Source organism: Epinephelus lanceolatus, chromosome 5, assembly GCF_041903045.1.
Source record: "Epinephelus lanceolatus isolate andai-2023 chromosome 5, ASM4190304v1, whole genome shotgun sequence".
Lineage (NCBI taxonomy): Eukaryota > Metazoa > Chordata > Actinopteri > Perciformes > Serranidae > Epinephelus > Epinephelus lanceolatus.
In genome coordinates, this window is record NC_135738.1 from 18,795,303 (window position 1) to 19,023,932 (window position 228,630).

The 228,630-nt window shown below is 41.1% G+C and overlaps 11 protein-coding genes, 5 long non-coding RNA genes and 1 pseudogene across 24 annotated transcripts; 10 read left to right on the top strand and 7 right to left on the bottom strand.

Annotated features, from left to right (window-relative positions):
* The first annotated feature begins 661 nt into the window (after nucleotides 1–661).
* On the top strand, nucleotides 662–5,240 carry LOC144463460 (uncharacterized). Its single transcript, XR_013491605.1, has 3 exons — nucleotides 662–804; nucleotides 1,753–2,267; nucleotides 4,189–5,240. It is a non-coding gene; the product is annotated as an uncharacterized LOC144463460 (long non-coding RNA).
* A 17,881-nt stretch (nucleotides 5,241–23,121) lies between these two features.
* On the top strand, nucleotides 23,122–27,700 carry LOC144463461 (uncharacterized). The gene is made up of 3 exons (XR_013491606.1): nucleotides 23,122–23,264; nucleotides 24,213–24,727; nucleotides 26,649–27,700. It is a non-coding gene; the product is annotated as an uncharacterized LOC144463461 (long non-coding RNA).
* A 17,871-nt stretch (nucleotides 27,701–45,571) lies between these two features.
* Nucleotides 45,572–50,150, top strand: LOC144463462 (uncharacterized). Its single transcript, XR_013491607.1, has 3 exons — nucleotides 45,572–45,714; nucleotides 46,663–47,177; nucleotides 49,099–50,150. It is a non-coding gene; the product is annotated as an uncharacterized LOC144463462 (long non-coding RNA).
* Nucleotides 50,151–53,293: 3,143 nt separating this feature from the next.
* On the top strand, nucleotides 53,294–57,871 carry LOC117262145 (uncharacterized). Its single transcript, XR_013491610.1, has 3 exons — nucleotides 53,294–53,436; nucleotides 54,385–54,899; nucleotides 56,822–57,871. It is a non-coding gene; the product is annotated as an uncharacterized LOC117262145 (long non-coding RNA).
* Nucleotides 57,872–59,678: 1,807 nt separating this feature from the next.
* LOC117262815 (UDP-glucuronosyltransferase 2C1 pseudogene) lies at nucleotides 59,679–63,103 on the bottom strand (annotated as a pseudogene). 2 transcript variants are annotated; one of them, XR_013491608.1, is made up of 3 exons: nucleotides 62,944–63,103; nucleotides 61,465–61,496; nucleotides 59,679–61,338 (listed from the first exon to the last, which is right to left on the bottom strand). The product of XR_013491608.1 is annotated as a UDP-glucuronosyltransferase 2C1 pseudogene, transcript variant X1 (transcript). The 2 variants fall into 2 exon arrangements; XR_013491609.1 differs by lacking the exon at nucleotides 61,465–61,496 and having other exon boundaries at nucleotides 62,944–63,102.
* Nucleotides 63,104–69,625: 6,522 nt separating this feature from the next.
* On the top strand, nucleotides 69,626–81,849 carry LOC117262353 (ubiquitin-conjugating enzyme E2 Q2-like). 2 transcript variants are annotated; one of them, XM_033635267.2, is made up of 13 exons: nucleotides 69,626–69,886; nucleotides 72,335–72,439; nucleotides 73,751–73,873; nucleotides 73,968–74,024; nucleotides 74,133–74,282; nucleotides 75,221–75,305; nucleotides 75,398–75,458; nucleotides 75,551–75,641; nucleotides 75,737–75,795; nucleotides 76,829–76,877; nucleotides 76,963–77,058; nucleotides 78,271–78,337; nucleotides 78,427–81,849. In XM_033635267.2, exons 1-13 carry the CDS (start codon nucleotides 69,728–69,730, stop codon nucleotides 78,456–78,458), a joined length of 1,134 nt encoding a protein of 377 aa, XP_033491158.1. In that variant the 5' UTR covers nucleotides 69,626–69,727; the 3' UTR covers nucleotides 78,459–81,849. The 2 variants fall into 2 exon arrangements, with proteins under 2 accessions (XP_033491158.1, XP_033491157.1); XM_033635266.2 differs by having other exon boundaries at nucleotides 69,628–69,886; nucleotides 74,130–74,282.
* Nucleotides 81,850–85,704: 3,855 nt separating this feature from the next.
* On the bottom strand, nucleotides 85,705–96,407 carry scamp5a (secretory carrier membrane protein 5a). The gene is made up of 7 exons (XM_033635817.2): nucleotides 96,248–96,407; nucleotides 95,307–95,387; nucleotides 95,037–95,156; nucleotides 91,671–91,827; nucleotides 91,479–91,580; nucleotides 89,212–89,329; nucleotides 85,705–87,979 (listed from the first exon to the last, which is right to left on the bottom strand). The coding sequence occupies exons 2-7, from the start codon at nucleotides 95,311–95,313 to the stop codon at nucleotides 87,791–87,793; spliced, it is 693 nt and encodes a 230-aa protein (XP_033491708.1). The 5' UTR covers nucleotides 95,314–95,387; nucleotides 96,248–96,407; the 3' UTR covers nucleotides 85,705–87,790.
* A 3,344-nt stretch (nucleotides 96,408–99,751) lies between these two features.
* Nucleotides 99,752–108,317, top strand: parp16 (poly (ADP-ribose) polymerase family, member 16). The gene is made up of 7 exons (XM_033635882.2): nucleotides 99,752–99,815; nucleotides 102,059–102,255; nucleotides 103,100–103,237; nucleotides 103,327–103,533; nucleotides 103,682–103,853; nucleotides 104,215–104,359; nucleotides 105,603–108,317. The coding sequence occupies exons 2-7, from the start codon at nucleotides 102,067–102,069 to the stop codon at nucleotides 105,736–105,738; spliced, it is 987 nt and encodes a 328-aa protein (XP_033491773.1). The 5' UTR covers nucleotides 99,752–99,815; nucleotides 102,059–102,066; the 3' UTR covers nucleotides 105,739–108,317.
* A 2,730-nt stretch (nucleotides 108,318–111,047) lies between these two features.
* LOC117262760 (uncharacterized) lies at nucleotides 111,048–115,049 on the bottom strand. Its single transcript, XM_078167809.1, has 4 exons — nucleotides 112,940–115,049; nucleotides 111,670–111,757; nucleotides 111,391–111,586; nucleotides 111,048–111,288 (listed from the first exon to the last, which is right to left on the bottom strand). Exons 1-4 carry the CDS (start codon nucleotides 113,265–113,267, stop codon nucleotides 111,229–111,231), a joined length of 672 nt encoding a protein of 223 aa, XP_078023935.1. The 5' UTR covers nucleotides 113,268–115,049; the 3' UTR covers nucleotides 111,048–111,228.
* Nucleotides 115,050–115,953: 904 nt separating this feature from the next.
* ctdspl2a (CTD (carboxy-terminal domain, RNA polymerase II, polypeptide A) small phosphatase like 2a) lies at nucleotides 115,954–129,796 on the bottom strand. Its single transcript, XM_033635581.2, has 13 exons — nucleotides 129,492–129,796; nucleotides 127,063–127,274; nucleotides 125,495–125,630; nucleotides 125,186–125,332; nucleotides 124,843–125,070; nucleotides 122,938–123,031; nucleotides 122,352–122,463; nucleotides 122,178–122,264; nucleotides 122,022–122,084; nucleotides 121,842–121,921; nucleotides 119,895–120,021; nucleotides 119,688–119,783; nucleotides 115,954–116,685 (listed from the first exon to the last, which is right to left on the bottom strand). The coding sequence occupies exons 2-13, from the start codon at nucleotides 127,246–127,248 to the stop codon at nucleotides 116,620–116,622; spliced, it is 1,422 nt and encodes a 473-aa protein (XP_033491472.1). The 5' UTR covers nucleotides 127,249–127,274; nucleotides 129,492–129,796; the 3' UTR covers nucleotides 115,954–116,619.
* Nucleotides 129,797–130,916: 1,120 nt separating this feature from the next.
* On the bottom strand, nucleotides 130,917–139,029 carry sqor (sulfide quinone oxidoreductase). Its single transcript, XM_033635994.2, has 10 exons — nucleotides 138,890–139,029; nucleotides 138,041–138,239; nucleotides 137,719–137,889; nucleotides 137,571–137,624; nucleotides 137,284–137,478; nucleotides 136,973–137,182; nucleotides 136,564–136,747; nucleotides 133,769–133,836; nucleotides 133,496–133,674; nucleotides 130,917–132,101 (listed from the first exon to the last, which is right to left on the bottom strand). Exons 2-10 carry the CDS (start codon nucleotides 138,236–138,238, stop codon nucleotides 132,044–132,046), a joined length of 1,317 nt encoding a protein of 438 aa, XP_033491885.1. The 5' UTR covers nucleotide 138,239; nucleotides 138,890–139,029; the 3' UTR covers nucleotides 130,917–132,043.
* Nucleotides 139,030–142,915: 3,886 nt separating this feature from the next.
* On the top strand, nucleotides 142,916–166,788 carry atp8b4 (ATPase phospholipid transporting 8B4). Its single transcript, XM_033634510.2, has 28 exons — nucleotides 142,916–143,204; nucleotides 145,025–145,083; nucleotides 148,058–148,116; nucleotides 148,206–148,319; nucleotides 148,430–148,528; nucleotides 148,620–148,681; nucleotides 150,999–151,071; nucleotides 151,263–151,333; nucleotides 151,509–151,588; nucleotides 151,735–151,893; nucleotides 152,000–152,088; nucleotides 152,172–152,368; nucleotides 152,466–152,674; nucleotides 155,425–155,468; nucleotides 155,558–155,723; nucleotides 155,820–156,008; nucleotides 156,282–156,397; nucleotides 156,737–156,901; nucleotides 156,986–157,097; nucleotides 157,182–157,287; nucleotides 158,840–158,981; nucleotides 159,378–159,561; nucleotides 159,691–159,914; nucleotides 161,224–161,307; nucleotides 161,818–162,063; nucleotides 162,140–162,278; nucleotides 162,367–162,497; nucleotides 163,770–166,788. The coding sequence occupies exons 2-28, from the start codon at nucleotides 145,053–145,055 to the stop codon at nucleotides 164,085–164,087; spliced, it is 3,609 nt and encodes a 1,202-aa protein (XP_033490401.1). The 5' UTR covers nucleotides 142,916–143,204; nucleotides 145,025–145,052; the 3' UTR covers nucleotides 164,088–166,788.
* Nucleotides 166,767–171,600, bottom strand: galk2 (galactokinase 2). The gene is made up of 10 exons (XM_033634410.2): nucleotides 171,317–171,600; nucleotides 171,131–171,219; nucleotides 169,791–169,914; nucleotides 169,596–169,689; nucleotides 169,359–169,505; nucleotides 169,165–169,263; nucleotides 168,799–168,951; nucleotides 168,389–168,599; nucleotides 168,058–168,259; nucleotides 166,767–167,280 (listed from the first exon to the last, which is right to left on the bottom strand). The coding sequence occupies exons 1-10, from the start codon at nucleotides 171,364–171,366 to the stop codon at nucleotides 167,073–167,075; spliced, it is 1,377 nt and encodes a 458-aa protein (XP_033490301.2). The 5' UTR covers nucleotides 171,367–171,600; the 3' UTR covers nucleotides 166,767–167,072.
* Nucleotides 171,601–172,589: 989 nt separating this feature from the next.
* cep152 (centrosomal protein 152) lies at nucleotides 172,590–189,950 on the top strand. Of its 6 annotated transcripts, none has more exons than XM_078167813.1 (28): nucleotides 172,591–173,173; nucleotides 173,353–173,473; nucleotides 175,151–175,257; nucleotides 175,385–175,445; nucleotides 175,538–175,867; nucleotides 176,137–176,296; nucleotides 177,044–177,184; nucleotides 177,703–177,842; nucleotides 178,137–178,337; nucleotides 178,424–178,571; nucleotides 178,752–178,843; nucleotides 178,961–179,124; nucleotides 179,291–179,492; nucleotides 179,830–179,934; nucleotides 180,020–180,150; nucleotides 180,253–180,381; nucleotides 180,465–180,600; nucleotides 180,782–180,967; nucleotides 181,057–181,317; nucleotides 183,797–183,928; nucleotides 184,016–184,669; nucleotides 185,105–185,180; nucleotides 185,338–185,505; nucleotides 185,586–185,670; nucleotides 187,009–187,091; nucleotides 187,535–187,691; nucleotides 187,779–187,882; nucleotides 188,005–189,950. In XM_078167813.1, the coding sequence occupies exons 2-28, from the start codon at nucleotides 173,387–173,389 to the stop codon at nucleotides 188,790–188,792; spliced, it is 5,028 nt and encodes a 1,675-aa protein (XP_078023939.1). In that variant the 5' UTR covers nucleotides 172,591–173,173; nucleotides 173,353–173,386; the 3' UTR covers nucleotides 188,793–189,950. The 6 variants fall into 6 exon arrangements, with proteins under 6 accessions (XP_078023936.1, XP_078023937.1, XP_078023939.1 ...); XM_033635949.2 differs by having other exon boundaries at nucleotides 175,538–175,858; XM_078167810.1 differs by having other exon boundaries at nucleotides 172,590–173,173; nucleotides 187,535–187,882.
* On the bottom strand, nucleotides 178,395–186,304 carry LOC144463464 (uncharacterized). The gene is made up of 3 exons (XR_013491611.1): nucleotides 185,561–186,304; nucleotides 184,340–184,614; nucleotides 178,395–178,528 (listed from the first exon to the last, which is right to left on the bottom strand). It is a non-coding gene; the product is annotated as an uncharacterized LOC144463464 (long non-coding RNA).
* A 2,279-nt stretch (nucleotides 189,951–192,229) lies between the features above and the next one.
* Nucleotides 192,230–208,650, top strand: LOC117261635 (long-chain fatty acid transport protein 2-like). Its single transcript, XM_033634027.2, has 10 exons — nucleotides 192,230–192,770; nucleotides 195,033–195,242; nucleotides 195,333–195,488; nucleotides 195,670–195,794; nucleotides 195,882–196,076; nucleotides 196,164–196,254; nucleotides 197,993–198,191; nucleotides 198,278–198,375; nucleotides 206,296–206,426; nucleotides 206,518–208,650. The coding sequence occupies exons 1-10, from the start codon at nucleotides 192,314–192,316 to the stop codon at nucleotides 206,692–206,694; spliced, it is 1,839 nt and encodes a 612-aa protein (XP_033489918.1). The 5' UTR covers nucleotides 192,230–192,313; the 3' UTR covers nucleotides 206,695–208,650.
* A 3,123-nt stretch (nucleotides 208,651–211,773) lies between these two features.
* Nucleotides 211,774–225,903, top strand: slc27a2 (solute carrier family 27 member 2). The gene is made up of 10 exons (XM_033635407.2): nucleotides 211,774–212,382; nucleotides 217,003–217,212; nucleotides 221,568–221,726; nucleotides 221,842–221,966; nucleotides 222,057–222,251; nucleotides 223,295–223,385; nucleotides 224,136–224,334; nucleotides 224,416–224,513; nucleotides 224,607–224,737; nucleotides 225,466–225,903. Exons 1-10 carry the CDS (start codon nucleotides 211,905–211,907, stop codon nucleotides 225,640–225,642), a joined length of 1,863 nt encoding a protein of 620 aa, XP_033491298.1. The 5' UTR covers nucleotides 211,774–211,904; the 3' UTR covers nucleotides 225,643–225,903.
* The last annotated feature ends 2,727 nt before the right edge of the window (nucleotides 225,904–228,630 follow it).

The window sequence follows — 228,630 nt, forward strand, 5'->3', positions numbered from 1 at the left end:
TCTAACATGTAAGATATCCCTCACATTTCTTTAACAGCCCGTATTTGCACACAGAAACGTTTCACTCATGTATTTTTTTTTGTATGTTGACAGATTTTGATGCAGCGATAGTGCTGACCCAGACGCCTACTGTTTTTACAAGCTCAGAAGTTGTTCTGGACTGCAACACTGATTATGGATACTATGTCAGGTGGTATAAAATGGTTTCTCAGTTCACCCAGCCGTGGATCGGGATTCTCTTCAGATCGATTCAAGCCTCATCAAACGCAGATTATCTGTTCACCATAAAGAGGCAGGAGACTCTGCTGCCTGTTACTGTGGGACACGAGGCAGCTCTGCTTCTGCAGCTATATCACTGTGATTGCAAACAGGTGGTGGCTTAATTTCACAGCTACAATCTTATGACGACAGGTGAGATTCAGCCTTTTCAAATAAGACACTGCACACTATAAGAACACTACAATGTGCATTAAACTTTAACCAGATCACGCAGTGATTACACACCAAAAACCTTAATGTGAGAGACTCACTACAGATTTTATGAATTCTGACCAAAATCAGTTTAAATCAGTACATTTGAAACAAAAGACATTAATAAATTGATTTTACAGAGTGTTTGATAAAAGTCCTGCAGTGTTCTGGAATACAATCAGACTGATAAAGTGAATGAGATGTTGAAAGTGAAAGCTGGTCTCAACAGGATGTTTCAGCACCACTCCCCTTGACAGGATGTTTTCGTACCAGAATGAGAGAAAAAATTCGTCACTGTGGCATTCGTACAAGGACTCAAGCTGATCTTGATAAGTAAGTACTTCATAACTGATTACCAAAAAAGAAAGAAAAATACATTTTATGTTTTTGATAAGTACTGAAAGAAATAGTCAACTTATAGGCCTATGTTGCATATATCATTTAAAATATTTAACATGTTGTTTGGTGAACAACAGACTTTTCCCATCTGCTTTGATACCAGGCTGTGTGTTTGAGGGCAAAGCAATCATCTGCAAATAATCACCTTATTTTGAATATGTTCTACAAACAGTCTAAGATGGTCTTTGATGGGTGATTAAATTTTATCAGTTGGGCAACATGGATGGTCAGTCCAACAGGTAGTCAGTTTCTAATTAACTCAGACATTGTTTATTTCCGACACTGTCAAATTTCCTCCATGGGGTGGGGATCATATCAGCCAATCACCCAGCTACAGGCTTTCTCCTGTACCAAACGATCCTTTTTATGTCAGCATTTGAAAATCTACTCAGTCAACGTCTAATATTTACACAAACTATCCTGAATGGCATTTTAACCAGGTGTGTTTCGAAACAGCAGTCAGTGACTCAGGGGGGACTGTAGCTCTAACTGAGGCAGACACAGCACCAGAATATCTCAAGACAAGTCAGTGAACAGTTGGTTCAAGTCCACCGCTCTTCAACTTGCAAGAGGGTGGGACAGCTGTATGCTATATGGCATGACCAAGTGTTAGCCCACATGTAAACGAAGCTCGCTGTGTCCTGGTTAGTCAGTTTGCAGACTGCAGGAAGTGCACGTGAGAGTCATAATAGTAATGCTACAAACTGTTGGATCAACATGTTAGATTTCACAGATCAGAGAAACAAATGACAACATGTGATGCTGAACTTGGATCATATTATAGTATAATTTTATAGGGCACATTCAACTTTACTGTTGTGCTCAGGAATTCACATGATCTCTGATTTTTCATTTCTTCTTTCTTTTCTTCTCTTTCTGCAGAATTAACAATGGCACAGCTGCAAGATATGGCCTCTACAGCAAGTAGAGAAGGAAGACCAGCCTTGATCTCTCACGTGAGAAGTGAATTTAAAAAGAGCGCTCTTGTGTCAAGCGCTTTTTTTGGCACCATCCTTCTTTGCTTGGAGAAGTTCATTGAAAAAGAGTTTGCATGCCCTTGCAAATATGGTTTGAATGCTGTGTTTGCAATTGTGTATTTAATTGTTCCTGCAGTTGTGGTCTTTTTGCTGATGATGAACATTAAAGACTTTAAGTGTGGGATGTCTCAAAAGGAGATCTGGAAAACTGTGGCTTCCAGCTTTGTCACTGCCATGTTTTGGATCATCATTGTGTTGTGGGATGGCCATTGTGTTGCCTGTATGAAGACAACCTGGTCAGGCAGTTATGTGGAAATTGACAAAGCAGCTCCTCAGAAATGGTGCAAACCAGCCAACCTCACCTCATCACAAGAGTTGGACTACAAGAACGAGACTCAGCATTGGTTTTTCGTGTCTCAGGTAAGGAACAATCTGATGTCCCATACGCTGCAGCAGTCTTTGTTTAGGAAGGTTCCTTAATGAGTGAAATGATCTGGAAGTATCTAAGTGGCAGCCATGATAAGAGCTGGTCAAATTCTCTGAATGCTAAGGAACAATGCTTTAGTTCTTCCTTTTTGACAGTCATACTAGTTGCTCTGTGAAGCTCAGGCACAGTGGTGCTTTGAGCTAAATGTTAGCATGCTAATATGCTAAGAGTCATAGACATAGACGTCGCGTTGACTGCAGCTGCCGATTGGAGCGATGCACCTACACGGCGGCCATTTTGGTACAGTGCCACTCGCTCCTACAGCGCATTATCTATAGAGGAATGACGCGGGTTGTTTGTTACAAACTTCAGACATGGAGGACAGACAGACAGATACAGACATAAATAGAACAAAAGAAACCCAGAAAATGTTCAGGTGTGCTCAGGTCTTTATTTAGACAATTGCTTGTAGGGTATATATTGTATTTGATTATTATTATTATTATTGCTATTATCATTATTGTATTATTATTATTATCATTATTATGATTTTCATTATCACTCTCATTATGATTATTATTATTGTAGGTATAAAATCAGCTGTCTCTACCCTTTGTGAACAGCAGACCGTCAGTCTGCAGGATCTTACAGGCTCCATCACATGCTGTTATTTGTTTGAATGTACATATTAAATACATCCAATATCTATCATTAATCCTCTAACTGGTCAATCACTGCAGTCTAAGGTCTGTTTTTTTATCAGACCAGAGGCAGTTTATAGATGAAATAAAATTACATTCTAACCGAAATTATGTCTCAAATTAGTTATTTCACTAGTAAGCAGCTGTGTAATACGTGGGATTGTCTGCTGAAAACATTAAGTAGAATTTGTATTTGAGTAGTAAAACTGGCATTTTTAAAATATCCAAGCATCCTGTGTTGTAGCTACACATGTGACGTTTTTAACAAATCAAACCGTTTGGAAATCGGTCGAAAATTCAGTGAATAATTCTACTTTGAGATTGTGGAGTATCTCTGCTAGCCCTGTACCAAGATGAAACTCCGGTAACACTCCAGGGGGTAGCACGTAAAAGACTCCGTCCCAAACTCTGATTCTTCTAGCGTAACACACACACTTCATACACACATACTCACTTACAGTACCCAGCGGGGCAGCCCTCCCCCTCTCTGCTCCAACACTGACTGACAGCTGACTCCACTCATAGCACTCATAGCACTGGCGATCTGAACCGGTCAGTGGCGAAAAAAAGCACTTTTAATGCGCAAACTTATACAGGACGCATTTGCCCCCGTTACCATTGCGCGTTTTCACTTACTATTAACATTAGTGCTGTTAGCACTGTCACCTTATTCTAAAACTCATCAGTCATCACTGACTTTTAAAAATCCGGGGTTGCGTTTGACTGTCATGATTGTAACGTTACACTCGCTCTCCCCTTCCGTGTATCTAACGTTACCTTGCCAACGCCTACATCTATCATAGACGTAATGAGGACGTAATGGAGGAGGGGGAGTAGGCCTTCGGAGGGAGGTGGAGTTGTGGATGTTCAAATTTTTTCTAAGTGCTGTGTGAAATGCAAATAAGGTGAAAGTAGCTTTAAGAGCATAAATGTATGCGGCTATACTCAACAGTTGTTGAAACATTTGCCCAAAACCCTCAACTGTTAACCTCATGGTGGTGCTAACAGAAAATTTCAAGGATCACCAAAGTCAGTGGAATTCATTGTCAAGGAACCACGAATAACTTTCTAACATTTCTTGGTAATGCACGCAGCAGTTGTTGAGCTACATCAGTGGAAAACTGAACAACTTTCTACAAGATTTGTTGCAGTGTTGATAATCATCTTAATTTCATGTGTCTTTTTCTTTGTTTTTCTTTGGTCTGTGTTTTAGTGCGTAGGAATGGGGCTGATCATATTGATCATCGTAGTGTATTTGATCTTGAAGTGCTGCTGCCAACAGGAAGCTGCGGAAGTTATCAGTCACCAAGTTAACGACAGCAGGGATGCTGCCGATCACGATCGACTTTAAGAAATTAAAGGATAAAAAGATAAAATGGACATAATTTCAAAAATGAAGGAGACCGAAGGCTTTGGTTATGATTAAAGAAGTGCCTACTGTAGAAATCATTATTAAAAGATATCATGGATAAAGCTGAGAAACAACGTCATTAATCACATTGTTGTATTGAAAGTAACAAGTCTGGCAATTAAGTGGGCCATTTTGGTGAAATAAAATAAAGTTCAATCTGCATCAAAAGAAATTTATCTAAAATCAGTTTGCATGTCTAATTCCAACTTCTTCATCTGGAGGCCACGTCATGTCAGTAACTTAGACAGTGGAGACAGGTGTGTACTTGTGTGTGTGTTGTGTAAATAAACAAGTTCTGCAGAAACAGATTACATCAAGAGGCTTTTAAGAACTATTTACAAGAAATATTTTACTTAAATAATGATATCTTTTTTAACATTGTCTACTTCAACTTTAAAAGCCGTCTGTGTACAATCATATGAAATAATTAATACATGACTATTTCTTGATCATCATTATTTGTGATGATGTGAATCTTTTTGATTTTGATTTTCTGTGATAAGAATGAAGCAAGAAATTTCCTTTACTCTCTACAAAATCTTAACTGAAACAAGAGCTGTAAACATAAAAGTTGTAAAGCTAATACTTATTATATCTGTTTCATTTTGTATATTCCATCTTTTCATCAAAGTAAAAACTGTGAAATTAAAGTTTGCTTTAACTCGTCTATGTAATTACTTTGTGGTGCTTTTACTGTTGACTTTACACTTTGGTCTGTCTGAAAACTTGTAACGTCTATAATTAAACAGAAATCAAACACGAAATAACAATATATTACATGTATTTCCTTTTTCATGTAAGCTATGCATTTGCTGTATCACAATGAAATAAATAAAAAACATTTTAAATGACAATTATTTATCTTTTTATTTTTAATAACTGAAGAAATTGTTTCTTATTAATACACCAATTTATTTTTAAGTTTTTAGGGAATCCACATTTATTTCCTTCGTAGAAAAACAGATGACAGAATTTCACAAAATATTTTAAGTATCATATTCAGTTCATGTGGATTGAATTAATATTTAATAATATTTAACAGTGTGGTATATTTTAATTCATTAACCAAAACTTTCTTCCAAAAACTGTCCATATGACCTTTGGGTCACTAATGGAAGGTAAGTGTCTAGTTTCATTCACAACTGGGCCTAGAGGGACTCCATGGAGAAGGAATCACAAAGTATTGAGGTCCATTTTTGAAAGTTTAAGCCAGTTTTATTTAATTATTGACTCTTTTAGGGGAATGCCCTGATAGCTGAGTCTCCTTTAAACATTCAGTCAAGTGCCAGTGATGTAAACAAGTCTGAGAAACTGTGAATTCATTTGTACACTGTATAAGAACGTTGATGTTTTAGACAAGAACATTTACAAAGTATTCTGATCTTTGAATCAGACAAACAAGCAGAATCCCAAACGGTACTGAGATATCATCGAGTACTGTTTTAACCACTCTTTCTGTGTTTATAACGCTCAACATTCTTTAGATAACATAAGACGGAAACATGTTACACTGAACACAGAGAGTCACACCAGAGATCTGATTCCCTGTCTGACTGGGCCCAACCCAACCAGCTGAGTCCGGGCTGGCCTGGAATTTTCTTATTATTTATCCAGGCTTGAAACAGGACGGGTTCTGGCCAGGGTACCTGTTTTTTGTTTGCTACTTGTTGGCTGCAACAAGGGGAAGAAAAGTGACGCAACAACGGAGCAATATAGTGGAGAACAGGCAAGGCAACTTGGTTGGCAGTGTTTGCTTCTGCCTCCCCAGCAGTGGGAGAGGCGCACATAACATGCAGCAAAGAGCAGTGATCATTATCTGCATGCCACATCGCCGTGGGCCTTGCACATTAGATGCACCAGAGCACAGCCCACTCTGCCAAACCTGTCATGCACAAGATGACAGACACTTAAAATAACAGAAGGAAGAGAAGGAAGTGGTGCAACGAAACACGTCATCCCTCAGCTTGTAATACATTTTTTTACATTTAAAAATATATAATATATAAAATACAGTATATTTTTTACAGCAGAAATTCAGGTTTTTAATGGAGCTTGAGGTGACGGAAATCGGGGCCTGGAATTGGGCCTGATGGCTCCCGACCCTGTCCTCCTTGCTTCTTTTAAAATGTCTTCTGTTGTCAATTCAGTATCTTAGGTTCAGCTGGCAGGTACTTAGAAAAACACTGGAGATAGGCAGAATCTGGTGCAATCGAGTTTATTGTGTTCACAGGCAACAACACAGACAAACTCACGAGTCAGCCTCCGGAGGATGACTGAAAAACTGCTCTCAGCGCTCTGGCTTATATGCTGGTGGAGGTCGAAGAGATCTCCACCCATTTCTATAGTCCTTCCCCTTTCGATCCGTTTTTACTGGTGGCAGACTTTTGCCGTTATTCCGGTTCAAGCTGGAATCTGCCACCAGTATTTCCGGAACAATTCTTGCTCTGTTTTTTAAAAATCATGTGATCTGTGGGGACTCACATGCTATAGTCCCTCGTGTTCTTAATTTTAGAAAAACATGTGATCCCGGATGACTCTCATGCTGCAGTTCCTCGTGACACAATCATTTGAGTGTGTGTGTGACCTTTATGTAAACTCTTAAGTGCATTAAGCAGTACAATCATGTGAGTGTGCTATCTTCTTCACCCAACACGTGGTAACTTGTATAAGTGTCATTGTAAGTTCACAACATCATGTGAGTGTAGGTTAGTGCATTATATCATTACACAGCGCGTAATGATTATGTGTGTCAATAAGAGTTCATAACTAAAATGTCACTAAGAGTTCACACCGTTACATTGCATATTACACACGAATGCAGGGTTAGTCTTTGCAAAAGTTTACACACTAACATGGTTATATAACTATTTTGTATCTTATCCAGTTTATATGGTTTAATATCTGATGAGGGTTTTAACTTTTACACTACATTCCCCCCTTTGGGGCTCCATAGTCCCACACAACACCTTTTAAGTCACAGAAGAAAAATCACAGAAGAAAGGGTGAAAATATATATATCCCCCCTTTGGGACTACATAGTCCCATAACATTAGCTTAAGATCAGTCAGCACCACACATAATTTCGGTTTCCAGTGATTATATCAGCAGATCAGTAGTAAATATCACTCAAATATCACACATAAGTCACAGAGAATAAGCGCTAGCCTAATAATGTCATCTTGTGGCATGAGGGTGTAGAATGACATTCGTATACAGTGATTGTGACTACAGTCAGTACTAACATGTGCTACAAAGGATACCTGATAATTTTCACATATAGTGGTTACAGTTTGGCATGATCTATATCTACCATGGTTGTTAACATTGTCCCTTTACAGTCCCTCAAACCCGTAGGCTGGCATCCGCAAGCGTCGGTAGTTCGCCAGCTGACTCTTCAATGTGTCGACCTCTTCTTGTGTGGCCTCATATGCATTAAGTTGCTGCTGTAGGGTATCCCTGGCCCGAGTCAGGTCGCAGACTTGGCCACGCAGCTCCAGCACCTGCTGCTCGAGACGACGCAATTGTGCCCTGTGCAGCCTCTTATTGTCTCCCTTCCTGACTGCGTAGGTACCGCGATGGACTCTGCGAAGCCTCTTTCGCAGGTTGAGGGGAAGACTGCGCACCAACCGGCGAAAAACCAACGCAGGAACAAGATGAAGCTGGTCACGCAGCTCGGCTGTCAGTCTCAGATGTTGGGCTGTTGCTGGTACTCCATCAGGCAGACATCGGAGACTGATTTCTACTGCGTCTGGATCCACATTGTACTCCTTCTCTAGGAGAGTGCGGGTTTCCGGCGTTAGCCCGTGCACGCTCAGGTGACCCGTGTTTCAAGGTGGGGGGCTAGCCCGACGTGGCTCAACAGGTGGTGGGGTGGTTGGTGAATAGCTGTATGAATAAGCAGCACTGTCCTCCGTTGTGGTGGATGAGGCAGGGGAACCTGTTAGCAATATGTCTCTTCGATCATTGGGTTGAGGGGGTCTATCTTGGGATGGTGCTTGTGAGGTGGAGGGTGCCTGGGGCTGTACTGGGTCCGGTGACGGATACGGGGGAGGGTAACGTGGGCCTGAAGTGGCAAAGGTCCAATCTGGAGTGGGAACAGGCCAATCTGCTCCTTGCCCAGGGCCCATCTGGGTTTGACCTCCCTGGCTGGAGGCATTAGCGGTTGGGTTGAGTGACTCTGGGCAGGTTCCCGCGTAGCTGGGGCCTGCAACTGGTTCCGGGTTTGGGCGGGACAGTAGATAGCGGATCAGGCTGGCATCACACGTGGTCCCTGCTGCTGGTACCAGAACACAGGCTGGTCTCCCTGGTTCTGCTGGTCTGGATGTGGTGTTCTCCAGGACCCAGCCATGTTCTGCTTTTATCTTAAAGGTGTAAAGGACATTTTAGTACACTTTCCCTATAATAATTTTTCCTTCCCCCTATTTACTCTTAGATTTTTACGTCACTCATAAGTCATGCAAAAAGGATTAGTATGTTAGTCATAATGAAGCTTAAGTACTGGTGAGCAGTAGTATTGGTCTGGTGACAGCAAAGTTGTCAGGGTCTTCTTATGCAATTTTGTCATACACTTCTTCTGCTGACTTAGATCTCTGACCATATTGAGCCGTTCCCAATGCCCTGTTTTGTAACATTACCTCATACCGATTTCTACATTTTCCACCTGAGCCCTGCTCTTGTTTTTTAGTGAGCTGTCTCTGGGAACCAGTCATGTCTTCATAAGATTCGGCGCCGGTGGGTCGCGGCCCTTGGTCTATTACAACAAATTGTCCTGTAACACTTGTCATTGTCCGCTTGATTACTAGCCGCACCAGGGGAAGAACACAGCAGGCTATCGTGAGAAGGGCCAACACAACAATTCCCAATAACATTCCCATCATTTTTAATATTTTCTCAGGGGATAATGTTGATAACCAGTCCCACATTGAGGGGATCCTGGTGTTCCAGTTTGAGTGTTGTACATGCTGATCTCGTAAGGTGCGCGTGCCTTCCAAAGCTTTGGTCAAATTGCCACCCTCCCCCGTGTGCATTGGAATGACAGTACAACAGTGTTCCCCTATTATGTCACAGACGCCTTGATCATGGGCTAGCAGGGTCTCAATGACAAGTCTGTTCTATACCGTCATTAGGGATGTGGCATGTAATTGCTCGTTCACTCCTTCAAGGGCCCTTATGGTCCAATTCACAAATCTTTGTTGGTTATACCACAAATAGTTTACCCAATGGCTATTGCGGGCTATATAATGAGCGTTCACTACAGTTCCCCAAATTGGCCATGAGCCCAATACCCTGCCTGTCTCTATCCATTCATCTGCTATAGCCTGTTGGTCCCTAGGGACTCCTTGTGGTATCTGGTCCCATGTAATGTATACACTAGCATCCTCCTCCCAGGAACGTCCCTGAGGTTCAGATGACCTACGGTGTCTCACTGGGGTGCTGTTAGTTAAACTGAGTATCGTAATTGGTCCTGTTAACATTGCTGGGGCGCAGAGTCCCGTCCAATTGGCTGGCAGCACTGCTTTTACCTGAAGGTCATTTTCACATATCCAAAATATGTCTGCCAACGGAGTGGTACCATTGGTCAAATTTAGTACCCAAATCCAGGTGGTATCATTATAATTTTGGCCTAGAACTATAGAATCATCACCCCCATTGACCACCTGGTGGCATTGGATTTTGGCTTCTCGGGTTGTATTACATACCTTCTGTGCCTCTGAGAGCTGCAGTGTACCTGCTGACGAGGACACATTTCCTATGATCTTTTCATACCTGCATTGAATCAGCCTCTCTGACTCCTGGGAAGTGTTAGTGTGGGTGGCATTGCTCAGCCAATGTTCTATCTTGTTCCCTCGTGCTACGCAAAATGGGAATATGAGGTCTGGTGTCAAATGTACTACTGGAGGTACCTGGAATTCTTGTTGGAACTGATCAGAGGCATTTTTAAAATTTTCTGGACAGATTGCCGTTGTGTTGGTCCATCTCTCTCTGCCCGCTGCCATCCACATGATACATGCAGCAAAACATTTATCCTGCTTCCAGCAATTATCTATGTCTGGGAGAGGCCTCACTCTAGGTAGGCCCCTCCTTTTGTGGCATGCTACACACGTAATATTGGTTACCTGTTTAGCAGAGTATTCCAGCCATTGATAAAAGGCATTGGACTTCCAAGTGGAGGTTCTTACTAATTCCACCTGTTGCACTGGCACATCTCTTGGCTTCCTTGGGGATCTGGGGCCTAATTGAAGCCATTGTCATGCCACTTTTAGGGATATAGTGAACCCTACTTCCATATTAGTACAACCTCTCATACTACACCAAACTCTTGCTGTCACCATTCCCTCCATGCTACAGCGCGATCCTATGGATCGTCCATGCAGTCTAATGTCTCCTGGGCCCTCCACCAATACATCATCGTAAGCATGTGATTTACAGTAGGTTAGTCGTATTGTTTCCCTGTAAGGTAGCTTTCCCTGTTTTGCAGCCAAAGCTCCTAGCGCCAGCAAGCACTCGCCTTTCTCTTTCTGGTCTCCTTTACCCTGTGCTGCTCCCTCACTCTGGTGTACTCTCGTTGCGATGAGCAATAGGGTTAGTATTATTACAGCTACTGTGCCTACTTTAGCTCCTCGTTGCATGCTAACTGAACCCTTAAGTCTGCCGAGGGGCTGGTCCCTCTCCAGGGTCTGAGTCTCTTGTGTCTGTGTCTCTTGAGTTTGAGTCTGAGTCTGAGCTTGAGCTTGAGTTTGAGTCTGAGTCTGAGCTTGAGCTTGAGTTTGACCTCTCTGGGTCTCTAGCTTCGCCTGTTTCTGAGCTAGGGCTTTCCTCTCTTTCTTCTCCTTCTGTCTCTGCTCCCACTCCCTCCGATCCTTCTGCCTCTGCTGCCACCTCTCTCTCTGCACTTGTCCCCTCATGATCTGTCCTATCACTAGCAGGTGACGACTCATGAGACTGAGGTTGGCTGTCAGTCCCGGGGGATGAGGAGCCTCCCTCTGAAGAGCTCTCTGCTCCTGTCGATACCCTCTCTGGTAAGGACTCACTCTGGGCTGAACCGCTGCTGTCACTCTGGGCTCTCTGTGCCCTGCGTCTCTGCGCCACACGTGCAGACCTTCTTGTCCCCTGTTCCTGTGGGGAGGCGTCGCCATCCCCTTGTGGTTGATCCCTTATTGCCCTTGGGGCGGCTTCGCCGTCCCCTTGTGGCTCTGGAGTTACTGCCCTCTGTCTGGCTCTAGGTCGGGGAACAGGTGGTCTCTCTGAGGTGTTAGCTCTGCAGCAGTGGTTAAGATGGAACCAAATGTCCTTACCTTCGACTTTCAAGGCAGTTGGTGTAGCTAATATGACCTTGTAAGGGCCTTCCCTTCGCGGTTGGTCCCACTTTCTTTTGAACACCTTGACGTACACCTGTTCTCCAGGCCGTATTCTCTGGAGGTCCTCAGGGATGTCGACCCCTCTGTCCTCTGTGGCTCCTTTCACCTGCTGGAACACAGCCCTGTGGATACGAGTTAGACTTCGTAAGTATTCAAACATTTCACCTTGCAACTGTTCCAGGGACGGTCCCTCATGGGGACCTCTTAAGTATGGTAGCGGCATGGGCCGGCCCGTAAGCATTTCATGCGGTGTTAGATGCGTGACTCGGCTGGCTTGTGAGCGCATAGACATTAGTGCAAGTGGTAAAGCATCCACCCAGTTAAGCTTATTTCTGCTGTCTGCCACTATCTTGGCTATTTTTGTTTTCAAGATACCATTTGCTCTTTCTACCGCTCCCTGCGATTGGGGATGGTACACACAGCCAAATTTTTGTTTGATTCCTAATTGCTTTAATGTCTCTTGTATGACATTGGACACAAAGTGGCTGCCGTTGTCTGATGATATGGTATCTGGCATTCCAAATCTCGGGAAGATTTCCTGACACAAAAATTTTGCGACTGTTCTGTGGTCTGATTTTGCAGTGGCTTTTGCCTCCACCCACCTACTATATCTACATATGACCACTAAGACATATCTCAGTCCCCTTACTCTTGACTGCGGTCCCATGTCTATGTAGTCCATCATGAGGTGTCTGAATGGTCCGTCTGGGGGTGGTATGTGTGCCAATGGGGCTGAAAAAACTTTCCTGATATTATATTCTGCGCAAACGTCGCATTCATTTAGTACTCTGTCTACCGTGGCTGCCATGAATGGCGACCACCATACTGCTTGCAGTTTCCTTAGGATCTCCCCCCTTGCGCAATGGTCACTACCATGCGCCCAAATTATTGCATGTCTTAGTAGTAAAGTTGGTAGTACAAAGTGGCCATGGGCATCTAGCCAAACTCCGTACAATGGACCCCGTGTTGGGCCCGTTTGCGTATTCTTAATAGCTCCACGTTTTACCCATAGGCGTTTCTCAGCCTCATCTACTCTATCTTGAGCGGCTATAAGGGAGGGCAAGGATGTGAGAGGTTCACAATCTTGTATGGTTAACATGGGTGCCATTACTGCCCCTATTGCTGCTTGTTTGGCTGCTTCATCTGCAAGGTTATTGCCTGTAGCTATCAATGTGTTGGTCTTTTGGTGGGCTGGACATTTAATGACAGCTAGGGCTGTGGGAAGCATCATGGCTTCTAACAGCTCGAGGATGGCAGCTCCATGTGTTACAGGGGTGCCATCAGCTCTGCGGAATCCTCTCTGTTTCCAAATGTTAGCATGAACATGGCACACACCATAAGCATATGCTGAGTCCGTGTAGACGTTTAGTGATTTCCCTGCAGCTAATTTACATGCTTCTGTCAAAGCTTTTATCTCTGTGAGTTGGGCTGAGCAGGGCTGAGTAAGCTTCCGTGCCTGTAATGTGTCGAAGGTTTGGTCGTCATTTTTTAGCTGAATGATCCCGTAGCCTGCATGGCTACCAGTGGCGTCACGAAAACATGAACCATCCACGAACAATGTGAGGTCAACAGGAATTGGCTGATTATGCAGGTCCTCTCTAGCCCGCATAAACTTCTCTGTGTCATGAATGCAGTCGTGTGGAGTACCTTCTGTAGGTAATATCAGTTTAGTGGCGGGGTTAATGATGGTGCAGCGCTGAATGTTGAGTTCAGGGGCTGACAGGATTACCTCATAGCCCGTGCGTCTGGCTTGCGTTAAGACGAATCGTGGACTAGTCAGTAGTGCATGAATTTGGTGAGAAGTATACAGCGTCACAGGATGTCCCATGGTCAGCGATGAGGCTTTCTGAAAGGCAAAAACAGCGGCTGCCAGTCCCTGATAGCAGGGTGGCAGGCCAGCCTCAATGTTATCCAGTTTAGTACTATAATATGCCAATGGCTGTTTACCTGTGGGCGTGTCTTGCATCAGGACGGCACAGGCAAAACCTGATTTTTCTGCAACATAAAGATGAAAAGGTTTAGCATAATTTGGCGTCCTTAAAGCTGGAGCGGACTGCATGTCCAGTTTCAGGGCTTGGAACGCACCTTCTGCTTCCTCTGTCCATGTTAACTGTGCTGTGTTATTTGTCTGTCCTGCTGCTCTTATCAGAGCCCTGAGGGGAGCAGTTTTTATAGCATAGTCGCAGATCCAAGGCCTGCTGTAGCCTGTCATGCCCAGAAAAGATAGCATTTGGCCCACCGTTTGTGGTTGAGGGGCCTTAATCACTGCCTCTAGCTGGGAGGGTGCAATACACCTTTTGTCCCCACAGAGCCTTCTTCCCAAGTACTCTACTGACTGTTGGCAGAACTGTAGTTTAGTTTTACTAACTTTGTGTCCGCCTTCTGCTAAGGCCATGAGCACTGCAACAGAGTCGTTTTCACATTGTTCTTTTGTAGGACTACAAATGAGCAGATCATCTACATATTGCAATACTGTGCTTTGCACGTTCAAACTGGCGAGGTCTTGTGTCAACACACGATTAAAGATGGATGGGGAATCCAAATATCCTTGAGCCAACCTGGTATAGGTATATTGTTGATTCTCATACGTAAAGGCGAACAAATATTGAGAATCTGGATGTAGTGGTACGCTAAAAAAGGCTGAACACAAATCAATGACTGTGTACCACTGGGTGTCTGGTGGGATGTTGGAAAGCAACGTGTGTGGGTCTGGCACAAGTGGTACTTCTCCGTCTACTACCGCGTTAACAGCTCGCAAATCATGGACTAAACGGTAGTCTGGTGAATTTGGTTTCTTGATGGGAAAAATGGGTGTGTTACAGGGGCTTCTAGTTTTTACCAAAACTCCTGCTTCAATCAAGCCTTGGATTGTTGGTCTGATACCGTCAATGGCATGCTGTTTGAGAGGGTACTGTTGCTGATATGGTAAGTTAACGTGTGGTTTTAGCTTAATATGAACTGGTTGCGCTGATTTTATCAAACCTACATCAGTCTTATGTGCTGTCCATAACTGGGATGGAACTTTGCTTAGCATCTCCTCATGTTCTGCGGTGACTGCCATTTGTGTGGGTGTCCCTCCATCTACTACCACTTTGTCTGCTAAAACCTCATCGCCTACCTTGACTGAGATCCTGATGAACTGTTTGTCTTTAGATATGTGAATGTACCTGTTGTTTGTGGGCACCCACTCTTGCACCTGCAGGGCACGCCTGACCATAGGACCGAGATGATGAGACTCATAATCTTTGGCTACTAAAAGCGTGATGTGCGGCGTAGACTTTGGTACTTGAAACCATCCAGATAATTCTTCCGGTAGGCGGACAGCCGCTGCCACGCCCTCCGGCCCCAAAAATATGTCTTCACTGGTGATGAGATATGGTTTTTTATTGATCCCTGCATCCCAACACTCCTGGTAATCTACATGAGTCTGATCTCTGTCATACATGAGCGTGCAATGCAGCGGCAGAGTGGGGGTATGTGCGGTGTCATAGTGCATGCGAATCCACCTCTCCCACTCAGTCCATTTCTGTTTAAGGTGTGAGTCTTCTGGTGTCAGCTGAAGCCAGTAGGCCAGGGCTTGTTGTTTGTCTGTGGTACCTTGGGGTAGTTGTGACATCATGCTTTGTGGGGGTTCATCTGGGAAGTCCAGGTACAGTCCATCTTGGGTACACATGATTTTTGCTTTTAATGGGCATAGAATGTCTCTTCCTAGCAAGTTTACTGGGGTATGGGCTGAGTATAGCAAAGGTGCACATATGACTTTGCCTGCAATGAGCATTGGAACGGGCTCCGTTAGCGGTATGATCTGTGATTTCCCAGAGAAGCCTATGGTCTTTATGGATGACTTAGAGAGGGGGAACCCGGAGCCTTCTTTTCCAATGCATGAGTATGTGGCTCCTGTGTCAACCATAAAAGGATATTCACGGTCATGGATGACAACAGGCACGATGGGTTCCTCATGTGACTGTAGCGATATAGCTGGTAACATTAGTTCCCCCTCAGGCTCCTCTGGGCACCCCTACCAGGGTTGTGGCTGTTCCATGCTGGGCCAGTTCTGTGCTGGACCTTCCCATGGGTTACTAGGACATTGGGCCCCTATATGGCCTGGTTGACCACACCCCCAGCATTGATTGTCAGGAGGAGCTGGGTTAGCTGCTGGATAGCCTGCTCCTACGTTTGGTGGGCCTGGTGACTGGTTGGGTGCATCCTGGAAGACATGGTGGTTCCCTGGTATGTAGTTTCTGCCTCCTTTCCATCCTCCCCTGAAGTTTGTAGACTGAGCATTTCCTCCCGGTCCCCCGCGGCCCCGCCCTCTGGGGGTCCGCTGATTGCCACCACCTCTTGGCATTTGCTGGTAATAATAATGGTGATGTGTGGCGTTGGCAGAGGTTTCTTTTCCCGTTGCATTGGGGTCAGTGGGGGGTGGCTGCAAAGGCGCTTGGGGCTGGATGGCTGGAGGAGCTGCTTGAGTCGCTGCCACCACGGGAGCTTGAACTTTAGATTTCTCTTTCTCCTTTTTTACCAGCTTGCTCAGTTCTCCCAGCTGCAGCTGGGTCAGTTTGTTGACTAGTTGTTTGTCTTCTTCATCCTTTTTCTTTTTGTCTTTCCTATAGAGCTCAACATGGTGGACGATGTGCTCTGAGAACAGTGGCCAGTCCATTTTCATCAGTCCCACCACATCTTCCAAACGTCGCTGTACTCTCTGGCATGGCCTTCTTAACCATCATTTTGAATAGGCTTTGGGTGGTTTTATTGGCATTCCATGCTTCCCCTGTTTCTTCTTTCCACTTCTTTTGGAAGGTGTGTAGAAACTTAGAGGGACATTCGTTTTCTCCCAACGTTTCCCCCTCCAACTTGGATGGGTCTCTCTTTGCTGGGTAGTGTTTTCTCAATTGGCGCCACACCTTGGAGCGGTAATGCCCAAAGTCCACGTCGTCGCTGTAGTTGTTTCCAATAGCCGTCCCCACATTGGCTTCTGTGAATATTTCCTGGGTGATTTGCTTTCCAGCCACATAGGTGAGCAGAGCTTTGACATCTCCCAAGGCTAGCTGTATTCCAGCTGTTGTCTCTTCTAGAGCCATTATCCATTTATCTGCACCGTCGGTGAGTGCTGGTAGGCGCTCAGCCAGGCCTATCATGTCCATGAAAGGCCAGGGCTCGTACTGCCTTTGTCCATTAGGTTGTGTTATAAGGGGACACATGGTGGTTCTGTTACCTTCCTCATCATACAGATATATGAGATCCTCAGTCTCTCCGAGGACTTTTCCTCCTCTCAATCTCATGCCTCCTTGACTTTGAGCTCTGTTGTCTACTGGTGGTCGTCTGTTGGTGTCCTGTACCTCTTTGGGCTGTGTTTTGTTCGATTTCATTGTACCTTGGAGAGTCAAGGTGATGTGCTCTGTGGTGGGGCTAGCTTGAGGCTCCTCTGGCTCCTGCTGGAGACCCTCTTCTTTTAACTGTTGTTCTTGTATTGTCTCCAATAGTTGACTCATTTGCTGCAATCTGCCTTCTGTTCTCCGGCTGATCCCTTCCAGCTCTTGAGCAGCTCCTGTCCTCGGGTGTCGATCAGTGACGCACCTCTGGGAGTGTGTTCTTGGATACTGTGATCACTTTCATTGTGTGGCTCTCTTTCCATCGGTGGGTCTGGATATGGTGGCGGGCTAATGGTAGCTGGCCTCTGGCGATCTTCTTCCTCGCGCATCTGGTGGTTCTTTACCTCCCATTCCAACATCTGTTGCCAGTGCTCGTACCCAAAGGTACTCATAGGCCTGGATCTCAGTTCCTCAATCTTTCCTTTCCTCTTTCGCAATTCTATTGTAGGGGAGCCAGATCTCTCTGTGGGGAGGCTCGAACAACTTTTATGGTGAGCTTTGCTCCCGTTTTTCACCTGCTTCTGCCTCCCTCTGCCTTTGCGCCCCGCAGTTGGTACTTGCCTTTCAGTGGAGCGAGAGCCTTCATCACTGGCGCTATCTGTCGTCTCTCTAGCAGTGGTTCCGGTGCAGTCACTGCTACTTCTACTACGATGTTTGTATATCATTTGAGGCTGTCCAGCTTCACTCTCAGTGAACTCTCCATCCCCCTCATCACTTGTTGACCCATCGGTGCTCTCCGTCTCTGAGGATGGTTCTGTTTCCAGTTTTAACTTCTTCCTCGGCCCCTGTAGCCCTCTCCTATTGGGCCTCTGCTCATTATTTTTTGTCAGGGTCACTGTGAATCTCCCTTCTAATTGGCCCTCCATTTCTGTAACTTTTGAGCCTCTTAGTGCATACTGTCCCATTGCTGGCTGTGTTGGCTCCTGTGGGTATTGGGGTGGTGGCGGTGTGGGTGGGGGTGGTGCTGTGGGCGTTACTTCTTCTTGTGTCTGGTGTTCTTTATCTCTTTCCTCCAGCTGCACCATTATTCTTGTTCCAGTTTGTCTGAACCATCCTAGCACTTCTCTTTCTTTGGCTCTCTTGTTTTTTAGTTTGTAGCTTGCCTTGGTATCTCGAGCTTCAATGTGTCTTAATTCTGACTCTACTTCATCACAGCATGCCAAATTGAAGGTACCATCCATAGGCCAGCGATTCTTCCCGGAGGTTCTTTTGTGCCATTTGGCCACACAGCGTTGAATGCGCTTGGCTCGACTTGGGTGTTGTTTTATTACCATTTCTATCGGGGTCAGAACCCCTTCTTTCATTTTTCCCTGGTTGGCTCCCATGAAGCCTTGTTTTACTGCACTAGCTCTTGGGATTTCTGGCTGTTCGTCTGTTTCTGCTGTGCGTATTAACACCACTATCTTCCCTACTGTTATGGCAGTTTTGTATTTCTTTTCTCTATAAGGGTTGTACTCTAAGTCACAGGACCCGTCTCCTTGGGGTTTCCGTTTACTTAGACACCCAAATTTACCTGTTTCCCACTCAACTTTTCTGGGCACAATGACAATTTGCAGCCGCGGGTTGTATATTTCCCCTCCTGCTGGGCTTTGTATGCGTACTTGGTGCAGAGGAAGTGTAGCTACTGGTGCGTTCTGATAATTGTCACACAGACTCTGTAGTAGCGGATTTAGTGTATAAGGAACCCACAGCCTTCGCAAAATCGCTTCCCATGGGGCCCCTGGATACTCTTCCTTTACTCTCTTTAAATTAACAAATTTAGTGATTTGCCAGAGTTTTTGTTGGATTTCTTGTTCGCCTTGCCAATGCTCAGCCCCTTCACTATCTATGTAGCTTCGTTCTAACCAAAAGTGTGTGCGCACCCCGCTATATTCTACAGGGCCCTCTGTAAGACAATGTTCTTCTCCCCAAATTTCGTCTTCAATGATTTCCCCGTCTTCCATCTATTTTTAGGTGCAGCTGTGAATTATGTTTGCCCTCACCTTTTAGCTGTTAGTAATGACTTTATGTGTTTGCCCAATTGATTTCCCTCTTTAACACAATGTTGCGACCGTGCAGCCTGTTTAGTTGGTTTATTTGACAACTTTAATTAGATCTCTATTACCAACACCTTTCTACATCCACAACTCTACAATTTCCTCTATAGCTTACTGTATTTACAACACCATATAGATAACATGCACGACAATTTCAAGGATTATGTTTGTACTATTTTACAGATTACTTTAGATATATTACAGTTTTTACACTTCGATCAGTTAACCCCCTCTTTTTTTCTTTTTTCCTTTTCGTTAGCTACCTGCCCGTTCAGACCTGTTTGCTGAGGTAGTTCCCCTGCTCTCTTGGCTAAGAGGTCTCCCCCAAACAGCGGTATCCACAGGAGCTTTTTAACTTTACTTTTTAGCTTTCTGCCCGTTCAGTCCCGTTTCGTCTACGGTGACTCCCCCTCCTTCTTGGCTGGGGGGTCACTTTCCTCAAAACAGCGGTATCCACAGAAGCTTTTAGGCCTTTATTCTTCTTTATAGCAAACCGCCCATGCAGACCTGATGTCTCCCCTAGGCACACCCTCCTTTTATAGGCTTAAGGGTGTACTAGGCAAGCCAACAGCGGTATCCGCGGATTTGCTCAGCATTCCGCCCGCACAAACCTACCGGCTGGCTTCAACACCCCCGCCCCTACAGGCTAAAGGGAGCGTTGGCAAGTTTCAGTAGTGGTAACCACGTATATGCTTTTGAGTATCTCTGACTCTTTTTCTTCTCTTATTGTGCACTTTTGTCTCTTTAAATACTTTAAATACTCTTACTACCTTATTGCCTGTACCCCATTAGTTATTATTCACACACACACACATTCACTCTTTCCGCTCCACGATCACACCTTATTGCAGCAGAGTTACCCGTCTCCAGTGATGTTAGTTGCTTTTTCAATGATGCATCTTTAATCAGTACATTATATAACTAGGTTCTTTAGGAGAGGAATTTGTCAAATACCTTTGACCTGGGCGGCTCCCAGCACTGCACCCCAGACACACCCGGTTTTTAAACAGAAAAAGGCTCTGCTGACCTTATTTGGTGGCGCCACCTGTGTGTCTGACGTACAGCCCAGTGCTCCCGATCTCTGGCTTCGACCTTCCTTGCCTCCTGGCTGGCTCGCCACTTGAGGTGACGGAAATCGGGGCCTGGAATTGGGCCTGATGGCTCCCGACCCTGTCCTCCTTGCTTCTTTTAAAATGTCTTCTGTTGTCAATTCAGTATCTTAGGTTCAGCTGGCAGGTACTTAGAAAAACACTGGAGATAGGCAGAATCTGGTGCAATCGAGTTTATTGTGTTCACAGGCAACAACACAGACAAACTCACGAGTCAGCCTCCGGAGGATGACTGAAAAACTGCTCTCAGCGCTCTGGCTTATATGCTGGTGGAGGTCGAAGAGATCTCCACCCATTTCTATAGTCCTTCCCCTTTCGATCCGTTTTTACTGGTGGCAGACTTTTGCCGTTATTCCGGTTCAAGCTGGAATCTGCCACCAGTATTTCCGGAACAATTCTTGCTCTGTTTTTTAAAAATCATGTGATCTGTGGGGACTCACATGCTATAGTCCCTCGTGTTCTTAATTTTAGAAAAACATGTGATCCCGGATGACTCTCATGCTGCAGTTCCTCGTGACACAATCATTTGAGTGTGTGTGTGACCTTTATGTAAACTCTTAAGTGCATTAAGCAGTACAATCATGTGAGTGTGCTATCTTCTTCACCCAGCACGTGGTAACTTGTATAAGTGTCATTGTAAGTTCACAACATCATGTGAGTGTAGGTTAGTGCATTATATCATTACACAGCGCGTGATGATTATGTGTGTCAATAAGAGTTCATAACTAAAATGTCACTAAGAGTTCACACCGTTACATTGCATATTACACACGAATGCAGGGTTAGTCTTTGCAAAAGTCTACACACTAACATGGTTATATAACTATTTTGTATCTTATCCAGTTTATATGGTTTAATATCTGATGAGGGTTTTAACTTTTACACTACAAGCTCAGGCCCAAAATGGCTGCCTTGGTTCAGGCACAAGTCAAACGGTGCAGATTCATGTAGGATCAGGCCTGATCTTTGGGGTCAGATCAGAGCACAAAATTACACAATCAAAATTTGACGACGATAACAGTTTTTTCTATGCAAAAAACCCCACACTTTCATCAACATGTCATGTGGAGCTATTTCTGTAATTGGAAGTTTGCTTTAACATGCCGATTTTCCGTTTTCAATGCAGGAAACTCACACACACACAAGCTGTGCCCGTGTTGAGTGAATTTGTAGTAAATTGACTGATTCATTAGGAAGAAATCAGAATCAAATTATAAACTGGAGAAAGGGGAGGAGCAGAATTTTCATGCCATTAACACAACATGCCCACAAGCCACAAGCTTGAGCTAGACATGCTGAATGTGGCCTCCAACCAACCTGGAAAGGAAGAACTTTAGACAAAGTCTATTTCACGTCTGGGTTCTGATCTGACAAAGACTGAAGAACTCTGAATCCTTCAATGCTAGATCTCTCTCGTACTGCTCTGGCTCCTCTGCCTGCAGCTCCTGCCTTGATCATTAGTCAACATGTTTTGGGAGACAAATACATATTGAAGTGCAATCAATCATACTAGCTGACACAGTTTCCATTGGACTGATTGTGATACATTTGGACAGTGTGTGACACGCAGCTGCCTTCCAGCTGTGTTTGTGGCAATCAAAGCCAGGTGTTTTTTGGCAACATCTGCAATTTTGGCTCACCATAACGAAGTAGTTTTGCTCCCCAAACCCAAACTGTCAACTCTGTCTTACTGCTGCATTTGTGCCACTCAAAGCAGGATGGCTCTTAAGCACCATTCGCAGTCTTTATTTAACCATCACCAAGTAGTATTGTTGCCTAAACCTAACCACCGACCCCTTCTGCATCAAGATACAATGCAAAAGGCTGCCCTTGGCGTCATTTTAGTCGTTTGCCCAAGTGGCAAAATATGACGAGTAGGGATGAGATCAGGTGGGAATTTCAGTAACTGTCTTGAGTGGCCACAACCAGCTTGGGCAGCCACCTGGTGGAGATCTGTATTCTACTGAGTGCAGTTAAGATGTGGAAAGTAAAGATTTTAAACTGAAAGGTATTTCAGTCAGATTTACTGACTGACAAGTTTAGCTGACATTTATTTCACTATAACGTCCAATCAATAAATTGGTTGAACTCTACTCCAAACCCTTCAGTCTGTCAGCAGTAACCTCACTTTACAAGTTACGAGGCCACTCTCAGCACACACCAACAACATGCTGGGGACCTTCGCTCTTCCATCACTGCTCTAACATGTAAGATATCCCTCACATTTCTTTAACAGCCCGTATTTGCACACAGAAACGTTTCACTCATGTATTTTTTTTTGTATGTTGACAGATTTTGATGCAGCGATAGTGCTGACCCAGACGCCTACTGTTTTTACAAGCTCAGAAGTTGTTCTGGACTGCAACACTGATTATGGATACTATGTCAGGTGGTATAAAATGGTTTCTCAGTTCACCCAGCCGTGGATCGGGATTCTCTTCAGATCGATTCAAGCCTCATCAAACGCAGATTATCTGTTCACCATAAAGAGGCAGGAGACTCTGCTGCCTGTTACTGTGGGACACGAGGCAGCTCTGCTTCTGCAGCTATATCACTGTGATTGCAAACAGGTGGTGGCTTAATTTCACAGCTACAATCTTATGACGACAGGTGAGATTCAGCCTTTTCAAATAAGACACTGCACACTATAAGAACACTACAATGTGCATTAAACTTTAACCAGATCACGCAGTGATTACACACCAAAAACCTTAATGTGAGAGACTCACTACAGATTTTATGAATTCTGACCAAAATCAGTTTAAATCAGTACATTTGAAACAAAAGACATTAATAAATTGATTTTACAGAGTGTTTGATAAAAGTCCTGCAGTGTTCTGGAATACAATCAGACTGATAAAGTGAATGAGATGTTGAAAGTGAAAGCTGGTCTCAACAGGATGTTTCAGCACCACTCCCCTTGACAGGATGTTTTCGTACCAGAATGAGAGAAAAAATTCGTCACTGTGGCATTCGTACAAGGACTCAAGCTGATCTTGATAAGTAAGTACTTCATAACTGATTACCAAAAAAGAAAGAAAAATACATTTTATGTTTTTGATAAGTACTGAAAGAAATAGTCAACTTATAGGCCTATGTTGCATATATCATTTAAAATATTTAACATGTTGTTTGGTGAACAACAGACTTTTCCCATCTGCTTTGATACCAGGCTGTGTGTTTGAGGGCAAAGCAATCATCTGCAAATAATCACCTTATTTTGAATATGTTCTACAAACAGTCTAAGATGGTCTTTGATGGGTGATTAAATTTTATCAGTTGGGCAACATGGATGGTCAGTCCAACAGGTAGTCAGTTTCTAATTAACTCAGACATTGTTTATTTCCGACACTGTCAAATTTCCTCCATGGGGTGGGGATCATATCAGCCAATCACCCAGCTACAGGCTTTCTCCTGTACCAAACGATCCTTTTTATGTCAGCATTTGAAAATCTACTCAGTCAACGTCTAATATTTACACAAACTATCCTGAATGGCATTTTAACCAGGTGTGTTTCGAAACAGCAGTCAGTGACTCAGGGGGGACTGTAGCTCTAACTGAGGCAGACACAGCACCAGAATATCTCAAGACAAGTCAGTGAACAGTTGGTTCAAGTCCACCGCTCTTCAACTTGCAAGAGGGTGGGACAGCTGTATGCTATATGGCATGACCAAGTGTTAGCCCACATGTAAACGAAGCTCGCTGTGTCCTGGTTAGTCAGTTTGCAGACTGCAGGAAGTGCACGTGAGAGTCATAATAGTAATGCTACAAACTGTTGGATCAACATGTTAGATTTCACAGATCAGAGAAACAAATGACAACATGTGATGCTGAACTTGGATCATATTATAGTATAATTTTATAGGGCACATTCAACTTTACTGTTGTGCTCAGGAATTCACATGATCTCTGATTTTTCATTTCTTCTTTCTTTTCTTCTCTTTCTGCAGAATTAACAATGGCACAGCTGCAAGATATGGCCTCTACAGCAAGTAGAGAAGGAAGACCAGCCTTGATCTCTCACGTGAGAAGTGAATTTAAAAAGAGCGCTCTTGTGTCAAGCGCTTTTTTTGGCACCATCCTTCTTTGCTTGGAGAAGTTCATTGAAAAAGAGTTTGCATGCCCTTGCAAATATGGTTTGAATGCTGTGTTTGCAATTGTGTATTTAATTGTTCCTGCAGTTGTGGTCTTTTTGCTGATGATGAACATTAAAGACTTTAAGTGTGGGATGTCTCAAAAGGAGATCTGGAAAACTGTGGCTTCCAGCTTTGTCACTGCCATGTTTTGGATCATCATTGTGTTGTGGGATGGCCATTGTGTTGCCTGTATGAAGACAACCTGGTCAGGCAGTTACGTGGAAATTGACAAAGCAGCTCCTCAGAAATGGTGCAAACCAGCCAACCTCACCTCATCACAAGAGTTGGACTACAAGAACGAGACTCAGCATTGGTTTTTCGTGTCTCAGGTAAGGAACAATCTGATGTCCCATACGCTGCAGCAGTCTTTGTTTAGGAAGGTTCCTTAATGAGTGAAATGATCTGGAAGTATCTAAGTGGCAGCCATGATAAGAGCTGGTCAAATTCTCTGAATGCTAAGGAACAATGCTTTAGTTCTTCCTTTTTGACAGTCATACTAGTTGCTCTGTGAAGCTCAGGCACAGTGGTGCTTTGAGCTAAATGTTAGCATGCTAATATGCTAAGAGTCATAGACATAGACGTCGCGTTGACTGCTGCTGCCGATTGGAGCGATGCACCTACACGGCGGCCATTTTGGTACAGTGCCACTCGCTCCTACAGCGCATTATCTATAGAGGAATGACGCGGGTTGTTTGTTACAAACTTCAGACATGGAGGACAGACAGACAGATACAGACATAAATAGAACAAAAGAAACCCAGAAAATGTTCAGGTGTGCTCAGGTCTTTATTTAGACAATTGCTTGTAGGGTATATATTGTATTTGATTATTATTATTATTATTGCTATTATCATTATTGTATTATTATTATTATCATTATTATGATTTTCATTATCACTCTCATTATGATTATTATTATTGTAGGTATAAAATCAGCTGTCTCTACCCTTTGTGAACAGCAGACCGTCAGTCTGCAGGATCTTACAGGCTCCATCACATGCTGTTATTTGTTTGAATGTACATATTAAATACATCCAATATCTATCATTAATCCTCTAACTGGTCAATCACTGCAGTCTAAGGTCTGTTTTTTTATCAGACCAGAGGCAGTTTATAGATGAAATAAAATTACATTCTAACCGAAATTATGTCTCAAATTAGTTATTTCACTAGTAAGCAGCTGTGTAATACGTGGGATTGTCTGCTGAAAACATTAAGTAGAATTTGTATTTGAGTAGTAAAACTGGCATTTTTAAAATATCCAAGCATCCTGTGTTGTAGCTACACATGTGACGTTTTTAACAAATCAAACCGTTTGGAAATCGGTCGAAAATTCAGTGAATAATTCTACTTTGAGATTGTGGAGTATCTCTGCTAGCCCTGTACCAAGATGAAACTCCGGTAACACTCCAGGGGGTAGCACGTAAAAGACTCCGTCCCAAACTCTGATTCTTCTAGCGTAACACACACACTTCATACACACATACTCACTTACAGTACCCAGCGGGGCAGCCCTCCCCCTCTCTGCTCCAACACTGACTGACAGCTGACTCCACTCATAGCACTCATAGCACTGGCGATCTGAACCGGTCAGTGGCGAAAAAAAGCACTTTTAATGCGCAAACTTATACAGGACGCATTTGCCCCCGTTACCATTGCGCGTTTTCACTTACTATTAACATTAGTGCTGTTAGCACTGTCACCTTATTCTAAAACTCATCAGTCATCACTGACTTTTAAAAATCCGGGGTTGCGTTTGACTGTCATGATTGTAACGTTACACTCGCTCTCCCCTTCCGTGTATCTAACGTTACCTTGCCAACGCCTACATCTATCATAGACGTAATGAGGACGTAATGGAGGAGGGGGAGTAGGCCTTCGGAGGGAGGTGGAGTTGTGGATGTTCAAATTTTTTCTAAGTGCTGTGTGAAATGCAAATAAGGTGAAAGTAGCTTTAAGAGCATAAATGTATGCGGCTATACTCAACAGTTGTTGAAACATTTGCCCAAAACCCTCAACTGTTAACCTCATGGTGGTGCTAACAGAAAATTTCAAGGATCACCAAAGTCAGTGGAATTCATTGTCAAGGAACCACGAATAACTTTCTAACATTTCTTGGTAATGCACGCAGCAGTTGTTGAGCTACATCAGTGGAAAACTGAACAACTTTCTACAAGATTTGTTGCAGTGTTGATAATCATCTTAATTTCATGTGTCTTTTTCTTTGTTTTTCTTTGGTCTGTGTTTTAGTGCGTAGGAATGGGGCTGATCATATTGATCATCGTAGTGTATTTGATCTTGAAGTGCTGCTGCCAACAGGAAGCTGCGGAAGTTATCAGTCACCAAGTTAACGACAGCAGGGATGCTGCCGATCACGATCGACTTTAAGAAATTAAAGGATAAAAAGATAAAATGGACATAATTTCAAAAATGAAGGAGACCGAAGGCTTTGGTTATGATTAAAGAAGTGCCTACTGTAGAAATCATTATTAAAAGATATCATGGATAAAGCTGAGAAACAACGTCATTAATCACATTGTTGTATTGAAAGTAACAAGTCTGGCAATTAAGTGGGCCATTTTGGTGAAATAAAATAAAGTTCAATCTGCATCAAAAGAAATTTATCTAAAATCAGTTTGCATGTCTAATTCCAACTTCTTCATCTGGAGGCCACGTCATGTCAGTAACTTAGACAGTGGAGACAGGTGTGTACTTGTGTGTGTGTTGTGTAAATAAACAAGTTCTGCAGAAACAGATTACATCAAGAGGCTTTTAAGAACTATTTACAAGAAATATTTTACTTAAATAATGATATCTTTTTTAACATTGTCTACTTCAACTTTAAAAGCCGTCTGTGTACAATCATATGAAATAATTAATACATGACTATTTCTTGATCATCATTATTTGTGATGATGTGAATCTTTTTGATTTTGATTTTCTGTGATAAGAATGAAGCAAGAAATTTCCTTTACTCTCTACAAAATCTTAACTGAAACAAGAGCTGTAAACATAAAAGTTGTAAAGCTAATACTTATTATATCTGTTTCATTTTGTATATTCCATCTTTTCATCAAAGTAAAAACTGTGAAATTAAAGTTTGCTTTAACTCGTCTATGTAATTACTTTGTGGTGCTTTTACTGTTGACTTTACACTTTGGTCTGTCTGAAAACTTGTAACGTCTATAATTAAACAGAAATCAAACACGAAATAACAATATATTACATGTATTTCCTTTTTCATGTAAGCTATGCATTTGCTGTATCACAATGAAATAAATAAAAAACATTTTAAATGACAATTATTTATCTTTTTATTTTTAATAACTGAAGAAATTGTTTCTTATTAATACACCAATTTATTTTTAAGTTTTTAGGGAATCCACATTTATTTCCTTCGTAGAAAAACAGATGACAGAATTTCACAAAATATTTTAAGTATCATATTCAGTTCATGTGGATTGAATTAATATTTAATAATATTTAACAGTGTGGTATATTTTAATTCATTAACCAAAACTTTCTTCCAAAAACTGTCCATATGACCTTTGGGTCACTAATGGAAGGTAAGTGTCTAGTTTCATTCACAACTGGGCCTAGAGGGACTCCATGGAGAAGGAATCACAAAGTATTGAGGTCCATTTTTGAAAGTTTAAGCCAGTTTTATTTAATTATTGACTCTTTTAGGGGAATGCCCTGATAGCTGAGTCTCCTTTAAACATTCAGTCAAGTGCCAGTGATGTAAACAAGTCTGAGAAACTGTGAATTCATTTGTACACTGTATAAGAACGTTGATGTTTTAGACAAGAACATTTACAAAGTATTCTGATCTTTGAATCAGACAAACAAGCAGAATCCCAAACGGTACTGAGATATCATCGAGTACTGTTTTAACCACTCTTTCTGTGTTTATAACGCTCAACATTCTTTAGATAACATAAGACGGAAACATGTTACACTGAACACAGAGAGTCACACCAGAGATCTGATTCCCTGTCTGACTGGGCCCAACCCAACCAGCTGAGTCCGGGCTGGCCTGGAATTTTCTTATTATTTATCCAGGCTTGAAACAGGACGGGTTCTGGCCAGGGTACCTGTTTTTTGTTTGCTACTTGTTGGCTGCAACAAGGGGAAGAAAAGTGACGCAACAACGGAGCAATATAGTGGAGAACAGGCAAGGCAACTTGGTTGGCAGTGTTTGCTTCTGCCTCCCCAGCAGTGGGAGAGGCGCACATAACATGCAGCAAAGAGCAGTGATCATTATCTGCATGCCACATCGCCGTGGGCCTTGCACATTAGATGCACCAGAGCACAGCCCACTCTGCCAAACCTGTCATGCACAAGATGACAGACACTTAAAATAACAGAAGGAAGAGAAGGAAGTGGTGCAACGAAACACGTCATCCCTCAGCTTGTAATACATTTTTTTACATTTAAAAATATATAATATATAAAATACAGTATATTTTTTACAGCAGAAATTCAGGTTTTTAATGGAGCTTGAGGTGACGGAAATCGGGGCCTGGAATTGGGCCTGATGGCTCCCGACCCTGTCCTCCTTGCTTCTTTTAAAATGTCTTCTGTTGTCAATTCAGTATCTTAGGTTCAGCTGGCAGGTACTTAGAAAAACACTGGAGATAGGCAGAATCTGGTGCAATCGAGTTTATTGTGTTCACAGGCAACAACACAGACAAACTCACGAGTCAGCCTCCGGAGGATGACTGAAAAACTGCTCTCAGCGCTCTGGCTTATATGCTGGTGGAGGTCGAAGAGATCTCCACCCATTTCTATAGTCCTTCCCCTTTCGATCCGTTTTTACTGGTGGCAGACTTTTGCCGTTATTCCGGTTCAAGCTGGAATCTGCCACCAGTATTTCCGGAACAATTCTTGCTCTGTTTTTTAAAAATCATGTGATCTGTGGGGACTCACATGCTATAGTCCCTCGTGTTCTTAATTTTAGAAAAACATGTGATCCCGGATGACTCTCATGCTGCAGTTCCTCGTGACACAATCATTTGAGTGTGTGTGTGACCTTTATGTAAACTCTTAAGTGCATTAAGCAGTACAATCATGTGAGTGTGCTATCTTCTTCACCCAACACGTGGTAACTTGTATAAGTGTCATTGTAAGTTCACAACATCATGTGAGTGTAGGTTAGTGCATTATATCATTACACAGCGCGTAATGATTATGTGTGTCAATAAGAGTTCATAACTAAAATGTCACTAAGAGTTCACACCGTTACATTGCATATTACACACGAATGCAGGGTTAGTCTTTGCAAAAGTTTACACACTAACATGGTTATATAACTATTTTGTATCTTATCCAGTTTATATGGTTTAATATCTGATGAGGGTTTTAACTTTTACACTACATTCCCCCCTTTGGGGCTCCATAGTCCCACACAACACCTTTTAAGTCACAGAAGAAAAATCACAGAAGAAAGGGTGAAAATATATATATCCCCCCTTTGGGACTACATAGTCCCATAACATTAGCTTAAGATCAGTCAGCACCACACATAATTTCGGTTTCCAGTGATTATATCAGCAGATCAGTAGTAAATATCACTCAAATATCACACATAAGTCACAGAGAATAAGCGCTAGCCTAATAATGTCATCTTGTGGCATGAGGGTGTAGAATGACATTCGTATACAGTGATTGTGACTACAGTCAGTACTAACATGTGCTACAAAGGATACCTGATAATTTTCACATATAGTGGTTACAGTTTGGCATGATCTATATCTACCATGGTTGTTAACATTGTCCCTTTACAGTCCCTCAGACCCGTAGGCTGGCATCCGCAAGCGTCGGTAGTTCGCCAGCTGACTCTTCAATGTGTCGACCTCTTCTTGTGTGGCCTCATATGCATTAAGTTGCTGCTGTAGGGTATCCCTGGCCCGAGTCAGGTCGCAGACTTGGCCACGCAGCTCCAGCACCTGCTGCTCGAGACGACGCAATTGTGCCCTGTGCAGCCTCTTATTGTCTCCCTTCCTGACTGCGTAGGTACCGCGATGGACTCTGCGAAGCCTCTTTCGCAGGTTGAGGGGAAGACTGCGCACCAACCGGCGAAAAACCAACGCAGGAACAAGATGAAGCTGGTCACGCAGCTCGGCTGTCAGTCTCAGATGTTGGGCTGTTGCTGGTACTCCATCAGGCAGACATCGGAGACTGATTTCTACTGCGTCTGGATCCACATTGTACTCCTTCTCTAGGAGAGTGCGGGTTTCCGGCGTTAGCCCGTGCACGCTCAGGTGACCCGTGTTTCGAGGTGGGGGGCTAGCCCGACGTGGCTCAACAGGTGGTGGGGTGGTTGGTGAATAGCTGTATGAATAAGCAGCACTGTCCTCCGTTGTGGTGGATGAGGCAGGGGAACCTGTTAGCAATATGTCTCTTCGATCATTGGGTTGAGGGGGTCTATCTTGGGATGGTGCTTGTGAGGTGGAGGGTGCCTGGGGCTGTACTGGGTCCGGTGACGGATACGGGGGAGGGTAACGTGGGCCTGAAGTGGCAAAGGTCCAATCTGGAGTGGGAACAGGCCAATCTGCTCCTTGCCCAGGGCCCATCTGGGTTTGACCTCCCTGGCTGGAGGCATTAGCGGTTGGGTTGAGTGACTCTGGGCAGGTTCCCGCGTAGCTGGGGCCTGCAACTGGTTCCGGGTTTGGGCGGGACAGTAGATAGCGGATCAGGCTGGCATCACACGTGGTCCCTGCTGCTGGTACCAGAACACAGGCTGGTCTCCCTGGTTCTGCTGGTCTGGATGTGGTACCCAGCCATGTTCTGCTTTTATCTTAAAGGTGTAAAGGACATTTTAGTACACTTTCCCTATAATAATTTTTCCTTCCCCCTATTTACTCTTAGATTTTTACGTCACTCATAAGTCATGCAAAAAGGATTAGTATGTTAGTCATAATGAAGCTTAAGTACTGGTGAGCAGTAGTATTGGTCTGGTGACAGCAAAGTTGTCAGGGTCTTCTTATGCAATTTTGTCATACACTTCTTCTGCTGACTTAGATCTCTGACCATATTGAGCCGTTCCCAATGCCCTGTTTTGTAACATTACCTCATACCGATTTCTACATTTTCCACCTGAGCCCTGCTCTTGTTTTTTAGTGAGCTGTCTCTGGGAACCAGTCATGTCTTCATAAGATTCGGCGCCGGTGGGTCGCGGCCCTTGGTCTATTACAACAAATTGTCCTGTAACACTTGTCATTGTCCGCTTGATTACTAGCCGCACCAGGGGAAGAACACAGCAGGCTATCGTGAGAAGGGCCAACACAACAATTCCCAATAACATTCCCATCATTTTTAATATTTTCTCAGGGGATAATGTTGATAACCAGTCCCACATTGAGGGGATCCTGGTGTTCCAGTTTGAGTGTTGTACATGCTGATCTCGTAAGGTGCGCGTGCCTTCCAAAGCTTTGGTCAAATTGCCACCCTCCCCCGTGTGCATTGGAATGACAGTACAACAGTGTTCCCCTATTATGTCACAGACGCCTTGATCATGGGCTAGCAGGGTCTCAATGACAAGTCTGTTCTATACCGTCATTAGGGATGTGGCATGTAATTGCTCGTTCACTCCTTCAAGGGCCCTTATGGTCCAATTCACAAATCTTTGTTGGTTATACCACAAATAGTTTACCCAATGGCTATTGCGGGCTATATAATGAGCGTTCACTACAGTTCCCCAAATTGGCCATGAGCCCAATACCCTGCCTGTCTCTATCCATTCATCTGCTATAGCCTGTTGGTCCCTAGGGACTCCTTGTGGTATCTGGTCCCATGTAATGTATACACTAGCATCCTCCTCCCAGGAACGTCCCTGAGGTTCAGATGACCTACGGTGTCTCACTGGGGTGCTGTTAGTTAAACTGAGTATCGTAATTGGTCCTGTTAACATTGCTGGGGCGCAGAGTCCCGTCCAATTGGCTGGCAGCACTGCTTTTACCTGAAGGTCATTTTCACATATCCAAAATATGTCTGCCAACGGAGTGGTACCATTGGTCAAATTTAGTACCCAAATCCAGGTGGTATCATTATAATTTTGGCCTAGAACTATAGAATCATCACCCCCATTGACCACCTGGTGGCATTGGATTTTGGCTTCTCGGGTTGTATTACATACCTTCTGTGCCTCTGAGAGCTGCAGTGTACCTGCTGACGAGGACACATTTCCTATGATCTTTTCATACCTGCATTGAATCAGCCTCTCTGACTCCTGGGAAGTGTTAGTGTGGGTGGCATTGCTCAGCCAATGTTCTATCTTGTTCCCTCGTGCTACGCAAAATGGGAATATGAGGTCTGGTGTCAAATGTACTACTGGAGGTACCTGGAATTCTTGTTGGAACTGATCAGAGGCATTTTTAAAATTTTCTGGACAGATTGCCGTTGTGTTGGTCCATCTCTCTCTGCCCGCTGCCATCCACATGACACATGCAGCAAAACATTTATCCTGCTTCCAGCAATTATCTATGTCTGGGAGAGGCCTCACTCTAGGTAGGCCCCTCCTTTTGTGGCATGCTACACACGTAATATTGGTTACCTGTTTAGCAGAGTATTCCAGCCATTGATAAAAGGCATTGGACTTCCAAGTGGAGGTTCTTACTAATTCCACCTGTTGCACTGGCACATCTCTTGGCTTCCTTGGGGATCTGGGGCCTAATTGAAGCCATTGTCATGCCACTTTTAGGGATATAGTGAACCCTACTTCCATATTAGTACAACCTCTCATACTACACCAAACTCTTGCTGTCACCATTCCCTCCATGCTACAGCGCGATCCTATGGATCGTCCATGCAGTCTAATGTCTCCTGGGCCCTCCACCAATACATCATCGTAAGCATGTGATTTACAGTAGGTTAGTCGTATTGTTTCCCTGTAAGGTAGCTTTCCCTGTTTTGCAGCCAAAGCTCCTAGCGCCAGCAAGCACTCGCCTTTCTCTTTCTGGTCTCCTTTACCCTGTGCTGCTCCCTCACTCTGGTGTACTCTCGTTGCGATGAGCAATAGGGTTAGTATTATTACAGCTACTGTGCCTACTTTAGCTCCTCGTTGCATGCTAACTGAACCCTTAAGTCTGCCGAGGGGCTGGTCCCTCTCCAGGGTCTGAGTCTCTTGTGTCTGTGTCTCTTGAGTTTGAGTCTGAGTCTGAGCTTGAGCTTGAGTTTGAGTCTGAGTCTGAGCTTGAGCTTGAGTTTGACCTCTCTGGGTCTCTAGCTTCGCCTGTTTCTGAGCTAGGGCTTTCCTCTCTTTCTTCTCCTTCTGTCTCTGCTCCCACTCCCTCCGATCCTTCTGCCTCTGCTGCCACCTCTCTCTCTGCACTTGTCCCCTCATGATCTGTCCTATCACTAGCAGGTGACGACTCATGAGACTGAGGTTGGCTGTCAGTCCCGGGGGATGAGGAGCCTCCCTCTGAAGAGCTCTCTGCTCCTGTCGATACCCTCTCTGGTAAGGACTCACTCTGGGCTGAACCGCTGCTGTCACTCTGGGCTCTCTGTGCCCTGCGTCTCTGCGCCACACGTGCAGACCTTCTTGTCCCCTGTTCCTGTGGGGAGGCGTCGCCATCCCCTTGTGGTTGATCCCTTATTGCCCTTGGGGCGGCTTCGCCGTCCCCTTGTGGCTCTGGAGTTACTGCCCTCTGTCTGGCTCTAGGTCGGGGAACAGGTGGTCTCTCTGAGGTGTTAGCTCTGCAGCAGTGGTTAAGATGGAACCAAATGTCCTTACCTTCGACTTTCAAGGCAGTTGGTGTAGCTAATATGACCTTGTAAGGGCCTTCCCTTCGCGGTTGGTCCCACTTTCTTTTGAACACCTTGACGTACACCTGTTCTCCAGGCCGTATTCTCTGGAGGTCCTCAGGGATGTCGACCCCTCTGTCCTCTGTGGCTCCTTTCACCTGCTGGAACACAGCCCTGTGGATACGAGTTAGACTTCGTAAGTATTCAAACATTTCACCTTGCAACTGTTCCAGGGACGGTCCCTCATGGGGACCTCTTAAGTATGGTAGCGGCATGGGCCGGCCCGTAAGCATTTCATGCGGTGTTAGATGCGTGACTCGGCTGGCTTGTGAGCGCATAGACATTAGTGCAAGTGGTAAAGCATCCACCCAGTTAAGCTTATTTCTGCTGTCTGCCACTATCTTGGCTATTTTTGTTTTCAAGATACCATTTGCTCTTTCTACCGCTCCCTGCGATTGGGGATGGTACACACAGCCAAATTTTTGTTTGATTCCTAATTGCTTTAATGTCTCTTGTATGACATTGGACACAAAGTGGCTGCCGTTGTCTGATGATATGGTATCTGGCATTCCAAATCTCGGGAAGATTTCCTGACACAAAAATTTTGCGACTGTTCTGTGGTCTGATTTTGCAGTGGCTTTTGCCTCCACCCACCTACTATATCTACATATGACCACTAAGACATATCTCAGTCCCCTTACTCTTGACTGCGGTCCCATGTCTATGTAGTCCATCATGAGGTGTCTGAATGGTCCGTCTGGGGGTGGTATGTGTGCCAATGGGGCTGAAAAAACTTTCCTGATATTATATTCTGCGCAAACGTCGCATTCATTTAGTACTCTGTCTACCGTGGCTGCCATGAATGGCGACCACCATACTGCTTGCAGTTTCCTTAGGATCTCCCCCCTTGCGCAATGGTCACTACCATGCGCCCAAATTATTGCATGTCTTAGTAGTAAAGTTGGTAGTACAAAGCGGCCATGGGCATCTAGCCAAACTCCGTACAATGGACCCCGTGTTGGGCCCGTTTGCGTATTCTTAATAGCTCCACGTTTTACCCATAGGCGTTTCTCAGCCTCATCTACTCTATCTTGAGCGGCTATAAGGGAGGGCAAGGATGTGAGAGGTTCACAATCTTGTATGGTTAACATGGGTGCCATTACTGCCCCTATTGCTGCTTGTTTGGCTGCTTCATCTGCAAGGTTATTGCCTGTAGCTATCAATGTGTTGGTCTTTTGGTGGGCTGGACATTTAATGACAGCTAGGGCTGTGGGAAGCATCATGGCTTCTAACAGCTCGAGGATGGCAGCTCCATGTGTTACAGGGGTGCCATCAGCTCTGCGGAATCCTCTCTGTTTCCAAATGTTAGCATGAACATGGCACACACCATAAGCATATGCTGAGTCCGTGTAGACGTTTAGTGATTTCCCTGCAGCTAATTTACATGCTTCTGTCAAAGCTTTTATCTCTGTGAGTTGGGCTGAGCAGGGCTGAGTAAGCTTCCGTGCCTGTAATGTGTCGAAGGTTTGGTCGTCATTTTTTAGCTGAATGATCCCGTAGCCTGCATGGCTACCAGTGGCGTCACGAAAACATGAACCATCCACGAACAATGTGAGGTCAACAGGAATTGGCTGATTATGCAGGTCCTCTCTAGCCCGCATAAACTTCTCTGTGTCATGAATGCAGTCGTGTGGAGTACCTTCTGTAGGTAATATCAGTTTAGTGGCGGGGTTAATGATGGTGCAGCGCTGAATGTTGAGTTCAGGGGCTGACAGGATTACCTCATAGCCCGTGCGTCTGGCTTGCGTTAAGACGAATCGTGGACTAGTCAGTAGTGCATGAATTTGGTGAGAAGTATACAGCGTCACAGGATGTCCCATGGTCAGCGATGAGGCTTTCTGAAAGGCAAAAACAGCGGCTGCCAGTCCCTGATAGCAGGGTGGCAGGCCAGCCTCAATGTTATCCAGTTTAGTACTATAATATGCCAATGGCTGTTTACCTGTGGGCGTGTCTTGCATCAGGACGGCACAGGCAAAACCTGATTTTTCTGCAACATAAAGATGAAAAGGTTTAGCATAATTTGGCGTCCTTAAAGCTGGAGCGGACTGCATGTCCAGTTTCAGGGCTTGGAACGCACCTTCTGCTTCCTCTGTCCATGTTAACTGTGCTGTGTTATTTGTCTGTCCTGCTGCTCTTATCAGAGCCCTGAGGGGAGCAGTTTTTATAGCATAGTCGCAGATCCAAGGCCTGCTGTAGCCTGTCATGCCCAGAAAAGATAGCATTTGGCCCACCGTTTGTGGTTGAGGGGCCTTAATCACTGCCTCTAGCTGGGAGGGTGCAATACACCTTTTGTCCCCACAGAGCCTTCTTCCCAAGTACTCTACTGACTGTTGGCAGAACTGTAGTTTAGTTTTACTAACTTTGTGTCCGCCTTCTGCTAAGGCCATGAGCACTGCAACAGAGTCGTTTTCACATTGTTCTTTTGTAGGACTACAAATGAGCAGATCATCTACATATTGCAATACTGTGCTTTGCACGTTCAAACTGGCGAGGTCTTGTGTCAACACACGATTAAAGATGGATGGGGAATCCAAATATCCTTGAGCCAACCTGGTATAGGTATATTGTTGATTCTCATACGTAAAGGCGAACAAATATTGAGAATCTGGATGTAGTGGTACGCTAAAAAAGGCTGAACACAAATCAATGACTGTGTACCACTGGGTGTCTGGTGGGATGTTGGAAAGCAACGTGTGTGGGTCTGGCACAAGTGGTACTTCTCCGTCTACTACCGCGTTAACAGCTCGCAAATCATGGACTAAACGGTAGTCTGGTGAATTTGGTTTCTTGATGGGAAAAATGGGTGTGTTACAGGGGCTTCTAGTTTTTACCAAAACTCCTGCTTCAATCAAGCCTTGGATTGTTGGTCTGATACCGTCAATGGCATGCTGTTTGAGAGGGTACTGTTGCTGATATGGTAAGTTAACGTGTGGTTTTAGCTTAATATGAACTGGTTGCGCTGATTTTATCAAACCTACATCAGTCTTATGTGCTGTCCATAACTGGGATGGAACTTTGCTTAGCATCTCCTCATGTTCTGCGGTGACTGCCATTTGTGTGGGTGTCCCTCCATCTACTACCACTTTGTCTGCTAAAACCTCATCGCCTACCTTGACTGAGATCCTGATGAACTGTTTGTCTTTAGATATGTGAATGTACCTGTTGTTTGTGGGCACCCACTCTTGCACCTGCAGGGCACGCCTGACCATAGGACCGAGATGATGAGACTCATAATCTTTGGCTACTAAAAGCGTGATGTGCGGCGTAGACTTTGGTACTTGAAACCATCCAGATAATTCTTCCGGTAGGCGGACAGCCGCTGCCACGCCCTCCGGCCCCAAAAATATGTCTTCACTGGTGATGAGATATGGTTTTTTATTGATCCCTGCATCCCAACACTCCTGGTAATCTACATGAGTCTGATCTCTGTCATACATGAGCGTGCAATGCAGCGGCAGAGTGGGGGTATGTGCGGTGTCATAGTGCATGCGAATCCACCTCTCCCACTCAGTCCATTTCTGTTTAAGGTGTGAGTCTTCTGGTGTCAGCTGAAGCCAGTAGGCCAGGGCTTGTTGTTTGTCTGTGGTACCTTGGGGTAGTTGTGACATCATGCTTTGTGGGGGTTCATCTGGGAAGTCCAGGTACAGTCCATCTTGGGTACACATGATTTTTGCTTTTAATGGGCATAGAATGTCTCTTCCTAGCAAGTTTACTGGGGTATGGGCTGAGTATAGCAAAGGTGCACATATGACTTTGCCTGCAATGAGCATTGGAACGGGCTCCGTTAGCGGTATGATCTGTGATTTCCCAGAGAAGCCTATGGTCTTTATGGATGACTTAGAGAGGGGGAACCCGGAGCCTTCTTTTCCAATGCATGAGTATGTGGCTCCTGTGTCAACCATAAAAGGATATTCACGGTCATGGATGACAACAGGCACGATGGGTTCCTCATGTGACTGTAGCGATATAGCTGGTAACATTAGTTCCCCCTCAGGCTCCTCTGGGCACCCCTACCAGGGTTGTGGCTGTTCCATGCTGGGCCAGTTCTGTGCTGGACCTTCCCATGGGTTACTAGGACATTGGGCCCCTATATGGCCTGGTTGACCACACCCCCAGCATTGATTGTCAGGAGGAGCTGGGTTAGCTGCTGGATAGCCTGCTCCTACGTTTGGTGGGCCTGGTGACTGGTTGGGTGCATCCTGGAAGACATGGTGGTTCCCTGGTATGTAGTTTCTGCCTCCTTTCCATCCTCCCCTGAAGTTTGTAGACTGAGCATTTCCTCCCGGTCCCCCGCGGCCCCGCCCTCTGGGGGTCCGCTGATTGCCACCACCTCTTGGCATTTGCTGGTAATAATAATGGTGATGTGTGGCGTTGGCAGAGGTTTCTTTTCCCGTTGCATTGGGGTCAGTGGGGGGTGGCTGCAAAGGCGCTTGGGGCTGGATGGCTGGAGGAGCTGCTTGAGTCGCTGCCACCACGGGAGCTTGAACTTTAGATTTCTCTTTCTCCTTTTTTACCAGCTTGCTCAGTTCTCCCAGCTGCAGCTGGGTCAGTTTGTTGACTAGTTGTTTGTCTTCTTCATCCTTTTTCTTTTTGTCTTTCCTATAGAGCTCAACATGGTGGACGATGTGCTCTGAGAACAGTGGCCAGTCCATTTTCATCAGTCCCACCACATCTTCCAAACGTCGCTGTACTCTCTGGCATGGCCTTCTTAACCATCATTTTGAATAGGCTTTGGGTGGTTTTATTGGCATTCCATGCTTCCCCTGTTTCTTCTTTCCACTTCTTTTGGAAGGTGTGTAGAAACTTAGAGGGACATTCGTTTTCTCCCAACGTTTCCCCCTCCAACTTGGATGGGTCTCTCTTTGCTGGGTAGTGTTTTCTCAATTGGCGCCACACCTTGGAGCGGTAATGCCCAAAGTCCACGTCGTCGCTGTAGTTGTTTCCAATAGCCGTCCCCACATTGGCTTCTGTGAATATTTCCTGGGTGATTTGCTTTCCAGCCACATAGGTGAGCAGAGCTTTGACATCTCCCAAGGCTAGCTGTATTCCAGCTGTTGTCTCTTCTAGAGCCATTATCCATTTATCTGCACCGTCGGTGAGTGCTGGTAGGCGCTCAGCCAGGCCTATCATGTCCATGAAAGGCCAGGGCTCGTACTGCCTTTGTCCATTAGGTTGTGTTATAAGGGGACACATGGTGGTTCTGTTACCTTCCTCATCATACAGATATATGAGATCCTCAGTCTCTCCGAGGACTTTTCCTCCTCTCAATCTCATGCCTCCTTGACTTTGAGCTCTGTTGTCTACTGGTGGTCGTCTGTTGGTGTCCTGTACCTCTTTGGGCTGTGTTTTGTTCGATTTCATTGTACCTTGGAGAGTCAAGGTGATGTGCTCTGTGGTGGGGCTAGCTTGAGGCTCCTCTGGCTCCTGCTGGAGACCCTCTTCTTTTAACTGTTGTTCTTGTATTGTCTCCAATAGTTGACTCATTTGCTGCAATCTGCCTTCTGTTCTCCGGCTGATCCCTTCCAGCTCTTGAGCAGCTCCTGTCCTCGGGTGTCGATCAGTGACGCACCTCTGGGAGTGTGTTCTTGGATACTGTGATCACTTTCATTGTGTGGCTCTCTTTCCATCGGTGGGTCTGGATATGGTGGCGGGCTAATGGTAGCTGGCCTCTGGCGATCTTCTTCCTCGCGCATCTGGTGGTTCTTTACCTCCCATTCCAACATCTGTTGCCAGTGCTCGTACCCAAAGGTACTCATAGGCCTGGATCTCAGTTCCTCAATCTTTCCTTTCCTCTTTCGCAATTCTATTGTAGGGGAGCCAGATCTCTCTGTGGGGAGGCTCGAACAACTTTTATGGTGAGCTTTGCTCCCGTTTTTCACCTGCTTCTGCCTCCCTCTGCCTTTGCGCCCCGCAGTTGGTACTTGCCTTTCAGTGGAGCGAGAGCCTTCATCACTGGCGCTATCTGTCGTCTCTCTAGCAGTGGTTCCGGTGCAGTCACTGCTACTTCTACTACGATGTTTGTATATCATTTGAGGCTGTCCAGCTTCACTCTCAGTGAACTCTCCATCCCCCTCATCACTTGTTGACCCATCGGTGCTCTCCGTCTCTGAGGATGGTTCTGTTTCCAGTTTTAACTTCTTCCTCGGCCCCTGTAGCCCTCTCCTATTGGGCCTCTGCTCATTATTTTTTGTCAGGGTCACTGTGAATCTCCCTTCTAATTGGCCCTCCATTTCTGTAACTTTTGAGCCTCTTAGTGCATACTGTCCCATTGCTGGCTGTGTTGGCTCCTGTGGGTATTGGGGTGGTGGCGGTGTGGGTGGGGGTGGTGCTGTGGGCGTTACTTCTTCTTGTGTCTGGTGTTCTTTATCTCTTTCCTCCAGCTGCACCATTATTCTTGTTCCAGTTTGTCTGAACCATCCTAGCACTTCTCTTTCTTTGGCTCTCTTGTTTTTTAGTTTGTAGCTTGCCTTGGTATCTCGAGCTTCAATGTGTCTTAATTCTGACTCTACTTCATCACAGCATGCCAAATTGAAGGTACCATCCATAGGCCAGCGATTCTTCCCGGAGGTTCTTTTGTGCCATTTGGCCACACAGCGTTGAATGCGCTTGGCTCGACTTGGGTGTTGTTTTATTACCATTTCTATCGGGGTCAGAACCCCTTCTTTCATTTTTCCCTGGTTGGCTCCCATGAAGCCTTGTTTTACTGCACTAGCTCTTGGGATTTCTGGCTGTTCGTCTGTTTCTGCTGTGCGTATTAACACCACTATCTTCCCTACTGTTATGGCAGTTTTGTATTTCTTTTCTCTATAAGGGTTGTACTCTAAGTCACAGGACCCGTCTCCTTGGGGTTTCCGTTTACTTAGACACCCAAATTTACCTGTTTCCCACTCAACTTTTCTGGGCACAATGACAATTTGCAGCCGCGGGTTGTATATTTCCCCTCCTGCTGGGCTTTGTATGCGTACTTGGTGCAGAGGAAGTGTAGCTACTGGTGCGTTCTGATAATTGTCACACAGACTCTGTAGTAGCGGATTTAGTGTATAAGGAACCCACAGCCTTCGCAAAATCGCTTCCCATGGGGCCCCTGGATACTCTTCCTTTACTCTCTTTAAATTAACAAATTTAGTGATTTGCCAGAGTTTTTGTTGGATTTCTTGTTCGCCTTGCCAATGCTCAGCCCCTTCACTATCTATGTAGCTTCGTTCTAACCAAAAGTGTGTGCGCACCCCGCTATATTCTACAGGGCCCTCTGTAAGACAATGTTCTTCTCCCCAAATTTCGTCTTCAATGATTTCCCCGTCTTCCATCTATTTTTAGGTGCAGCTGTGAATTATGTTTGCCCTCACCTTTTAGCTGTTAGTAATGACTTTATGTGTTTGCCCAATTGATTTCCCTCTTTAACACAATGTTGCGACCGTGCAGCCTGTTTAGTTGGTTTATTTGACAACTTTAATTAGATCTCTATTACCAACACCTTTCTACATCCACAACTCTACAATTTCCTCTATAGCTTACTGTATTTACAACACCATATAGATAACATGCACGACAATTTCAAGGATTATGTTTGTACTATTTTACAGATTACTTTAGATATATTACAGTTTTTACACTTCGATCAGTTAACCCCCTCTTTTTTTCTTTTTTCCTTTTCGTTAGCTACCTGCCCGTTCAGACCTGTTTGCTGAGGTAGTTCCCCTGCTCTCTTGGCTAAGAGGTCTCCCCCAAACAGCGGTATCCACAGGAGCTTTTTAACTTTACTTTTTAGCTTTCTGCCCGTTCAGTCCCGTTTCGTCTACGGTGACTCCCCCTCCTTCTTGGCTGGGGGGTCACTTTCCTCAAAACAGCGGTATCCACAGAAGCTTTTAGGCCTTTATTCTTCTTTATAGCAAACCGCCCATGCAGACCTGATGTCTCCCCTAGGCACACCCTCCTTTTATAGGCTTAAGGGTGTACTAGGCAAGCCAACAGCGGTATCCGCGGATTTGCTCAGCATTCCGCCCGCACAAACCTACCGGCTGGCTTCAACACCCCCGCCCCTACAGGCTAAAGGGAGCGTTGGCAAGTTTCAGTAGTGGTAACCACGTATATGCTTTTGAGTATCTCTGACTCTTTTTCTTCTCTTATTGTGCACTTTTGTCTCTTTAAATACTTTAAATACTCTTACTACCTTATTGCCTGTACCCCATTAGTTATTATTCACACACACACACATTCACTCTTTCCGCTCCACGATCACACCTTATTGCAGCAGAGTTACCCGTCTCCAGTGATGTTAGTTGCTTTTTCAATGATGCATCTTTAATCAGTACATTATATAACTAGGTTCTTTAGGAGAGGAATTTGTCAAATACCTTTGACCTGGGCGGCTCCCAGCACTGCACCCCAGACACACCCGGTTTTTAAACAGAAAAAGGCTCTGCTGACCTTATTTGGTGGCGCCACCTGTGTGTCTGACGTACAGCCCAGTGCTCCCGATCTCTGGCTTCGACCTTCCTTGCCTCCTGGCTGGCTCGCCACTTGAGGTGACGGAAATCGGGGCCTGGAATTGGGCCTGATGGCTCCTGACCCTGTCCTCCTTGCTTCTTTTAAAATGTCTTCTGTTGTCAATTCAGTATCTTAGGTTCAGCTGGCAGGTACTTAGAAAAACACTGGAGATAGGCAGAATCTGGTGCAATCGAGTTTATTGTGTTCACAGGCAACAACACAGACAAACTCACGAGTCAGCCTCCGGAGGATGACTGAAAAACTGCTCTCAGCACTCTGGCTTATATGCTGGTGGAGGTCGAAGAGATCTCCACCCATTTCTATAGTCCTTCCCCTTTCGATCCGTTTTTACTGGTGGCAGACTTTTGCCGTTATTCCGGTTCAAGCTGGAATCTGCCACCAGTATTTCCGGAACAATTCTTGCTCTGTTTTTTAAAAATCATGTGATCTGTGGGGACTCACATGCTATAGTCCCTCGTGTTCTTAATTTTAGAAAAACATGTGATCCCGGATGACTCTCATGCTGCAGTTCCTCGTGACACAATCATTTGAGTGTGTGTGTGACCTTTATGTAAACTCTTAAGTGCATTAAGCAGTACAATCATGTGAGTGTGCTATCTTCTTCACCCAGCACGTGGTAACTTGTATAAGTGTCATTGTAAGTTCACAACATCATGTGAGTGTAGGTTAGTGCATTATATCATTACACAGCGCGTGATGATTATGTGTGTCAATAAGAGTTCATAACTAAAATGTCACTAAGAGTTCACACCGTTACATTGCATATTACACACGAATGCAGGGTTAGTCTTTGCAAAAGTCTACACACTAACATGGTTATATAACTATTTTGTATCTTATCCAGTTTATATGGTTTAATATCTGATGAGGGTTTTAACTTTTACACTACAAGCTCAGGCCCAAAATGGCTGCCTTGGTTCAGGCACAAGTCAAACGGTGCAGATTCATGTAGGATCAGGCCTGATCTTTGGGGTCAGATCAGAGCACAAAATTACACAATCAAAATTTGACGACGATAACAGTTTTTTCTATGCAAAAAACCCCACACTTTCATCAACATGTCATGTGGAGCTATTTCTGTAATTGGAAGTTTGCTTTAACATGCCGATTTTCCGTTTTCAATGCAGGAAACTCACACACACACAAGCTGTGCCCGTGTTGAGTGAATTTGTAGTAAATTGACTGATTCATTAGGAAGAAATCAGAATCAAATTATAAACTGGAGAAAGGGGAGGAGCAGAATTTTCATGCCATTAACACAACATGCCCACAAGCCACAAGCTTGAGCTAGACATGCTGAATGTGGCCTCCAACCAACCTGGAAAGGAAGAACTTTAGACAAAGTCTATTTCACGTCTGGGTTCTGATCTGACAAAGACTGAAGAACTCTGAATCCTTCAATGCTAGATCTCTCTCGTACTGCTCTGGCTCCTCTGCCTGCAGCTCCTGCCTTGATCATTAGTCAACATGTTTTGGGAGACAAATACATATTGAAGTGCAATCAATCATACTAGCTGACACAGTTTCCATTGGACTGATTGTGATACATTTGGACAGTGTGTGACACGCAGCTGCCTTCCAGCTGTGTTTGTGGCAATCAAAGCCAGGTGTTTTTTGGCAACATCTGCAATTTTGGCTCACCATAACGAAGTAGTTTTGCTCCCCAAACCCAAACTGTCAACTCTGTCTTACTGCTGCATTTGTGCCACTCAAAGCAGGATGGCTCTTAAGCACCATTCGCAGTCTTTATTTAACCATCACCAAGTAGTATTGTTGCCTAAACCTAACCACCGACCCCTTCTGCATCAAGATACAATGCAAAAGGCTGCCCTTGGCGTCATTTTAGTCGTTTGCCCAAGTGGCAAAATATGACGAGTAGGGATGAGATCAGGTGGGAATTTCAGTAACTGTCTTGAGTGGCCACAACCAGCTTGGGCAGCCACCTGGTGGAGATCTGTATTCTACTGAGTGCAGTTAAGATGTGGAAAGTAAAGATTTTAAACTGAAAGGTATTTCAGTCAGATTTACTGACTGACAAGTTTAGCTGACATTTATTTCACTATAACGTCCAATCAATAAATTGGTTGAACTCTACTCCAAACCCTTCAGTCTGTCAGCAGTAACCTCACTTTACAAGTTACGAGGCCACTCTCAGCACACACCAACAACATGCTGGGGACCTTCGCTCTTCCATCACTGCTCTAACATGTAAGATATCCCTCACATTTCTTTAACAGCCCGTATTTGCACACAGAAACGTTTCACTCATGTATTTTTTTTTGTATGTTGACAGATTTTGATGCAGCGATAGTGCTGACCCAGACGCCTACTGTTTTTACAAGCTCAGAAGTTGTTCTGGACTGCAACACTGATTATGGATACTATGTCAGGTGGTATAAAATGGTTTCTCAGTTCACCCAGCCGTGGATCGGGATTCTCTTCAGATCGATTCAAGCCTCATCAAACGCAGATTATCTGTTCACCATAAAGAGGCAGGAGACTCTGCTGCCTGTTACTGTGGGACACGAGGCAGCTCTGCTTCTGCAGCTATATCACTGTGATTGCAAACAGGTGGTGGCTTAATTTCACAGCTACAATCTTATGACGACAGGTGAGATTCAGCCTTTTCAAATAAGACACTGCACACTATAAGAACACTACAATGTGCATTAAACTTTAACCAGATCACGCAGTGATTACACACCAAAAACCTTAATGTGAGAGACTCACTACAGATTTTATGAATTCTGACCAAAATCAGTTTAAATCAGTACATTTGAAACAAAAGACATTAATAAATTGATTTTACAGAGTGTTTGATAAAAGTCCTGCAGTGTTCTGGAATACAATCAGACTGATAAAGTGAATGAGATGTTGAAAGTGAAAGCTGGTCTCAACAGGATGTTTCAGCACCACTCCCCTTGACAGGATGTTTTCGTACCAGAATGAGAGAAAAAATTCGTCACTGTGGCATTCGTACAAGGACTCAAGCTGATCTTGATAAGTAAGTACTTCATAACTGATTACCAAAAAAGAAAGAAAAATACATTTTATGTTTTTGATAAGTACTGAAAGAAATAGTCAACTTATAGGCCTATGTTGCATATATCATTTAAAATATTTAACATGTTGTTTGGTGAACAACAGACTTTTCCCATCTGCTTTGATACCAGGCTGTGTGTTTGAGGGCAAAGCAATCATCTGCAAATAATCACCTTATTTTGAATATGTTCTACAAACAGTCTAAGATGGTCTTTGATGGGTGATTAAATTTTATCAGTTGGGCAACATGGATGGTCAGTCCAACAGGTAGTCAGTTTCTAATTAACTCAGACATTGTTTATTTCCGACACTGTCAAATTTCCTCCATGGGGTGGGGATCATATCAGCCAATCACCCAGCTACAGGCTTTCTCCTGTACCAAACGATCCTTTTTATGTCAGCATTTGAAAATCTACTCAGTCAACGTCTAATATTTACACAAACTATCCTGAATGGCATTTTAACCAGGTGTGTTTCGAAACAGCAGTCAGTGACTCAGGGGGGACTGTAGCTCTAACTGAGGCAGACACAGCACCAGAATATCTCAAGACAAGTCAGTGAACAGTTGGTTCAAGTCCACCGCTCTTCAACTTGCAAGAGGGTGGGACAGCTGTATGCTATATGGCATGACCAAGTGTTAGCCCACATGTAAACGAAGCTCGCTGTGTCCTGGTTAGTCAGTTTGCAGACTGCAGGAAGTGCACGTGAGAGTCATAATAGTAATGCTACAAACTGTTGGATCAACATGTTAGATTTCACAGATCAGAGAAACAAATGACAACATGTGATGCTGAACTTGGATCATATTATAGTATAATTTTATAGGGCACATTCAACTTTACTGTTGTGCTCAGGAATTCACATGATCTCTGATTTTTCATTTCTTCTTTCTTTTCTTCTCTTTCTGCAGAATTAACAATGGCACAGCTGCAAGATATGGCCTCTACAGCAAGTAGAGAAGGAAGACCAGCCTTGATCTCTCACGTGAGAAGTGAATTTAAAAAGAGCGCTCTTGTGTCAAGCGCTTTTTTTGGCACCATCCTTCTTTGCTTGGAGAAGTTCATTGAAAAAGAGTTTGCATGCCCTTGCAAATATGGTTTGAATGCTGTGTTTGCAATTGTGTATTTAATTGTTCCTGCAGTTGTGGTCTTTTTGCTGATGATGAACATTAAAGACTTTAAGTGTGGGATGTCTCAAAAGGAGATCTGGAAAACTGTGGCTTCCAGCTTTGTCACTGCCATGTTTTGGATCATCATTGTGTTGTGGGATGGCCATTGTGTTGCCTGTATGAAGACAACCTGGTCAGGCAGTTACGTGGAAATTGACAAAGCAGCTCCTCAGAAATGGTGCAAACCAGCCAACCTCACCTCATCACAAGAGTTGGACTACAAGAACGAGACTCAGCATTGGTTTTTCGTGTCTCAGGTAAGGAACAATCTGATGTCCCATACGCTGCAGCAGTCTTTGTTTAGGAAGGTTCCTTAATGAGTGAAATGATCTGGAAGTATCTAAGTGGCAGCCATGATAAGAGCTGGTCAAATTCTCTGAATGCTAAGGAACAATGCTTTAGTTCTTCCTTTTTGACAGTCATACTAGTTGCTCTGTGAAGCTCAGGCACAGTGGTGCTTTGAGCTAAATGTTAGCATGCTAATATGCTAAGAGTCATAGACATAGACGTCGCGTTGACTGCTGCTGCCGATTGGAGCGATGCACCTACACGGCGGCCATTTTGGTACAGTGCCACTCGCTCCTACAGCGCATTATCTATAGAGGAATGACGCGGGTTGTTTGTTACAAACTTCAGACATGGAGGACAGACAGACAGATACAGACATAAATAGAACAAAAGAAACCCAGAAAATGTTCAGGTGTGCTCAGGTCTTTATTTAGACAATTGCTTGTAGGGTATATATTGTATTTGATTATTATTATTATTATTGCTATTATCATTATTGTATTATTATTATTATCATTATTATGATTTTCATTATCACTCTCATTATGATTATTATTATTGTAGGTATAAAATCAGCTGTCTCTACCCTTTGTGAACAGCAGACCGTCAGTCTGCAGGATCTTACAGGCTCCATCACATGCTGTTATTTGTTTGAATGTACATATTAAATACATCCAATATCTATCATTAATCCTCTAACTGGTCAATCACTGCAGTCTAAGGTCTGTTTTTTTATCAGACCAGAGGCAGTTTATAGATGAAATAAAATTACATTCTAACCGAAATTATGTCTCAAATTAGTTATTTCACTAGTAAGCAGCTGTGTAATACGTGGGATTGTCTGCTGAAAACATTAAGTAGAATTTGTATTTGAGTAGTAAAACTGGCATTTTTAAAATATCCAAGCATCCTGTGTTGTAGCTACACATGTGACGTTTTTAACAAATCAAACCGTTTGGAAATCGGTCGAAAATTCAGTGAATAATTCTACTTTGAGATTGTGGAGTATCTCTGCTAGCCCTGTACCAAGATGAAACTCCGGTAACACTCCAGGGGGTAGCACGTAAAAGACTCCGTCCCAAACTCTGATTCTTCTAGCGTAACACACACACTTCATACACACATACTCACTTACAGTACCCAGCGGGGCAGCCCTCCCCCTCTCTGCTCCAACACTGACTGACAGCTGACTCCACTCATAGCACTCATAGCACTGGCGATCTGAACCGGTCAGTGGCGAAAAAAAGCACTTTTAATGCGCAAACTTATACAGGACGCATTTGCCCCCGTTACCATTGCGCGTTTTCACTTACTATTAACATTAGTGCTGTTAGCACTGTCACCTTATTCTAAAACTCATCAGTCATCACTGACTTTTAAAAATCCGGGGTTGCGTTTGACTGTCATGATTGTAACGTTACACTCGCTCTCCCCTTCCGTGTATCTAACGTTACCTTGCCAACGCCTACATCTATCATAGACGTAATGAGGACGTAATGGAGGAGGGGGAGTAGGCCTTCGGAGGGAGGTGGAGTTGTGGATGTTCAAATTTTTTCTAAGTGCTGTGTGAAATGCAAATAAGGTGAAAGTAGCTTTAAGAGCATAAATGTATGCGGCTATACTCAACAGTTGTTGAAACATTTGCCCAAAACCCTCAACTGTTAACCTCATGGTGGTGCTAACAGAAAATTTCAAGGATCACCAAAGTCAGTGGAATTCATTGTCAAGGAACCACGAATAACTTTCTAACATTTCTTGGTAATGCACGCAGCAGTTGTTGAGCTACATCAGTGGAAAACTGAACAACTTTCTACAAGATTTGTTGCAGTGTTGATAATCATCTTAATTTCATGTGTCTTTTTCTTTGTTTTTCTTTGGTCTGTGTTTTAGTGCGTAGGAATGGGGCTGATCATATTGATCATCGTAGTGTATTTGATCTTGAAGTGCTGCTGCCAACAGGAAGCTGCGGAAGTTATCAGTCACCAAGTTAACGACAGCAGGGATGCTGCCGATCACGATCGACTTTAAGAAATTAAAGGATAAAAAGATAAAATGGACATAATTTCAAAAATGAAGGAGACCGAAGGCTTTGGTTATGATTAAAGAAGTGCCTACTGTAGAAATCATTATTAAAAGATATCATGGATAAAGCTGAGAAACAACGTCATTAATCACATTGTTGTATTGAAAGTAACAAGTCTGGCAATTAAGTGGGCCATTTTGGTGAAATAAAATAAAGTTCAATCTGCATCAAAAGAAATTTATCTAAAATCAGTTTGCATGTCTAATTCCAACTTCTTCATCTGGAGGCCACGTCATGTCAGTAACTTAGACAGTGGAGACAGGTGTGTACTTGTGTGTGTGTTGTGTAAATAAACAAGTTCTGCAGAAACAGATTACATCAAGAGGCTTTTAAGAACTATTTACAAGAAATATTTTACTTAAATAATGATATCTTTTTTAACATTGTCTACTTCAACTTTAAAAGCCGTCTGTGTACAATCATATGAAATAATTAATACATGACTATTTCTTGATCATCATTATTTGTGATGATGTGAATCTTTTTGATTTTGATTTTCTGTGATAAGAATGAAGCAAGAAATTTCCTTTACTCTCTACAAAATCTTAACTGAAACAAGAGCTGTAAACATAAAAGTTGTAAAGCTAATACTTATTATATCTGTTTCATTTTGTATATTCCATCTTTTCATCAAAGTAAAAACTGTGAAATTAAAGTTTGCTTTAACTCGTCTATGTAATTACTTTGTGGTGCTTTTACTGTTGACTTTACACTTTGGTCTGTCTGAAAACTTGTAACGTCTATAATTAAACAGAAATCAAACACGAAATAACAATATATTACATGTATTTCCTTTTTCATGTAAGCTATGCATTTGCTGTATCACAATGAAATAAATAAAAAACATTTTAAATGACAATTATTTATCTTTTTATTTTTAATAACTGAAGAAATTGTTTCTTATTAATACACCAATTTATTTTTAAGTTTTTAGGGAATCCACATTTATTTCCTTCGTAGAAAAACAGATGACAGAATTTCACAAAATATTTTAAGTATCATATTCAGTTCATGTGGATTGAATTAATATTTAATAATATTTAACAGTGTGGTATATTTTAATTCATTAACCAAAACTTTCTTCCAAAAACTGTCCATATGACCTTTGGGTCACTAATGGAAGGTAAGTGTCTAGTTTCATTCACAACTGGGCCTAGAGGGACTCCATGGAGAAGGAATCACAAAGTATTGAGGTCCATTTTTGAAAGTTTAAGCCAGTTTTATTTAATTATTGACTCTTTTAGGGGAATGCCCTGATAGCTGAGTCTCCTTTAAACATTCAGTCAAGTGCCAGACACGTACAAGTCTGAGAAACTGTGAATTCATTTGTACACTGTATAAGAACGTTGATGTTTTAGACAAGAACATTTACAAAGTATTCTGATCTTTGAATCAGACAAACAAGCAGAATCCCAAACGGTACTGAGATATCATCGAGTACTGTTTTAACCACTCTTTCTGTGTTTATAACGCTCAACATTCTTTAGATAACATAAGACGGAAACATGTTACACTGAACACAGAGAGTCACACCAGAGATCTGATTCCCTGTCTGACTGGGCCCAACCCAACCAGCCGAGTCCGGGCTGGCCTGGAATTTTCTTATTATTTATCCAGGCTTGAAACAGGACGGGTTCTGGCCAGGGTACCTGTTTTTTGTTTGCTACTTGTTGGCTGCAACAAGGGGAAGAAAAGTGACGCAACAACGGAGCAATATAGTGGAGAACAGGCAAGGCAACTTGGTTGGCAGTGTTTGCTTCTGCCTCTCCAGCAGTGGGAGAGGCGCACATAACATGCAGCAAAGAGCAGTGATCATTATCTGCATGCCACATCGCCGTGGGCCTTGCACATTAGATGCACCAGAGCACAGCCCACTCTGCCAAACCTGTCATGCACAAGATGACAGACACTTAAAATAACAGAAGGAAGAGAAGGAAGTGGTGCAACGAAACACGTCATCCATTTACATTTAAAAATATATAATATATAAAATACAGTATATTTTTTACAGCAGAAATTCAGGTTTTTAATGGAGCTCAGGCCCAAAATGGCTGCCTTGGTTCAGGCACAGGTCAAACGGTGCAGATTCATGTAGGATCAGGCCTGATCTTTGGGGTCAGATCAGAGCACAAAATTACACAATCAAAATTTGACGACGATAACAGTTTTTTCTATGCAAAAAACCCCACACTTTCATCAACATGTCATGTGGAGCTATTTCTGTAATTGGAAGTTTGCTTTAACATGCCGATTTTCCGTTTTCAATGCAGGAAACTCACACACACAAGCTGTGCCCGTGTTGAGTGAATTTGTAGTAAATTGACTGATTCATTAGGAAGAAATCAGAATCAAATTATAAACTGGAGAAAGGGGAGGAGCAGAATTTTCGTGCCATTAACACAACATGCCCACAAGCCACAAGCTTGAGCTAGACATGCTGAATGTGGCCTCCAACCAACCTGGAAAGGAAGAACTTTAGACAAAGTCTATTTCACGTCTGGGTTCTGATCTGACAAAGACTGAAGAACTCTGAATCCTTCAATGCTAGATCTCTCTCGTACTGCTCTGGCTCCTCTGCCTGCAGCTCCTGCCTTGATCATTAGTCAACATGTTTTGGGAGACAAATACATATTGAAGTGCAATCAATCATACTAGCTGACACAGTTTCCATTGGACTGATTGTGATACATTTGGACAGTGTGTGACACGCAGCTGCCTTCCAGCTGTGTTTGTGGCAATCAAAGCCAGGTGTTTTTTGGCAACATCTGCAATTTTGGCTCACCATAACGAAGTAGTTTTGCTCCCCAAACCCAAACTGTCAACTCTGTCTTACTGCTGCATTTGTGCCACTCAAAGCAGGATGGCTCTTAAGCACCATTCGCAGTCTTTATTTAACCATCACCAAGTAGTATTGTTGCCTAAACCTAACCACCGACCCCTTCTGCATCAAGATACAATGCAAAAGGCTGCCCTTGGCGTCATTTTAGTCGTTTGCCCAAGTGGCAAAATATGACGAGTAGGGATGAGATCAGGTGGGAATTTCAGGAACTGTCTTGAGTGGCCACAACCAGCTTGGGCAGCCACCTGGTGGAGATCTGTATTCTACTGAGTGCAGTTAAGATGTGGAAAGTAAAGATTTTAAACTGAAAGGTATTTCAGTCAGATTTACTGACTGACAAGTTTAGCTGACATTTATTTCACTATAACGTCCAATCAATAAATTGGTTGAACTCTACTCCAAACCCTTCAGTCTGTCAGCAGTAACCTCACTTTACAAGTTACGAGGCCACTCTCAGCACACACCAACAACATGCTGGGGACCTTCGCTCTTCCATCACTGCTCTAACATGTAAGATATCCCTCACATTTCTTTAACAGCCCGTATTTGCACACAGAAACGTTTCACTCATGTATTTTTTTTTGTATGTTGACAGATTTTGATGCAGCGATAGTGCTGACCCAGACGCCTACTGTTTTTACAAGCTCAGAAGTTGTTCTGGACTGCAACACTGATTATGGATACTATGTCAGGTGGTATAAAATGGTTTCTCAGTTCACCCAGCCGTGGATCGGGATTCTCTTCAGATCGATTCAAGCCTCATCAAACGCAGATTATCTGTTCACCATAAAGAGGCAGGAGACTCTGCTGCCTGTTACTGTGGGACACGAGGCAGCTCTGCTTCTGCAGCTATATCACTGTGATTGCAAACAGGTGGTGGCTTAATTTCACAGCTACAATCTTATGACGACAGGTGAGATTCAGCCTTTTCAAATAAGACACTGCACACTATAAGAACACTACAATGTGCATTAAACTTTAACCAGATCACGCAGTGATTACACACCAAAAACCTTAATGTGAGAGACTCACTACAGATTTTATGAATTCTGACCAAAATCAGTTTAAATCAGTACATTTGAAACAAAAGACATTAATAAATTGATTTTACAGAGTGTTTGATAAAAGTCCTGCAGTGTTCTGGAATACAATCAGACTGATAAAGTGAATGAGATGTTGAAAGTGAAAGCTGGTCTCAACAGGATGTTTCAGCACCACTCCCCTTGACAGGATGTTTTCGTACCAGAATGAGAGAAAAAATTCGTCACTGTGGCATTCGTACAAGGACTCAAGCTGATCTTGATAAGTAAGTACTTCATAACTGATTACCAAAAAAGAAAGAAAAATACATTTTATGTTTTTGATAAGTACTGAAAGAAATAGTCACCTTATAGGCCTATGTTGCATATATCATTTAAAATATTTAACATGTTGTTTGGTGAACAACAGACTTTTCCCATCTGCTTTGATACCAGGCTGTGTGTTTGAGGGCAAAGCAATCATCTGCAAATAATCACCTTATTTTGAATATGTTCTACAAACAGTCTAAGATGGTCTTTGATGGGTGATTAAATTTTATCAGTTGGGCAACATGGATGGTCAGTCCAACAGGTAGTCAGTTTCTAATTAACTCAGACATTGTTTATTTCCGACACTGTCAAATTTCCTCCATGGGGTGGGGATCATATCAGCCAATCACCCAGCTACAGGCTTTCTCCTGTACCAAACGATCCTTTTTATGTCAGCATTTGAAAATCTACTCAGTCAACGTCTAATATTTACACAAACTATCCTGAATGGCATTTTAACCAGGTGTGTTTCGAAACAGCAGTCAGTGACTCAGGGGGGACTGTAGCTCTAACTGAGGCAGACACAGCACCAGAATATCTCAAGACAAGTCAGTGAACAGTTGGTTCAAGTCCACCGCTCTTCAACTTGCAAGAGGGTGGGACAGCTGTATGCTATATGGCATGACCAAGTGTTAGCCCACATGTAAACGAAGCTCGCTGTGTCCTGGTTAGTCAGTTTGCAGACTGCAGGAAGTGCACGTGAGAGTCATAATAGTAATGCTACAAACTGTTGGATCAACATGTTAGATTTCACAGATCAGAGAAACAAATGACAACATGTGATGCTGAACTTGGATCATATTATAGTATAATTTTATAGGGCACATTCAACTTTACTGTTGTGCTCAGGAATTCACATGATCTCTGATTTTTCATTTCTTCTTTCTTTTCTTCTCTTTCTGCAGAATTAACAATGGCACAGCTGCAAGATATGGCCTCTACAGCAAGTAGAGAAGGAAGACCAGCCTTGATCTCTCACGTGAGAAGTGAATTTAAAAAGAGCGCTCTTGTGTCAAGCGCTTTTTTTGGCACCATCCTTCTTTGCTTGGAGAAGTTCATTGAAAAAGAGTTTGCATGCCCTTGCAAATATGGTTTGAATGCTGTGTTTGCAATTGTGTATTTAATTGTTCCTGCAGTTGTGGTCTTTTTGCTGATGATGAACATTAAAGACTTTAAGTGTGGGATGTCTCAAAAGGAGATCTGGAAAACTGTGGCTTCCAGCTTTGTCACTGCCATGTTTTGGATCATCATTGTGTTGTGGGATGGCCATTGTGTTGCCTGTATGAAGACAACCTGGTCAGGCAGTTACGTGGAAATTGACAAAGCAGCTCCTCAGAAATGGTGCAAACCAGCCAACCTCACCTCATCACAAGAGTTGGACTACAAGAACGAGACTCAGCATTGGTTTTTCGTGTCTCAGGTAAGGAACAATCTGATGTCCCATACGCTGCAGCAGTCTTTGTTTAGGAAGGTTCCTTAATGAGTGAAATGATCTGGAAGTATCTAAGTGGCAGCCATGATAAGAGCTGGTCAAATTCTCTGAATGCTAAGGAACAATGCTTTAGTTCTTCCTTTTTGACAGTCATACTAGTTGCTCTGTGAAGCTCAGGCACAGTGGTGCTTTGAGCTAAATGTTAGCATGCTAATATGCTAAGAGTCATAGACATAGACGTCGCGTTGACTGCTGCTGCCGATTGGAGCGATGCACCTACACGGCGGCCATTTTGGTACAGTGCCACTCGCTCCTACAGCGCATTATCTATAGAGGAATGACGCGGGTTGTTTGTTACAAACTTCAGACATGGAGGACAGACAGACAGATACAGACATAAATAGAACAAAAGAAACCCAGAAAATGTTCAGGTGTGCTCAGGTCTTTATTTAGACAATTGCTTGTAGGGTATATATTGTATTTGATTATTATTATTATTATTGCTATTATCATTATTGTATTATTATTATTATCATTATTATGATTTTCATTATCACTCTCATTATGATTATTATTATTGTAGGTATAAAATCAGCTGTCTCTACCCTTTGTGAACAGCAGACCGTCAGTCTGCAGGATCTTACAGGCTCCATCACATGCTGTTATTTGTTTGAATGTACATATTAAATACATCCAATATCTATCATTAATCCTCTAACTGGTCAATCACTGCAGTCTAAGGTCTGTTTTTTTATCAGACCAGAGGCAGTTTATAGATGAAATAAAATTACATTCTAACCGAAATTATGTCTCAAATTAGTTATTTCACTAGTAAGCAGCTGTGTAATACGTGGGATTGTCTGCTGAAAACATTAAGTAGAATTTGTATTTGAGTAGTAAAACTGGCATTTTTTAAAATATCCAAGCATCCTGTGTTGTAGCTACACATGTGACGTTTTTAACAAATCAAACCGTTTGGAAATCGGTCGAAAATTCAGTGAATAATTCTACTTTGAGATTGTGGAGTATCTCTGCTAGCCCTGTACCAAGATGAAACTCTGGTAACACTCCAGGGGGTAGCACATAAAAGACTCCGTCCCAAACTCTGATTCTTCTAGCGTAACACACACACTTCATACACACATACTCACTTACAGTACCCAGCGGGGCAGCCCTCCCCCTCTCTGCTCCAACACTGACTGACAGCTGACTCCACTCATAGCACTCATAGCACTGGCGATCTGAACCGGTCAGTGGCGAAAAAAAGCACTTTTAATGCGCAAACTTATACAGGACGCATTTGCCCCCGTTACCATTGCGCGTTTTCACTTACTATTAACATTAGTGCTGTTAGCACTGTCACCTTATTCTAAAACTCATCAGTCATCACTGACTTTTAAAAATTCGGGGTTGCGTTTGACTGTCATGATTGTAACGTTACACTCGCTCTCCCCTTCCGTGTATCTAACGTTACCTTGCCAACGCCTACATCTATCATAGACGTAATGAGGACGTAATGGAGGAGGGGGAGTAGGCCTTCGGAGGGAGGTGGAGTTATGGATGTTCAAATTTTTTCTAAGTGCTGTGTGAAATGCAAATAAGGTGAAAGTAGCTTTAAGAGCATAAATGTATGCGGCTATACTCAACAGTTGTTGAAACATTTGCCCAAAACCCTCAACTGTTAACCTCATGGTGGTGCTAACAGAAAATTTCGAGGATCACCAAAGTCAGTGGAATTCATTGTCAAGGAACCACGAATAACTTTCTAACATTTCTTGGTAATGCACGCAGCAGTTGTTGAGCTACATCAGTGGAAAACTGACCAACTTTCTACAAGATTTGTTGCAGTGTTGATAATCATCTTAATTTCATGTGTCTTTTTCTTTGTTTTTCTTTGGTCTGTGTTTTAGTGCGTAGGAATGGGGCTGATCATATTGATCATCGTAGTGTATTTGATCTTGAAGTGCTGCTGCCAACAGGAAGCTGCGGAAGTTATCAGTCACCAAGTTAACGACAGCAGGGATGCTGCCGATCACGATCGACTTTAAGAAATTAAAGGATAAAAAGATAAAATGGACATAATTTCAAAAATGAAGGAGACCGAAGGCTTTGGTTATGATTAAAGAAGTGCCTACTGTAGAAATCATTATTAAAAGATATCATGGATAAAGCTGAGAAACAACGTCATTAATCACATTGTTGTATTGAAAGTAACAAGTCTGGCAATTAAGTGGGCCATTTTGGTGAAATATAATAAAGTTCAATCTGCATCAAAAGAAATTTATCTAAAATCAGTTTGCATGTCTAATTCCAACTTCTTCATCTGGAGGCCACGTCATGTCAGTAACTTAGACAGTGGAGACAGGTGTGTACTTGTGTGTGTGTTGTGTAAATAAACAAGTTCTGCAGAAACATTACATCAAGAGGCTTTTAAGAACTATCTACAAGAAATATTTTACTTAAATAATGATATCTTTTTTAACATTGTCTACTTCAACTTTAAAAGCCGTCTGTGTACAATCATATGAAATAATTAATACATGACTATTTCTTGATCATCATTATTTGTGATGATGTGAATCTTTTTGATTTTGATTTTCTGTGATAAGAATGAAGCAAGAAATTTCCTTTACTCTCTACAAAATCTTAACTGAAACAAGAGCTGTAAACATAAAAGTTGTAAAGCTAATACTTATTATATCTGTTTCATTTTGTATATTCCATCTTTTCATCCAAGTAAAAACTGTGAAATTAAAGTTTGCTTTAACTCGTCTATGTAATTACTTTGTGGTGCTTTTACTGTTGACTTTACACTTTGGTCTGTCTGAAAACTTGTAACGTCTATAATTAAACAGAAATCAAACACGAAATAACAATATATTACATGTATTTCCTTTTTCATGTAAGCTATGCATTTGCTGTATCACAATGAAATAAATAAAAAACATTTTAAATGACAATTATTTATCTTTTTATTTTTAATAACTGAAGAAATTGTTTCTTATTAATACACCAATTTATTTTTAAGTTTTTAGGGAATCCACATTTATTTCCTTCGTAGAAAAACAGACGACAGAATTTCACAAAATCTTTTAAGTATCATATTCAGTTCATGTGGATTGAATTAATATTTAATAATATTTAACAGTGTGGTATATTTTAATTCATTAACCAAAACTTTCTTCCAAAAACTGTCCATATGACCTTTGGGTCACTAATGGAAGGTAAGTGTCTAGTTTCATTCACAACTGGGCCTAGAGGGACTCCATGGAGAAGGAATCACAAAGTATTGAGGTCCATTTTTGAAAGTTTAAGCCAGTTTTATTTAATTATTGACTCTTAGGGGAATGCCCTGATAGCTGAGTCTCCTTTAAACATTCAGTCAAGTGCCAGAAACCTACAAGTCTGAGAAACTGTGAATTCATTTGTACACTGTATAAGAACTTTGATGTTTTAGACAAGAACATTTACAAAGTATTCTGATCTTTGAATCAGACAATCAAGCAGAATCCCAAACGGTACTGAGATATCATCGAGTACTGTTTTGACCACCCTTTCTGTGTTTATAACGCTCAACATTCTTTAGATAACATAAGACGGAAACATGTTACACTGAACACAGAGAGTCACACCAGAGATCTGATTCCCTGTCTGACTGGGCCCAACCCAACCAGCCGAGTCCGGGCTGGCCTGGAATTTTCTTATTATTTATCCAGGCTTGAAACAGGACGGGTTCTGGCCAGGGTACCTGTTTTTTGTTTGCTACTTGTTGGCTGCAACAAGGGGAAGAAAAGTGACGCAACAACGGAGCAATATAGTGGAGAACAGGCAAGGCAACTTGGTTGGCAGTGTTTGCTTCTGCCTCCCCAGCAGTGGGAGCCCACTCTGCCAAACCTGTCATGCACAAGATGACAGACACTTAAAATAACAGAAGGAAGAGAAGGAAGTGGTGCAACAAAACACATTAGCCCTCAGCTTGTAATAAATGTTTTAATATTTGAAAATAGTTAACATGTAAAATACAATGTATTGTTACAGCAGAAATTCAGGTCTTTAATCGAGCTCAGGCCCGAAATGGCTGCCTTGGTTCAGGCTTAGGTCAAATTGTGCAGGTTCATGTTGGGTCAGGCCTGATCTTTGGGGTCAGATCAGTGCTCCAAATCACACACTCAAAATTTGAAAGAGGATAACAGTAAATGAAATTTAAAAAATACTTTAAGATGTCATGTGGAGCTTTTCCGATTTTGATGCACGAGCAAACTTCTCTTCTTGAAGCTCACATACACAAGCTGTGCCCGTGTTGAGCAAAATTTATACATCTGTGCTGCATCAATGCAGTACCTCTGTGTAGCTGTATACACTATACACTACACTGTAGACTGCGCTGTAGCCGGATGTGCGTCGCCCCATAACACCCTCATAATGCATGATATGGTCTTCATAGAAAGTGTTACCAAATTGATAAATTCATTGAGAAGAAATCAGAATCAAACTATAAACTGGATGCATACCTACCGGCCACAAGCTTGAGCTAGACATGCTGAATGTGGCCTCCAACCAACCTGGAAAGGAAGAACTTCAGACAAAGTCTATTTCACGTCTGGGTTCTGATCTGACAAAGACTGAAGAACTCTGAATCCTTCAATGCTAGATCTCTCTCCTACTGCTTTGGCTCCTCTGCCTGCAGCTCCTGCCTTGATCCTTTGTCAACATGTTTTGGGAGACAAATACATATTGAAGTGCAATCAGTCATACTAGCTGACACAGTTTCAATTGGACTGACTGAACATTTTATTTTTCATGTCACTCATGTTTAACTTTTTTCCCAACAAAACAAATTCTCCACAGCAACCTTACAATTAAAATGCAGGTGAATGTAACAAGCACAACTAAAGCCAACAAAGCAGCGATGACATCAACAGAGTTGTAAACAAACCAGGACATTTTGTTGGACTGGGCCTGCAGATGACGCGCTCCTTTATGTCTGATGACATATTCAATCCAAAAGACCGCCTGGTCCAGCGGCTTCATGGGCTGATCTCTGTGCAGCCGTGAGAGTTTCTGCATGTTTTCCCTGTAGGAGGAATTGTGAATAGCTGTCATCAGGGCATCAGCAAAGATGTGTCTGTCCAGCTCTGCAATGTCCACAATCACAGCTCCTCCCTTTGCTTTGATTCTGGAGAGGTTATCAGGCCGATCGAAGAATAAGGGAAGTCCAACTACAGGAACTCCGTGGTAAATTGCCTCCTGAACTGAGTTAGTGCCTCCGTGCGTCACAAACACTCTAGTTTTGGGATGTCCTAAAAGGTTGTTCTGCGGCAGCCAGTCAACTATTAATGTGTTGTTGCCCAGGTTGGCTGGCCTTTGTCCCATATACCTCCATATAACCTTCTGAGGCAGCTGGGCAAAGGCTGCAGCTATTTCTTCAACAACATCCGGAGGAAGCTTCCCGATTAATGTTCCTAAGGTCATCATAATGATCCCGTGATCTCCAGAGCTCTGGACAAACTCCTCCAGGTCTGCAGAGAGTGGCTTTGGGGGCTTGCACTGAAATCCTCCCATGTATACTATATTTGGCATTGTTGGACGTGGAAACTCAAAGACAAAATCATTCCTCATAAGCCATATATCTGCATCGCGGAAAAATGTTGAGTAATCCACACTGGGACCAAAGTACTTCTCAACTAAAGGTTTGTAATGAGGTTCTGTGATGCACGACATTGTGTACATCCCAAAAATGTAACTCAAAACATTCTTTACTCTTTGAGGGAAGGTCATCTTATCAGTCAACTCTGTTGCAGTGAAAGGAATGTATGACAAATGTGAGGGGGCCAGAACGAAATGAGCTTCACCTTGAATGGTCCATCTGACGTTATAAACAAGAGGAACTTGGAGCCAACGTGCCAGTATTGTCCCTCCGCCGATGCCAGGGTCAGTCAAAACCACATCATATTTGGCTTCATGGAAAGACTGCATCAGCTTTTCATCTTCAAACATCTGAATGATCATTTCACTCATCCCCTTGTGGAGCTGAGAGAACTGGTCCACAACCAGCCGCTCCATCTGAATACGAGTCCAGATTTGAGACCAAACAGATGAATGTCTACCTTTAAACAAGATCTCCAGCTGTCGAGACAATAAGTCTTCAAAAAGGTTTTCGTCAAATCCACCAGGGCTGGGAACAGTGACAGAGGTGTAGAGAGGAGACTTTTCACTGATGTACCAGCTATCGGACGCCCGAACCACAGTGACCACGTGGCCTTTGGCATGCAGTTCCTCTATGAGCACTTTCATGTTTATCCAATGGCTCCCGTCCAATGGGAACACCAGGATTTTGCCTCCAGTGACACTGGATAGTTGAATCAACAGTAGGGCAAATGTGATGAGAGAAGAGTGAGGCATCTTCTTACTGACGTCCATCAGAGACCTTAACAAATGCACAAAAACAAAACAGTGAGAGAGTACTGCCTGTGTAGTCTTGCCACCAGACAACACACCGGCGAAAATGGCCGGCAACAAAGCAACACCTCTTGCATTTTTGAAAAGGACATACCTTCTCGGAAACGTGCGCTCCCCTTTACTCGTCTGCAAAGAAACAAACACACAGAGAGCTTGAAAATGGATGCCGAGAGATTAAACTCAAGGGATCAAACGTGTGCTCATCCGTGAAGAAAATATTTTTTCCAGCGGATGTCTTAGTTACAACATGATTGAGCTAACTGGAGTAGTTTCATGCCGTATCCGACAACGGGAGGCTTTTAACAGATGACGTCCTGATGTTAGCTTTGCTGCTGCTGTTAGCTGTCCCTGTCAGCTGCAGCCACTGATGCTTTCTAGACATCGTGATTTCCCAAAACTGAATAAATACCACGCATAGCAACACAAAACTGCTTTGCTAGCTCAATCATGTTGTAACTAAGATATCCACTCGAAATAATATTTTTTTCACGGACCGTTTATTGAGTTATTACCTATTACAGACACCGCTAACGGCTAACAGGGCTAACAGCTAACGGTTAGCCCAGCTAAACGTGCACTCCGAAATAGTAATGTTTGTTCAATCATTGTGTTTATAGACTTTACAAACATCGGATTAGTCTAAACGGTGATAGAGTGATGTGAAAAATGTAATATGTATGTATATATATATATATATGTATATATATATACATATATATATAGCTAAAAGCTCTGCTGGTTTTCTACGTACAAAGTATTTGTAAACAACAAGGCGATTCCCTCTATGGTCTGGCTGGACGGATGAGTCATGGCCTTGTAAAAGATTATGTTTATTTCTTTTAGTTGGCGAGAATGTGTCACTGCAAACGCAACAAACATCCACTAACTCAGACGGCGTTTTCTGTGAGCGCGGCTGAGCCATTTTGTACCGCTACACGTGTTTCTAGTCGGACTATGTTTACAAGCACAAGAGTTCAGCGAGCCACCGAAGGACTGCTCTTGCAGATTTACTATTGGTTCTGTAATGTAGGGAGTTTTTTAAGAGTCCGCCCATCTAAACACAAAATCAGGGAGAAAGTCATCAGTCTTTAGTTAAGCAAAGCGTTTAAAGACTGACTTGTGAGTCTACTGCCTGTGTGGTTCGCATGTTTGTGTCTACAGTCATTCTATAACATGAAATGCAGTGGTTGAAAATAACTTAATATTTTTACTCAAGTACTGGACTTAAGTACAATTGCGAGGTACTTGTATTTTGTAATTCAGTGCTACTTCATCTACTTCTTCTCCACAACGTTTTAGAGGGCAATATTGTACTTTTCACTCCCTAAAGTATTTGAACCCAATAGTAACAAGGTCTAGTTTTACTTAAAAAGACATGCCCCCCTCTTTTCCCTCTAAACCTCTCACATTGTATCTTTTAGATAACAGTTTGAGGCCAAAAGCCATGACTATTAACAAGCATTACTTTCTGTTAAGCTTCACACATACATAATTAGCAAGACTTGCACAGACCAACAAAACACACTTGGGATGTCTTTACATGTGCATAACAAAGTTTTATAGTTTCACTTACCCAAATCCACAGGTACAGGAAAGTTAATCCAACTTCAGCTGGCAGGTTTTGAGCACAGTTGGAAAGAAAAGGCGGTGAATGCACCTCCTTGTCTCTTCTTCAAAGTCATTATGAGTTGGAATGTAGTTACATAATGCACATGAGCAGCTCTGTTGTAAAGGGGCAGATAAGGGACCTGTTGCATAATAGACATAGTGTAACTGCAACAACAAGTTTAGTTGTAAGCATGTTGTGCCATCTAGTGTCAGGTCAGTGTATTTGATGTTATCTTGCACATGACTGTTTACCTGATCAGAGCACTGATATAAACCAGCCCATTTTTCCACTGCTGCTGCACCCATGTTCCAAAATAATAATTTTCCAAAAAGAACAGAGCTATAAAACTATAGATCTCTGGCAAAATCTTTGGTTTTAAATATATAATTACACTGCAAATAACATGTCCTTTTTAGAAATGCATGCATTTGTGACCAGAGGGTGAGGACTGGAACCATCTCAGACAGTCATTTTTACCAATTTGACATAAAGGGACAGCAGAGATAAGACTTCCAAGTAGTAACAATCAAACCTAATTAGGCTCTCTTAAGGTGGACTGATCTTAAAGGTGGCCCAGCCAACCTTGCTACACATAAATAACTTGCAAAATACTCATTAAACAATTTATTTACTCCTCTTCATGCCCTATGGGACATAAGGCTTCAATGAGCTCTTTCCATTGCATTCAATCTTTGGCAGCATGTTGCGCCTCTCCCCATGACAGGTTCATCTTTTCCAACTCCAACTTCGGCCATCTGGATTTTCTTTTGCTTTATGGTGTCCATCTTAAAGTGACTCTCGTGATCCGGCCCTGTTCCATTTTTAGCACATGGCCTCGTCATCTCAAACGTCTGCGTGTGACGTCTTCTGTGATGCTCCAGCTACCTGTTTTCTTGTACAGTTGAAGGTTGGAGATTTTGTTTGGCCAGAAGATCTGCCATATTTGTCTGGGGATTCCATTGTGAAAGGCCTCCACTCTCATCATGTCTGTTTTGACCACTCATCAACTCTTTGAGCAGTACAGCAGAACAGGTTTGACAGTACTGTTATACAAGACCATCTGTGATTTAAGTGCTGTTACCTTTTTGGGGTGGAGAGGCTTGCATGCCTCTAAGACCCCGTCCGTGGCCCCTGGTAGGTTCGACCTTACCACATTGGTCCCAGCCAAGGAGCCAGACAAAAGTCAGCACACTGGCCCTCCAGGCTTACACTGTTACATAAACTACAATGAACAAAACTCATCAAACAAAGACAGAAGAAAAACACACAGCACTAAAAAAATATTGATTAATCTGTATCCATCACCTTTTAACACAGCAAATGTAATACATTTTGTATAAACCTCTTTTACACAATACTCTAATCTGGTGTTTCCCAACCTTTTTGACTTCTCACTCCTTAAAACGAAGTTACTTTCTACACCTCATCACAGGTGAGGCTGCATATGTCCTCAGTTTACGGTCAGGTCAGAGAGAAATGGGATGTTTTATCTGAATAGTTTTTACGGACTTGAAGATGAACAATTACACACACACACTGTAATTAAAATACAAAAAGCAAAAATTAGAAAACATTAACATAATTTAGTAGTTATACGTGTATTATTTTGTCCTTTAATGTCCTGTTAATCCATTCTCAACCCCTCAGATTTATTTTGGTACTTTATCAGAGGTCCTGACCCTGAGGTTGAGAATCACTGCTTCAATCTACTGCACATAAATTATGTTAACAAACTTCACAGTACTGTGTCAGTAAACTTTGGGTTGGGAATTCACCACTATGATTCTAATGTGTTTAATTTATATGTATTTATTAGTGTTTTGCCCCTTGAGGACGCTACGTTAATCTTTGCTCAGTTGTAATGATCTGAGTTTAGTGCCAGCTCACCTGTGTTTCATAAAGAGGCCTGCAGGGGGGAGTAAAGGGGGATTTCAGGTGAACTGTTAAAATTAGGATAATTGTGTTCGTCAGTGTCTGCAAAAAAAAACAAACAACCAAAAAAAAAAAAAAAAGGTAATGGTAAACTGAGATTTATTATATAAAGACAGCTGTTAATATAACAAACACTTTTATTTGTAGTTTAGCTTTTTAAGGGTTGCAGAAAAAGAGTAAATTTAATCACACACAAATACAACAGAGACCAAATATGACACAGTTAAGCCCAAGATTTATTTTCATTGTAGTCCTTGATGTGGAGGTTAAAAAAAAGCATTACTAACAAGCCAACACATCAAACATCTATATCAGCATCTGCATTAACTAAATAGTTTTTAGAGTTAAATTACAATTTGTCATTGTTTATGAAGACTAAGCATATAATTTTGTTATAGATTGATACTATTTTACAAAAACAGGACACTCTGATGGAGATGTGTTTGCCTTTTTGAGGGCATATCTAGAAAATTGCACTATTTTTGATAACATGAGTTCTTCTTTGAACATGGGCGTATTTCCAGGTGGCAATCAAGCCCCTCCATCCCATGGGCCCAGTGCAACCACACAGCCTGCACCATCTACATTTACGCCCCTTGTCCCAACCAACCCTGCTCTCCCCTATTTCTCAACTGGCATGTAGGCAACTACCCCCCAGGTTTTTTTGCATGTCGATTAGTTTATCTTAATTTGATTATATACACATTTATTTAGCCATAAAAACCCCATGAGCAGGGCACCCATTAGCTCACCTGGTGGAGCGGGTGCCCCATGTGCAGGGGCCCTGTCCTTGCCGCGGCAGCTGCTGGCTCGATTCCAGTATGTCGCCCTTTGCTGCATGTCATCCCCCCTCTCCTTCCCAATTTCACACTAACAACTGTCCTGTCAATTAAAGACAAAAAAGTCCTAAAAATATCTTTTAAAAAACATGAGCACCATATACTCTGAAAGTTTAAAAGGTTTTAAAACCGGAGTTTGACATGGGACCACTTGGTTACATAATAATGCAGTTGATATTGTGCTGTTGAAATAAGCACATTAATCAAAAACCAACCAACACACAGTGAACCTAAGACTTTTGGGGCCCCTTGAGGTCTAGGGGCCCACTTGGTAACCCAGACTTGCTTTCTTAAAAACTTCTTCAAAATGTTGTTTGCTTGTATACCATATAGAGCATATTTACAGTGTTGAAAAGGTTCTGTTTGAAATGTAATAACTTACAGATTACTAGTGTCCCTGTTAAGAATGTATTGTAACTATTTTAATTACTTTATCAAACTAATAAACTAACTAATACTTTTTGATTACTTTTCTAACTATAATAATAATAATGATAACCTTTATTTATATGGTACCTTTCAAAACACAGTTACAAAGTGCGGCACAATAAAACTAAACACATTTAAAACACAAGGAGAATAAAACAAATAAACTTGTCATAAAATGTCACCTAAATGAAAGATATAATTTGGCTTCTGTCTGAATTATTCCGCAGAGACTGCTAACTGCTTCCTTAAAGAACAGCACAAATCATCAGTTGATAAAGGTGATGTAGCTGGGGCAGTCTTTCTGGACCTAAAAAAGCTTTTGATACTTTACATCATAATATCCTTGTTCATAAACTCTCCAAATTTAATTTCTCCAATAAAATGTTATAGAGGTTTCAATCTTATCTGTCTGACAGAGAACAGTGTGTTATCATTAATAATGAGAAATCTTCTTTTTTACAGACTAGAACAGGAGTACCTCAGGGTTCTGTTCTTGGTCCGCTTCTTTTTCTCTCATACGTTAAGGGCTTCCCACAGTCATGGGTTGGAGTAGGATTTTAGATATATGCAGACGATACAATCATACATGTATCTGCAAAAACTGCTCTGGCAGCTTCCAAACAACTGTCATGTCACTTACAGTCCATAGCAGCATGGTTTTAAGAGTCAGATCTCTCACTTAATGTTAACAAAATGGTGTCCGTTTGCTTCTCTGCCAGGGCTCATTCATGAACAGAAGCTGATATGTTAAATTTAAACATTAATGGGCAGCATATCGAACAGGTCTCAAAGATAAGATACCTCATATTAGATTCACAGCTAAAATTCAAGCAGCATGTTAAGATGGCGAGCAGGGTTGCAAAAGCAAACTTACATACATTTGCAAACAGTTTCATGCATGCTATGATTTTTTTTCTGATGTAACCTCTTGGTCACAAGTATAATATCTACAAAAATTAAGCCTCTTATGATGATATATAGGCTAATCGAGCAATTAAGATTTTGGACAGGAAACCAATAAGAAGACATCATTGCCATGTTCTTCAGAAACTAAATATACTAAGATTTTGATAATTTCATTAATTTTAATATTTTCAAACACATCCATAAATGCCTCCATAATCAGGCTCCCCAGGTGCTCAGTGACCTGGTGGTTCCACTTAGAGCTTCTGGCTCAGTGACACATGGAGCAGCCAACAGGAATTGGTTCCCCTGTGTAAATCCTTATTTGGACAAACACCTTTTTCTGTCTGTGGAATTAACAAGTGGAATTCTTTACCCACAGAACTTAAATTGGATCCTGATTTCAATCACTTTAAAGTCAAACTGTAACAGTTTTTGAAGTGGACTCTGTTATGCAGTCATGAATGATTTGGTGCTTCCTGTTCTATAGTGCTAATTATGTATTGCAGTTTGTGTCCTGTATTGTTCCGTCTGTACTTTGCACTGCCACTTGTGTTTTTGTTGCTTAGTCTTTTGTATTTTAAGGCCCAGCTAGGGACGGGCATTGCAAATTAGCTTAGGCTATAAATGCTGTGGTGTGTGGCATTTATGTATGCTACATACTTGTTCCTATACAAATAGGGTTCTTTATAAGACATGACAAGGGAGTTTTTAAATGATAAATGTATATTGTATTGTTCACTTGCAATGCCATATATGTCCTATTGTGCTGAAATTTGGGGAAATGCTTACAAAACAAATATAAAGCCTATAATCAAACTTCAGAAAACAGCCCTCAGAATAATATATAAAGCAAGTCATTGGGAATCTATTTATCAATTGTTTATAGCATCTTACATCTTAAAATTTCCAGACATTATGTATTTAAAAACATTGGAAATACTTTTTTGTGTTGTCAACAGAAACCTTCCTGTCTGTATTCAAAATGTCTTTAGATTAAGAGAAGGTAATTATAATTCAAGAGGGATGAAACATGAAAAGTGAGAACCAATGTAAAATATTCTTAAAAAGCCTTAAAATGTAAAATTATTATGTATTATGGGGCGTCGGTGGCTTAGTGGTAGAGCAGGCGCCCCATGTACAAGGCTGCTGCCACAGTGGCCCGGGCTTGAATCCAGCTCATGGCCCTTTGCTGCATATCATCCCCTCTCTCTCCCCCTTTCATACTTACCTGTCCTGTGTATTAAAGGCAAAAATGTCCCCCCCCCCCCAAAAAAAAAAAATTATTATGTAAAATGGGGAAATTAAAAAAAAAAAAGTTGAGGATTATAATTTAGACTATAATGTATTGAATTACTTTCCTTTCTTTGGTAATGTTGATACTCTGGTGTAACCTTTGGTTAATATAGGAGAGGCAAAAATAATCCCGGGGCTTCAGTGTTCCGTTTTCGGTTATTAACTGTGAGAAAAATTGTGTGAAATAATCTTTGTTTTTCCAGATGTATGTAACCGAAATAAAAATTATTAATTCATTCATTCATTCATTAAGCATTAAATAAATACATTCATATTAATAATATATCCATTACTAAATAACATAGTAACTTAAGCAATAAAAATAACCCAAAAATATGATGTGTGCAGTAAGTATGGTTACATAATCACCAACATTCAAATATGTAGCTGTGATTTAAATACATATTTTTGTCAGTAACTGATTACAATTACATTCATTTTGTAACTTGTACATGCAACTAGTTACATGTAATTAGTTACTTGCAGACATTGCACTGCATATTTACTACACAAATATATCCTCCCGAGACCCTCTGTCCTCATATGAGGACGTCACATTTTGGGTTTACTTGACCTTATACTTAATTGTATTTAAGTCAGACTTGTTGTCCTCGTTTGTAGACACTTTTTTGTGTTATCTAGTGGTAACAAGAGCAAAATACACAAATCCACGTAAAAACAAGATGGCAGCCAAGTCAGTCTGCAGCCATCCTGACAAAAAAGTGGACAAGGCACAAAACCTGATCAGATTTTATGGTTTAAACTTGTTTATTTATGAATAATAGTGTTTCTAGTTTCATATGGCCACAATTTCAAAATGGATCAATTTTAGCAACAGTAACAAGCTAAGACACTGTTAATTAGGAATTACTCATTTGAGGACATTGGGACTTTATTGTTGCCTTGTTTGAGGACATTGGGACTTAATTATCATTGAAAATGTTAAGTTTTAGTAAACTTATCAGGTCCTACTGATCCCAAATTGCTAGGAGAAATTAAAAATGCATAACCAACAAAAGTCAGGAGGATATGTTATTAAGGATATTTAATCTTGTTTTAAGAGGCTCTGTAGGTTGTGAGCACCACAATAAATAAGTGGCATATAAATTCTCGCAATGTAGTAATAAAAAAAGAACAAAAAATTTAATTAAATGGGTTTAAATTAAAGTTGTGCAGTGTCATAACTGCCAAATAGCAGTGACAGTGTTGAGTGTGGACCTAACCCTCCAGCCCTTTGTTGTTGTTCTCACGCTAATATGCGAGATCCGTAGACCCGACTCAACTGCGCGGTCACATTCCGCCCCGACTTCCCCTCTGCCAGCGGCCTGGTGGTTTGAGATGAGTAGAAGATGTCGGTGTCGGGGCTGAAGGCCGAATTGAAGTTTCTGGTGTCAATTTTTGACCCAAACCACGAACGATTCAGAATAATAGACTGGAAACCCGATGAACTCAGCTGTCAATTCAACGTAACAGGAGAGAAGCTGCTGATCATTCACTGCAACATCACGGTGAGTCCAGGCAGGCCAGCTCTGCGCACAAGCTAACCCCAGCCACTGACTATCGACTGAAACCAAATCATTCCGCGGAAGGTTCCGTGTTTACAAATTAACTGCGATTAAAGTGCTCGCTTTTATTTTCACGGTGTGTGTAAAGCCTTCATTATGTAAGTTACCCCGCTGATTGAAGAAAACAAGGCGGCAGCGGCGTTAAAATCACTTTGAAAAGTGTACAAGAAAACGTCGTTTAGTTACGACGCTGCGGTAGCTTCTTGCTAGCCTGTTAACTGAAAGTAACGTTGACGCTAGCTTGTCTTGTTAGCCAAAATAACTGCGTTACAGTTCGCACTTCAACGGCTGCTAACTTTGTAACTACTGAACCGTGTCTAGTTTAATTTTAACGTTATTTAGCGTATTCACAGGGGGACGTTTAAAACACTACAGCTGCCTTTTTAAAATTATATTTAAAAAGAAGACATTTATCTGAACAGGCTTACCGCTGAATGTCCAGTTCATGGCTTTAACGTTAAATAGAGGCGGTTTAATGGAATGTTGTTCCACTGTGTTTTTCTGCCTTTTCAGTAAATAGACCGATCCCTGTGGCGAACTTGTGTTAAAGCTGTGACGTTAACCGCTCCTCTGTCAGGACACCAAAATATGTACAAAGCGATATAATGTAGATATGAAGGAGTCTGCACTGTATTATATTATTGCGTAACCAACTGATAATGTGAGCTTAGCTGTAAATATATTTTTAAACGTAGATATCGTCAAATGGGCCTGGAATTTTTTATACATTTTCACACCAACTCCTTTAAGAGGTGTATATACATTATTAGAAATGTGAATAATCTTCAAACTTGTGCAAAACACATGAAGTCAACCATCAGAAAGTGTAGGTGATGTCACAACTGAGGCTCACTGTTGTATGGTGCAGGTGGTGCAGATCACTAACACACCATCCAGACCACATCCTCCTCTCTAAGCACCCACACACACACACACACACACACACACAATCGTAGTGCAGGATTTTGGTGGACAGGGACATGGCTTTCTGAAATGTTGTGATTGCCCTGTCATGTTCAGACTCAAGTTGTGTCAGTCGCCTGCATCATCTGCAGTCTGCTCAATCTCAAAGACGACATTCAGCATCACAATCTGGATCTAGAGAATGAGAAGAGAGTAAGTCAGTCCTGTGCTGTGGGTAGTCCACGTCCTGCACATTTCCCACGTCTGATCAGCTGGATCATGTTTGGTCACCAGCTCATGAGTGCCTGAACACACCTGATATAGCAAATCAGTGATAAGAAGAGCAGGTCCAGATGGAAAATGTGCAGTGTTTTTCATACTCAGGATGAGGAATGGGAGCCACTGCCTTAGTTATCTGTGTTAATGACATAATCCAGTGTGAGTCTTCTTTGAATTTGGCTTTAAGATGGCTAGTGCAAGATCCAAAAAAAGGTATGAATATAGCTGGAATGTTAAATAGCATTCACATAAACATACAAATCATATGCTTACAATTTTTCTGAAAACTCTTGATATATCTGACCTGGTGCTTGATAACACAGAAGTGTCTGAAAACCAAACAGACACTGATGCCTCATGTCAGCCACATTCGTCATTCAAAGTAATGAAATTAAATTTAATGGTTATATAGCTATATTGTCAATACACAGAGCTTTAAACCCTTGCACGACCAACACCAAAATTATAAAACCGCCTTGAGTTATCCGATGATGTTTGTTTGCAAGTTGTGAACATGGGAGTCTTTCCCATCTCTAGCATCCATCTCATATATAATATGATGCTGCACTATACAATCCTAGAGTCATACACTAACCCATCTATAGTTGTATACCTAAATATCACCATTGCTGTATAAATATCTGGGTATTTTTACTTTCTGGAAATTGGACATGGGATCCTTACCACTGAAAATTATTACCTATACATTACATACTGTACTTACCACACAGCTTGAGCTTACTTACTAGACTACACAACAGTCCAACTATATTTATTTTTCCCCCCACTATACCATAATCTCCTGGAATGAAGGATTAGCCCTCTATAATTCATTCTCTTGCATCTTCAGTCATGTAAACTGAAGGTCACACATGATTTAATAGCTGTATTAAGGTCTAATTAAAGGTTCAGGGCAGTACACAGCCACTTGTCATCTGGTGCTGGAAATCCTCTTGCTCTACAGCTGCTGGCAGTAGACAAATCATTTTGTTCAGTGGGTGTCTGTGTGGGCAAAGACATTCAGTCTGAAATCATTTATAGCTTTGGAATAAACTTTTATGTAGATTAGATATCCTTGGGCAACATTTTGGTTACATAAAAGCAGTGGTGTTCCCTGTTAAGTGCTAATAGACAATCTGTGGGCAATAAAGGCATTTACATACACATGACTGGCTAAACGTCAATGTCCCACTGTTGACTCTGTTGCAGGAATCCTATCCCTCAACACCCCCAATATGGTTTGTTGACTCTGATGATCCGAGTCTGGCTGAAGTGTTGGAGCGCTTAGAGGATGTGAGAAAAGGCAGCACGTTGGTAAGTTGGCTGATGTGGATGCCATTATTCCACCTTACTGCTCTGTACAAAAGGTACGACTACATCATGGCGGACAGAGTTGTCTCACCTTTAAGCCAGCAGCAGAGGGGATAGTAATGGCACCAAATTGATGCCTGTTGAAAAGGGACAGCTGGCAGAAGAGGACCATGGAAGAAATGGGTGTGATGGTTTGATGACGGGACGTGACCCCAGTAGATTTAAAAAGCAGCTAGAAGCAGTTAGCAGCTAACTCATAGAAGAAGAACAAAATGCCCGCAAATTGGAGAGACAGTGAAGTTTAGGAGGTCCTTATCCTCCCCAGCAGAAGGAGAGATCAACTGACATATAACAAGGACAGTAAATTATTGCTAATGCCATGTAATGTAATTTCTGTCGTTTAGCAAGTGCTGCCGATGCACATGTTGTATGTCACTAGAGGCTGACACTGTTGACACTAGAGGCAGCAAAGGGTGGAGCTGAACCCAGGCCGCTGCGGCAACAGCCTTGTACATGGGGCGCCTGCTCTACCACTAAGCCACTGATGCCCCTTTGTGGAGAATTTTATACAAATATGCCTCATAAGAGTGTGATAAGTGGCTCTTCACTGAAAAGAGAGATATTAATCACATCATTCATTTATGATGAATAAAAATGTGAAAATTACAGAAGCATTTCACTGCTGAAAAGATGGCCTTTTTTAATAAAACTAGGACGTCTATGCAGAAGAAAGATGCAAATATTTTGGAAATTTGTGCCACATGACCAAAGAAAACTGACTGAACAAGACCTACAGACACTCCCGCTGGTGGTTGACATAATGCCATCTCATCTGTTTGAAACAATGGCGGCCGACTGGCAACAAACGATTTTGTAATGATTTTGTTTAACAGTAAGCTAAATAATTTTTCTTAAACATTTTAGGTGGGAAAAAAGCAACTCAGTAACAGAATCATCGTTTTATTTTTTTGTTTGTTTGTTTGTTGGTTTTTTTCCAGACTCATTTTTGCTGTCCAGAAAACAGTGGGGGGGGGGGGGGGGGGGGTCGCGCTATCTAGGCACTGGTTAGATAAAGGGAAGTTTACCACAGTTCATTTACACATACTACCCATATTTTGATATAAAGTTGGTTGAAATTTGGTGAAGTATCCCTTTAATTAGTTGCTTTGAGATTGAAAATGAAAATGAAATAATGTGTTTGAAAAACTACTTGAAAGCCCTTGAATTTCATTTTGTAATGTCTGCATGAACCCGGTGTTTAATGGCAGTTTTGTTTTCGTTATTGATGTCTTATCTTGCTGATTTCACCTGCAGCTCCTTCAGCAGTTAAAGCGCCTCATTTGTGATCTCTGTCGGCTTTACAACCTGCCACAACATCCAGATGTAGAAATGCTCGACCAGCCTCTACCCGCTGGCCCAATTACCCAAGAGCGAAAGGTACTCACCTAAAGCAAGAGAAGAATTCAATATCTTTTTATTGCATTTTTAAAAGGTACTTTTTGTCAACTCACAATGTTTCACCACACTGCAGAATGGGCCATCAGATGAGGTGACATCTGAAGAGGAAGAGGAGGAGGAAATGGGAGAGGTATTTAATTGTATTCCTGGTGGTTCAGCAAATTTAGATTCTTCATAACCTAATGGTCCAATTTGTTTTGCATCCTGTCCCTAAACATATTTGATTCACTGACAGCAGGACATTGACCTGGACCAAGACCTGGACCATTACGACATGAAAGAAGAGGAGCCAGTTGATGGAAAAAAGTCAGAAGATGACGGGATAGAAAAAGAAAATCTGGCCATCTTGGAGAAGATTCGGAAAAATCAGAGACAGGATCACTTGAATGTAAGTGCCTGATCCATTCAGTGGGGTTGTAATGAAGCTGAATCCAGTATCCTTGTTCCTTTGGATGTAGATCATTACTTAGCAAAACGAAATGACAAAACTCACCCCCCCCCCCAAGAAAGTCGTGGATAGCCCATATATTTGTCCAGACATCCAACCCTTAATTAGGGGGTATATTAAGTAATACCTAACTGAAACTCACAAAGTCAGTTTAGATTTGTGATCACCTTTTGGTTGCTGAGAAGACTTTAACGCTGTACTTGCAAGTGGCATCCCAAATAATGTTAACAACCTTTCACTTTCTGTTATCCTGGTAATTAGATGAGCAGCATTAGATATTAAAGTTGATCGAGTTGATCAAATTCCTGCTCCATGAAACAGATGTTTTCTGCATTGCTCTTTATGAATAAAAAAGAATAAGGAGAGATAAAAGAATCGATTTGGCAAAATGGAACCCAAATCTTCTCCTGGATAGTTTCCCAGTACTATAGTATTATACTACATCCACTGGACATAAATTCATCTTTCTGTTCCTTGTGTCAGTTTCACCATGTTCACATCAACAGCAGCACAGTGTCCAAAACGCAGACTCATTGTTCCTTTCAGTGCTGACACAGTGTGGCTGCTGCCGCAGAGGGCTCCAGCTGAATAAAATGATATAGGCTGTCCAGCAAAAAGTTTAGTTGGCTCTAAACTTTCAGAACAGCGCAGCCCAGCATCATTAGACAAGGCAGTGGATGAAAGATGGCTGCTGGAATCAGGAGCAAAACACCAGACTGTTGTCGAAATGTCAGTGGACTGAAACATACAGGACTCTCATGTCATGATCTCTAATTGCCCTGATGTAGCCCAACATCATTTTACAGTGCCCTGCATCTTCTTATTTATCCCACTGTCCTACCATCTGTGTGATCCACTTCTGTGATTTTACATTGCAGGGCGCAGTGTCTGGCTCTGTGCAAGCCTCAGACCGCCTAATGAAGGAACTCAGGGAGATCTACAGATCACAGAGTTACAAGACAGGTGACTGCAGTGACACATTTCCCCACAGAGGTGGCTTTTATTGTTTTAATGTCCTGTCAGCAGATTGAAGTGAAGCTGTGTTTGTGTCACAGGTATTTATTCATGCGAACTAGTCAGTGACAGCCTTTATGAATGGCACGTCAAGTTAAGGATGTAAGTGCTCACATTCAGTTGCCTTTAACATTTTCTAGTATTGTGTTACGTAGTGTTTTCTGTTGGATTTGACTTGTTGTTCTTTATTACAGGGTAGACCCAGATAGTCCATTACATAGTGACTTGCAGGTCTTAAAAGAAAAGGAAGGAGTGGACTACATTCTGCTCAATTTCTCATATAAAGTGAGTCCCGTAATAATATTTGACAGTTGTTTTGTTCGGGGAGAGATTTTTCTCGAGACTCAAGATATGTTTTTTTCTTCTTCTTCACATGACAGGATAATTTTCCTTTTGACCCACCTTTTGTACGGGTTGTCTCACCTGTGCTCTCCGGAGGGTGAGTGTGTCCCCATGTATAGTTTGTATATGAAGAAAGTATTCACTCATTGGGACTTGATCCACACTTGTTATGCACACAATTTTGAGATGGTTTTTAGACCAGTGGTTCCCAACTGGTTCAGCCACAGGTTCCAAGTTTCTCCCTAGTCTTTAGTTTGAGGTCCAGACAGTTAAATATATTCAGTGTCATACTTGTGTTGGGCAGTGTCGTCGAGCTAGTTCGTTGTCTCTGTCAAGTAGCTGTCCGTTAGTCACTCATCACTCAGTCTACAGGAGCAAACGGCACTTTAAAATAAAAGGTCTGTGCCTGAAATTCACTGTACTTCAAATTGAAGTGTTTTTTACAAACTTGACACATTCACGAGTCACTTGTGATCCATTCAGAATGGACCTGCAACCCACCAGTTTGGAGCCACTGTTTTAAACTTTGTTGGGAGAAATTTACTCACAATATTTCTTCCATCATGGATGAAATAACTTAATTTAGAAATACTAACGCCAAAGGTTTCACATCAGATGTTGTGCTGGCAGCTGTTGCGAATGTGTTGACACTACGCTTTGCTTGCTTACAACCTGATGTCAGAGCCTGTCAGATGCAAATGATCATCTCTGATTCTTAAAGTAAATAAAAGCATCGTGATACATTAGTGCAGGTGGCTATCAAATGAGAACAAGACGTTTTGGGAATTCATTCAATGCCTTGACTCTGTGATCAAATCCATAGTGTGTCTCATATTACACAGATCCTTTAAGGGTTCTGATTATTAATGAAAGGCATAAACAAATCAGCCTGGAAGATACTTTTTGTGTATCATAGTACATCCAAAAATTGTATGCACAACAGTTTCTAGATTCAGATTTCCTTTCTTTGAAAATCTCTCCTGCAAGGCAAATCAACATATTTTGAAATCAGTTTGATGCACAATAAATTTGTGAACACTTTTTTCATCAAATGTACAAGCTTGCTCTAATACATATATTATTTAACACTAAAACATACTTATGCTGATTTTTTTTATTTTTGTTTTCAGTTATGTTCTAGGAGGAGGGGCCTTGTGCATGGAGCTTCTCACAAAACAGGTTTGTAAATGAGTTTGATACATTGTTAGACACAGTGTTTGTCAACTTGAACAGCAGCAGCATTAATGGTTTTGTGTGTTTCCAGGGCTGGAGCAGTGCCTATTCCATAGAATCTGTCATTATGCAGATAAATGCAACTCTGGTTAAAGGAAAAGCCAGGGTGCAGTTTGGAGCCAATAAGGTAAGCGTTGTCATGAGTCTTGTCTCAGTGTGCTTAAAATGAACAAGGTGGTATTACATGTTGTTCGACCACTGGGGAATCCACGGTGAGGAAATTTCCCACCGGTTAACAACACCGGCATCATCGATTGCACTTACATTTTATAAGAAGTTTTTTTTGTTATTTTCGGTTGTGACTTGTGGCTCCTTCCGCCTCTTCATCTCTCTCTTTTTCCACGGGGTAAGCTCCCCGCCCGGGGAAGACCTCTTCTTTTATCATCCTTATGGTCTCCTCAACATACAGGTCAAAGTCACCCCGGTTGGTAGCATGGGTCCGTGAATATTCCCTTGTATATAGGGTCCCGGCTTGCTTGTGTTAGACCTTGCTGCAGTCACGCTATCATTTTTTTCCCCCCGGTGAAGGTTTTTTTTTTTTTTTTTTAGTTTTTCCTTGTCCGCTGCGAGGATCCTAAGGACAGAGGGATGTTGTATGCTGTAAAGCCCTCTGAGGCAAAAAGTGATATTGGGCTTTATAAATAAAATTGATTGATTGGTGATTGATCATCTACACTGACAGCAGTCAGCTCTGTGTGGCAGCTCTGCTGCTGCTGTACAGAGCAGACACTTTCAGTTTAAAATTCTAGCATGCATCATCCAAGTGATAACAGCAAATTAGAGTTTTTTAATTTGATGAATGTTGGCGCTGAAATGCAAAAATAAACTGAACTGGGTTTTATTTCTGAAGGCAAAAGTGTTTATAGCTGTTCCAAATAGCCACAAGGTAAAAGAGCCTGCTGTCAGAGAGAGGCGATGAATCCTATAAATGAAGAAACCCGGACGTGCTTTAGGACAGTTTCTCATCAAAGGCTTTCACGATGTTGCACGCTGTCGTACACATGCTAAGTAGCTGTCTGGGAAAAAAAGTATGCTGGAGTAGGACGAGGTTTCAGGCACTGTTTCAAGATAAAACAAGCAGCACACTTGAAGCATACTGAGGCTTTAATTGTGCAGCAGTTTGATACAGAAATTGAGTGATGGGAAAAGTGTCTCAAGTTAAATCATAGGTCCCATTTGCACCCATAATTTCAAGTGTCACTTGTGTTATATTTCGGAGGGCTAAAGGTTACATATGCGTCTTGCTGTTTTTAGTAGAAAGATGACGAGTAAGAGTTACGGGTAAGAGAGATGTGGATTGACATTCTGTGCATCTTACAGAACATTATTTGTTTTTCAGAACCAGTACAATCTTGCCAGAGCACAACAGTCGTACAAATCCCTCGTGCAGATCCATGAAAAGAACGGTGAGTAAATATTTCCAAATGTTTGGGCTCAGCAGACACAAAGTGGTATGGATCCATTGGCAAAGGGGTTTCTCTTTGTGTTTCTACAGGCTGGTACACACCACCTAAAGAGGATGGATAAGGAGCTACTACCACTATGCACTGGGAACATGTCTTTGGGTCAAAGTATCTTGTTTTCTTTGGAATATTTTCCCCCCTCTGACTTAACTGGGGATATATCATCTTTCTTGCGGAAACCATCTCGTTGGCTCATCTGACAAGTATTCCTTCGCCCCGCTCCGGGAAGAGACTTTATTCTGGTATCACTTTGCTTCTTTCCTCAGTGTTTTAGTGAGGAGGAGGATGTGAGGGGTATCACTAGTCCTGTTTTCTAAATATGCTCATTTGTCTTTAAAAAAAAACCTTTTCTCCCTTTAAATGTGGGGAAATGCTTTTTCTTTAGCTGCTTCGACAAAGTGGGCTTCACAAACAGTCAGTTAACCCTCTTTAAATGGGAATTTTAACAGAAGATTGATACTGAAGCTCTTGATGTGGCACCTCATAGCACCTGTTTTTATTGGCCACTTTCCCCCCTCCCATCACATCTCAATAAACAATCAGTTGAGATGACCTACAAACTCAGTATCTTTTAGCTCTTACTTTTTAAAATGCGCGAAGAATATCGGGCCAAGCAGAATCAAAATGCTGCAGTGTTGTTGAACTAAGATTAACTGTTGTCTGTGAACAAATCCACCCGTGGTTGATAATAACACAGGGCCAGTGGACATGAAATATCTTCAAATCTGTTTGTTGCATATCTTTGGAAGAAGACACCTACATTTATTTTCACCAGAGGATGATAAGACGACTGTTGCAGCATTATTTTTGGAAGTTTTAACAGGTCTAATGTCAAAGCTAAAGAGCGCTTTTTGCCTCAATTCTGTTAACACAGAGGCCCAGCAAGCACTCAGTTTGGCTATTGGTGTTTCTACTGATTATAGCTGTAGAGATTGATGGCTAGTTTGATGCTGAAAATGAAGCCATGTGTGTGCAAAGTTAACAGCATACTGCACCGGAGCCTTGTCTCGGCCACTGTTACAAACAGGGTTCCCACTGCCATGAAATTTGTGGAAACAGTATGAAACTTTTTCCAGAATGTTTTGGAAAAGTTTTGAACATACATTGTTTTGGCTTTTGTTTAAAATATGTTCATAAAAATCCCAAAACACGTCTAGCATTATGTGAAGTACGTTCACCATATTAATAACTTAAAATCTAGTGCTAAGCTGCTCGCCAACGACTTGTCCCCTTTTGGGAGAAAGAAGTACATATGAGAAGACAAACAGGAAAATACCAAAAAGCTGTTATGTAGCCAGTTAAACAAGGCTTTACGCTGAGATTTGAGGCTCAATAGAAATGTGAATATTCGCTGTCAGTGCAGTAAATGTCTAAATGATGCTAGTGACAGTTATTACTGATGGATAGCTAACATTAGCCGGAGTGCCACGCTGCTACAGTACAGTCAGTCAGGACAGCAGCATCAAGCTGTCATCACCAGTTAAATCTCAGCCTATAGATCGAACAGTGTGCCATTAACAGTTTGATTATTGACAAACACTCAGCCTAATGATACCTGCCGATCCAATCCAATATTTATATTTGATTGAAACACCAGGTATCCTGATCAGGACGTGTATACATGTCTAGACATCCTGATAAGCAGGGGTCATTCCTCCACTGTGATGTGGGAAGAAGGAAAAGACATGACGGCAGTCAACCTCAATGTAGTAGGGTATCGTGAACGCTCAGGTTCAGGCAACATCACAAGACAATTATTAAACATGTCCGTAAAACAAACATTAGTTTAACTAGAAATACTTCCATACAAACATGTAAAAATTATGATCCAAAATGCGTCACATTACATCTGCATCTACAGCATCTTTGGTTTTCTGTCCCCCAAATGGTCGAGACCTTGACGTTCCTTCAAGTACCCATATGTGCCAGTCTGGTCTGTTAGCATAAGAGGGTAGTTAGTGGCGGGAATATCTGACTGAGACATGAGCAAGTGCTAGCAGGTGGCTTATCCGCAAATGTGTGGGAAGTGCGTATTTAATTATCTATGGCTTTATCGCAGTGTAGGCTTACCCAATAGAGACATGGAATATTATGGAAAAGTTTTGAAAATTCATTAGTAAAAATATGTGGGAACCCTGTACAGAAGGTAGTTGGACTTTTTTCCAGTCACTCTGTGAAGCTCTGGGCTTTACAGAGGCGATAAATAAAGGGTGTTTGGATGTGATGTTTTCATCATTTTGCCCAGTTTAGCAGATGCCTGTATGTCACCTCCTCCTGACATACATCGAGTGTAGTGGTTTGCCCAGTTTGGAGTTGAAACTGCTTCCCTGTTACGTGACGTCACACATGTAACTGGATTCATCCCCTCCCGTCTTTTTTTTTTTTTTTTCTTTTATCAGTCAGCAGTTAAACATCCACCATCTTCAGGGCTTCCTTTGCCACAGCAATGTAACACAAACATTTTGGGTGCCACTTATGGTGTGTAACAAGGATCCTTCAGAGCTGACGTGGAACTCAATGAAACCGTAACCATGCAATATACATCACAGTACATCTTCACTACTGCTGTTCCCCCATACTACAGCGACACACACTGTGTCTATCAATCTGTCGGCTCTTTTGCAGTTTATTTGTTAACACTGTCTGCGAAAGTATGTTTGAATGGCAACTCAGGTAACAAACAATACTTATGAGGGGAATCTGTACATGTACATGTTGAGTTTGGGGTTCTTTTCTTGGGTTAATTAACGCTCTGTACCGCTGACGTTAAGGCTGACTCACCCACTGATCTGATGTCAGACACAGAAAATGTAAAGAGCTTTATAAAAATATGGGCCACGTGTTTCCTTTAATTCGAGTGATGTAAGAGGAAGATGCCATTTTAATAGGATTGCAGTAGCATGATGATCACCTCATGTAACTGCTCATCAACACCCATTGTAGTATTGTATGCTTTCTTTTCCTTCCAAGTACTGAAGTAGAGTTGATTTCTTCTTTAAATATTCCTGATAAAATAATATTTGCACAACAATGTCCCGGGAAAGGTCAATTACAACAAACACACTCTGAGCGAAATAATTTAAAGTCACGATTTTTTCCTCTCAGCACACACATCCTGTTGTTACATGTCCAATAGAGCCGAGGGGGGGAGGAATCATCAGGTCTCGTTATCAGGAAGTGTCCTCACCTGATATTCAGAGATGATTGGAGTTTGACAGTCATGCCGTGGTGAATATAGACTTGCACGCTTCTCTAACTGGACTGTGTGTTGAAAGGATTCATTTATCTCGTCTCTCGATTTAATTTTCTGGCACCGACGAGACACGATCAAGTCTGGCACCGTTGGCTCGCTTTGGTTTTTCTTTTCTTTTTCATTTTCCATTTGAAGAAATTTTGACCATGTACAGTAATTTGTAAACTTGCATCAAGTTTATGAATAAAGAATTTTAAGATTATCGCTGTTTTACTGGTTTCTGTGTGTATTATTTTTCCCTGTTGCTTCATGAACTGCAGATGTATGGAGCTGATAATGATATTTTATTAAATGCGTAAATGACACGGTGGTGCAGTGGTCATTGCTGCCTCACAGGAAGAGGGTTCCTGGTTCGAACCCAGGATGGGGGAGCCCTTCTATACGGAGTTTGCATGTTCTTCCTTTGTCAGCGTGGGTACTCCAGGTGCTCCAGCTTCTTCCCACAGTCCAAAGACATGCAGGTTAATTGGTGACTAAATTGGCCATAGGTGTGAATGTGAGTGTGAATGGTTGTCTGTCTCTATGTGTCAGCCCTGTGATAGTCTAGTGACCTGTCCAGGGTGTACCCCGCCTCTCACCCAATGTCAGCTGGGATAGGCTCCAGTTCCTCCCCCTAACAGTGGTTAGGAACGATGGATGAAATTATGTACTGCTGATACAACTTTCATACTGTCAAAATGAGTCGAGCTCTTCAGTATGGAAGTCCACATTTCTGTAGTTATAAATATTTAAACCCACCAGTGAACCTAAAACTGTATTTTTACTTTATACTTGGATTTACCTGTTGGCAAAATGTAGAGTAGTCTAACTCACGCTAATTACCATATTTTTACATTAAACCCACTTATGCATGGGACCACACATACCAGAAAACTCTTACTAGCCTAGTGTGGCTACACATTTTGACAAATAAAGGCCTGTCTTAGTGAGATGCCTGGTCTGGTTGCCAAGCAGTTCATTTTTTCTATACGTTTTTTTATGTGTTTTAATATTAAACAGGTTGTTGCCTACTTACTTGACCTAACATAAGTTAGCTGCTTCAGTGGCCCACACAGATATAAATGTTAAACCTCTGTCAATATGGAGATGCTACATATTGTTAGCTCACTTAGATTCTCCACAATTCTATCATTAAGTTTTATTGAAACTAATGTATGAGCACCAGAGAAGACAGTAATTCATTGAGATTTACCTGCCTGATAAATGAGGAAAAAAAAGTGGTGACTCCCTACGTCACCTCTGAAGTGGTCATTTAGTCAGACTATGTATCCATACATTGATTTTCCTGTAACATATTCATGTTCCTTCATATTCCATCAAAATAATCAAGAGGGTTTTTCATAGAAATTAATCCAAGTTATGAGTATTGTTTTAACAGGATAAGGTGGTGTTGTGTCAGTATGCCGAAAGTTATGAGTGTCGTAACTCTGAAGTGCTGTCTCTCGGAGCTAGATTAAATGAGTGATTCATAATTGATATGTTAATCGAAACCTAATTTTTATACAAATAATATTCATACTGGTTTAAATAAACATTTTTATTATTTTCTCTCAATTTTGTTGAGAAAAAGTTTGTGTGAAAGGAATTAAAGGCCTGTCCCATATAGACACCCGTTGAGTTCAGTGATTTAAGCAAATAATAGCCAGGATAATAACTGAAGTTTACAGTATACTACTTGTCTTGATAACTTACCTGCAATGCCTTCACAAGAAAAAGATTATATGTCCAAAAATCAGGCTTAAACTTGGTTAAAAATTATCTTTAAAAGGTCTAAAAAAAAAGCCATAGCCATAGCAGGTCTTAGCTTTTCATTGTTGCTGACGTTGTTCAACACTTTACGAACAAATCAGTATTCATCACAGGAACAACTCTGTTCAGAGCAACTCACAATAACTTTGATTTAAAGCGAGTTTTAAGGACACAATAAATAATTCACATTTTGTTGGAGGGCATTTATGGATAGGAGGGTGTAGACCTAAAGTTTGTGGCAGCTGTTTTTTAGTGTGTTTTTTTCTTTCCAGTCTTTCAAACTTAAAAAAAGATCCATGTTTCTTCTACATCTTCAGCAGTGTGGGACCAGTGTGCAAACTCATCAAATAACAAAACAAGATGCAACAAGAACTGTTTAATATCTATTAGGGTAAGACCAAATAATACAAAAGTAATACACAAAAATGTATTCCTCATTTACTCCACTCATGGAGACACAGCCTCCTCAAACGTTTCATTCACCTAATTAGAGCATGTTTCTATTGAATGTGTTTATCCATGGCAAATATTTACCTCACCTCAAGTAATTATATATTTATATCTAGTTATGATATAGTACATGATAATACATATCAAACAACATACAGTACATGTGGGAACGTGGGGGAGTTGATGGGAGATGGCTTTCCGAAGCTTTGATACATTAAGATGAAATGCAGAGTCTTAGTACCCAATGCACTGCAGTTCCTGCTGCACGATTACTATACAGCTGTAGTTTCCAGAGTCACATTAACTGTGTTGTATGTACATATGGCAAAAAAGAAAAAAAAACAGATCCAAAATTCACCTACGCACAGAGAAAAGTAGCTTGTTTGTTCACCTCTGCAGACTTCACACTTAATTTATAGAACAGATCTGCTAAACTTTGTGCAACAGATGAGCGTGTGGATGGTTACGGTTTACAGGGTTATACTTCATAACTACTGTATGTGCATCTGCTGGTGAGAATGTTATGCAGTTGTACAATTATACTAGTGGTGTCCAACTTGAAAACAGGCTCCTTGTTCATTTCGTAACAGTTTACGTTACGGTCGTTACGTCTATATTTCAGGCCTGCACAACAGGACCCTGCTTAATCTACCATACTAATGTTAGTATTGCTCCACTGTGATCCACTGTGACTTAAGTTTGCACTGACGTCGACAGGTAACCCAGTGTAAAACATTATCTAAAGTTTTTTTTTTTAAATTATAATTAAAAAAAAAATCTCAAATTTCCCACAGCCATGGAAAGACACAAGGAACATGTGCTTCAGACTCATCCACACATCATCCAAAATACACACACGAGAAAACAAAAGGTCAGTACAAAAAACAACAACTGAAAATTAAAACAACAAACAGCCTACTGAATACCACGTCATCACAATCAGACAAGACGACTCACAGGTTTTGAAATAACGAGCATTCAGACACAAATCTTCACATCTGTTTCAAGTCTAATACTGTATTACTGTAATAACCACCTAAATCTGAATCTTGAAGACGTTTTTCAAAGAAGACTTGAGAGACACTGAATTCAACATGATGCTGTCTCTGACCGAGTGGCCACACGCAATTATCCTCTCTCTCAGTTTCACCTCATACAGAAATAATTGGCTTGAATTTTATATTTTCTTTTATATAAATATCATATTACACCTACTCATAGATTAAACACCAACAGCCACGAAATGACACACTAAGGCCTGAAATCCAGAGCTTCAGAAACAAGTAGTCATTTAAGCATTTACATGGAGGGGTAAAGTGGGAGAATTTGCCAAAGGGGTGAAAACATCCATCACTTCATACAATGCTATGACCACCTACGACAATGATTATTAATATTTACTGTGTGTCCAACCTGCAAGTGTTTTGGTTTTCTTTTAACCTGTACAACGTTTATTTGGAATGTTATATCCAATGAACTGCAATCCTAATCCTGCATGTGCTTCACTTTAATATGTCATAATAATTAATTTCACCGAAATCAACCTGCTGAACAGAAAACCAGTGTGCGATGATGAAACCAAACACCCCGGATGGTTGAATGATGGAAATTAAAAGGAGACAAAAGCCAGACATGTTAACACTTTAAGGGCTTTTACAGGAAGAATTTAAAACCAGCTGTCACACCTTTCCTGAGAATGTAAAAAATAATAATAATAAAAATAAAAAAATTAAAAAATTAAACTGAGAGGTTCACTGATGTAGAGCAACTTCTCATCGGTTAAAATAAACAATCAGGTCACCAAAACATAAATTTTAGAATATTTTCTCTGGGATTTAAAAGTTTTTGGGTTGGGAAAATTACTTTCTTGATAAATTTTGTGCCATCTGATTTCAGTCGTGTGACCAATTACATTTTTATTCATCTTCCCTTAAAATTTCATTTTATTTAGGATTCTGTTATGGAGTTTGGGGTCAGGTTAAACGTTTTCTTTCTCAACAAAAAGTACTAAAGTAAGAAAATTATTTGCCAGTATTAAAAGGATACTAGGCTGCTAAAAATATAACTTATGCTGCATTCACAAGGAATTAGCAGACAGTAGATGACAGACGGAAAACAGCATCTGGACAACACGAAACATCTACGACAATATGTTGCAATGGTGATGCCACCTTTTAACACCTTTTAACCAAATTCAAGACAGATTTTTTAGGTATATTATTTCAGTATTATATTTTGTTAAAGATTTGTAATATTAAAAATGTGAACTTTTACATAGAAATGCTCCGCTCATATTCACAAGAAGAAATAAAAAATGGATAAATGAAAAAAAAAAAAGGTATGTAGTAGTTAAGACCTCACAAAATAAAAATTTAATACTGTTTAATGACTTTTAAGGCCTTGTTTTATTGTTGTAATATTGAATTTAAGACTTTTAAGGACCAGTAGACACCCTGCTAATTTTAACGTCCTGCTGTCATCCACTAAAATAACCGGTTTGCTGTCTACTATCACCCTGATTTCACGTGAACACAGCATTACAGTTTAGTTATACCCTAAACTTGTAAAAAAAAAAAAAAAAAGAAAAAGAAAAAAAAGATTGATACGCTATCATGTCTGTACAGCTAATATGAAGCTATGGCTAGCTGCTTGTTAGCTTAGCTTAGCACAAAAAAACTGAAAGCAGGGGGAAACTGCGAGCCTAGGACTGTGTATTATGTGTTTCCAGTTTTTTTTTTTTTCTAAGCTAAGCGAAGCAGCTGCTAGCCATACAGTTAATATGAAGCTACCGTTAGGCACTGGTTAGCTTAGCTTAGCACAGAAAACTGAACGCAGGGGGGGAACTGTCCGACAAGATACTGTGTGTTTATCAGTGAGTTTAGAGGTGCTGTAGGTGGGTTTTGTTGGCTAACTGTTTTCCCCTGTTAACATTTTTTTGCTAAGTAAAGCTAACCAGCTGGTAGCTATACAGTTAATAGGAAGTTAGCTTAGCACATAAAACTGAAAAGCAGGGGGAAACTGCTAGTCTAGCTCTGTCCATTAAGTTATTTTGTGTTTATTAGTGAGTTTAGAGGTGCTGTAGGTGGGTTTTGTTAGCTTTGTTATGGAGCCAGGCCGTCTTCCCCTGTTTCCAGTCTTTTTGCTAAGCTAAGCTAAGCTAAGCATCTGCTAGCAGTACATTTAATATGAAGCTATCGTAAGCCGGTGGTTAGCTTAGCTTAGCACAGAAAACTGAAAGCAGGTGGAAACTAGCTTTGTTACAGAGCCAGGCTAACTGTTTTCCCTTGTTTTCAGTATTTTTGCCAAGCTAAGCTAACCAGCTGCTAGCAGTAGCTTCATATTTACTGTACAGACATTAAAGTAATGGCTCTTCTCATCCAGCTCTCAGCAGAAAGCGAATAAGCATATTTCCCAAACTGAAACAAGCAGCTACAGTGCATCAATGGAGGGGCAATTGTGTTTGGTGACCTTCAAGGCTAATGAAAGTAAACACTCTTAACAATATAGTTACTGCAATACATCAAAAACACATTAAAAGTAATTAAAGATGTTATCAAAGTGTGACCGAGGCAGAGGCAGAGAAGTCGCTGACCACAGATGAACCTACCTGAATAAACTGATGAAGCTCAGGGGACTGGTTTGACCTGTTATGTGTCTCCATTAGAAAGCAACACACACATTGATCGGCTAAAATTGAGCAGCATAAGAGATTAAAAACCTTAAATAACTGGCTGTTGATTTAAATGTGACTTAAATTAATAACTCCCACATGAGTCAGAATTCAACAAGAGTACACTTCCACCAAAAACAGGACTTTTCTCTACGTTGTTCTGGTTGGATTCAGCTTGTACAGTGTTACAGTGAAGGGCACCTAATTCTGAATTGTGTTCTTAATTGATCCCTTTTTATCTCCCCCACTCAGCAGCCTGGCCCCCTCCTCTGCCCTACATTGGGTCGTCGTAGTTGTAGGTGGGAGCGGCTGAGTATTCATTCTGTTGCATGGCTCCCTGCGCAGCTCCCATGGCCGCCTGCTGGGCTGCCTGCTGAACGTGGGGGTTCTTCCAGGCGCCAGTGGCCCACTCCTCTTGGGCCTTACCCAAGCTCCCACCACTGCCACGGTAGAAGTTATGAACCTGCAGAAAAAAGGCACTATTATCATCACTTCACTTTTCCTGTGCCTTTCCTCCACCTTTCACAAGTTTTTAAACATTTGAAGCCTGAGAAAATTGGTGTGATTTCTTCTAAAAACGTGGGAAAAATGAGGCACTTGATAAGAAATGTCCCACAAACTGCATAAAATGAATAGATTCAGAATTTTTTTTTTTAACTAGGAAAATAAAGGAAAAAAACTAGGGGAAAATAGGTTTATAATTATTATTATTATTATTATTATTATTATTACATTTTAAAATTATGTTACAGTATTTTTAAATATTTTTAAGCACTACTTCCAGGTCATTGCCTGGTTTGTTAGTTTTTAATTTTTTCCCCCTTTTTAAAAACTAATTTTCATGTTAATTTCTTAAATATTTCTGGGGTTATTTCTTCTTTCATTGCCGATTGCCTTCTTCTCATGTTTTTAAAAGAAATCAAGAAGGGTTAAGGAAAAAAAGACAACAGTATTAAAGTCAAACTAAAATTATTATTATTATTTTTTTCTTCATCTTTCTGCAGTGACAGAACTACATAAGTGCTCCTCAGGTGGCATGAATTTTTCGTATCACTACACCCACACACAGTATCTTTGTGGGCAGGGTGACAGACGTTATCAGCCTTTGCTTGGTACTATCTGTGATTTGAGCACTCTATACTTTACTCAGTGACTGCGTTCATCATGGTCAGGTCATATGGGATGGATGGTAAAGATTCCCATGTTAACAACTTGTAAACGTTCATATCATCAAGACAGTTATGTTGTAGTATTTTGACTGTAGAGTTAATCATGTAAGGATTAAAATATTGTGCACTGACAATATAACATCATATCCACAAAATCTGGGTTTAATTACACTGATCAATGGTCTCTGGCTGATGTCAAGCCTCCATGTTGGTTCAGGTTACAGTTGCTTCCACATTATTAAATGCCAAGTCAGATAAATAAGAGCTTTCTGAGAAATCTGAGTTTGCCAGTCAACTTGAATAGGCGCTGCACCTAAGCTACATGAACATAAAAACAAATGTAATGTGTAATAGTATCATTGTAGTTTACATTTGTCGACTTCACCAAAAGAGAGGTGAAGTTAAGTTTTAGACTTATAAGAGCCTCTTAACCAAACATATGCCCACAATATATTTCTGTAGAAACAGCTAAAACAGTTCAGTGTGTTTATTTTCTGAAAGAAGAATGTGGAAACGTCTGGGTCACCTTTGTGAGGGCGATGAAGGAGAGTACAGCCACCGCAGTAAACATGATGGTGGGAATCAGCATGACCACAGCTGAGCCGATGTTGGTGCTGAAGAAAGTGATGGTAGCCAGCCAACCACTAATGGAAACAAGAAAAGAGTAACATTTCAAAGCTATGGCACTCATGATCTGTGACAATGCAAATTTGTGTCGTCACTGGTTTAAAGCCAAGGGTTTCAAACTGTGCTGCACATCTCCCCAGGGGGGTGCGAGAGAGAGGGAGGGAAGTGAGGTAAAAGAGGCAGGTGCATGTCGGTGTAATTAAGTTACTTTAAATCCTTAACATCGCAATGCCGCAATTTGCATCCAAACTCGCACTCATCCTCAGAGTCAGAGCACAGTCAATCTTAACACTCAGATATGACAGACTTCCCAAGGATAGCGTTATCTCTCCACTGAAAAATGAACATGCAAAAACCTGTTCAACCTGCAGAGACCCGTAAGCTGGCATCCATAAAACACAATGCCAAGAAAACCCTAATATAGCGAGGTGAAATGCCAAACGAGAGTGAATCTGAAGTTGGGTTTTACTTTCACTTTCGCTGGTGAGCGTGTTTACACACAGTAACCCACAATCCTGCATAGTATACCTTTAAGTTAATATGGGACACAATTTGAGGGCTTTTTCTAAAGGTAAGCAGCTGATAACTGTTCTTGAAATTTATATAGCTGTATATATGGGTTTTGTCTCCATCCTATGTGAACCACATTGTTCTGACCTAAACAGTAGTATATTAAGGGGGAAAACATCTCTTCCAATATTCAAATATGCTGAAAATGTCCCTCCCCAATATATTATTAAAAAATGGCTATGACAGGCAACCACGCACCAAGGTCTGAAATAATCATTACCAAATGTAATCAGAATCATAAATAAACTTAATAAACTTGCCATTATTATTACTACTGGTTCTAATGTTACAGTGTACTAGAGTTGTGCTTGTGGTTTATCCAAATGGTGTTTCCATACCCTAGCAGACACCGTTGCTTGACTGCTGTGGGTAGGTACAATCAATAGCCCCTTTAACACTGCCTGTTCAGTGCGGGAATATCACGTTGTTATGCCGCCTCGTTGTTCTGTATATAAGGTACAATCGCGGAAAGAGGGCACAAAGTGGTCCCGCCAAAACTGTGTCTGTATAAACAGGATATATGACAACATGTTATGTGTGCAACCCACAGTGGGAGATTTAAAAAGCAGCTGTTAGCAGTTAGTGGCTAACTCAAAGAAGAACACCGTCCGTAAATGTCTGCAAATAGGGAAAACAATGAGTTCCATGCCCTCTGAGCAGAGGACAAGGTCAGCCGCCATATAACAGGGATGGTAAATGATTGTTATCGACCTTTTAATGCCATTGTTATTGTTTAGAAAGCGCCGCCGATGCTTATGTTTTATGTCACACTGGAGGCTGATGCTGTTGTGTTACATGTCACGCCCATCAGGCCTCTTTTGATTCCAGAAGGCCACGATGCTGTTTACAACCACACACGGGAGCAGAATGATGCTGCCATCGTTTGGTTCTGTGTAAAAATGCAAAGGTTGCATAAAGAAGGGACTTTGTAGCGGCCTTACCACGATCTCTGTGTGAAAGGGGCTAATGTCAAACACTGTTCTCTCTATTTCTTCCCCTTCAAATGTATTTAAACGTGGTAAGCTAGAATGTAATATGAGTGTAACACAGGCTTCCTTCACTGTATCCTAACAGTGTGCCAATCCACCATCCGACTGCAGCACACTGTGAGGACGGAAACAGAGTGCTCAACAGGGATGGAGAACCTGGGAGGGGGGCAGTTGATTATGACCCTGGTTCTGGCAAACAGAAAGCCTGCGGACTAACCTATTCACACCTTTAAGTGAACTGCGCTGTGTAAAAAATACCTTCTGTTTAGTGCCAGTTATGGTAGAGCACACAGAGGTGATGGAAAATGTTAAGTATTTTTGCTTTAAACTCTTCATCTTGGGTACAGACTGGGTGACAAATTTAAGGAGAAATAAAAGAAGTGGAGAAACTAAAGACAAATACTTGGATGCAGAGATCACTAAATTGTTTGAACGGTATGAAAATGAGGTGGACAACCACCACGTGAGTATATTTTAGAAGAGCAACAACTTGTGCAAACAACTTCATGTTATTTTTCTTCTTTACTTTGTCACCCATCTGTATTTACACTTCACATCAAACATATCAGATATCTGTGTTTGATTATCATCCGTTCAGGGCTCTTACCATACTCCCCAGCCTGGAATGCCAACAGTCTGGATAATACTGATCACCACCTGGGCCATGAAGACGAAGAAGAAAGCCATAAAGTTGAAAGAGCTGTCGGTCCTGCACGGGGAGAGTAATAAACGTCAGGAACGATGTGATTCAGCAGAACAGCAGCAGGTACAAAATGTTGAGTAAGCTCAGAGTGCTCACTTGAAGGCCTTATAGATGGGCCTGAACCAGCACACGTAGGAGCAGGGGGTGAAGAGGATGAGCCACAGGATTGCCATGCCGAAGTTGGTCGCTCCGCCACCTCCACACATCCACGCCAGACAGCCAATCAGATTAACGGCCAGTGTTGCACTATTCACTGTTAACAGCACAGAGCAGGAGCGAGGATGACCAAAACATGACAGACTGAAGACAAAAGCCTCCGTGGTGAAAATCCCACAGGCCGCATTACTCATAATTCAGCAGGATTGAATCACTATGAATCTCTGCAACGACCAAACACCAGATTCTCTGTTCTATATTAGAGCTATAAGACTGGAGCTACAATTTATTTAGCACACACAGCACACAGTTTCTACTCTACAGGTACCAAAAATCTTGTGTAAACTAATCTACTTCTTCACCAGACTTACATTCTTGTTTTCAAATGGAAAAACCTATAAAGTAATGAAAAGACACCATGATGCACATGTGAATATTACAGTTTGATTGTACTGTTATCACTGGAGCTGCGACTGTAACACCTAAATCTGTGACCCATCAGATTCTGTCACCCAGTACCAGACTCACTTACTGGTTTGGTTCACAGATTCCGATGGGTCGCAGGATTTGGTGTAACACAGCTAATGACTTTGCCTTGTATCAGAATTGTAAACTCAATCCATCTTCAGTCTGACATTACGTCCACTCTAACTGATTTCCCGAAGGGGAGGGGGATACAGTTTTCCCAAACCAAACACTACAGACCAATATAACCACCTGAATCCAATACCATTTTATATCCACACTGATGTGTAGCCATGCCAACATACATGTATTGCCAGAGCTTTTACGAGTGTAGTGGAGGAAAGCAAAACAATCCATGATGTCGGCCAATATTGAGAAGACATGGCAATTTAGAGCAGCCTCGATAGCAGCATGTAACATATCTATAGCACTCGCCATTGTTGTTATTAATCCTCATTAGTTCTGCCGCACCCCTTGACAACGTTTGACATCAGCTTGACAACAGTGTTAGTCCCGTCCGTGGCCCTGATTGGCTTGTCATAGTCTCTTAGTGGCACTCATTAGTTATGTTGTATTTTAACCAAAAAAAACCTGCTGTTTCATGTCACCATGCCAAATGAATTGGTCAACTCTGTGTAGTGAGTGGATTCCAAATTCTGGACCCAGCTAACCAATTAATCCTTTTGCAACGAATGAACGAACAGATAAGTCATTGGTCTATTTAAAAACAAAAAAATGTGATAAAAAAGTTTCCAAGAGCCCGAGATGTCTAGAGATATCTTGTTTTGTCCGACCAACAAACCTAAACTCAAAGATATTCAATCTTTAATGATTTCCAACAAAGAAAAAAAAAAAAGCAAATCCTCACATTTACGAAGCTGGAGACGGAGATTTCACCATTTTGCTTGAAAATACTTAAAAACAATTATTTTTACGGCAGCCTCAACCCTTTCTGTGTAAAAGTGATACACATTAGGTCACAGACCCCCATTTGATAAGATTTTGCTTCAGGGAGCTCCATCTGAAAAGATTAGGGTGTTAGATATGATTAACAATTCTATAGACGAATCACAATGTTCCAGGTAGAAAACCTCCCAATCACGCACATAAAACAAAATGGCGCTGAGCAAACACTTCAACTGATTAGTTTTCAGCCTGCTTAAAAAAAGGCTGACCAAAAAAAAATCATTATGACTTTAAGTGTACGCTATACTTAGAATATTTCCACTGCTTTACCTTGCTGTCAGACAGCGATTTCCCCAATTATCTCAAAACTCCATTGACAAAAACAGCCATATCAGAACTCAGGATGTGCTGGTCTACCGCTGCCTCTATGAGTTCATTTGTGAGGTAAAGCAATGAAAATATTCCAAATAAAGCACTTACTAAACCTAATATGGATTTTTGTAGGTGAGTCTTTTTAGGTGACTAAATTATGTTTAACTGTAGCCCCCGTCCACAGCAGCTGGCCTCCATCGCTTAGCTTCCATGCCGGTAGGTTTGGTTTATGAAAGACAGTAGCAAAGCAACACAGAAGGCACAGCAGAACCATCAGATGGGTCAAACCACCTTGTTTAACTATATATCTAAAAACGTTATAGTTACAGCTCAAATTACGACAGAAATAAACAAGTCTGCCAATTTCACATATGTCCGCAATTCAAAACAAATGCCGGCTGTCCACAAGGAAGTGTTAGCGTAACATCACGGTGATTCAGTCTAGAGTGGTCATCTACAGTGGAGGAAGTGAAACCTATGATCAGAAAAGTCACTCCATACATCCATTTTCAACTGCTTATACGAAGCAAGGTCGCGGGGGCAGCAGGCTGAGCAAAGCACCCCAGATGTCCCTCTCCCCTGCAACGCTTTCCAGCTCCTCCTGGGGGACCCCGAGGTGTAGGATACCCAAGCCAGATAAGATATGTAATCCCTCCAGCATATTCTGGGTCTACCTCAGGGCCTCCTACCAGTGGGACGTGCCAGGACCATCTCTTACAGGAGGCGCCCAGGTGGCATCCTGATCAGATGCCCAAACCAGCTCAACTGACCCCTTTCGACACGAAGAAGCAGCGGCTCTACTTCGAGCTCCCTCCGCATGTCCGAGCTCCTTACCCTATCTCTAAGGCTGAGCCCAGACACCCTTCACCAGTCACTCATGACCCCAACACACATTAGGCTCACGTCTATTGTATATTAAAGAGTGAAAATAAACTATTCCTCATTTTTCTCAGGACCTCCTGGGACTCCCCGAGGGTCTCTGGACTCCTGGTTGAGAACCACTGCTCTAGTTGACCTGCTAGAGCCTACACCCACTATAAGCTGAGTCCTTAGCAGCAGCCAGGATTTGAATTCAATGTCATCCCCTCCCTCTACCCACTTTCCTGTCACTCTCCAGCTATCTGTACCAATACAGGCATTAAAAGCCCCCAAAAGTAATCCTTAAAAAGTATTTTCTGCCGATCAACTTGATCAAAACTAACCTCAGGTCCATTTTAGATTTGTGAAGAACAAAAAGCAAATGTGTCAAGCAAACATAGACACAATATTTCAATCTTGGCATGAAGATGCACAAGAAAATGGGAACCTGACAGTGAGACCGGTCAATCTGGTTTCACAGCTATACTGGAGTGCCTCTGATGTCTGGCTCTCTCATGATGTTTTGGGTAAAACAAAGTGACACGGCATGGAAACACAGGAGCTATGGACATGTTAACAGCTTATACCATGATGCAGGAAGCAATCCACACTGAAACTTGAGTTGTACTTAAAGATGTTGCACATGTACATGCGATACTGCAACTCAACAGTCAATGCACAAACTTTTACAGCAGGTACACTCACAGATCCAGAGGTAGTAGAGCCTCTTGCACATGGTGCGACGCTGGTCTGGGATCTCATTGAAGTCTTGGTAAAAACATGGCTTGAGGGGGATGAACCGAGGCAGGGGAGGGAAGTTGTTTTCTAGGACACAGAGACACAGTTCAACGCAGCTGCCCACACACCAAATACATAAAGAAATCAAGACAGCTGCATGAAGGATTACAATTTAGCCTTTATAAAGGGGCTGTGCATGGACTCCAAAATCACACGCACACTGTGTAGTTGGCTTACCTGCCATGATGACCACTCAGTATTTTCCTCCACTTGCAAACAGGCACACAAAGTCCAATCTCAGCTGCCTTTTACACCAAACTGCAGGGGAAGGAGCAGAGCTGTTTTATGAAATGCAACATCACTCACTCACACTGCTCTCCTTGTGGTGGTCTACAGGGCCACAGTCCTCCATCAGGCCTTCCTGTCCATGCATTCACACTCTTCACTGGAATCAAAGACTTTAAATCCCTGTATGATTTGATCAGAGGTGGTGCCCAGCCCGTCCAGTGCATCCACCCACAATGCTGCATCATTCATTAAATCGACAGAGACAAACATGTTTTCTTGACCACACATTACAGCTGTGTGATCCGCGCGGTGGGAAACTGTGGCCTTGTCGCGATTCCTAAAATGTATTCATAACCTATGGGCGCAAATTAGGCGTTTACAGGCCTGTGGAGTCAACAGATTGGACTATAGCTGATAGACATGTTTGTATAGCCATAGGATATATCAACCACCTTCCACATTATATCTGAATGTGTCTGTGAGCCACATTTCAATGCATGCAATGATGGTGGATGAGTGCAGCTCTGAAGGGCATCTTTCTGCCTCAAATTAAAGCCATCTCAGCTCAGAAAATCAAGCTGATCCTGGTGGATTTTTGTTCATAATGATGCTAAAACTGTCCTCTATGTGTGTTTCTGTCGGCGGATGGCAGTGATGCTGCAGTAGGGCACAGTGCATCGTGATCACAGGCGATGGAGAAGCGTCCTTCAGCCTGTGCGACACGGTGCATCGGTGCTTCCTCTCCATCCGGACGGAGCAGGTCAAGCCCAGACACTCCTCACAATAACCCACCCAGGATGCAGATATCGAGGCTTTACTGAAGCTTATTTTAATACATTAATGTCCCTCCTCCGGTAATGAATGAACGTGCAGTGATTAAAACGCCTTACCTCCAGTTTAGTCCGTGAATGTGGCTAAAATCCCTCCGTTCGTTTAAATAGCATCCTATGATTCAATCTGCCTTTGAACGCATCAGAGGAAACGGCCGCGCGCTGCTTTAACACATATATGTTATTCCTCAAATGATGGGTTTGGGAGTAAGAGGCGGTCACGTGACGTAAGGTCTTTTCTTTACGCACATACACCCCCCCTCCTCATCCGCTGCCTTTACCCGCCCGGGCAGGACCACGGCCCCGGGAAAAAAACGGGATTTGTTGCTGGCCTGAACTGACCAATCAGAGAGCAGGAATATTCCAACAAGCCCCGCCCCCTCTCTGATTCTGTACACTGCTGAAAATAAGAGGATACATTACACAATCTGATCTGTGATTGGCTGCCTGATAAATAAACTACTATACAAATATTACACAAAAATAAAAAGATGTTTGACAGGCCTGGTGTGAGGGAGAAGAATATCAGCTGCAGGCTCAGTGTGGTTTATTCATAAATAATACAATGGATAAACAAATAAATATAAACAATACAAATAGAATAAACAAAATAGTGACTGAAAAGGCTCATGAGTAAGAAAAAAATAATAATTCAGACTAGTATCCCTCAAAAATAGCTTTTTTTAAATCCTTTTTTTAACCATAAATAATTTACATATTTTTTAATTTGAATAATGGCATTGTTACACAGTTTAACCCAAACAATAGAAACACATATCTTTCCAATCTTTTTTGGCTTTTTGTACAGTAAATTTACAAATACACGTCAAATTGTATTTGCTCTCCTGTGCAAAATTAAAAAAAAAAAAAAAAAAGTAAAAAAAATAATAAAAATAATAATAATGTACACAGTCTGGAGTGACTTTATTTCTGCTCTGAACATTATTTGCATTATTTTATGATAAACCAAATCATTAAAAAACAACACATTAGTGTGATCATAACCAGCCTTATTAATAATACACATAGCTTGCTTTTGTAGTAAGACTACTGAATTTGTAATCATTTTAAAGGTCGACCCCACAATTCCACATGATAAGGAAGAATAAGTGAACAATAAATTATATTCATTATATATAACATGTTTTTATTGTCTGTACCAAGGGTACGTGCAGAGTTTGGTAAGAGAGTATTTATGTATGCAGCTCCTTATATGTGGAATCTTCTGCAGAGGGGAGACTTGGATTTGCACTCTTTGGTTCCTCTCGGCCGTTTCAAAGCACTGTTGCAGGATTTTTGTACACAGTCTTCTATGTGCTTATGTCACGACGTGTCTTAGCTGGTCTTTGTAATCATGTGTAGTTGCTGTTTTTTGCATTTTTGTGGTTGACCTCTAGTATACATTATCATACTTTTTGGCTTTTCTTTGTAGTAATCTTATTTTGTGTTTTATATTGCTTGTTTTAGAGCTGTATTATTCTACATTATTTGTCTGTCTATAACGTATATTGCTGCCTGTCTCGGCCAGGACAGTCTTGAAAAAAAGATTTTTAATCTCAAGAGGTTTTTCTGGTTAAATAAAGGTTAAATAAATAAAATATACAAGGCCTTACAGTTGGCTTCATACTATATAGGATTGCTACTGACTGACATTTTTCTTGTAATATAGACAATATGTTGTTTCCATGTTAATCACAGTAATAGGAGGGGATACAAACTTAATGAACAAGATGGCTACATATGAGAGTTACATTTAGTATAGTCTCGCCACCAGACAATCAGAGATCTCCACCTACTGATAAGCAAAGTGTCTAAAGACTGACTTGTGAGTCTACATTTAGCATACTACTTTAAGCAAGTTTATTTGTGTTGCACAGTTTGTATACAGAGACAATTTAAAGTATTGAACATAATGCACAATATTAAATAAACTGAAAAAAAAGGTTATACAGCATGAAACATTTCAACACAAATGAAATGGACAGCAAAAATTTTAAACCAAAGCAATAGAAAAAACCCTAAATAAATACATAACACATGGTGCACAGTTCAGTTAAAGGCAGTGAATAACATAGCCTAATGTTTCAATCACACCTCTCAATAATTTACTCCTTACAAAGGGTTTATGAGTTGAAACATTTACTAACAGATGCTAAATTGTTCACTAATATTTTATAGCAGTGGTTCCCAGTTGGTGGGTTGCGGTCCAAAAGTGAGTCACAGATCCATTCTGAATGGGCCGCAAGTGACTCACGAAGATGTCAAGTTTGTAAAACACACACTTTACTTTGAAGTACAGTGAATTTATGGCACAGAGCTTTCATTTTGAAGTGCTGTTTCCTGCTGTAGAGTGAGTGACTACTGGACAGCTACTTATTAGAGACAACAAACTAGCTGACATGGCCAAAAGCAGGTATGATGCTGAATTTACTAGATTGTGTGGACCTTGAACTAATGACCAAGGAGGAATCTGGACAGCGTGGTTGGACCAGTTGGAAACCACTGATTTATAGAACAGTTATAATGTATATCTTTTATGTTTTTTATTGTGTTGTTGCTTGGCTGCAACTTGTCTGTATGCTGCTGTCTTGTCCAGGTCTTCTGTGATGATCAACAGGATTTAACTGGTCAAAAATGGGTTTTAAAAAGTTAAGACAGTTTTCAGATTACAAAAAATCTCTCTTGAGTTAAATGATTTATAGACAAACAGCAGTAGATGTCATTTTATTCTATGAAACCAGCACAGATAACTACATTTCATTGTATTTGTTAGAACTGAGTTATGTAGGCCTTGACAGGAGTCAGTGTCAAGGTAAGTTTCAGGTTGACGGGTTGAATAGACTGTGAAAGTTCAGATTTTGCAGCTCGAGGCACAAAGAGAGTTTTAAAGTCAAATCTGATGTCAGCATCAAAATAGTCTCTGGTAGTGTGTCAGCTCTGGACTGTAGGAGTAGGAAGATGTTGCCTGGAGCATGTGACTTTTTGTAGTCGGGAGTTGAGTGAGCATATTGTCATCCCTGGCCCTTTTAGTCTTGAATCCAAAACAATGTATTTTAGGTGGTACATATAAAAACAACCATACTCCCTGTTATGTACATCAGAGCTACAAAAACTGCACTGACACTGATTTTGCTGTTAAAGTGTGAGAAAGCGAGAAAAGTTTATGCATGTTTGTGCATTCTGTCACAATCGACCATGCCCTTATGATCTGGGGATATTGCCTTTGACTTTCTCATGCCTGACAAAGTCTGTCCCTGGCTCTGGGCAGCTGTTGGTGCAGGAGGAAGAGTGATGTTTTGTTTCTGCTGCTCTGGACATCGATCCCGTGCTGCTTTCACTGCTCCTCGTTAATTACAAGTTATTGGTGATTCTCGCACATGATAGAACGAAGATGAAAAGCGCACAACAAACTTGTATAAACGTTTTTACCAGAGTTGGTTGTGTGCTCTTCTTTTGTATTCATTTACTGACACATCGCCCCACGTATGCCTCTTTTTTCGGTTATGTATCTGCCACGCTTGTGTTAACACATTTTGCTTTTCCGCTATTTCCACTTGTCATGAACGCAGCAGTTCCTGAAGCCAACGTTAGCTCTTCCTGCAGTGCTATGAGTTGAGGAAGACTGAAGGTAACGGTAAATAACGCTATTAAACTAGTGTCTGTCATGTGAAATAGGTCTGTGTGCCACAGGGGTGTATTACTGATATATTCAGGATCCCACAGCAGTCCGACAGAGCTGTATTTGTCATCAGTCGGCGACAGATAGCAGCCCTTCACTTGTTGTAGCTCGGCTAATGCTAGCTAACGTAGCTTCCTCCTCACACCCTCCTGTGCTAGTGAAGGGACAACATCACCAGCTAACCTAACACAGCAACTTCAGGTATTTACAGCAAAGTTGTCAGCGTAGGAAAAATAAGGTTTGTGGGACTTTTTGTGTTGGAATTACAGTTCTTATTTTGACGTTGACCATTAAAGTTAGAGTAGACATTAACTGTTGACGTAGGGCTTAATTTAGCAGTAGCTTTTGACTGTTTGCTAAATTAGTGGATGAGGTTACCTAGGTCAGTTCACTACAGGTACAATAAGAGCTAAGCTAGGTGTTGTGGTAAATGGTGTATCCCTGTCAGAAAATGTTCTCCCTTTAAAGTAAGGAAGGATGAGGAGGAAGTAGACCTCCATCACTGATTTTAAACTATGAAGTTAGAAGAGATTAGTTGATTAATATATTAGTCGGTCGACAGAAAATTGATCTAGTGTCATTGATTGTGATATTGATTTGTCATTTATTTTTTAACATGTCAAATACTAAATGGTTTCAGTTTCTTACATGTGAGGATGTTGTACTTTCAGTTCTCTTGAATCATAGTAAACTTAGTAGTTTGGAAATCTGTCCTGTTGGTTTGACAAAACAAGCACTTTAGTTGCAGGGCAATTGTTACTGCCTTTTCTTACAGTTTTCTAAAGATCAAATAATTGATCAGTTAATTGACAAAAAAATAATCTGCTGATTAAAAATGAAATTAATCTGAAATTTTTAGAAAAATTCGGGAAAGAGATATTAATTCAATTATGAAAGAGGATGTTTGGAAAACTACAGTGGCCAGTGCCATATGGTCAGTTAGAGATGCACTGGGCAAATTTACACAAATCAAAATTATATACTGGTATTATTATACCCAATATAAGCTTCAAAGAATGGGACTTTTGGAGGATAATTGTTGCTGGAGGTGTCAAACAGGTCCCTGCTGCCGCCAGGTATACCTAAGCAACAATTTGGGCTTGCACTGGCAGGTTTTGTCAGGGCATCAAGGACTTGTATTTCAACCGTTTCTCAGTTACTCAGTGTGGTATGTTGATTCATATTGCAGTCTTTTGTTTATGTTGTGGAAATTTAATGAAATACTTGAATTACAAAAAAGAGAAAATAATCATTAAGGGGGAAGATTCTGATGAGTGTACACAATCTGACACACCACTTTTTACAACTCCTCCCTCAGGGTGTCAGAAGCACTGAGTCAGTGGACTGGTACCTGGGATTAATTCACCCATCAGCAGTTATAATTCCATAATTCATTTATTATATTTCAGCTGTGCAATAGGGACCTAAAGGTGCAGTAATTATCTTTAACACTGTCTTACTGTATAATAATTGGTGCAATAATTGAACTAGAGCAATACTCTGTGCAATTATTTAACTGTGCAATATTCTTCAGTATCCTAATTTGTAACAACACCACTTTTGAATGTATATTTAACATGATATATATCAGATATATTTCTTACTCTAATTTTTATTCATACATATGTAGTGTTGCACACACTGTTGCATAAAACACATTTTTTATATTTACACACTTTACATTCTAATCATATTATACACATTTTATATTTTTAAATGTTAAACATTGTAGCACAATGCGCATATTTTTATTTTTATATTTTAGGTACATTGCACTTTTATACTTATTATTTCCACTTCTATCATTCTCTATGCTTACATCAGAGTGGGGATGTGTGACGTTGAATTTTTTGCAGATATCCGATATGCCAATATGTAATAAACTCATCTGACCAATAACCGATACTGATATTGATATATTCCTGTTTTTCCCTACCTAGTTTTATTGATCAAGTCTCTCATGTTGGCCAATTCATTTTAAAGCCAATATCTGCCGATACCAATGATGTGCCGATATTATCATGCATCCCTACTGAAATGTATCAGGGGGATCAATAAAGTATTCTGCATCTAATTAGTCAGTTTCTGTTTGCCCTCACATATGTGGTCATGCAATGTAACTGTGCTGTTAAAAAATGAATTTATTTTGTGGCTGTGCCCTCTGTGTGCTATCTTATCACCTCTGTTTGCAGTGCTGGGAATGCAGCCACCGCTCCCACCTGAGGCAGTCAGAGAGCTGGTGTGCTCCTGTCTGCACAGAGACCCGGTCGCAGCAGACCTCCGCTGCAGCCTGTTTGTTGCTGCTGCACAGAACTACAAGAGGGACTCCTTGCTCAGACCTTTCCCTCCTAGATACATAAGTGGGGACAATAAGGACTTTGAGGAGCTGGTAAGTCATAGAGTGACAGTCAGAAGTTCTTGGACACCCTCTATTGTAGCATTTGTGCATAATTGAATTATTTGAAATGCCTTTTAGATGTTATAAGTAAGCAATAAAGGCAGTAAGTGAGTTGAGAAAAAACTAAAAAAAAAAAACCTGCTTAGAAAGAAAGCACATGCACACCATGAGTAGTATGGTGGTGGCATGATACACCTGGTGGCAGTAATGTGCTGTTAAAGGCAGCAGTGTGTCAGTAAAGAAGGCAACGAACAAGACTGCAAGACAGTGATGCAGATCAAATGTCAGATCAGTGCATTAAAATTGATTTGGAAATGTTTAAAAATAATATATTTTGTTAGGAAACACTGAACATACATTAAAAAAGAAATCCTCCACAGACACTTTAGTGAAGCACAAATTAGGAGTCACAAAGATTTTTCAGCTTGGCAGGTGCTTACAAATATGATTTATGTCTTTGGTGGGCCACCTTAAGTGACTTGTTAGCCGCCATGGGATGGAAGTGTCAGATTCAAGTAAATTGTCATTACCCTGAGAAGTGAAAGGCTGAATCTGCTTGTATCCATTCTACAGTATTTTATCATTTTATTGTATTTGAAATGAGCATGTCTCCAAAAACAACGATGTACAGAACATTTTGATTGGCAGTGTGTATATCTACTCTATATTACAGATTTGTATCTTTGTATATACTGATTTTGATATAGAATCATTTACATGGCCAAATATTCGTTATGACGTTGAGGCAGAGATGATAACTCAGTCTCAGAGGAACGATAGCACATAGGCTCCTCTTGATGTGTCGATATGATTAAAAGAAGTTTGTTGTGTCTAGTTAGCAGATGTGCACTCTCTGCCTGGTGTGAGGGAACTGGTGAGACTACGGCCCAGAGAGGGAGATCATCATCTGGCTCTCACACACTGGATCCTCTCTTCAAAGAGCTTCGCTGTGAAAACACTACAGAAAGAAGAGGTGTGTTACTGCAAGTATAAACACATAAATCACAGTATCTTTTACTGCTCGCTTATTTGTTTACAGTGTGTTTCATTGATCTCTTCCAGTATGCCAAACTTTGTGACTTGACGCAAAATGAAGGGATCTCTGCGCCTGTGCCAGACTTCCTGTTTGAGCTGGAGTACTGCGATCAGATGAACGCCAGGTTCGAGAAGACGAGGGAAGGCAGAGACGTCTTTTATGCATTCCATGGGAGCCGCCTAGAAAACTTTCACTCTATCATTCACAATGGGCTGCACTGTCACCTCAACAAGGTTAGTGCAGTCATCACTGCTTCATCTCTTCTGTGACTTAAGAGGGCTCTTAGCTTAAACACTGAAATCATCCCTTATAGACCTGCTGTTGTGCAATATAGTAAATAAGACTTCATGGAGCTGTTTTTTGTCTGCGTGTTGTGTGCAGAATTCAGTGTTTGGAGAGGGGACCTACCTCACCAGTGACCTCAGCATGGCTGTCCTCTACAGTCCTCACAGCAGTGGCTGGCGAGAAAGTCTCCTGGGTCCACTGCTCAGCTGCGTTGCCTTGTGTGAAGTCATCGATCACCCAGATGTAAAGTGCCAGGTGAAGAAAAAAGGTGTGTGACTCACTGGACTCACAGCATAACACGCATTTGAAATCAGAATAAGATTTATTACCAAGGAGGTTATCAGTTACAAGGAATATGCTGTGGTTTTTGGTGCATACATGAAACATACAATTAACATATGAAGAGGAAATAAAAAATAAGGTCAAGTACTGCAAAACTCAAAGTACTATAATATAAAAAAATATATAGAAAAATATGAAGCTGTTTCAGAAATAAAGCTGTACAGTTTTGTGCAGGATGTGCAGAATATTAGCCAGGGGATGTGCAAAATTCCACAGCAGAGCAAATCCTGTAACCCTGATTTTTAAATTGCTTCATATCAAAACGAGTCACTCATTTCCCATTTCAGATTCTGAAATCATTGACCGTCAGCGCTCAAGAGCAAAGAACAGCGAAGGGGGAGACGTCCCGCAGAAGTACTTTGTAGTTACCAACAATCAGCTTTTGCGAGTCAAGTACCTGCTTGTTTACTCTCAAAGGAGGCACCTTTCCAGGTAAGAGTCACCTGTGGGTAAATGGTGAAAGTGCTGGAAAAGTGTTTATAAGCTACATTACACACAAAAATGTTGCTTTGAAAGTGCTGTGCAAAATACACATACATTCCCCGTGATGGAACTTTTTCAGTTTAAAAGATGCATGGAAATTCGGCGTTCAGCAAATACTAGCTTCTTTGTCATGAGGTGATCCAGTGGCATCATAGGCAAATATCTGCCCAGTTGCAGCTGAGTATGTAAAGTCTGTGCTAAATGCAGACACACTTTAAGGCTTGAAACACTGACCTTCACCGGAGAGAGTGATTGCATCCCGTAAGATTCTAAAGCCAAACCCTGTTCTTTTTTCCTGTTTGTTGTTGAAGGAAAAAAATGTCAATTTGCAGTGTTGTACCGATGTAGTGCGTTTATTTTGAAAGAGACTGTATGTTATTGGTAAATTTCCTGTGAAAACGGAAGTGTATTTTGAAAGAGGATAATGCATGTAACAGGCATAACTTGACACAGTGTCAACAACCAACACACCCAGGGTACTTTGCACGTCGTATGCAGAAGCGGAAAGTCCATGACCAAAATGTCAATATGTGACGAGGTCAGAGTGAGAATTGCTGAAAATAAAAGAGGAACACATTAAAGCAATTAACAGTCATTTAAACCATGAAATAAAAATGTCTGCAGTATTTGTTGCTACCTCTCTACAAATGACTGAAAACAGGAATAGAGAACAGAAACCGCTCCTCAGACGCTAACAGAAATACGTTTCAAAACAACATTCATATTATTATATAATTACTATTCTACTTGTTATTTATTTAAAAGATAAAAAGACCAGAAGTCGCTGAAAACAACACATCAAGTATGAACAAAGTGAAATGTGCCAAGGTAACGGCCATCTTGGTGTTGGTGACATATTTCTTGCGAGACCAGAGATGTAGTTCACTGATCGGTTTCACACTAAACTAAATGGTAAGACAATCTTAAGACAAACTGCAACATTATTGACTGGCTGAGTTATCTTTTAAACTGAAAGACATCATGTGTGTAATTCATGGCATGATTCTGGATCAAAAAAATGATTGTTTCTTGCTGTTGACTGCTTATTTTGGCTCCTTTTCCAAAATAAGGTTCCATGGGGGACACTGGAAGGCCTTTTTTTGTTTCTGGAAATGAAATATTACCAAACCCATGAGTCAGTTTTGGTTGTTGCCCATAAACAAAGGGTAATTCCTGTGTTTTTCCTCTCCAGACGTTCCCGCAGCACCTCCTGGCTCCTCAGACACCATTTTGCCATCATGATGAGTCTCTACCTTCTGCTGCTCATATTCATCGGTGCCTTCAACTCCACCACCTTCGTATCCTTTTGGAACAGACTGTTCAGGTGACGACACAACCAGACAAATGGCCTAGATGTGTGTGATCCACAGTGCCTTCCTGATCGGAGACTGACTGGAGGCCTGAGCAAAGATAAAGTCTTATGCACCTTTATACTGTTTCCTCTCTGCAATCCTTCTTTATTTGTGCAAATAACTTTAGTTACTGTTATTCCAAGATAACATATCTTTTCAAATATTGGGATCATGTTGTGTTTCAATTTTGTTGAAATGGGTGATAAGGCCATTCTGCATTTTGACAATGTTATGCAATGTTATGTTTGTAATTTGTTTGGTTTAGTAAACATCCTGTTTTTTTTTTTAGATATGTTCTGTTGCTGTGTGGTTTTAGTTATCTGAGGACACAGTCTTACTAACAAAGGGTTAAAAGAAAAAGCATCTTGTTTAAATTACTGCACAGCGACAAGTCAAGCATTAAGATGTTTTTTTGGTTTGTTAGGGCTGAAGTACAGAGGATTATCAGTGCATTAAAGCTGGGGTAGGCAGTTTTTTTGCATGACTGGGCAAAAATCCCATAATAACCTTTCAGCATATTGTAAATCAACTGGTCTGAGAGAACACTGGGCCTCTGCACCTCCTCTTGGCTCTGTCTTCTGGCTTTAGAAAATGTAGCCTGTGACGTGAGACTTCAGCCAATCACAGGTCATCTCAGAGAGAGGGTGTTCCTATTGGCTGTTCTTCAAATGCAGATGTGCCTGCATGTTCCTTCAGATGGTGAGAGTCTGATTCAGAGGTGGAAAATCATGCAGAACAAGATGCTATTCCAGCGAACATTGTAAAGCAGCCCATAAAAGGAAGATGGATTTATCAAAAAGGGGGTCTGACAGTAAACCACATGTCAGTATCAGCGAAGCGTTTCAAAGATGAATGGAAAATGTTGCCAATAGTTTAGCCTTTTGCTAACCATAACCAAAGTTTCACAGCTGTTGCTAATTATAAGTTCATGTAGGGCTGTCCCTGACTCAGAATTATGTCAGTCGAATCAGATTCGGCCATTTAGTATGAATATTGGATGACTTTTTCATCTTTCTTTTTTTTTTCATTTTTCAAGTTTGAATGGGACTTAGCCGGAGGTTCAGTTTGACAGCGGCATTTATGTAATATAGTAATCAAGCTAACAGCACTAACAATGGAACAGAAATGTGCAGCAACATTTTTTACCGACACTAGATATCAAACAAAAGCCAGAGACTGTGTCGTATTAAGTATCTGTGAGCTGTAAATTCACCATTTCTAAGCAGAAGAGAGAAGAGAATGTTAAAGTTTCTCCTCCTTTGTGTCACTGCATCATCGCCGCAGCTGACTGTACCAAAAAGTAGCATGAAAGTCCAGAGAGCTCACTCCACAGCAAAATCTGGGGGGTAAAATGTCTCAAAAAGTACACTGCATAGCACACTAAATAGCAATAAAAAAGACTGCTTGACTTGAAGCTATCTCAGTCGACTGAGGGGTCTCCGACTGATTATTCGAATCTCCCACTTTCAAGGGGCAGCCCTAAGTTCATGTTTCAAATCACAGTATATCATCTCATCCCACAGGATGCTAGTTCTCATAGAAATGCTGCAGCCCAGTCGTCAGAAGAAAATGTTGCCATTGTACATTTCTGAAAACCACGAATGTTCTTACGCATCACATCAGCATTTGTAAAGTGACGTAGTACATGAGCTAATTTTATCATTGGTAAAGGGTTGGTGTGATGCCTAAGGGAGATGCCTGCCAAGCTACAGACAACTGGTTGTGACCTACTGAGTCATTGCAACCAGAGCGTTTGTTTTTTTTTAGGTACGATTTTTCTTTTTTTTTTTCTTTTTTTTACTGTGACATTGCTGCTTTCTCCTGCTGGGATTGTGCCCCTGAGCTGGGTATTTTCAGCCCAAACCTGATCTTTTCCTGACTGAAACCTGACCAAAGTGTTTTTTGTGCCTACACCTAACCACATGTTAACCACAGCGTTGTTGAAACATGAAGTTTCGTGCAAATGTAACATATTTTTGGTTTAAAAAAACGTTCAATGCCAACATTTTTTCTGGCAGTTGGGTCGATGCTGCTATCACAATCAGGATGACTGAAATGAATGAATAGTTCTCGTAGTACAAGTTGCTTTCCGAAGCGTGTGCATATACCTGTAATTGTCTGGTGGGAGGGACTCAGGATAGAGAGGGAAGAGCTGCAGGAGGAGGGTGTGTTTTCACATTCTGGCATTTCTTTTGTTTGTTTGTTATTTGCTTTTTCGAGAAAACTGCCTCTCCCATCTTTAACTGATCACATTGACTCATTCTCACATCGCCTGACAAGCAGGCACTACTGACAATGTCTCAATTTAAACTCTTACTTTTTAATGTTATGATTTTGAGTCACTCAGTCATGGGTAGGGACCTTTTATAACTCATGATTTAAGTGTAACTTTAAGGTTTTGATTTTAACGGTTACATTCAATAAAGGAGAACTATATGAGGTTGTTGTGCTGACGTAATGTATTTATAAGGACGGATCACAGAAAGGCCGATGACGACCTCATGATATGCTCCTATATCCTGATATTAGTAAAGGAAATAAACTGTACATCCACAGGTTCTGAAAATTTATTACAATTTTTGACACTAATAAAATTATACTTTGATTTAAGTTGTTTTAAGGGGTCAAATGAGGTTAGTTTGTTCTAAAGGTGACTTAAATATTATTCAGACATGCTGCGAATCTCTGCCAAAATCTATGTGAAGGTCACTCCTTCATAATAATCTCTTGTACTTTTCTATTGTTTTGTGTCGTATTCAAACTTTAACATGAGTCTCCTCTGACAGGGGCACATTTATTACCGCTGGCACGCAGGCAGTCCTTTGTTATCCGTTGTTTTTATCAGTAAAAAAAAAAAAGTGAGACGGCTATATGGGATTGATAACACAGGCGGCCCGCTTTGGTGACAGATCCTGTCCTTATAATAGAGACCTGATATGCTGCTGTGCTCCACAGTTAGAGACACAAGAAATGTACGAAAGAAAGACATTTTAAACAGTTATTTTTATGGTTTGCCTTTAAATTTGTAAGATGACAAAATATTACCTGATATGAGTACTTTGATTACAAATTTAAAAACAGTTAAGTTATAGTTTTAGCATTAAATATATCTATTTTCTTGTAGGTTTGTGAGAGCCAGAGGTGTAAACAATTAGATTTAGATTAGATAATTGCTTGTACAGACACAGGACAAGGCGCCACACACTCCTCATCTGTCTGATTAAACACCGGGTATTATTTAGATATCGCAGCACTCCGGTGATGCAACTGACTGACAAGTTAAAGGAAGATGAAAGAAAATGCAGGCCTTTGTTTTGGTATGAAAAAACAATTCCTTGTTGTGAAATCCCTTCCAGATAAACTGCGTCTCCTCTTCAGAAACAGCTCACATTTGAAGGACACAGAACAAACTGTCCATTGTTGGTCCCACACTTTATTCCCTTTCTGCACAAGCTTCATTATTGCTGCCTCATAAACCGTCTGTTATTCAATAACCATCAACTGTCAGGGGGGCAGCGACGGCAGAGGGGACTCGAGGCGCTTCACTTCTCCCGTGAACCACAATAACTCCCAAAAGGGGAGCCGTTCAAACAGAAGCGACACGGCGCTACACTGATATGATGATTTAATTTATTACGTTGTTGTGCTCATAATATTTCACCTCATTTCTCTGTCTCAAGGTCAGTTTTGTTTCTCTAATGCTTGCTGCATTGTTTCTAATTCTAATGCGGTGTCCACATTGGTTCAGACTAGAAGACTAAACTTGAGAACAAATGCTAATACAATGCCATAGAGTGCTGGGAGTTCTAGGTTTATTGGAGGCCAACATGAAGTAAACATCGCCCTGGTTCCCTCATCAAAAAGCCAAAGAGAATTTTCGATTGGATTTTGGATTTTTACAGAAAATAAGCTCTGTGGCAAACAAAAGTTTTTGAGATTTACATGTCTTGTTCAGCAAGATAATCTTCACAGACCACTGATTCAGTTTTTGAGGTGTAAATGCAATTGTCAGGTATTTGGTGATATTAGATTTTCACTGAGTGTTATCATGGCCAAAAAGAGTTCACGATAACCATTTTATCATGATATTTATAAAAGATTTGAGAAAAATAATAATGCTATCAGTCAGATTCATCTTAAACTTTGTTTATTGTGTGTTTTGTCTCTTTTTTGGCAAATGTATTACAGTTAAAATGTGAGTGTAGGGAAGGGGACAGAGAGTCTTATACTATAACTGTACAAAACTGCACAAATCTGGCAGCTGTTGCTCAGAGGTAGAGCGTGTTGTCTACTAAATGTGAAAATGGCAGATTGATCCCCGACTCCTCCAGTCTACATGTTGAAGTATCCTTGGGCAAGATACTGAACCCCAAATTGCTCCCGATGGCTGTTCCATCAGTGTGTGAGTGCATGTGAATGGTCACTGAGTAGCAGGTTGCATCTTGTATGGTAACCTCGGCCACCAGTGTGTGAATGGATGAATGTGACATGTAGTTTAAAAATGCTTTGTGTGGTTGGAAGACTAGAAAGGTGCTGTACAAGTGCAGTCCATTTAACATCTATTATAAAGAGCATTTATGCCTAATGGATAGTAAAAAGGCAACCAGACAGCCTTAGGGGAAGGAGACAAAGTGAGAACTGAAAGAAACGGAAATTATTTAAGAGGCGTTGGATTATTTACACAATATAATCGTGTATTAGTAACATGATATCGATATTGCATTTTACATATCATGCTTATTGTCAATACCGGTATATAGTGACATCCCGAAGATCATAAACCACAGTAGTGGACAATTTTACATTTGAACCTCATGATGGGGTGACATGTAAAGTCAGATGGTTTATCCACAGGAGGACATGAATGTCTAAACTAAGTTTCTTGTCAGTCCATCCAAGTTGTTGAAATATTTCAGTCTGTACAAAGTGACAAACAAATATTGCCATCTTCAGAGCTAAAACTGTGTCTGCATTGTGGAATTAACTGACTCCAAATACATGGAGTGTAATCATTTCAACAGAGAACTTTTTAAAGCAGGTGGAGTTTGTGAACTGGTGACTTTAACCTTATTAACTGTGTGTCCACATAGGGAAATGTGTCTTGCAGAAAAGTAGAAATTCGGGGCACTGTCAGGCGTTAACATAAGATGCACATTTTTTTCTTTTTTAAATGCTCAAACCCACAAGGTCACTGATAAAAATGTACATCGAGAGATATGTTAACCCATTCATGAAGGGGTAAAACATCACCATTATTACCATGGAAATAATAAAATCAAAGAAAGTACAGTATGACATCATTTTATTTCACATGATTTAATAATACATTACATTTCACAGTTTTATATTCAGGTTTACATGCATACAAAATGTGATTGTTGGAATAAGAATCTTCAGTATACACAAAGTTTATAGATAGCTGCCTTTTTCCATGTTGCTACATGAGCTGCTGAAGAGTTCCTCTCTTTACGTTGTTGTGTTTGGACAGGCTGGGACCAGACACAGAAAATGTCCCTCAGGATTTGCCTGCAGAGAAAAGAAGGGAAAACACAGTGTTGGATTAATGACTGTTTTAAATGAGCACAATGTAATGAGGAAATACAGGTTGTTGGTGTAGCTCTCACATACCTGCAGGTTGTTGTGGCACACAGCGTTATGAGTGGCTATCAGGTGATTGTGCACACACTTCCCAAAGTGGTGTAGACAGGAGTGATCAGAGGGGCTGCAGGTCTGAGGACATGACGGCGGTTTCAGCAGCAAGCAGCTTGAACAGGAGGTGTGTTGGCAGGAGCCCTGGCACTCTGTCTTCTCCAGAGACACAAACCTACAGAGCAGCACGTTCAGATTTCTGTTACAAATCCAGCACGAGACATTACAAAAGAAAAAAACATCTTTGTTTTCAGTCACCTGGCGGAGCAGATTTCAGAAGGGTTGGCCTGACAGTATTCCCTGGTGCACTCTGGGTGACAGCTCTCCTGATCCGACGATTCAATCACTGCACAAAACAACATTTAAACACTTATTTATTACTTCTTTTCCCGAGCAGCAACAAAACATGAAGATCTCTAATCTCGTACTACGTCTGATACTGTATCAATAACGGCGGCAACTCAGGTTGCCATGAGGAGATAAGAGGTGTAATTATGGCTTAACTCGGAGCAGAAACCTTTGAATCAAAGGAAGCCTTGACCACGCTATCAGTCTTCACAGCTCATAAACAAGATCCACCACATTGGCACCATTCCCACTGCAGGGGGACTAAGTGTGACTGAATATCAGAGGGAAATCTACTTTTTTTTACCTCATTACCTTTATTTCACAGCTATAGCTAGGAGTTATTTCCAGAACATATGTGTTGGTGTAGCTTAAACTTCCCAATAGTATATAAAAAAGTCCAAACTAGCTTCCCCTCGATCAGCTGTAACATTAAAATGCAGCTTATATTTTAGTGAATTCAAGGGCACATGTTTAGTTTTAACACTGGAGGAGGGGGCGCATATTGAAAATGGCGGATGAAGGTTTCCTGCCAGAGAATTTCTAAGGTCAAACACTTACATTTCTGCATTCTGATGAATTTTTATGCACCATTTTGTGCCTTTGCTACATCAGTTCAAGGTGGAAATGTCTTTAATTTTGTCCTCTGCTACTTTAATGCCTATGAATTAATCTGTAATCATGATACAGTATTATAATAGATATAAATATAACACAGGAGCAATTCTGCTGCATGATAGGTACTTTTATTTTTGATACGTTAAATACATTTTACTGATATTGCTTCTGTATTTATTTAAGTGACATTTTGACCTCAGGACTTTTACTTGTACTGGAGTATTTTTACTTTTCTGTTCCCAAAATATTTGTTTAAGTCCATATAATTGACTTTTTGTGATTTTAAAAATTAATTTAAAAATTTACATAAAAAAAATTAAATTTTAAATTGATTTTGAAATAAAGTTGAAAGTTAAACAAATAATTAAAAAAAATAGAATTTTAATTTTAAATTATTTTCAAAATAATTTAATTAATTTAAAAAATACTGCATTTAAATTTTTATTTTTTTTAAAAAGGTAACTGATGCATCAATAAATTTGTCTCACTGCAGCATATTGTATTGAAATGGATGATTAAAAGTCATCTGCTTGGTATTAACCAAGGTTATAAACTCTAGTCTCACCTGCTTTACAGATCCCTTTGCGCTCTGCGTCTGGTTTGTCAGCCGAGTCCTGGTAAACACACACCAGCCCCTCATCACACTTGCCCAGATAGTCCCACGTTCCTCCACAAGTCTCCCCCTCTGCTCTGGCACACACAGGGCAGCAGCCACACACGCCTGTCGTGACACCACCTTTACACTGCAGCTTCAGCGCCCGCTGGGTGGAGCAGTGGATCTGCTCACAGGGCGGGCAGTGAAGGGTCTGAAGCTGTTGAGCTGCCCCCGAGGCCGTATCCAGTGGTGACCCCAACGCCCCCAACAAGGCACTCAGAAAGAAGAGCATCCACATCCTTGTTCGATCTGATGTCGTCCTGAGGTGAGAGCACCTGCCAGCACCTTTTATATACCTGGGATTACACAGTTTATGAGCCACAACCTCCACCCCCCACCCGCAGCCAATAGATGAGGGCAGAGGGGTTCTCACTTTAAATGACTGTCCCCACCTCTTATCGTCACACTATCAACACTGTGATTTTGTTTGGAAATAATTCCTCCTTTTGAACGCCTGTTAGATAAGTCTGATGAAGACTGGCCCCCTTTGTATTTGGAGTCACATGACCTCTGAAGGGGCAATTCAGTGCACACCTGCAATCAGGTAATGACCTATTTCTCCAAAGAACAAAAGGATTAAGACATCAGCGGGGTTATCTGATCAGGACATCTCGTAAGTCTCCTATCTCCGAATAAAAACTCAGACGGTTTGTGTACATAACAGTAAAAGATGGCCACTGTCACTGGAGATCTATTAAACTGGAGGTGTCAATATAAATGCTTTTTTCTTTTCATCTTGGCTCCTTTGTATAGGACGACACACAGCTGAGGAGTGCAGTAAGTTAACTCATAGGTCACACTGAAGGATTTAAGGCACAAGGTATTTTAACGTGATCAAACAATTGCTTCCTTAACTCAAACTAAATATTAAAAAAGCTGTTTTGTGCCTTAAAAGTGAGGAAAAGCATAATGTAGCATTTCAATATGTAGAATCTTTATTCATGTTTGCAAAATATGCAACAGTCCCTGAAGGTCACATGACTAAAAATAGTTTTTAAAAGTACTGCAGGTGGGGGAGCCCTTCTGTGTGGAGTTTGCATGTTCTCCCTGTGTCAGTGTGGGTTTTCTCCAGGTACTCCAGCTTCCTCCCACAGTCCAAAGACATGCAGGTTAATTGGTGACTCTAAATTGCCCGTAGGTGTGAATGCGAGCATGAATGGTTGTCTGTCTCTATGTGTCAGCCCTGTGATAGTCTGGCGACCTGTCTAGGGTGTACCCTGCCTCTCGCCCAGTGTCAGCTGGGATAGGCTCCAGCCCCACTGTGACCCCCAAAATGATAAGCAGTTACAGAAAATGAATGATTACTGCAGTTTGTGGCAATGATAAACCCATCTCAGTGTTTAAAACATCATTAGCCTATAAAACTAAATGGAAAAATGAAGAGGCGTGTTCACCCCCAAAATACCACTTATTCCTATGATATTAAAAAAAGTTTAAAAAATAAAATAAGCACACACATTTTGATGATTTGTGTGGCTCTCGAGTTTTCCATTCTTAGGTTACGTGCTGTTAGTGTGATGGTTGCAGGCCTGTGTTAGGTTTTTTTCCCATCCATAACCAAACCTTTTCAAACATACCTAATGTTTTAATTTGAAAGAATGAAAAATGTTCCAATAAAAATCAAAAGCTCAAAACAAAAAAAGGGCAAAAGGAGACGTCTTTCGTTTCTCAGCTTGTCCCAACAGGCTCTTTTCACTGCAGACATTCTGACCTGTCAAAGCAGGAAAATCACAGGTGTAAATAATTACATTAACAGTGAGGCTTTCAGGGCCATTCAGTGATTTTGAGTTTGTACTTCGAACTCAAACTGTTGTTTTGATGTTGTGTTCCTTAAAAGACTTGAGCACATGAGCTTCAGTTGGTCAAGAGACCATTTAGTGGATATCATTTACTTTAAAGTAAGTTTCAGATTTTAAGGTATTCAAAGATAATTAAACAAACCCACAAAAATGCATGCTGACATGCAGGGTGGTTAAACACAGAGTTGAATATTCATGTTGAACTGCAAAATTAAATTTGAGTGACATCATTCTGACTGGGGTATAGCCTTTGTGTTGACAAAAAAAAAAACTGACTCAAAATCCACTTACTTACATGATAATTGAGTAAACAATGAGGACAGTGACAGGGTCAAAAGTACTTAAGTGAATGAGTAAGTGGCCTTTGAGTTGAGACAGACCTTTTTCACAACAGACATTTTGACATGTCATAGTAGGGAAAGCACAGGTGTATCCAATAATGTTAATGATAGCTGCATTACGCTAAGGGGAGGCCTGGTATTGTTCATCCTAACTGACTAGAATATCTTACTGGGACACTTGTTTGTATTAAGTGATTGTTAATGTGATAAGTTAAAGAAATAAATCAAAATGTTCTGAAATATAACCAGAGTTATGTATTTAATAATCAGCAGGAGGCTGTGACTCGTATAAAAATGTATTTATTTTCAAGGAAACCATTGAGTAACACTGAATACAACAGGAGTGATCATTCAATAGTCAATAAAACTTGTGACTCCTACATCATAAAGATCCCACATACAAGACGCCTTGGAAAACAAGATTTCAAAGCAAACATGTTGGCAATTTGCTGGTGCTACAATTTCATTTTTTTTTTTTACCCCCCCCCCCCCCCCCCCACATAACAAATCGAGGTGATACACACCTGTATAGAAAAGTGACAAGATTTTACATCAACTTACAAAGGGCTGGATGTCAAAGTGCAAGATGCCTGAACCCCCCCACCCCTCCCCTCATCAAAGAGGACGATCAAGGTGTCGAAATCAGAAATGGACAGTCCAATACAAATCTCCAAAATTATAATTCAGCCATTATGGCTTTGTATTCAGTTGAGACCCAAGTCTAGCTTACATTACATAGCTTTAAAATATCGTTTCAGAAACATTTTTTCTCCCAAAGAGACTGTTTGTTTTTTTTTTAAACTGCACCTTATTACAGACAACTGCATGTAATGGAGTAAAGCATCACAGGAATAATGCAGGCATACAACAGAAAAGCAGCTGTTCATCAACAACTTCAAACAAAACACACTAACATTTTGTTGGTCTATAAAAGCAACCGAGTCAAAGAATAACATACTAAAATCTGAAGTGAAAATAAAATGACTTAAAAACCTTGAAGAAAAAAAACTATGTACATGTATTTACAGGTAAATAGAGTGAATATTATACAGGTTTGACTGGCCTTTCGAGGTCAGGCCGAAGCCACCGAGGTCCATGTGATCCAACACTGCATGACATTCAGTTTTGTCAATCCAAAATGGTTCTTAAAAAGACAAAATACCTTCCAGGAAGCCGCCTTCAAAAGTCGCACTAAAAAGAAGCGAGCGAAAAGTGGAAAGTCTGTCAGTTTGTTTGTTCTGAATCTGGTGTGAGCGAGTAGAAAAACATCCAGGGCTTTTTGACGCAAACGTAACTTTCAATTTTTTTTGCATGATTTTCTTTTAAAAATAATAATAATTATAATAATGGCAATGTTTGCAAAGAGAAATCCATTGAATATATTCTTCTGGGAGTCCGTTTTTTTTTTTTTCCCAATGTTGATACCATCTTGAACTAAAAGACGAGGTCATCAGTCTGGAGGAAGGAGGTTGTGCAAACGAAACTGTTCTCTGATGTGCGGTCTGACATCTTCATTCTGTGATAACGAGAGAGAACAGATCAGAGACTAATAATAACTTTGTTGATGAAGAGGGACTCTAGTTTAACAGCAATGTGGGCAAACTGACAGTAACAAGACTCAAAAGTGACACACAGTATTAAGTCCAGTTCAGACCAAAGATTCTCGACAATAATAACATGTCAGTTCACACTAAAGCAACTAGATGAGACGTCGTATCGTCTCTATGCAACAACTCTCTGTACTTCTGTTCTGATTTCCAGCTTTTCAGGCTTATTTTGTGGCTGAATATAATTTGTAGCTTCTTAAAATATGAATGAGGATAGTGATGGTGAGATACTGGCTACAGCTGCATTAGTAGTGGTGATGAAACGGCAAAAAACAGAAACAAAACAAGCATCAGGTGGACTGTATTCATAATAAATACACCACAATAATATAAATAAGCAGCGCCAATTAGTTAGTCAATGAGAATATGTGTGTGTGAGGGGACATGAGCACATACAGCGAGCAGCAGCAGCGACCCACTATCCGACACCAGCACACCGTGAGCACTGAAACAGAGGGCTCGGCAGAGACAGAGCACCTGTCACAGCAAGCGAACACACCGTCTGTGGTTGACTTCACTACAAGCCGACTGGCTGTAGAAACAGGTGACATGTTTTACATTCTGAAACCATCAGCCAGCAATTTGACCAACTGAGTTGCAGGCGACAACATCAACCGGCTTGAGTCGAGCTCAGACTGGTCATTTCACACTGCTGCAACTTGTCTCTTTAACGTTCTAAAACTGTTTTGTCTCGTCGTGAATCTTTGGTCTGAACTGGGCTAAGATCCATCAGTGTCCAGACTAATGCAGTCCAAGACAACAGTCCTGCAATAAACCCTAAATACCTTCATGGTTATAATGGCGAGTTGAAACTGCTTTAGAGGGGTGTTGATTCAATTCCACTATCTTTCTGGAGGCTGCAGTTTGTGGTGCTGCTGCACTGTACAGCATTATACTGAGAGGTATTAGTATTATTTTGTCCACCACACAAATGGGTAATTAAATACCAGAAACACTTCTCATTTTAACACAACAGCAGCAATGCAAACAGCCTCCAAAATGATGATGCAGTCAAATCAACACCTCTCTATCAGCCCGTTGATACCTGGTATTAGTGAGTAGTATTAGTGATCTAAACACAAGTGGACAGCTGAGACACATCTTCGTTCACACCTGTATGTATCATGCGTCTCCAGCTGACCACTTGTGTTCTGATTTTGTCACTGCTTTGTCATATACTGGAAGGTAAAAGGGCCCTGCACATGATTATTACGTCTACATCCTCATTAGCTGCTCGCCAGTCATGTTAGTGGTTGTGTCAGTACAGCTGGAGATTTTGCTGTCAGGCGAATTCTAGCATCTAACTCATTGTTAAATGTGCAACCACCACGTCCTACATTTATGACATAGTCCTTGTCAGGGATGCACCAGTAAACCGCAGCGTTTACACTACAAAGACATGTGGTCAAATGCGTCCCCGACCACCTTAGCAAGTGGTTTGAGACATCACATCACAATGCACCTGAGTGGTCGTTTACACTTGTATTTGGTGCTATCCGCTTGTGACCATCTCGCCCAAGATGCATGTTAATACCAGGTATAAACAGGCTCTAAGACAGTTCAGTATCTTACAATGAGCTCAACACACACTGGACAGAAATATAAATGCAACACATTTGTTTTTGCTCCCATTTTTCATGATTAAAATCAAAAATTAAAACTATTTCTATGCACACAAAAGCACCGTCCCACAGCCATTAAAGAGGAGTGGGTCAAGAGGCCACAATCAACAACCTAATCAACTCCATGAGAAGAAGATGTGTCACATTACACGATGCAAATGGTACATTTGATACTGATTTCTATCTATGACCCATAAAATGCAGTTCTGTAGAGCTAGTCCTGTCAAGTCCTAATAAGGGTCTTTTTTTTTCCAAGATAGAACTGCACATTTAGGAGTGGTCTTAGAGGCCGTTTACACGTTGCCGGCTATCTTCATAAACGGACATTTCACCGTCTCCGTTTTCAAAAAATTCTTCGTTTACACTTACCTGTGTATATATACACAAGAGCATGCCAAACCTGTAGGTGGCAGTGTAACGAGAAGCTCAAGCCTTCCATGTATCCATTGTCACCATAGCAACATAGGTCGCACTTTTGACACAGGCGCAAGTTCTGGCGCATACTGTGACGTGGGCTGCCTATAACTCCGTCTATCTCCGTTTATCTCAGTTTACATGCAAACGCGCAACCGGAGTTTTCCAAAATCTCCACTCTGGCCGGAGTTTTTAGAAAGACTCATTTTCAGAGGAGAAATCTCCATTTGCGTGTAAACGAAGGGCACAAACGAAGGAAGATGTCTCTGTTTATCAAAATCACCGTGTACGTGTAAACGGCCTCTTATACTGTGACCATCCAAAGCACACCTGTGCAGTAATTATGCTGTTCAATCAGCACTCTGATATGTCACACCTGTCAGGTGGATGGATTATCTTGGAAGAGGAGAGGTGCTCACTAACATGGATTTAAACAAATTTGCAACCAAAATTTGAGAGAAATAACTCTTCTGTGTGCGTAAGAGACTCTAAGATGTTTAACTTAAACCTGTGAAAACTGCAGCAACAAAAAGTGTTGCATTAAAATATGTGTTCAGTGTGCTTGGATTATTTTGAGGAATCTTTTAAAAAATATTCCTATGATCTTTGTCATCTGTAATAAATCTAAACCCTGTGACTTTATCCACATTAATCTTAGAATTCATCATAATGCAGTACGTTCTGTCGTAGCTGCTCAACACTGATGACATGTTTTTCTTACATCAGCTCTTATTATCTGTAAATATAAAAGGCGCTGTGTGTCTGTGCATCTAATCGTGAATCTGTCCACAGTGGGAGAGTAGGTGGATTAGTCACAACACACCACCGGTGGTGTTAAGGTGTCAGTCTAACTAGACAGAGGTTGAGATACATACCAGCTCCACAAGCTTCTCGAGGAAAGGAACAAGCTTTAGAAGCTCGTTGTCATTTCTATCCACAAACCAGCTCTCGATAGGGATTCCATTGGAGAGCTGCAACAGACACAGAAATCTGTGCTCAGATATCACGGTGACACACAAACACTGGCAGAAACAGCAAGTTTAAAAACAACTGGTTTACTGGTTGGTGTGAAAAAGTCGTACCTGATAGGCAAAGGCTTGGGGTGAATTGTCGATTATTATCGTCTTGGAAAGATCCCGTCCAAGAATGTTTAGGTCTTTAATATAATTTCCTTGAACACACACACAGTGCTCACGAAATAGCCTATGTCTAAAATGAAAAGAGAGAGAAAGAAAGACTAATGCAGTAATACAGCTTTACAACAAGATCTTCACAAGACAAACAAAAAGAACTGATAATATCCCTGTAGTGGAATATTTAAAAAGGCCATATTGACTTAAAATAATCCTCATTTACTTTAAAAAAAAAACAGCACAATTAAAGAAGAAAGAAACTGGTATAGAAAAGGGCGACTTCTTCACCTCTTCATACTGACTTTGGCACTATCCAGATATGTCTGCTTTTTGTTAGCAAAACAGGTTCCTCTCATTTGTTTATTTGACTAAAGGAAGAGGAAGTTACTGCTGCATCCACCCAGACTATTGTACAGACTGTATTAATGGATGGAGATTTATTGAGACGTCAGAGGTGTGGAGGAGATCAGAAAGCACGGGTGTGTGTGGAGGATAAACAAAAACATCAGTGCATATATTGATGCTTGTTTCACTGTTGCTACGACAAGCAAACTTGATTAACTTGAAAACCAGCAACAGCACTATGCAAACATCCAGAAACATCCATTACAAAACACACCCACGACGAGGAAGTCACAATGAGGGAGGAATATTTGCTGTCAAGCAAAAAAAATGATTTTTATTTCCTCATCTATTTGTCAGAAAAAGAAAGCGAAGAACTCAAGCTTTGAGTGATGACATGTTTCACTTCTCGAGGCTGTGTGTGTTCTGTGTTGCTGTCCCTTTTCCCTCCACTGTAGATCTGTCCAGGTGTGCTGCATTACTTAATGATGTGCATCACACCTGGCATGGAGGAGGTGTTTAAGAGCTCCTGTGCCAGCAGCAGAGGAGAGAGGCCTCTGGTGTGGGGACTGCTGGTCCTGCTGCCTCTCAGCCTGGGATTTTTGTTGTCTTGTTTGCTTGTTTTATTTGTAATAATTCCCCTGGCTTTGAGTGTTATAAAGGTGTCTTATGTGGTAATTTGGGTCAGTGGTGGAGTTTTGTTTGCCCCATTGGGCCACTTAACGGTGGGGCGTCTGTACAGTAAGGCTGGTCAACTTTCCTGGCTGAATCATGCATGATAGGGCTGTAACAGTTCCTGTATTCATACTGGACTGATGCACGTAATGTGGTACTAACGTGGAACCAAAATTCACAAGCACAAGTTCCGCCTGGATATTTTTAGCCTTACGCCCTTAGCAACATTTTGAGGTTAGACAACAAGCTGATTGGTGTGTGGCAGAGTTGTGTATAAGACAACAATGGTGTGTCTGCACTGCTCAGCCATTAGAGGAGATGGGAATGGAAACACATCGTACATGCTAAGATACATTTGCCAGCATTCAATGACATCACTCAGATGTGCCAATCACCAGGATGATTCATGTGAGCGCTCTGAATGTTAAAATTCAGCCACAGTGGAACTAACTGTAACACTCCTCCTCATCCACAAGTTTTGCTTTTACTTTTATTTCTCTATTTAGTTTGTATTTGGATATATAATGAAAAAAGTTTACCAAAGTTGCCAATGGGAAAAATGTTATCTCATTAACAAACCCAGCAAGAGGATTTCGTCTGTCTTCACACTTCTGCTGACTGTTCGAAATTGATATTTTGTTTTTTATCTGCTATACTGAACTTGCACCAAAGTGACTTCTGTGCACCGTTACACCCCGACTCGATAGCAAACTAGTTCCTCTAGCTTTATTGTGGTTGCGCTTGTACATCCTGTTAAAATCTGAGCTGACACTTTAATTTCCTCCTCATCTCTACAACTAACTCGAGGCACATTCACACAGAGTGTTAAACACAATATTTATCATAAAAGCTACTTCAAAGTCTCGTGTGGTAACTGACCTGACCAACTGTTTCTTCGGATCCAGGATGTTGAGCAACTTGTCAGCGTACACTTTCTTTGAAGCGGTGAAGAGAATAATCTGAAATTGAAACGGACAGCAGCAATAAATGAGCAACATGTAAACCTTAATTTGAACAGAAACTTTCTGGAGTCTCTTGGAAATTGAAGCTGCATCTCACCTCATACATTTGAGACATGCGCTCAAGAAACTCACGGAAAAAGGGCCTCAACCGAACATACACCTTGAGATTAAAAAGTAAAGAAGAAGAAATTTAATCACCACAACAAGTAAATAGAGACCTCTAAATTAGAGAACAACATTTAATAGTTATTACCTGGTATATTACATCTTGAAAGAGCACAGGGAATGTCAGGGCTGCATCTTCTAGCTCATTCAGACTACAGTGCACCAGAGTTTCGTCCTGATGACAGAAAAAGAAGGGAAAAACCAATTACAGTCAATGTACTTTCATTATGTTATATATAGCAAGAAACGGTTCACTGCTTACCAGATCCAAGACGAGAGAAAACTCTGGTGTGCTGCGTGTTTTCAAAGGTAGCGCTGGTTTGCGTGTTAACTGCTCTTCTGTCAGCGGAGGCACGTGCTTAATGAAGAAGTATCTTAAAGCAGAGAGACAGTAAAAAAGGCTCTCATTTAGTTAATCAATTACCCGACAAAAAGCAACACTTTTACAACAAGGAAAGTTTAATGTTAGTGTTGTTAATCCAGCTGAAATATTAAGAGGTAAGAGCACAGAGTCTGTCTTGTCACCACTAATTTAAATACTGCAAAGGTCTGAAAAGATTTAAATAAGTGTTTAAATATTTAAAAGATGAGTGAATCAGCTGAACTGTTATATAATCTTTAGTCTCATGATGTACAGTAGTGGTGTAAACATGCTGTCTCATGACATCAGAGGCTCACAGTCCTGTGTTTGCTGCCATCTAGTGGTTTAAAGTTGGCAGCATGTAATGTCACCTTGGATGTGAGATGACATCTGATCACAAAAAGCTCCTTATTTTTGCTTGACAACTTATTTTTAGAATTATTTTTAATAAACACTGTTGTTAAAAGCTGCTTACAAACCAACTTACGGATCAAAAACTTCCCATTCCTCTTCATACGTTGTTTCTGGAGGAGCTGCAGGTAACGGATCTTGGTAACCACCGTCTGGCATACAACCAGGAGCTGATCGGCAGAGAGATGGAAAAGGAGTTAAAATATTATGTTCCTGAGCAACAAAGAGTCAAAGTTATGACTAGGGCTGTGGTGGCATGGATTTTTTGTTACTGCAGTGACTTATTTAAGAGCATTATGTGCGTGTACATCATAAATATAATTGTATTTAACTGTATAATTCTCTGGTTTATCAGTGTAGTGTCTGAACAGCTCCTCAGAATGGCCTCTCTATTCACAGCTGACTCATATGAACAGTCCACTGCGGGTTAAATGAGCATCAGCAGGACCGTGCCATCTCATTCGCTTTACTTCTCCTTGCAGTTCTTGCACTTACACAACTGAAGTTACATCCAGTGACTTCAATTAGCAGTCCGCTCGCTCACCAGAGGAACTCCAGTCTCAGCCTTTCACTGTGGCACAGCAGCCTTCAGTGTTGATGGGCTATTACTCGTGACGTGTAACCAATGAGACAATGCTGTCACGGGACACTGAGTGAGGCTACAGAGTGGTGACTGCAGACAGAGGGGCTGCATCAGAGCCAAATCAGCATTTTTTTTCAATGAATTTATTGTATTTATATTTTTAAAAAAAGCAGTGCTGACCTCGTCACCGTAGCAGTGCCACATGACCACAGTGACGCACTTATCGTCACAGCCCTAATCATGACGTCACATTCAGATTACCCTCTGTTCCACCAGCTTCTGAACATCAATATCTTATTCACCAACTCTGTCATCGGTCTGTCGTGAAGCCTCTTCCTGGGATTTACTGTCCATAGTCACGAGACAAATCAGCAGCACTTGCTATTAGAAGTCGAGGGAGAGGCTGCGACATGTGACTGGAAGTTAATGTCGCGGTTTCTGTCTCAGTTTCAGAACCTTTACACCCCATAACGTTTACTCACAATGGTCCAGAGCTTATAGGGAAGGCTGTTTGTTAAAGGCTAACTAACTTTCACTACCATCTTTACCTAAACATATGGACACTGCTGAGAAAGGCTCTAATCCAAGGCTGGATTTTTAGTTTTCCAACTAATGTCAGTGGGATTCTGAATGAGGTTTTCTTACTTCTGAAACGGGACCTGAAGTTTCACTTTCACTTTGGCTCTCTATTGTTGAATTACAAAGCTGAGCGACAACCATGTTAACAGTTTGACTGTTAACGACACAGAGAAAACCCAACTTGAGAGCAGTGTCATGTTTACAAATCTGCATGGCCAAAAGAAGATTAATTTGATTTGACATCCTACTATTGTAAACTCCACCCATCCGATCATCAAAGCAGGTTAAAAATAAATGACAACTGTTAGTGTTTATCTTCTGAAAGTCAAGAGAGTTTCCCACATTAAAAAGAACCCGCACAGTTTCTCTCTGACCATTGACAACTCAAAAGTCCGTCCATCCCCTCAGGTTAGAGTCCGGGTGTCATCCTGGACACTACACAGTCCTTTGAAGCCCACATCAATAATGTCACTCAGTCTGCACAAATTTCATCTACGAAATATTAATCGTCTCCGCCCGTCACTTACACCTCAGAGCGCTGCTATCCTTGTTCATTCTTTGGTTACATCTTATATTGATTATTGCAGTTCTGTCCTCTTTGGGCTCCCTCTCAAGTGTATTCATAAACTCCAGTTGGTCCAGAATTCAGCCGCCAGTATCATTTCTACCTGTCTGAACTCCTACACATCTACACACCCTCCCCTACTCTTAGATTCTCTTCTGCAGTCCAACTCACATCACCATCTGCCCGCTTGACTACCATGGGTTCTAGCGCCTATAAATAAAATGCATTATAATTATTATTGAGAGTGGTCGTACCTGTTAATGGCGGCATGTCAGTCTCTGTGACTATTTCTCCTTCTTCTATGGTTGGATCGGAGGTAATCTGAAGCCTCTGCGGTAACATCGGGGCAGGGTGACACGGAGTGATGCCCTCTGTGGATGTCAGAGTGCTGCTTGGCATTTCTTCTGCCGGCTCGATGTCCAGCTGTTTCATGATTTCTTCTGCCTCCACCGCTTGGCCAGGAGAGTCTGAACCAGGAGTGGCTACATACAGATGACAAGAGCGGTCTGTCAGTCAGTTTGGTCACACACCACAGAAGAACATTTAATTATTCCAAAACATTTCTGACATTAATATTAAAGCCATCTTTTATATTACCAGTTTTAGTTGCTGGTGAGAAAAAGTTGAAGACTGGAGAGAAGATGGTTCCGAGCAGGGTGGTGCGTGGTGGGCTGCTTGCTGCCTCGACGGGGACCTCTAGTTTACCGTTTGGTTTCATGGGTTTACTGTTGCAGGTCATAGTGTCTGAAAAACAACATCACTTTAATAACAACCCCAAAAATGTCTGTACAGATTTCTGTTTATCTGTATATGGTTTCTTTTTTTTTGGTTAAAGGCTTATGATTTGTACGCTGCAGTGAAGCTGAGACATTTCTTTTACAACACTTCTTACTGGGTCTTAAATACCTTTATTTGGACTTTTTCGGCAAACTCTGGAGACTGCTTTGTTGGTAAGGCCTCTAGTCTGTGGTGTTGAAGTAATTAGATCGCTCTCAGAATTACAATCAATACGACTCCTCTTTGCAGGGATGTCCTGCTCCACCTGAGGAAAATAAAACCAGAGATACAGAAGCGAGCACTACTAGATTCAGCATGTTGTATTGATGTCGGAGCTGGTGCAGCCCGTCTGTGAATGAAATCACTCTGGCAGTTCAGGCCAGTGCACCACAAGGGAAACTAAGACAAGCAAAGCAAACAAACAACTACAGTCAAGAGGGTATAAAACAAACTTTCTGCACTAGGCAAGATTATTTTTTTGCCATTAAGCCCTTAGCAGAAACAGTTTGTACTTGTTATGTTATTATGTTATTGGTAAATATGTTCTTTCAACACTGGGTTGTGTTGTTAAAGTGCTAACTGGCTAACTAGCGTCTTGACTCCGTCCTGTCAGTCTTCTGGTTTCCCTCAAATACAGACGACTGCTGCCTGCTGGTAGGGAGAGTTATTTCCTCTCATGCAACCGCAGAGCGCCCATACTAGTTGGTCGATGGCTGTAGTTTTTGCGGTGTGTTCAAGCACAATATTTTGGCCGAGACACAGCGACATGAGGCAACAGTCAGTCGCCTTTGGCACTAGTTCTTTTATGTAGGTTTGGTGTGTCTGGGCCTTAAGACTCTGCACTTTATTATAATGAGAACGCCAATTAGTAGTGTTGTAGGAAAAAAGTAATGATAGCAAATAAAATCATGATACCATTGTGTCTCAGTCCACATCTAAAAAGAAATGTACTAAATTTAGAAATTATGTAAAATTATTTTTTTCCACCAAACTTATTTGATTTTATTCTGTGCACAGGAGATGATAATATCATGGTGTTTCACAGAGTTTGTAGAGTGCAGGGAAATAAGAGACGTATTTAATTTTATTCATTTCATACTCACTCTGCATCTTTTTTACTTTGAGCTGCTGCACCCTTTACTTACATTCAATTTCGACTGTGTTGAAAGAGTCACAGAAATGTTACAAGGTCCGACCCAGTATGATTGTTGTTAAGACTTTCATGTAAAGCGACTCAAGTGATATTTAGACACCCAAGTAATGAGAACCATGTCTGAAAGTGGCTCAAGTAAAAAACAATTTCATTAGTGGGGAAATGTTTTGCTTTAAGAGAAATGCTCTCAGCCTGCTCTATTTTTTCTGTTAAAAACAGACACTATGGGGCTTTACAGTTGGGAATTACCATACCATTAATCATTATAATTCATAACAGCTGTCACAATGTAAACAGCGGAAGTTCAAAGAAACTTAGTGAGAAGGAAACAATGTTGGCTGTGTTGAGACTTTCTGTCAGGAAACTTAAAGCACTCCTCGCTATTATGTGTGAGTCACTGTTTCAAATTATCAGCACAATATGCAGCTGAGGCACTGCTTTTCTCTGCATTAAGCAAGAGAGTGTGCTCCCACGTGTATCATTATGTTACAGCGGCAAACACAAAATGGTAAAAGAGCAGCTGGGAATCTTAATGTGAGCTCACCTTAACAGCATTTCCACGGATGAATTTCTTTATGGTGGAGAACAGGCCTGTTTCATTCTTCTGCATCTTGCCTTGACCTCTCACCGGAGATGGCTCCACTTCACGGTGTTTCCGCTTGGCCTGGGTCGGGTGGGTTCGGCGGCCTAAGTTTAGCTGCTGAGGAGCTTTACGCACTCTCAGCCTCATCGTGCTCCGACGTCACATAGAAAAATCTGACAAGAGGGAAAGGAAAGTTAAGAAACAATGCTTAAATGATGACGGCAACACCAAACACAGCGGCCTGAACTTCTTGAATGTTACAGGGTGTTACAAGCAGCTTTACAAGAATATTCCCTAATTAAAATCAGCTAAAAGTTTTAATTAAAAGGAATACATCATCCCCCAAATGACAATTTGTATATTAATAACTTACCCAATGCTACGTTTAATTCGTGAAGAAAACTTGATTGACAAAAACAGTAATATTACCTCACTGAACTCGGGAGCTGCTGATGTACCGCTGCCTTGATAGGCTTTTTGTGTAACTCTGTGACTTTGCTGAATCTGAACTAACTAAAACACCAAAGTCACACAAACTAACTGACCAAGGCAGTGGTAGACAAACAGCTCTTGTGTTCAATGAGGTAATATTTCTGTTTTGTCAATGAAGTCTGGCTTTATAGAGAGCATAGATATGTTTTACTTATACTTCCCCGTCGAAAAGTCCTGTCTGTTTGGGAGGAACTGATCATACTGGACTAAATGAAACTTGGTTTGTACTGCACAATAGCTTTGCTGTTTAAACCTTTGAACCTTGAGTAAACTGGTGCAATTTCTTTCAAAAACCTGGGGGGTAGAAGGCAATGAGCAACTTGGTAAGAAATATCCCACAAATTGCAAAAAGTTAATAGATTTAAAAAAAACTATCTAAAAATAGAAGAAGAAGAAAAGGTAGGGAAAAATCAACAGTTATATAGTTGATTATATAATCAACAGGTTAACAAGATAACTTGGTCAATACCGAAAAAGTTACTAGGCTTTGATACCCAGCCCTGTACACTGCATGTTAAATTCATTGATAGTTTAACTAGATTTCAATTCAACTTTTCAAAAGATATGTGGTGATTTTTATACATTGATATATTGATGTTTTTAGACATTTTTTGCTCTCAGTTTAAAAAGTAGAGACAATAATTTCATGGCATTATTGTTTTTCTATTTTTAGCTTTCATGTAATGTGACTCAGTGAGTCATTAACACCAACGCCAAAAAATATTACAACACTGACACCCTTCATCAGCCTGGTCACATTACATGAAAGCTATTGAAACAAAACATCTAACTTCTAAAACAATACTTTCATACAATAGTAGAAGAGCCGTACTGACTGAATGGAAGCTACTGGAATAAATGACATTATTTTCTATAAAAAATATGAGTAAAATAAATGTATTACGTTTGAGAAATCAAAATGAGTGAGCTACATTAAACCAGTTTAATACAACTGTTTGATCATAATCATGCTGTAGCTTCAGTCTAAATGTTACGATCAAGTAAGGATAAACTCATATTTCACTGGTTGCCACGGTTACTTAACAAGATCATAAGTAAGTTTAGGGTACAAATTATTAATGTACAGTACGCCAAACAGACCGGTCAGTGGAGCAGGCGGTGCAACTTAGGTGATAAACTACATTATCAGAGGCCTTTAATATGTTCAAATTAAGCTGATGTTTAGTAAACGCTTTATATAAGCATGTTTGGTGCATTATGCTGCAGCTTTATTATCTACCTGTTGCTAAATCATATCTGGTAGCATATCAGCATCGCTGTCTGTCGTTATGTAACATTGGACAGGCTGTATTAACACCAACGACGTCAGCTAGCGCCGTTAGCCAGCTGCTGGTATTTAGCATCAAAAGCCAAGTGTACAGCCACCGCTGGTTTGACGCTGGTGCTCAACACACGTTAGGACAAGACTGTGCGTTAATGTGCCAACATCTGGCACCTATCCGCTGAACATACCTGCTATCAATATGACTGTGTCTTAATGTAACTTAAACCAGATGCTGTCAGTGGGTTCCGCGGCTAGTTAACACAAGCGGCTACAGTTAGCTTCCAGGCTAACAAAACGCCAATGGCAGCAAAAGCAAGGCCGTGACATTATTCACTTCAGCTTCCACAGCACGTCTCACATGTGTCCCCGTGAACATATCTGTGTTTAACATGCAAACTATACATCTATGCATCGGTAGCATAAATCCATTTATCAGCTAGCTATGCTGTTGCTAGCGCGTCATTTAGTTCGCTTCCATAATTATTTTCAGCCGTTAGACTACGCCCCCTTCGCTGGCTAACGCTAGCCACTAGCTAGCTAGCTAACAGCAGTCGGGCTACCGGGGGGGGGACAAACATTTTTTGTTTACATGTTGACGCCGCTCGTTACTTACTGACGATCCAGGGAGCTCTTCAAAACTTGCCGCAGCGTTGTCAGCTCTCGGCCACGACCGTGGCGGCCACCGGTGGAGGTGGAGCCGTGGTTGTTGCTGCCAGCTGTGTCTGTCGCTCGGTAGCTAGTCAAAGACCAAACATGTCTGCGGACGCCATTTCCCGCCTCATCACAAACATAACGTTGGTGGTGCGCAGGGGAATGCGACACACACACGTAGGAGAACCAACGTGGCGGAGTCAACAGAAAAAAGCCTCCGATGCGTGTGCGCAGCCTGACTGAGACTCAACACTGCACTTTATCCCTGCTGGTATTGTTGTGCGACTACAAGGAGGCTGTAAAGAATGTAAAGACTGCTGCAAACAATCACCACAGCAGTTACATTATCTGTAGTGTGTGTCACACATTAAGAAGGACAACACTTTTTGGCATCTTTTTGCCTGAAGAGTGCCAGAAGTTCTTACATGTTTGCAGCCATGTTTAACATTGTAGTGATTGAAAATTAAAGTGCATAACAATTAACATTGTTTTTTTTTTAGTTTTCAGTCCAATGCAGCTGAAAGAGCTCATGTGGGAAACTGCAGATAAGAGATTTAAGTTGGCTGGTGAGCAGCACTGTGATTATAAACTGTTACTGGAATATCAAACTGAGTATACAAACAAGCAAATATGTGAGGGGTCATCTGAATTTCATAGCTTTTTGCTGTATCCCAGCTGTCCAAACTTTACACCAGCAAAGAAGAGCATTTGAGACACATTGTGTATTCAGCTGCATTATTAAGAAATAGATATTCACTAAATCAAATTGTGAAGCAAATTTCAGGCCCTGGAGGGATGAAACTTGCTTATGAAATGAAGTGGCTGCCTGGAGGGCAGTCACAGCCAAACTACCAATCAACTTGCTGCAAAAAGGTCTCTATCAGTGCCTCCCTGAAGTGGAATGCAGCTATCATTGATGTTATTAAATACACCTGTGCATGGCATGTCAAAATGTCTATCCTGGAAGTCTATCCTGAAGATTTTTGACGACTCAAAGGCGTCATTTTTCAATCTGAAAACAATACTGCAAAACTATGGGAATTTTCAATAATGTAAAATAAAAGAATTGGAGTGCAGTTAATATGCTTGGACATGTAAAGACATTCCTAACATCCCTTTCTGCTACAGCACCAGAGTCAAATGGGTGGTGTGCATTTACAGCCAATTTAGTAGAGTAAACATTACACATTTGAATGCAGACCATGTAGAGTCGGCCAGTTGTACACCAACTGCAGATTGTGCTCTGAGGCCTAAAGAGAACATACCAATCAGGGACCTCAAAAAGCAAACAATAAAATATAAAAATCACAGCATAATTAACTCAAATATAACATTCAGTGTTTCAGTAATACCAGCAGATGTAAAATTCCACAAAGTGCAACAAGACTGAAACTATACTGAGTATATATTTATGATTTTTCAGCAACAATTTCACTTTGTTCTTTAACAGCGTAATTAAAGATTCATAAGTGTACAGAGTCATTTAAATGATTAAAGAGTAATAATTTTAAAAATACAATCACAAAGTCAGCAGTGACTGTATAACCACCAAGATGTTATAACTCAGTTAAGCACTCAGAAAAATAATCACTATGTACCAAACTCTATATCTGACATTCATGTTTACGTGTAAGAAAAGCACTTGTGGTCGTTTCCATGTTAATGGTCGACCCTTCCCAGAAGACAGTGACTCATACTAAAGGTTTGGTAGCACAAATGATTGACATAGTACTATGAAAAAAATACATTTTCACAGACTGGATGCTTTAGCGTTTAAAATGGAGACAACCAAAATCCTTAAATGGCAAAATAGTACACACACAATAACTGACCTCCACCAATACACACAATCTGTAGTGGAGCAATCTGAAAAAGAGTACATCGTACACTGTGATTAATGAGAATAGTTGTTCAATAATCCTATGTGAAAATTAACAAATAAAATTGGATGCAAGTGGGCAACATGGATTATATACCATGCAGCAAGAAGCTGAATAAACCTTGGAAGAACCTGGCCAACCCCAGTAAGGCTGTGGGACTCAGGTGAAACCTACTGGCTTATAAAAGTATAGTGGTGCACCTACAGTAGGGTTGCAAATCTACAAACTTTTGTTCTAGACTCCAATAAAAATCTCATATCTGCTTGGATAATGGGGTTGGTGAAAGCAGCAAGACATTACATTCAATGAGCCGCAAAAAAACACAAAACATTGACCTCTAAGCAGCTAGAAGTTCCACACAACAGCAGAATTAAAATTTAAATCTCACTTTGTTTCTGCTCTTTCTCATTACAGGGAGTCATTTTATTCCATGTTAATATCAGCGCACCACTTACAGCAGATTTAATGTTTCAATATTCATGATAACTTGATCGATCTTCTTGTGATTAGTCTTGATGTCCAGGCCATACATGTTACCCCTGTACGGACCCCTTTATGGTGAATTTAATGTGCTACGTCTTTGCCTAAAAGTTTTGGGAATATAACTGTTATCCTGCAAACTGATGGTGAGGTTTCATTTCATCCCAAGATGGAAGAGTTTCCTGAATGGTCCTGGTCCGCCCCACAGGCCCCTGACAGAAGGAAAATAAACAGACCATTAATGAAATGTGATACGATGCATTACAACCAACTGTTAAAGCTGGAGTGCAGAACTTTTGTCTGCTACATCTGACAGTGAGAGTAATTACAGAAACTACAACATGCTTATCACCATAGACTGTGCAAATAATGGGTGTAACCGTGATGTCACCCAGTGGTTTGTGGACTCCCATTTCTGATGGTCGCCATCTTGGAATTTTTGAGCCAAAAGTGACCCTATCTGGACGTGAGGGTAGAGATAATCCTTACACTAGCTGCTAGCTTGATCAGCATGGTGCATTGCTGGGGAGATGTCCAACTCCCCAGCAACATTTTCCAGCTTCCCCAAGGCATTCCCAGGCCTGTTGAGATATATAAATCCCTCCAGTGTATTCTGGGTCTACCCCAGGGCCTCCTATAAGTGTCACATGCCCGGACCACTGACAATGCTAATGCTAATTTTTGCTAGTGAACAGGCTTTAAACCATCAAAATAAAATGTACGCATCGCACAATCTAAACATATGACTCCTGAGAGGGTCTTTAAGTGCAACCAAATGCTAAACAAAAATTTTTTAGACAACCAAAATGTTACATTATCTTTCATCAACTGAAAAAAAACAACAACAAAAAAAAACTTAAATAGCCACAGCTACGGCTATACATTTACTTTAATTATTATTCTCAAATTTATTTTATTATTATAACATTTAAATAGTGAGTTTTATAAAAATGTACCCCCTTACAGTTGTCAGGAACAGATAAACTAGCTACAGAGACCAAAACTTTTTATTTCTGCTGTAAGTTGAACATTTTAACATGGAGGTCTGTGGAAACTGACCCACTCTTGGAGCCAGCCTCAATGGCCATTCAAGGAGCCGCAGTTTTTGGCACTTCAGCTTTGGCTTCATTTCTCAGACCAGCAGGTTGCTGCCTGCTTATGACACATTCCTCTGGCCTGCTTCCCCATCTCCCCCACCCCACCTGAACACTCTCTTAAAGTCTTTCTCTTATTTTATCCTTTCTCTTAGCGCCAAGTTTCTTTTATATTCGGAGCATCAACTCCAGAGACTTCTTAGGATTTTCCACCCCAGCTTCTGCCATACTCCTAGCCGCTGCTCCGTGGCTATGGTCTTTCCCTCCTTACTTTCCCCTTTGGCTCCTGTTAGTTCATGTAAAACACATCGCTTTCATTGTCCCAGCTTGGTAAATGTTACCGTAGACAACTCCAGTATATGTGAAATAAGGAGAGCTTTCCCTGGTGGCTTAATCAGCATTGTGAGAGCTCGTCTGGTAAGGGCTTAAATGTAACAGACGCTCATTTAAATGTAAAAGTACCGCACTCCAGCTTCAACATGTTATTGGTAAGCCTATAACCGTGTACATACCGTAGAAACCCATGCCAGTAGAGGATAGGCATCACATCAGCTTTCATGTGGTACATGAGTCTTCGTTCTTTGGCTTGGTTGATGGGAAATGTCTCAAGGGGTTGTCCATTGTAGTCAAACTCTGCCAGAATGACTGTGTTGTAGCTTGTGACCAACGGACACGAGGTGTAGCCATCATACTGTGAACAAGGAGGTTACTCATTATGTATATGCACATTTTTTTTTCAACAGAGAACAAATATGAATAAGGTCTGATGTTAATGTGTCACTTACTATTTTATCTGGCTTCTCATTTTTCAGTACTTTGCTGATGGTTCTGTTCAAGACGGCACTCTGTGCAGCTGAGAATGAGAAAACAAATGATAAGCTCTTTGAAATGAATGTGTTAGTTTTCTTTTTAGGAATCAAGAAGACTTACACTGTGTCCAAAATCCATCCTACATACTAGTTCTGTGCAGTGAGTACTACAACTGTCACAGTTGTAGCAGTAAGCACACACACACACACACACACACACACACACAAATCAGCATACTTTACACTGACAAAATGACACAAAATGTCCATCAAACTGTGACTTTGAAATGTTTCTGCAAGTCAAACTTCACAAATAAAAAGCAAAGTGCCATCCTTTAGACTCATTACTTATTTTTGTTCTCCAAGATCTTTGTGGAGATGCATCACCACCATCTACAATTTATTTTAGCATCCATCTACAGCACCTTTCCAGTGTGAACATACTATAAAATAAAAATCTGCTTAGAATCAATATGTAGTATGGATCTGGGGCACACTGTAGAAGTTTAGAGACCAGAGGGGCTGTAGTAAAACACAAAGGAAAGGAAAATAGTTTGAATAAAAAATGGTAATGTAGCTATTCTTTGGTGCCCTACCACTAGTGTGGCAAATAATTTAAAGTTTAACATTTAATGGCGTAAAAGAAAATCCAGTGTTTTTTTTTACTATCCATACATGCATGTTCATTATCCACTTATCATGTGAGAGGGTGCATGGGGCCTGAGGCCTCTCCCACCACACACTGGGAAAGAGGCAGCGCACACACTGAAAAGGTCAGTAGTGTATCACTGAGGTGGCACACATGTACAAACACTCACACTCGTGGAGGATTAAGAGTTGCCATTTTACCTAGCAGATGTGTCTATGGACTGCGGACCCAGAGGAAAACAGGGAGAGCATGCAAACTTTACATCAGCGGCACAGTGCAAAAATCTACATGTGCCGCCTGAGTGGGCTTGAAGATCTTCTTACTGTGAGGCAACAGTGCTAACCACGAAACCCCCGTTTTCACCTAATCCAAAATGTATCCTCTGTAGCCACGATTTTTTTAGACTTAGAGTGCATTAATTTTCATATAATCCATGTAAAATGTGTGTTGGACTTCCCATGAGTCAAGAAGCAAACAACTGAGATGACTGACCGAAGCAAACTAAGTGAATTTGGTCTACATTCTGCCCAAAGCATTTTATGTATTTTAAAGGAGAAGGCTGTAACAGCAACATATTCTTTTATTGGATGAGACTAGCATTTGATTTATAGTTAAACTGATGTACATACGAAGTTTCATCAGTAGAGGGCTCACTGAAGTAGGGCATCAAGGGAAAAGGTGCTCAACAGTCATCCAAGCTCTAAGTGGTGAGCCTCAGCTGTTCTTTAAGCTTGCTTTCTAAAGTGGCATACTGTGTTAGCAAGTTAGTCATCTCTATAAAAAGATACATGCCAAAGTATTTAGAATTTGTAGGCAACGGGACAAGATTTTGTTTACTTTAGTGTTCTGGTGTCCATTTGTACTCTGAGTAGTACTGACCAATCATGGTTGAGCTGCACGTAAAAAGTCAGTGTGGAGAGGCAGAATACATTGACTGAAATGCAATCTTAGATCACACCGGCTATCGTCTGCTGATGACTTCGCCTTAAGAGCTTTTTTAAATGTATCTGTATTCATATGCTGATATTGTCATATTGATTAGCTGAAATGACCAGCGCTAGGAAGAGAAGGTCTTGGCCCAGGTATCTGCTTGCTACGCTGGATCTCCCATATTATTGGCCACTGGCCCCCGAGGCTTTTCGGCATCAGACCAACAGTCGATTGATTCTGAGACTGTCATGTTCATAAAGTTAACTTTCCTGCACTAAAATGTTAGCAAGAATTAAGTTAGCTTGTTCAACATGCTTAGGTTAAAATGTTAAAAACACAACATTAGCTTTAAAGGTCTAGTGTAGGATTTAGTGGCATCTTTGGTGAGATTACAGAACTTAAACTTCTCCCATATGCCAAGCTTGTAGGAGAGCGACAGTGGCCAATGTGAAAACATGACAGACTCTGTGAGAAGAGGATCCACACCTTCTGTGTATAAACGGTTCATTCTAAGGTGACATAAACACAATGATTCTTGTTTTCAGGTGATTATAAATGAATGAAAACATAGTTATGAGAGACATTATTAAGGTATGGTATTTCACTTATGACTAGGTGTGTCATGTAGCATGACATACCTCGCACGAATACACTGAATCTAAACATGATGAGCACGATTAGGCTAAATTCTTTACTGCAGTCAGACTGCAGTTGTGCAAGAAGTCATAACACAAATTTACAACCTGATGCTATCATCAGTGATGTGAAATTGCCAGGAAATTCCCATTACTAACAGCTAACAGACAGGAAATGGCACAGACACAGTTAGTTTAAATTAGCCAGGCACAAAGGGTTATTTTTGTTCACCATATGTCTGCATCATGTGCAAAACATTTCTCAAATGTAAGGGTACACTCAAACACAAAGGTAAACTGAGATAATCATACAACATGTCAGATACCAATCATTAATGTCCCGACATTGCAAGCTTTATCAGGCGTGGTCTATGTTTTTATAGTCTTGTGTAAATACACAATTGTGCAATACACTTACTGAGGACAGTACGTTTCAAATTACAAAACCCACAAGCAGTTAACAAAAGATTTAAGTACAGGGACTGCATGCAGCAATAGAGAGCTTTCCAGTGTTGCGTTATTACAATGTTCACACTAATGACACAATGATCACCTACCGACAGCAGCGCCTGTTTTGGCTGTGGGCAGGTTGGTGCAGTCTCCAATCCCAAACACATTCGGATACCTGTTATGTTGGAGGTTGTCTTTGTTGACATCCAACCAGCCAGCCTCATCTGCCAGCGGACTGCCTTTGATCACAGAACAGGGTCCCATTGGTGGCGTGACGTGAAGCATTTCATACTAATAAAGACAAACAGCAAAGTTTATTTCCTATTTTGGCATATCTTTATGTGCAAAGGGAGAAATAATCTGTTCTTTATTAGGTTGTTCATAACACACAGACAAAAAACTAAGAATTTAAAGAGGAAGGAACACACACAGCACGTGATGGAATAGGTTGTCCATTGTATGAAAGTTAATACTACACTACGATGTTGAAATTATTGTTTACTACAACAGTTTTACCTCCACCACACTGGTTTCGCCTGGCTTGTCGAGGTTTTCAAACACAGCTTCTTGCTTGTCTGCCCGCACTTCAATCAGATTTTGTCTCAGGTTCACTTGTAGGTCACGTTGTTTCACAATGTCCCACAATGAGTCAGCATATTTCTTGATCCCGAAGAGCACAGGAAGCGATGTGTTGTACATTACGTTGGCCTTTGCTCTTTTTCCTGTCTTGGATAGAAACATAAAAATACCTTGATTTAATTTGGAAAAATCACACTTGATAGTTTCAAATTGTACAACGTTTACATGACATTTGGAATTTTAAGTACTTTTCTGAGAAAGGCATCTGATAGGTACATGATCTTCTGTGGAGCTCCAGCACATTTCACAGGAGTGTTTGGGAAAGTGAACACAGCGTTGCCCTCTTTGAAGTTCTGCAGTGCTTTCCACGTTTTCTCCACGGTTTGGACCGAGTAGTTCGACCCAATCTTTGGATGCTCAAACCCCTCTGGCAATCCTTTGATCTGCAGCGTAGAAAAGCATACATTTCCTGGGATTTACTAACTTTATATACAATGGTACAAGTTTACTATAAATGAACAAAGCTTTATTTTACCTTCTCATAATGGAGTTGCATACCGAGAGCCACAATCAAATAGTCATAGGTGATCTGTGATGTGAAAGAAAGTAAATACTCAGTGCCAAGCCAGTAGATGACACATTATTAAATGATTTTATAACTTCAATGCACACGGCAAACATACTTCAGTCCCATCATCTGTGCGGACAGTATTTGCGTCTGGGTTTATTTCCTGAACTTTGGATTTCACCCACTTCACTCCAGACGGCATAACACTCCCTGTGGGGCGACCTGATGAGGCTACAGTTTTTGCACCAGCACCAACCAGCGTCCATATTGGCTGATAGTAGTGCATCTGAAGAAAACATAAATGTTACTGTCATGTTTCTGAGGAGCTGAAACATAAAAATGTAAACACGAATTCACAATTTATAGCTTGTTTTGTCTTCTAGTGACACACAAAGAGAAGTGTGGGCATTAATTATCACAGTCTACTGGATCCTTGCCTCACTGGGCTCCACAACAGCTACATTCTCAGCCCCCATCATCCTCTTCATCCGTGCACTCATCGTAATGCCACCACTTCCTCCTCCGAGCACAAGCATTTTGTAGTGCTGCTTGGCAGAGGCACGGCTGCTCGTGTGAAAATGTGAGATAGCAATGCCCGTGGAGTGGCACTGCTTCAGACGACGCAGTGCAGCCATTCTTTGTAAAAAAAAAAAAAAAAAAAGTGTCAAGTCATTTCATTTGGCAACAATTCAGTGTCCTGGACTCAAAATAAATCAACATGCCCTTCTTATTATGCTGATCCACATTTACAGTCTGACAATTAGGAGGTAGAAAGGCAGTAGATTTGGCTTTTGGAGTCATGACTATTGTAAATAACCCAGGCAGCAATGTTTGGAGAGTGGCCTGGAGACAGTGTTCTGACATGCACTAATGATAAACAATGAGGTCATGATTTACAGCCCATAGCTTCATAGCTTAAACTGACATGGGAAAGCAAACATAACAGGAGCACATTCATACCGGTGAACTCTTCTTTAAGGTGACATGTCCTAACAACTGTAGGAGTACACGTTAGCATAATAAGGGCACCTGCTTTAGCTTGAGGGAGACACTCAGACTTTGTCAGATACTCTTCAGTCTCTACCCTACTTTGACAGATAACAGAGAGCCGCACAGCCGCATCATAGGTAATTTATTACACATAAAATGTAGATTATCTGGGGCGTTTACATCCTCTTCTGTGAAGCCTAACCTGAGCTCAACCGATGCTGCTGCATGCTGCGTAATCAACTGTCAGCGCCTCAGCACTGCAATGTAAGAGAATTCAACACTTGTTTAATACTCACCTTGACCACCACTTGTGTTCACCGCTCGTTAAACCGTCTGTCTCACCGTTAATTCCCTAAAAACCGACAGGAAATAGTCCCACTGGCTGTGACTCGGTGAGGAAGGCAGGACTTCCACAACCCGTGAGCGTTACCCCGACGTGAACTTGCCGTTGCCACCCCTGAAGTTCAGAATGTTCGTCCCGCCCCCTTTCACCTTTCAACCAATCAGAAGCGATCATTACTGTCAGTTTAAGGTTCCTGGTTGAACAAACGTTATTTAGCTAAACTTCATAACAACCGAGCCGATATCAGTCACTTTCACAAATTGACGTCCTCCAGGTGTTTTGTTGTATTAATAAGCTGTCGAAACAATTCCGCTTATCACAAAAAATGTGGATGTGGCTTCAGGCACATTAAGGTGGGCGTGTTTGGATGTTATTCCGCCCTGTCGAGTAGATTATTGGCTCTGTCTGCCAGCGCGTAGCCCTATTGTAGTGTACTGTAAACCATATTTAGGCTACAAAATAAACTTAAAGGTTTTGTTGTTTTCCTGTGTCTACAGGATGAATTACTGGCGAAACGGGCGAAACGGACAAGTGCAACTCTAAGTGGTGTTCGGAAATGTCAGATATTCCTGATTTACGTGAACGCAGCATGTACTGTCGCAGCACGCCCACATTGTTTTCTGTTTCACTGTAGGAGACTGGAGCTGTAAATGGAGGAGACTTTTGAGCAAGGAGCCCAGTGTCACTTCAGTTTACAACTTTTGGAAGTATTACCTGGTGTGATTTGAGTCCCATCTGGTTCTTTGTGCCTGTTTTATTGAGGGATCACAACTATGGCACTGATAATGGCTGCAGGCAGCATAAAACTGCCCCACCCTGTCTCCTCTAAATTATATTTATATTAGGCCTATCCAAGGTTCCATGAAGGAAATTAAGTATAATGGTAATGGCAAGGTTATATGACTGTGACAGTGTTTTTTCACAAACAGTTGTATCCATTTAGTACAAGAATAACCTACAGATCAAGTCATACAATAATATAAATACAAGACAGAAGAAACAAACAAACAGCTAATTTCTTATCCACAGATTCTTACTGTTACATTTCCTAAACGCACAGTGATAACTTTTATGTCTTAGTGGCATCTATAGCAAATGAGCCAACAGTTCATTAATCATTCATGTGGCCTGAAGAAAAATGTAATAATAAAAGTTTGTGATGCTGACAAATCAGAGCAATATGACCCGATATGATTCACAAATGTTGCCTCACTCTTCTCTGTCTGAACTTTAATATGTCTGTGTTCAAGGGTTGTGACATATCTGGACTCCAAGCTGCACTCACAGTGTTGTCATCTACTGCACTGATCATTGTCATTTTCTTAATCTTAAATATGGAATTCACTGAGCAGTTTCCAGGATTCAGGAAGTTTGTATTCACAACAACACACTTCTGGCTGACCTTTGATAACGTGACCATGTGATAGTCACTGACTGTGGAGGATATTGTTTGGTACACATTATTTTTTCATCATGGAGCCGTTTATCACAAGCTACAATCAAATACTGATATGCTATCTAGACATTAAGAGATATAGTGTATGTCTGTGTATTGTTTGATCAATATAACAATGCATATGTACAGTTTTTTTTATAAGACAACTTGTGTACATACGCATGTAACAAAGCCAGAAGAAATTATACAAAAGAAAAACATTTCCCAGTGACGTAACATCCTGCACCAGAGGCCTGTGAAAACACACTGTTCCACAAATCACTCGCTTTTATTCCTCATCTAAAAGCATATTAATGACTGAAGTACATTTTGCTGATGGTACATGTTTGCACTGTCTTTGGGGTTTTGAAAATATAGTGTTTGTCCTCATGGGGGCGACATTGCAACATTTTTAACTAGTACAGCTTCAAGACAATTAGAAGGCAATTAGCCTACTTAGACTTTACTTTTAGAGTCCTAATTTATTTGTTTTTAAATGTAACCTTAATGTCATCCCTTTAATATGATAATAGTACTCATTTGGTAAAAATATGTCAGTGTATGCATGTAGGCCACCAAAAGTCGTTATGCAGAAGGGCCCATTTCAGAATAATGCTGTATTATATTATGGAATTATACTCACTGATGCATTGTTATGTAGGGTAGTATAGGTCTATCTTTATCCATACACATGCATCCTCCTTTATATGTTAATTATATATTGTATTATTGATCTGGATCTGCTAAGTAGCTAATGTTATGAATTAAATTTAGACTAGTGGATTTAGAAGTACAATATTTCCCTCTGAAATGTAGTGAAGTAATTACAATGGTGCAGCTTAGTTCAAGCCAATTCAAATGTTTCCATAGCTCATAATTTTATCATCATGAAGTGTCTAATTGTGTTTTAATGTTTATAAAAAAAATCAGTTGGGATTTTTTTTCATGGAGAGATAGAGAGAGAAAATGCAACATCCTCTAGGAGAAGATAGTGTCAAAGCCATAGATGTATGTCAGTGCATGTCACAGCCAGGGGTGTAAATATGAACAGTGCAGGCAGTGTGGCTGCCTTGGGGTTCCTCAGGGTGGGGGAGAGAAGAACAGGCACTTACAAGTGATTCAGATTGCCACCTCAGACATACAATTGTGATCAAATAAGAACTCACAGTAAATTGATAGTGATGCTATTTATGTCTTATTGTCTTTTTCCTTATATTTTCTTTTTAGTAAAATAGTCTGTGGCAACAAAATTATATGCTTATTTTACATACGCTATAAAAGCTATAAATAAACTATAAAAAACATTCAATTTGAAAAATAATTTCTTATTTTCTGTGGTATTTTTTGTCATGTACATTTAATAGACTGTAAAAATAACAGACATGGCAACCGTGATTTCATCCACGGGTTTGTGGACTCCTGTTTTGAAGCCTTGAGGTCAGTATTTTTGGCTGTCACCATCTTGGTTTTTTGGAGCCAGAAGTTACCAATTTGGGTGTGAGGGTGGAGCTGTGGAGAAGTGTGCAGACGGCCTGTCACTCAGAGAGACCCCGCCTTTGATTATGCATCACTTTAAGACTTACTAAAATCCAAATAGGTGAGTTACATATAAAAATCATGTACTGTATAGTCGTCACAAACAGGGCAATTAGCTATAGAGACCAAAACTGTATTTTATACCAGGTTGTCAACATTGTCGATATTTCTGCTGTAAAGTTGGGCATCTTAACATGGCGGTCTATGGGGGTTGACTCACTCTTGGAGCCAGCCTCAAGTGGCCATTAGAGGAACTGCAGTTTTTGGCACTTCTCCATTGGCATAATTTTTCCAATTGGTACAGATATGTAAAGATGATTGCTGGGTAATATGTACTGTACGTTGCTCCTGTCCAATGTATAGTCGCTTTTGACAATGTAATGACATGACACAATAAAAAGTAGCTATTTTAGCGGCAAAATCTAGCACTAGGGCCCGTAAAAATAGCATGCACTGGGGCCCATCGTACCTTGCAAGAAATTTGACAAATTTTAGCAACAGTACAAGCTAAGACACTGTTTATTAGGAAGTACTCATTTGAAGACATTTGGACTTTATCATCATCTCATTTGAGAAGTAGCACTGACAATTTTTAGTTTTTTTATACTTATCAGGTCCTATTGATCCAAAATAGCTACAAGAAATGCAAACAAAACAAAAGTTCGGGTCTCAGGGGGATATAGTTCATCTCATCACAGATCACACTCTGCCCTTTTATTTTCTATTTATTTTATTTATATTTAATGAGTAAAGTTTTTCCTTTAAAATTTTTGTAATAATACATTGTTGTTAATTGTTTCTAAGTTTTCATTATCTTACATTGTAATTGTGCTTTGGCAACACATAAAAAACGTCACGCTGATAAAGTCTATTGGATTGAACTGAACTGAGAGAGAGAGATATATAGGGAGAGGTGCTCATTGCAGCGCGCGCACACACACTCGCGCACGCTCCCGCATCTCCCCAGTGGAGGCTCGAGCTCAGTTGGCTGATTCCTCACCAGTCTCACTCTTCTTTCCCTCTTTCAGAATATCGTGATCGCTTTTTGTTGGCTGCCTGCAGCCATTTTCACAGCCCACACCGTCTGCTGTCTCCTCCTCCTTCTTCTCTTTACTCCCCGCAGCTGATCTTTGTTTTCCATTCAGCCACACGGGTCCATCCATGTCTGGAGACTGTCTTTATTCCGGAGGAGGATAACAGCTTTACTGCGGATACATCTGCGGAATGTGGTGCTTGAGATAAATGACAGGATACATGGAGACAACAAAAGACTGCGGCTGTGACAAACTTGTGCGAGGTAAGGGACCGACATATATCCTTGTACATTAACTCAGGTGAAGGTTACACTCCAGCTCTGTGTTGCTCACCTGGGATCTTTCGTTAAGGAGACACACAGCTCACTGGGGATTCACCTGCTGCTGCTCACACCAGGAGTTTAATTAAAGTTTCTCCTATAAACAGAAAAGAAACAAGACACTTACACACACACGCACACACACACACACACACATTGACTCAGTCATCCACCTGCACCCCTGCGCTGCAATACTGCAAAATGCTCACACTCCGCACTCCAAAGTGGAGATGCTTCATGGTGGTTTCCTCCAGTGGTGGATCAAGTATTCAGATCTTTTATTTAAGTAAATGTAGTCTAGCGATGTAAAATACTCCACTACATGCCTGTGCAATATTTTATTTATTTCAGTTGTCCTCTGCAGCTGTGAATCATGGACATACAGTTATTATTGTATTTATTTTTATTTAATCTAATTTGTATTTTTGTAATATTTCTGTCCTTTTTTTCTTAGCTCTCAAGCACCTTTTTCTTTTTTGCATCTTGCATCTTGCGTCTCACTCTTGAGCTGCTGCATTGTGTGAATTTCCCCAGTGTTGGATTAATTAAGTTTTATTTATCTATCTATTACAAAACATGTCACTTAAGTGAGTGTATGTGAGTGTTATCAGCAAAATGAACATATAAATCAAAAGTTAAAGTACTCGTAAGAACCAAAATGGCTTATGTACAACAAACTAACAAACGGAAACATGTCGTCATACATCACTCTGCAGGGTCGCATAATCACAGAGTGAGTTCATAATTATGTTGGCTTATCTTCCATGTTGATATGAGTCCATAACTGGTCCCGAGGAGATACTCCTTTTTCCTGATCGCCATTTATTCTACTGTGCATACATTCATAAGATGCTAGAACCCATTCTTTCAACGTCCGGGGGCCTTTGTTGTCGTCCAGTGTCTTAGAGTAACTCGGCAGACAGTTATTAGACCCACGGTAATAACAACAAATACACACTTGTTTTATATTTTCAACAACTTCATTCTGTAGAGTCACATGATATGATATTATGATATTATCTATGCAGTAACTTATGTTGTGTGAGCTTCCCCCTCGCTTCCTTTACATATTTACCACATCCTGACACAATTGCATCAGGATCTTATCAGTTTTATAGCTGGCTGAATTGACAATGCATTCCATTTTTATCATAGTGTGTGTTTTGTATGTAAAATCTAAACCTATAAAGTGACTAAAACTGTCAAACAACTGTAGTGAAGTACAGCCTATAGTATTTCCCTCTGAACTGTGGTGATGTAGACGTGTAAAGTAGCATTAAATTGTAACATTTAAGTGAAGTAAATTGTACTAAATGCATTTACAAGTAAAAAAAAAGTGGATATGTCCAAACGGTATAAAAAATGAGTTGCATTTTGTTTTCTACTGTCCTTTGTCTTGTGATATGTGTGATGCTTTGTTCTGCAAGATAGACATATTGATTTTGTAAATAAGGAAGATGCACAAAGACTGAGATGGCTGTTCACATATGAAATGTAAATTAGCCAGTTACCTGGAGAAAGCCTGGGAGAGGAAAGAAAGAAACTCTTTGCCAAGATAATCTGTAGATATTTTGTAGTTTCTCATGCAAACAGTTCATTTGAGATATTGTTTTTAGTTTGTTTGTGTTCTGGAAGATGTTTGCAAAAGTAATAGTGTCTTGTAATCCCATGTGGGAGGGGCCAAATGATCTGGCATGACACAAAAATAAAAACTAATGGGTAATAATGCAGTGACACCTCTTCTTTTTTCACGTGAATTTTAGGGAAACCCTCGGGAGGTCCCTGGAGAAGATGGCATTCTGGAGGAGAAAAACTCACATTGGTAAGATGTCTTTTGTTTCTGGATCTTAAACGATGTAGAGGAGAACAACAGGGAAGAAATGGTTTGACGTGAAGACAGGTTTGAGGTGTGTATATTGTTGATAAAGGCTAAATGTAAATTGCAGTTTCATCTTTTGTCCTGGTGCACTGCTTAAGAGATGAAATTAAACTGTATACAGAAGCCTCTCTCCTTCTTTGGGCGTGTGTGTGTGTGTGTGTGTGTGTGTGTGTGTGTGTGTGGTGTGTGCATTTATTTATCATTTGCAGCATCCTGTCATCGGTATCTGTCTTACAGTGAGGTAGTGAGTAGAGTGAGGTGACCTTATGCTTCGCAGGGACGGACTCAGACTCAGATTTTTCCATGTTTTTAAATGGTATTCAACTGTATGTAAATGTATATTTTATATTTCCATAAAATAACAAACAGTTGTCATCCCTTTGGAAAGGAACATTTCGTGTAGCTACAGAAACTGATGATCTAAAAGCTTCCTGTATCGATGTTATACTCCGGAGGAATATGGTCTGAATAACTTCCTGAGCCATTTATGAATCATTTCACTATACGCTGTTTGAACTTGCAGTCTTACTCAAGAAAATAAAATGCTTCTCCAGAAATCAGCCTGTTGGAAACACCAAGATAATACTTGTACTAGAGAAACAATATTGTGTTTACACATCTTCTAATTAAATGTTTAAGCAGACCAAAGCCTTTCTCAATAATTAATCGTCATAGTAACTGATAGCAGGGTGAGGGCAGTCTATTGTGTGAGAAGGTCTATCCTGTTGCAGCTCTGTGCATGTGTTATGCATAATTCAACAATGATTTAACCTCGTTTGGAAACAACAGATCTAGCAGCGGGCTGCCTCGGGCATTTCTCTGCGTTAATAGTTTAGAATGCTTTGATAAATGGTTTTGTCATGTTGCAGATGGCTTTTATTGTGTTGTTTGTGAGTGAATATATTTCCTGTATAAAAAGCACAACTAAGAATGATAATGAACCCAATGAATCACCTTGACGTACAAGCCGTGAGATGAATGCCAAAGCGTGTAATTGCGGATGAAGTCTTCAGTTCTTGCGTAAAAACAGGCAGGCTGAGACAGAGTCCACATGTCCCAGACACTCTTACAGCTGTATTTTATCCAACCAATGAAGCAGACTCACACAACATATACTATAAGATATCATAAGGTGATTGATCTTATTATTTGAAAATCATGCCCTGCAAAGTTGGAGTGGATTTCTGAAACTTAGTCCATATGGTGTTTAAAGAGAAATAAGCAGTCGACGCCATGGCAGTGCACCAATGACAGGCTCACAAACCCGGATTCAGACATCCAGGGTTTCATACATCATACATCAAAAGGCCCTGACACACCAAGCCGATGGTCGGCCGTCGGTGAGCGTCACCCTAGTGTTTGTGGTGTGTGAGTCACGGTTGGCCCTCGTTAGCCCTTGACGGCTTTTTTCTCAGCCAATTCAGCGTCTTAAATCGGTGTCAGAGTAGGCAGAGTCTGTTAATGAATGAAATCACTTTGACTGTCAGTTCAGCTCAGTGCACAAGACAAGACATGTAAGGCTACAGACAACTGCTTTCTGCTGGTGTGGAGACTTATTTCCTCTTACACAGGTGCAGATCATATGTGCTGGTTGGCTGTAATCTCTGCAGTGTGTTCATATGCAACTTTCTTGGCTAAGACACAGGTGATGTGACGCGACACAGCAGTCGTCTTCTGTCGCTGCTAGTTCTTTGATGGCTGTTTGGGGTGTCTGGGCCTTAAGGAACCAATCCAGTCAACTTGTGGGTTGGGGCTTTATATATCATTAGCATAACGCTATGGTGAAATGACAGGTATCAGAGGAGAAGCCAGGTGTAGCTATGTAGTGGTATATCGCAAGCTAAATTTCGCTGTTAACTATTTTCAAAATGATTGGCAAAAATGTGTGCCTATATAGTGCCTGAACCACTGCCAGCTACAAGATTAGAAAAAACCTGCAAGATAATCTTCACAAATGTACACCACTTTAATGATTAATCAAGCTTAAATGCAAAGTAGAAGAAGTAGAAGAAGAAGTAAAAAGCTAACATTGGGCAATAAACAAACTACACCACAGTCACGTGACCTATCGTCACCACCATAACAAGACTGTAAAGCCGTGTTCAGCTCAGCTTACTATTATCATTCTGTGTTACAAATATCAAACCATATCAGTTACAAACAGCCAAAATCAGACAAAAGACTGATACCACTCACATGTCTGTCCACTAAATGTGAAGCTACAGCCAGTAGACATTAGCTTAGCTTAGCAGGAAAATGTAGCTGGAAACAGAGGGAAACAGGTAACCTGTTGGTCATAACCATCTGGTCATAAACAAAGCAGTCTGGAACACTTTGGCTGGGATGGCACAAAAGACAGTCTGGCTGATAACAATGGCTAAAGTGCAGGAACATAATTGAGAGTGTGTTTGGAGGTCAGGTGATGTGGACACACGGGAATACACTGAGCACTACTGTAGGACACAAGGCAGTGACAAGACGTACTACATGCAATACTTTGCAGTGATCACCTCGGTTTCTCAATACAATCGATTCCAGTGTCTGCCAGTTTCACTGTATATGATTGAACCCATTTAATAAGAAGTAGTGGAAGAAAAGAAGGAGCTTTATACCATCCTGCACATTAAAATTAGAATTCAACCTGCATTGTTTCTGTTGAGAGCCTCTGAGGGCTCTGACTTTATCTTTGTACAGTATACTTTAATAACAAGGCTGCTTCCTTTAGCGAGACGATGCTCTCTGCTTCAGTGGATTAAAGAAAAGCCTTCGACAATATTGAAGTAGTAGAAAGACAAGTACAAGATTCTCCCTATGAAAACTCTCACTGTTTCTTTAAACATAATGGTCTGAGGTATTATATTATTTTTATTGATCTGTACTTTGACTTGTCTCTTGACCGTGTGCTCTCTGAATGTAGAGAAGGAACGCCATGTGAAAGCCAATGCACGGGACTACAATGACAAATTCTCTTATGCAGTAAGTAGATCTAAATATCAGATTCCTATACACACAAGTGAAGGTTGTGGTTATTTCATCAGTGCTGTTTCTGAATGTGTCATCTTCAGGACAATCACATCAAAACCTCAAAGTACAACGTCCTCACCTTCCTACCCATCAACTTGTTTGAGCAGTTCCAGAGGGTCGCCAACGCTTACTTCTTAGTGCTGTTGATACTGCAGGTAGGAGAACTGAGCTGTCTTGTCGACATGTATTTGCTTTAATTAGTGTAGGTTTTGGGGGGAAACACTGTGTGAAATTGAGTGAGCTAAGCTGCTTTTCTTTTCTAAAGGTTATTCCAGAAATTTCCTCTCTGTCCTGGTTCACAACCATCGTGCCTTTGGTGTTGGTGCTGGTAATCACAGCTGTGAAGGACGCCACAGATGACTACGTCAGTGCAACTATTAACTTTTAACAGCTCTCCTAAATGCTCCACTTTTATCTCGCATGGTAAAATAATTACTCTTTTCTTTAAACTTCAGTTCAGACATAAGAGCGACCAGCAAGTCAACAACCGGCAGTCTCAGGTTCTCATCAGAGGAAGGTACTTTATCCTCTTTCTCGTTTAGATGCTTTGTATAACTGCTGGAAAGCCAAATCACATGCATAAATGATTATGTGCTCAATATGTACTGTTCAAGGATGTTTAAGTGTTCAGAGGGACACCTCACTCACAGACACCTCCCCATTTGTATGTCAAATGACTCACCCTGTGTTACGCTGAATTTCTGATGAACACCTTGTTTGTCTCGCATGTCTATCAAGCATCCGTTCACAAACTCTCACAAAACTCATGCAGTATAAAGTCTTATTTATCCAGCCGTATGCTCAGTACTTCCCCCACATATGCATTTTTGCAACAGCATCATGATTTAAAACAGTAGCATGTAAGAAAATAGTAATGTTTTAGCCAAAATGCATGCGTTTTGGGAAGTACGGATCATATGACTGGACAAATGAGACTTGTATTATACCGCACAAGTTGTGTGAGAGTTTGTAAACTGTTGTTTTAATACAGCTCTGCTGTTGCGGCCCTCCCTTACTTCAATTGACCCTTCACTAAAGCCCCATTTCCACCAAACACTTTCAGTATGGTACCTTTGGAACCAAAAGTAACCCTTCAGACATGGTACCTAGACCCTAGCGTTTACACAGCAAACAGTACCCTTAAATGGGGTTACTACCACTCACTACTCCATCCAGCACTCATTGTATTTCCTAATAGATGGAACTTCTGCACCTTGTTTATTGTCCACAGAGTGCTGTTGTGTGCTGACATTTTCTGAACAACATAAAACAGGCTGCAGCGAGAGTCTCTCTCCATGGGATATTTAAAAGTAGCGGCTTTGTGCTCAGTCCATAGGGACTTGGGTTGGGAACCAGAGGGTTGCCTGTTCAAGTCCCCCTCCGGACCAAAATATGGTGCGTGAACTGGTGGCTGGAGAGGTAGCAGTTCCAGGGCTGCAACTAACGATTATTTTCATTATCGACTAATCTGTTGATTATTTCTTCGATTAGTCGACTAATCATTTTTATGGAAAAATGTGTTAAAATGTTGAAAAATGTTGGTCTGTCTCTCCCAAACCCCAGAACTATGTCATCAAATGTCTTGTTTCATACTCTCTCCAAAGGGTTTTAGTTCACCATCATGGGAGAGTGTGTAAAGCTGCCAATATCTGAACGTAAGACGCTGCAGTAAGAGTATTTTGGGGTACTTTTATAGTACTATTTTAATAGTCAATAAGTCATCGATTAGTCGACTAATCGTTGTAGCCCTAACCAGTTCACCTCCTGGGCATTGCCGAGGTGCCCTTGAGCAAGGCACCAAACCCCCCAACAGCTCAGGGCGCCTGTCCATGGCAGCCCCCTCACTCTGACATCTCTCCACTTTGTGCATGTATAGGTCCTGTTTGTGCATGTGTGTATTTCGAACCTGTGTTTTAATGACAACAGAGTGAAAAAAAAGAATTTCCCCTCAAAGGATTAATAAAGTATATAAAATTAAATTAAAAATAAAATTAAAATTAAATTAAATTTAGTCTTTCTCAGGCAAGCTTGGGGGTTTAGTGTTGCCAGAGCCCACACGACACTCTGCAACACTTTTTGTCTCCGAGTGAGGATTAGAATATATGCAGTTCACATAACCTTGTCAAAATTAATATATATAAACGCTTGAAGATCCACTCATTACTTAAAGTGTCATATAAAAACTTTGTGTGCTGATGGATTTACGTCATCAACTCATGCATTGAGCAACATTTTAAGTTAACATTCCACCTTAAAAGTGGCTGACAATTAAATTATTTTTTTCTCCCTGATTGTAAAACCCAAATCAGACCCTGAAAAGTGTACAAACACAAAATCAAACACAAACGTGATTCATTGTCCTCTGTCTCCATCGCCAGTGTAATGGTGGTTCATTTTTACACGGTGATCTGTACATTAGACTTTAGCCTCTAACTACCTTCATCTTTTTAACAGTGTTTTTCTGCTGAGAAAGTTTGACATCCTGGTTATATCCTCTTAATGCATTTTGTAGACCCCTCTGTCTGTTTCTCTCTGAGAAAGCTTTTTCAGTTTTCCAAAAATTTGATAATATTTCTTCACGGAGTGCAGTTAGTTACAGTGTGGGCTGCATGCTGACTCCGACAGCTTGATGGACCACCACTAAGGGGCGGGGCTTAGCAAAGAGTCAATTCATCAAGGATTTTCTTTTTGATTCTGTCTTCACTGTGGAGGCATGTGAGAAACAGTTTTCTTCACGAATTCAATGTAACACTGAGTGAGTCGTTGATATACAAATGGTCATTTTGTGAGTGAAGTGTTCCTTTAATTATCAGTCTTTGTTTTTCATGTTCAAGTCTGCAGAATGAGAAATGGATGAACGTTCGAGTGGGAGATATCATCAAACTAGAGAACAATCAGTTTGTCGCTGTGAGTAAACTGTTTTGTATGTTATTAAAGGATGTTCAATACTGCATCTCGTGCTCACATATAAGAGAGGTGGAGGTCAACAATTAAAGGTTTCTGCTGGGAGATCTGGAGACTGCTCGGGTTCAGTGGTGCAGAAATTGATTTCTTTTTGCCTTTTCTCACTGAGTGTTTCATATTGGTTTTACACACAGGCAGACCTCCTCCTCCTCTGTAGTAGTGAGCCCTATGGACTGTGCTATATTGAGACTGCAGAGCTCGACGGGTAAGTGCCGCACTGGTTACGTAAAGTAAAACTGGAGATTGCATTTGTTTGTTTGTGTAAAGGAGGAAACTGTGACCTTGTGATTCATGTAGTTGATTGTTCTCACAGAAAAGTAATTTCTACACTTCTACATCAACATAGACACAATTTGTTTTTTCCATTTCACCCCAAACAGAGAGACGAATCTAAAAGTTCGTCAGTCGTTAACCGTCACCTCAGATTTGGGAGATATTACAAAGCTGATGGACTTTGATGGTGAGCTGACACTTTACACATACGCTTATTTTGACATTTGTGTGACTCTTCAAGCTTTCTGCATGTGGACGTGTTAACTCCTGTTATGAATCTTCTCCTGCAGTGATGACTGATGTCGGTAAGACTTCATTTGCTTTGTTCCTCAGGAGAAGTCATTTGTGAGCCACCAAACAACAAGCTGGATAAATTTACTGGAACTTTGTACTGGAGAAACAGCAAATACCCTCTGGATAATGAGAAAATGCTGTTGCGAGGTTGTGTTCTCAGAAACACTGAGTGGTGTTTTGGGATGGTCATATTTGCTGGTATGATTTTTTTTAAACTATTTTGAGGCTTTTATTCTCCACATCCATTAGACATAAAGCCTGTTATTGTCGACGTTCTCTAATAGTTGTTTCTCCTCTGCGACAGGTTTGCAAACCAAACTGATGCAGAACTGTGGAAGGACTAAATTTAAGAGGACGAGTATCGATAAACTGATGAACACTCTGGTTTTGTGGGTAAGTTGTTTGTTGCTTTTATGTGATCCATTAATAAACCAAAACAGTTTTCTAAGAGCTTTAAATGATGATCTATATTTCAGATCTTTGCCTTCCTCATTTGTATGGGAGTTATTTTGGCCATTGGGAACACTGTTTGGGAGAGCTGGGTCGGCAGGAACTTCCAGGTATTTTTGCCGTGGGATGAGTTTCAGAGAAGCGCCGTTTTCTCTGGCTTCCTTACCTTCTGGTCCTACATCATCATCCTCAACACTGTTGTGCCCATCTCACTGTATGTCAGGTGAGAACAAAGTTTATTTCCAAAATGCCATATAACATTTCACTCCGAAGGTCAAGTTATGTTGTTCAATAAACCATGTGATTAAACCTTTCTTCAGTGTGGAGGTTCTGCGGCTCGGTCACAGTTACTTCATTAACTGGGACCAGAGGATGTACTACAGTCAGACGGACACTGTGGCAGAAGCTCGCACCACCACCCTGAACGAGGAGCTCGGCCAGGTGGAGTTCATCTTCTCCGACAAGACGGGCACCCTCACTCAGAACATCATGGTCTTCAGCAAGTGCTCCATTAATGGAAAGACGTACGGTATGGAGCTTTTTTTTTTAACTCCTCAAAACGTTAATACTTATAAATCACTGTTTTAAAATCGGTCTTGGATCACTTTTAAATTATAATGATAATGTTACCAAATACTTGAGTAACTGAGATGGACAGAGAAAACAATACCAACAGTTTTTAAGAGACTTGATTAAGTAGACACCTCCATAACACCACTTGAAGACCAAAAAATGTTTTGTATGTCCCAAAGAATAGTGAAGGACCCAACTGTACCTTAAAGCACTGCCAACCCAACCCAAAAACTTTCATGTGTGTTTTAGTAAGAGTTTTATGATAGTTAGATATTTCTCTGATCATTAAATGTTTTTTTTTCACGGTTTATTCTTCATATCATAAAATTCTGTCAGTATAGCTTTTATGAAAAAACTTAAAGGGACAGTTGAGCCCCGAAATCAGAAATACATATTTTATCAGTCTAGATTGCTTTGGTGTGAGTTGCTGAGTGTTGCAGATATCGGCTGAAGGGATGTCTGCCTTCTCTCAAATAAAGGTGCTGGTCATATAATTAGAATATCATGAAAAAGTTGATTTATTTCAGTAATTCCATTCAAAAAGTGAAACTTGTATAATGTATACATTCATTCCACACAGACTGATATATTTCAAGTGTTTATTTCTTTTAATTTTGATGATTATAACTGACAACTAATGAAAACCCCAAATTCAGTATCTCAGAAAATTAGAATATTGTGAAAAGGTGCAATATTGAAGACACCTGGTGCCACACTCTAATCAGCTAATTAACTCAAAACACCTGCAAAGGCCTTTAAATGGTCTCTCAGTCTAGTTCTGTAGGCTACACAATCATGGGGAAGACTGCTGACTTGACAGTTGTCCAAAAGAAGACCATTGACACCTTGCACAAGGAGGGCAAGACACAAAAGGTCATTGCTAAAGAGGCTGGCTGTTCACAGAGCTCTGTGTCCAAGCACATTAATAGAGAGGCGAAGGGAAGGAAAAGATGTGGTAGAAAAAAGTGTACAAGCAATAGGGATAACCGCACCCTGGAGAGGATTGTGAAACAAAACCCATTCAAAAATGTGGGGGACATTCACAAAGAATGGACTGCAGCTGGAGTCAGTGCTTCAAGAACCACCACGCACCGACGTATGCAAGACATGAGTTTCAGCTGTCGCATTCCTTGTGTCAAGCCACTCTTGAACAAGAGACAGCGTCAGAAGCGTCTTGCCTGGGCTAAAGACAAAAAGGACTGGACTGCTGCTGAGTGGTCCAAAGTTATGTTCTCTGATGAAAGTAAATTTTGCATTTCCTTTGGAAATCAAGGTCCCAGAGTCTGGAGGAAGAGAGGAGAGGCACAGAATCCACGTTGCTTGAGGTCCAGTGTAAAATTTCCACAGTCAGTGATGGTTTGGGGTGCCATGTCATCTGCTGGTGTTGGTCCACTGTGTTTTCTGAGGTCCAAGGTCAATGCAGCCGTCTACCAGGAAGTTTTAGAGCACTTCATGCTTCCCGCTGCTGACCAACTTTATGGAGATGCAGATTTCATTTTCCAACAGGACTTGGCACCTGCACACAGTGCCAAAGCTACCAGTACTTGGTTTAAGGACCATGGTATCCCTGTTCTTGATTGGCCAGCAAACTCGCCTGACCTTAACCCCACAGAAAATCTATGGGGTATTGTGAAGAGGAAGATGCGACACGCCAGACCCAACAATGCAGAAGAGCTGAAGGCCACTATCAGAGCAACCTGGGCTCTCATACCACCTGAGCAGTGCCACAGACTGATCGACTCCATGCCACGCCGCATTGCTGCAGTAATTCAGGCAAAAGGAGCCCCAACTAAGTATTGACTGCTGTACATACTCATACTTTTCATGTTCATACTTTTCAGTTGGCCAACATTTCTAAAAATCCTTTTTTTGTATTGGTCTTCAGTAATATTCTAATTTTCTGAGATACTGAATTTGGGATTTTCATTAGTTGTCAGTTATAATCATCAAAATTAAAAGAAAAAAACATTTGAAATATATCAGTCTGTGTGTAATGAATGAATATAATATACAAGTTTCACTTTTTGAATGGAATTACTGAAATAAATCAACTTTTTGATGATATTCTAATTATATGACCAGCACCTGTATAATAGAACTAGATGCCACTTGGCTTGTGGTGCTCAAAGTGCCAAAATATACATTTGAAAAACTCAACAGCAGTGTCTCTTTCCAGAGATCATGACCTGGTTTCTCAGGATAATCCACAGACCTTTTTGTGAACCATTTTTTTGGTGACTGAACTACACCCGCCAACTGCGCAGAGGGAAACGTTCATCTATGCATAGACAAGAGAATCATGCTCATGGCAGCGTGAGATGTGAATGTTAATGGCATCCTCTTCGGCAGAGCTGTAATGTTAGCTAGCTTAGTCGAGCTAGGTGAGCTTGCAGTAGATATACACTTCCTCCAGCGCATTGATATCGTTGGCACACATCGCTAAGGCCAATATCTCTTACACTAACACTCGGCAGCTTACACCAAAACAATCTAGACTGATAAACAGCATTACAGATAAGATAAAAATATGTACTTTTGGTTTTGTCCCTTTAATTACTATAATTATGTTTGCAATTAATCAGCAGTTTCATTCTGAAAATTGGGTTAGCGTGGACGTAAAACTATACTGATCCCCAGCACAGAACTGATTACCTATTACAGTGGCATACATCTGATATTCATTACTTCCCCTTTTTTCTCTCTTAGGTGACACTTATGATGAATTTGAGCACAAGGTGGAAATAACAGAAGTAAGTGAGGCAAAACAAGCACCAATTCTTAACTCAGTAACAATATTCATAACAACATAAAGATAATAACTGTGTTGTTGGTCCCTCAGAAAACAGCCTGTGTGGACTTTTCCTTCAACCCTCTGTGTGACAGAAGGTTTAAGTTCTACGATGGCAGCCTGGCTGAAGCCATTAAACTGGAGGATCCTGCAGCGCAGGAGTTCTTCAGACTGCTGGCTTTGTGTCACACTGTCATGCCTGAGGAGAAGAGCGAAGGTAAACTGTGCACACGGTCCTGCTGCAGCAGCAGTAATAACAGAAATAGCTGAATATATCAAAGTGGTTCTGACTGATGTTTCTGTTAACATGAAGGAAATTTGGTGTACCAGGCCCAGTCACCTGACGAAGGAGCGCTGGTCACTGCGGCGCGAAATTTTGGGTTTGTCTTCCGGGCCCGAACCCCTGAGACCATCACACTGTGGGAGATGGGACAAGCCGTCACTTACCAGCTGCTGGCCATACTGGACTTCAACAACGTGCGCAAGAGAATGAGTGTCATTGGTTAGGTCTCCCTTTAGCTTGCAAGAAGTCAACATGACATTATGCGCACATGAATCATTTAGAAACCAACAGTTTCTCTATTGACCTCCTGCATTTTTAATAATAGCTGAGACAATTAGTCTAAATCTGTATTTTCTAAGAACAGCATGAAGATGACAGTGTCTGTGTTCATGCTTCTGTTTGCATTTTGCCATTTATTTGTTGTACGTATGCAAATAGGATTACAAAAGTAATGTTATGTTCTCTTGCTGTGTTGTTTCTTCTGTTTTATAGTGAGAAACCCACAAGGCCAAATTAAACTCTATTCCAAAGGAGCTGACACTATCATCTTTGACCGTCTGGATCCATCCAGTGAAGACCTCATGTACACTACCTCAGAACATCTCAGTGTAAGTGTTGTTCAATTGGATAACATCAAACTACATTATTAAATATGTGCACTATGCATCTGTATTTATAGCTCTGTAAAAATCGATAAACCAGACTAAGTATAAAAACATCAGCGTTCGTGAGTACATAGTACTGATTTCTGTGATTTAATGTTTCAATAGTTTTATCATAATTTCACAAAGAGCTGGATTGAGATTGTGTCTGTGTCTCTATTGAACAATATTAGGTTTAAGCATTAAATATCACGTCCTTTGACACGGCAATGAATGATAATCCATCGCTCTTACTTTGCACGCCACAGCTGTTACATGTCTTTGTTTGTCGATCATTCTTTGCAGGAATTTGCCGGAGAAGGCCTTCGAACATTAGCTCTGGCCTACAAAGATCTCGACGAAGATTATTTTGATGTTTGGATGAAGAAGCTTCTGTTCGCCAGCACTGTAATTGAGAACCGTGAGGATCAGCTGGCTGTTCTCTATGAGGAGATCGAGCAGGGCTTGAAGGTAATATTGACATCCTTTTGTTTACACCATTGAGGCGATCGATCTCATTTAGGCTCTGCAGACTGACTGCTGTCCTCGTTGAAGCTTCTAGGAGCCACAGCAATCGAGGACAAACTTCAGGAAGGAGTCCCGGAAACGATCGCCTGTCTTAATCTGGCTGACATCAAGATCTGGGTCCTCACAGGAGACAAACTAGGTAGCATAATTCATCTAAATGAACTTAACCAGAAATTGATACTGTGAAAAGCTACTGAGATGTTATTTGTGTAAAACATTTCAGAGACAGCGATGAACATCGGCTACTCCTGCAACCTGCTACGAGATGACATGAATGAGGTGTTTGTTATCTCTGGCAACACACTGCTGGAGGTGCAGCAGCAGCTCAGGTGACACCCCCGCACCTCCACTCACAGAACAGGCTGATAATCTCACAACAACTGCAAGTCCTGACGCAGGGGTTGCCAGCCTTTACTATCAGAAGAGCCACTACTGGCCACAAATAAAAATCTGCCCGGAACCACAAAACATTTTGAGCCTTTTAATGAGGGTGACACAACCTTTTGAATCTAAATCAGCCTATTAACATCACTAATGGATTTAAATGAGCATTCATTAATATGTTTACCACAAAGCAGCTACTCTGCAGCGGGCTGTTTATGAATATTTGATACTGTAACTTTGCAGCAAAGAAAACAAATCTATCCACGTACTATTCAGTTCTCTATGTTACTCTAAGACTTGTATTTGAAATCTATAGGTAGCCTAGGTAGACTCAAGACCAGCCATCGCTATTGAGATTTGGCAAAATTTAGAGGAAAAGGCTCCAGGCTGTAGATGTATGACACACAATTTACTCAGTGCACAGGCCACACATTTTTACAGTTAGAGGATGTAAGAATCATTTTAAGATTACAACAGTGACAACTGAAAATGAAAAGTTTTTATTTAAGTATTTTATATTATAAGTATTTATTTCTATGTTTTTTTTTTTTTTGTAAAAGCCACAGGGAGCCACTGGAGAGGTATTTAGGAGCCACATGCAGCTCTGCAGCCACAGGTTGCCTACTCCTGTCTAGAGGAAATCTGCTGTGACGCTCTTAGGGGCCATACAAATGCCACTTGAAAGCTGGCACAATAGTACCGCCCAGTGCCTGACCTTGCGTTTTCAAGTTGGTTAAAGACGCGGCATCTAAGGGCCCTTAGGGTTCCCACAGTCATGGAAAACCTGGAAAGTAATTTCACAGTTACATATTCCAGCCTTGAAAAAGTCATGGAAAGGTCTGGAAAAACTGTGGAATTTGATTGTGTATAATGAAATTGTTACTGTTGTCATCCATGGATAACCTTCCACGTAACTTAACATAATGGCAAAAGTATTTTCTGAAGCTGTTGACGGAACACAGCTCTAATATGCATCAATATGTGACATCACTTGTTTACCATCACTTAGTTTCTCAAGTTTTTCCCTTGTTCGGTCTCTCCCTCCATGTATGCCAGCTAGCTCAAATTGCAATTTTAGGCAAGAAAAACATAAATTTATGTAACCAAAGGACTCCAGTGTTGTCTGCCTTGTGTTTATGATAAGAGGCCCAGACTGTGGATATCTTTGGAGGCAATCTCTGTTTATTCCTGACAACTGACAGCTGGAGGTAAAAACAAAATCCTCTGTCAAATACGACGATAAAACTGTAGCCCCTCTCCCACAACAGCAGAAGGGGAGAGGCAAGGCTGGAGACACCCATCTATAGGTGAGGTACCTCCAAAGGTGAATGTCGGGGTACAGAAACTGAGTATAACATTTTGAAAATTCAGAAATTCAGTGCCTATAGGTCACATCTTATCCACTTGATAACGATAATGCTGTCATTCATTACAAGCTCAATAAAGCTTTTACAAACATACTGAAAACGTATGTCTACTTCTCTCCTCTCTCCTCAGGAGTGCTAAAGAGCACATTCTGGGCCTGAGTCATGTCAGCAGTGCAGGAGATGTTAAGAAGGCAGATATGTTTGCAGATGACTCTGTGTTTGAAGAAACCATTATAGCAGAGTACGCTTTAGTCATCAATGGACACAGTTTGGTGAGTTACTCCAATGTGTATCTTTGAGGCATATTCCTTTGCTGGAGTGATGATTTAATCCTCTGCTTGTTTTTATTTTGGTACTGGTGCCTGAGGTTTGTTAAGCAGTGGTTGTGTTGCTCTCTGCTGAGTCTGGCTTCTCTGTACCTGCTGCTGACTATGCCGAGTCTGTAATGAGCTGCTGTGTCGCCGAGGGCCCTCTACTCTATTACAGGTCTTCATTAACATCCATTTCCTGCTCCCTCACTGTGCCTTGAGCAGCGTGCATGATGCAGCAACAGCTCAGTGGAAATGTTACTTTGAGCTATTGCTCAGTGTTGCCTCTGCAGGGAATTGACGTTACAGGATGGGTAATGGTAAGGTTTAACAGGTGTGGTGTTTGTGCTCCCCCTGCAGGCTCACGCTCTGGAGCCACAGCTGGAGCACATCTTGCTGGATTTGGCCTGCTTGTGTAAAACAGTCATCTGCTGCCGGGTCACTCCGATGCAGAAAGCCCAGGTGGTGGAGCTGGTGAAGAGGCACAAGAGGGCCGTCACCCTGGCCATTGGAGATGGAGCCAATGATGTCAGCATGATCAAGAGTAAGTCTCAGAAATGAACTTACTCATAGACCCAAAGCTAAATAAACATAAGCTGTATTGTTGTGATGTATTGTTACACCCCTGTTTCAGTTTCAAAGGGCAGTGATCCACACTGTGTGTCTTCCTCAGCTGCTCACATCGGTGTTGGCATCAGCGGTCAGGAGGGGATGCAGGCGGTTCTGGCAGCAGATTACTCCTTCGCTCAGTTTCGTTACCTACGGCGGCTCCTGCTGGTGCACGGACGCTGGTCCTACTTCCGCATGTGTAACTTCCTGTGCTATTTCTTCTACAAGAACTTTGGCTTCACGCTGGTTCACTTTTGGTACGGTTTCTTCTGTGGCTTCTCAGCTCAGGTAAGAATACTGTGTACCGTAATACATGTTGAGGTAATTAAGTACATGAACAATCCTGCGCCACAGAAAAACTGTCTACACACTGACAAATAGCTGATGAGTTCATGCAGTAACCTTTCCTCTCTTACATCCCTGCTCCTAATTGGTCATAACGGTTAGTCTGTTAGCCTTTTGATGTCTCTTATTCTGATTACATGTTCTGCTGATGATGGTCCTTTGATGGATCATTCACTTTTTGTCACATTTTCAAACTGTCATCTTTTTGCACATAAAATAAATTAATGATTGATTAATTTTGCATCATAAGGGCCTTGTCTACTTTTTTGTCAACGTGCAGATAATTTTACTCTGAAATGGTAATGTTGAGTTTAGCTACATGCACCTGCCATTATCTTTAGTCTGCCTCTGTGATAGCCGTGGCTGGAGGCATTATGTTTTTGGGTTGTCCATCCATACTTTTCCTATATCACGTTTGTGATATCTCAGGAACACCTTGAGGGAATTTCCTTAAATCTGGCATGAACGTCCACTTGGACTCAGGATGAACTGATGAGAATTTGGTTGAAGGTCACTGTAACATCACAAAATATGTATTTGGCCATACTTCAAGTATTTATATATAATTTATGACAAAATGTCATACAAATGTTCGATAGGATAAAATGATGAAGTCATGACATTTTATATTCAAAAGGTCAAAGGTCAGCTTCACTGTAAGATCATAACATTTAACAAAATTGCTTTCTGGCTGATATTAAACGCCATAAGTCATGAACAAAAGGGGAGACATTTGTTGGTTACTAATCTTGAGTGATTGTATAGATCTGACCACTTTATAAACGTGCATCTTAGACACTTTTGTTTTGTTCTGTATATTGGTTTGTCTGTTTGTATTAACATGTACAATCTATTTAAAACCATACTTTTGTGTAGTTTTTACTAGTTTGATGTATATGTATATATGTCAACCTTGGAAGGGATGGGGTTCAGAGTGGGAGACATCACCTGTAACTTTGCACCTTTTCCTCTGAATGGAAAAATCAAAATAAAGTCAGAAGAAGATAAAGAAGATTAAGAGGGATTAGAAGGGGAGATTTGGTTGTTTACTGAATTGGTGACACTAATTGTGAGTGATTTTATAGATCTTATTTGCTGCCAGGTTGAAGGTGTTTGTGAAGCATCCATGTTTTAGAATTTGTAGCATCTTTGCAGCAACATCCATATTTGAAGCATTGTCTACTGTCATGGCTAAATATGAGTCAACATACAACCATGACGCAGTAATTCTATGACTGTCCTCTCTTCACAGACTGTGTACGACCAGTGGTTCATCACCCTCTTCAATATAGTCTATACGTCCTTACCAGTCCTGGCCATGGGACTTTTTGATCAGGTAATACTGTTAAATATGCAAAGATAATAAATCCTGTTATTTATTTTACATATCGTATTTTTGTTGGTAATTGTCTGTTTTCTTTTTTTTTAATTTAGTGTGCTATGGACATTTCTCTGTGGGGTTTTATTATTGTTATTATTATAATTAAGCATTGACTTGTATAGTAGTAGAAATTACCTTCTTTCTTTTAACTTCATTTCTAAATTTGGACTAAAGTCCATTTATTTTTCCAGCTGAGAAATGATACTGTCAAGTCAAACAGGTGAATATTTTATCACAGTAGACCTACTTTACTGCGTCATAATGATTCCTAGTTATCTAACCCTGTATGTGTGACTGCTAGAACCCATAACCTGATTAACTCATTACACACAAACAATGCTGTATGCTGTTCATCTATCATTTTGAATTTACCATTTGCAACAATCAGGCCTTCAGTGCTTCACCCTGTCTCTGCCATTATACATAATATTATAACAAAACACTCTTGATATCTGTTTCCTACAGGACGTCAATGACCAGAACAGCCTTCGCTACCCGAGCCTCTACAAACCGGGCCAGCAGAACCTTCTCTTCAACAAACGCCAGTTTTTTCTCTGCACACTGCAGGGGATGGGCACATCATTCCTCCTCTTCTTTATCCCCTACGGAGCCTTCTCTGTCATGGTGAAAGAGGATGGCTCGCACTTTTCTGACCAGCAAGCATTTGCTGTTACCATAGCAACATCTCTGGTCATTGTCGTGAGTGTTCAGGTAAGAGTGTAAACAGACAGAAATAGCCCTGTGTATTAGATAAATAAACGTTTATGATGAATGTATCTATTCCTAGATTGGACTGGACACACACTACTGGACAGCTGTCAATCACCTCTTCATATGGGGCAGCCTCATTGTTTACTTCGCCATATTGTTTGCAGTGCAAAGTGACGGCATATTTGGCATCTTTCCAAGTAATTTCCCATTCATAGGTAAGTTTGGCTCAGTTTTACATATACGTGAAGAAAAAAATACAGATTATTGGAAGTTGATTATAATTAAATGTGTGTGTGTCCTCAGGCACGGCACGTAACTGTCTATCAGAGAAGAGTGTGTGGCTGGTCATTCTGCTCACCACTGTGGTGTGTGTCATGCCCGGTTTAGCAGTCAGCTTCCTGAGAGTACACCTCTTCCCAACTCTGAGAGATAAGGTACAAAAACTTTGATGCATCTACAGCAATAAAGACTTTATTAAGTTTCCCCCATGGCTTAATGTAAATACATTTACACAAGCACATTTTTGAGGTACTTGTACTTGGGTATTTCCATTTTATGTTACTTTAGTTCAGGAGGAAATATTCTACTCTTTACTGCGCTACACTTTCGTGAAAGCTAAAGTACCTTCAGGTTACAATTCTCCAAAAAAGATGATCATCTTGATAAAAAAAAAACACACATTGTTAAAGATTAAACCAGCGGTTCCCAACCTTTTTGACTTGTGACCCTTGAAAAGAAATGGTGTCGAGTTGGGTCTCCTTGTCACGTTTCAGATATCTCTGAGTTGTTAGCAGTTTCCCCAAAGAGACATTTCCCCTCAAAACTTCATTAAATGACTTTTTGAGACCTACAGAGGTCAAATCCTTCAATATTCTAGAAAGGAAGCAAAGAAAAGTAAAAAGTGAATATAATCAGTACAGATCAGTGTAGCAGAACTTTATTTTTCCTTCTTCCCTGCCCCATTATTCATCTCACAACCCCTCAGATTTATCCTATGTGTGGAAGTGCCTGACCTCGAGGTCAAAACTAGCTCCACCTTGACCTTGACAGCTACTTACATATTGATGCGTTAGTATTAACAATCTAAAAATGTCATATTATATGTCAGTCACGGAGGCTACTTCATGCAGAATGTATACTTTTTTAATACTTAAAGTACATTTTGCTTTAAATAATCCTGTAAGCAAAGTAGTTACTTGCAATGGAGTATTTTTACATTTTGATACTGGTACTTTTATTCAGTACTCAGATATTTTACTTATGTAAAAGTAGCACTACCACAATGTACAAGTACTGTATTTTGCTACTAGTAAAGTCCTGCATTCAGAATCTAACTTAAGTAAAAGAAAAACTGAAATATTAGCATCAAAGTATACTGAAAGTATCAAAGTAAAAGTATAGTAAAAAGTAAAAGGCCCATCTCATAATCATTTAATATATTATTGGATTCAAATTATTGATGCATGAATGTGTTCCATCACTTAAATGTTGCAGGTGGTAAAGGTGGCGCTAATTATAATTACCTTATATTCTGCTGGGTAGTGTAATCTGTACTAATACAACAAATGTACCACTTAAGTACTAATATCTCAAAATGATGCTTAAGTACAGTACTTTAATAAATGTACTTCAATACATTACACCACTGCTTATACTTAAGTGAAAAAAATCTAAGTACTTCTCCCACCACTGCTGTATTTTAACAGGTTCGTCATCTCCAACAGTCCAGAAAGAAACAAGGACCTCAGGAGCAGAACTTGAGGCGAGTACGCAGAACGAGCTCCCGCCGCTCTGCGTATGCCTTCTCCCACCAACAGGGCTACGGAGAGCTGATTACTTCAGGCAAAAACATGAGGATGAGCACAGTGTCGTCTGCTTGCTCCCCTGGAAGAACCCCGCACAGCTCCTCATGGATAGAAAACATGTTGAAGAGAAAGAACGAAGTCTCCTGCGTCCCTGATGAAAGTACAGGAGCACCAGAAAGCAGCAGCAGAGCAAAACAGACTCAGCAGCACACAGACTGAACCAGACCTGACAGACAGATAGTGTATTATACTACAGCATACCGTGAGCATGGATCCCACAGACTGAGCAGAAGGTATGAGTGTCCTTCAAAGTCCTCAAATCCAACTACACAGGTGTACCTCATATTTTTTATGAACTTGGGTCACATATACTCTGTCGAATGTTAAAGGCCAATCCAAACATGCTTAGGCTATCTAAAACAAAAGCCAGCTGATTGAAAACACATAAAGTCCACACAGACATTTGTTTAATGTGCAACAGCTTGGAAATCTCAGGACAACATTATGCATGAGTTGCCAAAATTAAAGAAATATTTGTCCTCCTGCATCAACCGATCCAAGTTGATCTTTAAGTGGTTGGTGCATTTACTCAATATTATTTTAATGGCATGTACGTTTCTGATAAATAGTGAAAGTTTGGGATACCTAAAGGGATAGTTCAATCTTTTTGAAGTGGGGTTGTATGAGTTACTTATCCATAGACAGTATATTACATACAGTAGATGTCAGTCAGCAAACCCCCAGTTTGGAGAAGCAGGTGGGAGTCCGACATGGAAGCTAAGCAGTGTACTGCTGTGGATGGGTCGGCAACAAAATGTATTTTAGCCACCTGAAATAAAGTCCCACCTAAAAAAAAAATCAGTATCAGTTTAAGTATACTATATTTAGAGTATTTTCACTGCTTTACCTTTCTGTCAGACAGTGATTTCCAACTGTAAAATGAAGTCATTACATCACTCTCTTCAAAGCCAGACTCCATTGAGAAAAACAGTGATTTAATATTGCTGAACAAAGGAGCTGCTGGTTTATCACTGCATTGAACAGTTAGTGTGTTTGTGTTATTGTGTGACTTTGGAGTTTAAAAAGGTTAGTTCAGATTCACCAAAGTAACACAATAACACAAACTGACTTACTGATCGAGGCAGCAGTAGACCAGCAGCTCTCGTGCTCAGTGCATTAAAAATACTGTTTTTGTCAATGGAGTCTGGTTGCTTTGACGAGAGCATGGATGAAGAACTTCACTAAGAAACTAACGAATTCCCCGTCACAACGGGCTGACGGAAAGGTGAAGCGCTGAAAATACTCTCAATATAGCGTACACCATAACTGATATTTATTTATTTAGATGGGACTTTTTTAAGTGACTAAAACATGTTTTAATGCTAACCCCCTCCACAGCAGTACATTGCTTCTCCAAACTGGGGGTGTGCCAACTGACATCTACTGTAGGTTATAGACTACGCATAAGTACCCCATACAACCTCACTTCCAAAAATACTACCCATTTTAGATGAAGCTTTAGCTGTCACAAAAATAATAACATATAAATGACGGGCATAAATAAAGGTAACCTTGAGCACTAGTACAACAAACTTAAATAGACCTCCGTCTGTAAAGCCTATGCACTAAAACTCTCCTCTTACCCTACATCTTAAGTGCTTAAACACAAGTGTTTCTGTAAATACTGATACAAAGCTGCTAAATATGACGATAAGCACAACTTAGTTAGTGATTTAAAGTGGAAGCTGACAACTTTTTAAATATCAAGAGATAGCTACTGATGGCAACCGGGAAAAACAAATTGTCTTCCTGTTGTGTTTCCGCAGTGGTTGACACACTGTACTTCCTTTGCGGCATAAATTTAGCCTTCTTTTTTCTGGGAGATCGTACCCGGTGGCAGACAGAATAGGGAACCCATCCTTACAGGGAACCAATCAAAACACAGATGGTCTCATTATTCTATAGCCATTGCATAGTGTAATTAACATTCACAAAAAGTGCAAAAAACATGTCTATTTCCACGTTAAATACATTTTACTGACTCCTTATTTTGCCAATAAACAGTATCTCTCTGTTCGCCCTGTGCTGTGCCTTGTATGGTTCCTGTTAACGATCAAGCTTTCTTATTTGATATTCAACAGCTCCTCTGGCTTGAGTTTATTCAAACAAATGTGTGAGCTGGAATGCATGGCTTGAATCTGATATCCTTAAAAAAATCCAGTTCAAAATACTGATTTATCACTCAGTTAAAGCAATGCACAGTTGCTGTGCAACATTTGAATGATCATTATCAAACTCCAAACGTGACGGCTGATTTAATTTGGTTTTTCCCAACATAAAGAGAATGAATAAAGCATAAAAAAGTGGAGATTAGCTTTAAAAAGCTCAGGTATTCAAACCAACAACAGTTACATCCTCTCTTCTATTAAGTTTTTAGTCCATATTTAACCATAACAAGTAAAAGGGGAAAATTGTCTGGGTGAGGTACGATGTGATAAAAGTCCCTGAACAGATTTTATGCTGCAGGTACATTCAGTACAGTACAGTGTGCCTTAGACCACCAAGCCTCCACCACCACCACTGCTCTCTAATGATGTGAAAATTGCTCCTGTGCAGGAGCTGCAGCCCAGCGTGTGGTCTTACAATCAGGACTTTTCTACACTGATTTCTACGCGGCTCTCACATCTTGAACACAGCACAACCCCGACACACTGTAACAGCCAGATTAAACATGTCGAAGTGATGCTGCTCCCATAATCACTACTTCTGAAGCACATGTAAAACCTGAAAATATTCAGCTTATTTATTTCTTCTGTCTTTGCCCTTATGAGCTACATTATGTTCATGTGTAAAATGTAAAAAGAAAATGGATGGATGGATTTTATACAGCAGCACAAATTAAACGTGATTGTTATTTTATTTGTCGTCGTCTCTTTTCTGAGGTGGACAGTTAGACGGTGATTGTACGGTACAAAATCAATTTATTACAAAAGCCTTCATGATTTAAGACACAAAAAAACATATTCCCTTTTTCATCACTTACATTCCAGAATACAATGTAAAGAGGTAAAATGTAAAAACAAAGAGAGATTTGCATTTGACTTCAGAATCAAGAGTCTGTGTAAACATGCGTCATTTGTTTCCCCAGAGCTGCAGTGTATTTGAATGAATAATTGCTGTATAAACAAACATGGATGATGCATTTCACTCCTCGAGGAAGATTGCAGCTCCCCCGCCCGGCTTTGACACAAACAAACTCTGTTTTTCCATCGCTGCTCTGCGTGGATCGGGGCGGTAGTAGGCCTCGCTCACTGCCTGTAAGAAAGACGCCACCTTCTCTTCGGGAACCATGGAGACGGCACAGCCACCCCAACCTGCTCCTGTCAGTCGGGAGCCCACTGCCCCCGACTTCCTGTCACCAAGAGAAACAAGAAAGAGGCGTTAAGTCAGGAACTCAGTAAAGATGATATTTCTGAATCCAGTGTACACAGGGATACTGTACATGTATGACCAACCAGCCAGCACTAAATATACACATAAAGTTTATATCCAAGTTGCTTTTCAATGTGAGGCTGTAGTTTTGCACAGTTGTGCTTTGAGCTAAATGCTAACATTGATGCGAACATGCTGATATTAAGCAGGTATAATATTTACAATGTTCACCATTTTAGTTTAGCATGTTAGCATCCATATGCTTATTAGCACTAAACACAAACTGAGGCTGATGGGAATGTCACTGTGTGCTGTTCAGGCCCATAGGAACACAGCTCGGCCTTGCTTCCAATTATTCCCAGTGGCCACGTGCAGCTAAAAAAACATCCCCTGCGGCCCAAAAAGCATTTTCCCCATAGACCACTGCTGTAAAATAGACGTCTGTAAAACTTGACAGATCACCTAAAACTGCAAACAAGAACAGTTATGACTCTTTCATAATGAATTTTTGATCCATGTAGCATTTACATATTTGTAAAAATTATTTTAAAATCCATGTGTCGTCACATTGTAAAGTCTGCGAGCCAAACAGGAACTTGCAAACTTGCCGTTAGGGCCAGCAGGAGGAGCATTTGTTGGTTGTCTAAAACTGCACTGGTTCATATTTCATTTTACCCCATCAATTATTGGATTTAGGACTCAGGACATGATGATTATGTCCTCCTGAGTCTGTAACAGGAGTAAGCTGTATACTCACAGACAGATGTCCACCAGTTGATCCAGTTCAGGGCAGCTGCACTCATACAGGTCTCTGCAGCTTTCATGGCTCTGGTTCATCAGGTCTCCCAGTAGCCGTATGGAGTCGGACGGCGCAGAGTCACACACACTCTTAAATTGCAGCACCCGTGCACCTTCACCGTACACGTGCTTGGCTCGCTGGTAGAGCTTAAATTGTGTCACTGAGAGAGGTGGAGAGGCAGATATTTGTCAGGTCGTGTCAAACTTCCTGCTTGGTTGTGATATTATTCTGTTCTTCTATTATTCTGAGATATAAAAGCACAGAGATGTTTCTGTGTACTGTTTCTCACCGTGCTGAGTGTTGGCGCTCAGCAGCTCTGTGGAAAACTGCTCGGAGGTGATGCCAAGCGCCTTGCAGATCTCCTCTCGGCTGTATGGCTCAGGATGCAACACCTCATCCACCAGAGCCAGCATCTCCTCCAGGGAGGCCTTCAGCTCCGTCTGAACCTGCACCAGCTTCAACAAGCTGCTCGAGTCCAGACCTCGCGCCTGGGCCAGCATCTGAGAACACACACCAACCCAGATGTGAGATTATTTACCTGTCTCTCCACCTTAACTGTATTAATATTAACACCCATATTTACTGAAGCTCTAACATAAGGACTGCCATTTGAAATATTAGCCATGAATCATCTTTTACACCCCCCCCCCCCCCCCCCCCAAGAATCAGGTTGAAAACCTCCAGACAGGATCACTGTACCTTTGTGGCGATTCGACACTCCACCACACGGATGTTAAAGTGAGAAGAAGCAGCTTTGTTCATCTCCACGCAGCAGTTGGAGATCACAAACACAGCCCCATCTGGGAGCTTGACATCAGTGGCTCGCAGAGGCTGGAAGTCGATCAGCTTTGCCTGACACACAATTAAAAAAAAGAAGTATTAAAACAAGTGGTGACTGTTCAAGTCACTCCTTGTATGGTAGGTACTTTACACCAATCAAACATACATTTGTCCTTGCATTCTTCCAGATGTATCTTTAGTGTGTTAATAGTTTGGATGAACAAATGATCCTCATCAACCTGTACAACCTGTGTGACAAAATGTAATGTAAGAAAAGGGACGTACAGTTCCTCTCTCTGCCAGGAATGAGATAGACTGGTCCATGCCGCCTCCCTCTGTGCCAATGTAGCGCTCACTTTTGGCACATATCTCAGCCAGCGTCACCTTAAGGGTTACAGAGAACAATGAGAACAGGACTGAACAGAGCATCTGAAATGATAAAAACTGTGCCGGAAATTCTTGTATTGTAAAGCATTTACCTTTGTGAGTGACTTCTGATTTGCCTCCATTGTTACGAGCCCTGCACAACAAACTAAGGCACTAGAGCTGGAGAGGCCGGAGCTCGGAGGAATGGTCCCATCTACGACACAGGACATCCCGGCTAAAGGAGTGATCCCAAACTTCTCCTGTAACAAAACAGCAGGAAGGTTGATCCCTTTAATTTACTACAGAATTTTATACTAAACTGTAATGAATAAAGACTATCTTGATCGTACCTGAATACCTTTTACTCCACAGAGAAAGTAATAATGCCACTTTGGGTTCTCTCTGTCTATGGCGATGTCCTCTGAACACGACACGGTGAAATCCCTGCAAACACATGATGACATGAACGTGTGTTTTAAGCTCCTGAGTTAACTACACAAGCACAATGTTAATATTCAACAATAATAAAAGGGTCCAAGTCTTACTTGTACTGAGGATTTGTGTTGGCCAGAGTGATTTTCCCTGAAGAGTTCACTGAAACAGCTGCCAGGATGTTTGGCTCAATGGCCATCGGAAGGACAGAGTAGCCGCAGTAGTCGATGTGCTCTCCTGTTATATATGACAGATTAGAAGAAAATGATCATTATTAGCAGAGACCATTCATCTCTTAAGAATATTTTGGAGCACCAGCCATTTTATTAGTTACACCTATTCAACTGCTCGTTAACCCAAATAGCTAATCAGCTAATCAAGTGGCAACTCAGAGTACTGAGGCATGTAGACATGGTCAAGACGACCTGCTGAAGTTCAAACCGAGCATCAGAATAAAGAAGAAAGGTGATTTAAGTGACTTTGAACATGGCATGGTTGTTGGTGCCAGACGGGCTGGTCTGAGTATTTCAGAAACTGCTGATCTGCTGGGATTTTCACACACAACCATCTCTAGGGTTTACAGAGGATGGTCTGAAAAAAGAAAATGCCTTGTTGATGCCAGAGGTCAGAGGAGAATGGCCAGACTAATTCAAGATGACAGAAAGGCAACAGTAACTCAAATAACCACTGGTTACAACCAAGGTCTGCAGAAGACCATCTCTGAAGCAACAACACGTCCAACCTTGAAGCAGATGGGCTACAGCAGCAGGAGACCACACCAGGTGCCACTCCTGTCAGCTAACAACAGGAAACTGAGGCTACAGTTCACACAGGCTCACCAAAACTGGACAATAGCAGAGTGGAAAATCGTTGCCTGGTCTGATGAGTCTGGATTTCTGCTGCAACATTCAGATGGTAGGGTCAGAATTTGGTGTAAACAACATGACAGCATGGATCCATCCTGCCTTGTATCAACAGTTCAGGCTGGTGGTGGTGGTGTAATGGTGCGGGGGATATTTTCTTGGCACACTTTGGGCCCCTTAGTACCAACTGAGCACCAACACCACAGCCTACCTGAGTATTGTTGTTGACCGTGTCCATCCCTTTATGACCACAGTGTACCCATCTTCTGATGGCTACTTCCAGCAGGATAACGCGCCATGTGACAAAGCTCAAATCATCTCAAACTGGTTTTTTGAACATGACAATGAGTTCACTGTACTCCAATGGCCTCCACAGTCACCAGTTAATAAAGTGGCCGGTGAGCAAACGTGACTAGAAAAACGTTGTCAGCAGACAACTCAGCAGGTTTAAGGAGCCTAACATTTGTTCTTTGAGGTCTGCTGTGTCTGGGACAAATACAGAAACATCAGCCAAATATGCTTTCATTGCCAGCCAACTGTCTTGACTCACTAAGTAACTAACTAAACCCTAATGTATGAAATTAAATTACCTATTAGGTTGACTCTTCCGGGTGCACATGCATAGAAGAGAGGAGATTCTCCATACTTTGTTTCAAAAGTATTTTTCAGGTTTTGCAGCCTGTAGAGAATTACAAATAAAGAAATTAAGTGAGAATCACATTCATTTCCTTCTGTCTCTGTCTCACTGACAATCAGTAAATCTCTCTGCTACTCACCTTTCATTAGCGCCAATCGCGACCTTTAACTTGGGTGGGTTTGTGGCCATTTCTACCTGTTAAAAGTAACTACGCCTGGACTGCTTGTTGTCAGACAGGAGAGCTCACAGCTTTCTGCAGGTCCTGGACGCGATCAGCTGACTGTCACAAGAGGATCCGGGACACCGAGCCCGCTGACCTGCGGTCAGTTCTTAAAACATGAGTTCGGCTCAGTTTAGACGTGTTAAGTTCCCGTTTGTAACGGAGGAGCTGACTCTGAAACAGTTCAGGCTGTAGCGGTGAAAACACGGAAGTGTGTGGACAGGGGGCGTGGTTAAACACATAGGCTGTAGAGTGTATCGATGACGTCACAATATACATTTATATCAGATTAATATCAACTGGTTTGCACAAAGTTCCCATATTTGTCTTATGTTGTGTTACTGCTGTTATGTTTTGAATAAGGATGTTAAAAGAAATCTAAAAAAAAATAAGAATTTTAGATTTAGATTAATTTTAGATTTAGATTAATTTATCTTATCATTTTAAAATTGTATGCATTTAAAAGCAAAATTGTGCAATTTAAATATTGACCCCCTGAATTCCTCATGGGATGATGGTTCAATACTTCACTATGGGACACTGGTGCCATGTCACTGTTTGACCACAAGATGGGAACATAATATTAGTGTAGAATTTTTTTTAGAAACCTCAGGATTTTTTTTACTGCTTATAATGTGACCTAAATGTTGTTTCCGAGACACAAGTTGTGTACAAGTGCATCTACATCAATAAGGCTCTTGTGATAAAGAAAACCAAACCACGTCTCAAAAAAATACAGAGGTTATGCACATAGGCCTACTACTGCTGTGATTATGGATGGCCATTGTAGACCATCCGTGGCTTCTTTTTTCCAGTTGTTGGCAAGAGAAACACACGAAATGCATTTTTAATCTTCAGTTGTCAAACATTGTGACTTTATGTGTATATGTTCTGCAGTTTGTATGGTAAGATGAAGGCAGAACGTTTGCTTGTAGTCACAGATTTTCGAGTACTTACCAATTAATAGCATGTTGCTCTGTTTTAATATGTGACCTTTTTATTTTTTATCATGAAGCAATATTTAAAGAAATATTTGTTTTTAGTTTTCAGTGTTTCTTGTGTGTTTTATACCATGCTACTTAGCGGCTGGTGGTGTTTGCTTCCTTTCCGAGGTAACACAGCGACTACACTTCCCACAGTTCTACACGCGCTGTTACCACGGAAGCGCCATGGCTAGTTCCGGGACTGGCAGCAGCAACATAAATAATATTAAGAAACAGCTTTACCCTTTCTATTATGCATTGTTTGTTTGCAAGAGTGGACATTAAACGAGTATGTGCGTCTGTTAGTGACATAAAGTCAGTTATAGTGATATAAAATCATAGTATGTAGCGTACATTCGTTCTGACTGCAGTGATTTGGCGCTGCTAGTGCGCGCGAGTTTTCAAAGTGGGCGAGTCCGCTGCTCTTAAAGAGGACGTCCAAGCGGCTAGCCGGAGCTAGCTTTATAAGTTACCACACATAGTTCAAACGTTTCAGCTTTGCCTAAAACTGGTGCCAACCGTTTTGTTTGCTAGCGAATCTACATATTTGATCAAACGTATTTGACGGAAGGGCTTCAAAGTATGGCCAGCTCGTTTTTAAACTTTCGTCGGCCTCGCTGTTGCTAAGGCAAGCTAACATTGCCACGCTAACGCTAGTTAGCTAGCTAGCGTCAGTGCTTTGTAATGTAAACAGTACTGTATGTGGCTAACTTAACTGTTAGTTAATAACGTCGCTCAAATAACGGAATAAACAACCCACCTGAAGAGACGTTTGTCCCATTCATACAAACAGGTAAGCTAGCGTTATGTGTTTGTTTTAAGTGGTCTTTATCAGTGCTTTTAACTTTTAGCTAACTAGTACTATAAACGTTGGCTAACGTTAACTTAATGCTGACCATTTAACGCCAACATTAAACGTAACAATTTCGTTTCCTGTTTCCGTAACGTTTGTTTGTGCACCTCTTTTCACAGGGTACCCTGCTCTGTGAAACTCAGGATCTGCATCATGTCTATTGATTTTGATAGTGCTGCTCTTCAGACACAGCATGATGAAGAGGAATACGACCAAGAGGACTATGCAAGGGAGCAAGAGGTAAGACACTTAATCACAGAACTATAACGTTTTGTGGACAGACTTTGGGTTACAGATGTGTTAAACACCTGTCCAGTTGTTGTATTACCTGCCAGTGTTATTAAAGGCATTCTTATTGTCTGAGCTCCTGCTGGTTTCCTGGTGATACATATCAACATCAGTTATGCAACATATCAGACGACAGGAAATATCCAGGGCATGCTTGAATTATAGAACATTAACCCGTGGTATGTGCACTGCCCTAGGCATTACTTGTCTCTACCTCAGTGATAACGCATATATGCAGAACACTGAAAACTATTTATACTCCTTTTTAAACATTACACTTGCCAGGTATTTCTTAGTTAACATTGTTGTTTATTTGCTGAAGCATTTGAGGTGTGCACTGTCTGAGTTCCACAAGCACCATCAGCTTCACAGCTAGACAGGCATGCTGTGTTATTACTCACACTTACAATCTGTTGCGCCATGAGCCTGAGCTATTATTGGCTCAAGGAAAAGGCAGCCTTCCAGGTGTGTCACACTGAAACTAGCTCTGCCCTGCAGTTTTACCTACTTTCTCTCTATTAAGGTTACCTTGTTTCTGTGCTTAGCTCCACTTGTAGTTAAGTAACTGAAGCGAGCATGAAGAAACTCTGCATGTCTTACCAGTGGACTTCAGTACTGAGAAGAATGGGACCTTGACCGTTAATTCTCAAATGGATTTTGTTCTTCTTTGGTATAGCCTATTCAGTGTACACAAGTTGGTCAAGCGGAAAATGTTTGCCACCGGTAATTGGAATCTTTCTGCTCCAGTTAATCTTGCTATATGTTTTGCCCAAACAATGGAGTTCTCTGGGAGCAAAACACAGCAGTACCACAGGGAGCCGACAACATACCAGGCATGTTTTGGACATTTCACACAGAGGGTCTTCTCTGCAGAAAGATTAGACTAGTAGGTTATCATGTGGCGTTACAGCTGAAGCAGGAGTGTCTTTTCAATCTTTGTTAAGTGTGTAAGCGGGATAATATGGGTCCTTTGGTTGTGGACACAGTGGAGGATTTGAGGAACATTCAGCAGTCCTTGTGGGAAGTAAGTCCAGCTGACTCTGCTTGTTCTATCACACATGGCTGGTTGTAAAGGAGGCCTGGTCAGTCTGTTACTGATGCAGAGAGTGATTTGACTTGTTTTGTGTCAGCTAAGATGCACTGATAGAAAATACACTGTTGTTTGTCAGTTCTTTGTTTCTCAGTGTGATTGTATGGACCAAAAGAATTGTTAGCACATTTTATATAAACGGTACAAATATTAAGACTGCAATTAATGATTTCCTTCGTTACTGAACAGAGAATCTTTGAAAATGTTGCTTGATAAATGACTAATTATTTATTGAAATGATTACTACATGCTTGAAAATGACATACAAGAACAAAATGATCATGCATAGTAAAACCTGCGCAGAATGTTTTCATGAGCTACACTGAGACTTCCTCTCAAGACAGTAGAACTTTGTTTTAAGTTATTTTCGAATCTCTTTAGAGGAAAACTCCACAAATGTACCCCCTGACTCCTTCTGCCTTTCAGACTGTTAGTGATTGCTTTTTTGTGTTGTTTTTGTTTCTATCTGCATAACTTCATAACTCAGTTGCGGGGCAACCTTGGTGACTCATTTCCATGTGCTTTTTTTTTTTTTGCAGCTGCACAAATTGCTCACCGACCTGCCCGATGACATGCTCGAGGATAGCAGAGACTCCTCCCCAGAGCTGGAGTGCTCTACCTGCAGCAATAAAAACACTGGTGGCAGGTAACACACATGTTGCTGTTAACTCATTGCTAAACTCGGATATCAAGAACTCAGTGTGGTTTAAAACAATCAGACATACCTGATTGCACTGTAACGTAATTATGCTTTTCCCCCTCTCTCCACTCAGTCCAAAGTCCACATGGACACAGCAATGGTCCGATCATCCAAGGCCGACCTCTCATGAACAGGTAGTTTGTTTATTTCTTTTCACTGATAGATTTTTGTCTTCTGAACTCCCAAAGAAAAAAAAATCACAATTACTGTCACTGTCTCTCTAAAGAATTATGAAGATGACTATGATCAACATGCTGATGATGAGTATGGTTATGAGGATGGAGCAGTTCAGATCAATGGACATCACCCTCAAAGTCAACCTCTGCCTCACACCTGGAACCAGGATCATCAGTTCAACCAGGGAGATTATACATACACCAGCATGGGCACAGAAAAATCTACAGAGACCAATGATTTCTCCGCAGACGAGTATGAGTCCAGACCATACCCTCAAGACACTAATAATGCTGTAGTTTATAATGGAGAAGGAGGACGCAGAGACAATCAAAACTATGGGGACCACAACAACGGCAGGAATCATTTTCAAGTGAGTGGAGTATGTCATTGCTGATATTTTTAATAATACCTGTGATTTAAAATGTACTTCCTTGTGTATGGAATACACATTAATTTGTCTTACATTTTCCTTTAGTAATTTAAAATAAACATCTTGATATCTGGCAGTACACCAGTGTTCAGCATTTTGTAGTTTTGTTGTGTTTGAAAAAGAGGCGGCAGCGTCATTGTGTAGCTTTGAGTTGGTTTATTGAACACAGCAATGCTTATTTTTCAAACCTCCTATGTTTCTTGTGTTTTGATCTTCAGAATTTAAAGTCTACACAGTTGGATAGAGGAGTGGATCAGCACAAGGCCAGCTACAATCCTCACCATCCTGCCCATCAGCCAAAGATGTTTACCTCACAGGCTGTTCACCAAGACGGTCAATTTGACCATCTGCAAAGAGAATTCCTTGACTCAACACAAAGTGAGTGTTACTGTCTTGATTTTGTTGCTGGATTAATAGCACACAGGGGTGCTGTGACATGTAAACCACAGTAACAATTGAAAAATTAGGTTTTTAAAAATGTCAGTTGAGTAATTCCCTGAACGAGCTGAACATATTTATCCTGGTGAATAATCTGAATCTGAAGAGTTGTTTTGTTGCTACAGTGCACTGTTTAAGTGTTTTTATAGCTGGTATATGGATTGACATTACTTTTATTTAATCCCCCTTTCTCACTCTTTTTCATGTCTCTGTCAGAACAACTTCATTTTTGTACTACTGTCCACAGAGTAACTTAAGTAAAGCACATCATGAGAGTTAGTTGTATTGCTCAGTATTTCAGATCAGCAAAGTTAACCAGTTAACCATTGAGATTCATCAGCCTCGAGACAAACCAAATTTATTTGAGCTCCTGCACAGAATCTGACAGGAAACACTGGGTTCAGTATTTTGTTTCTAAAGTGACTTAGTAAAAACAAATCTTGTGGTTATGCCTGCCTGTTATGTTTCTGTGTTATGAAGAGCTGTATTGATCAGCCAGACTGCATGAAAAGTGTAATTTTAATTGCCATTGCTAAGTGGCTTTAAGAGCCTTAATTTGACACTCACACTATTACTGTATAGCACCCACCCTCTCAAATGGCATTGCTGGAAATTAAAACATCTTCACACTGTTTAAGTAAGGGGCAAGTGATTTATGTCTTGAATTTAATTTGTGCTGTATTTCAGAAACGGCTGATAGAGAGCAGCTTGCCCAGCTCCAGATTTTAAACAAGGCTCAGCAGAGGCAAATTGAAGACTTGGAGCGAAAACTGGAGGATTCGAAGCGTAATATTAGATATATCGAGCATCAGCTTGCAATTGCCAAAGGTATGTTTCACCTACTGTAGTAAAGGGTGGGAATCATTATTCACTTTATTACAATGCATAGCCAATGTAAAGTAATGTGATTATACAGATTTTGTGATACTTCAAGGATTGAAATTTAGTGTTGCTGCATGTTATGATACATTGTTCTTTACTGACATGCATTTAAAAGCTAACAGTTTAGCTATGAAATGAATAAATCACTCATTCTTGGCCCCTTCAGGAGTTATGATGACAACCTTATAGTTTATCACTATGTCTGACTATTGTCTTTGACACTTCTGCTTTACAAATATGTTTTGTTTTTGCCCATACACCATTAAAAGCTAAAGGGCTGGTCATCTATCGACCAGTAGCATCAGACAGAGGGAAATAAAAGAGAATGTCTTCTGACTTGTATATCTGCCCCCTTGTGGCTGTCAAAAGGCCTGCACAGTGGTCCTGTGCTGGCCTTTTGTGTCCTTGATCTTTTGCTGATCATGCTGCTTGTGGAAACTTAATGTCATTTTTATCATCAATAGATGAAAAGGATGGCCTAGCCGTGAGTCTAAAGGAATCAAGTCAACTGGTTGAAGAGGCCAAAGGGAGAGAGGTTCAAATGCAAAACAAATTGAAGGCACTGGAGCAGCAAGTACAGGTCCTCGCTGAGAGAGACCAGGAGGTAAGCTCTGTACTGACACACACTGTTGCTTTCCTCAGCAATGCATCAGGTTGTCTGTAATTAGGAATTATGAAACTAAAAGAGAAGATATAAAGTCTTAGAAGGCAGTAATCATGAAGCAGTTTATTTAATGTATTCAGAAGCAGTTTTTGACTTAACAGGATCAGAAAATCTGGTATGAAATCATGTAAATGCCTCACTGAAATGTTATGATATGCATACTCAGACTGACCCAAAGTGATTCTGCTTGTATTTGCTTTTTGAAACTTTTCAAATATTTTCTTTTGTTTGCAGAACACAAAGAAGCAGAGGGTGGCAGAGGCTGCAGTGGACAGCATGAAGCAGCAGATGTTGGAGCTTTGTCGCTCCGATACCCTGTCCAAAGCACGTCAGCAGCATGACAGAGACCTTGCCATCATAAAGGAGCAGCATGAGGCTGCACTGTTGACACTGGAGCAGAAGCTTGACTCCACAACTCAGGCTCTGAGTGAACAGGTCTGCAGTGTCACTGTCACAGGAGATACAGTCGCAGTCCCCTGCAGACATGGTAAACTCCAGTGTTTTTGTGTTGTTGCTTCCAGATTGATGTTGGTCAGAGGTTACGAGAGCAGGTGAAGCAGCTGGAGCGCCAGAGGGAGGAAGAGCAGCTGGAGAGAGCCAGAGTTGTTAATGCCCTTACTCAGCGTCTGGAAGAGAGTCAACAACAATGTGCTAAACTGCTGCAGACGAGTGAGTGAAGGTTGGAGTATACACTGCAACCACCCTTTTTGTCTTTTTTGTAACTTGCTAAAACTCAGTTACGAAGAAATCCCAAAACATTAATGAGTAACGTCTGAGCACGTGTTGTCTTTTTAATTTGTCCAAATCGAAATCATAGTTTCTATTCTGTTGTGGTTCTGTTTGTTTCAGGTGCAGTGCAGGAGATGAGTCAGATACAAATCAAACTCCAACAGGCTCAATCAGCCAAAGCACTGAGTGAAAACATGAACAAAGTGTTACAGGTTTGCCCTCTGATTATTCTGCCCCATAATAGAACCCCTCTCAAAGCATAATCATACAGAAAAGATGTGCTTAAACATGACTGATTAAACTTTTCATGTTTTATTTTTATCCTAAAGGAGGATCTGGCTGATTTGAAGGAGCAGATCACTCTGTATGAATCTGCTGTGAAACACGGTGTCATTGCTTTAGACCTGAGCACTGACTGGGAGAGCCAGCTGTCTGAATCCTGTGTGGATTTAGGATTAAAGAAAGTAAACAGGAAGAATGGCTTACTTCACAGGTACACTGTCATTATTCAGTCACTGTCACCATTACAGTAACTCTGAGCCTTTCTCTGTGTCATTTTGTTTGTGCCACAATTTATATACTGTGAAACTGGCGATATTTCTTCTTTAATATCACCACTCCCTTTAATCAAAATCTGACTTTCCTTGCTGTCTGATCAGAACTGCCCTGGCTAATCTGTCGGACTCGAAGCTGCCCAAAGATGAAGCTTTGCGGCTGCTGCGAGTGGAGATGCAGCGCTGTCTGGGTAGCTTGAAGGGGAAGCGGCAGAAGATCAGTCAGCTGCAGGAGGAGCTCCAGCTCAGTCAGGGTCAGGTGAACGAGCTGCAGACCCAGTTGGAAGAAGCCAAGCTCTGCTCTTCAGTGAGGACTCCTCTACACGACCATCAGATACAAGTTTTAATGTTGCATTGCTGAGTATGGCATTTAACACTGTACTGGCATACACTGTCTGATGGCTATTACTCAGATTTAAGTAGATTAAAAAAAAGAACATGGTAAAATTGGTTCAGATAAGATGACAAAACTATTAAACTAATAAATGTTTTATTCATGCATGTTTCTACCCAGTTGTGTTAGCATAAAAATAAATTTTTGACACCAAAGCTCCTGTAAATGGTGTGGTACAAGCATGAGACAATGCATAAATACAAGATAAGAGATTAAATTGCTTTAATTCAAACTGTATTTGTGTTCACAGGTCAGAGAGACGAGTCAGATGAAACATCTAGACATAACTGGAGAGTCTCAGAAAGAGTTCATGAGACTACAGGAAGACAAACGACACTTGCAGGAACAAGTGGAGGTAAGTTGTGGTTTTGTGAAATTAATTATATTTTTTGTTTTTAGACTATGTCATGAACGGTGGTGGTGTTATGTCTAAACTCTAGGTGTTAGAGAAGAAGAACACGGAGCTGAGACAGAGTGAGGAGAAGGTGAGGTCTGCCAACTTGGAGCTGTGCACCAAGATGAGGGAGATGATCCAGGAACTGGACCAAGAGAAGCAGGAGGCTGCTCAGAGGTAAGGCACAGAGGAGGAAAATGAGATTCTGTCAGATACTTTACCTTTAATCATCCCTAAGTGTGTGCTCATACAAATTCCCTTTTCTGTGGGTTCATGCAGAGCTGAGAGGATTCATCAGCAGTACAGGGACGACGTGGTGGACCGGGTCAGAACCGAGCTCATGCTGGAACACGATGCTCAAGTTGAACAGCTGACTGCACAGCATCAGCAGCAGGTCCAACAGTTACAGTAAGTCCTCTGCACCTGTTACTAAAAACTGTCGTTATCTGTAAACCTGTGCAGCTCATTTACAGTACATGACTTCTTCACAGGACCCAGCTGTCTGAGGCCAATGATAAGATTTTGGGTGTGCAAGAGTGCTACATATCCGTCTGCACGGAGAAGGACATGCTTGAAGAAAGCATCCGTAACAGGGAGAAGGAGGAAGCTTTGATCAGGGAAAATGAGGTATGAAAGATCACTGTACACTATTTGGTATTGTTGTGTGTTGACGTTAGTAAGTTAGTGTTTTCTTTTGACTTGGGACACAAAGCTACTATTTATTTCTGACAATTTGTTTATTGCTACACACTGTATTTCACAAAGCTGTTACTGCTGAACTTAGAAAAATTGATTATTTGTTTTCCAGCTAAAGATGAGAGAAGAGAGTGGCACAGCTGTGGAGAAGCTGCGGGCTGAACTTGAGGCGCAGCATCAGGCCTCAATAAACCAGCTCAAAGCTGTCTGGTCCAAAGAAAAGGAGGCTGAGATCCAGCAGCAGGTGAACTCTCATGTAGCTTCAGCCAAGGCTGCTTGGAAGGAGGAATTGAAACAGGTATGATTTTCCACTGCCCAGCTCCCTCAACCCCCTAACTGCGATTTTTTTTTACATCAGACCTGAAAGTTTTTGATGCCTCTGTGCAGATGGAGAAGACCTGGGTCCAGAGGCTGGAGGAGGCCAGAACAGAGAGGCACAGAGAGACTGCTGAGGCAGCCTGTCAGGCAGATGAGACTGATGCCAGCAGTGTGACAGTTACCGCTGAGGAGCTGGACTCCCGGCTCAGCGCCCAGAAACAGCAGCTGCAACTAGAAGCTGACAAAGTCAAACGCAAAGCTGTGGAGGAAGCCAAGAAACAAGCCCAGAAAGAGCTGCACGAGAAACACCTGGAGGACATGGCCAAACAGGTCAGTGGGTTTCTTCTTCTTTTAATACCTGTGCTAGTTAGCCAAATGTGCTTTATTGTACATTTTGTTTGAGTGGCAACAATTGGAGTCAATCCAATGCCACTAGTATTGTAGGTCACACACAGTTTAGATTTTTACTCATTACAGTTTTAGATGTCACAACAACATGAGGATTTTTCTGATTCATCCCCCCATTATTTGAAATGAAAAAAAAAAACAATTAGTGGTGCATCAAGAATTAAATGTTGCATACCATGCTATTTCCCAAACATTTTCAGCTATCTTCAGGGTGACCCTGGATCCCTTAAGATTCTTAAAATGTCTTACATACATACAGTACAGGCCAAAAGTTTGGACACACCTTCTCATTCAATGCGTTTTCTTTATTTTCATGACTATTTACGTTGTAGATTCTCACTGAAGGCATCAAAACTATGAATGAACACATGTGGAGTTATGTACTTAACAAAAAAAGGTGAAATAACTGAAAATATGTTTTATATTCTAGTTTCTTCAAAATAGCCACCCTTTGCTCTGATTACTGCTTTGCACACTCTTGGCATTCTCTCGATGAACTTCAAGAGGTAGTCACCTGAAATGGTTTTCCAACAGTCTTGAAGGAGTTCCCAGAGGTGTTTAGCACTTGTTGGCCCCTTTGCCTTCACTCTGCGGTCCAGCTCACCCCAAACCATCTCGATTGGGTTCAGGTCCGGTGACTGTGGAGGCCAGGTCATCTGCCGCAGCACTCCATCACTCTCCTTCTTGGTCAAATAGCCCTTACACAGCCTGGAGGTGTGTTTGGGGTCATTGTCCTGTTGAAAAATAAATGATGGTCCAACTAAACGCAAACCGGATGGGATGGCATGTCGCTGCAGGATGCTGTGGTAGCCATGCTGGTTCATTGTGCCTTCAATTTTGAATAAATCCCCAACAGTGTCACCAGCAAAACACCCCCACACCATCACACCTCCTCCTCCATGCTTCACAGTGGGAACCAGGCATGTGGAATCCATCCGTTCACCTTTTCTGCGTCTCACAAAGACACGGTGGTTGAAACCAAAGATCTCAAATTTGGACTCATCAGACCAAAGCACAGATTTCCACTGGTCTAATGTCCATTCCTTGTGTTTCTTGGCCCAAACAAATCTCTTCTGCTTGTTGCCTCTCCTTAGCAGTGGTTTCCTAGCAGCTATTTGACCATGAAGGCCTGATTCGCGCAGTCTCCTCTTAACAGTTGTTCTAGAGATGGGTCTGCTGCTAGAACTCTGTGTGGCATTCATCTGGTCTCTGATCTGAGCTGCTGTTAACTTGCGATTTCTGAGGCTGGTGACTCGGATGAACTTATCCTCAGAAACAGAGGTGACTCTTGGTCTTCCTTTCCTGGGTCGGTCCTCATGTGTGCCAGTTTCGTTGTAGCGCTTGATGGTTTTTGCGACTCCACTTGGGGACACATTTCAAGTTTTTGCAATTTTCCGGACTGACTGACCTTCATTTCTTAAAGTAATGATGGCCACTCGTTTTTCTTTAGTTAGCTGATTGGTTCTTGCCATAATATGAATTTTAACAGTTGTCCAATAGGGCTGTCGGCTGTGTATTAACCTGACTTCTGCACAACACAACTGATGGTCCCAACCCCACTGATAAAGCAAGAAATTCCACTAATTAACCCTGATAAGGCACACCTGTGAAGTGGAAACCATTTCAGGTGACTACCTCTTGAAGCTCATGGAGAGAATGCCAAGAGTGTGCAAAGCAGTAATCAGAGCAAAGGGTGGCTATTTTGAAGAAACTAGAATATAAAACATATTTTCAGTTATTTCACCTTTTTTTGTTAAGTACATAACTCCACATGTGTTCATTCATAGTTTTGATGCCTTCAGTGAGAATCTACAATGTAAATGGTCATGAAAATAAAGAAAACGCATTGAATGGGAAGGTGTGTCCAAACTTTTGGCCTGTACTGTATGTACTGATTAAAGGCCTTAACAAGTATAAAACTGTCCTAAATTCAGTTCAGTTCAGGGTCTTAAATGTTTTTTTAGTCCTGCCATTAAGAGACTTTTCAGTTTTGGCGCTACAGGAAGCGTCATTTTAACAGGAGGGAAACACTATTTGACGGCGGAACTGACTTTGACACAGCATCTGTATGCAGCGATGCCCCTATATTCACCCCCTCTTGGCATTTAGATAATGCAATGAGTCTGTATTGATAAACTAAGGCCAGCTTGTTTGTTTAATTTTTCTGTGCTTAGAGCGGCAAGCATAAAGAGTGTCATTGGTGTCGTTTTACCTTTCTATTAATTTTGAAGCCACATTCAGGTGTTCACCTGGAAAGAGTATGTTTTTGCTTTTGGTATTTCCATGGCAAGTTTGGTCTTAAATGTCATTTAAAAAGGTATTTAAAAAGTCTTAAATTGAACTTGTAGACACCCTGATCTTGCCGTCACCAGGGCTGACAGATTTAGTGTTGGTGTTTCAGGTTGAAGGTGCTGTAACGAGGGCCTACAATCGCTGGATTGAGGATTTGACTTCATTACCAGAATACCAAACCTCTCTCCAAGCAGAGAGGGAGAAATGGGAAGAACTTCTAGAAAAACACACAGAGCAACAGGTAGGACACGGTTTTATCTTTGTGTAAATGTGTCAGCTGGCTTTTCTTTTCTGATAATATGTTTGTGCCTCGATTTAAATGTGTCAGGTATCCCAGGCCCTGAGGAACGCAGAGGAGCAGTGGCACAAGAAGCACAAGAACCAGCTGGAGGAGCAGACCTCTGAAACACAGAGGGTGGAGGAGCTCCAAGAGGAGGTGGCAGCTCTCCAGAGTCAGCTGGAGCAAGGAAGGAGAGAGCATGCTGCCCTACTGAAGGCTGAGCTGGCCGGAGCCAGAGCAGCCTGGAACAGAGACAAACAACGGGAGATCTCTGTCATCCAGGCCCGCACTGAGAAGGTGTACCAAAGCAAGCTGCAAGAGCAGCACAGAAACCTGGAGCAGGCTTTGCAGCAGACCAGGGAGGATACTGACCTCCACAAGAAGGAGCTGCTCCTACAGATGGAGGCCAAGCTACAGCAGAATCTGAGGGCCCGAGAGGAGGAGTGGAGAAGTCAGCATGCAGAGAAGGAGCAGGCCCAGAGACAGCAGGTGAGAGATGAATTACTGGCAGAGCTTCAAACTGGTTTGGCCAAGGTCCAGTCACAACTTCTCAGGGATCCCAGAACAGATCAGTGGGGCACTGAAGACACCAAGAGGACCAGCGGGGCCACATCAGAGGGCACAATAACGCACATCATCCAAACATCCTGCAAAGACATGGTCAACAGAGCAGTATCTCAAGCCAAGAAGGAATGGACGAAAGTGAGTTTCGATTAGATTATTATGTATCTGAAAATAGTGATTTTATCTGTATATGAATTAGGAGGACTGGCTGTGCTCAATGATTAATTTATTAAGGCTGCAAAGAGCAAAGATTGTTGATACAGCTGCAGGAAAAAGCAACAAAAAAGGGAGAGGCTGTTGGCACACTGAACTTTGCAAGTTTCCAAGTAATTATTAATGCAGTATCCAACCTTAAAAGTCTTTGTCAAGTTTTTACTTGTAGGTTGAAACATTGCAATAAACTTGTGGGTTAGCAAATTATTATTGTGCCAACAGCCTTGCCTCAAGTACTTCGATGTTTTAAATGCTGCAGTATTTAACTGTAATTTGTCTCAATGTGCTGTTTTATTAAGTTGTGTCTTTTAATGTTTATGAGTTGCTTTTCCCTTGATGGTTTCATTGGTGCCCCCACAGATAAGTGAGGAGAGACTAAGCCGTGTGTTGAAAAAAACGCAGGAGCAGCATGAGAGAGAAATCGACAAAATAGAAAGTAAGTAATACACTCTTATTGTCTCTTCACTAAGCAGGACGTTGTAAACTCTTTCTACTTAAATCCATATGACATGCAGTGTTAATTATTTTTATTAGACTATATGGTGTAGTGCCCATCAGCAGGTTTACATGATAATATTGTCCACCGTTTCCAGGCTCTGTGACGCAAAGGAAGGAGCAGGCTCGCTGCAGGACGGAGTGCATTGAGACTTTAGGTAAGCTGCAGAAGAAGAACCAGGAGCTCCAGAGACACTTGGAGAAAGCCTGTCGTCAGCTCCAGCACAGCGTTCGAGAGCACAAAGCAGCCATGCAGCATCTGAAAGGTATTTAATGCATTTAAAATGTTTCCTTAAGTGTCATTTAAACAGATTTACTCACCGTATGATGTATCTGTGTCTTGTAGATGAGCATGAACGCAGCTCACAAAAGTTAAAGGAAGGACACCTGCAGCAGCTAGAGGAGGTGAAGAGAGCCCAAGAATCCTCAGGGTTGGTGTTGTTTTTATCATTTCTTATTTGGTGTTCAGTGTCCAATGAGATTAAATTAATTATTGTTTCCCTGGCTGTTCATTGTTGCTCTGTTTATTGTTACATGTAACATTATTCAGAAGATAATCAGATGTATATTTTTTTATATCAAATGCTGTCCCATGTCTCTTCATTTCAGTATTTTATTTTAAGTATCTTGCATTTTAGGGGCATATTTAGATTTTCCATCGAATAAAGTGGTATAGATTTTTGGGACAACAAACGTCTCCCATCATATTAAATATGCCAGTCTGCTGTGATCATTATGATGACTAGCTCAAGCAGGACTTTTACTTAAGTATATTTAAATCAAGTCCTATTAGACATTATGTCCAGCCCTGACATTGAGATCCCTTCAGAAACCTTACCAAAAAGCATTTGACAGTTACCAAGTTTACACTTTCGATTGAGCTACAACATAATAAGCTAATTGTAAAATGTAAAGATACTTTGTGTTTTAAAGGTCCAGTGTGTAGGATTTAGGGGGATATATTGGCAGAAATGGTAAATAATTGTGTGTTTTCATTAGTGTATATTCACCTGAAATTAAGAATCATGTTTTGGTTACCTTAGAAGGAACCGTTTATGTCTACATATGGAGCGGGTCCTCCTCCACACAGTCCCCTGTATTGTTTCTACAGTAGTCCAGAATGGACAAACCAAACACTGGCTCTAGATAGGGCCATTTGGTTTTTCGCGTCGGCCACAGTAGTTCTCCTACACGCTGGGCATGCAGGAGAAGTTTTAGTTGGTTGTAATCTCTAACCTCACCACCAGATGCCACTAAATCCTACATACTAGACCCCTTAGGCTACATACGTTTTATTTCTTTACAAAGCCCTGACTGTAACAGATTTTGATTTTCAATAGGTGAAGAAAGCTGAAAAAGCCAAAAATAATTAAGACTCTTTAATATACAAAAGATTTATATGGTTAAGTTCTGAAATATTTAAATACAGGGAACAACTGGGAAAGCTTAATGTTTGAACATGTAAAAATAAATTCCGTAAGCTTCCTTTGTTTGGGTGGCAAACAAAGTAGTTACTTTAAAATGGCTGAATGTGCACTCACTGTTATAAGTGATTACAGCGCTCTGAAAAACAACCATCAAATCTTCCGTACATTACTTTAATAAAGTTTATTATTTCATATTTACAAGACCTGACTTTAGTGGACAATAGTTAAGTTCTCTAAGTGAGAAACTGGGTATGGTGATAATAGCATTACACAGTTCACAGCAGCAGGTAATAATGAATTTTAATACAATGATGGCAACAAACTAATTGTTCCTGCTTACAGGAGTTCTGATCACCAACAAAATGTCCAGCAAGGCCTCGAGGAGATGAAGCAGCAATACCTGATGACTGTGGAAAAGATCAGAGGTTGGTAATGGTGCTGGTTTTCGATACAGCTGTGTGGATTATGTATTTAAGGAGACCAGAACTTATGTAAAGATGGTGCAGCGAACTAGACACTGTGGGTGCCTTTTTATTATGGCAATGTGTCTCTTCCTCACATCTTAGCAGTGAGGATGTGAGAGAGAGAGATGTGAGGAAGTGACGTGAGTACAAGTTTAAAAATCCATGGTTCCATTGCATTGGTTTTAAGTGATGTCAGGGGAGAGGACGCGAGTTAGCGTAGTTTAGCATACTGAAAAGCCCCCTGTGATGTCCTGAACAATACAATGCATTTGTTACGTCCTCACTTGTGAATATGATGCAGGTTTGCATGTCTGTATAAATGTGCATCAAACCTCATGGTGTCATTTTCTTGTGCATGTACCTAGTGAAAGGCACAGATCATAACTGTGGGTTTTTCATGGCAGGAGACATGCTGCGTTACCTTCAGGAGAGTCGGGAGCGAGCAGCCGAGATGATCCGCATGGAGGTGCAGAGGGAGAGGCAGGACACTGCCAGAAAGATGAGGCACTATTATCTGACCTGTCTGCAGGAGTTACTGGAGGACGGAGGAAAGACTACAGGGCAAGAGGCCATAATCGTCCTAAACTTGTTTGCTTGCTTCATCATGGCTCCTCAGGCTAATTGTATTGATCGTCTTGTATTCTACAGGGCTGAGAAGAAAATAATGAATGCTGCAAGCAAGCTGGCAGCCATGGCTAAAGTGCTGGAGACGCCTTTAAAAAGTAAATCTGGAAAGAACTTCAGTTTACAAAGTGAGTCCTGCTGTGCTGAACTGGTGTACTGTATAATGTTTCTTTTTTGCTTCACAGTGTCAGTGTGGTGGGAAACTGTGTTTTGTGTGAACATTTTGTTTGTTTGACGGCTGTGTTCACAGCGGACTGCCTTCCAGGAAGAAATGCAGGTTTCACCAAGAACCAGTCAACACTAACTGAGCTCCCTGACATGAGGCCAGAGGGAAGATCCAACAGGGAAAAGTCCTCCGCTGATTCAGAACAAAAACAAACTGCTGCAGTGAGGACAAAACCTCTGAGTCACCAGGACATTTCTACATCTGAGAAGGAGGCGGCCTCAGTAGATGCAGCGCTGAAACCCCAAACTGCTGATCACACACACCTCTGCTCTTACAAACCTTCCCAACAGATTGCTTCTCCGTCCCAGGTCGAGTTTGTCAATGTGTCTGTGAGGAGTAAGAGCAGGGAGATGTACCTGCAGGGAGCAGACAACTGCAACGACTCAGAGCGACAGAGCAAACCGTTCCTCATCCAGGAGGCTCCTGTCAGAGACGAGAGAAGGAATGACTGGAGCATGACCAGTTGTGACTCAGACACTGGCTTCCATGTTTCTTCACACTCTTACTCAGGGAGGAAAGTAGAACCAGTGAAGCCCTTTTCTGTCTCCGCCGCATTCGCCAGTGACTTAGGAGAGTTTGCTGGCCTCACTCCGGATGTTTCTGACCTTACTGTTTACAATGAAATTGCCAAAAACACACCCCACACCCAGACCTTGAACTTGCAGCATGCAAAAATGGGTACACACAGAGAGCCCACCCCTGGCTCTGAGGGTGAGAAGCAGCATGGAGTTTGTTCCAGGCCTCTGTTCTCTGAGTTGAGACAACGCCAACAGGACAGCGGCTTTGACAGTCCGTTCTACCAACAAAAATGACCAAGTGAAGGGCAGGTTGGAAGGGAAGTTAGGAGGCGAGTTTGGAAATGACTTGAGGATTTCAGTTAGCTCACCAAATAGTGCCTTTAATACAGTGTATAATGTTTACACGATGTAGGACCTTTGCCTTCATAGCTTGTTAAAGGAGTAGTTTTACAGAGTTGTGTGAGTTGGGCATGAGTTGGGTGAAAAGATTGATAGCACTGTCATGTCTGTATATTGGGTATAAATGCTAGACACGGCCAGTTAGCTGTTAACAGCTTGTCTCTGTCCAAAGGTAATAAAATCCACCTATTAGCACCTCTAGCACTCACTCATTAACAGATTACACCTCTTTCCTTTGATCCGTACAAAAACCAAAGGGTCAAATTACAACAGTAGTTTCATGTTAAGTTATGTGCTGGACATTTCCAGGAGTATTGTTGTCACTGTGATGTTGCCAGGCAACCAGTAGAGACTGCCAAGAAATGGAAAACAAAGGAGATCTAACTTGTAAATGAACATTGTTGAGGTTTAGAGTTACAGATGGGTCAATCGTGTTACCTTGGGACAGAGCCAGGCTCGCTGTTTCCACTTTTGATGCCAAGTGAAGGGAAGCGTACCTTCCAAACCCTGACAATGACACAATAGTGGCATCAATCTGTTCATCAAACTCAACAAGAATGCGAGTTAGTGTTTTTTATATATGAGTAAAACTGCACATTGAAGCAAAAGTGTTGAGTTTTATAGCCATTTTTTGGGAAAGAAGCAGTGGCTACATTTTGTACTTCTCTACCTATGACCTCTCACCTCAGGTACACCACAGAGCTCTAGAAATATTTGTTTGTTTCTTTTGGCCTCATACACTCCTTTTCAACCTTTCAGTCTAGCTGTAAACATGCAGCTTTGAAAAAAAATGTTTATAGTTCCAAAGCCTCATCTGTGCCTCAAATGATCCTGGCACCTTATTGTACCCTGAACTAGACCAGTCAGTGCTGGTGCAGGTTCAAGCTCATATCAGTCTTCTGAGTTCTTTTTCCTCTCTGTCTGAGTCCACTGTGCCTTTGCTTTTATATTTTTTAAAATATTTTATATCACATTAATGAAATATGCTGTGCATAGATTGTTTTTTTTTTATATATATATTTATTTCATTTTAATAAATAATTTCAATACAAATTAAGGAAGAATCATTTGTCATGAGAGCAGAGCCTTTACTGGAAGTCATGTTAAAGAAAGTAGTTTATATCAGAGATTAATTTTGGTAAATACAGTCCTACTTACTTTAATTTAAACCAAACACTTCTTTTAATTTTCTGTTATTTTATGAGCTAATTAATTAATGGAGAAAATAATGAAATGAAAATACTTTACTTTAAACGCTTTTGTTTTTGTTGCCATTTTTCACAGATTCAAATTAAAGATCGTGAACTTTTTTATGCACGTAATAGATATATTTCTGTCAAATTTTGGTCGCAAATGTGTTAAAATCCATGTTAGTGAGCACTTCTCCTTTTCCCAAGATAATCCATCCACCTGGCAGGTGTGGCATATAAAGATGCTGATTGAACAGCATCATTACCACAGGTTTGCCTTGGGATGGTCAAAATAAAATGCTACAATTTTAGGGCCATTATAGTGCTGACTGCAGGAATGTCACCAGAGCTGTTGGCCGTGAACTGAATGTTCATTTCACTATCATTAGATGTCTCCAATGGTGACTCCCTGAATTTGGCAGTACATCCAACCAGCCTTACAATAACACACCACGAGGAGTTACACCAGCTCAGGACCTCCACACCCAGTATCTTCACCGTCTGAGACCAGCCACCCAAACAGCTGATGCAATTAGTCTGCACAATTGAGCGTAGTGTTAGTTCAGGCAGGATGTCAAGCTCAGCTCACATTCCAGCTACATCAGCTGATCTCAAACATCCCAATCAACTGATGGAGTAGCTGATAGATCACGATTCCTTTCTATGCACCCTGTTTAAACTGCTCTGGCCTGCCTATTGTTGCTGCTTCTTCTGCAAGCCGCTTTGCAACCCGCCTCCACCCCAGCGCCTACTTTTCATGTTGTGTAAGAAAAGGCAGAGGGGCCCCAGAACAGAGCCATATCGCCAAATATAATACTGCAAATGCAAATAAAGTTTTCTTTGACCAAAGAGTTCCTGACTGAACTTAAGAATTTCTGCACAAACTGTCAAAAATGGTCTCAGGGAAGCTCATCTTCATCCTCACAGAGGTCTTGACCTGACAGCACTTTCAGCACTCACTAACATGGATTTTAACAAATTTGTGACCAAAATATTAATAGATTGGTGTCACAGATTCAACAAGGTGCTGGAAACATCCCTGAGATTTTGGTCCATATTGACATGACAGCATCACACAGTTGCCGCAGATATGTCGGCTGCACATCGAAGATGCAAATCTACCATTCCACTGCACCCAAAGGTGCTCTATTGGATTGAGATCTGGTGACTGTGGAGGCCAGTGGAGTACAGTGAAGTCATTGTCATGTTCAAGAAACCAGTTTGAGATGATTTGAGGTTTGTGACGTGGTGCTTTATCCTGCTGGAAGTAGCCATCAGAAGATGGGTACACTGTGGTCATAAAGGGATGGACACGGTCAGCAACAATACTCAGGTAGGCTGTGGTGTTTAAACCATGCTCAGTTGGTACTAAGGGGCCCAAAGTGTGCCAAGAAAATATCCCCCACACCATTACACCACCACCACCAGCCTGAACTGTTGATACAAGGCAGGATGGATCCATGCTTTCATGTTGTTTACACCAAATTCTGACCCTACCATCTGAATGTGGCAGCAGAAATCCAGACTCATCAGACCAGGCAACGTTCCAATCTTCTATTGTCCAGTTTTGGTGAGCCTGTGTGAACTGTAGCCTCAGTTTCCTGTTGTTAGCTGACAGGAGTGGCACCTGGTGTGGTCTTCTGCTGCTGTAGCCCATCTGCTTCAAGGTTCAACACGTTCAGAGACGGTCTTCTGCATACCTTGGTTGTAACGAGTGATTACTTCTCCTTTGACCTGTGGCATCAACAAGGCATTTTCACCCAGAGAACTGCTTGCTGAATACTCAGACCAGCCCGTCTGGCACCAACAACCATGCCACATTTAAAGTCACTTAAATCACCTTTCTTCCCCATTCTGATGCTTGGCTTGAACTTCAGCAGGTCGTCTTGACCATGTCTACATGCCTCAGTACTCTGAGTTGCTGCCACATGTTTGGCTGATTAGTTATTTGTACCTAATAAAGTGGCTGGTGAGTGTATAAAATGTCTTACATTTTAAACCTGTAAAAACTGGAGCCAAAACTGTGTTGAGTTTAAAATGTAGTTCTGTGTGTGTGTGTCACAACTGATTTGGTTAATATGTTGAGCACTTTCCAGCCCTTCTTCTGATGCCTGTGCTCCTCCTCTGTCCTGGGGACCATTTATGCTCCGACCCTCTTTTTCCCTCAGCAGATCTCAACATTGAGTCCTACTACACACTGGTGTCTGCAGCTGTCCACTGATAAACATGATTATCTGGATCCTGCTTGCAGCTGCACTTCTTGTCGCCCTTTTCCTTCGCTATCCTTACTTTATCCAGGATGTCCGATTCCTGCGGGATCGGTTTAAAGCAAGGGAGCTTGTCTTAAAGTACAAGCAGACCAACTACTCCATCCTGGACCGTTTTTTTGAGGTGGTGAAAGCGCAGCCACACAAACCCTTCGTGCTTTACAAAGACGAGACGTACAGCTTCCAGGACGCGGATGAGCTGAGCAACAAAGCCGCACGAGTTTTCCTGCAGATCGGACTCAAAGAAGGAGACAAGGTCGCGTTGTTTCTCAGAAATGAGCCCATGTTCCTGTGGATGTGGCTGGCCTTGGTGAAGATCGGATGTTCCGGTGCTTTTCTCAACTACAACATCAGATCAAAGTCCCTGTTGCACTGCTTCAGCTGCGTCGGAGCCAAGACTCTGGTTGCAGCTGGAGGTAAGAAGTACACACATCGTGCACTGAGCAGTAACTGTGCAGAAACTTAGTTACAAACAGTGTTAGGTTACTTTTGCAATAGGTCACAGATCACTAGTTACCATCTTAATAAGTAATGCAACTTTTTGAATTATTTCATTAAAGCAATGCAAATAATTACATATGATTATTCTCTTTTAAATAAATGTTTTAACCTGGGCAATTAAGCTGAAAAATGTCCTGCAACAGGCCAAAAGAAGGCACACACCTTTGTAATCACTCACATTTTGATTAGTAACTAATTTAATCACATCCAGCTATCAGTGCCAGGTATCAGTACCATTCATTTTGTCATTATCAGTAACTGCGTATCCTGGTGCAGGGTCATGAGGGGCTGCAGCCTATCCCAGCTGACACTGGGCGAGAGGCGAAGTGTGTCATTATAGCAAAGATCCAATAATATGTGATACATGTAAAACTAATCTCATAGAGTAGGAGAGAATTCAGTGTTTGCCTCTAAAAATTGCTCTAGTAAAATCCAAATACCTTAAAATGGTACAAAAAAGTAGAAAACATCATGTCTTATGAGTTATCTTCCACCCATAGGTGCCTCTCAGTACATGAAGGAACTTTTTAGTTTGCTTTCTTCCAGGAGCACAGGGCTGCATTTATGTCATGCAACCTGAATGTAACTTAAGCTCCACATGCAGTTTACTGTAGGTTTATATCCTCAGATTAAGCTCTGATGCATTTAGCATTTATTATCTTCAGCAGGGGTGTAAGTGAAAACACTGCAAGAAACAGTGCATGAAAATGTTGATTGCACGAAGTCAGTGTAATAGCTTTTGTAAAGGCTGTTGGGCTGGTTATGTGCTTTCCACTGAAGAGTTAGTCATTCATATGGAGCCTAACAAAGCAACATCTGTCCTCAGAAAAAAGGAGAAACTTGGGTGAAAGAGAAGTGTCTTATCAAGTTTAGCTACTTCATATTTCTCCCTTACATGTCAGTCAAATATTGCACTTTTTATTGCACTACGTTTCTTGAGAGCTTAAGTTGATTGTTATATAACAGCAGGAGTGTCAAAGCTGAAATTTAATAGTGGGCAATGAGCTTAAAGCAAACACCTATTGTGTTGTATTGTTAAGATGCAAAATGTCACTGGGATCCCATTTCCCTTCACTGAAATTCCTTTTGTCTGTGTGCCAATGTCTCTGCCGCTCTATTTTTTTTCTCAGCTCACTTGCGCCAAACTGACTCTCTGTGCCAAGTGTCACTCTGTCTGCTGCGCTCAGGTTATAAAAATAATTGATAATAAGTAGGGAACCACATATTTATATTATTATTATGTTTTTAAAAAAATGCTAGAAACATCTGGTAGACCGAATCACATCTTATGATGGGCCATCTCTGGCCTGCAGTTTTACAAAACATATTATCATTTTATGAAATAAAACACAGTGTTAAATCTTACGCCAGTGATTCCCAATCTTTTTGGCTTATCACCCTTTACAAAAATGGCAGTGCCTAGTTATCACCACTGATTGTCGCCCAAACAGATGAGAGTATTCAATATTCCACAACACATGCAAAGATAAAATAAGAAAAGTACCCAAAAATGAATACTTTTTTCCTTATCCTTGTTTCATATGGCTAGAGAAAAACTGTCTGATGATATGTGGTATAAAGCAAACTTACTGTCTCATGAAGAAGAGTTACAATATTGAGCCTTATGTGAAGTATAATTTAAACAAAAGACAGTTATACTCAGGAGCATCACCATTAGCCTTAGAGCTGTAGAGACCAGTAGGTTTAATGATACTCAGAGGAGGACAGACGTTGTTTGATGTCTGACATTGGTGAAAATATTTTACTGTCCTTCATATGATGATATCAGGGACTTTTAGGAGTAATTTTAGATCTTCAATTAAAATTTGATAAACATATAAGGAAAATTTCAAAAACAATAAAGATGAACCTTAATTGTTTTAAATTGATAAGGCACCACATACCCACACAGGCAGCCCAGTTATATCATAAATCTAAATTTGGACAATCAGCGTTTTCCATAAAGGGCTGTCAGCTCTGGAACACATTACCAAGTGAAATCAAACTGATTACAGATATAAAATCCTTCACAACAAAGGTCAAATGCAGGTTAAACGCAAACCAGAGCTGTAGCCACTCTTAGCTGAATGCGCTCAAACTTTTAGGGGTATTAGTGTAAGTGTTTTGGTGTATTGTGGTATGTGTACTTGTCTTCTGACTTGTGGTTTTATCCCCAGAGTTACAGGATGCTGTGGATGAGGTCCTGCCCACTCTGCTGGAGCAGGGGATCACTGTTCTCACCCTGGCTGACCGAACCGAAAACGCACACATGCAGAGCTTCAAAGAAAAAATGAACCAGGCCCTCTCGGGGCCTTTACCCAAGGGTTTAAGGTCACGTGTTAACATGATGAGTCCTGCAGCCTACATATACACATCAGGGACAACAGGTAAGCTCCCTCAGGTGTGACATGTTCGGGATTTATCAGTAAAAGAAACCGGACCTACATCACATGTGCCTCTGGCTTGTCTTTCAACAGGTTTACCTAAAGCAGCAGAGATCTCTCACGCCAGACTGTGGTTCATAGTTTGCTTCATGTCTAAAATGGGAATGACCACCAAAGATGTGATCTACATCAGCCTCCCACTCTATCACACTGCCGGCTTCATTGGATTCGCTTCAGCCATTGACATAGGTACATACCAGGGCTGTTAACACTGGGTCACGCAGAACGTGACCCAGTTTTTTACAAAATTTTTCTACAAAAATCTTCGATCAGGAGTTTCCAAAGTTTTGATGACTGAGTGCTATTTTAAGGGGTCTGCATATGACCTCCAACCTCCTTTTAATATTCTTCATCTTGTTCCTGTGTGCAGGTATCACCGTGGCTCTGAGGGATAAATTCTCTGCATCTAACTTCTGGGACGACTGCAGAAAATATAACGTCACTGTCTTTCAGTACATAGGTGAAATCATGCGCTACCTCTGCAACACACCAAAGGTATGAACTATATGTCACAACATTAACGGTACTCTCACATTAAAGGTCACAAGAAATAAAAAACAACTGTTGTTTCCTCCCTGACAGAAACTCAATGATCGAAGCCACAAAGTGAGACTTGCGATAGGCAACGGGATCAGAGCTGATGTTTGGAGGGACTTCATCGACAGGTTTGGAAACGTCGAAATCAAAGAGTTTTATGGAGCAACTGAGGGGAATTTCGGTCTGGTGAATTACGTCGGCAAGATCGGAGCTGTTGGCAGACACTTCTACTACTTAAAGGTAAATGTTCATATTTCATTTCACATTGTGAAATAAAAACCTGTGAATCAGTCAGCAATGTTTGATGGCTTTTTTCTTATCTTGCAGAAGCATTTTCCTTACGCTGTGATCAAATTCGACATAGAAACAGCAACACCTCTGAGGGATTCTTCTGGTTTCTGCATAGAGGCTGACAAAGGTGCGTTAGACCCAGGGCTGTACGTAGGTACCACTCAGGACACGGAGGTCAGGTCCTCAATTTTTGTTTTTGTTTTTCCTCGGTAATATAGAGATTTGAAGTTCAGTTGAGGACACCACCGTCATGTCCTCAATTTTTTTCTTCTTCAGGGCTTATGGATAGTTAATAATGACTTTACACATAGTGTTTTTTTAACAGATTCAATGTCCTTAAATTTGATCATTTTATACCAACAAATTTAAGTAATGCAGGTATTGAATAAAATAAACTGACAGAGTTTATCCCAGGTGGACTAAAGAATAAGCTTACAAAACAATCTCTAGATTATCAACTGTAAACAGCTGTTTTTAAATGAATGAGGGATTTAATAACATTAATAGAGCGACTCACAGTGCGCCGCAATTGTCATTGCTAGTTTCAGGCCGACACAGTTGTCATTGTACCGGTTAGCGCCAACGTTGTGTAAGCAGGAAATGCACTTGCCCCCATGGCTTTGTAGGTCTTAAAATGAGGTGTTGTCAGGAGCATTGTTGATGTATTGCTATTTTTAGGCAGTGAAATTGATTGCACCATTGACCTGCAAAAACCTGGTCTTAAGTCAGTGATGCAGTATTCCTGCTTTTTAAAAGGCGTGTTATTCAAACAGTAAGATGCGCCTACATTGGCGGATTCACAACCAGTGCACACTCTGCTTGTTACGCACACACAGGGGCGAGCAGATGGGTTGAGGGTGGTTGAAATATGACCTCATTAATGAGGAAAATATTAATTACATTCTCTTTACATGTGAACATAGAAGAACTGCAGAGAGAGACCCTTTTTTTTTACATTTATACACGAGGAGCAGCGTAACGTAATTTTTTCAGAAGCTAAAAGTTCAGTTTTGTTTCACCTGTCAAGTTTATAACTATATACGTGCTCAGGCATGTCATTGCACATAAAATAAGTTATTGCACTAAAGAAAAGAACTGTAATGTGTTTTAGTGGGTTCGCTTCAGCTCAAAGTTCAGTATGGTGATGGCTTTGGGGTACAGACTGTATGAATCTTGTGGTGCGTGTCTTGATGTACCAGTAGCATCTTTTGGAGGGCAACAGTTCAAACAGGTGATGAGCAGGATGGAATGAGACACGCATATCATTAATTAAGGGTCTAAATAAAACCCCTTTGCCCCTTGCGCCGTACTTTGTGCCCAGATAATGTGTCGTTTAACTAGCAAGTGGAGTTGGACATGCCCTAAATGCACTTGCAGTTCACTTTATACCAGCACTTAGATGGTTTAAATAGTGCCCAGAGAGTCTACAGCCATGTCAGCAGCTCTGTGAGGCTCTGCTTGAGAAAAATACTCATATAATCAACTCTCCTGTTATCGTCCCGTTTACTACACAGTGTCTCCCCTCGAAGATAACAGGAGGGTTATTCATTTCTGTTGTGATTTTTCAGTGGTGGTCCAACTGACACATTAGTATTTCAAATGCCTGTTTGTACTTTTAGCCAAGTGTTGGATGATTCAGTGCATCAATAAAAATACCGAAATCCGTTTTCATATCCTTCTAAATCTGTAAATCCGTCACTGTGCTTTACAATTACTAAACACAGTGAATGTTTTTAATACGCTGTAAAATGCCAGGGCATTCTATCTACTGTTTATTACACCTCAACACAACTGGTTTTATTTGTGCTTCAACACACTGGTGTCAAAGCGAGTTACAGGATCACCTTGTGGTTAACCCTCTGCAGGTGAGCCTGGACTTCTGGTCACTGAGATATCACCGTGTGCTCCGTTTGGCGGTTATGTTGGAGACCTTCAGCAAACTGAGAAGAAGAAGCTGCGGGACGTCTTCAAGAAAGGAGACTTGTACTTCAACACTGGTGACCTGCTGCGCATTGATAAAGAAAATTTTTTCTACTTCCACGATCGAGTCGGAGACACTTTCAGGTGAGCTCATCCTTTGGTTTCAGCCACCTACTTTAAAGTGAAGCTTAAAAACCTGAGTGCAATGAGTGATTTATTTTAATACATAGATGGAAAGGAGAGAACGTGGCTACAACTGAGGTGGCTGACATCCTCACAATGGTCGACTGCATTAAAGAAGCCAACGTGTATGGAGTCACAGTGCCAGGTAATTATCGCTCTACATCTTCTCTTTTTTGTCAGCAGCAAAGTGTGAGAGCAGAAATAGTCTTCATTCATTCATCTTCCATAACCGCATGTCCAGTTGGGGATCACAGGGTGGCTATCCCAGCTGACATTGGGCGAGAAGCAGGGTACACCCTGGACAGGCTGCCAGACTATCACAGGGCTGACACATAGAGACAGACAACCATTCACACTCACATTCACACCTACGGACAATTCAGAGTCACCAATTAACCTGCATGTCATTAGACTGTGGGAGGAAGCCGGAGTACCCAGAGAAAATGTCTGTCACAATGTCCCACAGCCTAGTCTTCAAATTTCTGTTTTGTCTAAGCATTTTATAGACAGTCCAACACCCAGAGATATTCACTTTACAATAACATGAACAAAGAAAAATTGGCACATTGTTTCAGCTCTGAGGTAAACTTCATTTCAGGAACATGAAGAACCTGAGCCAGCTTTCAATATTTCATTAAAGGTCGTCTTTGTTTGAAATAATTCAGATGTTGACTCTATTTAATTCCTCTCACATTTACATTCGTCTGATTGCCTCAAATAGATTTTCAGCAGAAACTTGATTTGAAATTATTTTCACTCCAGAGTTGATTAGCTTTGAGAAACTTCTGAAAAACACCTCCCATTTATGTTTTTCAAGGGTGTTTTTCTTGACTGAGCCTGTTGTTACAGACTGACAAGACCTGCCCAGTTTCTTAGAGAAAGGAAATGCAGCCTTTTGAAGCCTCAGTTACACTTTCCACACGCTAGATCTCATGGACATATGCTGGCGCAGAATCCTGGCAAGGAAACGTCAAGGCCAAACGGTGGAATTACAGTCTCCAAGTCCGTCACGTTATCCCATGGAGCCCTAAAAGGAATTTTCCCATAGACTTGCATGTGAAAAAGACATCTGTAAATCCGCAAATTATCCTTTTTTGAGCATCAAGAATTTTATCCATTTGGTCCAATAACATTTAGACAGTGGAGAAGAGCAAGAGTTCACGTTAGGTGAGTGCTAAACCAAGAGTGCCTAATGCCATTATCGGTTCTGCTTATCGGTCTGATTCTTTATCAGTTCCCTCATTGATTTCTGATCACTTATCTGCGTGGAAGAAAAAGTAGGTCTGTGACAACTGTGACATAATCTCTAAGTCTGAACAAAGTGTACAAACAGATTAGAAATAACGCGTGCATGTGACTCAGGTGTTTTCTTAGTCAAAGACAAAAAACCTGCTCAGCCTGTGTAGAGGAAAATGTTTTACCTCAGAGTTTTAGTGTGATATTAATGTGTTATTTTCCTTCCTGTTCACCTGATTCAGTGACGAACTGTTTCACACTGATTAATAGACCCCTGTGTGTAAATGTCACAGCTACTCATCCAGGAAGACATTCTTTGAGGTGCTGAGGGGATCAGGACAGATTGAGAGCTTTGTTGCCACTCAGACATATTGATTAGCCCGACTCACAACCCACTGTTAGCTTTTGATGTAATAATAATAAGGACTACTCCATACCCATTGAGTGCACAGTTGCCCACGTACAGTTTCACATGGTGTGTGTTTGGGATACAGGTCATAGGAAATTGCAGATTAAATAGTCAACTGAACCCATTAAGAAGAGTAATGTATTCAGACAGAGTTTTTGTGAATTTGATAGTACGATTGCTTTATTGAAAGTACAGTAGTACCATTGCCAGTAGTGGGATAGTTAGTGGGCTAAACCTGTACATTAGTAGTTGAGGTAGCACGTTGAAAGGCAGATAGTTAAAGTCATTCCCTTATAGAAGCTCAGTTTTACTAAGTTTTCCAACTTTTGCCAAGAGCGAACTTTAGATATTGGTCCCTAGATTATGTTCACCAAGTTTCATGCAGATCGGTCAAACTTCCTAGGAAGAGATCGATTTGAAGTGTTTTTCAAAAAATACAAAATAGCAGAAAATCTATATAACCGTAAGTTATGGGTTCTTGAGGCAAATTTGCTCCTCATGAGGAGAGGCATCTCTGTGCACAGTTTCATGTCTCTACGACATACAGGGCATGAGAAATGCCCATTCAAAGTTTGCAATTTCAATCGGTTGCTATAGCACCCCCCTTTGGCCAATTGATGTAATATTGCTTCATTCGCATCCTCCCATGACCCTCTACCACTGGAACAGACACACCCACAGATGGACAGAGTTCTCCTCATTATATAGTAAGATAAGAATAAGAATAATGATAATAAACTTTATTAATAAAAACGTTACAAATTGCTTTACATGGTTGATCCTGGATTTAAAACAATGCGGGATTTAAAGGGCCAGTGTGTAATATTTGGCATGGTTTATTGTCAATCTGAATCTGAATCTGAATATTCTACCCATTAATATGTTTATATAAGTGTATAATCGCTATAAAATAAAATTTGTTTGGTTTTCGTAGCCTTATAATTATGCTTTTATATATATATATATATATAGCAAGGGCCTTGCTTTAGAGAGGTCGCCATCTTGCGCCGCCATGTATGTAAGGCAGCCCGAGCGGACAGTCCAGCCAGCCAGAGAACGCGTTTCGCGTGTATAAATGAACCAATGAAGACAGCGGAAGGAAGGAAGAAGGAGGAGGAGGAAACAGCAGAGAGTGTTAGTAGTTCGTCGATAGAGAGTAGTGAAAAGTTTTTTTAGTTATAAAGTTTGCGAATGGACCACACTTACCACGCAACAGGAGAGAATGAACCCGAACCGTCATCTGCGAGGAAAAGAAGACGCAACTTCACTCCTTGTGATGCACTCTCTGCGGCACTTTTTCTCCTGATGATATATCTCCCCAACAATGGCAGCAGTAGCATCGAATCCCATTCTGTGCATTCAGCCTCTCTTCTCGCCCACTCAGCATCAAACACATGGAGTTCCTCATCTGTATGCTCCGGCTCAAACAGGTATGGCTCTGGGTCTGTGTCCGCTACAAGAAACTCTTCAAAATCGCGTTCAAAGTCGTCCATTGCAGCTACTATAGTCCGGAGATATTGCTAGGCTAAATAAACAGCTGAGCTCTGTTTACCGGCTACGCTGTCAGTCAGTGTGCGGGCTGGAGATTGGTGGAGCAGAGAGGGGAGGGGGGTCCCCACTTAGTATGGTAAACGAGTATGTGTGTAAAGTTATGAAGTGTGTGTGTTACGCTAGAAGAGTCAGAGTTTGGGACGGAGTCTTTTACCCCCTGGAGTGTTATCAGAGTTTCTGGAGTGCTCAAATAAACGTGCCTTTTTCCCGAACGCTCCTCTGGTCTCCTGCTCGTGAGGGATTCATTACAATATCGTAACATGGTTTAGATTTCTAAATAAACATTCACCTTGTCGCTAGATAGACCTACTCCTGAAAAACTCGTGCACAAGGCTTTTTGTCCCTACGAGGCCACCGTCCTTTACCCGATGGGAGGGGTGAGCGAGTGAGCCCTGCAATCTAGAATTTGACCACTGATGTCACTGTTTTCAACCCATTTTACACACTGGCCCTTTAAGCAAATAAAATGAGGCAATTTTAAGAAATACAAAGAACAGTGACAATTGAATAAAGATAAAATACCATCACTGAGGCTGAGGCAAAGCTGGCAACTAATTGCCTTGTAGATTGCACTGAGGTGTGGGAAATCGAACAATTAGAGTAATACAGAATAAAAGAATACAATAACCGGTGGCAACACAAGATTAAAAACAATAAAAATAATCAAATGAGACATGTATAAAATAAACAGTGTGCTGAATTTAATAAAAGGCTTTTTTGAACCAATAAGATGTCACTGATTCAGCAAGCCTCAGATCAGATCTAACACTATAAAAACCTTGTTCTGAATGTTCATCTTTAGATAAAATTCAACATCCTCACTGTGAACTTCTGTCTCTACTGCGCAGTGAATACAACTCATCTGAACAAGCCACAGAATTGGACCTGAAAAACACCTGCCTGTGCATCACCATGTTATTAAAACACAGGATATTTAACCTCGGTAACAGACGTGCAGCTCAGTTGGAAAGCAGTGGCGCTTGTGTGTAGAGTGTCAGATACATGGCATACCAGGGGCCGTATTCACAAAGCCTCCCTATACAAACAGTTGCTCCTTGTGACAAAATTCTAAGAACATTCTTAAAATTGTGACGCTTTCTTAGTATTGCCCCTTAAAGTTCAGACTAAAGATAAAAGTTATTCACAGAGCATCTTAGCCCTTAAAACAGTTGAAAGGTGAAAACTGTTAGGAGCAGAGAGGAGGACTTTTAAGAGGCTTAAGAGCTTCTTAATCAGAGGAGAAAATAGTGAAAGACAAAGAGGTGGGAGAAATATTCTCCACTGGATGACAGTGAGTAAATGAAATGCTACATATCAGATGCTGCAGGGATAATATGTGTGTGTCATTTCCCACCTAATGCTATAATGCCAGTAATAAAATGATCACAACACCAAGATATTTGGAAAACTGGAAAATGCAACAGTGCAGCAGTGATGACTTGAGTCTGTCTCAACCTTCCATCAGCAGAGTGATCACACCAACAATGACAACACTTTCACGGTCAGCAGTACATTTAATTTCCACTGGGTGTCCTCACCTTGCAGGCTCACAAAAGGGTGTGTCTCTGACAACCAATCAAATCTGTAAAAAGAATGCACCATACCCAGCAACAGGGTCAACTACACCTCTTCACTAAGGTAAAAGTTTGTGTCCCTTCCTTGCTCAGAGTTGCTCTGAGAACTTTCCTAAATCACTCCTAAACTGGGACTGTAAAAGGGATCGATAAGCTCGGACACATGTGATTGTGCTGTATGGACAATTTGGAACCGGTTCTAGATTCCCATCCCTACTCTTTATACATCCATTACACAGACAGGTGAAAACATACTGCATGAGACCCTTGCAAATGCGACAAGCACAAATCAAGCATTATGGCAACAGCTGAAAAACACCTGGCGTCCCAGGTGCTTTCCCCTCTGCTTTTACTTCCTTGAACCCTGCTGTTGTTAGTGGTATTTTGGGGCCAGAGTGGTGTCTTTCCTCTTGATCCATAGCTACCGGCTGGCCTGTTCAGCTGCGCCAGAGAGGGCTTTGATGGCCTGACGCTGGGCTTGGCCTAGTTGATTTGCCCACAAAGCCCCTGCAGCCCATTTGAACTGGGCAGCCGTGTTACGATGTCATCATATTTAGCAGGTTTTTGTCCTCAGATGGCTTTTATGTTTAGCTAGTCCAAGAAAACACAAACCAGACATTAACTGTTTGCCCATGTTTGCAGCCTGAGTATGTTGCAAATCTAAGGGCATTATAGGGGGAAAAAAGTTTGTACACATTTACCACACTCGTTTATCCCTATCTCAGTTAAGCTCATTAATGAGAGGAGGTGATTGTATTGTGTACTTGTGCGTGTGTGTATAGGTAGCATGTATCCGAGCGTGTATGTGAGTTTACTGTGTACTGGGTGTGCATGTGTCTATGTATCTTTTTTTTTTGTTTCCCTTTATTTATTGTGTTGTTTTTCTATTTGTAACCCTTATGCAGCAATTTTTCCCTTCATCCAAATTTCTCCCAAGGGAGACCAATAAAGTAACCTTGACCTCAACCACGCGCTGTTTGCCAGGAGTCCATCATGTATTGAGGCCAATGGGTACCTTTAAACTCTTGCCACAGTTTCTCTGTGTTGTTTACACTTTATTGGGACAGCTCGGGTCAGTGTACTGGTCATAAACTTTGGCCGAAATATTCCAGTAGGCTGGGACCCCCTTCTTGTTGGTTGTATCTTTCAGACAGTCGGACCAGTGAAGTGGGACAAAGGTTAGGTAAGGCTGCAGTCAGCAGTAACAGAGGACAAGCCGGCTGCACAGAGAGCATAGTTCAAATAAGTAAACTATTCTGAAAACAGCAGAAAGTCAATGATTGCAGGTTGTCCTGATGTTTTGACCCGCTCGCTGACATGGTCAACGGTTGCAGCAGTGGCTGTGTGACACAGCTAATGGAGGCAGTTAAGGTACCTGAGGCTGAAAGCCAAAACATGTCAAGAAGTGCAGTGTTAAATAAACACAAGAACATCCTTGCTTTCTCAAACTTTATGGCATGTAGGAGAATCCTAATGGACTGAAAGTCACATCATCCCCCAAATTCCTCTACAAGGTTTAGAGTTCTAGTGTTTTTTCTTAAATTTGAGAAAATTTAATTTTCATTGCAGGGACATCCTGAGAAATTTAAATCCACTCAGGGTCAGATCATACAATACTTTGGTAAATTAAAGACTGTATAGATTCATAACTCTTCTCTGCTACATTGAGGCTCCTTTTTGGCTCACAATTTTTTATCCATATCTTTTCCTGCATTTTATTTATTTATATTGTGTATATGTCTTGAGTTATTATTATTATTATTATTATTATTATTATTATTATTATTATTGTTATTGTTATTAGTAGTACTAGTGGTAGTGGTAGTAGTTTTTTAATATTGGAGGCTGTGTGATTTGTTCTGTGTTTGAGGAAATTACTATTAATAATATAAATTAATAATATAAATGATCCTACTGTTCACTTGATTTATTACCACAGTAAACATTTTCCTGATAAGTTTATTGCAGGGAAACTCAATTTGCTTTGCGGGCCACTTTTGCAAAGTGACAGGAGGACAGGGGCCATTTAATAAACAAACATTAATGATATTTATCAGTACATATAATAAATGAATTGTGTGTTTGCAACCTTTGATGTTTGCTGTCCTCACTCAACTTACTGATGAGGCAAGTCACATCACTCTCAGTATTTAGAATATGCATTTTTATCTTCCAATAAAGACATTAAAGTAGAAAAGGACTTTTATTTTGATGAAATTATAGACATTTCTACCTTAAATCGATGCATAAAATTCACCAGAATGCGGAACATTAAATGTTTGCTGCCCAAAATTTCCCGAGAGAGGACCCCTAAGCCCTTGTTTTCTATGTGTCCCCCCCAGTGTTGAATCAAAACCTTGCTCTTGTTTGTAGGATTTGAGGACATTTGAGGGGTTAACCCTGACCTCTGTCTGCACTTTTTTATGCATTCTGGCCCCGTATTGTACATTAAAGTACAAAAAATAATCCTAGTGTGAATCAGCTGATATCAAGTGTGACCTGGAAAATGGTCGGCTAGCTGCCTAGCAGCCTGTCACATGCCAGGATTGGCCCACAGGCCATAAGTTTAGTATCCCTGGTTTATGGCCTCAATCTCTAGTTTCAAGGCTTCTCTGATACAGCAAGATGTTCAATTTGTAAAGTAAGGTCCCATTTGGAGTAAAAAAAAGTCAATAACACAGCTTTAGGGCAGTGGTTCACAACTGGTGGGTCGAGATCCAAAAGTGGGTTGCAGATCTTCCTGCTGTGGAGTGAGTGACTAACAGACAGCTTCTTAACAGAGACGGTAAACTGGCCAGACAACATAGTCAAACACAAGTATGATGCTGTTTGTATTAAACTGTGTGGACCTTGAACTAATGACTAAGGAGAACTCTGGACCTTGTGGCTGAACCAGTTGGGAGCCACTGATCTAGGGCATGGCTGCTTTGTTGTATAGTGTTGCATAGTGTTCTTTGGTTTTCAGTCAGATCCACCCCTCACCCCTCCACATCTCTGCCCTCTCGTAACGTCACAGTGGCTACCTCCACATCTTTTTCATGCCCACGGTTTGCTAACACAGGCTTTCTCCTCTAAATGTTTATTTTAGAGAAATACTTCACTTGCAAAATTACTGTTTGTTCATCAATTACTCAAAAACTTATTTTTTTCCCCAGGAATTGAAGGTAAAACGCGGTGAGTAACTGATAAACAAATGATCATTTTGCAGGTGAAGATTTCCCTCAAGCCTAAGTGTATTTAATGTTTTACATCAGTAAAGGTTCCTCTGATTTAACTATTCTTTAACTTATTCCAGGTCAGGAAGGGCGATGTGGGATGGCTGCTGTCACGTTAAGAGATGGACAGAGATTTGACTCCGCTGCTGTTTGTAAGCAAGTCGAAAACTTCCTGCCCAGCTATGCGAGGCCACGTTTTCTCAGGGTTCAGGTACAGTTCATTTTATATTTTTACAAAAATTTCTAACATTCAGCCTTACTTGAGTTCTCTCTCCTTAGAAGCTATTTCACTGTGGTTACAGAACTCCATGGACATTACAGGCACCTTCAAGCATTTGAAGGCAAAAGTGGTGGAGGAAGGTTTCAACCCAAATAAGATAACCGAGCCACTCTTCTATCTGGATGAAAAAGTCATGGATTACGTCCCACTTACGCTGGATATATTCAACGGTGTTACATCAGGGAAGATTAAATTTTAATTCTACCTCTCCTGCTGGCACTGTGACACATCAAGCCACTGCGATGCTGAGCTCATTTGAGAGGCTGCTTTCTGATGAACTCTTGTGATTTTATTTTTATGTGTTTACATATGTTCTTCTACTTCATCAGAAATTCCACACATATCCATAAATGACTTAAATTCTCCAGAGAGCATGTCATAGCCTGTTGCACTGAGAGGGCATTGATTTACTTGAAGCAAGAGAGCAAGTTTTTCCAGTTGAGGAAATGGCTCCTCACTCAAACTGTGACTTCTTGCTGCGTACCATTCTGTTCTGTTGAGGCTATTGTCAGTGCAGGAGCTGGAATCTGTGCCTTGTAAACAAAAGATGTCTTCTTGTATATGACTGTTGATCGTTAGGCATTACGTCCCTCCCTTTCTACAGGGCTGAATGATTGGAGGAAAATAATTGATACAGATTTTTTTCTGATGAGTACTGTGAATTGTAACTATTTTCTTAAAATTAAGTGCTGGACTTTTTAGTAATCTATATACTTTTTACACAAACTTTTATTGTAGCAATCAGAAATATAAATTCCTTGTGTTTTTTCTTAAATAGAAAAATGAACTTGTTACTTAGATCCCTAAATGTTACTTGTCATTATAGCTAGTTATATCAACAATGGCTGTCTAAACCTACAGCATATTAAAGGAGTACTTCACCCATAAAATCATCATGTGCATATCAATTACTCACCCTGTGTTACCTTGATTAGTGAAGAAAACTTTGTTGATGAATTGTAGTAATAAGGGGTTTGCATTTACAACAGCAAAACTATTTCTGCAGTATAATCCAAGTCTCATTTATCCAGCTGTATGCTCAGTACTTCCCAAACACATGCATTTTGGCTAAAACCGTACAATTTAAAACACTTCAGCATACGAGTCGTGCTCCTGCAAGTGCATGTGTTGCTGCTGAATTGAATGGACGAGCGGATTTCAAAGTATTCCTTTAAGACGCTGTAACAAAGCTTTTTCATTGCATCAAGCTGCAGGAAAACCACAGGTGTAATTTATAACTTAAATAAGACCTGTGCTCCTCTAATTGGCCTTTTCCACTGTCACTTTTGGCAGCACCGTTTCAAGCCATGCCGCACTGATTTGCGTTTCTATTATCAGTGGAGACACACCATGCCACGCCGGGCTGCACCAAAGATGGACCTTCTATCGAGTGTGTCCAAAAGCCGGGCTGCCCACCCTCAAATGAGTAGCGGTGATGTCACACTGCAGCTAGGCTGAGTGGGCGGAAGTTCGCTGCATAGATCGGCCTCTCATTGGGCGGAACGAGCCACCTGCTGAAGTCCCGCCCTACCACCTCCGGTTGTGTAGCAGTTTTCAACACGTCCTTTACTAACTTTTTCGGTGTTTGATCTTGCGGGGATGTAGCCATTTTTCTGCCATGGTTCGCGTCCTGTAGGTGATATTTTTGTGGGCGTGTTACACCAAAACCTGTTTCCCCCCGGCAATATTTTTGCAAGCACACCGTTGCTGTGGCATCGCCAAGAACGATTGTGATTGGTTGAAAGAAATAAAAAAAGCCGGGGCGTTTTTTTTTCTCCAATCTTTAAGTGAGAGTCGGCCCAGCCAGACCTTTCTTTTCTTGAGAAAGGTCTGGTGAGCGAGACTACACTGCAGCCAACCCCCTTCTCCCTCTCAAAGAAGCCATGTGTGTTGTGAGATCCTACTCTATCTGCTGATACCAGAGAGAGGCATTTTTAAAAGTCTCTGTGTGTTCATTTCTCAGTACTTTTGGAGCTTCTAACTGAATCGCTGTGGTTTGGAGTTCAGTTTCTCTCCTGCACCCTGTTTGTACTAAAGATATCTGCTTTATTTTACTGTTTCATGTTTGCTATCAGCCGTGTAAAGTTGTGTAAAGTTGGTGCTTGAGAAATTCCTTATTTTGCTGCTTCAAAATAAAATCTTTCTGACAACAAAATAACGTGGGACTTTTATTGTGAAGAATCTGTAGGAAATTAAATACGCTTATCACTCAATTAGCGGAACTTTGTTAGCGGCTTTTCTTCAATACTCAAGATTAATAATACAGCAGGGAGGAAAGCTGATGAAAAGCTGTAGATAACAGGCCGATAGGTAAATTTCTTTAACCTGCCTGGGATCAGCCCTCTGCTTTTAAACATCATCACTCAAAACAAGCCGTCATCAGCTAAAGAACCACCTACATGGAGGAAGCCATGTTGTAATGGAAATGCAAATCCCTGCTTTACAAGTTTCAGGGTAACACCTGTGCTTTTCCCTCTGTAAGAGAAATGTAAAGTGGTTTCACATGACTGGTTTATCATCACATAATGTTGAAGTTTAATGTGTAAAAAACTGTTCCCTTCATGTACCTTGAATAAATCTTCTCTGGGGTGCTGTAAGTGTCTCTGATCACTATGACCCACCAGCTTCTGAGACAGAAACTCTCCTGTCACCCTCTGCTTGGGTGCAGGGTAACCCGGGCTGTGTTGCCCCTGGAGCCAACCACGGATCAGCAGGATGCAGGACAGCTTGACCGGTAAAGACACACATGGGGAATTAAGTCAGAAAGCTGAGGCAGGAGGGACAAGCTCATTAACCAGAAGGTCAGTGATGTTAAGAAGAGGATCAGAAAGACCGTAAATCTCTTGAAAATGTGCAACCTAAAGGTACATGAACCGTCCACCATGATCACGTTTTTGACTTTAACTTCATAGTTCTTTTGAGACCGTGACTTATTATGTTACAGTGGAAGTGTTTTTTGCTTTAATTTATTATAAAGTAAATAATTGCACAATGTAATGCTACAGAATAATGACATTTGCGTTTAGACTGGTTCCCTGTAAGCCCTGTAAGAAAATGAAGGCTTCATTTACAGCACAAATGAAGTGTGTCAACCAAAACAGGAAGAAGATAGTGCTTTTGGTTTCCCTGATCACTATCAGTAGCTTTCCCCAGTTACCAAAGAGTATCAAGTTTTTCGCAGTTACTCTCCCCGGTCCTGTGTGTCCTGTGTTGTCAGTGGTTACTTGATCTTGGATTGGTTGAAATGCTGTCTATTGCTCTATTGATATAACGACAGTCCCACACTTCAGTCGACTTCATCTAGCACCACCAACTGGTTAAAACTTACACCTCTGCAACACAGTCCCAAACAAGATGCTGTGACAAACAGTTCTTCTCTTGTCACAACATCAACATGTAATTCAGTAGCTCTGAGGATATTAAACCACAGTTACAAACACAGCTGCACAGTGGTGTCATACGAGTTTAAGATGTATACTGCTCAGCTTTATGTGTCATTTTTACAAGTGAGATGTCAGTGCGACACAAAGCAACATGCACATGTACAGAAACCTGCTGGTGCACCATTCACAAAACACTTACAAGTTATAGAGACTCTCTGTCCTTTTTTCATCATAATCTGTGACAGTTAATCACTGATCAACAAAAATGCCATTGTCTGCCCTAGTTAAGTTTCAAGTGGTTGAGATACAATTAGTCTAAAGTCCTTGAGGGCCAGTGATGACTAAATTACAAGTCTTCCAGGTCTCTGAATTCTGTTTCTGAACATTTTGACCTCAGATCTGTGTTTAAAATGTTTTTTAAAAAGCCGAGACTAAAGACGTGAGCCTACTGTGATTAAATATCTGTGGTGAATTTGCCGTCTTATCTGTCGCTCAGGTTTTTTAGGTCAAAAGTTTTTGTTGTTGTTTTTGAATTCTCAAGTCAGGTTAAGTCTTTGGCCTTAAGGTGAATCTCAGCTGTTCAAGTCTCCACAGGAGTCCATAGTGGGCCCTCAGCCTTTACACTCAGCAGAAAACATGCCCTTGGATAGCTACCTAAACAAATGCCTGTGTTCAAAGAAAACTTCATTTGCTGTATGTGCCGTTGAAAATGCAAACCAATCTCCATCATGTTTTCCTTTCTTTTTTTGTAAAATAGCCAGTAGCAATCTATAACAAAATATTTTATAAAATATATGCCTACTCTCCATATACTATAAATCAACTATAAAAAAACTATACAATTAAATGAATAATTCCTTATTTTCACTGGTATTTTTTGTCAAATATATACACTAACATTGTCACATATATACACAGTTGCCTATATGCTAATTTTTATCTGTACATGGGCAGGAAACAGAGGACAAAGAACATTTCTTTGCTAAAAGCCACTATCATATATAAAACACAATTACAAAATAGAACATATTCATGACACAACAGCTACAACAACAACAACACAGCTACAACACTAAGATATAACAAGATGTTCACATTTATTATTTTTGGATTTTGCAATTGTGATTGTGAGTGATATTTTTATAATACTCTAACATTTTGTAGACTTAACATTTAACTGAGTTATTGAAATATATATACATTTGTCATGAAAATAAGCAGCAGTTGCAGCTCTGCCCCACACAGAGGCAACAGGGAGCCTCACTACTTGATCCTTCTGACGTGTGTGTGTGTGTGTGTGTGTGTGTGTGTGTGTGTGTGTGTGTGTGTGTGTGTGTGTTGTAGTCACGCCCCTCCTCATAAATCACTTGACAAATAGAGCTCAGTTTAAGAAGCTCACGCCCACTACTTGCTCAGATGCGGGTAAACATGTGCAGAGCTGCTGCGGTGCTTTATGACTGTTGTTAATAATAAACATTGGTGGATAAATATCAGTCTTCTCTCTGCTACTGCCACTCTACAAGCTTTTAATATGAACAATTAGCAGAAAATAAACTGCAGTGAACAGTCATTACCTCGAGGTGTCGCAGCTGTAGATGAGTCAGTGTGTGTGTGTGTGTGTGTGTGTGTGAGAGAGAGAGAGAGAGAGAGAGAGAGAGAGAGAGAGAGAGAGAGAGAGAGAGAGAGAGAGTCTGCATGTTCGTCAGGTTTACTCACTTCTGTCTTTGTTTAGCAAGATCAGGTTTTGCAGCACGACAGGCGAGAAAAACAACATGGGGATGTGATAAATATGGATTGAAATAGGTACAAGTAAATTGAGATTAGATGTGGAAACACCCGGGCTGGAAAGTGGAAAACAATCCTGAAATGAAGGAGGGGTCAGCGGGCCTGAGCTGAGCAGTGAGTACCTCCCCGGACTGAGCTGAGTGGGTGAACTTTGTCACAAATCGCTCAGAGCTGCATAACATCCACCTCTGCCTCAGGGACAGATGCCTCCTGTGTAGTATAGTGTAGTGCGCTCTGCAACATGTACATCTGGTTCACAGTGTTAGCCGGACTGGCGATCCTGTCCTTCTCCTTCCTCAGGACGTTTTTCCCATATTTAGGAGAGGACTGCGCGTACATCCTGACGAGCGTCAAACTCGGCTACAGGCTCTTAAAATACAAGAAGGGCAAACCTTTCTACAGCGTCTTGGACCACTTCTTGGATGCAGTAAAGAGGCATCCCAGTAGGATCTTTGTGCACTTTGAAGGGAGACAATACACGTATGGAGAGGTGGACAGACAGAGCAACAAGGTGGCCCGGGCGCTGCAGGCTGCAGCCGGGCTGAAGGAGGGAGACACGGTCGCCTTGTTTTTGGCCAACGAGCCCAGCTACATATGGACCTGGCTCGGGTTGGCAAAGCTGGGATGCCCGGCTGCTCTGCTCAACTTTAACATCAGGTCCAAGTCTCTGCTGCACTGTTTCTCCTGCTGCGGGGCCAAAGTGATCATCGCGTCTCCAGGTGAGTTCAGAGAGGTGTTATTGTGTAACGTGTTGTTGCACATGTGCCAGGGGCGCAGGGGAGAGGAGTGAGGGTCTGCAGCTCCCTGTCCACCATTCATCTGTAGGCTAGGCATGCAAAAACGTGCACGTGTAGAAAATACAGCCAAAATAAATTCGAAGATAAAACACTGTGGAGCAGAGGTTAGAAACCAAAAATGGCTTATGAGGATACCACCCCTATTAAATAACAACAATCATATATAAAAAGAAAAAAATCAAAACAAAGATAACTTGATTGAATAAGAGTTCCAGACTACCACATCACATACCTGGACCAACACTGTAATCAATCAATCACAGACCTCTGACATCATCAGTGTGCTGCTCCTGTGCTTCTGTAAAAATTGCTTTGTGCTTCTTCTGAGCTAAGCTAAGCTAGTTTTCCAATTTGAAATTAGTATAATTGAACGAAATCCTCAGTAACATTTAACAAACGCCCACTGCAGGGTTAGTTAGTTAGCTTTCTAATGAGGTAACAAGTACGAAGTTAAGCTTGCCAGTAGGCTAGAATATCAGCAAGTTAGCTTGCTAACTAGGAAGGCTATGCTAACAAGTAAGCTTGTGAACTGGCTAGAATATTAGTGAGTTGGCTTGCTAACGAGGAATGCTATGCTAACATGTAAGCTTGTGAACTGGCTAGAATATTAGTGAGTTGACTTGGTAATGGTGAAGGCTATGCTAACAAGTAAGTTTGTGAATAAACTAGAATATTAGTGAGTTGGCTTGCTAATGAGGAAGGCTATACTAACAAGTAAGCTTGTGAACTGGCTAGAATATTAGTGAGTTGGCTTGCTAACGAGGAAGGCTATACTAACAAGTGAGCTTGTGAACTGGCGTGTAAATAAGCTAGAATATTGTTCACTAACGAAGAGTGTGGATATTATATTTTTTTCAGTAGCAAATGCCTCTGATAAACATAATTTACCTCCTATTTTATTGCCTATTAAAAACTTTTTTTGCTAGATTTTGCATTTACTTAAGTAATATGCATATGCACAATTTCGAGTTATTTTTACTCCACTTGAGCATTTATGTTTTATGCTGTTTTAGTCTTCTACATTTCTGAGGTTCCAAGATTTATTTTAAAGGTGTAGCTACAGTTTTTTGTTTTTAAAATAAAAATTTAAAACTAACATATAAAATTCCAAAAATACAACACATAGTTAAAGATTAAACCAGTAGTCCCTGTACACTTTGACCTTGTCTTGTTGGGACCCCTTGTAACTAGTGATGCACGATAATATCGGCACACAGGAGCTGTGTCCCAATTCAGGGTCTGCATCCTTCGAAGGGCGAATTTGAAGGCCACTTACATCACAACGCTGCGCGAAGGCTGTCCCAATTCGTCCAAATCCGAAGGCTCCTCCAAATGCACCCTCCTTTTCCCTGCATTTGGAGGATGCACTGCGACTATCTTTCGCGGCCTACCATATCCCGAGGTTCTTTGCGCGCCTTTGTTCAACCCGGATCTTTTTGACAATGGCAGCAAGCTCAAGCAGCGGCACCGGCACCGAATACACTTTCAAATGTAAGTAACGGATTTTTACTTAACACCAGATGTTCAAGGGGCCTTAAAACCTCTAAATGGCTGTTAAAATACGTGACGTTAGTAATGCTAACGTGTCTACAGGTCCTTAAAAAGTCTTAACTTGACTTAAATTCAGATTCGTTTGGTCTTAAATATTTTCAGTCACACTACTGTGAAAATGTCTGCAGCCTGACAGACCTAATGACTACAGTCATTGGACAGACTGAAGAATTGAAATAATAAATAGTATTTATGACAGCGATGAGATTTTGTTTTCTTTTTACTTAAACTCTTTACTCTTTAACTTAAAGTCACCCAATTGTTGTCATTTTTCCTTACTGTTCATTTTGAACTGACAGTGTGTTTTCTTGGAAAGAGTACGTATGTGTCACACACACACACACACACACACATACACATATGTATGCATGTATGTGTGTATACACACATATATACATATATGTTTGTGTAATATGTATTTCCTTTCCGGGATTTGGCTTAAATTTGGTTTAGAAAGGTCTTAAAAAGTCTTAACTTTAACTTGGTTATATCTGTAGAAACCCTGGGCATGTCCTCAGTATCGGCCAATACTGGCTTTAAAGTATAATACCTGAATTGGCCAACATGCTGATAATATCGGTACGTCATCGGTATTGTCCAATATTGGCTCTAAAATTAACTGTCAAAACTGACTAACATGCTTTTTCTTAATTTGCACAATGAATGAATATTACATACATTGAAAAGTATTGTATTCATGTCTCCATCTGCTCATCTCCTGATAAGAGTATGCATAAAAGAGAGTCAAGGATCACTAAAATTAGGTAGGGAATATATCAATATTGGTATCTGTTATCGGTCAAATGATTTGTTACATATAGGCATATTGGATATTGGCAAAAAAATCCAATATCGTGCATCCCTACTTGTAACATTTCAGATGTCTGTGAGTTAACACATCATCCAAAGAGACAATACAACCCTGAACTTCTCACATGATTTCATCTGTTCAAGGCTCAAAGAGGTAAAACTGTCTAATAAAAAATACATTCTAAACTACCAACAGTATATAAAGTAATTAAAACTAGCTCCACCTAGTGCAGCTCCAGTAGTTAAATGCTTCGCACACATCGTTGCATCAGTATTAACAATCTGCTGATGAAATACATAATATTAAATCAGTCACAGGAGACATTTTTCTGCAAAATGAGTCTAGAGTATACTTTTTGAATTGATGTGATAATAATATGTCAGCCACAGTACATTTTGCCAGCAATACTTAAATACTTGCCATTTTGGAATTTTAAATATAGAACTTTAACCTCTAATCAGATATGTTGACACTGTTTTATCAGTACTTTTACTGAAGCAAAGGATTGGAATATTTCCTCCAATACTGTCAGCTTTAGACTTTCAGAAAACACAAAATTCCTGGTGGATTTTGGTTACTGAAACGCATTCCTCTGACAGCTGTATTTACCTAGCAGGTAATGATTGTTTAGCAGTTACATTCAAAGTGTTTGGTAAGTTAAGACCATGATCTGTTGCTGTCAAAATGAAATGAACTTTCGCCCCCAACTGATGGCCGTTCCTCCCACTGTCTGTGCACTTTACAATAACACAGTCACTTTCAGGTGCAGAACAAACACCGGACCGCGCATGGTAGTTTCTTTATTCTGTCTTAAGCCTCAGAAACCAACCAGTCCTGTTGTTCTGTAGCACTGTTCTGCTCTGTATTTGACTGCAACATATACTAAGCATGTGCATCATGTTGACGCACTATAATATGTGTTTAAGACTAAATTTTGATGCAGGGTTTCAAGAAATGTTGCACACAAACACTCCATGAGAACTCCTTAATAATGTCCATGTAGGACTGTTGTGCTGCGATGTAAAACTGAAACAAATCTGAGTTTGTCTTCCACCACTACAACATTAACACTTTTAAAGGTCCACTGTGTAGGATTTAGGGGGATTTGTGTCGGCCACCGTAGTTCGCAGCCCCTCCATGATGAGCCATTGATTTTTAACATTAAAAACTGCTTTATTCAGTGTTTTTACCAGTTTAAATCAGTGGGTCCATTTGTTTTGGAGAGGAGGAGACCTCTGTGAAGAATTAGGCTCCTGGGACAAACCTCCTGAACAATGGACGCCAAGTTAATTCCAAGTGGGAGTTCAGGACTGTCACATGGGAGAAGTTGCAGCTGGTTGAAATCTACAATCCACTATATACGACTAAATTCTACACACTGCTCCTTTAACGTTCACACCAAATAGCAGGCCACATATGGGTAGTAATTGTAGGTCTGTGAAGATAACAACTCTGGCAGCACTAATCAGCCTATATTACACATTTTACACATTTACATATATACACATTTTATCACCAATAAAGGCTGTTAATTATCAGCTTGTTTTAGTCCGCACTGGAGGTGAGACGTACAGACAAAATTAACACTATAACAACTGAAATACATGTTTACTGCGTTCATATGACTACTTTGTGTTTTAGGAAACCAACACTTAAATCAGACTGTCTTGGTATAAAAGCTTCGTCACAGTATCATCAAGACAAAAGACAACTGATAACACATCCGGTCCTAATTTCCACAGAATCACCAAGACTTGTTCTCTTAGACAACATCAAAGTTACCACATCATATGAATTCATATTTTTAATTTCTGTTGATTCCAACCAAACTCTGTTTCATTAGCCATTCAGCCAGGACAATGTAAGAGTCATACAACTTAGTAAAATTTATAAGGAACAAAAGTTAAATCACTTTTCCCCTCCTGGTTTCACCCAGTGTGCTGTACTTTCAGTCCTGATGTCTGACTGCATTTCAGGCCCAACTTGTTTCTCTGCTCCCCCGTTCTGTTGCTAGAGTTTCACCCCAGAGAAATGCAAACATGTAGGCTGAATCTCCTGCACCATGTGCTCGTGCCCCAGTGGAATGTGAGGTAACAGGATACGAGCCTACATGTGCTGCATTGCGCAACACAGGGCTGTGACATACTGTGTAGAGCTTGAATGCCTCTATGTGTCTGCAGAGCTGCAGGATGCCGTGGAGGAGGTTTTACCGACGCTGAGAGAGCAGGGCATCACCGTGTACCTCCTGTCAGAGACCTGCAGCATCCAGGGCATCCACGCTTTGTCGGACAAGATCTCCCAGGCCTCAGATCAGCCGCTGTCCCGTGACCTCAGAGCCAACATCAACATCAGGAGCACAGCGCTGTACATCTACACGTCGGGCACCACAGGTTCACCAAACTCATCTGAAACACCTAAAAATAATGCAACTGAAATAACTCAAAATGTTTTTGTTGAAACTGTTTTAGAGGCATGTTGACTCAATTTTATTTCATTTTGGAAGCTGAAGTTTGTGTTGCTGTTGAACTATGTCTGCTGAGATGTTTCTAATATTTTATCCACACATTTATACCAATGAGGTTTGATTCTTCTTGGGTAGTTGGGAGATGATATTTGCTATCTATACAGTGAGAACTTTAACTCTGCCTTAGACTCATAGTCCTGTGAAGTGTTCAGATCTGTGAAATGGTAAGATTTTGACTAGCATCTCCATTGTTTGATATTTTTTACTGCGATTACACAGGAGAAAAGACTTCATTCAGTATTTCTAACGCAGATGTGTTGGAGAGGAGCTCAGTATCTTCCCACACACAATTTCTGCATTCAATGCATTTATTGAATCAGTACATTACACACTCTGACTCCCTCTGTAGGGACCGAAACATTAGTTGATGTAGTGATTATGTTATTTTGGTAATTCTGCAGATGTTAAAGTGACATTCCTGAAAAAATGACTTGAAATGTGGCTGTAGAGAGTTTACAACAAACAGTGGTCACTGTCAGCATGGAGGAAAACTACAATGAATTTGTCTGCTTGTGAAATCTGCAGGGTTGTAAACATTATCATATTATGACCTTTGAACATTAATGGAAAAAGACAGTTCTGGTCAACTACAAACCATGAACCAGCCAGAAACATGGACAGCTATAAAGCGGCAGCCATCAATGTGAGAATCCACAAAAATACTAAATCACAGAGCACAAGTTGAAGGAGCTGATGGATCCCATTTCAGTGGAGTTGTATTTTGTATAATGCTATGTGTCAGACAAAATGATTGCTTGATTGACTGATTGATTTACAGCTTTTTTACACACCCTGCTGATAAGGAGCAACATTAGTGTTCTTTAGCTGCTCCACTACATTCACCAGCTGTTTGGTAACTCTGTCTGCTGTTTGGTGCACAGCAGGTAGTGTTTAGTGGGTTTATCAGAGTTTCTTTTGCTGACAAGATGCTGATAACAGAGCTTCAGGGCATAAAACCAAAACAATGAGCTGAATGATGCTTACAAAAAATAGAGGAGATCTGCAGAGTTTGTTGATAATTCTCTGTAGGATGTCCTACAAGTGACTCTCACATGTTACACATAGTAATTTGTTGGGATGGGAATCTCTTGGCACCTAACAATTTGATTCGTAGGGCTACAATATGAGTATGAAACGATTATCAATGCATCTTGATGCATCAAAAATTTGTATTTCTATATATGATTTATTTTTTATCACTGTGTGACTACTATGGGTGGGGAAAAAGGCGATACAACATAGCATCGGGATATTTTTGATTGGCAATATCATATTGTCACATGGACACCAAGTATACATTTTTTATCACATAAATTATTAATGTGACAAAAACAAATTAAACTTTTGGTAGCCAACCAGAACAAAATAATCAGTTGCCTTCTCAGTCTACTAGATACATTTTGCTGCAGTAAAAATCACTGAAGTGAGATGAACAGACTCAAAACTTATCTTATTAGATAAAATAAATGTTGACAGTTTTCCTTACTTGCCTCTTTAAAATCATTGCGTATTTGTAATGATCCATAAATAAAATAAACAGATGAATTCACTTTCATTGTCTTTTATTAATACAGTGTGACTCTTGTCCTGGGGTCCGTTTCACAAAGCAGGTTTAGTGAAAACTCAGAGTCTGTTAACCCTGAAATGAGGGAAACTCTGAGTTTTCCGTTTCAAAAAGGGAGGTAACTCAAACCAGAGAAAGAGGAGTAACTCTAGCCTGTTTCAGAGAGAGAGGTAACTTAAGCTCTCGGTCAGTTACCGTAGTAACAGACTCTACGAACCTAACCTGGTCGGGACCAGGTTTTTGTCAATGAACCTCGAGTTTCTCTCTGTCTCCGCCCTCTTTCAGAGCCACACACTCCATTTGATTTCCTCATTCATTCAGTCAGCAGGCGAGTTTTGGCGTAGCCTAGTTCTGCCGTCTGTCATTTTAAAAAATCAGAGACAGTATATTAGAAGTCCATTAGGCACAGTAGGTGGCGACTTTTTTCACTGACATGGCATGTCCTTTTGATAACGATCCCGTGGATGAAGGTGCAGCATTACTGCGCAGAGAATTAAATATTCGTCGGGAGATGGTTATCAGACCACGCATAGATGTTTTAGCATTTCCACACAATTATCTTTTTGAGCGGTACCGTTTCACGTCACAGTCCATCATCTACATACACAACCTAATCCGTCCTTACATTTGCAACATTACCAATCGTAGTCATGCTCTCACATCCCAGCAGATATTATGTGTTGCGCTGCGTTTCTTTGCAAATGGAAGTTTTTTGTACAATGTCGGAGATGCTGAGCACTTGAGTAAGGCAACTGTATGCAGGGCAGTCAGAAAAGTGTGCTCGTTTTACGGGCATCTGCCTTCTTTCTGTTCGCTGAGTAGAAGTCTGTGTTAGTTTAAATAGGCTTAATTATTTAACAGAACATGATATAGATGAGAAGATATTTATGTGTGTGAAAACAGCATTATGTTGGGGATACAACATCTGCACAGTCAAACAGCCACTTGTAATATTTACTTTACAATGTAAAACATGATCAAAATGAAGTACCCCCATGAGATTATGCCGAGGTCTTACCTGTTTGAACAATGTTTTTATATTTCATCTTAAGCTGCTGCCAAGTGCGCTTCTCCCCTGAGGGATTGCACCTAAATGAAATAAATTAATAGGCTACCATTCAAGCAGTTTTCCCCTGTAATATTATTGTGATTGCAAAGGACTACATTTAGACTTACGCATTGACCAATGCAAGCAATGTTCTCTCACACCGTCTACCTCTCTTTTGCAGCTGCAGCGGTGTTGCACTTCTTTTTGAAAACGTGTGCAAACTCACCGTATGAGCGCATTAAGATTTCTAATTCTAGTGGGGTGAAAAACGCAGCCCTCCTCTTCCCCGTTGCCATGGTGACTCGTCGAATCGGGGCTCCATTGATGCTGGCTTTTTATAGTTGTGGTGCACGCACTTAACTCCAGGTGAAACTACTCTGAGTTGATTAAACTGATTCAAATCAGCTGTTTTGGAACCGGAAACTCAGAGTTTCCTATCTCAGAGTAGATCAACTCAGAGTTCAGGATTAGACTCAGAGTTTGTTGAACCTGCTTTGTGAAACGGACCCCAGGTCTCTCTTACCTTTCATTGTATACAAACTAAAATGCTTCCATACACTGGCTTTTAAAGGAGCAGCGTGTAAGATTTAGGGGGATTCAGTGGCATCTAGCGGTAATGATTGCAGGTTGCAACCAGCTGAAACTTCTCACAGTTACAATCCCTTCAGTCTTTATTGCTCAGGAGGTTTTATACCCGTAGCCGAATTATCCGTAGAGGTTACTTCCCCTCCGAAATAAACGGACCAGGTGATTTAAACCAGTAAAACTACTGAGGAAAGCAAATTTCACGTCATAAAAATTAGTGTTTTTCCAATGCTCTTGACGATGTGAAAACACAAATGGCTCAGTCTAATGGTAAATGCTGCCTTTCAAGTTTTCCGACAACTCAAAGCGCTTTTTACACTACGAGTCACATCCCACCCAGTAGAGTCAGTGTTTGGTTTGTCCATTCTGGGCTACTGTAGAAACATGACAGTCCACCAAGTCATCTTTGGAGACAAGGGCCTGCTTCCTGTGTAGATAAAAACAGCTCATATTGAGATAATGAAAACACGGCGATTCTTTTATTCAGGTGATTATACACTAAAGAAAACATACTTAATAGAGTATATTCCATTCTTGCCCAATGTATCCCCTAAATCATACGCACTGGACCTTCAAGCCAGGGAGTGCTGGCAGTATCATATCCTTCTGTGGTTGTTCAGGCTCAGGCATCCTTACCAAAACTCAAGTAAAAGCCTAGCTAAGAACGTCAACATGATGCACATGTTAACGTCTGTTATGTTTCATTATTTTATTGGTTCAACCGTAGGGACGTAGAGCCAAGGCGATCATTATGTCAAGAAATGGGTTTTAAATTTCTGATTATTGACTTGTCTGCATTGAGACAATCTTTTAAGAGAGAATCACGATCTATCTAGCAGATTTTTTCATTGCATTGTTTATATAAAAATATTAAATAGAGCAGCTTTAAAGAAAGATTCTCTGAATGGACACGAGAGAAGTGAATCACACTGCAGGGTTGAGAAGAAAGCACACATACCTAATATTAACTGTACCTGCTGTGTTCGAGAACCTGACATGATTTATGTGTCTTTAACCTTGGAAGGTTTGCCTAAAGCAGCAGTCGTCACCCATGAGAGGGTTTGGGCCGCCTCCTTCCTCCAGGTGGTATGTGGCATCACATCAGAGGACATCTTCTACATCAACCTGCCTCTCTATCACAGTGCAGGCTTCCTCATTGGGATGGTTGGGTCCATCGAGAGAGGTAATAATCCTCTTAATCCTCAAAGTATTCACACACCTGGTTTGGGCACTTTGAGAAGTTGCTGTGTGAGTTAACACACTGAGATACATGCCTTGTTATGTGGTGGTAATTTCAGGTAATACCATTGTTCTGAAGAGAAAGTTCTCTGCCTCTCAGTTCTGGGACGACTGCAGGAAGTACAATGTCACAGTGATGCAGTACATCGGTGAAACAATGCGCTACCTCTGCAACTCACCCAAGGTAAAATCTCATCTTCCTGTTTAATTAATGAAGTATTGTTCTGATGAGAGATGTGAAGCTTTGACTCTGAGTCTGTCTCACTCTGCGCAGAAAGACAATGAGAAGAACCACAAAGTGAGGGTTGCCATCGGCAACGGAGTCCGGACAGACATTTGGTCAGAGTTTCTGAATCGCTTCGGGGACATTCAAGTCAGAGAGTTGTACGCTGCCACAGAGGGAAACATCGGCTTCATCAATTACACGTCCAAAGTCGGTGTAGTCGGGCGAGTCAATTTGGTCCACAGGGTGAGTAAAGGAACACGTCCACTGTTTTTAGCCATGCTAGCATCACTGCTGCACTCCAGACTGAAATATCTACATTTAACAATTGGATGGGTCATTATGAAAATTGGTGCAGACATTCTTGGCCCCCAGAGGATGAATCCTAATGACTTTGGTGACACTGACTTTTCCTCTTGCGCCACCATGAAGTTGGCATTTTTGCTTTTGGGTGGAATGTCTCAACAAATATTGGTCGGATTACTATGAGATTTATTGCAGACAATTTATGTTCCCCCAAATGAATTGTATTTATGTTGGTGATTTTTTAACTTTTCCCTAGTGCCACCATCTCATGGTCCAAATCTGTCGGTTTACAGTCGACAAAATCCTCGAAATTAATGTCAATTGCATCAGCTGCAGCTGTACTTTCCTGCTACCTATAGCAAATGTTAGCACAGGCTAAACTAATGTGGTAACAATTATGGCTGACATTAGCAATTAGCTAATTATTAGCCTCTTTGCCACATTTCAACTTCATGGTTTGACCTGGCATGACTCAGTTTTGGTACCCCTTCAGAGTAAGAGGGATTCTCAGCTGATTGCCATAGCAATGCAACGAAAAACTGCATGTTCAGCATAGTTTTGCAGACTGCCATTTTTCAAAATCTGGCTCAAGCAAATAAAAAATTGCAGATGCTATTGACAGTAGCTTAGCTATTTAGAAGGACAGGCGTGTGCAGGATATCCTGTGTCGTGCTAGTGTTAATTGTCTCTGACCAATCAGTGGTCTGCAGTGTTTCAACTTCACCTTGTAGCATCAGTTCAGCTCACTTGGAACCTCAACTGAGGTGATACCAAAAACAGCATCAGGTACTATCCACACCTTGAGCTAATGGGAAACCAAAAAGAGTGAGTCGAATTGAGTAGAGCCGTGTCGTACCATGCAGTGAAATGCAGCATTAGTCTTATTCAAGCAGCAAAGCTAAACTTCCTCGTTCCTTGTAGGTTGTTAAATTATTCACGAACAACACTTCTTTTAATGGTGAACTTTTTCTTTTTCTATCTAGTATTTCTTCCCGTACACTTTGATCAAGTTTGACATTGAGAAGGAAGAGCCAGTCAGGAACGCAGAGGGTCTGTGCATCAAGGCAGAAAGAGGTGAGTCAATGACAATAATATTCTCATATTATTCTGAATGTGACAGTATTCTGATTTTGATACAGGTCATGCAAACATCATCTTCTGTTTAGATATTCCTCTTTGGAAATGTATACAGCACATTCGGAATATACGTCTCAACTGGGATTTTTACCACAGTTTGCGACACACTGCCTCTTGCCTGTTTATGGTCAGCTCTGTGCATTGTACGCAGACCGACAGTTTGCAAGGCAGGGGTAGAGATGCACGCCCAAAATAAAAGCCAGCATATATGGTTGGAAGAAAAACACACCTACTTTTAAACATTATGAAAGACTTGGATATTATCAGGTTTTTGGATATGACCTTTTTAAGGTGGTTGAAGGAATGACAGAGGAAGGCTAGGCAATAGAATTGCATGTTGACGTTGAAAGAAGTAAAATGACCCAAGCAGCTATGTCCATGCCACATGGTAAACGACATGTTAGGACACGTTAATTGGAGTATGCAGTACCTGTGTTTTATTAATTCTCTTACCTCATTAGTTGTCTTCAGTGCTAAAAACTATTATTAATCAGACGACTAAAACGAAAACTAATTGACCATTGTATTTTTATGAAGCAGAAATACTAACTGTTCCAGCTGCTCAAATGTGAAAATGTGTTGCTTCTATCTGTATTATACCTTCAACATGATTGGGATTTGGAGTGTTTGCTGGTTTCGGGTCTGAGGGAACCTGTGATGGACATTTTTCCTGCATCTCTGCGTCAGGTGAGACGGGTCTTTTGGTGGGAAAGATCACTCAGAGGTCTCCGTTCGTTGGCTACGCTGGCAACAAGCAGCAAACTGAGAAGAAGAGGCTGCGTGACGTGTTGAAAAAAGGCGACCTGTACTTCAACAGTGGAGATTTGCTTCTGATTGATCACATGAGCTTTGTGTACTTTCAGGATCGAGTTGGCGACACTTTCAGGCAAGTAGTGACTCTTTTTGTGTTGATCTGTTAAGTTTGGTGTTTTCTTAATTTTGTGTCTGTTGCTTGTTGCTGTTGCAGGTGGAAAGGAGAGAACGTTGCCACATCAGAGGTTGGAGACATTCTCACAATGGCTCATTGTATTTTGGAGGCAAATGTCTACGGTGTTAAAGTGGAAGGTAAAAACACTGGTGATGTCAGAAGCAGTCCTGTTTAAGCGTTAAACTGTATTCTGTGCTTTGTAATATTTTCTGTATGTATCGTCTGATAAGGTCACGAGGGGCGGATCGGCATGGCAGCTGTCACTTTGAAAGAAGGAGAAGATTTTGACTGTTCGGACACCTACAAGCAGGTCGTCAACTACCTCCCAGTGTACGCAAGACCTCGATTCATTAGAATTCAGGTAAAAGAAATAACAATAATTTGTTTTGCACTTTTATCTTATTTCACGCACATGCAGCCTTGTGGCAGGTGGAACATGGACGGGGGTATTATTTCCGCCTCTCTTTGATCTTCTGTGACTTTGACTGAAACTCATTTGTATGTTGCTAAACCTCTTTGCTCAGTTCAGGTCGACCCTCTAAAACCAGACTGATTACGTAAGATTTTAATTAGTTTTACAAGCAGAGGCAGGTGTAGACTTTCCTGCTTTGCGACACAAGCTGCCCGACCTTTTTGGTGGAGGTTGTGGGGCTTTATGCAGCTTGTGAGGAACTAGTCGAGCTTCTGGCTTGATTGTGTTGCCCCACTTCTGAAACCAAATCTAAACCTGTGTTGACACTTATTTGGATAAGTCCGGATATCTGCTGGTGTCAACTACAGATCTACTTTTCCCCAAATTTCTAATGTGTAACCTGGCTATGTGGAACTGACTGGGGTCATTTAATGTGGCTCAACATGAGGCTGTGGCGTCACAAATGGAGTCAGCTGCCTGTGTAAATGTAGCGGAAACACTGACACATAAGGACACTGATGGAGAAACAAATGTGGATCTGTGACATCCTGCCGTTACTCGATCCACTTATTAAGATCAGTATCTGCGCTGCATCCTCAGTGTGTTGTTCCTCTGTCTTTAAAACACAAGTTGGTACAAAAAAATCTCTATAAAATCCTCAATGTGTGTTTTTGTAGCCCTGCCTGGAGATGACGGGGACCTTCAAGATGAAGAAAGTGAAGTTGGTGGAGGAGGGATTCAACCCAGCTCACATCAAAGATCCTTTATACTTCTTAGATACAGAGAAGAAGACGTATGTGCCCCTGACCGAGGACATCTACGGAGCGATCGCTCGTAGGGAAATCAAACTCTAACACATAATAAGTAGTCAGCGTTGAAGCAGATGACTCGTTCGGTTACAAAGATGTAACATCTCATTCATGGACCTCTTCTAACAATCAACTAATCTCAGGGACAGACTGACTTTGAAACATTACAGACTGCTTTTTTATTAACACAACTACTGTGCATCTGCAGTTCTTGTAAATGTATGCCATAATGCTGACGGTATGTGATGTACAGGTTTGTCTTACTGCCACTGTTAATTACGTAATTAAACTCTGGATGTCTTTTTCCCCCGACTCTGAATTTATGACCGACCAGATAAAAAGTATTTTTAAAAAGTTAAATGTCAGACCAAAAAACGAACTTTAGATATCAAACTTTAAAGACCCCCTCATGTCACACATTGGTACAACCTGCTGTGTTTATCAGTGAACCTTTGGACTGATGTTACATACAGCCAGTCTGTGCATTATCAGCTTGTGTGCACTAACATCAGATACTGCTGGACTGCAGCTTTATCATGTCACAGAAGCGACGCAGTGTTTGGGTCTTTAGGTTGTTCTCCCCCCCAGTTTATCTGCTGTTCATCTACAAGCCTCCGTCATGTTCTCTTGCAGCCGTGTTTGTGGACAGAGCGACTCTCTGACTCGAGAGGCGAGGTGATTGACCCACACAAGCCCCGACATGAACTGATACTCAGTCTTTGTCACAAGCTCAGTCACATGGAAGAAAAAATGTTGAAATAAGCTGGTTTCATTAAGACGAGAAAGAGAAAGTTAAGACATTTTAATGTGATTTGAACTGTTTTTCTTGTTACTTCCCTTAAAAGTTTGGCTTTTCATAACCAGGCTGACAGCCAAAAAGTCCCCTCATGAGTGTGATGTGTTAACTTGAAACCTCCAGTATTAACTTACTGAGAATGGACTTATTACTGAAGCAGCATACATCTTATATCTAGTAACTTTAAAAAAAAAAGGAAAAAATATTTTCATATTCACAGACTTTAGATTTAGAGGTAGGTGTAGGTGTAGATGTGATTTTAAGATTTTCTGACCATGTATGTGATTTTTGTTGTTGTTGCAAAACCACATAAAACACAGGATTTAAAGCAGAGTAGCTTAATGCACTCAGTTGCCAGTTTATTAGGTACACCTAGCTTAAAGTTAGGCAGTCTAATGCTAAAGTCCTGCACTTTGACTTGATTTCCTCCTTCTTAAAACGTGAAGAAGGCAATGAACATCAAAAGAAGAAGTGAGCCCAAAATTAGCAAGAAATTAGTAAAAAAGAAAATTAAAAACAAGTAAATCAGTTTAAAAAAAGAAGAAAAAAAATAAACAAATAAAAAATGACCTGCAAAGAGTGCTTAAAAAAATATAATTCTGTAACATAATTTTATAATAATCATAAATATAGTTTTCTAAATCTTTTTTTTCAGCTCCTGGGACACTTCTTACCAAGTTGCTCAGTGCCCTCTTCCCCATATTTTTGAAAGAAATTGCACCAAATTTTTGCCCTTTTTTTGGCCTTTGATGGGCTGGGTGGGGTGAGGTAGCATGTGGTGGGTGGCTGCAGGCTGGAATTGAGCCTGTGGCTGCTGCAGCTATATATGTATATATAGTATATGGGGCATCTGCTCTACTCCCTGAGCCACTTGGCGCCCCAAAATGGCACCAATTTGCTCAAGGTTCAAAGGTTTAAATACTTGCAAAAGGCATCTGTTGGTCCAGGTTACAAAGGGTTAATCGTGCTCTCATGAAGGTTATAATGTTGAGTTTTTTGTCCTAAGTCTTTTAGAGGTGTTGATTCAACTGTGTGTTGATTTAGGAGGCCGCAGTTTGTGATGCTGTTGAATTGTAGTGCTTTATGACAGGTGTTTCTATTATTTTGTCCATCCTTTTATATCAGTGTCAGCGTAATGTAATACAGTTCAACAGCACCATGAACTTTATCCTCCAAAATGACCATGTAGTTGGATTGACCTCTCTAAAACATGTCCGTGAGGGTTCTCAGTCACCCAGGTCATGATAATCATTGGTGCTATATCGTAGGCAGCTGGACTCTTGAAGACGCTTCACCTCTCATCCAAGAAGCTTCTTCAGTTCTAACGGTCTGGTGCGGAGTTGCAGGCTTTAAAGTCTGTGTGGGTGTGTGAACCCTTACAGAGTTGTTAAGGTCACCTGTGAGTGTTGACCCACCTGGCCATCATGTGTGCTGTTAGGGTTAAATGGGACCAGGTGTGAATGGGTGGTAAGTCGTCTCGGGATGGATCCCGAGACTGCATTGTAGGTGGGTGATAAGTGGTGTCGTAGACCACCTCCCCTCGCTCTCTTTCAACACAGGTCCCTCTTGAGATGGAATCACACCGGCCACAACGCAGGTCTGCGACTTAAAGCAGATGTGAGCCAGGGGCGTAAAGTGTAGGGACCCTTCTCTACTCCCATCCTCCTTGCTCAGACCACGCTCATCTTCTCCTTCATTTCAATCTCAGCTAAACATCTGTAAGGTTTCGTGACTGTCTCTCACAGGTGTGACGCTATCCCTGTGACAAAAGCGATTCCCCATAGTTGTACAGGCTGATGTGAACCACTGCCAGGCCTTTTTTTGACTGCCAAAATAACGCCATATAGCTATTAGTGTTTCCCCTGTGCTCACTCTGGAATTTCATTCATTCTTCTTTATCCGTGACTTACAGCTGCACACTGCCATGAGTCCACTTACAAGCAAAGTGTCTGTGGTTAGTTCGCACGTCTTACTAACAGTAGGACAGTTGTGTGTCTGTTATCTAAACTGCTGAAGTCAGTTGAACTGGTGAGGCAATGATAATGTCTTTGGGACTGGTTACACTGGCTTCTGTGGTAGTTCCCTTTACAGTGGGTGTTTCCAGGATGGCATTCTGTCATGATGACATACACACACATGAAAACACTACCAGCCTTACTGTTGTAGCTGAATGTTTTAACTTTCATAAAAGTCTGTAGGATTTATCTCAGCACTGTCAGCTAGGTGTACCTAATAAA

Bases quoted from the DNA above. Each gene is read 5' to 3' on its own strand.
- ctdspl2a (XM_033635581.2), bottom strand. From the start codon at position 127,248: ATGAGGCTGAGAGTGCGTAAAGCTCCTCAGCAGCTAAACTTAGGCCGC. The intron at 125,631-127,062 runs GTGAGCTCACAT...TATTTTCCTCAG, and splicing joins TCCGTGGAAATGCTGTTAAG to GTGGAGCAGGACATCCCTGC. The intron at 122,464-122,937 runs GTAAGTTGGTTT...CTCTGCTTTAAG, and splicing joins GAATGGGAAGTTTTTGATCC to ATACTTCTTCATTAAGCACG.
- slc27a2 (XM_033635407.2), top strand. From the start codon at position 211,905: ATGTACATCTGGTTCACAGTGTTAGCCGGACTGGCGATCCTGTCCTTC. The intron at 221,967-222,056 runs GTAAAATCTCAT...CACTCTGCGCAG, and splicing joins ACCTCTGCAACTCACCCAAG to AAAGACAATGAGAAGAACCA. The intron at 223,386-224,135 runs GTGAGTCAATGA...TCTCTGCGTCAG, and splicing joins GTGCATCAAGGCAGAAAGAG to GTGAGACGGGTCTTTTGGTG.
- atp8b4 (XM_033634510.2), top strand. From the start codon at position 145,053: ATGGCATTCTGGAGGAGAAAAACTCACATTG. The intron at 156,009-156,281 runs GTTAGGTCTCCC...TCTGTTTTATAG, and splicing joins CAAGAGAATGAGTGTCATTG to TGAGAAACCCACAAGGCCAA. The intron at 157,288-158,839 runs GTGACACCCCCG...CTCTCTCCTCAG, and splicing joins GAGGTGCAGCAGCAGCTCAG to GAGTGCTAAAGAGCACATTC.
- cep152 (XM_078167810.1), top strand. From the start codon at position 173,387: ATGTCTATTGATTTTGATAGTGCTGCTCTTCAGACACAGCATGATGAA. The intron at 179,935-180,019 runs GTAAGTTGTGGT...TCTAAACTCTAG, and splicing joins ACTTGCAGGAACAAGTGGAG to GTGTTAGAGAAGAAGAACAC. The intron at 180,382-180,464 runs GTAAGTCCTCTG...ACTTCTTCACAG, and splicing joins CAGCAGGTCCAACAGTTACA to GACCCAGCTGTCTGAGGCCA.
- LOC117262353 (XM_033635266.2), top strand. From the start codon at position 69,728: ATGTCGGTGTCGGGGCTGAAGGCCGAATTGAAGTTTCTGGTGTCAATT. The intron at 73,874-73,967 runs GTACTCACCTAA...ACCACACTGCAG, and splicing joins CAATTACCCAAGAGCGAAAG to AATGGGCCATCAGATGAGGT. The intron at 75,459-75,550 runs GTAAGTGCTCAC...TCTTTATTACAG, and splicing joins TGGCACGTCAAGTTAAGGAT to GGTAGACCCAGATAGTCCAT.
- sqor (XM_033635994.2), bottom strand. From the start codon at position 138,238: ATGGCTGCACTGCGTCGTCTGAAGCAGTGCCACTCCACGGGCATTGCT. The intron at 137,183-137,283 runs GTACTTAAAATT...TTTCTATCCAAG, and splicing joins CAGATGCCTTTCTCAGAAAA to ACAGGAAAAAGAGCAAAGGC. The intron at 133,837-136,563 runs GTAGGTGATCAT...TCTCATTCTCAG, and splicing joins CAAAACAGGCGCTGCTGTCG to CTGCACAGAGTGCCGTCTTG.
- parp16 (XM_033635882.2), top strand. From the start codon at position 102,067: ATGCAGCCACCGCTCCCACCTGAGGCAGTCAGAGAGCTGGTGTGCTCC. The intron at 103,854-104,214 runs GTGTGTGACTCA...TTCCCATTTCAG, and splicing joins GTGCCAGGTGAAGAAAAAAG to ATTCTGAAATCATTGACCGT. The intron at 104,360-105,602 runs GTAAGAGTCACC...TTTCCTCTCCAG, and splicing joins CAAAGGAGGCACCTTTCCAG to ACGTTCCCGCAGCACCTCCT.
- galk2 (XM_033634410.2), bottom strand. From the start codon at position 171,366: ATGGCCACAAACCCACCCAAGTTAAAGGTCGCGATTGGCGCTAATGAA. The intron at 169,690-169,790 runs GTAAGACTTGGA...ATGTGTTTGCAG, and splicing joins AACACAAATCCTCAGTACAA to GGATTTCACCGTGTCGTGTT. The intron at 169,264-169,358 runs GTAAATGCTTTA...GTAACCCTTAAG, and splicing joins ATCAGAAGTCACTCACAAAG to GTGACGCTGGCTGAGATATG.
- LOC117262760 (XM_078167809.1), bottom strand. From the start codon at position 113,267: ATGTGGATGCTCTTCTTTCTGAGTGCCTTGTTGGGGGCGTTGGGGTCA. The intron at 111,587-111,669 runs GTGACTGAAAAC...GCTGCTCTGTAG, and splicing joins TCTGAAATCTGCTCCGCCAG to GTTTGTGTCTCTGGAGAAGA. The intron at 111,289-111,390 runs GTATGTGAGAGC...TTTTCTCTGCAG, and splicing joins TGTGCCACAACAACCTGCAG to GCAAATCCTGAGGGACATTT.
- LOC117261635 (XM_033634027.2), top strand. From the start codon at position 192,314: ATGATTATCTGGATCCTGCTTGCAGCTGCACTTCTTGTCGCCCTTTTC. The intron at 196,077-196,163 runs GTAAATGTTCAT...CTTATCTTGCAG, and splicing joins GACACTTCTACTACTTAAAG to AAGCATTTTCCTTACGCTGT. The intron at 198,192-198,277 runs GTGAGCTCATCC...TTTAATACATAG, and splicing joins CGAGTCGGAGACACTTTCAG to ATGGAAAGGAGAGAACGTGG.
- scamp5a (XM_033635817.2), bottom strand. The intron at 89,330-91,478 runs GTAAGAGCCCTG...TGTTTCCATTAG, and splicing joins ATTCCAGGCTGGGGAGTATG to TGGTTGGCTGGCTACCATCA. The intron at 87,980-89,211 runs GTGACCCAGACG...TTTTTTCTGCAG, and splicing joins CCTTCATCGCCCTCACAAAG to GTTCATAACTTCTACCGTGG.